This window comes from Delphinus delphis, chromosome 8, assembly GCF_949987515.2.
Source record: "Delphinus delphis chromosome 8, mDelDel1.2, whole genome shotgun sequence".
NCBI classification, from domain to species: Eukaryota; Metazoa; Chordata; class Mammalia; order Artiodactyla; family Delphinidae; genus Delphinus; species Delphinus delphis.
The window spans coordinates 41,050,152-41,336,805 of record NC_082690.1 but is presented as its reverse complement, the minus strand read 5'-3'; the positions used below and the strand labels follow the sequence as shown (position 1 = coordinate 41,336,805).

Genomic DNA, 286,654 nt, shown 5'->3' with positions numbered 1-286,654 from the left:
CCAGCCCAGCCCCAGAAGGGGGGCCGCACACTCCCTGCTGCACCCGCACTGAAGAGCCTCACTGGAGAGCGACTCTTGTGTGTTGGCACTGGAAAAGCCACCCTTGGCAAGGACACATATGGGCTGGCCCTGCAAAGATTTTTTTACCTGTGGTGAAGTTCACATAACATAAATTAACCGTGGTGAAGGGTTCAATTCAGTGGCATTTAGGACATTCACAATGCCATGCAACTACCGCCTCTATCTAGTTCCAAAGCATTCTCATCACCTCAAAAGAAAACTTGTACCATTAAATGGTCAATCCCCATGCTCCCCTCGCCCCAGCCCCTAGCAACCACCTGCTTCCTCTTTGTCTATAGATTTACCTACTCTGGATATTTCACATAAATGGGATCATATAACATGTGGCCTTTTGTGGCTTCTTTCACCTACAGCATAACGTCTTCCAGGTTTATCCATGTTGCAGTATCTTCCTGTACTCCATTCCCTTGCATGGCTGAGTAACAGTCCATTGTATGGATATACCATAGTTGGTTTCCCCATCTATCCACTGATGGGCATCGGGGTTGTATCCGTTTGGGTATTGTCAACAGTGCTGCTATGGACATGTGTATAAAGATTTGAATCTCTGTTTTCAGTTCTTTCACACATATACCGAGGGTGGAACTATTGTATCCTCCGGTAATTCTACATTTAACTTTTGGAGGAACCCTTTAAAATATTTTGAAAATATGAAATACTACAAAAAGCCAAAAGGACACTGAAAGCAAAATGCAAAACCTCAGTGAGATCAAAGAAGTTTTTTAAAAAAATGTTTTTCTAGTCTCACCTCCTTCTTTCCATAAGTTCAAATCTGGGCAGAAGGAACCCAAACGGTACACTTCTTTTTAAAAGGCCAAAAACACTAAGAAGAGAAAGTTAAGAAATGCAATTCTAGCAAATAATTAACAAGGGTTGCAGTGTCTCCACAATATTTTTAACAACAAAATCACACGTAAGCCAAGGGTCCACTCAAAACCACGAGGTGGGCTCTGAGACTTCCGAACCAAAGAAAACAGCTGAGAGGACCCAGCACAGGCCCTAAACTGGGAAGGCAAGGCTTCCTGTCATCAGGGAAGACTGGATTCTCTGCTCTGGCTCTCATTTTTAGTAAAACCGTTTTTCTTTTGGGAAAGACAAACCCTTGGTGCCAAAAAGACCCCCCCAAAAAAACCCCAGCGCCCTTTAAAAAACCATCTTGCCACATCATTTGTCATCAGAAAAATGCAAACTAAAACAATAAGATTCTACTACACACCTATTAAAATGGCCAAAACCCAGCACACTGATAATAACACCAAATGCTAGCGAGGATGTGGGACCATAGGAACCCTCATTCACTGCCGGTGGAAATATAAAGCAGTTGGGATTGGAAGACAGCTTGGCAGTTTCTCACAAAACTACACACATTCTACCAGCAATCCAGCAATCACACTGCTTGGCATTCACCCAAAAGATGTGAAAACTTATGTCCATACAAAACCTGCACTTGGATGATTATAACAGCTCTATTCACGACTGCCAAAAATTGGGAGCCACCAAGACGTCCTTCAGTAGGTGAATGGATAAACTGTGATACATCCAGACGATGGAGTATTATTCAGCTCTAAAAAGATATCAGCTATCAAGCCATGGACAGACATGAAGGAACTTTAAGTTCATATTACTAAGTGAAAGAAGCCAATCTGAGATGGCTACATACTGTATATTCCAACCATACGACATTGTGGGAAAGGCAAAACTATGGAGATGGTAAAAAGATCAGTGGTTGGGCTTCCCTGGTGGCGCAGTGGTTGGGAGTCCGCCTGCTGATGCAGGGGACGCGGGTTCGCGCCCCAGTCCGGGAAGATCCCACATACAGCGAAGCAGCTGGGCCCGTGAGCCATGGCCGCTGAGCCTGCGCGTCTGGAGCCTGTGCTCCGCAACGGGAGAGGCCACAACAGTGAGAGGCCCGCGTACCGCAAAAAAAAAAAAAAAAGATCAGTGGTTGCCAGGGGTTAGTGGGGAAGGAAGGACGAACAGGCAGAGCACAGAGGATTTTCAGGGCAATGAAAACATTCTGTATGATACCGTAATGATGGATACATGTCATTACTCATTTGTCCAAACCCAGTGAATGTACAGCACCAAGAGTGGATCCTAAGGGAAACTATGAACTCTGGGCAACTACGATGTGTCAACATAGGGTCGTCAATTGTAACCACCGTGCCACTCTGGTGGGGGAGGCTGATAATGGGGGGATCACGTATGTGGTGGGGACAGGCAGGTAGAACGTGGGAAATCACTGTGCCTCCTGCTCAAGGTTGCTGTGAACCAGAAACTGCGCTAAAAAGGTAAAGTCTTAATAAAAAAAATTGTACATCCTGTCCCTTAAAGTAATATTTCGAATCAGCTCTAAACCACGAGCACCACTTTAAGAATGACTCGCTTGAAACTTAGTCTGGGACCAAGGGAGAGTGAAGCGAGCCTGAGAAGCAGCCCAGGGTGCACATATACCCTCTCTCTACATCTGCTTCCAGAAGCTTTTATGAGGCTGATAATCACCAATGATTTTAGCTGGGAGGACAGTAGCAAGATGGGAACGCAGAGGGACTGTACCAAAAGAGGACACGTCGACACCTTTAAATTAAGTGAAGAAGAAAATAGCTCTCTGAAGGCACAGTCAGCTAACCACAAATGACAAAACCGACTCTTCTGATACAAGCAAGACACCGACATGACTGGGACGGCTGGCAAGTCAGGAAACAGGCAGGCATGCTGGTGGCATTCGCTGGGCAGGTGTTCGATTAGGAAGCGGGCTGACAACAACTCAATTAATTCACTGTGCACGCCTGTCCCAGAGAACACAAAGATACACCTGAAATACCAGCGGCAGGCCAGAGATTAACTCCACAGCTCCACTTTTGGCAAAAGCAGAGTCTAGCAAAGATGCAGTTGCAAAAGATAAAATCACACCCAGATTAGTTCTAGTAAGCCCTTTGAAGTTCGAACTAAACCCAGGAAGGAAACAAAGCGAGAAGGTAGCTTATTATGAATCAAACAAGTCATGCTTTTCTAGTGAGTGGCTTTCCCTGGTTGCTTCAGATACAGGCAGCCCTGGTGCTTGGACAGGGGAATGTGATAAAGACAAACACAGACGTGATTTAAAAACCAACAGCAAAGTGATGGGATCGCCCTTATCTGTAACAACCCTTACATGCAAGGCTCTGTCAAACGGAGACTTGAGAACTCCAGCCCACCAGGCATACGTATGGTCTGAATACACTGGAAGGAATATAGAAAAGCACAAGGAGTCATTTGACAGAAGCTAGGGGAAGAGATATTCGCTGAGAATATAAAACCTAGGAAAGAAAAACAAAGGTTATCAGGACCAACAGCTGGCAGAGAGCTACAGTTCCTTCACAGAAAATGGGATCCTCCTGGCAACCAGCATCACATCACTCGGGCCCAAGAAAAAACAGAATGCTTGGCATGCAAAGCCAAGTATTAGAGCCAGAAGGAGTGTGAGGCATCCGTGCCACTCCTTTGTTTTAGAGAAAACAACAGCGAGGTACAGAGAGGTTCAGCAACATATCCAGGACCAACCGTTAACAATGGCAAAGCCAGGTCTATAATCCTGGTCTCCTGGAAGGCCTTCCTCTAAACAATATTCATGACGATGATGATGATGATGATGATGACGACGACGACGACAATAGCACCCATGTGCTGAAGAGTTTACGAGCAGATATTACAATGAGGGCTTTACATATATTATCCCATTCAGTCCTCAACAAACTATAAGGCAGTAGTACTATCATTAGCCCATTTCACAGATGAGGTACAGAGAGGTTAAGCTATTTGCCCAAAGTCACACAGCTTGTTAGAAGCACAGGCAGATTTGCAACAGCATAGATGAACCTGGATAGCATTATGCTAAGTGAAATAATCCTGACACAGAGAAACAAATACAGTATGATCTCACTTATATGTGGAATCTAAAAAAGTCAAAACTCATAGAGAAGCAGAGAACAGAATGGTGCTTGCTGGGGGAGCGGGGAGACAAGGAGATGATGGTCAAAGAGTACAAACTTTCAGTTATAAGATGAATAAATTCTAGGGGTGTAATGTACAACATGGAGACTAATTAATAATACTGTGTTGTATGTTTAAAATTTGCTACGTAGATCTTAAACGTTCTCGCCACACACACAGAAAAGTGGTAACTATGTGAGGAGATGGATGTGTCAATGTACTTAATTGTGACGATCATTTCACAATGTATATGTATATCAAATCATCTCACTGTATTCTTTAAAAATATACACTTTTTATTTGTTAATTATGCCTTAATGAAGCAGGAAAAAAATAAGAGGGAAAAAAGGCTACACAGGCAGGATGGAAATCTAGGTCTAGCTGAAATCCGTGCTCTTAACATTTATACTTGACTGCTTCCAAGCAAGGGAGGAAATCACATTTTCAACTAAAGTATACACCAGAAACTTTCTTTCACCAGATAATTTTTAGTGTCTATCACCTTTCCCTCCAAGACATAAAAAAAAACCAATTAGCACTAAGGGATATAAAGAACAAAAATATTTTTAACTATGGGGAGAAAGAAGGCTCAAGACTCTCCAGCCTAGACAACAGAACTGATCAGACTCAGACCTGAAAACTTAGAAGCTGAAGCCAAAATCGCGTCCCTTTGGGATTTTGCCCAGTGTCTTACACCTTCAACAAGTCACATATTTATTTTCACATAGTTAAATTCTGACTGGACGGTGGTGCTGCCAGGCCCAGGTGGCGATTTCAGAAAACAGTATGTACCAGATCTTGGAGCTTCGAATATGACAAAGTGAGAGAGTGGCATGGACATATATACGCTACGAAACGTAAAACAGATAGCTAGTGGGAAGCAGCCGCATAGCACAGGGAGATCAGCTCGGTGCTTTGTGACCACCTAGAGCGGTGGGATAGGGAGGGTGGGAGGGAGGGAGACGCAAGAGAGAAGAGATATGGGAACATATGTATATGTATAACTGATTCACTCTGTTATAAAGCAGAAACTAACACACCATTGTAAAGCAATTATACTCCAATAAAGATAAAAAAAAATTACAAAATCACCAGTTTAATCATATACATGGCTATGTTCAGTTTCAGAAAACAGTTACTTTTTGAAAATTGTGGTTTAAAAAAAATAACATTAAGTTGAAACTGATGCCTTTTGATTAAATAAAAAGCACCTGACTTTTCTAAGAAATGCCATCATATTCTCAGATTTTACAACAATAGTGCCATCCCATTGTATGCGGAAGATGCTTTGTTCTCTCGAAACTATGAAACCAGAACATCTCCCTGCACAGACACCTGCTCCACTGCAACAACCACGTCCTTTTACTACACAACCAAACCACAGGGTTGGGCTGCTAGTTCCGTTCAAGATCCACAACCCTCACAGAACTGGAGCCCTAAAAAGGGGCCACCTGCAGTAGGTCCAGCATGAGTCACTTAATCTCTCTTAATATGAATCATAGAAACAAGAGCAGCAGATAAGGCTTCCTGCCACTCAACGGATGCCAAGCACTGTACTAAAGGCCCTCAGCTCAAGTTCCCTCTTCTCATCCTCACCATACTCTGCGGTAGGTGCCCTCGTTACTACGCCCAGCTTAAAGACAGAGGAAGTGAAGCTTAGTAAGAGAAGCTAAGAGAGTGACCCAGGGCCACACACCTGGACGCTGCACACACGATACAAACCCAGGTTGCTCGGACTTCAGAGCCGAGCTCTAAACGATCACACACCGGGTGGCTCTCTGCTCTCCTCACACACAAAGCCCAGGAAGAACCGCCACTGTCATCTCTTCCTGAGGAGAGTGCAGGGCGGGTTCTGACTTCTTCCAGTCTGAAGGGAAAATTCTAACGAGTTCTCCCAGACAGACCAACTGACCAACTAGGTACCCAGCACTGGGTCAAGGATGGTGGGAGCATAAAAAGGAAGAGGAAGCAGATCCCTACCCCCAAGGACTTTACCATCTAACCTATACTGATCTAAACGAATCCCTATCTCTCTAGGGCATTTTTGGCCATGAAATGTATTTCCAGTCAGAAATGTATTTCCATCACAATCTGGGACACATTCACATATACTAAGCCTTACCATGTGTGAGGCACTGATATTTTTAATTCTTTCCTTTTCTTTTTTTAATTGAAGTACAGTTGATTTACAATATTACAGTTTCAGGTGTACAACATAATGATTCAATATTTTTATAGATTCTACTCCACTGAAAATTATTATAAAATATTGGCTATATTCCCTGTGTTGTACAGAATATCCTTGTTGCTTATTAATTTTATACATAGCAGCTTGTATCTCTTAATCTCCTACCCCTAGGTCCCTTTCCTTTTTTTTTTTAATGTGTCAACCCACTAAACTCATTCTGTGACTGTGGATTCTGGATGACAGCTTGAAAAGTCCTGCTCTAGAATGCCCCATTAACTCTAAGGTTTTTTTTAAAAAAGGCAAAAAATATCAGAAAGTTCTCCCTTACGTCTAATTTAAGTTTCTTGGGCTGTCAGGTTAATTAAATATGTATGGTTGGATATGCCTCCAGGGCAGAGGCAGCAGTGTGTCATGTTAGTTAAGGGCCTGGGATCTGGAATCTGTAGACCTGCATTCAAATGGTGACTGACCTGCCTGCGTATTAGCTGGGTGAGTCCTCCAGATCTTGGCCTATAAAATAGGAGATAATACTACTCACCCCTTGGGCTTCTTATAAGACACCTGCCTGGTACCTGGTTCCACGTTCCTCAACAGAGGTGCTATGGGCATGGGGTGGGGAAGGGAGACAAGTCTCTTCTGTAGGACTGGCCTGAACATCAGAGGACTGTCAGCCTCTCTGGGCCCACACAGCTCCCAACGCCCCCTGGTGGTTGACAGCCAATTCTGCAAAATAAACGGCTGCGGTTGACGACTCCCCCGACAGCCTCTCCACCATGTCAAGTGATCCCAACGCCTTCAAATCTTTTCTGTAGGTGACTGTTGTATCCCACGTGAAAGCATGACATGTAAGCTGTAACAGGGCCGAGGCCAAGTGCCTGCCCCTGCAGAGCTTGCCGTCAAGCTGGGCAGACGGAAAGGTAAACAGGTGACTGTAACCCACTGAGCCAGACGGTGTAACTGAAGCCCAGGAGCCCAAGGAGAGAGCAGCTCATGCTGAAAAGTCCACTCCACAATCCTATTTATAATTCTTTTAGTAGAAAAAAACAAAGCTAACAAATTGCTTATGTATTAAGAATTAGAAACCACCACCACCAAGCCAAGACTCAAGCCTGGAAGAAAAGCATCCTTGTCTGCACCCACAGCAATATCAGGACCGTCACAACTCCAGGGCTGCCCCCCTGATGAGACGATAAGTTCCTTAGGCTGGACGCAAGGTGAACTGCTCAAGATCACATGACAAGTAGTCACAAAACTGGAATCACCAATGATCGAAAATTGCTGACCACTCTTCCAGTTCCTCTGGAACTTGCTCTATACTTGTCTAGAATCAAACTTACAAGAGGCAGGGAGGGTAAGTAGGATGAAAGGCCTCCCATTAGATGGTCAAAAATGTGAGACTGGGGCTTCCCTGGTGGCGCAGTGGTTGAGAGTCCGCCTGCCAATGCAGGGGACACGGGTTGGTGCCCCGGTCCGGGAGGATCCCACATGCCACGGAGCGGCTGGGCCCGTTAGCCATGGCCGTTGAGCCTGCGCGTCCAGAGCCTGTGCTCCGCAATGGGAGAGGCCACAACAGTGAGAGGCCCACATATCGCAAAAAAAAAAAAAAAAAATGTGAGACTGAATCTGCTAGATGCTTAAGTAGGCCTTCTGAGAGGCAAGTCCAGAGGCCGCAAATTTAGACTTTAAAAATCATCTCTAGGGGGCTTCCCTGGTGGCGCAGTGGATGAGAGTCCGCCTGCCGATGCAGAGGACACGGGTTCGTGCCCCGATCCGGGAGGATCCCACGTGCCGTGGAGCAGCTGGGCCCGTGAGCCATGGCTGCAGAGCCTGCGCGTCCGGAACCTGTGCTCTGCAACGGGAGAGGCCGCCAACAGTGAGGGGCCTGCGTATCGAAAAAAAAAAAAAAAAAAATCATCTCTAGGAACTTCAAGATGGCGGAAGAGTAAGACGCGGAGATCACCTTCCTCCACACAAATACATCAGAAATACACCTACACGTGGAACAACTCCTACAGACACCTACTGAACGCTGGCAGAAGATCTCAGACCTCCCAAGAGGCAAGAAACTCCCCATGTACCCGGGTAGGGCAAAAGAAAAAAGAAAAAACAGAGACAAAAGAATAGGGACGGGACCTGCACCAGTGGGAGGGAGCTGTGAAGGAGGAAAGGTTTCCACACACTAGGAAGCCCCTTCGTGGGCGGAGACTGCGGGTGGCGGAGGGGGGAAGCTTCGGAGCCACGGAGGAGAGCACAGCAACAGGGGTGCAGAGGGCAAAGCAGAGAGATTCCCGCACAGAGGATCAGGGCCGACCAGCACTCACCAGCCAGAGAGGCTTGTCTGCTCACCCGCCGGGGCGGGCGGGGGCTGGGAGCTGAGGCTCGGGCTTCGGAGGTCATATCCCAGGGAGAGGACTGGGGTTGGCGGCGTGAACACAGCCTGAAGGGGTTAGTGCGCCGCGGCTGGCCAGGAGGGAGTCCGGGAAAAAGTCAGGAGCTGCCAAAGAGGCAAGAGACTTTTTCTTCTCTCTTTGTTTCCTGGTGCGCGAGGAGAGGGGATTAAGAGCGCCGCTTAAAGGAGCTCCAGAGACGGGCGCGAGCCGCAGCTATCAGCGCAGACCCCAGAGACGGGCATGAGACGCTAAGGCTGCTGCTGCTGCCACCAAGAAGCCTGTGTGCGAGCACAGGTTACCATCCACACCCCCCTTCCGGGGAGCCTGTGCAGCCCACCACTGCCAGGGTCCCGGGATCCAGGGACAACTTCCCCGGGAGAACGCACGGCGCGCCTCAGGCTGGTGCAACGTCACGCCGGCCTCTTCCTCCGCAGGCTCGCCACGCACCCCGTGTCCCTCCCTCCGCCCGGCCTGAGTGCGCCAGAGCCCCCAAATCAGTGGCTCCTTTAACCCCGTCCTGTCTGAGTGAAGGACAGACGCCCTCCGGCGACCTACACGCAGAGGCGAGTCCAGTTCCAAAGCTGAGGCCCTGGGAGCTGTGCGAACAAAGAAGAGAAAGGGAAATCTCTGCTAACAAACTCAGGAGCGGCGGATTAAATCTCCACAATCAACATGATGTACCTGCCTCTGTGGAATACATGAATAGACAACGAATCATCCCAAATTGAGGAGGTGGACTTTGGGAGCAACGATATATATATATATTCTTCCCTTTTTGTGAGTGTGTATGTGTACGTTTCTGTATGTGATTTTGTCTGTATAGCTTTGCTTTCACCATTTGTCCTAGGGTTGTCTCGGTCTGTTAATTTTTACTTAAAAATTTTTTTTTCTTAATAATTATTTTTTTATTTTAATAACTTTATTTTATTTTATCTTCTTCTTTCTTTCTTTTTTTCTCTCCCTTTTATTCTGAGCCATGTGGAGGACAGGCTCTTGGTGCTCCAGCCAGGCATCAGGGCTGTGCCACTGATGTGGGAGAGCCAAGTTCAGGACACTGGTCCACAAGAGACCTCCCAGCTCCACGTAATATCAAATGGCGAAAATCTCCCAGAGATCTCCATCTCAATGCCAAGACCCAGCTCCACTCAACAACCAGCAAGCTACAGGGCAGGACACCCTATGCCAAACAACTAACAAGACAGGAACACAACCCTACCCATTAGCAGAGAGGCTGCCTAAAATCATAATAAGCCCACAGACACCCCAAAACACACCACCAGACGTGGACCTGCCCACCAGAAAGACAAGATCCAGTCTCATTTACCAGAACACAGGCACTAGCCCCCTCCATCAGGAAGCCTACACAACACAGTGAACCAACTTTAGCCATTGGGGGCAGATACCAAAAATAACGGGAACTACGAACCTGCAGCCTGTGAAAAGGAGACCCCAAACATAGTAAGTTAAGCAAAATGAGAAGAAAGAGAAACTCAGAGCAGATGAAGGAGCAAGGTAAAAACCCACCAGACCTAACAAATGAAGAGGAAATAGGCAGTCTACCTGAAAAAAATTCAGGATAATGATAGTAAAGATGATCCAAAATCTTGGAAATAGAATGGAGACAATACAAGAAACGTTTAACAAGGAACTAGAAGAACTAAAGAGCAAACAAACAGTGATGAACAGCACAATAAATGTAATTAAAAATTCTCTAGAAGGGATCAAGAGCAGAATAACTGAGACAGAAGAATGAATAAGTGACCTGGAAGATAAAATAGTGGAAATAACTACTGCAGAGCAGAATAAAAAAAAAAGAATGAAAAGAATTGACGACAGTCTCAGAGACCTCTGGGACAACATTTGAATTATAGGGGTCCCAGAAGAAGAAGAGAAAAAGAAAGGGACTGAGAAAATATTTGAAGAGATTATAGTTGAAAACTTCCCTAATATGGGAAAGGAAGTAGTTAAGTCCAGGAAGCACAGAGAGTCACATGCAGGTTAAATCCAAGGAGAAACAGACCAAGACACATATTAATCACTATCAAAAATTAAATACAAAGAACAAATATTAAAAGCAGCAAGGGAAAAACAAAAAATAACACATAAGGGAATCCCCGTAAGGTTAACAGCTGATCTTTCTGCAGAAACTCTGCAAGCCAGAAGGGAGGTCAGGACATATTTAAAGTGATGAAGGAGAAAAAACTACAACCAAGATTACTCTACCCAGCAAGGATCTCATTCAGATTTGATGGAGAAATTAAAAGCTGTACAGACAAGCAAAAGCCAAGAGAATTCAGCACCACCAAACCAGCTTTACAACAAATGCTAAAGGAACTTCTCTAGGCAGGAAACACAAGAGAAGGAAAAGACCTACAAAAACAAACCCCAAACAATTCAGGAAATGATAATAGGAACATACATATCGATAATTACCTTAACTGTAAATTGATTAAATGCTCCAACCAAAAGACATAGACTGGCTGAATGGATACAAAAAAAAGACCCATATATATGCTGTCTACAAGAGACCCACTTCAGACCTAGGGACACATACAGACAGACTGCAAGTGAGGGGACAGAAAAAGATACTCCATGCAAATGGAAATCAAAAGAAAGCTGGAGTAGCAATTCTCATATCAGACAAAATAGACTTTAAAATAAAGACTATTAGAAGAGACAAAGAAGGACACTACATAATGATCAAGGGATCGATCAAAGAAGAAGATATAACAATTGTAAATATGTATGCACCCATCATAGGAGCACCTCAATACTTAAGGCAAATACTAACAGCCATGAAAGGGGAAATCGACAGTAACACATTCATAGTAGGGGACTCTAACACCCCACTTTCACCAATGGACAGATCATCCAAAATGAAAATAAATAAGGAAACACAAGCTTTAAATGATACATTAAACAAGATGGACTTAATTGATATTTATAGGATATTCCATGCAAAAACAACAGAATACACATTTTTCTCAAGTGCTCATGGAACATTCTCCAGGATACATCATATCTTGGGTCACAATCAAGCCTTGGTAAATTTAAGAAAATTGAAATCATATCAAGTATCTTTTCCGACCACAACGCTATGAGACTAGATATCAATTACAGGACAAAATCTGTGAGAAATACAAACACACGGAGGCTAAACAACACACTACTTAATAACCAAGAGATCACTGAAGAAATCAAAGAGGAAATCAAAAAAATACCTAGAAACAAATGACAATGAAAACACAACGACCCAAAACCTATGGGATACAGCAAAAGCAGTTCTAAGAGGGAAGTTTACAGCTATACAAGCCTACCTTAAGAAACAAGAAACACCTCAAATAAACAACCTAACCTTACACCTAAAGTAATTAGAGAAAGAAGAACAAAAAAAACCCAGAGTTAGCAGAAGGAAAGAAATCATAAAGATCAGATCAGAAGTAAATGAAAAAGAAATGAAGGAAACGAGAGCAAAGATCAATAAAACTAAAAGCTGGTTCTTTGAGAAGATAAACGAAATTGATAAACCAATAGCCAGACTCATCAAGAAAAAAAGGGAGAAGACTCAAATCAATAGAATTAGAAATGAAAAAGCAGAAGTAACAACTGACACTGCAGAAATACAAAGGATCATGAGAGATTACTACAAGCAACTATATGCCAATAAAATGGAGAACTTGGAAGAAATGGACAAATTCTTAGAAATGCATGACCTTCCGAGACTGAAACAGGAAGAAATAGAAAATATGAACAGACCAGTCACAAGCACTGAAATTAAAACTGTGATTAAAAATCTTCCAACAAACAAAAGCCCAGGACCAGATGGCTTCACAGGCAAATTCTAGCAAACATTTAGAGAACAGCTAACATCTACCCTTCTCAAACTCTTCCAAAATATAGCAGAGGGACGAACACTCCCAAACTCATTCTACGAGGCCACCATCACTCTGATACCAAAACTAGACAAAGATGTCACAAAGAAAGAAAACTACAGGCCAATATCACTGTGAACATAGATGCAAAAATCCTCAACACAATACTAGCAAACAGAATCCAACAGCACATTAAAAGGTTCATACACTATGATCAAGGAGGGTTTATTCCAGGAATGCAAGGATTCTTCAATACACGCAAATCAATCAACGTGTTACACCACATTAACGAATTGAAGGAGAAAAGCCATATGATCATCTCAATAGATGCAGAGAAAGCTTTCGACAAAATTCAACACCCATTTATGATAAAACCCCCCAGAAAGTAGGCATAGAGGGAACTTTTCTCAACATAATAAAGGCCATATATGACAAACCCACAGCCAACATCGTCCTCAATGGTGAAAAACTGAAACCATTTCCACTAAGATCAGGAATAAGACAAGGTTGCCCACTCTCACCACTATTATTCAACATAGTTTTGGAACTTTTAGCCACAGCAATCAGAGAAGAAAAATAAATAAAAGGAATCCAAATTTGGAAAAGAAGAAGTAAAGCTGTAACTGTTTGCAGATGACATGATACTATACATAGAGAATCCTAAAGATGCTACCAGAAAACTACTAGAGCTAATCAATGAATTTGGTAAAGTAGCAGCCTACAAAATTAATGCACAGAAATCTCTTGCATTCCTATACACTAATGATGAAAACTCTGAAAGAGAAATTAAGAAAACACTCCCATTTACCACTGCAATAAAAAGAATAAAATATCTAGGAATAAACCTACCTAAGGAGACAAAAGACCTGTATGCAGAAAATTATAAGACACTGATGAAAGAAATTAAAGATGATACAAATAGATGGAGAGATATACCATGTTCTTGGATTGGAAGAATCAACATTGTTGAAAATGACTCTACTACCCAAAGCAATCTACAGATTCAATGCAATCCCTATCAAACGACCACTGGCATTTTTCACAGAACTAGAACAAAAAATTTCACAATTTGTATGGAGACACAAAAGACCCCGAATAGCCAAAAAAATCTTGAGAAAGAAAAACGGAGCTGGAGGAATCAGGCTTCCTGACTTCAGACTATACTACAAAGCTACAGTAATCGAGACAGTATGGTACTGGCACCAAAACAGAAATATAGATCAATGGAAAAGGATAGAAAGCCCAGAGATAAACCCACGTACATATGGTCACCTTATCTTTGATAAAGAAGGCAAGAATATACAGTGGAGAAAAGACAGCCTCTTCAATAAGTGGTGCTGGGAAAACTGGACAGCTATATGTAAAAGAATGAAATCAGAACACTCCCTAACACCATACACAAAAATAAACTCAAGATGGATTAGAGACCTAAATGTAAGGCCAGACACCATCAAACTCTTAGAGGAAAACATAGGCAGGACACTCTATGACACACAGCAAGATCCTTTTTGACCCACCTCCTAGAGAAATGGAAATAAAAACAAAAATAAACAAATGGGACCTAATGAAACTTCAAAGCTTTTGCACAGCAAAGGGAAGAAACCATAAACAAGACGAAAGACAACCCTCAGAATGGGAGAAAATATTTTCAAATGAAGCAAATGACAAAGGATTAATCTCCAAAATTTACAAGTAGCTCATGCAGCTCAACATTAAAAACACAAACAACCCAATCCAAAAATGGGCAGAAGACCTACACAGACATTTCTCCAAAGAAGATATACAGATTGCCAACAAACACATGAAAGAATGTTCAACATCCTTAATCATTAGAGAAATGCAAATCAAAACTACAATAAGAAATCATCTTACACCCGTCAGAATGGCCATCATTAAAAATCTACAAACAATAAATGCTGGAGAGGGTATGGAGAAAAGGGAACCCTCTTGTACTGTTGGTGGGAATGTAAATTAATACAGCCACTATGGAGAACAGTATGAAGGTTCCTTAGAAAACTAAAAATAGAACTACCATACGACCCAGCAATCCCACTATTGGGCGTATACCCTGAGAATACCATAATTCAAAAAGATTCATGTACCAAAATGTTCACTGCAGCTCTATTTACAATAGCCAGGACATGGAAGCAACCTAAGTGTCCATCGACAGATGAATGGATAAAGAAGATGTGGCCCATATATACAATGGAATATTACTCAGCCATATAAAGGAACGAAACTGAGTTATTTGTAGTGAGGTGGATGGACTTAGAGGCTGTCATACAGAGTGACATAAGTCAGAAAGAGAAAAACAAATACCGTATGCTAACACATATATATGGAATGTAAAAAAAGAAAAAAAAAATGGTCAGAAGAACCTAGGGGCAAGATGGGAAGAAAGATGCAGACCTACTAGAGAATGGACTTGAGGATACGGGGAGGCAGAAGGGTAAGATGGGCCAAAGTGAGAGAGTGACATGGACATATATACACTACCAAACATAAAATATAGCTAGTAGGAAGCAGCTTCATAGCACAGGGAGATCAGCTCAGCGCTTTGTGACCACCTAGAGGGGCGGGATAGGGAGGCTGGGAGGGAGGGAGATGCAAGAGGGAAGAGATATGGGGACATATGTATAACTGATTTACTCTGTTATAAAGCAGAAACTAACACACCATTATAAAGCAATTATACTCTAATAAAGATGTTAAAAAAATCATCTCAAGATAATTATACAGTCATTGCATGTGTGTAGGCTAAAAGTATTAATGTGTCCAGTGTGTGAATTTAAAATACCTGTTTCTAAAATCCTGTTTCAGCATCTCTTCATTTTTTTAAATACTGGGCCTGGGCACTTGAGAGTGGCCATGTGGTTATTAATAAGGACTCCTCAGAGCTCTGGTCCCAGCAAATGAAGCATACATCAGCTACTCCACTGCAAAACCAAAAAGAATAGGAAAATCTTGGAAAAATTCTAGTTAAAATTAGGGTCCTTATAGTTCATCCTCTCCCTCTTGCTTTGGAGGAGGGAGTTTACAGGAGAGGTCAGTTACTAAGGCTCTTAGGGAGGGGACAGTTTCCCAGGTCGCTGCTCCTATAGCTGAGGACTGATTTCTCCAAGTCATGCTGGTTTAAAACAAAGATGGAACATGTGTAGAACATGTGTTTAATATTATAATAGATTGCTTATGGTGTCACATAGTTTATATATCTGCTCAGAATTCTGTAAGAATGAGATCCAATAATTGTCTTACTGGTTGCTTCTGAATTGAATTTCAGGTCTAGAATGCCATTTTCTTTTCTCTCTCTTTTTTTAAGAGTGTCATTTTCTACCTAATGAAGGTAAATTAAAACCCAAATTAACTATAAAATAAAATAAAGACAGAAAATAATAACCTGTTCATTGAGTTCTGGGTGATTTCATGTATACTGTGTCATTTACATCTCACCCAGCTCTTTTAGATATTATTATTATGCCCAATTTATAGGATACAGACTCAGAGGTTAAGTAAAAAGCTAGGAAATGACTGGGAGGGAAACTAGGTTGGGTCCAGCAGCCAACTAGGATGCTGCCCCCAAGCCCCACTGCATACCTGCCAGCGGGGACAGCACTTGAAGGGGGTATGCTTTCACTTTCAGAAGACAACTGATTTTATTTTTATTTATTTATTTAAATTTAGTTATCTATTTATTTTGGCTATGTTGGGTCTTCGTTGCTGCCCTAGTTGCTGCGAGCAGGGGGCTACTCTTTGTGGCGGTGCTCGGGCTTCTCATTGCGGTGGTTTCTCTTTGTTGCGGAGCATGGGCTCTAGTTGCGCAGGCTTCAGCAGCTGTGGCGCGTGGGCTCAGTAGTTGTGGCTCACGGGCTCTAGAGCGCAGGCTCAGTAGTTGTGGCACACGGGCTTAGTTGCTCTGCGGCATGTGGGATCTTCCCGGACCAGGGCTCGAACCCGTGTTCCCTGCCTTGGCAGGCGGATTCTTAAGCACTGCGCCACCGGGGAAGTCCCCAGACAACTGATTTTAAATAAACTCCTCCTCTGATGTGTCCGAAACTTTCAGAGGAGGCTATGGCGTATGCTACCTCAAAGTCTCAGGTCTGTGATGCCCCTTAAGAATCCCTGTCTGTGAACTGGGGGTGATGAAGGCTCGCTGGGAACATCAGGTGAGGCCGTGTCTGTGCAAAGCACCCAAAACTCCAACACATCTACAAATATAAACAACCTCGAGCAGCGGCATTACTGCTGGGACTCTGTAAGCAGCTTGGGGGAAGAAACTGCAGAGCAAGACAAAGCAAACGCATACCCAAAAGCTTGTGTTTCCTTCTCAAAAATGTAGGGAAGATAGAGGGATATTCAGGTGGACAGCCCGTGCACGCAGGGGAGGAGGTTTAAATGACTCCATCACCACCTACATTTTCTCATGGACCTCACCCCCTCACTGCACTCACCCTAGGTCTTAGGCAAGAACACCTAGAGCAAAAGAGTGAAACGCGAGACAAATCCAACAGAGAGTAAAAATTCTGAGGATTCTGTGGTCCAGTTATATCAGAGCAATAGCTTAAAACGTAATTCCATTTGCACACAGAAGCCCCCTTGAGTTGGGGGGTCTGCAACCTCAACATCCACGGCTGGCCCCTCCTGGGAGGAAGGTCACACCTTGCCTCACAACAGGCCCAGGAGCTGCTACCACACTCCCCACTCCCAACTGGGCACGTCTTCCATTCCCAGGGCTCCCAAGACCAGTGTGGCGTGGTACAAAAGGCCAGACTCTGGTCAGAAGGACCTGGGTTCAAATCTCTGGCCCTGTTACTTACACACCGGGTCTGTTGGCAAATTACTGCATCACTCTGGTTCTGTTTCTTGGCCTACAAAATGGGGACAGTAATCCCCATTTTCCAAAGTTGTTGTGAGGATTAAAAAAAAATAATGTACATAAAAGGTCCAATCAGCAACTAGCAGCTCTTACTAATATAAACAGAAGCCAACCGGCTCTGGGTACTAACTAAATTTCATTCTTTAAAAGAATAAGGTTTCATGAAGTTAGTGAGGACCGACCATTTTCAGAAAATTCAAGGAAGCAGCATGGGAAAACTACACTCCCCTGGCTTCTGGAAGGTTTCTGAAACCTCTCCACCACCGGCGCACCTACAGGAACGGAGAAGTGGCTGGCATGTCTCCCTACCTCCAGACTCTTCACACTTTATAAATATACAACACGACTGACCAGAGAATGCCTGTTGCCAACCTCCTGGGCAAACAAGTCCAACAGGATTTGATCCGGAAATTAAATGTCCAGGCAGCCCAGCCACGCTCAGTTCAAAATAGATCTCCGTGACCTACTTAGTCTTCTAGTACCATTCCCAAAGCCAAAAGCAAGCAGGCGGTGAGATGGGACCACTGACTTCCGCAGGGCCCTACACAGAATCCTTGGCTTTCCTGTCATTTGAAATGTGCACTGAAACAGTGATGGCTCAGAAAATTATCTTGGGGGTAGCCAGACAGAAGCCCTAGCTTTAAAACAGCTGATTCAAGTGGTTGTTAAAAAGCAAAGAGCCCCAAAGTCATGCTGACGATTCACCCCCCTGACCAGCCCCTATAATGCATTTTCATTCATTTAGACAAAGGGCTACCACCTCTCTTGACAGTTGCTTTGCAAGCTACCTAGCCCTCACCCTCCTAGATGTTTCTGGAGTAGCTGCGTCTTCTCCAGGACACGGTGGGCTCTTTGAGAGCTGAGACCCTGTCTTCTTTATTGTGATATTCCACAGTGTCTTGCATAGCACAGTGTCTTGGTGCAGAAAGACTCAAGCGCTGCATCCACCGTAAGATGGGGAGAGCCTTCCCTCACCAGCAACAATCCTCCAGGCCCCACCCACTCCTGTGTGTGTCTCCTCAAGGTTAGGGAATAGAAACAGACAGACTGGTACTTGCTGTAAAGACGAGGAAGACAGACAAAACTAGGGAAAGTTGCTGCACAGTTTCAACCACCACGTGGCTACAAAATGACCTCCTCCGTTACAATGCATTTCACTAGGCGGATGTGAGTCTTGGGGAGGTTGGGGGTGGGGGGCGTGGACCAAGGACCTTGGCAGAGTCACATGCCAGTAAAATCCCAGAGCATCCCAACATACAGGCAGGCAATGGGACCCTATATATCACCAACTAAGCAATGGTGGAGGAAGCACGCTGATGGCCCCAACCAAAGAAAACAAGCCAAAGCAAACCTGCCACTCTTCACATCCAAATCCTCCCTTCTCAAGTCTCCGGGGTCAGCCACAGACACTCCTCCCCCCACCACTGAGCACTCAAAATTCCCATCTTAGACATTTCCTTGGTAGGCCTTTAGTTTACTTAGCGCTTTTCCCCCATCATGACATTTAATCCTCTGCAATCACGGGAGGCAAGCAGAACAAGCATTTTTATCACCCACTTAGAAATATGGAAATTGAGGCCAAAGCATGGCAACCACGTGGTAAAATCAGGACTGCAGCACAGAACTTGTAACTCCAAGTGCAATGCCCTTTCTCTAAAATCACCCCGCGCCGTGCGCCCAGACCTGAGGAAGCCAGGTATCTAAGCTCTAGGCCACTGCTCCTTCCACTGTCCCCTACGGCTGAGCACCTGCTGGAGACAGAACTCTTAACACACAGGCCTCGCCACCCTGCCACCCCATGTACACACACGCTTCCACGGGTCGAACAAAGGCAAACAGGATTACGGAAATCATCAACCCTGGTGTCACTTATGTCAGCCACTCGTGCCCGAGCCAGGCTCACCACGCTCCTCCCTGTAAAAACGCAAAGCCCAACCCTAGAGCTGTCAAAGGAGACACACACACGAGACACACACAGGCTTTCTGCGATCAAGCGGCGATCGTGGGGCAGGGTAAGTAATCACAGACTCCAACAGCCACAAACCAGAGATCCCAGACCTCCGAGTATCATCGCCCTGCATCCACATCCCGCCTCTGGAACGCCTTACTCTCTGTGACCTTAAGCAGCTGTGTTTCTCCAAATCTCAGCTTCCTCATTTATAAAATAAGGAGTTTAAAGAAAGGATCTCACGGTGAATGTACTTCATGCCACAGAGCTTAAAAATGGTTAAAAAGGTAAGTTTTGTAGAGTTCGCCACAATAAAATAAAATATGTCAGCATTTGTATTTTTTTTAAAAAGAGAACCTTACAGGTTCATAGTAAGGATCAAATAAGAGTGTAATGGCAAGTTCTCACAGTGTACAGCACATACTGGATCCTAATACACAGCTATTTATTATTTGTAGTAATTTTTATAGCTTTTATTATCTAGACAATACATGCTCAACATGGAAAATGCCGAAAAACAGAAAGATAAAAAACCTCCTGTAATACCAAAATCCAGACACAACCACTGAAATTAAATTCTTTGTAGTATTTTTCTAATGCAGAGACATTTCTTAACTTTGGAATATATAGACAACTCTGTCGTCATGATCCGTTCTTTTCTGCCTCACCAATAATTGCAAAAACAACTCTCATGACAACATCCAGAAATAAAGGCACTTTGTTTAGCACAAGGATCAAAAGTTGCATGAAACTTGAGACGGGAACAAGGAGCTCATGCTGAACAGCTGGGGACGCCTGCCCCCAGAGCCAGGAGGGGGGTTCACATCAAATCCCCCCACCTGTTCCTCCTTCCGCCTCAACGCTCACCCAGAAAGCAAGACACTGGGGATCTGGCCAAGCAGGACAAGGGCCGCAGGGAAGCTCCTGGAAGCTCCGCATGTGCCAGGCTCCCACTGCCCTCAGGGAGCTCCCACCGTAGGTGCAGGCAAATCACCCCAGGACCTGTGCAAAGGGCTGCGAGGAGCACAAGGAAGGAGACACGCGTGACAACCATGTCATCCAACCCCCAGGTTAAAGATGCCCCAAGGCTGCAGGGATGAGACCAGTCTCGCTGCGGGGCCAGGAGACTGAGCTCTCAGGGTCCTGAGCTAACTCACAGATGCCCAGTTTAAAAAACCAAAACCAAAACCAAACAAACAAAAATCAGGGCCCATATCCCGTACTTATGTACAAGCACTTCTTTACCAAGTGCTTGAGATCCATCAGCACAGAGACAAAGGCCACCTGGACACAGGACAAGTAGCCTGTTCTGCGAGAACCCTTGGGGCCCTGCCTGGCTCCCACTCTTGGGCATGGCCTCCCTGCCTCTAATGCGGAATCGAGGCCAGACTCCACAGACTCCTGGGGACGCTACCTGATTCAAAGCTTCCTGTAGCGTCTGGCAAACAAGGAAGCTCTTCTGCTGTGCTGGGGAAGCACCCTCAGAAAAGACTCTGGAGAGGAACTACAGTCCCACAAAACACACTCTAACGCTCCATCTCTAGCCAGGCACAGTCTGCCTCACTTTCATTTTGTGTGGGTGTGTGTTTTGCTGGGAGGCAGGGGTTAGTGAGTGACTGGTGCCCAAAGGCAGCTCCTGAAATCCTACAGAGGAGCAGCTGCTCCTAGCGCCGGGGAATTCTATTTCCATCTCCGCTTACACGGAACTATCTTCTAAAGCGGTGCTCCCTGGAGGGGCGGCGGCGCCAGGGGCCTCCCGGATCACCTCCCTGGACGGGCTGCTCCTGGCACCGCCCTCGCAGGCGGAGGCCGGGAAGAGCGCCTGAAATCAAGGCCACCCGTGGCCCGCTCCTCCGGAGCCCCAGTCACAGACATGCCAGGCCCTTTCCTTTGGAGGCCTAGGGAGGAAATTAAATGTGAGCCAGATAAGGAGATTCCCTTCAGCTCTGACGCCAGGGAATCCAAAGTTATGATTCCCCCCAGGACCACGCAAACCAAACTGGCACGGGCCCCGGACCATGGGGCCAGCCACACGTGGGGTGCCTTCTTCTCTGTAATGACGGCACTCGCATCGCAGGCCTGACTGTTTTTATAGCAAATGTGAATGAGAATGTAAAGCTCTGCAGGCCAGTGACGAAGTGGGTGGCAGCGAGGGCCCCGGGCCGAGTGAGTGCAGTGACTGCCCGACAGGCTCCTGGGCTCTGCACAGGTGCTTCTGCAAGTGCCTCCCTGCCCTGTATTTTCCAGGCCAAGGGAGGCCGCTGCCCGAGGCGGCTGACTCACCTCTTTTCACGGCATAGTGACTTGATCCACAGAAGGATGCGGGGAGCTGAGCGCCCTGAGCTCGCACTGACCTCGCGCTGACCTCAGCAGTTTCTAAATCTGCCAGGGCGAGGAACACCTTCACCACGGGCACAGCGTTCACCAGATGGCCCGGGGCTGGCGGGCAGGCGCAGCTCCCACCAGGGCTGTCACGCGTGCCGGGCTTCCCAGCAGCCCTGGCCACCCCCAGCCTTGTCTACTTTCTCTTCTTCATGCTTGTGGTTTCAGTGTGGGGAAGCGGGTGGGTGGAAAGGCATCCAGAAGGAACAGAGAACCGACTGGAAAGGGCGGTGGATCAAGGGTCAACAGCACTGACGTTTCAAAAAGAAACTGCCGAGTAACCATCACTGCAAAACATCACGGCGCACGGACGAGGCGCTGCGATGGCCGTCTGAGCTTGGAAAAACCCTTGACGAGCTGGTCCACACGCCAACGCTGCTGTCGGCATGCTCGCAGACTCAACAGTGGCTCCCATCTCGCGGGGGCAAAAGGCCAAAGCCTCACGAACACACACGCGCGCGTACGTGCATGCACACACACACACGACTTCCACGTCACTGTCCCCGTACCAGTCTGGCAGGCGCACATGCCCACCTCAAGGCCTCCGTGTTTGCTGTTCCCTCGGCCTGGACCACATCCCCTCCATACCTCAGCTCCTCCACCCCTCACCCCTCCTCCACGTGGAAGCTCAAACACTACCTGCTCAGCAAGGCCTGCCTGCACCACCTTTCAGCACCTCACCGACCCCCTGCCCCAGGCACTGCCCGGACTTTTCAGCAGCCATTACTACCTCGCATACCGTTCTGGGTCGGACAGCGTCCCCTCAAATCCACGTCCACCTGGAACCTCAGAATGTGACCTCATTTGCAGAGAGGGTCTTCCCAGAAGTACGTAGTTAGGATGAGGACACACTGGAGGGGGGTGGGCCCTCATAAGAAAAGAGGGGCCACAGACCCGGGAAAGAGGCCGTGTGGTAAGGGAGGCAAGAGAGCAGAGCTGTGCAGCCACAAGATCCAGGCACCAGGCATGCCGGCACCACCAGACGCTGGGGCAGAAGCAGGGAACAGGTCCTCCCTCAGAGCCCCAGGGCACAAGGGGGTAAGGTCCTGAGGTTTACGCCATCCGGCTTGTGGTCCTTTGTCACAGCACCCTAAGAAACTAGGACACGTACCATCAACTATAACCAGCTACTGTCTGCTGCCCCTCAGGAGAAAATAAGCTCCAGGAGAACAAGATTTTGACATCCTTTGCTTGGTGCAAAACGCCCGACACACAGAATAGCATCCAGCTGAATAAAAGAATGTATTTGCCGAACAGCTCTTGAGTGAACAAAGACAAGCCTAGAAGGGAGACAGGGGTGCTATACCCACCCTACAAGAGGGCAAAACTGAGGGGCTAACGTCCCAGCTCTGCTCAGAGACAGCAGAGCCAGGACCAGAACTGCACTGGGACCCAGCCTGCTCCTTTGAGAAGTAACCCTGAGCAACTCCAGGTGCCGAGCAAACAGCTGCTATATGCGGCACTCCGTGAGCACACGTGTGGAGCGGAGGGCAGGCAGGGCAGGCTCCAGGCTCGCCTGTCCTCGTTAGGGCTGTGACCCCGAACCAGGGAGCTCACCGGGTCTCAGGGTCTGCATCTGCAAATTGAGGGTGGATCACAAGCCAGGTCGACTTGCTCTCCAAGGAGCAAGCAAGGCTTGTTTTAATCTGTGCCGCTTCTGAGAGGCCCTCTCAGACCCCGGGAGCCGAGGTGACATCTCCGTGCCACTGATGCCCACTTAGGGCAGCACCTCCGGCACGCACCACGCGCTACTCTGAAACCTCTCTCACACCGCAGGCCACTTGATCTTGCTTTCGTAGTTCCCTTCCACACACACTACTGGACTCACGTCTCGGGCCTCTGCACCTGGCATTCTGTAAGCCCTGCAGTCTGCCCAGGCCCTGCCTGTGTCCTCGCCAGCCAGCTCTGGTCCTCCCAGGCCCGCAGACACCAGGCTCCTCCACCGAGCTCCACTCCCAGGAGTAAGGTTTCCTTTTGCCCACCTGCGCCTGGGCGGCCTGGGCGGCTCTGCAGCCTTGAGTACAGTCCTCCCCACACTCAACCGCAGGTCTCTCCAGTTTGGGTGAACCATCAGCAAACAAATCAGGGACTTCAGACGAACCTGCCATCATACACGCACAGGCACACGTGCGTGGTCTGGGGTATGAAGCAAGCACAGACAGCATCCCAGGGCCAGCACTGTTAGGGCTGTGACGAGGCAGAAGGTAAAGCGTGAGCCAGGCAGACCCAGGCGTGAGCCCCAGCCCCGCCCCACTGTGGGTTACACTCCCGTTACCTTCCCTGCACTTGAGCGACCTCAGCTCACAGCAAACTCAGTAGCAGCAGACAGCAGGCTCTGCAAAGCGCCCAACGCCGTGTGCTTCTCTTTTCCTGCATCTTGAAATGGGCAGCACGTGGCCCATTTACCCTGCGTGGAGAGCAGGGTAAGGAGCCTCAACCTCCCAGGGCTTGGAGACCTGGTCCCACCTCTGCTCTGAACGACCAGGCCCGTAGCCGCACCTCACCTCTCAGGGCCTGGCTCGGCCTCCTCCAAAACAAAAGGGAGAGGCAGCACGAAGGATCGCCAGCACCCAATCTACCTAAGGAAAGGGAAGGCCTCTGCTCTGGGGCCTCGGCGTCTCACAGCAGGACTGGTGTCGGAAAAGGACATCAAATGTGCGCTCCTGCCCAACCTGCTACCTTCGCCAGCTACCCTCCCACAACCCCAGCTGATCCAGGCCTGCCTCTGCCCTCCCTGACATTCGTTACTAGAGGATGTGCATTTTTACATCTAGCAAATGTAACGCTCGTTCATGCATTTAAAAAACACTTATTAAGGACAGGAGGACACAAACAAGTGTAGTAGTTGCTTACAACTGCTGAGTACTCACTGGGTAATACGCTCAGAGCTTTACAAACATTACGCTCTGAATCCCCGGAACAACCCTGTGAGGTGGGTACTGATACTATTCCTGGTTTACAGGTGAGGAAACCGAGGCCCCGGGAGAAAGGATAACCGTGCTTAAGTCACACAGCCATAAATGACGGAGTGGGAGCTGGAAATGATCCTAGAGTCTCTTCACCACCCCGGGCTGCCCCTCCATCACTCCTTCTCCCTGGCCCTCTTTGAACCACAGGTAAAGGACGCTGTCATTCAGTAAGTCAGAGCCTCCCAAAACCCACTGGGCTGCTCAGCCTGCAGGGACGGCCCAGGTGACGGCCTCCAGATGTGTCCTCTACCAGATCAGGCCCCTGGAACACCTTCTAAGGAACCCTGCTCAGAGACAAACCATCACAATATTCCCATAACAAACCAGGGAAGTGGGGCACGGATCACCACACTGCTGGAAGGAAAGCCCCACCACACGCAGAACCGCGCTTCACTACATGCATTGAGGCTATTTCAGAAGCAAGAGAGTCTGATTTTCCACCATGTGATCCTTATACATTCCCCCAGTTCAGCTCACCAGCCTGGAATCCCTGCCTTGGCTGTGCAGAACACAACTGGTATCAATGTGCTGCTTATAAGCACTTGCTTCCTCGGGGAGAGGCTCGCAGAAAGACTCTGGCAGGTGACACCAAAATTATAGTGCTCTATTACAGTGCCCGGCCTCTGGGAAAAGCGGAGAGAACGTGAAACCAGGAGTGCTGGCTTCCAGGGCCACGTTGCCACCCCTGGCGGCAGGACACCCTGAGCAGAGCCTTGGTCCTCGGGGGCTCAGCTCCCTCATCCTCCATGGTTATGATAGACACCTCCCCCCGCCCAATTAAGATCCAGAAGCCAAACGAGTCTCATAGCCATACCAGTGATGGGTGAAATGCCTACTAAACACTGTCCATTTCTATCACCTAGCAGAATGGCAGCCTGTGGGAAAATGGGCAGCCTCATACACTATTGGTAGTTTAAACCAGTACAGCCCTGGCGAGCACAGTGTCGGGATTTGCTGTAACAGTTTAAATGAGTAGAACCTGTGGCATACTGATTCCACTCTTAGAGAAACACACGCATGTGTGCATAACAGCATGTATGTATGAAGATATAATAGCAAAACTAATGAGTCCCTTTATATGCCTATCAATGGGGGACTGACTCATAAATTATGATATATCTATACTATAAAATGTTTTGTAGACAAATTAAAAGAGAGAAGAACTACATGCAAGAAAAGATCTACAAGATCCATTGTGAAAAGATAAAATAATGAAACGATATATATCATGCAATCAGATTTATGCTTACAAAAGAAACAAAACTGTATGTGTTTGCGTCTGTATAGGCTGATGGAAATTACAATTAGTTAGTGCTGAGGACCCAGCAGGGAGGCGACACGGGGGGAAGGGTGCCAGAGGAAGGAGGACTCTACATCTGCTGTTCACTTCTCCACTATTTGGACGGGAGGGTGAGGTGCACGAGCATAATATATTCATGTATCCCCTATATCATTTAGAAAAAAGCCATCGAACTGATTTAAAAATAGCACCACAGCCACCGAAACAGGGTTTCGTGTTCTGGTGTGAAACTGACAGAGCAATCTGGACAAGTTTTAGTGCCACACTCCAAGGTCTTCCCAAGAGTGACTGATAAAGTTCAAGTGCAGTCTCTAAGCCACAGATGACAAGACTGGATCGGGATCAACAGGGAAGAAGGGAAATGCCGGGTGCAAGGAAAACGTTGGGGTAAGCTCTGTGGAAGCTGCAAACCTGTCCTGCCCTGAACCCGCTTGGCTCCAGGACGCACTTTTCTGAGACTCTCTTCCCTCTCACCTCCATAGGATGAGAAGAAAGTAAAAACCAGATGAAGAGAGAATTCCCTTTCCCGCAGCAGAGAGGAGGCCACCTGCTGTCGCCAGCAGAGCTACTCCCAGGCGAAGCCAAAGAAAAAGCCTGGCCAAACTCCACCTTCCCGACAAAGGCACAGCATGTCAGGCTCCTGGGGCTGCAGGGACAGCCAAGGCTGGCAGCCTGAAGCCCACCCATTCGAGTCCCTCCACTTCAGCAAACAACCAGGCCAGCCTCTATTCACATTCAACAGTAAAATCCAAACTGAACCAGGATACAAATCAGAGGGTTCTTCAAAACAGCAACAAGGTGGAATAAGGAGAGATAAATCAGTGGTATCCTGGACAAACATATAGCTACTATTTCTGCTTGTCCATAGTAACACTTCTGTAAATTCAAACATTTGATAAATACCTTTTTTGGCTTCCTAGTAATAATTAAAACAAACACGCAGCCCAAACACACACACGCAGCTAAACATGGAGCAAAAAGGAAAACAGAGGGGCTTTGCTTAGGACATGCTGCTCAGGAGGCAGCCTGACAGTTGACATCCCCACACAAAACGCTTTCCTCCCATTAAATAGGTACCCTGTTAGTGCGCCACACTCACTGGGCACTTCAACAGTCCACGGCTGGGGGCTACCCACAGGACAAGGAAAAGAAGTCCCATCTCGGAGGGAAAGGGGTGACCATCGAACAGTAGGGGAGCGGAGTCCGCAGAGATGGCCGTGACTGCGGACACCAGGAAGCAGGCAGACCAATAAAGTAACTCTCAGCCTCCTCTCCATGAGGACGCAGCCCAAGCAAAGCCAGAACCCGACCAACTGGCCAGAGCCCAGCAAGAACAAACTATCTGAAGGGCACGGCTATTATGCACTCTGGAAAACGGACGCCTGGGCAAGTTTCTTACAGACTCTGGCACTGACTAGGGGAGAGGGCACGGCACCAGCATATTTCTGATGCGGCAGTGGTGCGTCCTATGGTGGGGACATGCGGACGCTAGCAACCAGGACCAACCGTGTCCCCTCGCTCTGACTCCGGTTCTCCTGAGTATGGCTCAGCTCCTCACCGAGGCTGCACCCTTCGGGGGAGGGTGTTCTCCCCTCCTTGCAGGGCTGGCCACCACTGAGAACTCGCCCACCTCCACTCCCCGTTCCCGACCAGCCCCTGCATGTTTGGTGACCACAAGTCACCCCCGCCTAGAGGCAGATCAGCCCTTGGGGAACAGCCCAAACTGAGGACCACAGCCACTGTGGTCCACTGGGTCCACCAGGGAACTGTGGGGTGCCGACTGCACCCCAGGGAGACTTCCTCCTTTGGGGGCTTTTCCCCTTCAACAGTTTCACTATACATTTGAATGTTCAAACCAGCACTTCTCTGAATGGGGTCTGAGAACCTGACTTCCATCCCGAGATGCTCCAGAAAAGGCAGAAACTAAGGCCAGGGTGGGTGGGCAAAGACAGGGGAAGGCGCTTTGGGGTTTTCCTCAGGCACCTTTCTCTGGCTGTCATGAGAGACCAAAGGAGGCAAATTTGAGTTTCTACAGAGATGCTTGCAGTCTACAGACAGTGTCTCCACTACCCAGCTTGTGAGGATGAGAGGGGCAACAGGGAAGGGGTGAGGAGAGAAAAGAGGGCTTGACTGCTCGTTCTCTCAACCCCAGTCCAGAGCACTGAGCACCAACCATGCTGGCCCGTTCCCTCTGCTGCATCACCCCTGCCACCATCTTAACGTCTTGAGTTCAAGCCCTCATCCTCTCTCATGCCCATTACCCTGATGGCCTTGTCTCTCTTCAGGGCATTTCATAGTCCACACAGCCTACGGAGCCACCCTTCTAAACCACAGCCTCCGGACGGAGTCCAACCTTGGCAGGGTGGGCGCGACTTCTGCCTGCCCAGGCTGTGCCGTCACAGAGATCACAGCTGCCACTCGGACTGTGACACATGCCACCCCGCCCCCAACAATGAGGATGTGCAGGCTTCTGTTTCCTCATCTGTGCAACGGGAATAACAGGATCGCCCTCCAGAGCTTCTACGGGGGTTAATCCAAGCTGAGGAGAGCCCGGCTCTCCAAGAATGACCACGACTCTCCCTGTCCCCAAGCTGGCTCCAGCCTCTCTGCTCTTCACCACCTTGCGGTGCTACCTCCTCGTAACGAATGAATACGAGTAAACGCAGAAGAAGGCATATCCGAGATCTAAAAATGAAGGGGCGTACACATTAGGCTCCCAAGATGTAGAGGACCCCAAAATTAACTCATTATCAAAATAATGTGAGAGGAATGAAGGGATGGGAAGAGAAGGAAACAGTACTCTGGAGGGACTGCTTTTAAAATAGACAGCTCTGTGATTTTTTTTTTAAAGACTTCATTTTTTCCAAAGATTTAGGAAGATTACATTTCAAAAGCTCACAAAGGAGACCCTTCTGGTTTTTTTTAAAAAACTATTTCTTAATTAATACCTTCAGAGGACTAAGAAGTACTTTTATAGACTGACTGAATCTTAATAAAATTCTCAGAGAAATTCTGGCATCAGTCACAACAAACACCCTCCTGGAATTTAATTTCCTTTTCCGCATACAACTTACTATGGCAACTCATTTATGATGCCACCGCAACCAGTCAAACTCTGCTTGGAGCATAAGAACCTCCAAGCCCCACAAGACAGCCTATAGCACTCGATACAAATTGGCCCCATATTTAGCCAAATCCTACATCTAAAAGAGACTTCCCCCACACCAAACTGTCCAGGTTTTACTGGCAAAGTCAACTCTTCCATCTCCTTCCCAGCCCACATCTGCACTGCCCTCCCACCTTATACTATAGCTCTAACAATGCCTCCTACCAGCTCGAAGTCCCAAAACTCAGTATCTTTTCCCTGTCCCACAAAATGAATAAAAGAGGAGAGAAGGGCACACAATGGGCAAAGGGGAAACTAGCTACATCCATCTTCAGCCTCCTACCAAAGACGTGTCCCTTCTGGCTTCTGGCTTGGTTCAAGTCCCTCCTTTTCTTTTTTTTTTTCTTTTTTTTAAAATTTTTATTGAAGTATACAGTTGATTCACAATGCTGTGCCAGTCCCAGCAATTCCCTCCTTTTAGATGACGGTAGGTCCTAGAATATCCACTGCATGTGCTGAGGATGGAGTGGGCAGCTAAAAGCTAAAAGAATTATTTATAAGTACAAAAATGTACTTTAAAAGCCTTTCTCCCTCGAGGACAATTCCTACTGGAAGACTTAATCCCATTATCCCAAGTGCCCATGGGCGAGGGGAGAGAAAGGGCTGGATGCCAACCGTCACTGAGCACCCACTGCAACTCACAAGTGCATCTCATTTAATGCAAGGCAGATACTATCATCCTGATGTTACACATGGGGAAATCGGGCTCAGAGGGATCAGGCGATGGGCTCAGCATGTACACCAGGCCCATCAGACATCAAGACTCATGGACTCATAAGCTTTACCCTAAGCACCTGGGTATCCCCAGGTGCTTAGGGTAAAACACTGTCCTAGGTTGGAGGGCGCTTTACAAGTTTCCACATTGCTTTTCATATACGAGATCTCATTCAATATCACAGCCCTATAGGATAGTTAAGAATTACTTTTCCACTATTGTAAAACACTGTTTGGTTTCAAAGATCACCAGTAACTTGTGAAAGCCAGTGGTAGCACTTAGAGTTGTACCCTGTCGAAGCTTTGTTTCCTCACCTCACAGCGCAAGATCAATGGTAGGGGCTCAAATGACAACTATTATTAGCAACATGATTTTTATTCATTTAATAGCCCTCAGCTAAAGTAAAATTTATACACACACACACACATATATAAACTACAGATATTTTAAAGATTCAACTTAATTACCTGCTAGAGAGGATATAATTTTACCACTACCTCAAACTTAGAGATAACCACTAACTGCTGCTGCCAAGACACTGACAGAAAAGGATTACTGAACGTGATGTGGTCAAACCCAATACGGACTTTGACAGCTACGAATGGAAGAGAACACGGCAGGAGCATTCAGTTATGATAAAATACACAAAAAATCCTCCTCTCCCTCCAGCATCACGGCTTGATCATGAATGTGCTGTTTGACCCAACCATGTCATTTCAGCTCTGTGATGACCCTGAGCGTCCAAAACGAGATGGCCGGCAAGTGACACGGATGTCCTAGTGAGAGGTCGCCCAGGAGGTCTAGGGAACAGGGCTGGGGCAGATACATTATTACCTTGAGCTATTTTTAATGTGCTGCATCTAACGCATTGTTTGCCTCACTTAATTTTACTCACTTGGAAAGAAACCTGGGAAGTTCAGAAATGCCAGATGCAACAGGGATCAGCTCCCCACTTCTCAAGCTAGAACGGAAAAGATGACAGAAGTGTGTTGGTACAAGGAAGGCAGCATCAGTCAGACAGGAGGAAATCTAGGCTACTATGGCAATGAGAGATCCTGGGGAGGTCCTTCGAGGAAGGCTGAGCCAAGACCCATCCAACTGAGCATCTACTCCAGGCTTGAAGGTTCAAACAAAAGAATAAAATTCAGGTCCACAGATGAAACATACGTAATTTTTTTAAGCACAGTTAACAGCTTTATGGTAATGACAGCTGGGCAGCCATGTACACTAATTGCCTACATGAGAGCAATATCCATACTGTAAATCTAATACCAATTATTATTAGTTTTGGGGTTTGTTTTACTTTATGCAGCCTTTCTTGCTTCTTAGCTGTGTTCAGTCCACCCTAGTTTCTTCGTAATAGGCTGAGTTTGATTTTGTGTGGCCGATCTCGACTTACAAGGAAAAAGATGTCAGTCTCCCTCAGACACCTTCTCCTGCGCCATCAGACTGTCTAGCTCTTTATTTATACACTATTTTGCAGATAAGGAAACTGAGTTCCAGAGAGGGGAAGTGATGCATCCAAGGCCATAATCCTTGCTAATATATCTAGGACTAGCACAAGGGCTCAAGGCCTACAATGTAGATCTCCAGCTCTATCACTGTTGCAAATGATCTGGCATACTTGTGTCGTGAATACGAAGTTTATTTGGAAGGGGAAGAAAAAAAAAGCTAACATGAGTCATCTCCTTTGTCAAGGGGCACCACACAGATTGTTCTAATAAAGCATCCAGCATCTCCAGAACCACTTGTTTCTGAAACAGCCAACCTCAGTCCCAGAGAATAAAAGGCCATGTCTTATGCCCCTTTAGGATACCCACGACCTGTGAGCAGATGCGCTGCAGGGCTTTGGGGATCTGCTAGCCCAGCCCAGGGAATCCAGACGTTGCCGGTACTGGAGAGGGAATGGGGGGGGGGGTGGCTAGGGGAGGGTCAGAGTTGCGTTTTCTCCCGGCAACAGTTATGATTTCACGCAGCCCAATCTTACTCCCCTGGGAACATCTAAATATCCCATCCACTCAGGGGTCCCTCCTCAACTTCCCCAGGACAAAAGCACTGCAGTCTGGGAGGTGAATCTGGCAGACCGGGAGGGACGGTATTTGACCCAAGCCTTAGAGGAAGCACCGCTCCGCTCCCTCCTCCACCAGTTACTGGAACTCCCCACCGGATCTTCAGACGCCAAGAGGCGTCCCCCACTCTGAGCCCGACCCCTCTTTCAGCGTCTGCCCCAACAGAGGCGCGAGGAGGCAAAGCCCACTGCCCATCGCTCTACCCCGCCACCCACTCGCCTCCGGTCCCCCCAGTGGCCGTCCCCCGTGGGCCTCCCTCCCTCCTCACTCGCGGGGTCCCCGCCGGACACTTGCCTGCTCCAGCCCGAGAATCTGAGCGCACCCCTTTCTCTCCGCCCGCAGAGGACCCGCGTCTCCCGCCTCCGGCCCAGACCCCCTTCTCCCCACGTCCCTCCGCGCCCCGGGTGTCAGCCGTGCACCCGCACTTCCCGCCCGGCCCGTTCGGGCTCTGTCCGCCCCAACTTTTCCCGGCCCCGGCGCCGGCCCCGCAGCGGCGGGGATCCCGCGTCCCGCGCCGCGAATGGCGCGCGGGCTCGTGTCCCCTCGGCCCCGGCCCGCCCCGCCGGCACGAGTTGCGCTCGGGACTCGCTCGGCGCCCGGGCCTCGGCTGTCCGCCCGGCGCAGAGGAGGAGCCGGCGTGGCGGGAACCGCGCTATCCCGGCGCCGGCACCCCCGCCCGGTGCCCGGTGCCCGGTGCCCGCCCGCCCCGCTCCCTGCCCACCTGCCCGCCCGCGCCGCCGCCGCTCACCTCCTCCCGCGCCGCCGCCGCCACTGCCGGGAAGACGTGGCAGTGGCCGCCGCTCGAGCTCCCCGCCTCGCCTCTTCTCTCGGCGTCCGCGCGGGCGGCTCCGGCGCGCCGGACCGCAGCGCCAGGCGCCCTCTGCCGCCGGGAAGGCGAATCCTCTCGCCCTAACCCTAACTCGCCGGCCGCCCCCGCCCCAAGGCTCGCTCCCAGCCCGGTTCCGCTCTGCCGGAGACCCTCCCTTGTGGCGGCCCCGGCCCCGCCGCTGCCTCCGGGGAGCCTGCCCTGACCAGCCAGCCTCTCGGCGCCCTTCCTCCGTGCCCCACCTGGGTCGATACATTTCCTGCTTCTCTAAATCTGAATGCCTCGCCTACGAAAAAGTAAAATAGGGTTGGGGTACAAACACCACGTCTCTCGTGTTCGTCATTCTCTCTCCTAGGGCTAGGTTAGCGCCCTGCCTGGAGTACCCAAGGGCGCAACAAATACTTCCTGAAGCAGTGAAAGGGTGAATGAATGAGTAGAGATTTGGGCCGCTCTCCACCCACGTAGGCTTCTAAACCTGCAGAGGACAGATATCCCCATCTGGATTTTTTGTTGTTGTTGTAAATTACACACATACACACACACACACACACACACACACACACACACACACACTTGCGCAGCGTTGCATGAACAAATAGGATTCACAATTCCCCACCTCAGACTAGCACCAAAGTTGCACAAGGCCCGCAGCTCAAAGTTACTCAGGGCCTTTAGTCAAACAGACTTAGGTTTTACATAGATCTACCACTTAAAAGCTGGGAACTCTCGGGAAAGCTAATCTCCCTGGGCAGTTACCTCACCTATAAATTAAGAGTAATAAAATCTACTTCATGGAGTTGTTGTGAGGATTAATTGAGATCCTGCACTCTGTGTAAAGCACTTTGCTCAACCCCTCCACCCCACCTATACTGTACCTAAGTGGTAGCTGCTGTTACTATTATTACTAATCTAGTAGGTAATAAAAACTACAGGCAAAAATTAAAATTATGGCTACCTTTTCATCTGGGGACACCTTAATACCCTTGTATGTGGGGTATTGTCACCTACCCAGGAGAGCCAGCCCCGGGAGCAAGGCCTTTCCAGTCACTCTTCTTCCCCACCCCGAAGAATTAACGGGTCTTGGGTTTTAAGACCAGTTATGAGCTGGTCTTAAGAGCTGTAGAACTGGCTCTCCTGTAGGTTTTCCCCCGGGGTTTCGGTGGCCAATCTCTTAATGAACAAGTGTTTATTTTATTGCAAAGGCAGTCAATGTTTAAGGGCCCCTGTGGTCTACAGATTCTTCCTGTTTTCTCCTTGCCCTCTCTCAACACCTTGAGGCCGTCTTTTCATTTTTAACAGTCTCCTTCCTGCTCTGCACATAAAACAGCAGTGAGTGCAATGAAGTGGCATCAGACAGGACTGGGCTGGAATCCCAGCCCATCCGCCTTGGGCTTTCTGCACCTCAGTCCCCTCAATTGTAAATTGTGGAGAATGATGCTTATCTGTGACATTGAGAGAATTGGTGATCCAGTCTGTGAGTGAAGTCCCTGGAACATATAGGTGTTTAATAAAAGGCAACTATCGATTCATTTATTTAACAAGCATTTAGGGAGCATCCACTGAGTGTTGTAGGTGCTGGAAGAGTGAGGGAAACAAACATTGGTGAGGTACGATTCTTGCCCTCAAAGGAGTCTGAGGTCTAGTGGATGAGACAGGCACCCACACGCTAGGGCAGAGGGGTTGGGAGGATATACATGCTGCTAATATGAAATTAGCAAGCCTCAGTTCCAAATTGGGGCAGTGTTTCTGCAATATAGGTTGCTTTAATTCATTATAATTGTAAATGCCATTTTCCTCTAAATATGTACATAACTTTCCAAGACCACTGCAAAAAATTAATGAATAATTTTGTGAGGCAAACAGAACCATTTGATGTAGGGTTCAGTCCCTTAATAAGGTGACTCCCAATGCTTCCTTATACTAGAAATAACATGTACATTGTGTTTTTGTGAGAGTACCAGAATTTATAAGTTAAAGTTGCATATCTTGCAATGCATATCTAAGAGGGAAAGTCCACATACTGTGGACCTCTAATGTAACACATCACCTACCCATGCCCATGATGTAGCCCCCTCCCGTATTAACCCTGGGCTTGGCCACACGACGTGTTTTGGCCACTGGGACATCAACAAACATGGCAAACGCAGGGATGTTTGATGAGCACGTGTGCCTCGCTCCTTGCCTTCTTGAAACACTGTGAAGAAAGTGAAGAAATCTGGTCCAACCTCCTTAAAAATGAAAGACTCAGGCAGAGAGAGGCTCACCATCCCAGCTGTAGCAAACCCCAGCCAACCCACCAGCTGAAGGTAGCCACATGAGTGAGCCTAGGCGCTACTAGCCAAAATGACCCAGGCAACCCAACAGTTGTGAGAAATAAAATGGTGGTTGCTTTAATCCACTAAGTGCTGGCAGCAATAGATAACTGATAGACACATCACACACAGGCGTTTCGACAGGTGCAAGGTCTCGGTGAAATTCGGCCAAGAGTCAATACTCTCACTAGTGTTTTCTGTCATGAAGCATTCAATTGAAGTTAATGTGTCTCCGCTTAGCAGAGTATCACACTTTAAGTCATTCCTTCTTTCAAAATTCTTCACTGAATGGCTACTGAGCCTAGTACTGGTTAAAATCCTTTTGCAGCCAACAGGACAATAAGCTGGCAAAATCAGCTTAAAAACAACGTTAAACATTATAACTCCTTGGAGCACAGCAGGTGTTACAGAGGTTGGGTATTTATCTCTCTCTCTCTTTTTTTTTTTTTTTTTTTTGGCTGCATCGGGTCTTAGTTGCGGCATGTGGGATCTTTTGTTGCGGGGCGCAGGCTCTTCGTTGCGGGCGCGGGCTTCTCTCTAGTTGTGGTGCGCGGACTCCAGAGCGCGTGGGCTCTGTAGTTTGCGGCACGTGGGCTCTCTCGTTGAGGCATGTGAGCTCAGTAGTTGTGGCGTGCAGGCTCAGTTTCCCTGTGGCATGTGGGATCTCAGCTCCCCTACCAGGGATGGAACCCACATCCCCTGCATTGGAAGGTGGATTCTTTACCACTGGACCGCCAGGGAAGTCCTTATCTCTCTATTTTATTATAAACTTCTTGATGACGGACACCCTGTCCAATTTGACGAGGTTTGACTATAGATCATGAACATCAGAGAAGGAAGGGAAGTTAGATCCGCTAATCTACCACCTCATTTTATAGATAAAGACACTGGGGCTAAGTGAGATTAGAAGAGCCTTACAAATTCCTAGGGTCCTGGAGCTGGCTCAGAGCAAAACTGAGATGACCAACTCAAAGATCTTTACGCTGTTCCTTGGATTGGATTGTTTGGTGGGTTGTGTTTTCTTTGTGACATTGGTTGCTACTAAAAATATCCTCCCCGTGCTGAAAAGAGCTTTACAACTTTCCTTTGCATTTAGGATAAAATCCAAAGTCTTCATCTTGCCCCACAGGGTCTGGTGCAGCTAGCCCTCCAGAGGCATTCGTTTGGCAAACCCATCCCTCAGAACACTCTGCCCACTCCAATTTTTTTCTGTCCTCGCATCACTCCACACAAGATTCCAAGCCCTGAATGAAAGCCAGCTTGACCTGGCTTGGTCACATGACCTAGCTTGATCACAACCCCAACCCAAGAAGAATGGGGCTCCCCGAATAAAATCCCCCAAAATTAATCATCAGGTGTTGTTACCAAAAGAAGAGAAAGTGGATGGAAGGTGACCAAAGCCAATGAATGTCCACTATGTTATCTCTCAGGCCTCAGCTTAAATGTCATTTTCTCGGGGAAGCTTTTCTCAACTACTCCATCTGTGATACTCTTTCATGACACTCCTGATTTTTCACTGTTCTCATCACATTTTATAAATATACATTTATTTGTTTGTTTGTTTCTGTCATGGTCTCCCTCCACGAGAGAAGGGACTGTGCTTGTTTACCCACTACTATATCCCCAACACCTGGTGTGGAGCCTAGGGCATAATCGGCTCTCAATATTTCTTAAATGAATGAATGAATGAATAATATGGGCCTTATGATTCTTCTGACTCAGTCCGCATGACATTAGCTTTGCAAGAATGGTGAAAAAAACAAAGAGAACATGAGGGTATAGGTCTGTGGAAGACACACCTTGTTGTGACACTGTGGAGAGGACAGGAACTCACACTCAGGATGAAGGAGGAAACACTACCTTGTGCATTAGATGTGCCATGTTGCGCTGGGCTGTGCCAGTCTTGAGAGATAAATTATAGAAGCAGTGAAGTAAGAAAGGGGAGGTCTAGAATGGTGAAGGCAGCGTGCCTCAGAGTGTGTTTGCAGAAGTAGGAAGCCTCAAAGCTAAAACTGGGTTCGTGGCCTGGCTGCAGCTGCCAGGAGCACAGGTTAGCCGCGTATGTTCATAAACTTGCTCCCTCGGCCCCTTCCGTACCCGGCTGTGCAGCCTCTACAGCAGGGTTCCAGGCTCATCTGCTGACGGCCGCAGGTCCTTGGAGATGTTTTTACTACTCAGGGGCAAAGCAAGATCTTATCAGAGCAATGTAAAGCTAAATGCATTCCATTTTTGTATCAATGACTATGAGACTTGTGAGGGCTTGGGGTTTTGTTTTCAGCCATTTTTCAGCAAAATAAAAAGTTGGCAATCTCAGTACCCCCCCTAAACGTCTTTGTAATGTTACAGGGCCATGCAATCTGAAAGCCTTGGACGTTACTACCTTACAATCTCAGAGACCTGGGTGACCCCTGCAAAGGCTCAGCAGACTCAATAGACCATCACTCATTCAGCTGTTGTTGTTTGAATCGTGCCTCTGTTTCCTTTCCTGCCTGTCGCCTACGTGGCAAACACATTAGCTGGTTAGAATGTACAGCCTAAAGAGGCTTCACTCCCAGGACCACGTCTGTGGCCGTGGGTCAGGAGGAGGTTGGTGGTGGCTCCGGAGATGTCCGGTCAGGAATGAGGCTCTGGGCTTGGGGTCTGGTCAATGACAGAGTATGTGTGTATGTGCGTGTGCACATGTGTATGCATGCAGGCATGTAGGTGTGTGCTTGTGACAAAGGGAGTCCTTCTTAGGTCACCAACACTGTTCCAACAGAGGGGGGCTACTTACTCCTAAGAGGAGATATTGTTTTTAATCCGTGTTACAAAGGGGAAAACTGAGACCTAGCACACTTAAGTAATTCACCTAAAGCCCAACTGAATACAGACGTCAAACAGTTAACACCTTTGGCAATGTTTCCCTCCACAGGTACACAACTGGTGTTAAAGTTAAATCCAATAAGAATTCCCAGAAGCTGACATTCTGGAAAGACTCTTCTAGAACTAGAAAAGGGGTGAAATTTATCTTCCCTAAACTGAGGAAAATACCCAATTTCTTGTATTTGACAAGCGGTGTAGCATTAAGTCCCATACATTTACATTTCCACCAGAAGCTAGCCTACCCATTTCATACTCCTAGCTGGAATTTGAATTCCTCAGAGAAGACTACTGCATAAGTATCAATATTATAATAAAAATGTCTTGGGGGCTTCCCTGGTGGCACAGTGGTTGAGAGTCTGCCTGCCGATGCAGGGGACACGGGTTCCTGCCCCGGTCTGGGAGGATCCCACATGCGACGGAGCGGCTAGGCCCGTGAGCCATGGCCGCTGAGCCTGCGTGTCCGGAGCCTGTGCTCCGCAACGGGAGAGGCCACAACAGTGAGAGGCCCGCGTACCGCAAAAAAAAAAAAAAAAAAGTCTTTTTCTCATTGGTAGTAATATCATACATATATACTTTTTTAAAAAAATAAAGACTTGAAACCAAATTTTATACCTATTCAATTCTGCAGTAAAGGGAGACTTGCCCATTTTTATAAAGCTGTAAAATCCCATATAAGGAAAGTTTTAGGATCTCTGCTTTCATTTGTACAAAGACATTGGAGCAGTAATGAAAAGTTCAACCAAGATCTTCATGTTCACTGCTTCTGGGTTTCTGAAATTTAAGTCTTCAGCTAAAGAATGGAAAGGAATCCCTACTCCACCCCACCGCTAGCAACCAAAGCAAACTCTCAAGCCAGCAACACCAGTGGATTCCTTCAACTTAATTTCTTCACAACTTTCTCCCTGCTGACAAGTGTTAAGTTTCTATTTCAACAGAAATAAGAGCTTCATTAACTTGCCTGTCTTCATGGTCATCTAATTCCTTTCAGGGTTTCATGGCATTTTGTGGGGGGCGGGCTCGGGAAGGTAAGACCACAGTAACACACAGCTCCCCAGAGCCCCGTTAAAGGCAGAACAGTTGGAATGGTTGGCGTGGGTGGAACAGAGCAGGAGACCCCACCTTTATTGCATAGGTTGTAAGTATTTCACCACAGGTTTTCAATTCCAAACCAAAAAGCAATGTTTCTTAACTACCTTAACTCTCAGACTCATAACCCTTAAGATGTTCATCAATGACTCATATACCAGCTGCCCCTGTGGTCTGGCACATTTTTTAATATCAAACGGCATTTCCTATCAACTGTGCGCTTGTCCTCAAAGGAGCTTCATCATCATCAGAAAGCACTGATGCGGTTTCTAGCCTATACTTAACTCTCCCATCACTCCACGCGTATTTCCTGAGCACTTCGTATGTGCAGGCACTGCTGTTGAGTTTCGTGAATGCAGAGGCAAGCAAAAAAGACACAGTCCTTTCCCTCCCTAGAAAAGCTCACAGACCAGTGGAGAGAAAAATAAACATGTAATTACAAATGATTTTAAGTGTTTTGAAGAAAAAGAACAAGGCACCTTGAGAAAGTTTAATAACAGGACCTAATTCTAAATTGAGAGGTGTGGGAGGACCTTTCTGGAAGTGACCTTAAAGCAGAGACCTGCGAAATGAATGGGGGGTGGCTCCATGGGGAGCCCATGCTGGGGTACGTGGTCCTCCTCACCCAGGGAGTCTGTATTTCTTGGATGATGGCCAGGACAAGGAGTGCAACTCCACGGTACCTCATTGCTTTCAGAGAGGGGTCCTGGGAGACCTGTGGCCTCACAGGTACAGACACAGGACAGGGATGGTCTTCCTTCACTACTCAACCCACACTCCGCTCTCTCAACTCCTGATTCCCGGCGGCGGCACTTGGGTGAGCACATCAAGTGAGGATCACTTAGGTTACCAGTCCAGGTGAGTGTTTTTCCTGGTTCCTGTGTGTGAGCAGCCTCTACACCTAAGCTGTAAGCTCTTGGAGAGCAGGTGACTCTGTTTTATTCTCCTTGCGCGATGCTCACAGTGCCTAGAAAAGAGCTTGCCTCGTAGCTGCTGTTCAGTGAACACCTGCTTAATTGAATTGGATTTCATCTCAGCGTTTACTTGTGTGGTAAACATCTGATATGAAAGAAGAGCCACACTAGACAAAGTAAGTATGCTTTAGAAGAGCAGAGATTAAAAGAAAACGGCGGGCTTCCCTGGTGGCACAGTGGTTGGGAGTCTGCCCGCCGATGCTGGGGACACGGGTTCGTGCCCCGGTCCGGGAGGATCCCATGTGCAGCGGAGCGGCTGGGACGGTGAGCCATGGCTGCTGAGCCTGCGCGTCACGGACCCTGTGCTCCGCAACGGGAGAGGCCACAGCGGCGAGATGCCCACGTACGGAAAAAAAAAAAAAAAAAAAGAAAATGGCATGATGAGTATAGGAATAGAAGCACTTTCTGAAGCTTCAGGAAATCTGGCCTGTATGGCTTTGATTGACTCTGAGAGACCACAGTTCCCTGGTTCTAAGACTCAGCTGTAAGATGCAACGCTGATTTGATTGAACAACAGTTTACTTCTCTGGGCATTGGGAGGAGAGAGCTGCTTTCAGTGTATACACATATTGAGAGCAATATCCTGATTTCAGAAACATCAACATGTTCCCAAAAAGTATGTCTTATAATAATAATTTTAAAAATCAGTACTCATCATTAGTTTTCATGGGACTTAAAATTTATCTTCTCTTTTGCCTGCCTTATAGCCACAGTAATTTTTTTTCTTTTCTGTTTTCTTCCTTTCTTTTTTGATAATAGTGCCTCAAATTCCTCTGAGAAATTATTCTTCCTCACTAGATACAGTCTGCTGAGGTATTTGATCAAGGTGCCCAGCTCTCCTAGTGCAGAGATGGGCACCTGACCTGAGCTAGGCCCACTCAGACATTGGAACAATGATCAAGGGTTGAAAACCTGGCCCCAGATGGAACTTACTTATTCTAGATATGGGATACAGATAAGACTGTCCAGAAGCTTCTGCTACAGAGGTCCTCTAAACATGCCTGGCTCCAGAGTTAGTTTCTGTTATTTACAGCTAAGAAATGCTAAATCATACACTGCCCTTGACTGCTGGTACACGTAGAATTGGAGTTCTTAACCGGGGGTCCATGGTTGGAAATGGTCCATGGATGTCCATTAGGAGTTCCACAAATATGATATAATTTTTATACCTGTAGATAATGCATTTTGGGGGTGAGATGGCCTACAGATAGCTTTCATTAGATTCTCAAAGAATCCGTGGCTGAAAATAGGTTAGAAACCGCTGATTCCAGAACAAGGATTCTTAAGCAAAGTCTGTGGATAAATCTGGTTGGGGGAAAATGGTATCTTTGCTTTCACTAGCTTCCATGCTTGTTCCTTTCCATTATGAATATAAGCAACAAACCACAGTATTATTAGCAATACCTGTGACTTTGGCATCAATAGAACTCAGATATTTTCATATCACATTATAGTGTTGCAGATATCTCAAAATATAATTTACACCTCTCACTACTTTAAAATTACAGTGTTATTAGATCCACAGCTAGGTTTCATTAGTCAATGTATTAACGAGGTATACATAACACTTGATCACCAAATACTTTAATATTTTATAACTGCATCTCAGTATAATTGGCTTCCTTTGTAATCCTGTATGCTTTATTTCATCTAAATTATTATCTTAAGAAAAGGTCCAAGAGCTTCATCGGACTGCCAAGGGGTTGATAATACAAAAAGGTTACTAGCCCCCTTGGGAAAAATTTGGTAGGACTGTCTCCTAGCCTTACGGGTATTGGTTCTACAGCCTTACCTGTATACCTTCTATCCTGTAGTTCCTCTCCTTTCAACAACCTGACATATTGGCTCCCAGCATTGCTACCTCTGAATTTCTCCAAAGCAGCAGGCATTATTGCCTGTGATCCAGAGAGACACACACACACTTCTATGAATCATAAGACAGAAAAAAGCAAAAAATTAATAATAAATTTTAAAATTAAAGAGAGAGAGATCTGGAATAGTTAAATCCATGGAGACAGAAAATAGATGAGTGGTTGCCATGCGCCAGAGGGAGGAGGAAAGGAGAGGTAACTGCTTAATGGATGCAGGGTTTCCTTTTGGGGTGATGGAAATGTTATGGAACTAGAAAGAGATGATGGATGCAGAGCATAGCCCTGAGAATGTACTAAATGCCATTGAATTATCCACTGTAAAAGGGCTAATTTTATATTATGTGAATTCTATCTCAGTAAAACATACGGTAAAATAATCAATCAGGGTTTCCCTGGCAGCACAGTGGTTAAGAATCTGCCTGCCAATTCAGGGAACATGGGTTTGAGCGCTGGTCCGGGAAGAGCCCACATGCCGCACAGCAACTAAGCCCATGTGCCACAACTACTGAGCCTGCGCTCGAGAGCGCGAAGCCACTACTACTGAGCCCACGTGCCACAACTACTGAAACCCAAGTGCCTAGAGCCCATGCTCCACAGCAAGAGAAGACACTGCAATGAGAAGCCCACGCATCGCAACAAAGAGTAGCCCCCACTCGTTGCAACTAGAGAAAGCCTGCGCGCAGCAACGAAGACCCAATGCAGCCAAAAATAAATAAATTAAATAAATAAATCTTTTAAAAAGTCAATAAGTCAGAGGAAACTCCATTATAAAGTCACCTGGGAATTCAAGGGCCTACTTAGAGGAATGAAGAAAAAATATCCCTATCACTTCACACCAGTTAGAATGGGCATCATCAGAAAATTTACAAACAACAAATGCTAGAGAGGGTGTGGAGAAAAGGGAACCCTCTTGCCCTCTTGGTGGGAATGTGCATTGATACAGCACTATGGAGAACAGTATGGAGCTTCCTTAAAAAACTAAAAATAGAATTACCATATGACCCAGCAATCCCACTACTAGGCATACACCCTGAGAAAACCATAATTCAAAAAGAGTCATGTACCCCAATGTTCATTGCAGCACTATTTACCATAGCCAGGAAATGGAAGCAACCTAAATGCCCATCGACAGACGAATGGATAAAGAAGATGTGCTACATATATACAACGGAATATTACTCAGTCATAAAAAGGAATGAAATTGGGTCCTTTGTAGAGATGTGGATGGACCTAGAGACTGTCATACAGAGTGAAGTAAGAAAGAGAAAAACAAATATCGTATATTAATGCATATATGTGGAACCTAGAAAAATGGTACAGATGAACCAATTTGCAAGGCAGAAATTGAGACACAGATGTAGAGAACAAACGTATGGACACCAAGGGGGAAAGCGGGGGTTGGTGGTGGTGGGATGAATTGGGAGATTGGGATTAACATGTATACACTAATATGTATAAAATAGATAACTAATAAGAACCTGCTGTATAATAAATAAATAAATTTAATTTAATTTAAAAAATAAAATAAATAATAAATTGGGATTGATATATATACACTAATGTGTATAAAATAGATAACTAATAAGAACCTGCTGTATAAAAAATAAATAAATAAAATTAAATTTAAAAAATAAAATAAAATAAATAATAAAGAGAAAAAAAGATCCCAAAGTTTTACGCTATTTTGTTTCCTCTCTCCCCTTCCCCCCACAGGCCCCCCGAGTTGCTCATGTACACTACAATTTTAGCTCACTTACGAAATTGCTAATGTGTACTTTAGCCTACACATTAAATTCCGGTTTGCACTTACGCATATTAAAACACACCACTAAATACTCATCTGACAAGCTGTATTTTAAACCTCAAACAAGGTTTTATTGTGCCTGGATGCATTTTAATATACCTGCTAAATTTCTGCTGGAGTGAAAAACGGCTGGCAGTGATGACTGATAAGGGAGGAGGGTCTCTCCTGTCCTATCCCTCACATGCTGCTTCTGCTTGGGGGAACTGGGGGTTGGCAGCCCCTACCGCCTGAGAGCTCTAGAGAGCTTTCGGGAAAAGATTTCCGACATGATCTGATGGCCTCAAGCAGGGTCTGAGAGATCACTGAAAGGCTTCCCATTCCGGTAACTCCAGGACCTCAGTGTCTCCCATCAGAGTTCTCGGTCTCTGCCAGCCTCCGTCAGAGCAGACGGGGATTAACCCTTCACAAGCCCCTCTCACATCCTTCATAATTCCCTCTCTGCCTGGGTTTTGAAATCCTTCTCCTGCTCAGCAACCCTTGTGTCTCCACACAGCCTGCGGGATGACGCCCAAGCATCTCAGCCCGGCACTGCCGTTTTTTGAGGCCCCGGACAGTGGTGAGTGCTTGGCTAGGGTTTCCCATCAAGTGCTTAAATGATGCTTATGAGCATCATGGTGTTTTCACGGCCATTTGGAGATGGGGAAATCAGGCTCGAGGTCATTCAAAGTCGCACCCTGGTCAAGCCCTCCCCACATTTCCCTGCCACCTTCCTTTCTAGCCTTCCTCGGCCATTTCTGTACTCAGCTTCAGCCAGGCTTCTCCTCACCGTCCCCTGACTGTGTCACAAGGGACCTCCACCCAGAATGGCTCTCCCTTCTCGGTCCCAAATCCCCCCATTCCCCAGGGTATGGCTCCCCCTTCTCCAAGAAGCTTTCTCAGCCCCCAGTGCTCCGGCCTCCTCTGAATCCCCATTTATTACACCACCCACTGCTCACTGACCATGTGCAGGGATCGCCTGGCAGAGAGGCTGTATCTTGCCTCCCTGCCGCCCCCAACCCCCATCCCCTTCAGCAAAAATCCTCTCTGAGGGCAGGGACTGTGTCCTTTTCCTCTTTGTATTTACTGCAGTACCTGATAGGATTGAGAGATGGAAAGTGCTTGATTCTCTCAATCAGCAGGAGATTGATTTTTTTCAGGCCAAAGCACTGAGCCTATTGCCCAGCTTCTGTACCTCTCCTTCCTCCCGGGGAAGCCTGACAAGGTTCCAAGTCATTCTGCGCAGCCTGCCCCGCACAGGTGAGCCCGGCCTCGCTTAGGGCTTTTTTCCTGCTCTACCACCTCTTCCAGAGGCAGCCTGTTTCCTTTGTAGCTGGAAGATGAAAAGCGTTCTTTCTTCCCTTTACATGTCTAATGACATCATCCTTCTCAGGCGGGGACATTGGGAAATTCATGGCAATGAAGTATGGCTGCTTATTCAGAGAATCAGCAGGCTGTGCCCTGTCTCCCGGTGACCGAAGGCTGCTGAGGAGGTGGTGTGTGGATCGTGTTGGCAGGAGGAAAGGGTTCAGTAGCATTAGGCACCCACAGGAGAGGACAGGGGCCTTGGGATGGGGGAAATGGATGAAAGCCATAGCTGCCTGTATCATGTGATTTCAGTAAGACCCCAAGGGTCCCCTACCATGTTCCTTTGAGCTTGTGATGTTTTCTTCATTCCTTCTGTGTTCAAAATTCCTATCATTTCACTTCTTCTCTGTTTTAGATCATGTGGCTTCTTCCCTTCTACACTTTCTTGCCTTAGATGCACATGTTAGGAAGATTAATTAGGGGTGGTGTGGGTATGGGTGACACTGGTTTTCTGGGAAGATGGGCCCAGCTGGTGAAGGGTAAGAAATGCCAGAATGAGTAGGCTTCACCCAATTTCTGCAGAGGACTAGTTGTCACTTTGGGGACACTTTGACAGGTACAGGCAGTCAGAAAAGCAGAACAGGTAAGTCAGGAGTAGGGTAGGAGAGTGAGGAAGTGTCTACGAGGGAAAGGGCATAAGGTGAGTGAGAGGAGGACACGTAAAGCATTTGACTCAGGTCAGCCTGACCAGCTCCCTGAGATGGGGCCAGGCCAAGCTGGCCCAGCAACAGACTATGGAAATCCAGCCCGCAAAATGACAGGCCGAAGCTGAGCGTTTAGACGGGCAGCAGGTATCAGGTGGAACCAGAGAGATGTAGGAGCACCCAGCCAAAAGCTACAAGCAGGCAGGAAGTCAGAATGAGTGATGTCATAGGTCCCCCGCCCCCCAGGTCAAAGCTCCAACCCGGCTGTTGCAGGAAGAGGAGAGACGTGGAGGGGTGGCCTTAAAGACAAGCAGCCCCTGCAGTAGGGGGACTGGAAGACTAAGCAGCTTCTCCAGAGAGAAATCACTGAATCAGGGACGCAGCCGAAGCACATCCTGCTGTATGAGAATAACAAGGTCTTCAAAGATAGATGTGCTGGTTTTTTAATTGTGGCAGGATACACAGAACATCAAATTTATCCTTTTAACTGATTTAAAGTGTACAATTCAGTAGCATTAATTACATTAACAGTGCTGTGCCACCAGCACTACTGTCGAGTTCCAGAACATTTTCATCACCCTCAACAGAAACCCGATACCCATTAGGCAGTCACTCACATTCCACCTGCCCACCAGTTCCTGGCTGCCGCTCATCTGCTTTCTGTTTCTCTGCATTTGTCTATTCTGGACATTTTACATAACTGGAATCATACAACAGGTAACCTTTTGTGTCTGGCTTCTTTCACTTGGCATAATGGTTTCAAGTTTCATCCATGGAGTAACCTGTGATGGTTAATTTCATGTGTCAACTTGACTGGGCCATGGGGTGCCCAGATATTTGGTTAAACATTAATTCTGGGTGTGTCTGTGAAGGTGTTTCTGGATGAGATGAACATCTGAATTGGTAGACTGAGTAAAGCTGACTGCCCTCCCCAGTGAGGGTGGGCCTCATCCAATCCATTGAGGGGCTGAGGAGAACAAAAATGTTGAGCAAGGGAAATTTGTTCTCTGTCTCTCTCTGCCTGTTTTCAAGCATGAACTTGGACTTAGACTGGAGCTTACACCGTTGGCTCTCCTAGCTCTCAGGCCTTTGGACTTGGACTGGAACTATACCATTGGCTCTCCTGAGTATTGGCTTGCAGGCTGAAGATCTTGGGACTTATTAGCCTCCATAACCATGTGAGGTAATTCCTTATTATGTGTATAATATATTAATATATTTTATATGTCTCCTATTGGTAGGAGATATATAGGTATACCAATATTAATATATTTAATATACATTATAATATAGGTGTTATATATTATATATATATATATATACACACACATACATACATATATACATATCTCCTATTGGTTCTCTTTCTTTGGAGAATCCTAATACATAACATGTATCAGTACTTCACTTTTTAATGACTGCATACTATTCCATTGTACGGATATACCATATTTTGTTAATCCATTCACCAGTTGATGGGCATTTGGGTTGTTTCCACCATGCACCAGATTTTGAATCCTGGTTAAGTCAAGTCACTTAACCTCTCTAGGCACCTGTTTCATCACATGTGGCTTTCTTATGAAGAGTAAGTGAGATAAAGCATGTAGGAGCCTGACATAGATAAGGCAATCCATAACTTGTTTTCCTTACCTGGCATCAGGACCCAGATCAGTAGGCCCAACAGCAGAGCTAACCTGCAATGGATCTGGGTTCCGTAAATTCCCACTCAAACCAGAACTGGACCCAGAGTCGGGGCAGAGGGGACACCCGCAGGTAGAGGACAAGAGGTCTTCGTTGTGAGGGAAGGAAATTGGACCCTCTCTTGCCCTCCTGCCTCTCCCTAGCGCACACACTTAGGGAATGGAGGTTCTGAATCAGGGCCCCAAAACATGCGTATGCCTCTGTTTCACAGCGTCTTAGGCCAATAAATATCGTGAGGAAATATCTCACACTTAAACTGTCAGAAATGCCACACATTTTGCAAATGTTTGAAAGATAAGGCACACACTGCCATCATATCCTATCGTAGAAATAAGTACTCTTCAGGCTTATTTGCAACTGTTGTTCAGATTATTCTATAGCATGCACTCACAGTACATAAAGCTTGTGAAAAAATAACACCTATCATTCCCTAAATCACAGTAATTTCAGAAGGTTACATTTACATTCACTTTTTTTTATGTTCTGTAACTGTAAATGTCGCTCTCCTAGATGTCATAAAAGGCAACTTGAAAAGTGAGTTTAAATGCACTGAGTCTTCTGTGCTAAAGGCACACAGACAGAATAGCTTACTCCACATTCATACATGACCAATTCAACGGCCAACCTAAGAGCACTGACCTGAGTCTCAGGAGGCCCTGCGTGCATGCTCCCGTGGGGCTGTGGACATGCCCCTTAACTGCTCAGAGCCCCAGTTTCCTCACCTGTGCCGTCCATTCACTCAGCAGCACTCTCTGAGGACCACAGTGAGCCACCCAATGGCCAGGCTCTGGGGTCACAGAAAAGAGTAAGACCTACACCACTTACTCTCAGAAACCCACAGTCAAGCAGGGAAGTAGCTAACACACTCAATGCCTTACTATGTGCCAGGGGTTGTTCTTGCATTTCATACATATTAGCTCATAAGATCCTTCCAACAACCCTACAAGTGGATAGTATTATTCATACTATTATTACCTTCATTTCACAAATGAGGAAACTAAAGCACAGGTTCAGTCACTTACCTGGCTAGTCAAGAGCAAACATAGGTAGTCTGGTTTAAGAGACCACCCTGCAGCCACTATAGAAAACAGTATGGAGGTTCCTTAAAAAATGAAAAATGGAACTACCATATGATCCAGCAATTCTACTCTTGGGTATAGATCCAGAAAAAATAAAGACACTAATTTGAAAAGATTGATGCAGCGCTATTTACAATAGCCAAGACATGGAAGCAACACAAGTGCCCATCAACACACAACTGGATTAAGAAGATGTGGTACATATACACAATGGAATATTACTCAGCCATGAAAAAGAATGATATACTGTCATTTGCAGCAAATTGGATGGACCTAGAGAATATTATCCTTGGTGAAATAAGTCTGACAAAGAAAGACAAATATCAATACTATATGATATCACTTATATGTGGAATCTAAAAAATGATGCAAATAAATGTATATGCAAAACAGAAAGAGATTCACAGATATAGAAAACAAACTCCTGGTGACCAAAGGGGAAAGGGAAGGGGGGAGGGGCAAATTAGGGCCATGAGAGCAACAGATATTATTATATATAGAAAATAGGTAAGCAACAAGGATTTACTGTACAGTACAGGGAATTATACCCATTATCTTATAATAACCTATAATGAAATATAAGCTGCAAAAATATTGAATCACTATGCTGCACATCTGAAAGTCACACAATATTGTAAATCAACTAAACTTCAATTTAAAAAAGAGTCTACCCTGTTACTCACCACAGATTGTGCCCAGTGCATATTCACATAATAGACCTCAAAGCAAATGACACAGGAGCATAGAGCAGAGCAACGGATTTCATCTGAATGAAAGTAAGGAAGGCATCAGACATGACTATGTATCTTGGCCAAGAAAAATGAGTAGGATCTCAGCCAGCAGGGATAGGGGAAAGAAACCATCAGGGGCAAAAATCTGGAGGTGGCAAGCATGTGACATAGTCAGGGAATGTGAAAAAAGCCCTGGTGAAAAGAGCAAGGCTAGGGCTTCCCTGGTGGCACAGTGGTTGAGAGTCTGCCTGACGATGCAGGGGACACGTGTTCGTGCCCCGGTCCGGGAAGATCCCACATGCCGCGGAGCGGCTGGGCCCGTGAGCCATGGCCGCTGAGCCTGCGCGTCCGGAGCCTGTGCTCCGCAACGGGAGAGGCCACAACAGTGAGAGGCCCGCATACCACAAAAAAAAAAAAAAAGAGCAAGGCTACACAGGTGAGAATGAGAATAGGGCACAGGTCCACTCTGAGGCCCTTCTAGTTCTTAATGCTGTGCCTTACCTACAAATTGTATCTACAGTCCTTCATTCAAGGACACACAATGTTTGTCTATACATTAACAGTCACACTGGGGTTAAAGAAGCATATGCCTCTCTATCGCACCACCCAGATTTCCTTTAACCAGTTCATATGATGTGTTGTCTATTTCATCTTGCATATTTTGAACATCTGCCATTTACTGAGCAAACACTTTGAACATTAACTCAGTGCCCAGCATCCTCTTCATTCTTACTGCACCACAGGCCTCATGTCTTGCCCACAGGCTCTGCTTTCTCTAATCCATGTTCCCTCACCTGTGTGGCATTAATCTAATCACTCTGATTTCCTAAGCTCTCTCCCACTTCCACGGCCAACCATGCTTCCAGCGCAATGTTCGTCCTCTTTAGCATGGCATTCAGCACCCTTCTCCATGGTTTGTGGTCTAACCTTCAACCTAATGTCCTGCCACTCCTCACCCCTCCATCGTTAACCCTCTATCCCAAGGCCCAGCCCACACCAAACCACTCCCCAACAAAACAGCACGTACCAGCTGACTTTCTGACAGCCCCAGACAGCTCTCACTCCTTCCTCTCACAGGTCTCTGCTCTTAACTGCGTGGCAGTCCTCACCTGATCATCCAGTTACATCTGAAACCCTTAGGTATGTTTCCCCAAGGTTCACCTGACCTGCTTTTTGTATGGCTACTCAGGCAACAAATGCATGCCTATCTAGTGACCGTACTAAAACCAGGCATGTTAAGTTACAAATATTGACATGGTTAGGTGGTCACTACTCACAAAGAAATGTATAGGATTTTTTTTAGAATTTATTACTTAATATTCTTAAGATATCATTCACCAAATACATATTGAGCTTACCAGGGGGGAATGTGGGGAGGGATAAATGGGGGATTGGGATTGACATATACAGACTACTATATATAAAATAGATGACTAATAAGGACCTGCTGTACAGCAAAGGCAACTCTACTCAATAGTCTGTAATGACCTATATGAGAAAAGAATCTAAAAAAGAGTGGATATATGTATATGTATAACTGATTCACTGCGCTGTACAGCAGAAAGTAACACAACATTGTAAGTCAACTATACTCCAATAAAAATTTTTTAAAATACATATTGAGCACTTCCTCTGTTCCTTGCACACACTAGGTATTGGTGATAGAGTAGCAGGCAAGACTGATGAGGAAACTGCCATAAAGAGCTTACAAAATATTCTAGGTGGAGAGACCAATCACAAAGTAATGAAATTGAAACTGTGATTAAAAATCTCCCAACAAACAGAAGTCCAGGACCAGATGGCTTTACAGGTGAATTCTATCAAACATTTAGAGAAGAGCTAACACCTACCCTTCTCAAACTCTTCCAAAAAATTGCAGAGGAAGGAATACTCCCAAACTCAATCTACAAGTCCACCACCCTGATACCAAAACCAGACAAAGATACAACAAAAAAAGAAAATTATAGAACAATATCACTAATGACTATAGATGGAAAAATCCTCAACAAAATACCAGCAAACAGAATCCAACAACACATTAAAAGGATCATACACCATGATTAAGTGGGATTTATCCCAGTGATGCAAGTATTCTTCAATATACACAAATCAATCAATGTGATTCTCCATATTAACAAAATGAAGAAGAAAAACTATATGATCATCTCAATAGATGCAGAAAAAGCTTTTGACAAAATTCAACACCCATTTATGATAAAAACTCTCTAGAAAGTGGGCATAGAGGAAACCTGCCTCAACATAATAAAGGCCATATACGACAAACCCAACGCAAACATCATTCTCAATGGTGAAACACTGAAAGCATTTCCTCTAAGATCAGGAACAAGACAAGGATGTCCACTCTCACCACTATTATTCAGCATAGTTTTGGAAGTCCTAGCCATGGCAAACAGAGAAAAGAAATAAAAGGAATACAAATTGGAAAAGAAGAAGTAAAACTGTCACGGTTTGCAGATGACATGACACTATACATAGAGAATCCTAAAGATGCCACCAGAAAACTACTAGAGCTAATCGATGAATTTGGTAAAGTTGTAGGATACAAAATTAATGCACAGAAATCTCTTGCATACCTATATGCTAAAAATGAAAGATCAGAAAGAGAAATTAAGGAAACAATCCCATTCAGCACTGCAGCAAAAAGAATAAAATACCTGGGAATAAAACTACCTAAGGAGGTAAAAGACCTGTACTCAGAAAACTATAAGACACTGATGAAAGAAATCAAAGACAACACAAACAGATGGAGAGATATACCATGTTCTTGGATTGGAAGAATCAATATTGTGAAATGACTCTACTGCCCAAAGCAATCTACAGATTTGATGCAATCCCTATCAAATTACCAATGGCATTTTTTACAGAACTAGAACAAAAATATTAAAATTTGTATGGAGACACAAAAGACCCCAAATAGCCAAAGCAATCTTGGGGAAAAAAAAACAGAGCTGGAGGAATTACACTCCCTGACTTCAGACTATACTACAAAGCTACAGTAACCAAGAGAGTATGGTACTGGCACAAAAACAGAAATATAGATAAATGGAACAGGATAGAAAGCCCAGAGATAAACCCATGCACCTATGGTCACCTAATCTATGACAAAGGAGACAAGGATATACAATGGAGAGAAGACAGTCTGTTCAATAAGTGGTGCTGGGAAAACTGGACAGCTACATATAAAAGAATGAAATTGGAACACTCCCTAACACCATACACAAAAATAAACTCAAAATGGATGAGAGTCCTAAATGTAATACTGGACACTATAAATCTCTTATAGGAAAACATAGGAAGAACTCTCTTTGACATAAATCACAGCAAGATCTTTTTTGACCCACCTCCTAGAGTAATGGAAATAAAAAAAAATTAAACAAATGGGACCTAATGAAACTTAAAAGCTTTTGCACAGCAAAGGAAACTATAAACAAGATAAAAAGACAACCCTCAGAATGAGAGAAAATATTTGCAAACAAAGCAACGGACAAAGGATTAATCTCCAAAATATATAAACAGCTCATGCAGCTCAGTATCAAAAAAACAAACAACCCGATCAAACAGTGGGCAGAAGACCTAAATAGACATTTTTCCAAAGAAGACATACAGATGGCCAAGAGGCAAATGAAAAGCTGCTCAACATCACTAATTATTAGAGAAATGCAAATAAAAACTACAATGAGTTAGTTATGACCTCACACCAGTCAGAATGGCCATCATCAGAAAATCTGCAAACAACAAACGCTGGAGAGGGTGTGGAGAAAAGAGAACCCTCTTGCACTATTGGTGGGATGTAAATTGATACAGCCACTATGGAGAACAGTATGGAGGTTCCTTAAAAAACTAAAAATAGAATTACCATATGACCCAGTAATCCCACTCCTGGGTATATACCCTGAGAAAACCATAATTCAAAGACACACGCACCCCAGTGTTCATTGCAGCACTGTTAACAATAGCCAGGTCATGGAAGCAACCTAAATGCCCATCAACAGACAAATGGATAAAGAAGTTGTGGTACATACATACAATGGAATATTACTCAGCCATAAAAAGGAATGAAATTGGGTCATTTGTAGAGACGTGGATGGACCTAGAGACTGTCATACAGAGTGAAGTAAGTCAGAAAGAAAAACAAATATCGTATATTAATGCATACATGTGGAATCTAGAAAAATGGTACAAATGAACCAGTTTGCAGGGCAGAAATAGAGATACAGATGTAGAGAACAAACATAGGGGCACCAAGGGAGCAAAACATTGGGGGGGGGTGGGATGAATTGGGAGATAGGGTTGACATATATATACACTAATATGTATAAAATAGATAACTAATAAGGACCTGCTAGTATTAGTATTAAAAAAAACTAAAATTCAAAAAAAAATGTTCACCTGCGGTCCGGGCGCGCGGCGCAGGCAGACGCGGGGAGCAGGGCGGAGGATGGAGGCAGCAGCGCCCTCTGCAACGGTCCGGGCTGCACATGAGAAGGTGGCGGTGTAGGCACGCGGGCTACGTGGAGGCCGGCGGTGGCGGCCGGGCCATGGCGGGAAACCACCTTCGTCGGGCTCACTGAGGTGCGCTCTCTGAAGTCCCTGCGAGCCGTGACCCATGCGCTCGCTGAGCAGCCGAGTGCTGCGCCACCAGGGGCGAGCCCGAGCCCAGCAGGAGCTGGGTTCTGGGGCTGGGGACTCGGCCCGGAGGCCGGATACTGGTGGCGACACGGCCACGCACGGCTTCTACTACTGTCCGGGCAGCCGCAAGCGCAAGCGGAGCAGCGGGGCTTTCTGCTACTGTCACCCCAGTTCCGAGACACACGAGGATGAGCAGGAAGGGGACGGGCAGCAGCGACTCCTCAACACCCCTCGGAGGAAAACACTGAAGAGTACATCCAAATATATTTATCAAACATTATTTTTAAATGGTGAAAACAGTGACATTAAGATTTGTGCTCTAGAAGAGTGGAGCTTACACAAAATGTATTTATGTCAATCTGGCTACTTTCCCAGTATGTTCAGTTGTTCATGGAAGGAGTCCAGCACGAATATTATTGAACTGGAGACTCCAGACCAGAATATTGATACAGAAGCGCTGCAGGTGACATTTGGGTCATTGTATCGAGATGATGTCTTAATAAAGCCCAGTCGAGTTATTGCCATTTTGGCAGCAGCTCGTATGCTACAGTTGGATGGTTTAATACAGCAGTGTGGTGAGACAATGAAGGAAACAATTAATGTGAAAACCCGTATGTGGCTATTACACATCGGCAGGGACCTATGGACTGGATTCTGTAAAGAAAAAGTGCCTTGAATGGCTTCTAAACAATTTGATGACTCACCAGAATGTTGAACTTTTTAAAGAACTCAGTATAAATGTCATGAAACAACGCATTGGTTCATCTAACTTATTTATGATGCAAGTGGAGATGGATGTATACACAGCCCTTAAAAAGTGGATGTTCCTGGGCTTCCCTGGTGGTGCAGGGGTTGAGAGTCTGCCTGCCGATGCAGGGGACACGGGTTCGTGCCCCGGTCCGGGAAGATCCCACATGCCGCGGAGCGGCTGTGCCCGTGAGCCATGGCCGCTGAGGCTGCGCGTCCGGAGCCTGTGCTCGGCAACAGGAGAGGCCACAGCAGTGAGAGGCCCGCGTACCGCAAAAAAAAAAAAAAAAAAGTGGATGTTCCTTCAACTTGTGCTTTCTTGGAATGGATCTTTAAAACAGCTTTTGACTGAAACAGATGTCTGGTTTTCTAAGAGGAGAAAAGATTTTGAAGGTATGACCTTCCTTGAAACTGAGCAAGGAAAACCATTTGTGTCAGTATTCAGACACTCAAGGTTACAGTATATTATCAGTGATTTGGCCTCCGCGAGAATTATCAAACAAGATTCTCTAGTACCTTCAGAATGGCTATCTTCTGTGTATAAACAGCAGTGGCTTGCTATGCTCTGAGAAGAACAAGACAGTGAGGTGGGGTAAGTATGGTGCGTCATAGCATTGTTCATTAAATATATATATATATTTTTTTTTTTTTACTGAAATATAGTTGATTTACAATATTGTGTTAGTTTCAGGTGTACAGCAAAGAGATTCAGTTATATATATTTTTTCAGATTATTTTCCATTATAGGTTATTATAAGATACTGAATATAGTTCCCTGTACTATATAGTAAATCCTCGTTGCTTATCTGTTTTATGTATAGTAGTTTGTGTCTGTTAATCTCATACTCCTGATTTATCCCACCACCCCTCCCTTTCCCCTTTGGTAACCGTAAGTTTGTTTTCTTTGTCTGTGAGTTCTTCTGTTTTTTGTGTAGATTCATTTGTATTATTTTTTTGGATTCCACATATAAGTGAAATCTTTGTCTTTTTCTGTTTGACTTATTTCACTTAGTGTGATATTCTCTGGGTCCATCCATGTTGCTGCAAATGGCAATATTTAGTTCTTTTTTGTGACTGAGTAGTACATATTCCATTGCATATAAATATGCCACATCTTCCTAAGCCAGTCATCTGTTGATGGGCCCTTGGGCTGCTTCAGTGTCTTGGTTCTTGTGGATGGTGCTGCTATGAACATTGGGGTGCATGTATCTTTTTGAATTAGAGTTTTCATCTTTTGGGGATGTATGCCAAGGGGTGGAATTGCTGGGTGTGGTGGCTCTAATTTTGTTTTTTGGGGGGATCTCCATGCAGTTTTCCATGAGGGCTGCACCAGTTTACATCCCCACCAGCAGTGTGGGAGGGTTCCCTTTTCCCCACACCCTGTCCAGATTTATTGTTTGTGGACTTTTTGATGGTGGCCATTTTGACTGGTGTGGGGTGATATCTCGTGATGGTTTTGATTTGCATTTCTCTAATGGTTATTGATGTTGAGGATCTTTCCAGGTGCCTGTTGGCCATCTGTGTGTCATCTTTGGAGGGGTGTCTGTTTGGGTCTTCTGCCCATTTTTTGATTGGGTTGTTTGTTTTATTGAGTTGTATGAGCTGTTTGTATATTTTGGTTATTAGCCCCTTGTGGGTCACATCATTTGCGGATATTTTCTCCCATTCTTTAGGTTGCCTTTTCGTTTTGTTTGTGGTTTCCTTTGCAGTGCAAAAGCTTTTAAGTTTTTTTAGGTCAGGTCCCATTTGTTCATTTTTGCTTATATATCTCTTTTGCCTTGGGACACTAATATAAGAAAACATTTTGCTACAGTTTATGTCTGAGAGTGTTTTGCCTATGTTATTTTCTGGGAGTTTTGTGGTGTCATGTCTTATACTTGGGTATTTAAGCTATTTTGAAGTTTTTTTGTGTATGGTGTGACGGAGTGTTCATATTGATTTTCATATGGCTGTCCAGTTTTCCCACCACCACTTGTTGAGGAGACTGTCTTTTCTCCATTGTATTAATATATTATTGCCTCCATTGTCGTCATTAATTGACCACAGGTGTATGGATTTTGCTATGAATTTTTAAATGTATTCATTATGTTGAAAAACCAGTAACAGTATTAAAATCAAGAGCTGTTAGAGGGCCTCCCTGGTGGCTCAGTGGTTGAGAGTCTGCCTGCCAATGCAGGGGACACAGGTTCGAGCCCTGGTCTGGGAGGATCCCACATGCCGCGGAGCGACTAGGCCCGTGAGCCACAACTACTGAGCCTGCGCGTCTGGAGCTTGTGCTCCGCAACGAGAGAGGCCACGATAGTGAGAGGCCCGCGCACCGCGATGAAGAGTAGGCCCCACTCGCCACAACTGGAGAAAGCCCTCGCACAGAAACGAAGACCCAACACAGCCAAAAATAAATAAATAAGTTAATTAATTTAAAAAAAAAAAAAAGAGCTGTTAGAGAAAAAACAAATGTTCTAGGTGGAAAAACAAATGAACACAAGAAAAGAAATAAACGTAGCCATGGCAGGCTCCAATAAGTCCTCATCAGCAAGAAGTCATCACAGGAAAGGATTTCACAATGGGAGGGAGCTGCTTAGATTAAGTCAAGGACGGTCTCTCTGAAGAGGTGACGTTTGCACAGACTCCTGATTGGATGCACATGAGCCAGCCATGAGAACTGGAACAAGAGCCTCTGGGACCAAGAGAAAATGCTGAGGTCCAGAGGTGGGACAGGGCTCTGTGGGTATTTGGAATAGAAAGGAGCAGAGTGTGGCTGCTTTGTAAATTTCAGAGCAGGAGAGCTAGGGCTGTCGAAATGATTCAGTGAGACAAAGGGTGTAGAGTACATAGTAGATGCTCAATAAGTGCTATCTGTCTATCAATCATCATCATCATATGAGTTTGTAGAGTTAGGAGGTAGATCATGCAGGTCACTGCAGCCCGTGGTAGGAAATCTGTGTTTTAATCTAAAAAGAACTGCAAGTCATTGATGAGGAGTTTGCACATCAAGTGACATGGTCTGATTTATTGTTTTAAAAATATCCCCGGGGGCTTCCCTGGTGGCACAGTGGTTGAGAGTCCACCTGCCGATGCAGGGGACACGGGTTCGTGCCCCGGTCCGGGAAGATCCCACATGCCGCGGAGCGGCTGGGCCCGTGAGCCATGGCCGCTGAGCCTGTGCGTCTGGAGTCTGTGCTCTGCAACGGGAGAGGCCACAACAGTGAGAGGCCTGCATACCGCAAAAAAAAAAACAAAAAAACAAAACAAAAATATCCCTGGGCTGCTCAGTGAAGAAAGATTAGAGCAGGACAAGAGTGGAAGCAGGGAGATGAGTTAGGAAGGCATTTTAAGAATCTGGACACGAGGTTACACAAGGTAAAATGTCGGAACACCCATCTCTTATTTTGATCTTAATACAATTCATAAAAAATGAAATTGTGGGACTTCCCTGTGTGGCTCAGTGGTTGAGAATCCGCCTGCCAATGCAGGCGACATGGGTTTGATCCCTGGTCCAGGAAGATCCCACATGCCACAGAGCAACTAAGCCCGTGCACCACAACTACTGAGCCTGAGCTCTAGAGCCGGAAAGCCACAACTATTGAACCCGTGTGCCACAACTACTGAAGCCTGCACGCCTAGAGCCCATGCTCCGTAACAAAGAGAAGCCACTGCAGTGAGAAGCCCGCACACCGCAACGAAGAGTAGCCCCTGCTCGCCACAACTAGAGAAAGCCCACGCACAGCAACGAAGACCCAACACAGCCAAAAATAAATAAATAATTTTTTTTTTTAAATAAAATTGTATGTGCTTTCGAGTTGGCTACCCACTTTTGACAGAAAAGTTTGTGTCTTCTGATGTTCATCGCGTTTAACGATGAACAAATTTATGTTGGTGTTGGAAAGCCACTGAGGTGCTTTCCAACACCAACGACCAATTCTGACTCTCCAGACACCACCTGGGTGTCCTACCAGTAAATTAAATTCTGACACTACCAACCTGGAGTTAGCATCAGATCCCACAAGTTAAAGGGTTCAGTTGCACAAGGCTGCCCTCACTTCAGACGCCTGAGGCATCTGTACTTCTGACAGACCAGCTAGAAGTTGGGAGTTCCCACCACCAGCCCCTTTGCTAAAACGGCTCACAGAACTCAGGAAGACAGTTCATTTGCTATATTATCAACTTATTATAAAGGCTAGAACTCAGGAACAGCCAAAGGGACGAGATGAAGAGGGCCTGAAAGTGAAGGGCAGTGCACGTAGCTTTCCTGTCCTCTCTGGGGATGCCATCCTCCCAGTACCTCGATCTGTTCCCTGAACCAGAAGCTCTCCAAACCCTGTTATTTAGGGTTTTTTTTTTTTTTCCTGGATGATTCATCATGTAGGCATGATGGGTTATTGACTCAATCTCTAGCCCCTCTCCCCTCCCCGGAGGCTGGGGAATGAGGCTGAAATTTACAGGCTTCTAATCAAGATTTGGTCTTTCTGGCAACATGCCCCCATCCTGAAGCTATCTGGGGGCCCCACCAAGAGTACCTCATTAGAACAAAAAATATCCTAACATCCTTATCACTCAGGAAATTCCAAAAGGATTTAGGAGCTCTGTGTCAGGAACTGGAAACAAAGACCAAATATATATTTCTGATTATGCTACACCCACCACTGGACTAATTTAAGGATTTTATCTGATAATAACACTCTGGTTTATTGCATCTAAGGTAAAATATGTTAATAGTCTATAAAAAACTGTGCAGATCTGCTAGCATGGCATATGTCATGCCAGGTAGACTTGGTTATTTTGTAATAACTCATCGACTTCCCTGGGTATTACCCTCATAGGACTGTTAGCTTCCGAAGAACAGACCTGATGATTTTTTATCTTTGCTTTGGCGAATGCTTAGCACAGTCCCTAGTACATAATAGGTCCTTGATAAATGTTTCCCAAATGCACCAATGAATACTATGTATTATGGACTGAATGTCTGCGTCCCCTTCCCAATTTGTATGTAGAAATCCTAACCCCCAACATGATGGTATTAGGAGGCAGGGCCCTTGGGAGATGATTATGTCATGATTAGGTCTCATCCCTTATGGATGGGATCTGTGCCCTTATAAGAGGGGGAAACGGTCTCTCTCTGCATGCACTCCCCAAGGAAAGCCATGTGAGGACATGACCAGGAAGAGGGCCCTCAACAAGGACCTGACCAGGCTGGCACCCTGATCTCCAACCTCCAGCCTGAGAAATAAATGCCCGTTATTTAAACCACCCAGCCTGTCGCATTTTTTACAGCAATACAAGATGACGGAGACATTATGGAAGCACCTTGGTAAGAAATGGTCCCTTCCCTCAAGGAGCTTGTAATTCATTCAGGAAGAAAATAGAGACTTGAACACTTAAATAATCATTCTTTTTGCAACCCTCACGGGAGAGAGATGCTGATGTGTGGTTAAAGCTCTTAGATTTTGGAGTTAATCTGGTCTCTAAGCACACTCGCTGTGTGCCCCTTGGTGAGTTACTACACCTCTCTGTGCTTTCCCATCACTTTCTGTGAAGGGTGGCTGGGAGAAGTAGATAATCCACATAAAGTGCTTGGTTCAGTGCCTGGAACACAGAAAATGCTATCAATTTAAACCTCAAAGAGGGGATAATTTTTTGTGCTGACTAACACAGATGTCAAGGCTAAAGCGTTTGTTTGGGTTAATAAGAAACAAGATTGAGAATGAGACGGCAGAAAGCATGTGTGATTTGGCATCCCGTGAACCCCAGAGCCTTGATCTCAACCCACACAGAGGTATCCAGTCTTCAAAAGAGCAACTGGCGCTGGCAGCCCCCTCCAAGACACTGGGACCTTGGCTGGGTCCTCCACGGGTCCCTGTGGAGCATCAGCTTGGGAACGATCCAGGGCATGGCTGTGACTGAACCATCTCCAAGAAGCCAGTCTCTCTGCTTTGGGCTGGAGGGAGGTTTGGGTGGCCACGGCTGCCAATTTTAGCTAGGCGCTGGCCACGTGTTGACAGTGAGGCTCTGGGAAAATGTGACCTCTTGTTTCATTCTATTCTGCACGGGCCTGTCTCCCGAGCGGGCTTTTGGCCCCCGTCATGGAGCTGGTGGAGAGCAATGAAGCAGTGGCTACTTCTCAGGCAGTTTGATTCACCAGCCTGGGTTCTACGCAGGTGACCAGTGCCAAGGAGGCTACCCCTGCCCACCTGGCCTCTCACCCCTACCCCAGCTGGAACATGGTGCCCTCCCAGCACTTCCCCCTAGTGGTCTTGGCAATACCGAGGATTGAAAACACTTCAACAAGACTCAGAGCCAAAGGGGCATGCTTCCCCCTCACTCTCACCCCTAACCCCTTCCAAGCATCGCTATCAAAGGTATGACACACTTCAGAAAACCCAGAGGGAGAAGCACAGCAGAAAATAAAGATGATGTGTCAAGCCCTTGACACATGAAATTCTTCAGAACTGCACTGAAAATGGTATCTGACACGTTTCCAGAGCATGACATTTTTACATAAAACTAGGTATGATTATGGGGCAACGTGCCCATCTTCTAATGCTTTTCTTTGCTGCCCAGCATCTAGTTCAATGACACAGTCTGCTGCTCTCCCTCTCAATCGTGTTTTACTTCTTTCCTCTATTTTTTTCAACGTATCATTTACATTGGAATTTATCCTATATCTTATGTTTATTAGAGGGAGGCAGAAGATTATGGTGATGGAGTCTGTCTGGGTTGGAATCTCAGCCTCACCACTTCCTAACGGGTAACCTGGACCAAGTTCTGTAACCTCTCTGTTGCCTTATCTGTAAAAGTGGGGCTTTTATGAAGCACAGATGAGATCATACGTGTAAATTACTTAAGAGGAGTACCTGAAACGTAGGAAGTCCTCAGTGAATGTTTACCGATAATATTCTTCTTCCCAAAGCCTCTGACCAGTCATTCGTATCATTACCTCTTTTCCTTCTTTAGCTCCACTGATTACAAACATAACAGGCATTTGTTCATTCAGTTATCAGTCTTTTTAATGAAAGAGTTATGTATTTTAATTTATGATGATGATAAAATAATATTAAATAGGAGAAGTTAAACTTATTTAGTGTTTCCTGTGTGCTGGGCTCTATGCTCAGCTATTTAACACACATCATCTCATTTAATCCTCATAGTGAATGGTTTCCAAAGGCTGGATGTGGACTAGTGCTGGCACAAGACTAAAGTTGTCATCAGTCTAAAATAAAGCCATTGGAAAACATTTTTCTTTAAAGATATCTTCATTTAAAGAAATTAATTCTTCCTATTCTTTTGGTGTTAAAATACTCTTTATTTTATGGTGAGGGTAGATGATCGTTTATTTTTTGGAACATTCCTACATGAAAAAATAAATGATTGACAACCGTGTATTAGTCACTAGACTGTTTTTGGTCCTTTGACTCCAATAGTCTAAAATCTGTTCCTCACTGCAATTCTGATGGGTAGATATTATTATTCCCATTTTGCAATGGAGAAGCCAAGGCTCAGAGTGGTTATGGGACTGCCCAAGGTCACAGAGCTAGCAAAAGGCAGAGCCCAGAATCCTAGTTCTTAAGTCCTTAATAATAACATTTATTGAGTACCTCCTGCATGCAGGACACACATGCAGGACACACACATTTCATTCTCATAGCTGCTCTGTGAGGAAATGTGATTCCCCATTTTACAGAATGATGGAACTTGAGGAGTTTAGGAATTTGCCAAGGTCATAGAGTCTGAAAATATGAGAGCAGGATTGGAGCACAGAATTCTCTGAATCTGATTCCTGTTCTCTTTGCACCTACCATGTGCCAGACACCCTGAAGCTAGGCCTATCACAAATAGCTAAAAAATGTGCTCCAGCCTCAGGGGGTTCCCAGTCTCAACAAGGAGACTCAAACAACTTATCACAGTGCCGTGAGAGGCACTATATGAAGGTGCGTCCAAGACACTTTGAGAGCACTAATGAAGGAGAATTTTATTTTGAGGCCTTTGCAAACATTTCTGACAATATTGTAGTATCTTGCTATATTGTATTTTAAAGAAGCCCGTATGAAATGTAAGGTTTCATGTGACTACTTTTTATGAACAGTTGACAGGATATCTGTTTCATTACAAGCATATTTCTTTTTTTTTTTTTTAAAGAAGATGTTGGGGGTAGGAGTTTATTAATTTATTTACTTATTTTTGCTGTGTTGGGTCTTCGTTTCTGTGCGAGGGCTTTCTCTAGTTGTGGCAAGCGGGGGCCACTCTTCATCGCGGTGCGCGGTCCTCTCACTATCGCGGCCTCTCTTGTTGCGGAGCACAGGCTCCAGATGCACAGGCTCAGTAGTTGTGGCTCACGGGCCTAGTTGCTCCGCGGCATGTGGGATCCTCCCAGACCAGGGCTCAAACCCGTGTCCCCTGCATTGGCAGGCAGATTCTCAACCACTGCGCCACCAGGGAAACCCTACATGCATATTTCTTGTATTATAATATGTTGCCCTGATTAGTCCTTTGGCGAGGGTTTTCTGGGATCCCATTTTATTTTGAAGGTTGAAGGTGATTTTGTTTTGATTTTTTTTTAATAATAAAAAAGGCATGGAACACTTAAAATCCTGCAGCCTCTATCGTGCCCTAAAGTGTCAAAACATTTCTCCTTGTACCTTTAACTGTGCCAGTTTGGAACTTTGGCAAAAGACCAAAAAGAATTTGATTCTGCTCCCCTCCCCCAGCCCCAGCTCCCCATTTAGATTTTTATTTAATAGTCTGTAAATAATGAAATAGGAAATACAAAGAGCAACTGAAGATTAAATTATACCACGGCAAAAAAAAAACATATAAAAGCTAAATTTCACTTTAAGCCCCAAAGAGGTAGCAGGTGAAATGTCTTCAGGACAAATCCTTCTCTCCAAATTGCACTGCAGAGGCTGAGTCAGGTGCTCTGAGCCCAAGGAACTCCCGCTGACGTCAATGCATACTTGGAAAACAGTCTATTAAAGCTACAGGCATGCAGACAGATGGCCCTGACAGCAAAGCCGTGTCCTTGGACTTTGGGAATTGCCAAATCCTAACCTTTGGAGAGGAATATATTTTCTGGCGTAGCAGGGCACATGCCTCCACAACTTATAGTGTCCTTGAATCTTGTTTGTTCAAAGTTAAAGATTCTCTGGCCCAAGACCTAGAAGCTAGGCTTGCATCATCCTATTTTATTTTGTTTTATCCACTTCCCAGGGGTCTATTCACTCTTTAACAATTATGTATCGAAGGACTTGCTATGAGCAAGGTCTAGACACATGGAAAAGCAAACAGAGACATGCATGGTCTAAGCCTGCATGGAGCCGAGTCTCGTTGAAAGCCAGACATTAAATCAATCAAATCAATCACACTAGTGAATGTGTAATACTGAGTCCATAGACTCGGGAGTGAAATGATGCTCTTTAAGAGAGAGTAACCAGGGAACCTGACCTAGATTGAGGAGTCAGGAGTGGGAGGCTGAGGAAGAGATTTCCAGGCAAAGGCTAGGATGCCGGAGGGCCTGAGAGACGGAAGAGCAGAGGCAGGTTGGTGGGAGGGGAGCTGAGAGCTGGGCAGGACTAGACCAGGCAGGGCCTTTAGGGCCTAGTTAAGGATTTGATCTTTATCCTAAATGTAATAGATGCGTTCAAAACATTCTAAGATCAGGTTCATATCTGATCAGAAAGGCCTTTTGGAAAGATACCGCAGCAGCTGTGTAGAGGAGAGAAGGGGTGGGGGACGATGTCAGATAGTAATGTAGGAAGATGAGTCAGGAGACCATTGTGGTGGTCCAGCCAAGACCTGATGGTGTCTTGGCTGGGAAGGTGGTAATGTAGATAGAGAGAGAAAAGAGATAAAGTTAACTGTGACTGTATATAAGTTGAGGGAGAAGGAGGTGTTCAGGATGGTGCCTGGGCATCTAGCTTTCAGAGCTGGGTAGATGCTGGTGCCATTTGATGAGATGGGGACCCTATAAAAGGACCAGGTGGTGAGGGAGAAGGCCACCTTTCAGTTTCAGCCACAGGAAATGTGCAGTGTCTGTGAGATAGCTTAGTCAGGATGACTAAGTCTGAGCATGGGACTGGAGACAGAAAGGCCAGAGCTGGAGACATAATCTTGGGAGTCACCAGGTAGTCATGGACATTTAAGATACGAATTCCTCCAAACCAGGAAAGTGTACAGCATTAGAAGAGAAAAGGGTTTGGGTGTGTCTTCAGGAATTTTACCATGTGGCTTGAAAGAAGATTAGTGTAAAAAGGCCTGAGATGGATTTGCTGAAAAATAATTCTCTCTCTTGTATGGGCCCCATTCAAGGCCTTTTACTAATAATTTGGTATTCTTTTAAAGAAAGACCCCCAAATTGAAACTCCTTCCGGCTCCACAAAATCCAGTTGCACCTCTGGCGTTCTTAGAGGTAGGAGGAAATTTAGGAATACAGGCGACCCACAAAACCAACAGAAGATAGTGTTTCATGCAGGAAGACTGGTCCCAATATCCAAAGCTGCTGAATGATTAGGTAAAATGATGGTCAGGTAGGTAGGAAGGCAGGATGTGAGGGAGAGCTGAGGACGCTTCCCAGGTTTCCAGCTTCTGTGATAGGGCAGGTGGTGGTGCCGAGGTAGCGATTCAGAAAGAGGAACAGGACTGGCCCAGACCTCTCTCAGGGCCACACAGAACTCCCTTTCCATCATGGAAATCATACATCAAGATCCCCATGGGGCTCAACCTCTTTTCTTGAAAACATTACCTTTTCCTTCAACCATTCTCGTTAGTTTCTTCTGCACAAGCTCCACATTCAGAAACTGAAGCCTGCCTTCCGGTAAGGTCCAAGCAGCCCTCCATTGCCCAACTTCCTCATTCCAGACTCCAGCTCAGCGGTTCCCCACTGGAGCTGCCTTTCACAGCCTTTCTTATTTGTCAATTAAAAAAAAAAAAACCATTTTCTGCTCATGTTCTGCTTCTAAGCCACATCTTCCCCTCTTATATTTGTGCCATTGGATTTTTTTTTACCCCAAAGCAGCACCTTACACTTGTCCTTGATAAATTTCAAACCTGTAGATTTAGTCCATCTCTATAGTTTATGAAAGATGCTGTCCAGTCCTGAGTCTTAATGTAATGTGTCTTCAGAGATATCTGTACTATACTGTGACATGGTCTCCAGTACGGCAGTCAGCAGAAGGCAGGCTAATGATTGGTAAGTCACATATTGTAGCTGGCAAATTATGAGAATCATGACTGCACAATATAACACGTTCTCTGCTTACACAAAGTTAGATTACACCTCGTTGAACATTTATGCTAGCATATATATATTTTTTAATGTGTAAGTTTATTTATTTATTTATTTATTGTCCGCGCCATGCAGCACGTGGGATCTTAGTTCGCCGACCAGGGATGGAACCCGGACCCCCTGCAGTGGAAGTGCAGAGTCTTAACCACTGGACCGCCAGGGAATTCCCTGCCATATATTTTTTATCTCACTCATTTAAATTAGAGTTACAGGTATCAACATGGACAAATCATCATATAATGTTAAGACAAAACAACTTGCAGAATAATATGTGCAGTATTATATTTATTTATATAAATTTTTTAAATATGTAAAAACACCATGCATTGTTTGTGAATTTGTACGTACATGGTATAAAAATATGCAAAGAAATGATAAACATCAAATTTAAGAGAATGATTGCCTTTTTGTTTTGTTTTTTTGCGGTATGCGGGCCTCTCACTGTTGTGGCCTCTCCCGTCGCGGAGCACAGGCTCCGGACGCGCAGGCTCAGCGGCCATGGCTCACAGGCCCAGCTGCTCCGTGGCATATGGGATCTTCCCGGACCGGGGCACGAACCCGTGTCCCCTGCATCAGCCGGCGGACTCTCAACCACTGTGCCACCAGGGAAGCCCAGCGATTGCCTTTGAGGGGAAGGAAAGGGAAAGACATTGGGAAAGGGTCCTAGGAACCTTCAACTGTATCTATAAAAGTTATTTTTAACTTTTCAACACATCTGAAGCAAATAGAGCAAAAGTGCTAAGATTTGACAAGAATGGGTACCTGGGAGTTTATTTTATTATTCACTCTACACTTTCTGAGGTGCTTAAAATATTTCTAAACTTTTTTAAAGTTCACAATCAAGTGAGGAAATAATAAGTGATACAGGAGAGACATTGACAAAAGATTATGGGAGGACAGGAGAAGGAAAGATTAATTTTAACAGGAGAATTTATGTTGCTAACTAACTTCATCATCAACAGAAATATAGCCAATGTATGTGCCTGGTTCTTCTAATTCAATAAACATTTATTAAGCACCATCATGTTAGTTGTTAGAGGCACAGGTATGAATACAGCAGTCTGTACCAACAAATCATACCGTCTGAAAAGGGAACAATGGACCTAGAGGCTGTCACACAGAGTGAAGTCAGAAAGAGAAAAATGAATATCACATATTAACGCATATATGTGGAATCTAGAAAAATGGTATAGATGATCTTATTTGCAAAGCAGAAATAGAGACACAGACGTATGGACGCCAAGGGAGAAAGAGGGAATAGGATGAATTGGGAGATTGGGATTGACATATATATGCTCTTGATACTATGTATAAAATAGGTAACTAATGAGAACCTACTGTATAGCTCAGGGAACTCTACTCAATGCTCTGTGGTGAACTAAATGGGAAGAAAATCCAAAAAAAGGGGATATATATATATATATATATACATATAGCTGATTCACTTTGCTGTACAGTAGAAACTAACACAATATTGTAAAGCAACTATACTCCAATAAAAATTAATTTTAAAAGAAAATAAAAAGGGAACAGACTTCATAGACCGTGAAATGATAACAAGGCAATGTTATGTTAGGGTTAAGTAAAAGGTTTCGAGACACCTATATCTGCCTGGGTAGGTGGGGGAAAGCTTCACAGAAGGGGAATCTCTAAGACATAGAAAAAGATAAGAAGAGCGAGAGGGAAGAGCAAAAAACAGGTGACAGGTACAGAATGTATTAAGATATGGAGTTGTGAAAGTTCCAGGTGACTAAAGGTGAGCCTGGAGAGAGTCTAGTTTGTGAATGCTTCTGCATGGTGCGCTGAATGCCTCTTGCCAATAATTATTTGTGGGACGAAGAGAGGGAGAGAGGAAAGTATGAAAGTGTATCTCAACCTGTAGACAAAGTGTAGCCAATGGAAGCTTTTCATAAAGGGAGTGACAGGATATGATTAGATGGATGAGAAGGAAAGCATTGGCTGGAGTTGAGGGGAGAGGGAGTGGGGGAAAATGGAATGCTTTCACCTCGGTGCAGGAGAGAGATATTGAGGACCCGAACTAAGACCAGGCAATAGAGACTGAGAGGAGAGACTCATTTGAGAGAAATGTTTGAAGTTGAGGCAGGACAATTGAATAACTGATTAGTTGTAGGAGGTGACAAAAAGGAAGAGAAGGAAGAGGTTGAACACTTTTTAAAAAATTCCAGTTGACTGCTTAAATTAACTTTATAAAGGTATGCTTTACATAAAATTAAAATGTGCCAATTTTAAGTATATAGTTTTGATGTTTTGACAAATATATATACCCATATACACATATATAATATATATATAATATATACATAATATATAATATAATACATATATAATATATACACAACCAAGACATGAAGTATTTTCATTATCTCAAAAGTTCTCTTATGCCCTCGACAGTCAGTAAACAAGTCCCCTACGCCACCCAACCCAGATAAACGCTGATATGTTTTCTGTCCCTAGAACTTAGTTTTTTCTTTTCTAAAATTCCATATAGGTAGAATCTTACAGTATGCACTCTTTTTTGTGTGTGGTTTCTTTCACTCAGCATAATATTTTTGAAATTCATATAGAATACTGTCTGTGTCAGTAGTTTGTGCCTTTGTTTTGCTGAATAGTATTCTGTTGAGTGGATGTACCAAATTCTATTTGTTTATATGTACCGATGATCACCTGTTGATGGATGTTTCTGTTGGTTTCCATTTGGGGCTACTACAAATGAAGCTGTTATGTACATTTCTGTACAAGTCTCTGTGTGGAATATGTTTTTATTTCTCATCAGGGAAATAACTAGGAGTGAATTGCTAGAGCACATGGTAAATGTAAACTTAACTTTACAAGAAACTGCCAAACAATTCTCCAAAGTGTTTGCACCATTTTGTATTCCCACCAGCAATATACATTGCTCCATGTCCTTGCCAACACTTGCATTGTTGGTCTTTTCAATTTTAGACATTCTTGTGGATATATAGTGGTATTTTATGGTGGTTTTAATTTTCATTTATTTGACGGCTAATGACGTTGAGCATTTTTTTCATGTGCTTGTTCATTTGTATATATGCTTTTTTGAAGCGTCTGTTCTATCTTTTGGTTGTAAGAGCTCTTTATATACAACCAAAATATATATTTTGGTTGTATATATACCTTGAGAGATTGGAAAGGTAGAGAAGGCATTAACTGAGATTAGGAGCTGTGGGGAAAGAGCTGGAAACAGTGTTCTCAAGCTCAGGAGGGAGTGATCCAAAAACAGGTTGAATTTCAAGAAGTAGAGGTCCATCTAACAGTGTCAAATGTCACAAGTTCAAGTGAAAAAAGACTGAAAAAATGGATGGTTGAGTTTTCAGCCATGGTTTTTAAAGTGTGGGTGACTGTCTGTTAGAAGTCAATTTAGTGGAGCTTCACCAGTATTTTTTTTAATGGAATAGAATGGAAAAGTGCATTGCAGTTACTAAGGTTAATTGTAGTTTCATGAAATTTATTTTGTTATATATGTGCATTAGGTACTGGGTCACAGTGTAAAATACGTATTTTACTTTGGATTATGGTAGAAGAAAATCTTGGAAGAAGAAGAGAGACCACAGAAGTCCTTTCCAACGTTATCCTGGTACAGGATGGTAGCAGAGGATATGGACTCAGTTGCCTCTGGGTTTAAGCCCTGGTGTCTTCCTCTTTGTTAGATCTTTGTATAATCTTGAATATTATGGAAACTCTCTAATTCTCACTTTCCTTAAGTATAGGTTGGGAATAATGATAATATTTACCCAAAGTACTGTTGACACAGTTGCTTTTGTGCACACTGGGGAGCCCAGTGCCTCTCCCACAGGATGGACACAGCCAGTGGAGTCTCGGCTGGATTTCAGTCCCCAGCCCCTCTGCTAGGCTGCCTGGTATAAGACTAACCTGCACAAGCTTTTGCCCTATGAGGATTAAGTGGGGTTATACTCGTAAACCACTGTGCACAATGCTTGGAACAGAGCAAGTTCTCCATAACCATCGGCTGTTGTCGATACTGGCTGTTATTCTTGTTAGGGCAGAAGCCAGACCCCACTAGATTAAGGAGGTGGAGATAATGCATAGTGGCTTTCCTTAAAAAGTCTGGTTGATGAACAGGGAATAGAGCCAATATTCTGTAATACCTATAAATGGAAAGTAATCTTTAAAAATTGTATAAAAAATTTTTAAAAAGAAAAAAAAGTTTGGTTGATGGAAACAACCCAATGTTCATCAACTAAAGAACAAAATGTGACACAATGGAATACTATTCAGTCATTAAAAAAATGAAGTACTAATACATGCCACAAAGTGGATGAACCTAGCTAAGTGAAGGCAGCTAGTCACAAAAGGCCACAGACTGAATATGAAATATTCAGAGTAGGCAAACCCATAGAGAGAACAAGCAGACTAGTGGTTGCCACGTGTGGGGGAAGAGGGAATGGGGAGTGACTACTTAATGGTGACGGAGTTTCCTTTTGGGCTGATGAAAATCTTCAGGACTTGGGTAGTGGTGATGCTTGCCCAGCATCGTGAATGAACTGAATGCTATTAAACTGTACACTTTGAAATGGTTAAAATGATACATTTTATATGTATTTTACCATAATTTTTTTTAAAAGTCTTGTTCAGGGCTTCCCTGGTGGCGCAGTGGTTGAGAGTCTGCCTGCTGATGCAGGGGACACGTGTTCGTGCCCCAGTCCGGGAAGATCCCACGTGCCACGGAGCGGCTGGGCCCGTGAGCCATGGCCGCTGAGCCTGCGCGTCCGGAGCCTGTGCTCCGCAACGGGAGAGGCCACAACAGTGAGAAGCCCGCGTACCGCAAAATAAATAAATAAATAAATAAATAAATAAATAAAAGACAGTTGTAAAAGCCTTGTTCAACTTAAGGATGATTCATGGCTCTTTTATAATCTCCCCACCAAGAAAAAAACAGTTTGGTTGGGAGCACAGTGAGAAAGATTAGCTCAAGAAGGGAATTTCTTGAACATAGAATGGAACACGAAGGTTGCAGCAGCCATTCAGAATGCAATACAGGGCTACCGTGTCATCTATGACGAGAAAAAAAGAGCTATTACCCAGACATTACTGGATCTTTTTTTTTTTTTTTTTCAAGAGGGTAGACAGAATCGAATCCAGCAAGGAACCAGAACCTGTACCATCAACGTCAGGCGTAAGTGAAATTACAGTCTGGCCTCCATCTCCTGTTGCTGACGATCCTTCAGCTCTACCATCTCCCACCTCCTCTCCCTCCTCCAGTTAGTAACTCTTCTTGCCTGTTCACTCGATGCCAGCCCCTGTATGCCAGCTGTTGTACCGTACTACTGTACTTTTCAAGGTACTGTACTGTAAGATTAAAGATGTTTTCTTAAAAAAAATAAAAGGGAATTTCTGTGCAGCTCTAAAGGCTTCTTAAGGAGCTGTGTTACCTGCTGAGTGGTCCTAGGTGCCAATGCAGGACAATCTCCCTGATAGAAGGACCTGAAATAGCGAGGTGGGCATGGATGGATCCTTCGTGCCCTCGTTAGATGTGGAGCGTATATTGTTGCTCTTTCTTAGGGAAAGAGGAATAATAAGACAGATAATTAATAGTGATCCCCCATGACTGCCTCTCTGGCAGGTAGGTGCTTGGCTATGGCCCCGGGAGCTTGGAAACTAAATAACTCTTTATTATAAACTGATTTCTCAGTGAATGGGACTATTGGTATTAATAATTAGAGTTAATTCACTATTATGTACATTATTGAGCGGCATGACACTGTGTAGAATTTGGAGCACAAGATGGTTTTTTAAATGCTTTGCATTGTGCTACAGATATTTGACTCCGCTCCAATACATTTACTTTTTTGATTACGTCTGACTTGGGATAATTTGAAAATCATTTTGCAGTCCCAGAGGTGGGCCATGCAGGCATCCTTCTTCTGGCTTCTTTCTTCCCCCAAACATGCATGGCATTCTCCATTCTAAGGAATTTTAGCCTTAGACTAAAACCAGGTTTTTTTTTTAATTCTGTAAATAGAATTATTGGGAGTGGGCTGTTAGAATGATCATGGCAATAATTAATGTGTCTCAGTCTAATCTGCCATAAAACATTTTGGCAATATCTACTAGTCAATAATATTTAAATCTCCTTGTCATTCATTCAATTTTTGAGGCCATGTAGCAGGTGTAGGAGATGCAGAAATAAATAAGATGTGATTATTTCTCTCTAGGAACCACTGGTATAGTAGAGGAAATAGGCATGGAAACAAATATTTGCTCTCAAATTTAATAAATATAAGGAAGAAACAATCAACTCAATGTGGGGTTGAGGCCTTCAGTGAAGATACATATGAGCGCTATCTAAAAATATTGCCTCCTTGTAGCCCGAAGATATGATCCCACTTTCATTTATGTAGATCCAACCCAATGTGAGATTAAAATTCACCTCTCTTCAGTGTGCCGCAGACTGTCTCTGTTTTAAACTATTGTTGATATCTTTGTTTTTTAATTTATTTTTAGTTTTATTGCATTAATAGTGTTGCTTTCATTGATAGAATCCAGCATCTACTCCATCAAGCTAAAAGAATGACAGGCAATAAAAAGCTTAATTGTTTTCCTAGCAAATGTCTCAGGCCCAAAGTTTATAAAAAAGAGCTTTTGGCCATCTGCAAGAAGATGGATGATCACATCTAGATTCCAGTTGGGGACCCATGTGTTACCACCCCAGGCTCTTGAACTCTCTAATCAGTAGAAATTAATAAGGCCAGATGAGAATTTCAGACAAGGCTTTATAGGGGCTATGCTACAGCACAAGGGAGCAAAAACAAGAAGCAGGTGTTCTTGCTTGCTCCCCAACCAGGGGCAGGGGGGAGCTGGTCCCTTAAATGGGGAGAGGGTGGGGGATGGGTGGGTTGGGCAGGAGGTGTGGCTTAGGTGGTCTGCCCACCCCCATGGTGGTGCTGTGTTCAGGGATCACGCGTAATACCCTGCTTTTGCTCCCAGCACCTCAGAAATGGCAGTTGGTTTGTGGCCTTTTGGTATCCTATTGTTCATCATTGCCCCAGCCATGCCTGCGTGCAGTTACCTTTAGGCCTTTATGGTTTCTTTGTATTCTGTTGCTTGAGGAGACTTTGTCCAGGTGCGAGCACTCTGGTAGAGTGTCCCAGGTCCCAGCCTGTCTCACATGCAGACTCATCCGTGCAGGACTTTAGACATCGCGGGTGGTGTGTGACGTTTGTTCGTGGCTGATGAGCTGCCTCCCTCTGTCCCCGACCTGTCTCAGGGTAGTACAGTCCGGGTACATTAGATCCAGGACACTATGAGGACTTTGGTGACTAAGACATTAGTAAGATGATAAGTGAGCATAATTTTCACCTCTCCCAGGCGTCTACATAGATATGGTGGATAGTATTCCAAAGATTTTATTCCCTCTGGCTGGGGAGAAGTCTCTTAAACGTTGTCCCTGTGAAAGAATAAAGAGGAAAAGGTAAATCTGTGGTTGACTGGACCTTAAGGTCATCGCAACTCAGATCAGTTTTTCAGCCATTGATTCATGCATCAATATTTAGTGACTGCCTACAGTATGCTAGGCACTGTGTGTGGTACTAGGGACAAAACACACTATACAGATAGGCTGATCTGTGGAATTTACAGTCTAGCAGGGGAGAAAGATAGGAAATAAGGAAACAAATTAATAAAGCAATAATAGACCTCAGATCAGTGCAGGAGTTGGGGGGGCGGGGTGGCAGGCACCTTAGATTGGGTGGTAATAGCAATTAGGGCCAGGAGATTAAGGCCAGATGTCACCAAAGTAATGCTGGGAACTCTGGCTGGAGAAGTGGAGAGACTATAAAAATAGGCGTCTCGCTATTCCATGATAGTTCTATAAGAAGACTTGTAAGGAAGCTGAGCGTGGAAAGAGGTATGAACTAGCTGTCATCAGTCATAGAATTTTAGAGATTATCTAGCTGGTAGGGGCTGAATTGTGTCCCCCTCCCAAATTCATTTGTTGAACCCCGAACCCTCAACACCTCAGAATGTGACTATATTTGCAGATAGGGCCCTTAAAGAGGTGATTAAGTTAAAATGAGGTCACAAGAGCGGGCCCTCATCCCATCTGACTGTCCCTCTAAGAGGAGTCTAGGACACACACAGAGACACCAGGGAAAAGGACCATGGAACACACAGCAAGAAGGTGCCATTTGCAAGCCAAGGGCAGAGGTCTCGGGAGAAACCACAGCTGCCAACAGCTCCATCTTGGACTTCTACCCTGCAGAGCTGTGAGAAGATATATTTCTGTTGTTTAAGTCACCCAGTCTGTGGTACTTCGTTATGGCAACCCAAGCAAACCAATACCCTAGCCCAGGATCCCTCATATCAGATGCTTATTAATACACAGGATCTTGGGTCCTGTGCCTCACTCCAGACTAACTAAATAAAAATTTATGTGGAGAAACAGGTAGAATTCTAAATTTTAAACAAGCACTGTCTCAAAAAAAAAAAAAATCCAATAATTGTAAAGATTTCACTACACCGAAGTTGGAGAACTACTAGCATTAAGACCAACTTGCTTATTTTATAGATGAGAAAACGGAGGTCCAAAGAAGGAAAGCAACCTGGGGAGCAGGACCTGTCAGCCAGGTCCCCTAATGCTGGGCTTGCTGCCCTGTCCCCTGCCCCAGCTGGAGCCTGGGAGGTGTGATGTTGGGAGTCAAATCAGACACAGCAGAGGCCGCCCAGCAATGCCGATTAGGCAGGTGGCAGGAGCAGCTCCAACAATCTGTCCCACTGGAACTGAGATTGAGGGTGTGTGGGTGTAGTGAGTAATGAGACCAACAGAAAGTAGAGTGAGAAGGTCCTTATCTCACAGCCATGCGCTGTGCTAACACAGCCCAGTCACACGGGCTCTTAATAATTCTATAATGAGATTCCATTATAGCCTCTCAACTCTCCTTGCTGTAGCTGAGACCTATTTCTTCTTATTTTTTCCACCTGGCAAAGAAAAATTATTGACCATTATTGTTTATTATAACCTCTCCTATAATTAAAGGCACTGACTGGTAAATTTCCATATTTTTTCTTGAATGGATAACCATTGTTCACCTTTTAGCAAAGCCCATTTTTTTACCCTTTTATCAATTTATTTGCTTTTATAGTTTTCCAAATACTTCCCATACTAGGGGACCCCAAACTAGCCAAAATAAAAACTTCATCTATGACTATTGAATAATTATATCACTAATGAAGGAATGATTCTCCTTTTATTCCTCCCTCCTTCTAGGCTATGTTTCTGGTTTAAAAAAAATCTATAAGAGCAACAACAACAAAAAAAAACGACCCATGCATTTACTCACAGAAAATCCATCATGCAAAATGTTAGCTTGTGAGTAATGCTTCAGTCTCAACACATAATTACCAGCTTGTACTGGCCTGGTCTCTCACGGCCTTATGCAGTTCTTCAGATGCCATGTTCATTTTCTACCTTCTGATTGCCTTGTCTTTTACCTCAATCTTGTTTTGATCACCTTTCATTATAAAGCACTTTTCCTTTCTTCTAAATAATGAGAAAGTTGTTGTCAGGGGAAACCTGAGTTTTGCTATTTGCTTAGCTGGAGCAGGGGCTCCCAGACAGGGAGGAAGGGATCTTCGGGGACAGGAATAGATCCCAGGCACATAAAGCAGCTATGTAAATAAGCGAAGGACCTGAATGAAATCAGACTGGACCATATTTAAGAATTTACCAAAACACAACTGTTTCACATCACTCAAAAATGTGTGTATGTACGTATATAGGTATGTGGATAGATATGCACATACATGTGTATACTTTAACATGGATCTTGGCACACATAAGTATTAAGTACATGGTAGCAATTAATTATAAGAAGCAAAAGAAGGCAGAGAAGGGAGAGAAGGGGGAAAAGGAGAACATTTTTCCAGGCAGGCAGAGTATGCTTTCAAAGACACTGGAAAATTTTGTTAATGGACTTGACTGTAAGGGAGAAAATGCTTGATTGGGAGGTATTTTCATGGGCCCTGAGCTGTATGAGAGTTGAGGAGTGCATCCATCTAAATGCCTGACCCTTAGGATCAGGAAAGCTAGTAGCTAATATAATCAAACAGTCCTTCGAGAAGCAGTTCTGTTCACCAAGAGCTGCCCGGCTGGATGTGTTATTAGCATCACCATGACAGGATCCTGGTCATAGACTCTCAGAGTTGCAAAGGACTTTAGAAATCACTGCATCCAATATTCCACCCAGATATAATAAAGAGTACTACCTCATAAGATTATCATGAGAATCAATAAGTTAATATTTGCAAGGCAATTGGAATAATGTCTGACACATAATAAGGCCTCTACGAGTGTCAGTTAAATAAATAAACACCATCTGTTGAGTGCCCTCTAAGGGTGGCACCAGTCAAGGTGTCTTATCATTCAACCCTCTCACCAGCCCTTACTCCGTTTCATACACAAGGAAACTCAGCAAGATTAAGTGACTCATTCAATGCACGAGAAAGTTGTGTTGCTGGGATCCCAGCTCAGCTTGATTTCAAAGTCCACGTTGCTTTTACTGGGAACCATGACATTCCAGTGCCTTGGACTAGGAGTCCTCCTTGGGCCTGAACACTTCCACAGGCAGAGAGTCCATCCTTCTGAGAGCCCTTTCTATAGATGGAAACAAGCTCAATTGTTGAAGAAAAAAAAAAAATGTCTCCTCTGCGTGGAGCTGAAATTGACCTCTGGTAGTTTCTTCTCATTGGGCTCCGCAAAGAGAGTTTCTTATTCTTCCAGTCCACGGGCCTTCAGCTACATGAGAACAGCTATCAGGAGAGAGAACAAACCGAAGTCTGGAAATCACTCATCAAACCAGTTTCGCTGCACTATGTCTAAGTGACTGTTCTGGGGAGTTGGGTCAAAACTGGAAGAGAAGGATCTGAACGCCAGACCCTGTGAGCTTTCGTGTTTGCCTTCCAGAGATTCAGGGTTTCTGCAGCTGGTTAGACCTGTGGGCAGAGACTGGCTATTGCTGGTGTGATGCAATAGGGCAGGGAGAGGGGGATCCCTGAGGAGAAGGTTCCTGCCAGGTTTCATCTGCCACAAGCTTTAATGAAAGGGAGCCCTCGGTGGCCCAAGGGACTACTGGTGCTGTTGTGTTGGTGTCCAGTACGGGTCCGCAGTGAGGACCAGGAGGCTGGTAGGCAAGCATTGGAAACACTCAAAGAAATGAGAGAAAATTAGCCTGTGCTGGCTGCCAATAAGATAGGGGTTACAAACAGAGCTCTGGAGACCGACAGATTGGATCGCAAACCCAGCTCTAGCAACTAAATAACCATATGACCTCAGGTGTCTCTGCTTCCCCTCTGCCCCCAATTTCCTCCTCTAAAAAAGGAGATTGAAAAGAATGATTTCTACTTATACAATTTTTGTTAATGATTTACTGAGATAAATACACTTCACGTATTTAGAAAAATCCCTGGCATTCCATAGTATGCAATAAACACTAGCTATTATTAGTTGAGAGTTTCTCATACATATAATTCTCACAGAGACATTGGGGCAGAAGTTATTAACACCGCTTTTTGCAGCTGAAGCAACTAGGTTTAGAAAATTAGGTAAGTTGCCCAAGGTCACTGAGTTATAGACTAAGGAGTGTTGATTTTCTGTCTCCAAGGCCCTCTTTTCACCTACATTCATAACCAATAGGAAAGCTCACAGCCCAAGGAAATTAGCTCCACCAGGTCAGGGGGGTGGAGTGTGGGGAAGACAGGGGAAATGGAAGAGTGTAACACTGGGGTGGAACCAGGGAGTTCAGTGAATAGAAGCCCAAATTAAAGCCTGATTAAGAGAAGAAGGCAAGTTCAACAGCTTAGAAGAAATCGCAGAAGGTTTACTGGAGAGTATGCTGTGCAGATAACCAGTAACTTGTTCCAGAAAGAAAGCCTCCACCTTCCTAATGCCTTCATCCAGATGGGGATGTGGTCCCCATCCATTCAGTCTCCAGGCCCCAATACCCCACCCCTTGACTATAACGAGTCCTTTAATAAGGTACTGAAAGGGGTCAGAATATGCCACTCCAAAATATGCCATTTTGGCATAAGGATTACTTTTGAGCTGAAGAAATTAAGAAGCAGCAAACACAGAAGGAGCTCTTTGCCCTCCCCCTATCTGCCTAAAAGCAGATTAAAAAGTTTCCTTTGGGAACATTTTCTCCTTCCTCTCTCTCGTACAAGGTGGAGAACAACCCTTACCACTGGAGATAGAAAGTCAGCCCCGAGATGGGTCTGCACAAACAAGTCTTAATAAAATAACACTTATCCTCCATTAGTTTTCCCCATATATTTACCTTCCCACAATTTACTGCTCCCAGAAGCCCAAACCCCTTTTCCTTTGTCTTGTCTTCTACAAATATATCGCCCTTTGTTAAAATGGTATATAAGCCCCCAGGTCTAACCACCTCTTTGGGTCTTCATTTCTTTTCTGCGAAGGTCTCTATGCGCTAAAAATTAAAATATTAACATCAAATAAAATGTGCATGACTTTTCTTCTCTTAGTCTGTCTTTTGTCAGGTTAATTCTCAGACCTCAGACACATGATAAGAGGGTAGGGAAATAGTTTTTTACTCCGATTTTTTACAGCTTGAAGCCTTTTATTCTGCAATCTGAGAGCGTTTAAAAGCAGATACCCTGGGGAAGACAGCACATTGATTTACAGACCATACTCTTGGACTGTAAATATATTTATCTTGTTTATTGGTGAAACACCAGTACCTAGCCTGGCACTTAAAAGAAGAGATAGATAGATAGATAGATAGATAGATAGATAGATAATGTTCTTGATGTCTTATCACAGAAAGAATTCAGTGAGAGACAAAGTTATAGGTAAGAAGTGGATTTATTTAGAGAGAAACACACTCCACAGAGTGTAGGTCATCTCAGAAGGTGAGAGAGAGCTTGAAATACAGCATGGCTAGTTTTTATGGGCTCGGTAATTTCATAGGCTAATGAGTGGGAGGATTATTGCAATTATTTGGGGAGGGGTGGAGATTTCCAGGAACTGGGCCACCGCCCACTTTTTGGCCTTTTATGGTTGTCCTCAGAACTGTCATGGTGCTGGTGGGTGTGTCATGTAGATGTTAATGTATTACAATGAGTGTATAATGAGGTTCAAGGTCTACTGGAAGTCAGTCTTCTACCATCTTGGACCTAGTTGGTTCTAACCAGTTTTTGTCATGTCCTATGGCTATGTCATTCTTTTAAAGGTTGTGCCCTGTCCCCTTCCCTCCTGTTTCAGATGGATAGATATTCATTTGTAAGTAAATAAACAAATAAATAAGTAAATAAATAACTGATATCAAAATATTTTCTGAGAAAAGGTTTATTAATGCCTGACAGTAAGTGCTCAATAATGAGGAAATTAAATGATGTTACAGGAAAGGCAAGTCATAAAAGCAAAGAAAATCAAGTTAGCCAATTTCACAGATTTATTGAATCAGTTTTATTATAGTTACTTTTAGCTGTTTGTGTAAGACTTGACATCTCTGGTTTCCAATCGTTTAGGAAAAGAAAAGACAGTAATCACAAGGAAGTGGCATGCTTGATTAGGGTTATTTAAAAGTAATAAAAATGTAGGCGTGTGTGTGTGTTTGTGTGTGTGTGTGTCTCCAAATATTTTTGGAACTAATTGGTAAGAGACAGTTTTAACAGCGTGCATAGATTGAATAGGCCTACCCTATTTTAAGACTCAATAAATGTCTGAGAAATTAGCTAAACAGAACTGAATATATAAATGGAACCGAATTCTGAAAGAGAGTTTTCAAGCAAAGGTAAACTTTGCCTTAGGACATAGTTCAGGCTGGTTCTCTGTACCTATTGGGTCGGTACATTATTTTGGTGCAGTTGAAGAGTTTATTTTATCCTGAGCTGAGAAGTAGCTTAATGCGTATTCGCATTGCTCAGAGTGGGACCTCCTCTTGTTTTATTTAATGTTTTCTTCCTTTTCTTTCTTCTTTGTTTCTCTTCTGTTCCTTTTCCCTTTTATCCTTTTAAATCTATAACATTGCCTTAGTGGGTTTTCTCTGTTTATATGGACAAGATCTATATTAATGACAAAGAGCATTCATTCACTCACAATTAAAATTTTCTCAAAAGAACTGCCTTGGATTGTGGTTTCGTTCTCATGGCTACTCCAGAGTTCTTCATTTCCCTTTCATCAGGGAAACATTTCCCCAGATTGCATTTGGATCCTAAAAGCTGCTAGATCTATGTAAGTGATTTAAGATCAATCGGAAGTCAGACCACCTGAAAATACAGTATTTCCTTAACATCTTAATATAGAAACACCTCAGCCACATCAGATTTTGTTGAGTGGATGAAAATAATGAGCAAGTAAATGATTGAGGAAAAGAATGAATGAAAGTAAAAGAAAAAATAATGTTTTTCCATCTCCGTCACAAATGAAATATTCTTCATCAATAAAATTTAAGGGGAGAAGGGATAAATTGGGAATTTGGGATTAACATATACACACTACTATATATAAAATAGATAAGCAACAAGGACCTACTATATAGCACAGGGAACTATACTCAATATCTTGTAATAATCTATAATGGAAGAGAATGTAAAACAGAACACACACACACACACACACACACACACACATATATATATATATATATATATATATATAACTGAATCACTTTGCTGTACACCTGAAACTAACACAACATTGTAAATCAACTGTATTTCAATAAAAATTTTAAAACTAAAATAAAATTTAAATGTGGGTCATAGTTCTCTGTGTTATAATATAGAAATACATGTGGGGATTATTGAAGCACTTCATCCTCTACATCAGAGATCCTAGATTGGCAGGTGTTGAGTTTGGACATCTGCTAGACATAGAGGACGATAGCTCTTCCTTCAGTTAGAATTAGAGCTGCCACCAACAGCACCTTAATGGAACAGGTTGCTTCTAATCTCCAGCTGACTAAGACAGCACTCATTCAAGCAACTTAAAATTGGGTCCAGTATAAGAATATATTGATTCTCAGTGAAGTCGTGAAGCTCTACTATAAGAAAAGTGCATGAGTTCAAGTTTGCTGATTTGAGTCCGTTTGTTTTACTTGCTCTGTATTTGATTTGCATCAGAGTTTTTTGTTGTCTTGTTTTGAGGGACACACGTTTTCTGGTTGTTTTTTCTTCTTTGTCTTTATTCTAGGTCATCTACTTTTTTCAGCGAGTTGAGGCTGCTACCTAAGTGACTCCTGATTACTCTGCTATCTCCTGAGCTTCTTTACGTCTTTTCAAGGGAGCGTATTTTGATATTACAAGAATTAGATGACTAGAATATTATATTACAAGAATCCCTGGGCTGAGATTTATAAATCCTAGATTCTAATATAAAATCACCTAATTCAGGGTCTGGAACTTGGCATACATTCAAAAAATATCAATTCACCTCCCTTGAGGACCATGCCCTTATCACCATGTACAGAACATATATGGCATTGTGGCCTATAACTTGGTGATGTCTTGGTGTTTTCTTTTTCTCCTTCCTGGGTTAAAAATAAAATGGCTAAAAACATGCATACAGATGTGCACGTGCACACACACACACACACACAAACACACACAAATAAATCCTCCTTAATTGAGGTCCCACTAAATTTGAGTTCATGGAACAGGGACATGACTAAAGTTTATTTCCAAAAGTTTACTAGGGTAAACAAAGTTGCAGGGAGAATACTGAAGATTAAGAAATGGGCTTAAAGACAGCCCTTTAGGAGCATCGATGTACTGCACACACAGTCGCTATGCTAATTACAAAGCATTGTCGGCTCCAGTCTGGGAACTGGTGCTTCCAGGACACCCGCCTGGCAAAATTTGTACCCGGTTTGAGTTACCATTTGCATTTAGGTTTGAGTTACTAAGTGCATTTCTTATAAAACATTCTATAAATCAGACACTTCTCTCCAGTTAGTCTCAATAAGCCAGGTTTGGAAGGTCAGCCCACAGGAGGGAATTTAACCAGAGCGATGCTGAGCATGCGCTTTCTTCATTGTTCCCTTTCATTTACAAAAGGAGAGGAACGCTGATCTTGATTTGCTTGATGTATTCGGTGGGCCAAAAAGTTCGTTCAGGTTTTTTCCGTATAAGATGTTATAGAAAAACCCGAACGAGGTTTTTGGCCAAACCAATATTTTTGAATGGTCTCCTAGCTGCTCTTCCAAAGATGCTGAGTCCCAGGATGGTCCTCCAATACAGCGATTAGTTCTTCCCCCTACTCCTTCTAAGCATGGCATCCTCCAAAAATAATTATCCTTATATAAATAAAGCAGGCTAGGTTTCCTGGTTCGTGAGGAGAGGGGATTAAGAGCGCCCCTTAAAGGAGCTCCAGAGACGGGCACAAGCCGCGGCTATAAGCGCGGACCACAGAGACGGGCATGAGACGCTAAGGCTGCTGCTGCCGCCACCAAGAAGCCTGTGTGTGAGCACAGGTCACTCTCCACACCTCCCCTCCCGGGAGCCTGTGCAGCCCGCCACTGCCAGAGTCCTGTGATCCAGGGACAACTTCCCCGGGAGAACGAACGGCGCGCCTCAGGCTGGTGCAACGTCACGCCGGCCTCTGCCACCGCAGGCCCGCCCCGCATCGTGCCCCTCCCTTCCCGCGGCCTGCGTGAGCCAGAGTCCCCGAAGCACCTGCTCCTTTAACCCCGTTCTGTCTGAGCGAACAGCAGAAGCCCTCAGGCGACATACACGCAGAGGCGGGGCCAAATCCAAAGCTGAACCCCGGGAGCTGTGAGAACAAAGAAGAGAAAGGGAAATTTCTCTTGGCAGCCTCAGAAGCAGCGGATTAAAGCTCCACAATCAACTTGATGTACCCTGCATCTGTGGAATACATTAATAGACAACCAATCATCCCGAATTAAGGAGGTGGACTTTGAGAGCAAGATTTATGATTTTTTCCCCTTTTCCTCTTTTTGTGAGTGTGTATGTGTATGCTTCTGTGTGAGAGTTTGTCTGTATAGCTTTGCTTTCGCCATTTGTCCTAGGGTTCTGTCTGTCCGGTTTTTTTTCACTTTAAAAAAATTTTTTTTCTTAATAATTATTTTTTATTTTAATAACTTTATTTTATCTTTATTTTATTTTATCCTTTTTCTTTCTTTCTTTCTACTTTTTCTCCCTTTTATTCTGAGCCGTGTGGATGAAAGGCTCTTGGTGCTGCAGCCAGGAGTCAGTGCTGTCCCTCTGAGGTGGGAGAGCCAACTTCAGGACACTGGTCCGCAAGAGACCTCACAGCACCATGTAATATCAAACGGCGAAAATCTCCCAGAGATCTCCATCTTAACACCAACACCCAGCTTCACTCAATGACCAGCAAGCTACAGTGCTAGACACCCTATGCCAAACAACTAGCAAGACAGGAACACACCCCCACCCATTAGCAGAGAGGCTGCCTAAAATCATAATAAGTCCACAGACACCCCAAAACACACCACCAGATGTGGACCTGCCCACCAGAAAGACAAGATCCAACCTCATCCACCAGAACACAGGCACTAGTCCCCTCCACCAGGAAGCCTACACAACCCACTGAAACAACCTTAGCCACTGGGGGCAGACACCAAAAACAACGGGAACTAAAAACCTGCAGCCTGCAAAAAGGAGACGCCAAACACAGTAAGATAAGCAAACTGAGAAGACAGAAAAACACACAGCAGATGAAGGAGCAAGATAAAAACCCACCAGACTTAACAAATGAAGAGGAAATAGGCAGTCTACCTGATAAAGAATTCAGAATAATGATAGTAAAGATGATTCAAGGTCTTGGAAATAGAATAGAGAAAATGCAAGAAACATTTAACAAGGACCTAGAAGAACTAAAGAGGAAACAAGCAACAATGAACAACACAATAAATGAAATTAAAAATACTCTAGAAGCGATCAATAACAGAATAACTGAGGCAGAAGAATGGATAAGTGACCTGGAAGATAAAATAGTAGAAATAGCTACTGCAGAGCAGAATAAAGAAAAAAGAATGATAAGAACTGAGGACAGTCTCAGAGACCTCTGGGACAACATTAAATGCACCAACATTCGAATTATAGGGGTCCCAGAAGAAGAAGAGAAAAAGAAAGGGATTGAGAAAATATTTGAAGAGATTATAGTTGAAAACTTCCCTAATATGGGAAAGGAAATAGTTAATCAAGTCCAGGAAGCACAGAGAGTCCCATACAGGATAAATCCAAGGATAAACACACCAAGACACATATTAATCAAACTGTCAAAAATTAAATACAAAGAAAACATATTAAAAGCAGCAAGGGAAAAACAACAAATATCACATAAGGGAATCCCCATCAGGTTAACAGCTGATCTTTCAGCAGAAACTCTGCAAGCCAGAAGGGAGTGGCAGGACATATTTAAAGTGATGAAAGAGAAAAACCTACAACCAAGATTACTTTACCCAGCAAGGATCTCATTCAGATTTGATGGAGAAATTAAAACCTTTACAGACAAGGAAAAGCTGAGAAAGTTCAGCACCACCGAAACAGCTTTACAACACATGCTTAAGGAACTTCTCTAGGCATGAAACACAAGAGAAGGAAAAGACCTACAATAACAAACCCAAAACAATTAAGAAAATGGTAATAAGAACATACATATCGATAATTACCTAAAATGTAAATGGATTAAATGCTCCCACCAAAAGATACAGACTGGCTGAATGATACAGAAACAAGACCCTTATATATGCTGTCTACAAGAGACCCACTTCAGACCTAGGGACACATACAGACTGAAACTGAGGGGATGGAAACAGATACTCCATGCAAATGGAAATCGAAAGGAAGCTGGAGTAGCAATTCTCATATCAGACAAAATAGACTTTAAAATAAAGACTATTACAAGAGACAAAGAAGGACACTACATAATGATCAAGGGATCCATCCAAGAAGAAGATATAACAATTGTAAATATTTATGCACCCAACATAGGAGCACCTCAATACATAAGGCAAATACTAACAGCCATAAAAGGGGAAATCGACAGTAACACAATCATAGTAGGGGACTTTAACACCCCACTTTCACCAATGGACAGATCATCCAAAATGAAAATAAATAAGGAAACACAAGCTTTAAATGGTACATTAAACAAGATGGACTTAATTGATATTTATAGGACATTCCATCCAAAAACAACAGAATACACATTTTTCTCAAGTGCTCATGGAACATTCTCCAGGATAGATCATATCTTGGGTCACAAATCAAGCTTTGGTAAATTTAAGAAAATTGAAATTGTATCAAGTATCTTTTCCGACCACAATGCTATGAGATTAGATATCAATTACAGGAAAAGATCTGTAAAAAATACAAACACATGGAGGCTAAACAATACACTACTTCATAACGAAGTGATCACTGAAGAAATCAAAGAGGAAATCAAAAACTACCTAGAGGGCTTCCCTGGTGGCGCAGTGGTTGAGAGTCCGCCTGCCGATTCAGGGGACACGGGTTTATGCCCCGGTCCAGGAAGATCTCACATGCTGCGGAGCGGCTGGGCCCGTGAGCCATGGCCACTGGGCCGGCGCGTCCGGAGCCTACGCTCCGCAACGGGAGAGACCGCAACAGTGAGAGGCCCGCGTACCGCAAAAAAAAAACCAAAAAACAAACCTAGAAACAAATGACAATGGAGACACGACGACCTAAATCCTTTGGGATGCAGCAAAAGCATTTCTAAGAGGGAAGTTTATAGCAATACAATCCTACCTTAAGACACACGAAACATCTTGAATAAACAACCTAATCTTGCACCTAAAGCAATTAGAGAAAGAAGAGCAAAAAAACCCCAAAATTAGCAGAAGGAAAGAAATCATAAAGATCAGATCAGAAGTAAATGAAAAAGAAATGAAGGAAATGATAGCAAAGATCAATAAAACTAAAAGCTGGTTCTTTGAGAAGATAAACGAAATTGATAAACCAATAGCCAGACTCATCAAGAAAAAAAGGGAGAAGACTCAAATCAATAGAATTAGAAATGAAAAAGCAGAAGTAACAGCTGACACTGCAGAAATACAAAGGATCATGAGAGATTACTACAAGCAACTCTATGCCAATAAAATGGACAACCTTGAAGAAATGGACAAATTCTTAGAAATGCACAATGTGCCAAGGCTGAATCAGGAAGAAATAGAAAATATGAACAGACCAATCACAAGCACTGAAATTGAAACTGTGATTAAAAATCTTCCAACAACAGGATAGAAAGCCCAGAGATAAACCCATGCACATATGGTCACCTTATCTTCGATAAAGGAGGCAGAAATGTACAGTGGAGAAAGGACAGCCTCTTCAATAAGTGGTGGTGGGAAAACTGGACAGGTACATGTAAAAGTATGAGATTAGATCACTCCCTAACACCATACACAAAAATAAGCTCAAAATGGATTAAAGACGTAAATGTAAGGCCAGAAACTATCAAACTCTTAGAGGAAAACATAGGCAGAACACTCTATGACATAAATCACAGCAAGATCCTTTTTGACCCACTTCATAGAGAAATGGAAATAAAAAAAAATAAACGAATGGGACCTAATGAAACTTCAAAGCTTTTGCACAGCAAAGGAAACCGTAAACAAGACCAAAAGACAACCCTCAGAATGGGAGAAAATATTTGCAAATGAAGCAACTGACAAAGGATTAATCTCCAAAATTTGCAAGCTGCTCATGCAGCTCAATGAGAAAAAGACAAACAACCCAATCCAAAAATGGGCAGAAGACCTAAATAGACATTTATCCAAAGAAATTATTCAGACTGCCAACAAACACATGAAAGAATGCTCAACATCATTAATCATTAGAGAAATGCAAATCAAAACTACAATGGGGCTTCCCTGGTGGCGCAGTGGTTGGGAGTCCGCCTGCTGATGTGGGGGACACGGGTTCGTGCCCCGGTCCGGGACGATCCCACATGCCGCGGAGTGGCTGGGCCCATGAGCCATGGCCACTGAGCCTGTGCGTCCGGAGCCTGTGCTCCGCAACGCGAGAGGCCGCGGCCGTGAGAGGCCCGCGTACCGCAAAAAAAAAAAAAAAAAAAAACTACACCGAGATATCATCTCACACCAGTCAGAATGGCCATCCTCCAAAAATCTAGAAACAATAAATGCTGGAGAGGATGTGGAGAAAAGGGAACACTCTTGCACTGCTGGTGGGAATGTGAATTGATACAGCCACTGTGGAGAACAGTATGGAGGTTCCTTAAAAAACTACAAATAGAACTACCATATGACCCAGCAATTCCACTACTGGGTATATACCCTGAGAAAACCACAATTCAAAAAGAGTCATGTACTCAAATGTTCATTGCAGCTCTATTTACAATAGCCAGGACATGGAAGCCACCTAACTGTCCATCATCGGATGAATGGGTAAAGAAGACATGGCACATATATACAATGGAATATTACTCAGCCATAAAAAGAAATGAAATTGAGCTATTTGTGATGAGGTGGTTAGACCTAGAGTCTGTCATACAGAGTGAAGTAAGTCAGAAAGAGAAAGACAAATACTGTATGCTAACACATATATATGGAATTTAAGAAAGAAAATTGTCATGAAGAACCTAGGGGTAAGACAGGAATAAAGACACAGACCTACTAGAGAATGGACTTGAGGATATGGGGAGGGGGAAGGGTAAGCTGTGACAAAGCGAGAGTGAGGCATGGACATATATACACTACCAAACATAAGGTAGATAGCTAGTGGGAAGCAGCTGCATAGCACAGGGAGATCAGCTCGGTGCTTTGTGACCGCCTGGAGGGGTGGGATAGGGAGGGTGGGAGGGAGGGAGACGCAAGAGGGAAGAGATATGGGAACATATGTATATGTATAACTGATTCACTTTGTTATAAAGCAGAAACTAACACACCATTGTAAAGCAATTATACTCCAATAAAGTTTTTAAAAAATAAATAAATAAGGCAGGCTATATTTTAAGAATTTCTTATGTAGTTCAATTGACATAATGGATATACAGCAGGGGAGATGCATTTTAAAGTATTTTACCAGGAGAGTATTTCCCAAATCCCTAAGTCGTAAGAATAGAGACAGCAGTTTAGAAAGAGTCGAGCAGAAAGTCTCTATATGTGCATTTCTTAAAATGGATTGGACTTCATGAATGTCAGTGTGGCAGGATAGCCACTCTGCTGTCCTGCCATTACCAAACAAGATGCTTGTTACAAAAAAGAAATATGCATGACTGGTGAGGATGTTGCGTTATTAATGACTGTGTTCTGCTCTCTGTAAAATACGTTATTGGAATGTTGTCACCTGCACTAAAAGATATGCACAAACTTTCTTACCTAAATTATCTTGCCAAAGACATTCGGAATACGCTAACTCCACAAATCTCCAAATAGAAAGCCAGTTTAACAAGCCCCCACATCCTTAAATTTAATGTAAGGAATAAAATACCAGAACCCTGACGTCTATGGAGGATTCTTCTCTAGTGAGTTGCAAGATATTTCTCTTTATTAATTGTTCCATGCAGTTAGTTTTCATAAGCAAAAGCCAAGCGACTTACATTTTTACTTTGTGAATGTACGATCGGCTTATGAGCTATTGTTAGTAGTAAAAATGCATGATGCTAATTAGTCTGAGGATGATGGGCATGACCTCTAGAGAAGGAGCCAGGATTTCCTCTGCTGGGAGCAGGGGAGGGGATATGTATGTGTGAAAAGAATACACGTGTCTTCTTTCTGACATTAACCTCTCCTTCCCCTGAGCTCTTGATTCCACCTTTCCAGGCTCTTTCAGGATTTTGTCCTTTTTAATATTGTCAGTCTCTCTTTTTTCCACTGGCTCCTCCTTCTCTGTGTACAACTCTGGTCAAATCTGCCTTGGCTGGAGAAACTTTCATTGGTTCTCCATGCGGGTCAGACGGCTCCACTAACCTACATTCACATCCCTCATTTCTGTAACCCGCTGCTCATTTCTTCATGTCCAGAGATCTGCGTTTGCCTCTACCTCTCCTTGGAAATTACACTATGCAAAACCACAAATGAGCTTCTAATCCCAAATCTCATGGCAGCTGTGGTGTGTCCTCCATCTCCTGGCCTCTTTGGAGCATTGACGTTGCTGGTGTTTCCTCCCTGAGACTCTACTTTCTCTGGCCCTGGTGGCAGCCTGTGATCTTGGTTCTCAATTCCTTTCTATCTTGGAATGATCCTTCTGTCCCTTTACTCTCTGAGTCCCCCTAGTTGTGGGCACAAGCCTGGATTAAGTCCTCTCTCCTTTCTCCACTCTCTCAGAACCCACGTATTCTCATGCCTTCCACAAATTCTTCTACATGCAGGGCCATCCAATCTTTCTCCCTGCACTTTTGCCCAAGAGCCAGTCTAGTGTTTTCAGATGCTTGTTAGATAGTTCTACTTGCATCTCCTTCTGGGACCTCCGGTTCATCTAGAATTGGATTTGTCAGCTGTCCTCCAGACCAGCTCTTGCTTCTAATTTCCTTCTCTCTTTCTCTTAAGGATCCCCCGCAGCCTAGACAAGACACATTTTGACCTTAGTCTTCTATTGGGCCCCTTCATCCATCCAGTCACCATCCTGTCATTTTCTGCCTTAATGAGGCATTTCCCAAGTCCTCTGCTTATCCCTACTATTACCAACGGTGGCCAGTTTGGTTAAGCTGGAACTTAATCCATTCCCTATAGGGTTCCAGGTGAGACTTGATCAAGAGAAGAATGTGGTGGCCATGAGAATAAGATTCTTGGATTTCTAGCTAGAGGGAGGGCAACTGACTGGCCCCAGATGCTGGGCTCTCAAATCCGTCACCATGAAGCACCCAAGTCACACTTCCCATGGGCCACTCTCAGACAATGACTGAGCATGGCAGGGATACTAAAGCAGGCTTGTACTGTGAGATGGAACATTCCTCTGATGGACTTTCCTCTGATTTTGTTTAAGGACTCCCCAGTGGCTTTGCCAAACTCTCTTAGAACTATACTGATCCACCCAACCTTCCTTTCTTCCCTCTCTCCTTCACCCAGGGCCAGACCTGCTTCATGGTCTGATGGTTCTTTCAGCCTCCCTCCTACCCTGGCTCTCTCTCCATTTTCCTTCACAGATGGTTCCCTTAAAAAGTCTCTTGCAGGGACTTCTCTGGTGGCACAGTGGTTAAGAATCTGTCAGCCAATACAAGGGGCACGGGTTCGATCCCTAGTCCAGGAAGATCCCACATGCCGCAGAGCAGCTAAGCCCATGTACCACAACTACTGAGCCTGCACTCTGGGGCCCGCGTACCACAACTGCTGAGCCCGCGTGCCACAACTACTGAAGCCTGCGCACCTAGAGCCTGTGCTCCGCAACAGGAGAAACCACTGCAATGAGAAGCCCGCACACCGCAAGGAAGAGTAGCCCCCACTCGACGCAGCTAGAGAAAGCCCACGTGCAACAACGAAGACCCAACACAGCCAGGAAAAAAAAAAAAAAAGTCTCTTGCATTGTTAACCCCACTTTGGCTTCTACTTCCCAGAGGACCTAGAGTAATTCAAAGAATCTGAGCAAGTTTTAAAAGGTGAGGTGAATTAGCAGCCACTGCTCTCTGAAGGTCATAATGATGAGAAGTGAAGACAGACAGATGCAGAGGTGGTCTTTTGGAGGGGGGTTCTTTCTCATCTGGCTGTCTTGCTCTCATCTACTTCATGATTGGCTCTCTCTCCCAGCTGTTGGCCCTTATGACTAACAGTAGCCTGGGCTCACTACCAGACACATGGCTGGAAACCTACAGAAACAGTAGCTACACAGAGATGCAACTTCCCATAGAGATTTCTACCACCTCTCCTTTGTGGTCCCACCCTGGAGGCTACACATACCTATCCTCCAAACTGAAGCTCCAACTTTTCCACCTGTGCCAGTGCTTCAGGGAGACTAGTAAGTGGACTTTTCTCAAATGTTCCAACTCCCCCTTTCAGACGCTTACTTCCATGGCTTCTCTCATGATACTTAAGGTCTGTATCTATAACAAATCCTTATTCCATATACTCAGAGTGCATCTGCTTTCCTGATTGAACCCTGACTGATCCAGCAACCCACCGGTGCCTTTATCATCAAAACTCAAACCACAGCAATAATGGCCTAACTGCTTTCTCTCCCACCAATGCATCTTGACCATTGCTGCTATACATCTTTATCTTTACACTCCAAGGATGAAAGGTAGCTCTCCATTGCCTATAAAATAAAATCTGCGGCTTTCCTGGTGGCACAGTGGTTGAGAGTCCGCCTGCCGATGCAGGGGACGCGGGTTCGTGCCCCGGTCTGGGAAGATCCCACATGCCGCGGAGCAGCTGGGCCCGTGAGCCATGGCCGCTGAGCCTGCGCGTCCGGAGCCTGTGCTCCGGAACGGGAGAGGCCACAGCAGCGAGAGGCCCGCGTACCACAAAAAATAAATAAATAAAATCTGAAGCATCATCAGGATCCTCTCCACAAGCTAACTTTCCAAGTTTATGTTCCTCATTCCCCCTGCATGAATTTTTCTCTTTTGCCAAATTGATCTACTCACTTCCCCCCAGTACTCCTTGTTTTTACTCATTCTACCTATTCTTGGCACCACGTCCCATCTTTCTGTTTTCCTGATCCATTTCTGATGCATTTATTCAAATCCAATACATCCTAGAGAAGCCAGTTCAAAGCCCCACTGCCTCTGTGAAGACTTAGCTGGTAAAGATTGCTATTTCTACTGAGCAACTTCCTAAAGTAATTAGGGCTGTCTCTTGACACTTCTCTTCTATCATATGTGCCAGAATGTTAATTTTGATAACCCTTTCTCCATTTGACACAAGATGAAATTCTAAGAAAGAATTTTTTTTTTTTTTTTTTTGCTGTACGCGGGCCTCTCACTGTTGTGGCCTCTCCCGTTGCAGAGCACAGGTTCTGGACGCGCAGGCCCAGCGGCCATGGCTCACGGGCCCAGCCGCTCCGCGGCATGATGGATCCTGCCGGACCGGGACACGAACCCGCGTCCCCTGCCTCGGCAGGCAGACTCTCAACCACCGCGCCACCAGGGAAGCCCAAGAATTTCATTTTTAATAGACCTCAGTCACCAGTAAAACAGAAGTAAGTATCATATACTGTTGAAACGTACACTCAAATCAAATCAAATGTATTTCTTCAACGTCTTTATTACAATATAATTGCTTTACAATGGTGTGTTAGTTTCTGCTTCATAACAAAGTGAATCAGCTCTACGTATACATATATCCCCATATCCCCTCCCTCTTGCATCTCCCTCCCTCCCACCCTCCCTATCCCACCCCCCCATCCCACCCCTCTAGGTGGACACAAAGCACCGAGCTGATCTCCCTGTGCGATGTGGCTGCTTCTAGTTATATATTTTTATTTATTTTTTATTTATTTATTTTTTTTTTGCGGTACGCGGGCCTCCCACTGCTGTGGCCTCTCCCGCTGCGGAGCACAGGCTCCGGACGCGCAGGCTCAGAGGCCATGGCTCACGGGCCCAGCCGCTCCACGGCATGTGGGATTTTCCCAGACCGGGGCACGAACCCGTGTCCCCTGCATCGGCAGGCAGACTCTCAACCACTGCGCCACCAGGGAAGCCCTAGTTATATATTTTATGTTTGGTAGTGTATATATGTCCATGCCACTCTCTCACTTTTGTCAGCTTACCCTCCCCCACCCCACCCCCACAGTGTCCTGGTTCTGATGAACCTAGGGGCAGGACAGGAATAAAGATGCAAATGTAGAGAATGGACTACAGTGTATTTCCATATGGAGTTTTTTAAACCCCTATCTTATAAAGTGAATTGGATTCCCCTTCCCCTTGTTCAGTGATGAGGATGCAGCTAACACAGTCAGGGGCGTCCGCAGGGCCAGCGTGGTCCTGGTGTTGGGGCTATGGATGAAGAGGCATCCTGCCTGGTTAGGAGACTGCTTACAGAGGGAGGGATGGAGAAATAAGTGAATATATTGGTGATGGTGGGGGAGGGGAAGACTGGAATAAACCCATGGTGTTCGGTTAGAATTGGAAATATTGGTCTGAACTTATATATTTACAAATGTAGAAATAGGGGTGTGTGTGTGTGTGTGTGTGTGTGTGTGTATGTGTTGCAGATTGGGTTCTCTGGAAGCAAACACTAAGATGAAGATTGGAGTATAGGATATTTACTAGGGATCAAAACATGTGGAAGGAAACAGCTTGGGCAGAAGAAGACGTTGAACTGTGATGCCGGCCCAGGGCAGTCTTGGTCACCTCCACTCTGGAGCACACATGGCCTGTCAGATTTTTTCTCACTGCACCAAAATGACCAATCTGTATCCCTTTCTTCAATCAGTCATTAGATGCGGGCTGGCTGCCCAGGAGAGGGGTGATACTGGGCAAGACATTTCTCCGCAACAAGTCCTTCCTTGTAGGCGGATCTGAGTGGTACATTTTCATGTCTACCACAATGCATATGTGTGTGTGTGTGCATGCATGTGGGTGTGTACATAGATTTCCTGGCTCTCTGAGAAGGCCTAGGAGCAATGAAATCCATTCTCTCAAAGGAACCAAGACTACTCAGAACATGGCTAATTCCACGGCTGATGCAGGGAAAGTATAAGATATACCTGGAACATTTTGTGCCATAAAGTAAGAAATTGATCCAAGAATGATGACAGTCTGTCAGAAGAACATAGGCACCGTCTTAAAAGGGCTCATCCTGGCCAAATCTGCAATATTTCAGTATCAAAATAAATAATGATAGTAACAAATTATAACTCATGGAATAAAATAGAGATCCATGAATCCACAAAATAAAAATAAAGAAATTGAGGGAAAGGGAAGGATCGACCTATTGTAGAATGACAACTGATAATTGTAAAGGGTTCATGGAACTGAACAATTTGGTGATTATAATAGGAACAATTGATCCAGCAAGATTCATCAATGGATGCTAAAACTAGTAGGTAAAATTTTCAGGAGGACATTTAAGTCTAGAAGTATCTCCCTATAAAATGCTTATTGATGACTTATTGTATAAGGTGTAAAATGCTTACAGTTTACCTTTACAGGAGAAATCTGGTTAGATACTGTTTTACCACATAATAACAGAATGGAACATCTCTTTTATCATCTCTAGTGATGGGACAAATCACCATCATGTGCCTCCTGGTATAATGCACTGAGAAGAATACAGCATCACTTCTGTGAGATTCCTGCCACAATGTGGATAAACTGAATCTAAACGTGAACAAGTATCAGACGAACTTCAAATGAAGGACATCCTAAAAAGTAACTGGCCTGTACTCTTTTAAAAAAATCATACCGTAGTCATGAAAATACAAAAAGACAGAGGAAGTCAGCAGTGTATGGGAGCCAGCTGGTATTGGCTCAGACCCACTTTAGAAAATCAATTGCGTGCATCTCTTCCTAACACTGCTGCTCAATGACAGTGATATCAAGTCGGTAACTTGAAATTGGCTAGAATGGGAATATGTACCCCATAAAAATTGGCAACCACTACAAATTAGGGCTTCTTTTTTCTCCCAGTGAGCCAGTTTAGCAGCACAGCCTGGAACTGTTCCCGATTGAAGGGGACAAAGGAGTCATGACAAATAATGCAACATGTGATCCTGGGACAGAAAAGGACATGACGGGGATGACCACAGAAATCGACGTGGGCTCTGAGGACTAGATGGGAGTAGTGTATGAGTGTTCATTTCCTGATTTTGATGACTGTACTGTGGTCATGTAGGAGAATGTCCTTGTTTTTAGGACATGTACAGTGAACTATTAGAGAGTAATGAGGCATCATATCTGCAATTGATTCTCAAAGGTTCAAAAAAAACCCTGTATGTAAAAAAAAAAACGGAAAGAGAGCAAAGGACAAGGCAAATGTGGTAAACTGTTAATACCACATTAGGGAATTTGGGATTAGGGAACAGGGTGGAGGCTATATAGTCGTTCTTTTACTATCTGGGCCACTTTTCTGTAAATTTGTAATTATTTCCCCCCAAAATATTAAAGAATTGTATTTTAATCAAATGCTTTTTTTTTTTTTTTTTTTTTCCGGTACGCGGGCCTCTCACTGCTGTGGCCTCTCCCGCTGCGGAGCACAGGCTCCGGACGCGCAGGCTCAGCGGCCATGGCTCACGGGCCCAGCCGCCCCGCGGCATGTGGGATCTCCCCGGACCGGGGCACGAACCCGTGTCCCCTGCATCGGCAGGCAGACTCTCAACCACTGCGCCACCAGGGAAGCCCCTCAAATGCTTTTAAGTCAGGCTGTGGCTCCCCTCTTTTGCTGCTGGGTCTGATGGGAGTTCAGCCCCTTTCACATCCCACAGAGTTGGAGAAATACTAAAGGAAAGATAGGAATGCATAAATCGCCGTTTGTGATCCCGTGTAACTAAACGCAATCTCTCCTGGGCTCTTACCCCCTTCTCCTGGGTCTGTGGAGAAGTGGAGAAGTTTCTTTTTCACTTCTCGGAAACTCAAGGATTCCTGGATACTGCAAGAATGTTACTTCACTGCTATTACAAACAATAAGGATGAGAACACAGTGAAAAGCAGAGCTTTTCCAGGGAAGTACTTTTCTGTTTGTTTTGTTGTGAGCAAAATAGGTAGCAAGACATAGGTAGTGTAATGTCTGAACCCACATTACTAGGAATTAAATGCTGGGGTTTTTTTTTAATGCTAAGAAGTCAATTAGTCTTTAAAAAAATTAAGCATTGAACCTCTAATAAATTAATCTTAAATAATTCAGTTTAAAAATAATGAGCAGGGATCACTTGGAAAGCAATGGGGTTTGTTTTAAAATTACCTCTTTTTTGATACAGATGAGCTCATTTACAAAACAGAAACAGATTCACAGACTTAGAGAACAAATTTATGGTTACGGAGGGGAGGGTGGGGAGGGATAGTTAGGGAGTGTGGGATTGACATGTACACACTGCTGTATTTAAAACGGCTAACCAACAAGGACCTACTGTAGACCACAGGGAACTCTGCTCAATATTCTGTAACAACCTAAATGGGAAAAGAATTTGAAAAAGAATAGATACATGTATATGTATAACGGAATCACTTTGCCGTACACCTGAAACCAAAACAACATTGTTAATCAGCTATACTCTAATATAAAATAAAATGTTAAAAATAAAATAAAATTACCTCCTTTTTCCCCTCCTTCCTTCCTTCCTTCCTTCTGTCCTTCCTTCCTTCCCTCCTTCCACCCTTCCTTCCGTCCTTCCATCCCTCCACCCTTCCTTCCTTCCTTCCTTCCGTCCTTCCGTCCTTCCATCCATCCTTCTTCCCTTCCTTCTTTTGGTGGCAAATAAGCACTGTGTGTGTGTGTGTGTGTGTGTGTGTGTGTGTGTGTGTGTGTGTGTGTGTGTGACTTTCCCACGCAGACTCAGTGCTCCCCGATGGATTTCACCTTACACCTTTGTTACCCCCACAACACCTACCAGCAGTTCTAGACTTTCCCATGTGTGATTGGGCCACTTAATGAGACAATAGCGGTTACTGCCAATGCTGAAAAAGACAGCAGGTCCCTTGCGGATAGTTATCTGAATTGTCATCATACTTGATCTGAGAGTCAGGATGGAACCGAGTCCTGACAAAGAGCCCACGCTGCTCCAACGGAGGTAAAGGTCCTCTCCACCTCTCCTGCTGTCACAAAGCAATTTACAGCGGAAGGTAGGGAGGGAAGGGGCTGGCTCTGAACCCATTTAGCAGCATTTTTCTCTTGGGCTGTTCAGATTTGTCAAAAGCTCTCAACTTGCCATTTTCAAGGGCCCTGCTGTGCTTCTCTTTAGGGAAGGTTAATAATGCTAATCAGGACTTCCTGCGCCTGTTTACTTGTGGTCAGCTGAGTTCCATCTCTTCCTTAAACTCTAAAAGAAGAAAGTTCAGGGCTGGTTACATGAGTAAGTAACAGGGTCTGCTGCACTGTAAGTGCAGTGGTGAGAAAACCACCAGTCATCTAAGGGGACCGTGGAAGGCCTGTCGGACCTGGATGCATGCTCTCTGATTCTGTCAGTGCCTCTTCCCAGCTGTGGGCCTGGATATGAATAACCAGGTAGCCTCAGGCTTGAGCGTCAGGGGTAGTGTTCTCAGCAAAAGCAAATAAAACTCACACTAACAAAATGTATGTGAACCATTTTAAACGCATAAATATGTATATTAAATCAAGTTAATTTTTTTTCTATCTTTAAAACAAGCTTTTCTCTGCATTTTGGTAACTCCCTAGTGACATTGCAACTCCAATGGTTCTGCAAATAAATGGGCCTTCATGTAAGTATTGCTTAGGGAGCAGGAAGAAGCATTTCCTGCTTCCTCCTTTTCTTTCTCTTAAATGTTTCCTCCTCCCCCACCAAGATATTGTACTCAAATTGACCAACAATTAATATTTATACTTGAGGTATAATTTATATACAGTAAAGCCAAAAATTGAAATTTTACAAGTATTAAATTCTATTTGAATGATATTAAATTGTATCAATGAAAAGGGATAAATTCAGGCATATTGAAATTTATCTTCTAAAATTCCATCATTTTGTTGTTTCAAACTTCTCCTTTTCTCTAAAATTTATACACATTAACTGGCAATTTTTGCAAATACAGTGTGCACTAAATTATCACTTCATGTAAATAAGAAAGCAAAAACTGTGGAATATAACCCTTTCAGTGCACCCTAGGGATTTCCTTTTAAGTGTTTAATCAGGTGTTTTACACACATTCTAAATGTGTCTAACTTTTTTAAAAACTTCTATATTAAAATTGTTCCCCTCTGTCACCTTTTTGAAGCTGGTTATGTTTAGTATAACCATTTAAAGCAGCTTTTAATTACATACTGCCAATCAAACTCTTGGCATTACGGGCTGTGTTTTAGTGCCAGGGAAGACACCAGTCTTTAATTACCGTTGCATTGTTTCTAATTCCATTTCCAAAGTATATCTGCATCTGGAGTGACAAGACGTTAAAAAAAAAAAAATTCCTACATTTCACATTTTGCCCTTGCAATCGAAACTGCACAGGACAATGGTAATCAGACTATATTGTTTCAGTCTTAAACATAACAGTAGCAGGAAATGGGGCTCCTAATGGAAAGAATTAATCATGGGCTTTTTTGATATTCATGGGAGGAGACGGTAATCTTGCTGCAGAGTGACATCCTTTTGAGGGAGCCTGGCTTCTCGCTGTGAAAACCATTCCCATGTGATTTCCTTCCAACACGCCAGAAAGCTGCTTTAATCTTTAAACATGAAGCATTGTGCTTATAGTATCAAAGGTAGGCAAGTTCTCCTACTGAGGTTGAAAAGCAGATAATAATAAGAACCTGGTTGTTAACGTCAGGCTGATGTCAGCTCTGAAATCACTTTTCACTTGATTGAGCCATTTTGTCCTCAGAATCACTTTGTTCTATTCAGCCAAATTTCTTCCAGCCCCTAAGAGTGAGCAGCACACCCAGTGTGTGCTTTCCCCCAGGGGCTTCTGGTCAGAAGTGAGAGCCCTACTGCAACAGACATGTTATTTCTCAGCCAAACTCGGATAGCCCGGGATAGCGCAGCAGTTCCCCTCCACCCAGCTCCAGGCTCACTTTTCCAGTGCCCCACAAGCTCTGACACTTCCCAGCCTGATGGGGGCAGTATGTCCACTCCCAGCAGGCAGAGCCCCCAAGATGCCAGACTTTCCTTTTTGCCTGAAAGAACCACCAAGATACTGGGTTTCAAAAAGATTTGCATAGTGCAGTTGTACCATGCGAGGAGCCATCCTGTAAAAAGTCTCCTGCCACAAACAGAGGTAAGTGAACCAGAGAAAATAACTCTCAGAATGAAGTTCCATTAGATCAAGACAAAGCTGAGAAAAAGGAAAACTTCCACAGACTATTAGCATCTAACATTTTTACACACACACAACACAGATTTGAGACACTGTACAGTCTGCGGTGCAGGGTGTAATCCAAGTTTGGGGAAGTCCCCAGATTTCTACCACCAGTCTCAAACTCGCCTTAAATTCTTTAGCAATTAACATTATTGGACACAAACAATTAGTCTCGGTTTGTCTTTTGGAACCCTTAGACTTCCTAATTTGAGGCAGATCCTGGGACAGCTGTGAATCCTCCTTTCTGTGCCCTTATATCACTTCACTTCACTGTTTGTATTAGTTTCCTAGGGCTGCTATACCAAATTACCACAAATTGATGTCTAAAAACAGTAGAACTTTGTTCTCTCGTAGTTCTGGAGGCTAGAAGTCCAAAATCAAGGTGTTGACAGGGCTATGCTCCCTCCAGAGGCTCTCAGGGAGGATTCATTCCTTGCTTGTCCAGCTTCTGGTGACTGCTGGCATTCCTTGGCTTGTGGCCACATCACTGTAATCTCTGGCCCTGTGGCCACCTTGCCTTCTCCTCTTATCTGTGTCAAATCTTCCTCTGCCTCCCTCATATAAGGATATAAATGATTACATTTAGTGCTCACCCAGATAATCCTGGATAATCTCCCCATTTCAAGATCCTTAATTTTATCCTATCCTATCTTCATTTTATCCTATCCAAAGTTCTTTCTTTCTTTTTTTCCTTTGTGCCATATAAGGTAATATTCATAGGCTCCACAGATTAAAACAAGGAATATCTTTTGGGGGGCCATTACTCAGCCTACCACACTGTTACTGATTGCTAAAACATGACTTGTCTCTCACTTGAAGGCAGGGGTTAGCTAAGAAAAAAGAGCTGAGTAGTCCATTCCAGCTTGGGACATCTTACAGGTCATCCCAGGCTCCTAGGGCCCTCTCTGATTTAAACTAGCAAATAAGACAGAATACTCAGATTTCAGTTACGTTGAGAACCTCCAGAGAGTGGAAGTAAATTGTAGGAGGTTTTTCAAACTACCTTAAATTCCCTTTAGGAGGATCCATAAAGAGCTATTTAAATGTGGCCTATGTTTGATTCAAACAAACTTACCATGTAAACTAAAAATGTCATGGGCAGTGTTTATATCTAACACTGTATGTAACTGTACCGTATTATTTTACCGTCTTTCAGGTCACCCATTGTTATGAGCAAATAGTTCGTTGGACAGGGCTTCAACAGCCTTTCAAGGGCTGGATCAGAGGTTGGTGGCATTTGAATTTTAGATTTGAGTCTTGAATAGTTTCTAGCATGACCTTAACCTAAAATCCACTCTGACCTAAATCACCCAGCTTGCTGACCTGCGCCAACCAAATACACTGGATAATTATGCAGTACTGGACATTGTCTCAGTTGGGTACACACATTTAACTTATCTAAGCAAGAGCAGCAGTGCAGCAATGCAGCTTGGAAAAGCAGAAGCACCAGACCTTGGCTCCAGTGCTGAATTTAATGGACGATGCATAAATAATGAGAAAAGCAATAAGAGAAAAATAAAAGCGAGGGACCAAGAAGCTTTGCCAGTAAGCTGGTGAGACATTGAAAACTTTCCTCGAGACTTCCCTGGTGGCGCAGTGGTTAAGAATCTGCCTGCCAATGCAGGGGACACGGGTTTGAACCCTGTCCGGGAAGATCCCACATGCCCCGGAGCAACTAAGCCCGTGTGCCACAACTACTGAGCCTGCGCTCTAGAGCCCGAGAGCCACAACTACTGAGCCCGCGGCAATGAGAAGCCCACGCACTGCAATGAAGAGTAGCCCCCGGCTTGCCGCAACTGGAGAAAGACCATACGCAGCAACGAAGACCTAATGCAACCAAAAATTAATTAATTAATTAATTTTTAAAAAAAAGAAAAAGAAAGCTTTCCTCAGAAACTTCAAAGCCTGCTGGTTTGGCTTACTACCTCACCCCACTTCTACTGGTTACCAAGTCAAGTTTACTCTGTACTAACTCTGAATACAATCGTATTGCAAAATGTCTGATAATAATGATGTCCCTGAGCTGCTAATTGATTGTGAAGTGCTTTAAGAGCTTTATGACAGAAGGAAGGTATACTTAGTTATTATTAGATTATGCAATTCATTAAAGGGCAAACAAAACCTCAATGGCAAGTGTTTCTATGTATCTCCAGTGAAAAAATAGACTTGTCAGGCCACTATTCTCTGCTATTAGCAATGTCACCTCACCAGAATGGAATGTATATATTTTGTCACAATATGAAGTTTTCTTATAAATATTGTTGGGAGCAGAGATATAAGCGTTCATTTAGATGGGATGCTTCATTGAAAATATAATCTGGCCATCATATCTATATACTAACCAGCACTCAAATGTAAATGCCTTGTAAGTGTTTTACATATCATATAGTTGAAAGCAAGAAGGGAATTTATTTATTTGTTTGTTTTTTTAACATCTTTATTGGGGTATAATTGCTTTACAATGGTGTGTTAGTTTCTGCTTTATAACAAAGTGAATCAGTTATACATATACATATGTTCCCATATCTCTTCCCTCTTGCGTCTCCCTCCCTCCCACCCTCCCTATCCCACCCCTCCAGGCCGTCACAAAGCACCCAGCCGATATCCCTGTGCCATGCAGCTGCTTCCCACTAGCTATCTACCTTACGTTTGTTAGTGTATATATGTCCATGACTCTCTCTCGCCCTGTCACAGCTCACGCTTCCCCCTCCCCATATCCTCAAGTCCGTTCTCCAGTAGGTCTGTGTCTTTATTCCTGTCTTACCCCTAGGTTCTTCATGACATTTTTTTTTCTTAAATTCCATATATATGTGTTAGCATATGGTTTTTGTCTTTTCAAGAAGGGAATTTATGAGTTAGACACTGTTAGAAGTGTTAGAAGCCCATCAGAGGAGCTCCACATCTGTATATAGAAAAAAGGTTCAATATAAAAGTTACTTTAAAGAGAAATATGTAAATGGTGCTTACATAATCATAGTTCCTGTATGAATTAATATTAATATTATCCCCTTTTCTGTATCCTGAAACATCTTCTCAGTGAAAGGTATGATATTTTCCTCCGGGAACCACCAGCCCATAGCTATAGGCTAGCTAGTGCTCTAAATAGCCTTGCTAAAAATTGGGGACCCATAAATTGAAAAGCGCCCCCAAGAAACAAACCTAGAAATGAAAGTTTTGGGCCTGTGATTAGTGATCCTATGGATTAGATAGAAAGTTTGCTGAATGTGTTTATGTTCCATCTACCGGGGAATTATCTGGATTCTTTGCCAATGACAGATGCCCGATTCTACCACCCCAAACTGGGAGATGTATCGGAATCCACAGTCATGGATGCAGCTGGTCTTAGGGAGCCCCAGAAGCAGGGACTCAAATGCTATGGAGAACTCTGTCTCTCTAATCTGCTCTGCTCCTTTTTGTACTTTGGCTTCATTTATTTTATTGCAAGTGGATTTTCTCCACATGGCAAGGGACATGGCACAGGCTGGTCTGGGCTTACAGCCTTCAGGTTTAATGATCTAAGGGAAGGAGGACTCTCTCTCAGATGTGTTTGAAAAATTCCAGGGAAGAGCTCTGGTTGGCTTAGTTTGAGCTACATGACTCTACATGGACCAGTCTCTGAGGACAGGGGAATGGCATAGGGAGTATTATAAATGACCCCACCTAATAGTCCCCATGATTGGTAGGGCCATGTCTGTTTATTTTTAAATAAATAAATTAACAGGGCTTCCCTGGTGGCACAGTGGTTGAGAGTCCGCCTGCCGATGCAGGGGACGTGGGTTTGTGTCCTGGTCCAGGAAGATCCCACATGCGGTGGAGCGGCTGGGCCCATGAGCCATGGCCGCTGAGCCTGCGCGTCCGGCGCCTGTGCTCCGCAACGGGAGAGGCCACAACAGTGAGAGGCCCACGTACCGCAAAAAAAAAAAAAAAGATCTATTTTTTAGAAAAGGGCAGGAGTCAGCACGTGAACTAAAGCAAACGGTCCCTACGTGATGGGCTGGGTGAGGGAGGGGCTGGACAGGCGACTGCCATCCTCCAGCATAAGCTCTTCAGGACAATTGGATTTTTTCTTAAAGCACACGCATGTATTACTTTGATTTAAACTGAAGTATAATGGATTGGTAATTGGATGTCAATGTTATTAAATCCCTGGGCTGCTTGGCAGGTTGACACAGTCAGGGGGGAAAAGAACGTCTTCTGTCATGGGCTGTAACGGGACAAACCCTACCCCCGACCCCTCGCCAGAATTCATATGCTGAAGTCCTAACACCCAGTACCTCAGGATGTGCCTGTACTTGGAGATAGAGCCTTTAAATAAGTAATTAACTTAAAATGAGGTCCCTAGGATGGGCCTGATCCAATACGACTAGTGTCCTTATAAGAAGAGGAAGATATGGGCCCTGGCACAGAGGGATGGCCATGTGAAGACACAGAGAGAAGATGGCCATCTACAAGTCAAGGAGAGAGGCGTGAAACAGATCCTTCCCTCACAGCTTTTGGTAGGAATCAACCCTGCGGACACCCTGATCTCAGACTCCTAGCCTCCAGAACCATGAGAAAATGAATTGCTTCTATTAAGCCATCCAGTCTGCGGTACTTTGTTATGGCAGCCCCAGCAAACTAATACATCTTCCCACAGTCACCCTTGTCACCAGCAGATGAGCTTCTCCCACCCTTTCCAAGGGAAGAGGAATCCATTCAACAACCAGTTGTTGTGCAGGGGCCGGTAAGGCATCAGGCGTTGTGCCAGCACAGGAGCTACCCAGGGAAGGGAAGGGAAGGATATAAGGCGGATTGTTTTTTTCCTTAAACCCCAGTGTTCACTGGCTAGCATATCCAGGAATAGCAAATTCAAGACACATATATACAGATCATTACCCCGCACTCTCACGACCATGATCAAGATCCATAATCAGCCATTGCACTCTACACGCTGAGCCCAGATCCTTGCCTCAGAATCTTTTTTAACACAGTGCTCTGGGAAATCACTACAAATAAGTTAAAATCGCCACTTGAGTTGAAACTAACTATGAAGCAGAAGCTGCTTATTGCATACCCAAATACATACCTTCTTCTTCCTTACTGAGACAGCCCTGTTTTTATTCAATAAAAGCAATTTCTTTCACCCTCTCTTCTCTCTTATACTGATCAGTGAGGTAGAATGGGAGATATTGGTTGGAAGACTCTCCCAAAGAAGGACAAGTGTCTAGAGTATGTTATTTTGCCATGCCCCTTCATCCTTCCTGCTTTCTGGAATGAAACTGTGAGGACTGGAACTTCAGCAGCCATTTGGTCTATGAGTCCACAATGAAGATGGCAGCTAACACTAAGGATAAAGGAAAAGAAAGATAGAAGAAATCTTTCCTCTCGATGTTTGTGGAGCCTCCGTACCAGCCCTTGATTGCCTACATCCAGACTCTTATGTGTTTAAACTACTATTATTTTGATTTTCTCAATGCATGCTGCCAGTCCTAAAATTTGATCTAAAACAATGGTATTTTAGAGGTATTGTAGAATTGCTTACTCAACACCAATTATCAACTTCTTCTCACATGTGCCCTTCTATTACATTCTATTTTAGAGGCTGGAAAGCTAAAAATACAAAGATCTATGTCCCTTCCTTGCAGCTGGGATGGTCATATGAAATGTAAGCCAGTTCTGGCCATAGAAATCTAAGTAGAATTCTGCTGGTGATTTTTGAAAAAGGCTCTTCCTTTTTCCTCCATCCTCTTTCTGCCTAGAACGCAGATGTGTGGCCGAGTGGCTCAGGGGCCAGCTTCAACCATGAAGCAACAAGCATGAGGACAAAAGATGCCAACAAGTTAGAGATGGTAGAGTAAAAATATGGAAGGGCCCGGGTCCCCTATGGCATGGGCAATTACAGAAACCCTGACTGCTTATCTCTGAACCTCTTGTTATGTGAAAACAAAGGAACCTTATTTGTTTCAGCCACCTTGGATGGGATTTTTGTTATTTGTGGCTGAACGCCTTCCCAGCACCATCCTTATTCTAGCCCTTCAGTTCTCAGCTGAGACGTCACCTTCGCTGGAATCACCCCAAGCCTGTAGGTTGTATTTGTTTCCTAGGGCAGCCATAGCAAATTATCACAAACTGAGTGGCTTAAACCAACATAAATTTATTTTCTCACACTTCAAGAGGCCAGAAGTCCAAAATCAGGATGTCCGTGGGGGCAGTGGATTCTCCACTGGTTCTTCTAGAAGGTTCTGAAGAGGCCCTCTCCCGTCCCCCAGGCCTCTCCCCTAGCTTTCGGCTGCTCCTGGCAATCCTTGGTGTTCCCTGGCTATAGCTGTATCACTCCAGTCTCTGCTTCTGTCTTTACATGCCCTTCTTTCCCGTGTATGTGGCTGTGTCTCTTCTCCCCTTCTTGTATGGACACCAGCCATTGGATTTAGGGCCCACCCTAATCTAGTATGACCTCATCTTAACTTGATTCCATACGCAGAGACCCTATTTCCAAATAAGGTCACAGGCACAAGTACTGGGGGTAAGGACCTGGACATATCTTTCAGGGGGACACAATTCAACCCACTACAGTGATGAACCCCTCCGATTGCTCCCTTGGGGACCCATGATATTACAATACCACATACCACACTCAGCTCATTATATTGGAAAGAGCCTTAAGCTGGGCCTTCAGAACACTTTCTAGTGCCAGCCATCTCACCAATCATTTTGATGGCCTAGCCACGTTTTTAAGCTCTTCAATGACTCAGTTTCTTTAACAGTAATATGGGAATAAAAACACCTGCTCTGTCTATAGGCTTGATGTGAAAAGCCACTGAAATAGTAGAGATGACACAGCCTTGAAAAACAAAGATTTTTCAAGAAGTAAGGCCTTCTGGACTTCCTCTCCTTCTTCAACAGCATCATCATTATTTATCTCTGGTATTCAAATGCCTAACGATGAAACGGAGAATAGGAATGAACTTGGGTAACTGGAATCGGTGAGTAGAGACAAGCAAAGACTTAACTTGTTTTCCACTTGCATTGGGGGCGGGTATCCCCAAAGGCAGCTTGGAGGCTGGGTCAGAAGAAAGCAGCAGTGGAAGGAGCCTGGAGCTTTGGCTGGACCAGGGCTGAGTCTGAAGGATATGGTCCTGGGATGGAAAGCGGACCAGCCAATAGGTACTTCACACGCCTCCCAGGCAATCTAATCCTCCCAATTGTCTCTCTCATGCCGACCTGGACCTCACAACTTTGCTATTATTCTTTAAGGGCTCTAAAAACATTAACTTTTTAAAACATAAGAAAAAATATAGTAATTGAATAAAAGCTCACGTTACCCCTACCTAGATTTAACCCATATTAATATTTCACCATATTTAGTCCAGATTATTTTTAAGAAACCAACCATAAAGGTACATATGAAGCCCCCTATGTACCATCTTAGTTTCCTTCCTCCTTCCCATTGTTTTCAACTTGGTGTGTATCTTCCTGTGTGTGTTTTATGTTTTTCTACATATGCAAGTAGCTATATTTTAAAATGTTCAATATCATCTCCTACATTTAAGATTTTTCATAAAAGGCATCATTCCATACAAATTTTTCACACTTGTTTTTTTCACTCACCATGATTTTGAGATGTATGCATGTTGCTACATATAAATCTAGTTTATTCATTTTAACTGCTAATATTATTAAATTATATGAATAAACCACAATTTATTTTTCTACTCCCCTGCTGAGGAGCAATTAGGTTCTTTCTAATTTTTTACATCGTGGTGCTTCAATAAACAACCTTGTATTCCTCCTCACACCTACATAGGAGAGTTTCTCTAGATCTACCTGTAACCCAAATAGTTGGGTTATGGGGTATAGGCATCTTCAATTTCACAGACATTCTACATTTTAATGTCATTTGAGTTAACCATTTTCCTCAATATGGTTTGAACTTTAGTGTCTCATTTAAGAAATCCTTTTCTACACTTAAGTTTCTAGAAATAGTCGCATATTTTCTTCACCTGTTTACAGGTAGGCCTTTAATCCACCTGAAATTTATTTTTGTGTGTGTTGTGAAGTAGGGATCTAATTTTGTACTTTTCCGTATGAATGGCTGGTTACCCAGAACCCTTCTTTGAAAGGTCCACTTCTTCTCCATTGACTCATACTCCACCCTAGTTGGTGGAACCGTTCTTCTCCTTGGGATTCTCTATGTGGGTTGGGGTGGAGCTTCAGCTCTTTATTCTGTCCCAGCTGTGTACTTTGGCACTAATACCACATTGTTAAGTGAATATAGCTTCATAATAAGTCTTAATAGCTGTAGAGCAAGTCCCTTTCTAAATTCTTCAAAATTCTCTTGACTTTTCTGGGCTAAGTACCTTTTTAAGAAAAAAGAAAAAAAAAAGAAAAACTGGGTGAGTCAAGGCTGACAACTTAAAAGAATAACATATTTAATGGAATACGTTTAACTAAAAACCCTTTAGCACTTTTTGTCACTGAGCAGAAAGCAAGTTTGGATAGAGTCTATTCATAACAGACCTTCAGACAGGGGAAGGAGGCAGGGTGTCTCACTGGTATGGCCCAGGCTGGTGAAGAGCCAAGGTGGGGCATTCTGGAGAGACAGGGGGAGGGAGGATGGCAAAGAGGCAGCAGGCCCCATGCAGCATCTTTCACAGCTTGCTACAGGGGACCCCTGTGTCATAGAATCTCTAGCCCCAGTTTCCTAATATGTAACATGGATATAATAATACCACCCTTTCAGAGTTGTTTTCTAGAAGACAGAGATAATGCACCTAAGACCCTGCCTAGCATACATTAAGGAGGTGCTTAATGAATAGCAGCTATAAGTTTTATCATTATTAATTACCATCAGTCTATCCAGCACCCCCTCAGCAATACTGACAATCCCCAATTTCCCAGAATATGGGGTTTTTTGGGGTTTCTTTTGCGGTACGCAGGCCTCTCACCGTTGTGGCCTCTCCCGTTGCGGAGCACAGGCTCCGGACGTGCAGGCTCAGAGGCCATAGCTCACGGGCCTAGCGGCTCCGCGGCACGTGGGATCTTCCCGGACCGGGGCACGAACCTGTGTCCCTTGCATCGGCAGGCGGACTCTCAACCACTGCGCCACCAGGGAAGCCCCAGAATATGTTTTTAAGCATCAGTTTAGGACACATTTTACCATTGCGGTAGATGTCTCCAAAGACGGCTACAAATAACTCTTCCCCTAATTGTCCTTGCTGCTTCTCCCACCAATAGGTAGAATCAGTTTCCCTTTCCCTTGAATCGGAGCTGGCTTTGTCACTTGCTTTGACCAACAGAATATGGTGGAAATGACACTGTACCCAGTTCTGGGCCTTTCTCTTAAGCGCTCAAGGGGTCTGGCACTCTGATTTCATGCTCTTGGAAGCCAGCAGCATGTTGTAAGGAAGTCCAAGCTATCCTGCTGGAGGATGAGACCGTGTGCAGAGACAGACCACGTGGAGGAAAGCAGAGCTATCTCAGCTGACTGTCAGCGCCCAGACCCCAGACATGAGAGAGAGGCCTTCATGGACCTTCCAGCCCAGCCCATCCGCCAGCTGAACGCAGTCGTCTGCGTGACCCATGTGGGACTGAAGAACTGCCCAGTCAGCCCACAGAATTGAGGAAAACAATAAATCTTGGTTGTGTTAAGATGTTAAGCTTTAGGGTGCTTTGTTACCCAGCAATAGATAACAAATCATTTAGACACAACAGCTTAAATATGATGGTCGTATTCCCCCAAGACTAGTAGGAAAGCCTGCTTAATCCATAAACATGATACACGTGCAATGAGAAATAATAGAAAATTTGACAGACTGATCCAGTATACCTAGAAAATCTAAGAGGGCCCTGAGTATTGACATGCAAATGAAGATAAGAACTCCCCATCAGAATCAGACACACTAGAAAAGGACTCACTGTCTACCTGAATTCCTATTCTTTCCCCTGGGGCAATCTGTTTTTTAAAAAAGAAAGGAGAGAGAAAGAATCATTAAAAAAAAAAAAAAAAACCCTTCAGTTCCAATCACTCTTCAAACTTAGAACGACTTTCACAGCCTCAGTCAAGTTTGTCAAAAAGTAATTTTCTGCCTAATTTATTTTCGCAAGATGTAGACCTTCTCAGAGGCTGGAGGAAAACATCCCTTTCCTACAAGGGTGAGAATGGAACTAGATTTCTTCCAAGGTTCCCTTCCTTCTGGCCACTTTGCAAGGGTACCAAGGACAGGCTCTGCTTAACCCAGCAGGTGCCCTGCTCTCAGGAAGCCTGGAGAATCCCTCCCCTCCGTGGCAGCACCAGGAACCTACTTTTGATTCCCTGCCATCGCTGATCTGTTAGCCCCATGGTCACGGTCAATTGGAAACAGAAATCCTGGTTTCTTGGGGGCTGTTACACAGCTAACAATATGAAGAAACCCATGTGGTTTCTTGTTTACACAGGGGTCAAACAGAGGTGGAAGAAACTGAAAACCAATTTTGACTTCAGCTTTACTAAGTAATTTACAACAATGCAGGCAGAGAGAAAAATCTTCCCAGAAAAGGAAAGCAGGCAGGTAAGTTACTGTGGCTTTCTAAATGATCCCTCGTTTTTTTGCTTATCTTCTCTGTCTTTTTTATTTTTTAAAAGTTGCTCCTTTGCCTCATTATTTCTGTATATAAATGAGAAGAATTTTTGTTAGTGAATGGCCCTGTAGTGAATGACACCATTTCCCAGCACAGTATCTGTGTGTTTGGTGTCCCCATCCCATATCAGCGCACCCCCAACCTTTGCCTTTGTACCCCAAATCCAGTTGCAGGCTGTCATGAAACATTAGTGATTTTTAATTACAGAGTCTATTTACCGTGATAGAAATGATCGCGCAGAGGAGAATTCGGGGCGTGCATCGGCACTCTCAAACCATTCCACTGTGCTTCTTTTTGTGCATTCCTGGACTCCCTTATTTTCCATCGAGAAGGTGGCTGAATCCCCTTGCAACTTCTGGAATTAAGATGCATAAACTATGGGTGGTTTTGACATAGCAGAGAAAGGATGATTTTCGCCAGACCCTAAATTCACACGGATCTTGGGGAGATCTTGCTAAGTCCCAGATCAGCCTTGCCACAAAGAAGAAACGAGGGGAGAGAATACAAGAGTTCAAAGGGCAGAATGGGCCCCTGAACTACCTTTGGTCAGCACCTATCACGGACTGGGCTGGACACCTTATACATACGACTTTTCACCGTCCATTCTGACAAGAGCTCTCTGAGTTAGGTGGTCCTGTCCCCATGTTATGGATGGTTACCACACCTCCACCTGGAACGCTCCCCTCCCTCACCATCTGGTTACCTTCTCTTGCTCCTTTGGGATCACTCAGTCATTGCCTCTGAGAACCTTTCCCTGGCCTCCCCTCCTGACCCCCCTCCCCAGGGCTCTGAACTCCCACTGCAGCCTGCTCTTATGACCCTTATTATATGCTGTGTGCTAATCATTTGTTTACTTTCCCTCAGCCTCTACTAGACCCCTGGAGGGAGGAATTTGATCTTATTTATCTCTGTGGCTCTCAGACTTAGCACCATGCCTGGCGAATGGTCTGTGCTTAGTAATTGGTTGTGGAATGAGCTGAGTGAATTGCCCCTGAGAACACAGCAAGGGGTGGAGCTTATGCATGGGGCAGGTCCTTTTGATTCCCAACCCTTATCACAATAGCTTCTATTCAAGACTTTTTATTAAGGAGTCATAGTATGCAGAGCATTGTTTCAGAAAAAAAAAAAGGAGAGAGAGGAAAACTCATTATCCGAGTTTAAATTGATGTTAGAGGTCATGGTGAATCTTCCGGCATTCTCTGAGAATAGGCATGCAGTGGTATGCTGCTGTAACAACAAGGGGTAGACCTGCAGCGCTGTGTAGAATGAATTCGCTGTTTGTGTAGACACCGGAGAAATCCCACCTCCTTTCCAACCCACCTGTGCCCCTGGGGGTCTCTAGGACTGGGGGATGACAGCACCTCCTGCTGCCTTCCTTCAGAATACAAAGATTTCAGAACATGCTGAAAAATACCCAGCCGGAGAATTGAATCTCGTCCCCTGTTATGAGCAGGATTGTGTCTCTACCTCTACCACCCACTCCCTGCCCAGAATTCATATGTTGAAAATCTAACCCCCAGTAACCTCAGAATGCAACGGTATTTGGAGATGGGGGTCTTTAAAGAGCAAATTCAGTAACAACGTGGTCATTTGAGTGGGCCACGATCCAATAGGGCTGGCTGGTGTCCTTGTAAGAAGAGATTAGGATATGGGTATGTTATCGAATCAGGCCGCGATGCTCACCGCTTACAGAATCAATACTCACAAATGGTAGAAAGGGAAGGTGCCTTTAATCAGAATGCCAGCTATCTGGGGAGACGGTGGACTCAGCATCCCCCAAAAACCACCTCCGAAGATTCTACTTGGTCATGAAAGCTTTTGAAGGGAAACAGCGAAGTGATCTCAGTTAATCGTTGAGATAGGGAGTCAGAGTCGGTGACATCCCCCACGGTGTGCAGGCTGGTCGATTCCTCGTGATCTTCCTCTAGATGTTATCTTGTTCACAGTTTGGTCATACAGTTTGTTCACCAGATTACTGAAGGGGAAGCTAGGGAAGAGATCTGGTTATCTGTTGATTACTTATTCTTCATTTCTACTTCTTTGATCTACAGAAAGAACCGACAAGTTAGGCAAAGTATTGTGTGATTAAAAGATTTGAAAGGTGTGCTAGGGCTGGAGATGAGTAGAGCATGGGGTTGCAAAGAGCTGCTTACATGTACACAGAGAGGGAAGACAATGTGAATACCCAGAAGAAGACAGCAATCTACAAGCCAAGGAAACATACCTCAGAGGAAACCAATCCTGCTCACACCTTGATTTCAGACTTCCGGAGTCCAGATTGTGAGAAAATAAATTTCCGTTGTTTAAGTCACCCTGCCTGTGGTACTTTGTTATAGCCACCCTAGCCAACTAACACATCCCCAAATGGGACAGTTTTCCCTACACCAAGAAGGCATGGCAAAAGGAACGTACAGAGATGGACAAAACTCTGCATAATAATGTAATGTTCTACTTCTATTACGGTGCCAACGAAAAATCAATTAACAGTCAATCTAAGAAAGAAACAGAGAACTTAATTGAGCCAACCTGAGGATTATAACCTGGGAGACAGTCTTTCAGAAAGTTCTGAGGACCGTTTCACCCATTAGCGGTCAAAACAGTCATATACATTTTCGAGACAAAGGATTATACATCAAAGTAACATACTGACAGTTTATATAGTCCAGATCTGCATGTACAAGGTGGGTAGTGGGCCATCGTGACCCCTTACAGGTTTGAGAAAGGAGTGTTATCTCCTAAGGAGTTACCTTTCTTGCACCAGGAGAAAATTGCTCTTTTCAGTCAAGCAGGCATTCCTGTGTTTTCTAAGGAGGTCTGGTTAGGTATAAATCAGACGCACAGTGCACACCAAAGAGGAGGAGTACCCCAAACGAGCAGAGAGAGAATTTTATGTTTAAAAATTTTCTAGTCCTGCCTTCAAAATAATTTTATTTCACCGATGGGCCAGAGTACTTTAGTGGATCCTGTTGCGGATTAGAAATACGTTTCGTTTCCTCAATATGGATTTAGATTGTATTGTGCGTGTGTGTGTGTGTGTGTGTGTGTGTTGTTAGTGTGCCAGTGTGTCCAAGTGCCCTAACAGTTATATCTAGGATCACCCAGAAAGCTGAAGAGGCCCATGTGCACCTCTCCTCAACTAAGAGACTTTGAAGAGGACAAGTTAAGCCGATCCTAAACTATTCTGTTACATTTGAGACTTGTTGGTACAACTCAGAGACTTTGTGAAATGTACTGATGCGATTTCTGTGTTCCCAGCGCTTAGGGCCAGAAAAACTCCTGTTAAAAAGAAACAACAGGGGCTTCCCTGGTGGCGCAGTGTTTGAGAGTCCGCCTGCCGATGCAGGGGACACGGGTTCGTGCCCCGGTCCGGGAAGATCCCACGTGCCGCGGAGCGGCTGGGCCTGTGAGCCATGGCCGCTGAGCCTGCACGTCCGGAGCCTGTGCTCCGCAACGGGAGAGGCCACAACAGTGAGAGGCCTGCATACCGCAAAAAAAAAAAAAGAAAGAAAGAAAGAAACAACAGGCCCAAAATGAAGTCACTTGTGTTAAGGTCCCAAGTCAGCAAACCAAAACATAATACCCAACCTAACTACAGCTACAACCTCCCCCCAGATTGTAACCTTTAACCATTCCACCTGGAATTACCTGGTTAGCACCCAATAGGTCCCTTCCGTTCCCCTTAGGAGGTCGAGCCTGCCTAAAACAATGCATTTTTGGCTAACAGTTTCCCTTTTCTGCCCCTCTCCACCTTCCTTTTCTACAACTCATTGGAGCTTCTTTTTTATTGCTAGATAGAATGTTGCCTGACTCATCAATCGTTGAATAAAACCAATTCAATCTTCAAATTTACTCAGTTGAATTTTTGTTATTTAATACTCCTAAGGGTGGGCAGCAGGATTTCCATTAAAGGGTGATGGTTCTGTACGCTCTGAGCTTTGAAGAAGAATGCTCTACCTGAGGATGGAGATCCTGGCTGGGAATTGGGGTGTGTCCCCCCAGCCCAGGGTTCCCCTCTGAAGGGTGAATTCTGCACATGCTTTACCATTGACTTTGAGGACAGCCATTTGGTTTTTCTTTAAGACCCTTTCCCCTCACCCCCATTTATTATCATTCCCTCTAGTTAAGCTAGCTGTTTGGTAAAGTCTGACACACCTATTCATTGACTCTTGGGTGATGATGTTGTGGGAAGCAAAGGGTTTGGACAGTAAAGGGGGTGTGTGCACTACCCACTTGTACCCCTCCACTGATGCCCCACAAAGGGGCAACTTCCTACTGGGAGCCCTGTGCCCTGGCGGGCAGGCAGAGAACCAAGTGAGAGCTGGGAAGTGGTGATGAAGCATGGGCAGCATGGAAATGATGATCTCGGTGACTCAGGGACCTTCAGGGAGGATCTTGACTTTGGGATTATAAGTATGGGTGGCAGATATGGGAGAAAAAGGAATTGCCCTAACAAGCCTTTTCAAACGGGGGCTAAAACTTCCTCGGAACCCTCAGTCCCTGAATGGAAAGATGGAAAGAGCTGGATTTAAGGTAGATTGTTTCTCCTGCATGTCTGGCAGTCTGCCACCTGGACATTCTCAGGACGCAGCTCTGTTTGGGAGAGGACAGAGGCCCCGGAGGCACGTTGCTCCCCAGGACTTGTGCATGAACGCTTGGGCAGTCACAGGTGGTCAATAGGGTCCACTTGGAGCCCTTGTCTGAGGCTTACCTGGACTCACTAATGCAAGACACAGGAGAGCATCTGCTCCACAGACATGTGGGCAATGCCTGCAACCCTGACCATCAGGGAATTAGTGAAGATTTATGCTGACTCATGCTGTTGCCCTATTCTTTCTTTCTTCTTTCTACTGCAGTGAAGCCTGAGTAGTCTCATGTAATTCTGGCCCTCAATAAACCATATCTTTTCTGTCCTCCATTTTCAGGAAAAAGAGGCAAAGCACAGGTAAACAAGCTGTGATTAGGAATTTATTATTTTAATCATTTTTTTCAGGGCACAAAGGAGGGCAAAAATAATACCTTACTTTACAAAGTCTTTACTTACCAGAGTGTTTTCATATCTGATAGCTCATGGTCTTCACAGTCTCCAAGGTCAGATATTATCTCCATGTTAAAATTAAGGAAATTAGGGTTCAGAGAAACTGATTGATTTGTACAGGCCACACGGTTGGAAAGTGATCAACTGGGCCTCAAATCCAGTATTGTGACTCCACATTCCACACTCTTTAATATCATATTAGTGCCTACTATGTTCCAGGCTTCACATTGAAGGGTATGATTTATTATCTCATTAAATTCTGCACACTTCCCATTACAAACAGAACCTCTGATCCACCTCCAAATCAAGGTCATGTCCAGGACAGCAACATTGGAAAAGTGTGCCAGGGTAAGTCCCTATTCAGAAGCTTCTCTACTGATGGCTCAGGGAAAAGAAGCAATGCTGATTGTAGTGACTCCTGGGGTTTGGAAATCTGTTCTGGGCATAGGATCTTGAAGTTGAGCTTGCATCTAGACTTTTAAGAGTCTAGACCAGTGCTGTCCAAGGGAACTTTCTGTGAGTTCTAGTGGAGATGTCCTATATCTGCACCGTCCCATACAGTGGCCACTAACCACATGTGGTTATTGAGCACTTGAGATGTGGCCAGTGTGACTGAGGAACTGTTTAAATTTCATCTAATATATATTGCTTTAAATTTAAATACCCACACATGACTGACTAGTGGCTGCCATGTTGGATAGCATAAGATTCTAGACTATCAAATCATGCAAACTTGAATTCAAATCCCAAATCTGAATGTCCCAAATTCCCTAAGCAGCAGTACCCTAAACTGGGCATAACAAGATCTACTTAATAGAGATAATGGATGCAAAGTGTCCAGGAGAAGGCCTGGCACCTAAGAGGTGCGTTTTATTTGTCACAGTTGCAATCAGTCTCTAATCGCTGCCAGATGGTAAACTCCATGCGGGCAGTGACTCTACCTCATTAACATACGCATCCCTAGCAATTAGCACAGCCTGAGATAATAAAAATATATATTGGTGTCTCTTCCCTGGCTCCTGACCCAGGACTCCTGAAACCTTGTAATTTCCTAAGTGATAAGAACCCTAGGAGCATCTTTTGTTCTAACATTTGGTGTTTGACCCTGTCCTGACATAGGGCTCCTAAATCCCATGTAAATTCCTAAGTGATAAGAGCAGAGCACTTGGACTATGTTTTGTTCTAATGAGGTGACTCCTGGCTGGGCACTGGGCACTAGAAAGGTCAAGTCATAATTAGAAGCTTGGAAGTTTTAGCCCCTTCCTCTTTCTCCAAGGAGGGCAGAGGGGCTGGAAATGGAGTCAATAATAGGTCGTATCTACGTGGGGAAGTTTCATTGAAATCCCAATTGCATAGGATGCAGAGAGCTTCCAGGCTGGTGAACACATCCATACCAGGAGGCTGACACACCCCAGCTTCATGGGGACAGAAACTCCTGTGCTCAGGACCCTCCCAGACCTTACCCTTTGTACCTCTTCATCTAGCTGTTCAACTGTATCCTTTATCATATCCTTTAATAAACTGGTAAATGTGTTTCCCTTAGTTCTGAGATGCTCTAGCAAAGTAATTGAACCTGAGGAGGGGGGCGTGGGAACCTCCAATTAGTAGCCAAGACAGAAGTTGTGGATAACGTGGGGACCTGCTATTTGTGTTCGGCATCTGAAGGAGGATGGGAACATTCTTGTGGGACTGAGCCCTCAGCCTGTGGGATCTGACACCATCTCCAGAGGGATAGGGTTAAATATTGAGTTAAATTGTATAGAACACCCTGCTGGTGTCCTACAGAGAATTACTTGTTGAGGTGGAAACCCCATACATTTGGTGACCAGAAGTGTCAGCTGTGTGAAAGTAACGAAGACTCACAGGAGAAGGGAAAATTGTAGGTTTTTCCAATTTACACAGTATACATAATAGGTATTCAATACATATGTCTTGAAACGAATTGAACAAAAGATGGCAAGCTGGGCTGAAGCAAGGCCAAAAAGGGTGATTGGTGCCCACTGTCTCCTCTGCCCTCAAAGTGCGTTTTTCCTGAATTGCACTTGGAGGTAACACCATCTGCCAGTATTGGAAGATATTACAAGAAACGATACCATAAAATTTGCGTTCCGCTGTTGTAAAGATGCAGCTGAGGGTGTTGTTCACTCTGTTAAACGGTGAGATTTTTATGAGGATATTTAGGATAAATCCAGATTTTATATTTAGGATAAAATCTAGGATAAATCTGCCTTAGAGTAGATTATCACTACTTGCGCGGTTACATTCTGTTTTATATCGTGACACTCTCAACTATATAGTGGTGAAGTTTTTGTGTTCGCATTGGGTACCACAGGATGTCTGAAAAGTCTGGGAATGTAGGATAAACTTATTTTTAAACAGCGTGTGAGTTACTTTTAACTAACTGACTAATATGCTGACTAATATGGATGTGTCCAAAATAAATGCACCACGGAATTTCAGATTGTTAATCCGAAAAAAGAACAAATACATTATCTTCCCTGTGTTTTGAAACTTTTATTTTTGCCACTCTGTTTTATATTTATTGTACGTTTTTCAGATTAACCATTAGACCCACTGCTTAAAATTTAGAGATACTTTACTTGCAAAGATGTCCGGAGGGGAAGCATATGATTTGAAAAAGTAACTGATCTATTGTCTAAAAATAAGCTTGCTCTACGTTTCCTGACTTTGAACATCCTGTAGAAAGCTTGCAGCCAAGCTGTGGGTCAGCTTTAGTCAGGGATTTGTTGTTGTTGTTAAGAACAGAAACCACTAAAAAATTTGTTTTATATACAAATAAATGCATTCATTCATTCATTAAATAGATGAAACAGAATCTACTCAAACTAACTAAACCAAGAAGGGAGGGTGTCTGGAAGAAAATACCATCACACTGACACTGAGAATAGTCTCTCTCCCAGGAGAGAGTCTGATTAGCTCTGTCCAGGCAATACTTTGCCCACCCCACTCCCCAATTCCTGGTCCAGTCGGCAGTGGCAGCAGAACCGGGTCCACCCCAGCACAAACTAGGCCGCAGCAAGAGGAAAGGGAAGAAGTGGCTGAGACTGATTTATCCTTAAGTGATGTCTCCTCCATTCTTTATGTTTTAGGAGTCCTCATGAGCTACCTTAAATATTTTGTGGAAAGATGGAAAAGAGAGGTGGCGGGAGGGACTGAGGATTTGAGGGAACAAAGATGCAATTATCATTTATTTAACAAACATTTATCGAGTGTCTACAATATAAAACCGTATAAGACACAGTTCCCGTAAACCCAGTGAAAAGTTACTCTTGGTACCAACTTTGGCACAGGGCAAAGGTGACCAGCACTTGCTTTTCAGCTTCTACCTTTTCAGGCCTGCATGATAAAAGCCAGCATTCAGAGTGACAACCCAGGCACCCCAAGAGTTCCTATCATCACAGAAAGATGAACTTTGTATGTTCATGGAACTGAGGGCAGAAAAAGGAATTTGTTCATTTGGAAATATTTTCAACAAGATCTGGACAAAAGAGGCTTCAGAGTTAATTTTAAGTTAATCTTCTAGTAAACAGAACATTCCATTCCCCATCTAAGCCCTTTCTGTAAAAGATTCATGTCAATGAGTATTGATAAGTAAAGAAGAACTGAAAAAAAAAGGAACTTCCACAAAGGAACTCCATGGGGAACATCATTTAATGGTAGACGCAATCTGAGTAAATGCTGCCTGCATGATCTGCAGGTTCCTGTAAAGTGTGCAAAAGATACGTCAAAATAGGGAAGCACCAAACCGAGCCTACTGTTTTTACACATCAGACTGAGGAACTTCGGGAAAATCTTAGAGGGGACTGCTGTTTGGCAATTATAATAATAGCTCACACATCAGACACCACTATGCTAGGCACTTAGTATACAAGATCTTCTTTAAATAAGGTACATATACATACGCACAAACATATACACATGCCTTGTATATAACTCTGAGAAATAAGTTATTATCACCCCCATCTTACAGATGAAGAAACTGAGTCTTGAAGAGTGAATAAAGCCTTTTGATTACCTAACACAACCCGTTTTTAAGAACTTTTTGTGGCTTAATAAGTTAATGTCTAAAGAGCAGAATATAAAGTTGAAAGTATACTGAGTAATTACTCAGTAGTTGTCCAGTTGTCCAGTTGTCCAGAATCTAGGTAATTCTGGCCTGGAAATAGATTTTGGAGGACCTAAATTGGTCATTTACTTAAGTGGGTTTTAATTCTACAATTTAAATCACCCACAACTTCCATCCCAACTCATGCAGAGAAGTGACCACCACTTATAAAAATCCATAAGGAGTCTGATTTTTTTTTTAATTAATTTATTTATTTAATTTATTTTTTTGGCTGTGTTGGGTCTTCATTGCTGCGCGCAGCCTTTCTCTAGTTGCAGCGAGTGGGGGCTACTCTTCGTTGTGGTGCATGGGCTTCTCAGCATGGGCTTCTCATTGCGGTGGCTTCTCTTGTTGTGGAGCATGGCCTCTAGGCGCGTGGGCTTCAGTAGTTGTGGCTCGCGGGCTCAAGAGTGCAGGCTCAGTAGTTGTGGCACACAGGCTCAGTTGCTTCGCGGCATGTGGGATCTTCCTGGGCCAGGGCTCGAACTCGTGTCCCCTGCATTGGCAGGTGGATTCGTAACCACTGCACCACCAAGGAAGTCCCAGGAGTCTGATTCTTGAGTTCAGTTGTGGAACTCGGCCAAGAGGCTTTTTAACTCCAGCACACATGTGATGGGGGAGCATAATCACATTGAGTCAAGATCAAATCTGACAACAGGGAGGTCATCTATTAAAGAAAATCATTTGAAGATCACCGCAGAATTGCTTATTAAAAGCGATCATAAACCATGGTGCAAATATTGATATTTTATTAAAATTTTTATTACTGTCATTTTAAGTGAATGGCTTAGCAGACTACTTGTCTGTTCTGGGGCACCCCAACTTGCCTGTAATGAGTTGACCTTATAAAATCAGTGAAATCAGACCACACCATAAAAACTGGGGCTGGGCAGCCCTGTGAGGGCTTCTCTGCAAAATCAACAATCGACAACAAAGGCTGTACTATCGGACCAGGACAACGTCACGTGGAACGCAGAAGGAATGAAGTTGCTTTTGGCAAGAATATAAGATCAGTAGATAGTTTGGGAGCAACAGAAGAGGAAAAAGCACTTACTTTTTCAGTTTTGTGGTCACCAATGTGGGTGACCCACTGTCCCCTGGTACTCTTTTACTTTCTAGTTGAGCGTTTCCTCCTGGCCTTACAGGCCTTTTCTCCAGGCTCTTAAACAGAAGGAAACATTCCGTCCGTTTCTCTGTCATTAACTCCTGAGCGTGTATGCTCTTCTCTCTCTTCTGGTAATCACACTGTATTAGTGTAATTCAGCATTATCTTGTTTCACTGTGGTCTGCGCTACAGGGAGGGCGGGGATCTGATGTGGAAAGCAAATGTCCCCTAAGGGAGAGCAAGTAAGCAAGGCCATTCTAGCGCATGGTGGGGGGCGGAGCGGGGTGGGGGGTGGGGAGCGGGGTGGGGGGGGAGGGGAGGGGGAGGGGAGGGGAGGGGGAAGGGAGGGGGAGGGGAGGGAGAGGGGATGAGGGGGAGGGGAGGGAGAGGGGATGAGGGGGAGGGGAGGGAGAGGGGATGAGGGGGAGGGGAGGGAGAGGGGATGAGGGGGAGGGGAGGGGGACGCTCTGCTGCTTCACCCCACCCCCCCACCCCTGGCTTGCAGCTCCAGGTTTTCACATTGGATATGACAGCCCTGGAAGTTCTCCCCCCAAAAGTATAAAAGAGGGCTTCCCTGGTGGCGCAGTTGTTGAGAGTCCGCCTACCGATGCAGGGGACACGGGTTCGTGCCCCGGTCCGGGAAGATCCCCCATGCCGTGGAGCAGATGGGCCCATGAGCCATGGCCACTGAGCCTGCGCGTCCGGAGCCTGTGCTCCGCAACGGGAGAGGCCACAACAGTGAGAGGCCCGCGTACCGCAAAAAAAAAAAAAAAAAAGTATAAAAGAGCATATGTAAAGTTAGTTTTTAATGCAGTCTTAAAGGACAAGGGGATATTCTGAAATGGGGTTTTGGAGGCTAAAACATTTAGAATACATGTGAATATATAAGAAAATGGTTGTGGTGGTGGTCTCTGGGGAGAGGAACTGAGAGACTGGGATGGGGATGTATAAATCCTCTTACACATTTTGGATTTTGTATCACATTTTTTAAACAGGCTTTTTTAAAATTGAAGTACGGTTGATTTACAATGTTGTGTTAGTTTCAGATGTACAGCAAAGTGATTCAGTTATACATATTATTTTCAGATTCTTTTCCATTATAGGTTATTACAAGATATTGAATATAGTTCCCTGTGCCATACCAACCTTGTTGTTCATCTATTTTATAGGTAGTAGTGTGTACCTGTTATTCCCAAACTCCTAATTTATCCCTCCCCCACCCTTCCCCTCTGGTAACCATAAGCTTGCTTTCTATGTCTGTGAGGCTGTTTCTGTATTGCAAATAAGTTCATTTGTATCATTTTTTTAGATTCCACATATAAGTGATGTCATATGATATTTGTCTTTGTCTGACTTACTTCACTTAATGTGATACTCTCTAAGTCCATCCATGTTGCTGCAAATGGCGCTTTTTCATTATTTTTTTACGGCTGAGTAATATTCCATTGTATTGTACCACATCTTTTTTATCCATTCATCTGTCGATGGACATTTAGGTTGCTTCCATGTCTTGGCTAGTGTAAATAGGGCTCTTTGAACATTAGTCACCTACCATCTCTTCATCCGAATATCCAATCGGTCGGAGAAGAAGTCTGTGAAACTGAGTTTGGGGGAGGGAGTAGCATTTCCTAAACCAGTTGCAGCTCTGGTGTCAGCTTTGGAAGGTCCAGTGCTAGGTTTATAAAAGCAGGAGGCAAGACAGCTGTTGACTATGATCACAGCTGCTGCAGCTCTTGCTGGATCGACTTAGTTCCTTTTTCTCTGGAGGTAGGGACTTGCAGGGGGCAGGGGACAAACTGCAAATTACACAGTGTCAGGGTTTCTTGTAAAAGAAGTGGGCCGGGGCTGGGGAGTGCGGTGGGGTGGAGGGATGGGAGGGACGGGGAATGCCCAACATGTTCTGGGGAGTCTTGCACAGGAGAAAGGATGAATGGGCCAGGACTGCTGAGAAGTACCAGCTATGGCCCTGGGATTGTGACTCTTGCCAGGGCGTGAGACTGGCAAGTATTTTACTTTTCAGTTGACGCTACCGTGTCCCAGGCTCCGGGCTAGGCTGTGAAGTGGGGAGGGGGGTGCTGGGCAGGAGCAGAGTGGAGGGGAGGGGAGGAGAGAGGCAGGCCTGGAACGCTGTGGCCTCACCTGCCCCGTGTTCCCCTCTAGCAGTGACTGAAGGAAGGAACCCACCGCCATGGGCAAAGATAAGACCCGTATCAATATCGTTGTCATTGGCCACGTGGACTCTGGCAAGTCCACTACCACCGGGCATCTCATCTACGAGTGTGGGGGGATCCACAAGAGGACCATCAAGAAGTCTGAGAAGGAGGCAGCCCAGGTAAGGCACCCACGTGCGATGTTGGCCTCTAGGTGCTGGGGTGGGGGGGATGGATGTCCTGCTTCTCGGTGGGTCCAGCGCAGACAGCAGGGTGCGCTGTGAGGTCTAAGGCAACACAGAATTCCCTGGGATAGGTCAGTCTGCTGGCCATTGATGTGCTCTACTCACTCCCCACCCCTCCCCAGATGGGTAAGGGCTCCTTCAAGTACGCCCGGGTGTTGGACAAACTGAAGGCAGAGAGAGAGCGTGGCATTACCATGCACATCTCCCTGCGGAAGTTTGAAACCAGCAAGTACTACATCACCATCATCGATGCCCCATGAACATGATCATGGGCACCTCCCAGGTAAAGCAGCCCTTGTTCCCAGGGCCCTCCCTTTCGGATGGGGGCGGGGCAGGCGCAGAGGAAGGGAGGAAACTCAGGCTTTACTTCTGGGACTCTGGGAAGGAGGGTATCATAAGCCTCAGAAGGTTTTCCTCATCCATGCCAATCATCAATTCTGAAAGAACCAGAGGAGGACAGACTCTGTGAGGCTCAGATACGGGCCCCCTTTCAGGCTGGGGCAGGGACCAGGTTTTCTGACACCTAGACGAGTAGATCACTTGGGGTCCGTCTGGGAGGAAGGAACTACAAGCTCATTTATGGGACTAGGTGAGAGTTTGACTGGGAGGCGGGACCTCTGTGCACAATAGTAACCAAGGGACCCACGAACTTATCAACTTCTGGGGAGCATCCCGTCCCCGAGCTTTCCCAAGGGACCCGGGACTGCCCGAAACTCTAGCAGGCTTCCCAGCCCGGCCGGCGCCCGCTCCCCTAACTAAGCCCTTGACCCCGTGGTGTCTGTGTCCTGCAGGCCGACTATGCAGTGCTTATCGTGGCCGGCGGCGTGGGCGAGTTCGAGGCGGGCATCTCCAAGAACGGGCAGACCCGCGAGCGCACGCTTCTGGCCTTCACCTTGGGCATGAAGCAGCTGATCGTGGCCATCAACAAGATGGACTCGACCGAGCCCGCCTTCCCGGAGATCACGGAGGAAGTGAGTGCCTACATCAGAAGATTGGCTACAACCCTGCATCCCTGGCCTTCGTGCCCATCTCGGGCTGGCACAGCGACAACATGCTAGAGCCCAGCAGCAACGTGAGTGCAGACCAGGTCTGCAGGTGCGTGTCGCGGGTCTTGGTCCCGGTCCCGGTCCTGTTACTGGGGTGGGCGCACCGGGAGTCATGCCCCAGGCTCACCTCCACTACGTTCTGCATCCTCCCGCAGATGCCCTGGTTCAAGGGCTGGAAGGTTGAGCGAAAGGAGGGAAACGCCACCCAGGTGACACTGCTGGAAGCTCTGGACTCCATCCTCCTGCCCACTAGCCCTGTCAACAAGCCCCTGAGGCTGCCTCTGCAAGACGTGTACAAGATTGGAGGCGAGGTGACAGGGCTTCTTGAGGAATGAAGGAGCTGAGAATGAGGTCTGGTGTCTGACTTGCCAGGGTTCAGATCCTGACTTCTGAGCTGTGATAAAGTGTAAAGCCCCCAGCGTTTCCAAATTATCTGACACAGAAGAAACAGCCAGTCCTGTAGGTGGCCTTGGTCCTTGAGCCCCAGGACCAAGGGACTCCCCCAGAAGCCAGTTCTCACTGGGTGGATCTAGAATCTTTCTGACTGCCCTTCTTCCCATTGGACAGGCATTGACACTGTGCCCTTGGGCCATGTGGAGACCGGCTTCCTGAAACCTGGCATGGTGGTCACCGTTGCCCCCAGCAACGTCACCACTGAGGTCAAGTCTATGGAGATGCACCACGAGGCCCTGCCCGAGGCCCTGCCCAGTGACAAAGTGGGCTTCAACGTGAAGAATGTGTCCGTGAAGGACATCTGACATGGCAACGTGGTCAGAGACAGCAAGAACGAACCCCCCATAGAGGCCAGCAGCTTTGTGGTGCAGGTAGGTGCCCAGGAAGCCAAGGGCCTTGGTGCTTGGTGGTGATGGAAATGCTTCTTAGAAATTAGTCCCAGTTCAGTGGAAGCCCCAGGTTGGTTGAGGGTTGGCCCCAGATCACAGGTGCCATCCGATCTCTTCTAATTCCATCCTCCTTCCCCGCCAGGGTATAGTCTTGAATCACCCGGGACAGATCCATGCCGGTGCTGGACTGCCACATGGCCCACGTCTCCTGCAAGCTTGCTGAACTGAGGGAAAAGATTGACCGGCACTCAGGCAAGAAGCTGGAGGACAACCCCAAGGCCCTGACGCAGCCATAGTGCAGATGGTCCCCAGCGAGGCCATGTGTGTGGAGACCTTCTCTGAGTACCCACCTCTGGGTGAGCCAGGGACTGGTGGCTGCTGAGTCCTGGGAAGGAAAGCACCTCTGACTGAGGCCAAGGAGGCTTTCTCCTTCAGTGTCACTTTACAGAAACCCCATTCTTCCTTCCTCCTCCAGGCTGTTTTGCTCTGCAGGACATGAGGCAAACAGTGGCCACTGGAGTCATCAAGGCGGTGGAGGAGAAGACAGCCTCTGCGGCCAAGTTCAGCAGTGAAGGCCAGGAGGAAATGAAGCGTGTCCTCGGCAACCTCCACTATATGAGATACTGCTATTGACAGAATAAAATTAATCATAAAACTTAAACTAGCTGTCTTGGTTTCTTCCAAGGAGGAAAGCATCAGGTTAATGAGGAAACTCTGGGTAGAAGAACAACTGATTTAAGGCCCATAGGCTTCAAAGTTTTATGCTGTGGGTGGTGAACACAATTCAGGGTCTCACCTCCTTCTCCCACCCATCCTCTTCCCATTTCCCTCGATCCTAATCACCTCTGGCTGGTCCTCTCTGTGAGGAAGAGGAATTGTTTGGGGATGTGATAAAGTGTATTCACAATGGCGTAGGGTAGGATCCCAGTGCCAATAGGCTAGTTCAGTGCTAACATCCCCTCACCCACCCTCACTTTCATATAGATATATTTTTCTTTTTTTATTAAAGTATAGTTGATTTACAACGCTGTGTTAGTTTCAGGTGTACAGCAAAGTGATTCAGTTACACACACACACACACACACACACACACACACACACACTTCTTTTTCAGATTCTTTTCCATTGTAGCTTGTTACAAGATACTGGAGTTCCCTGTGCTATACAGTAGGCCCTTGTTGTTTATCTATTTTATAGATAGTAGTGTGTATCTGTTAATCCCAAACTCCTAATTTATCCCTCCCCCACCCCCTTTCCCCTTTGGTAACCATAAATTTGTTTTCTATGTCTGTGAGTCTGTTTCTGTATTTTAAATAAGTTCATTTGTATCATTTTTGAGATTCCACATATAAGTGATATCATATGATATTTGTCTTTCTCTGTCTGACTTACTTCACTTAGTGTGATAACCTTCAGTCCATCCATGTTGCTGCCAATGGCATGATATTCTATTTATGGCTGAGTAATATTCCATGGTATAAATATACCACATCTTCTTTATCCATTCATCTGTTGATAGACACTAGGTTACTTCCATGTCTTGGCTATTGTAAATAGTGCTGCTATGAACATAGGGGTGCATATATTTTCAAATTAGAGTTTTCTCCAGCTTATATGCCCAGGAGTGGGATTGCTGGATCATATGGTAGTTCTATTTTTAGTTTTTTTTTTTTTGAAGATGTTGGGGGTAGGAGTTTATTAATTAATTTTTGCTGTGTTGGGTCTTCGTTTCTGGGAGAGGGCTTTCTCTAGTTGTGGCAAGCGGGGGCCACTCTTCATCACGGTGTGCACGTCTCTCACTATCACAGCCTCTCTTGTTGCGGAGCACAGGCTCCAGACGCGCAGGCTCAGTAGTTGTGGCTCACGGGCCTAGTTGCCCTGCGGTATGTGGGATCCTCCCAGACCAGGGCTTGAACCCGTGTCCCCTGCATTAGCAGGCAGATTCTCAACCACTGCGCCACCAGGGAAGCCCTATTTTTAGTTTTTTAAGGAACCTCCATACTCTTCTCCATAGTGTCTGTACCAATTAACATTCCCACCCACAGTGTAGGAGGGTTCCCTTTTCTCTGCACCCTTCCCAGCATTTATTTGTAGATTAACTAGGTTTTAGAGGACCTAGAGGGTCATCTAGTTGAAGGTGAGATAAAGGCATGATTTTTTTTAAAGGAATCCTTGACGACTGTTTATCTGCCTCTCCCCTAGACCTCCCTGAAGTCCTCTCACAGGGAAGCGACCCATCCGCCTATTCCTTCGTTTGCGCACAGAAGTGGTAGAAGAGTGAAGGGCACATGTGGCTAGTGTACGTCATACTCCTTTGAAACATTGCTCATGGGTCTTCAAATAAAAACCACTCCTTCAAAGCTTTTGCCCTCCAGGCAGTAAATGCTAATAATATCTATATTTATTGAGCTTTTATTAAATATACAGCGTTCTAACTGCTCTGGATACGTAATCTATTATATTCCCATTTACAGACGTCAATGCTGCAACAAGAGAAGCTAAGTGACTACATGGCTATTGTGTGCTAACCTTGGCATTCAGATCTAGGCTTGGGTCTGAAACCTATGCTCGTAATCCCATCCCAACCCTCCCTTCTCCCTCTGCTTTCTCCCTGTGTCACCTCCTGTCACCTCAACATCCACTGAAGAGTTTTCCATGTGACATGGTATTTGTAGCCTCCCCTTACCTCACCTTCATCGTGGAGCGAGGGAAGGAAGCTAGGAAGGGCAGGTAGGGAAGGTTAGACGGCCACTCCAGGTGGGGGCAGGGAGGCAGAATTTAAACCACCGGGGAAAATAATAAGCCTCAGGAAAATCCAAGCTCGGCCTCCTTCTCATTCTCTGTCACCACATCCTCCCCCAACACACACACACACACACACACACACACACACACACACACACACACACAGTCATAAACACAGACACTAATGCTCTGACAGCTATAGATCCCACTGTTGAGAAGTTTGCTTCTTTTCTTCCTAGGCCCTGAGGTTTCAGCTTTTTATTTCATCTTTTGTCAGAAGCATCACTAAAAGACTCACTGAAAAGGATGCTAGAAAGACCTGCCTGGTGGTGCCTGTTGAGTCAACAGAAAAGAAGGCTTCGTCCTGTGGGGAGGCACAATTCCTAGTGGAACAGGGCATGGAATTGGGACACAAAGGCCAGCCACTCATAGGCAGAAAGCAGAAAAAGGAGAAGACGGGATCCCGGGAGTTCAGGAGGATAGAGAGGAAAAAGGACAATGTTTTTTCTTTCTTCAAAATTCCAAAGCAATCAGAGAAATAAGAAAGTTAAACATCTCCCTTCCCTCGCCCCCTGGCTGATCAATGGCCTGAAAATAAATAGCTGAAGTACTGTCCTCTGTACCATCCACTAAGCCATCACAGTGAAAAAACAAACTACAGGCAGAGCCTGTGTTTCGGGAAGAGAAGAGAGAATTCATCTTTGGTTTCCAAACTCAGAAGTGGTTGCCATAGCCCTACTAAGGGACAGAGAGACAGACAGACAGACACACACACACACACATACACCCTAAGTAGGAAAAGAATCTAGGTAGGTGTCTTTGTGTCTTTTCAGTTTCCTACAGCTTGTATCCCAGGCAGAAAAGATGTTGTTTCAAGTTCTGACAGGGGACTAGCTTGAAAGAGAAACTGAAGGATTAAACTGCTTTCTGAATAAGGCAAAACTCAAACTGTCAACAAATTTATATTATTTTTTTTCTTATTTTCCCTCACCCTTCTATTTTTTTCTTTTGCTTTTCTCCCTTGATGTGCCCCTGATCGTTTCCTTTTTTCTACCCTCCCACTCTTTTTTCCCTTCTTCACAAAAATTATAAAGACAGAACAGCCAATAAGAGTGCTTTCACTGTATCACAGTGTTTGGGGAATTAGGAAGAATAAATGTCATGTCTCTTTAGAAGATTGACAGCCCAGAAAAAAAACTCAAATAAGAGAACTGGAGCAGAATGCCGGGAGCTACCAGAGAACAGCTCATAACCAGTGGGATGAGAAGAGATGCATCTTTGGGGCTGGTTTTACAAAATCAGCTGCACTGATGGTAACTTTGACTAAGGTTAGCACCATAAGCACAAAGCCAAGGCTGCCGCAGTTCTCGATAAATATTACTTCATTAGGATATTTTGATGGAACATTATGCCACTGTTTTGCAAGCCAGTATGACCCTTGTGTCAGAGACACGGTGGCAAAAAGGACCTGGGTAATTGTAGAGATGTCATTTCTATATGTTTGAGCATCCACGTGGAAACCTCAGAGGGTCAGTAAAGAAACTTGCATTAGGAATCACGTAAAGCCAATAACACCTACTGTGTGCCAAACCTATGTAAGCAAGTTTGCAGCGCCTGCCCTGGAAGCCTCAAAGTCTGCTGGGAAAGCAACATTTATATATATAAATATATATATATATATACACACACACATAAATCCAACAATAAGGCTAAGAATATGTACGGAAGGATTAATTCTGCTTTAATGAATAGAAACAGCTTCCTAAGTACCTATAGCCTCTACTTTCCTCTGCCCTAACCAGCTACCTTCCTTTCTCACCTCTTGGCTCCCATCTGTGCACATATACCCACCCAAACGTTGACCTTACTCCTGCCAAGATTCCTCACCTCTCAGAACTCCTAGTCTGACCCTGACCTTGACAGCTAGGAGTGCCTTGGCGCTTAGTGATTCCCCAGCCCTCTCGCTTTTAGTCTATTTCTGACCAGAAAATTCACCCATTCACTCCTTGGTTCTTGCCTAGACTTTTGAGTCACCTGACTTCTGTCTGTTCCTGTCCACTGATATCCCACTGTCATGGGTCTTTGGCTCACCCCCAACTAGTGATCTGGTTAATGCCCAGGCCCCAAATATTTCCTACTTTACCCTCCCTTTGGCCTGATGGAGTCCTACTCTGTGTCTTGTTGAGTGGAAGGTCAAGACCCAGCATTCTTGCCCCAGTTAAGTGAGTTATGTTATAATGATGGAAAAAAGGGAAAGTGGTAGATTTCCTCTTGCTATAATGTATTATCCTCATCTAGGTGAAACGACCCAACCAGTGCCTGTAAGGCTTAGGATCCGTAAAAAGGTCTCTGTGGTTTTAAGAGACCAAATAAGGGGTCCTTATATCAGAGTGAGCCTCTTCCCCTTCCTCCTTAAGAAGCGAAGTAAGTCAGAAAGAGAAAAACAAATATCATATATTAACACATATCTGTGGAATCTGAAAAAATTTACAAAGCAGAAAGAGAGACACAGACATAGAGAAAAAACGTATGGATACCATGGGGGAAAGTTGGGGGGGTGTAAATTGGGAGATTGGAATTGACATATAAACACTATTGATACTATGTATAAAAGAGATAACTAAGAGATAACTACTGATAGCACAGGGAACTCTACTCAATGCTCTGTGGTGACCTAAATGGGAAGAAAATCCAAAAAAGAGGGGATATATGTATACATATAGTTGATTCACTTTGCTGTACAGCAGAAACTAACACAATATTGTAAAGCAACTCTACTCCCATAAAAATTTTTTAAAAAAAAGTGAACTGCAGAACTGCACAGAAGAAGTCGGCAAGTACTATCACTACCTTCAAGAGCTCCAAACAGTGCTGTGGCTAAACCCTCTCGTTGTCAGGAGGTACCCATAGGCGGGGTTTGTTACAATCTGCTTCCTTGTGTGTCTTGTGTCTGCAGGAAGAGGGAGCAGTGGAGAGCTAACACAGTGGACAGCCCACGCCAGTTGCCTCTCTTCTCTTTCTCTTGATCTGTACGCCGGATGTGGAAATACTGCTCCTACTGTTCTGGCGAGGCTGAGGAAATATCGTGGGCCTGTTGGATGGAGGCAGCAGCTTACTTATCTTCATACCCCCATGTTTAGGCCAGAACCGGGCACATAGTAACAGGTTGATTAATGTTTGATGAACACATGGTGAGGACTCTGCTTTACTACACTTGGAATCTTCTAGTTCAATATTCCTTCAATTAACACTTCTTGGATTCCATTCAAACATCATTAACAGAGGTTAGAGGACCTTCCTGAAATGTTGGCTTAGGAGACTCACAATGTTTAACTGAAGCAATGATTCATGTTCTGCTTAAGCAGCATATAATCTTTGGCCCAAAACAAATTCATTTGGACCCAGTCTAATCTAGATCTTAAGGTTTCCTTTCTCCAGGTTGGTGTCACTCAGCTGTGACCCTCAGTCTGTTATTGAAAGGCTGGAGTCTCAGGTTCAATGAAGGTTGAGAGCAACCAGTTGAAGGCAATTGACTAAGAATTTTGCCTTTGGGGACTTCCCTGGTGGCGCAGTGGTTAAGAATCCGCCTGCCAATGCAGGAGACACAGTTTCGATCCCTGGTCTGGGAAGATCCCACATGCCGTGTAGCAACTAAGCCCATGTGCCACAGCTGCTAGGCCTGCGCTCTAGAGCCCGCGAGCCACAACTACTGAGCCCGCGAGCCACAACTACTGAGCCCGTGTGCCACAACTACTGAAGCCCGTGCGCCTAGAGCCTGTGCTCCTCAGCAAGAGAAGCCACCGCAATGAGAAGCCCGCTCGCTGCAACTAGAAAAAGCCTGCGTCCGGCAACGAAGACCCAATGCAACCAAAAATAAAATAACTAAAAAGAATTTTGCCTTTGGACAAATTTCAAACATTGACGTAGAAATTTATACTGTGTTTTCTTCTAACATGGTCGGAATACTAGCGGAGAGATGCAAGTCTCTCCCACCCCACCCCTCACAGGGGTAATTCTGAAGCACTTAATTGTAATCTTAAATAACAATGATGACTTGGCTATGGCTTTTGGAAGCAGTGGCAGTGCCTGAGAATCACTTTCCCTGAGACTGAAACCCATGCAGTGTTGCTTGTGCACGTGGGGCTCACTGAAGGTTAGTGGAGCCAGAACCCAATCCAAGGGGAAAATCTGCTGTATTTCCCTCAATATCCAAACCCATTCTCCCAGAGATCATGCCAGGATTCAGGGAGTTAATAAGGTGTTTCCTAAACCCCTTAATGATCTCCCAGTCACAGGGCTATTCCCTATACAGTTTGGTCTAAATCATCACATCTGCTTAGCAAGACTTGGCTGCTTCCTAGAGTAGACTGACTCCAGGTAAAACTGTAAAAATGTCCAAGTTTGTCTTTGTGACCCCCAGCTCAATCTTCTGCACTTTCCCCTACCCCCTCTGTGCCACCTCCCTCTGCCCAGCCACCCTTGAGGTACCCAGGCCCTTGGGCACAAATTCTCAAGAAAGTCTTGACAATTAATGTGACTAGATTTCCTATTCTATTTCTTATTCTAAAAAGTGTTCTCTGGGCTTCCCTGGTGGCGCAGTGGCTGGGAGTCCACCTGCCGATGCAGGGGGCGCCGGTTCATGCCCCGGTCCTGGAGGATCCCACATGCCGCGGAGCGGCTGGGCCCGTGAGCCATGGCCGCTGAGCCTGCGCGTCCGGAGCCTGTGCTCCACAATGGGAGAGAGGCCACAACAGTGAGAGGCCAGCGTACCGCAAAAAAAAAAAAGTGTTCTCAGTGGAATGAAAGTCTTTATCCCTCCTAACTTGGGGTGGAGGGATGGGGATTGACGTAGCCCTTCCCCAATATCTTTCAAGTTCAACAAATGTACTCTAAGCACTTTGCAAAGGCGGAATAGTGCGGGGCAGTGATTCTCAGCCTTGACTACCAATTAGGGTCACCTGGGAGGCTTTTGAAATATACTAATGTCTTGCCCTTACTCCAGTCCAGGTAATCAGACTCTCAGCAGGGGTTTTTTGTTTGTTTGTTTGTTTCATATTCTTTTCCCTTATGGTTTATTACAGGATATTGAATATAGTTCCCTATGCCATACAGTAGGACCTTGTTGCTTATCTACTTTGTACACAGTAGTTTGTTTTATCTAATCCCAAACTCCTAATTTATTCCTCCCTCCCCCTTTCCCATTTGGAAACCATAAGTCTGTTTTCTATGTCCATAAGTCTGTTTCTGTTTCATAAATAAGTTCATTTGTGTCGTATTTTAGATTCCACGTATAAATGATATCATGTGATATTTGTCTTTCTTTGTCTGACTTGGTTCACGTAGTATGATAATCGCTGGGTCCATCCATGTTGCTGCAAATGTCAGCCAGGGTTTAGAACCAGCGGCATGGTGGGACACACTTAGGCTTTGGCATTGACAGATGTAGGTTAAATCCCAACCCTGATACTTACAAGTGGCATGATTTTGAAAGAATTACTTAACTTTGGTATGTCTCAGTGCCCTCCTCTGTCAAATGAGGTAGTAATACCAATCTCACTGAGGTGTAGGGCAGTTAAATGACCAACACAGCACCTGACCCATAATAGGGATGCTGGAACTTTCGTTTCTTCCCCACACTCTGCCAGACCTTGAGAGAGGTGCCAGAAATCACACATACAAAGAACCAAGTACATGTTTCCCTGGTGGCGCAGTGGTTGAGAGTCCGCCTGCTGATGCAGGGGACACGGGTTCGTGCCCCGGTCCGGGAGGATCCCACGTGCCGCGGGGCGGCTGGGCCCGTGAGCCATGGCCGCTGAGCCTGCGCGCCTGGAGCCTGTGCTCCGTAACGGGAGAGGCCACAGGGGTGAGAGGTCCACATACCGCAAAAAAAAAAAAAAAAAAAAAAAAGACCCAAGTACTACGACAATATCTAGCCCTACATAAACAGATACCTTCCTTTTGGAAAAAAAAAAAAAAAAAAATTTCCTCTAGCAGTTCCCACAACGTCTTCCCGAGAAGTGATTTCTCACTTTTGGAGGCATGTTAGAATCACTCTCAGAATTTTTTTTTAATGCAGATGAATTTTGTCTCCATCCCAAAGATTCTGATTTAATTGATCTGGGATAGGACCTGGGCATCAGTATTTTTTTAAAAGCTTCTAATGTGAGTCCAGGATTGAAAAGATACCTTTCTAGGATAAGGTCAGATATATTTTTGTGGAAAGAGCAATAAATAACTGGTCAAAAGATGGTTTTGCCTTCGAGCTCTGCCACTTTCAGTATGACCCTGGACACATCATATAAATTCTCCAAAACTGATAATGGAGATAATATTATCTGGCTTAAAGGAGAGTCATAAGGATCAAATAAGATAATATAAGTGAAATTGCTTTCTAAACCATAAAGCACTGTGCAATCTTAGCTTATCATTCTGAAGATGACAAAGTCTGGGGTTGGCAGCATTGTTGGTCCACAACCCTTCCCAAGATTGTCCAGTGCCTGGGGGTGGGATGGAGAATTTGGACATGGGAATACAAAGGAATATGGTGTTGACTATAACAAGATTTTGCCCAGTTTCTCCAAATGAGAAAAGAGAAAGTTTTCCTCTAGGGCAAAAATCCATCAAACTTTAAGGCAAATTGAAACAGCAAATTTCTCACCATCCCAAACAACAATTTATCTGATATGTAAACAGTTGGTAGGACTTATTTTTGAAATAGTTTCTGCTTCCCAAATTTGTTTTCTTCCTGCTCCTACAATACTCCCCCCCACTGACAGGTCTTCGAGGTAGATTGAAATAGTTCATTATTCTAATCACACAGGTCTTGGGTATTGAGTTTAATTTAGCTGTTTGTGCAGCAGGATGCTGGGATATTATCAAACCTTTAGCCCCTGGCACTGTAAATCAGTGTGAATGTCAGCCAAAGTGTTAGGATGTGAGTTAGCCTTGTGTCCACAAATACCACTCATCATTTCTGTAATAAGAAAATATAAAAAATAAATGTTGCATTTAAACACTACTTTGTAGCAGGTCTTAAATATGAATTGGGGAAGCTTTACAAATGCTGCTCTGATTCCCTCTCCCTTCAGCGTTCAGACACTCGTGGGTGGCTGTGGCCACGTGCTGTTGCAACATTTCTTTAGATGGTGGTTCTCAACCTTGGTCCCATCATTGGAGAGTTTGGTAGAAATCAGATTCTCAGGCCCCACTTCAGACTTAATGATTTAGAATCTGCACTTTAATCTGCATTTCCCACAGGTGATTCCTATGCACATTAAAGTCTGAGAAGCCCCATCTGACAAATCATCTCATCGAATCCTCCCAAATCAAAGCAGCCCTTATTATGTCCCCGTCTCAGGGAGGAAGCAGCCGAGACTCAGATGGGAGCAATTACATGACTAGATCAGGACCACACAGCTAGTTATCGTCAGAGACCCATCCAGGCTCTGCTGATTCCAAGAGAATAGCGCTACCCGCACCCCCCAAGACATTGACCTTGCTGTAGAGGTTCTTGGGTTTATTTTAACTGTCACTGAGGACACAGGGTCTGTAATTTATTCTACAGCCTCTTCTGCACCAAGCAGCTTCTCAAGGATTATTCTTTTTTCTTTTCTTTTATTCAAACAGAAAGTCACAAAAATTATAATCATCCTCATCAGTTCTCAAGGATTATTCTTAACAAATTAACTGCAAGAAGAAATAAAACAGGAAAGTTGTGAGAGACACACCATCCAGAAAACAAAGGTGGAGGAAAGTAAGATTTCCACTGATAAGGACTTTAACAAGAAAGCCAGAGAAAGGCTTCAATCTATGGATTTCTGGTAACCCTGGAAACCTGCACCTCTACGGAACAGGGATAAAAATCCTCAAAGGGCTGGGATGAAGATTAGTGACATAATTAGATAAAAGGCAGATGGAACCCTTTGAGAAGGAAATCAATACCCATACAGATGCAGAATACCAATATAGAAAACAAGGCCCTGGCCCTGTTCCCCCACCCCACCCCCATTGCTGAGGTGATGCCCAGCTGCAAAACACTGGCCTGGCGGGGGTGGGGCTGAATATCCGGGGCTTTGACTGATGACATTGCCCTCTACCAACTTCTACTTTTGCCCTGCCTGGTCCAAACCCCAAGTGCCCACAGTCCAGGCAGTTCCAGAGGATGAAGCAGCAGCACTACATGAAGGAAATGCACTGGAATATGTATGCGGAGACTAACTAGCTGTGTGACTTAGATAAGTCACTTAACGTCTCTGAATCTCAGTTCCCACATCCGTAAAATGGGGGTAACAAGCCTGGCCTGCCCCCATCATGGACATTTTAAGGATTAACTCTGTTAATCCATATGAAAGTGCTTAGGAGCTCATGATTTTCTCGTCGTGAAGCCTGATGATATGTATGGTGTTATAATTACTAGCTTCTTCCTGGCCATGCCAGCATAGGCACTTGAAATTCACACTATCTGGCTGAAAGTAGCCCAGTACTCTGCAGAAGCCATCAGCTTCCCAGCTGCTTGAATGGTGTGTCAAGCTGGGTACCAGCAAATACTGGAGGGTATGATAAATACAGGTTGTTTAGAAGGGACTGGGAATAATCCAGAAAAGTCCCCCTAACAAAAGAGCTCCCCCACTGGCAAGCCACACTGCTTCATATTCCACTATTATGGCAGTATGTGCTTAGTCGAAGCGTTGTCCTGGGAAAGCTTTGAAATGCAAATATTCCTAGGAAAGGTTAACATATTGACTGGTTACCAGTCTCTCACACTTTTGTCTGAATTAGCCTATCTACAGATTCATCGGGTATTGCTGTTAAGCAAAGTCCCCAACCAAGGGAATTGAATGGAAATTTTGATAGTGGAGAAAAGAGAATTTTGGAGACTGAGACTCTACCTTGAGTGGCAGAGCTGGGTAGGGTGCTGCAGGAAGATGCAAGAGGGCACTGCTGGGGGTGGGGTGGGGGCAGGACGGCGTGTTGGGGGAGAGGTAAACGCCCCAGGCTAGTGAGATGAACACTAAATAAAGGAATGGTAGAAAGTGCTGACTGTAGAGCACAGGGAACTCTGCTCAATATTATGTAGCAACCTAAATGGGAAAAGAATTTGAAAAAGAATAAATACATGTATAACAGAAATAATGAATGAATGAATGAATTTTTAAAAAAGAAAGAAAGTGCTGAACCAAATTCACTTTCTACTTTTTCTCAAGGTCTAAAAGGACAAGAATTGGATTCCTTTGCCTGATCTGACTATCCCTTTGCCTTTTCTTCTTTGTAGCAGAATGTACCTTTCTATTGCTCCAGGTAATGGGAAAACAAACCAAGCTAACTTAACAATATTGACTATTGCTCATTGTAAATCATTATTTATCCCAGACAAGTTGCTATCTGCAAGGCTCTCCTAACTTCACCAACTTGTTATCAAAAGTCCTTTAAAGTGAGTTGGAAGAGTTTTGTACAAGTTACTTCGTTTAAGAGAAAAGCATTCAAGGGTCCTAAAAAGGATCTTCTAAGGCTGTAAACATGGGAAGTGTTCTAGAACCCATCACTGGTGTAGCAGCCTGCTGCCTCAGTTTCTCCAGGGTGATCAGGCTCTACTGAGCTGAAGACAAGATAATGTGAAGGCAACTCTGATCCAGTCTAACAAAATGGATAACTCACACCACTCTGATGGACCCTAATGAGTTCTGTTCCCCAAGCCTGAACATTCATGAACCTTTAAACCATCCAGTTCATCTGTGTCCCAGCCTGTCACAGGTCAGTGGATGAAAACCACTCAGGGTGTCCACCCTTGAGCCCACCCTTGCTCTGAATCCCTGCATTCCTTCAGTTCTGGTAGATTCTAGCCTCACTGATCTTCCTTTCCAATTCAGCCTCCGCTTTCATCCATTGTACTTGACTTCTGAGTTTAGGTCCCAAATTCATTCCTCAGAACCCTTGACTCATCGTAGTAGATTGATTTACTCATCACCAAATGTTCTGATCCTCCTCCCTGTGAGAGGATTATAAAAGCCTGCACTGCTGAACTCCAGAGTAGCTATGCGCTCACTTGGCCAATGAAAAGTGGGCAGAAGTGACACTAAGAACATGGTTTCCCATCTTTCTTTCCCTCTGTCTCAATGACAGGAAATGTTCCCAGAAGAGGCTACTCCATCAGCTTGGTTTCAGTATGGAGATACGGAACAGAGTAGCAGCTGAGCCTTTGTGGGACAAAAGAGTGAGAAATATACCCTTATTATCATAAACATTGAGATTTGGGAGTCTTATTTGTTACTGCAGCATAACTGATTCACACATCCTTGGATTCCTACCACTTCTGGCAACTTCAGACAGACAGACAGACAGACTGTTAAACTTAACTCCAGCCCCAACTTACCATGATGTTCAGAGTGGGAGAATAGACACACCAGCCAGGGAGAAGCCACATACTCAGGTATTCTATGACAACTCAACACCTGGATAGAAGTGTGTAATCTGAGTCCCTGGATTTCATCTGTGTTTCTGGGTTTAAGGCTCTTAACAAAATCTCATACCAAAATCTAGCATCCTGTATGATACCAGGGTCCCCTTTGGGTAAACTAAGCATTAGCATTTGAGAAGGCTGGGGTGGAATCTCATTACAGGGTCTCTTTCAGGCCTTGTAAGAGGAAATCACCCATCTGGCCTTGACCAGGCCATCTACTCATCCTGAAAATCATTAACCTCTATCCGATACCACAGAATTGAATTTCTAAAACCTCAGCAGTCATCATTAGAGGTGTTACTTTCTAAGTTAAATTTTCTTCACATGTGGATTTTCCTTTCTTCTCTTTATCACATTCTCAACTATGGAAATAAGGTGGTAAGTTCAAAAAAGCTCTGCTCTGGGGTCTGACAAACGCAGGTCCTGATTATGCCATATTCCCCCAGTGTAACCTGGGGAATATTCTTACCATCCCGGAGCTTCCCCTCCTTGTCTATACATCGGAGATAACTATGCAGAGATGGCACTGCTGAGAGGAGTGTCTGACATGAGTAAGTAGCCCTTCCCCAAATCACGGCTTACTCTCTGTTATCACATTTCCCAAGGCCTGGATTTCTTCCTTATTGATAACAGATATATTCCAGGCAGATATATTTGGGAGGAGGCATTTCCTTCATTAAGTTAATGTGATAAAATTGTGTATTTCTGTTTTCCCTCCTATTCTCCCCCCACTCCTCCAGGAGACTGTGGTAACTTGAGGGTAGAAGCCATGATAGAATCAAGTATCTACCAAATGGCCCGGTGTGTGATAAATGTTCAGTACAGGCTATTAAATAAAATAATGAATGAACGGATTCAAAATGGGGAGTCAGACAAAGACAAATATCATATGACATCACTTATATGTGGAATCTAAAAAAATGATACAAATGAACTTATTTACAAAACAGACACAGACTTCGAAAACAAACTTATGGTTACCAAAGGGGAATGGTGCAGGGGAGGGATAAATTAGGAGTTTGGGATTAATATATACACACTATTATATATAAAAAAGATAACCAACAAGGACCTACTGTAAAGCACAGGGAACTCTACCCGATATCCTGTAATAACCTATATGGGAAAAGAATCTGAAAAAGCATGGATATATGAACATGTATAACTGAATCACTTTGCTATACACCTGAAACTAACACAACATTTTAAATCAACTACACTCCAATATAAAATAAAAATTAAATTAAAAAAATTTTTTAAATGAGGAGTGTTACAAATAATTCACTACTATTTATTCTTTCCAGTTCTTTCCCCTTAGTTCCCCTTCTGTTCATACATCAATCCTAGGTTCACTTGTAGCAATCATCAAATAAAGGGAATGTGAGTATGCTTGTGTGTATGTGTTACACCCTGAGCTCTTTGGAAGGAGAGTGTATGTCAAAAACATACATATATTCAAAAATGAACTCTGTTGAAATAAACAGGAGAGGAGAGCTCCGGCCCCTTTGTGGCTAGCTATTGCTCATCGTTCTTTAACTCTGCCATGCCCCAAGGGGTTCAACAATGAATAGACCGATTCTGCTGTGCTGGTTGATTTTTATTGTGTTCAGGGTGTACACAATTTATTAGCAGGAGTTACAGCCATCCAGTGATCTAAATTATACATGAAATCATAATAAAAATTTTAAAAGGTAACCAACATCCCTGCCTGCGTTCAATTTTGTAGACTGTGAAAAATAACAAGCTTTTGGTTTTGTTCTTAAATGGATCCTGGATCTTTCCTTTACCTGGCCGTAGTGTCTGTCTGGTACTCAATCAACCCTTATTCAGCTGTGGTGGATCTCCTCCATGCTCTCTCCCAAAGCTTGGAATGGTTTCCAGAGGCTGCCAGGGGATCTGGGTCCATCAAGGTGGGGAAAGTCTTTATTACTATCAACCAAGCCCTCATTTGGAAGTGGTTTGGAAATGTAGGGTAGTTTTCTCCCCCAACAGTACATTCAGAAAGTATAGTAAAGTGCTAGTACTTTGCAAATTGTAACCACTTGCCTCAAAATCCCCAGGATGGGTGGGTTAAAATGCTGATTTCTGGGGCTTCCCTGGTGGCGCAGTGGTTGAGAGTCCGCTGCCGATGCAGGGGACGCGGGTTCGTGCCCCGGGCCGGGAAGATCCCACATGCCGCGGAGCGGCTGGGCCCGTGAGCCATGGCCGCTGGGCCTGCGCGTCCGGAGCCTGTGCTCCGCAATGGGAGAGGCCACAACGGTGAGAGGCCCGCCTACCGCAAAAAAAAAAAAAAAAAGCTGATTTCTAGGCCTTGCCCTAGATGGGTTGGATCCGAATTTCAGGAAGGAAGCACAAGAAACAGTATTTTTAATAAGCTCCTCAGGAAAAATCTTCCACATATGAAACTGTGAGAATCACTAGTATACCCATTAAGAGCATGGGTTCTAGTCAGATGGGATCTAGTCTGAATTCTTACTAGCTGTGTGACCTTAGGCAAGTTACTTCCCTAGACCTCAATACCCACACATGTGAAAAACTAACCCACAGTGTGTTGGACAGATAACAGGAAACGAGATTATGCATGTAAAGACTGTTTCTCAAGCTCCATGTGCATAGAAATCACCTGGAGATCCTGGTAAAATGGAAATTCTGATTCAGTGGATGTGGGTTGGAGCCTGAGATTCTTTTTCTAGCAAGATCCCTGGCAAAGTCAATGCTGTTGTTCCCCTGTCCACACTTAGCAAATTCTGAATAAATGTTATCTAGTCAATTAAAAACATCGGCTGGACCATACAACTCAACATTAAAAAAAAACACCCAAGTAAAAATATGGGCAGAGGATCTGAATAGGCATTTTTCCAAAGAAGACATACAGATGGCCAAGAGACACATGAAAAGATGCTCAACACTGCTAATCATTAGGGAAATGCAAATCAAAATCCCAAAGAGATATCACTTCACACCTGTCAGAATGGCTATTATCAAAGACAACAAATAACGAGTGTTGAGGAGGGGGAGGAGAAAAGGGAGCCCTGGTGCACTCTTGGCAAGAATAGAAATTGGTGCAGGTACTATGGAAAACAGTATGGAAGTTCCTCAAAAAATTAAAAATAGAACTACCATACGATCCAACAATTCAGCTCCTGGGTATTTACCCAAAGAGAACGAAAATACTAATTCAGAAAGATATATGTACCCCTATGGTCATTGCAGAATTATTTACAATAGCCAAGATATGGAAGCAACCTAAGTGCCCATCAATAGTTGAGTGGATAAAGAAGATGTGGTATATATATATATATATATATATATATATATATATATATATATACAAAATGGAATAATAACCATAAAAGGAATGAAATCTTGCCATTTGCAACAACATGGATGAGCCTAGAGAGTATTATGCTAAGTAAAATAAGTCAGAGAAAGACAAATACTGTATGATTTCATTTATATATGGATTCTAATAAACAAGACAAATGAACAAACATAACAAAACAGAAACAGAGTCATAAATACAGAGAACAAACAGGTGGTTGCCGGAGGGGAGGGGTGAAGGGGAAGGAAAGAAATAGGTGAGGGAGATTAAGAGGTACAAATTTCCAGTTGCAAAATAAATGAGCCACAGGTATTAAGTGTACAGTATGGGAAATATAGTCAATAACTGTATAATATCTTTGAATAGTGACAGATTGTAACTAGACTTACCATGGCGATCATTTTGAAATGCATAGAAATACTGAATCACTATGCTGTGTAACACGAGCTAACATATCACTGTAAGTCAATCATACTTCAAAAACAAACAGAAGACGGCAGAGTAGGAGGGTGTGGGGTTCATGTCTCCTCGCAGCTGAGGCACCTACTGGGAGCTGGAAGGGGTCCTCGGGTGCCTAGGGAGATGGGAGGAACCCCCACTCAACCAGTTAGGATGTGGGAGGGAAGGAGGGAGGGAAGAAGAGTGGAGGCAGGATGGGACCAGCGCCCCTTAGGGGAGGCTGGGGGAGGGGAGAGGTTCCCAGGCTTGGAGTGGCCCACTGGCGGTGGGTGGCAGGGGATCAGCGGGGACAGAGAGAGACCTTCAAGGGCTGGGGATCAGAGGGAAACGTAGCCAGAGCCTCCCCCAACTGTTCAGGTCCCAGCAAGCCTGCTGGGGTCCTGGGCCTGAACCCTCTCACCCGCGTCGGGCTTCTTCTGGCCTCGTGGGTCCCCGGGCCTGAGCCGACCCCCCAACCAGGCCCTCTTCCCGCCAAATGGGTCACTGGGCCCAAGCCCTGAACCCGCCAAAGCCTCCCCACGAGTCCTGGCAGCATGAGTGCCACCCCTGACAGGGCCTCCTCTGGCCAAGTGGATCCGTGCAGCCAAGCACTGGCCCACTCCAAGGCCTCCTCCTGCTGCGCTGGCCCCTGCAGGCACTGGCCTGGGCCCCAGCTGGCCTGCATGGACACGTGTGCTCCGGACCAGCTCCAGGAACAGACGCTGGTGAGAGAACACACACAAGGGTGGAGCTGGCACAGGAGGTCTAGAGAACTACCTAGAGGCCTCGGAGACCTACTGGGGAGGCAGGTGTCTGCTGTAGCTCACTGTGAGGGCAAGAACACTGATAGAGGAGCACCAGAGAACTTCTTTTAATTTTAATTTTTTTTATTGTTTTTATTTTACTTTATACTTCTGTTTTTTGCTGTTGTGGTTCTGTTTTTGTTGCTGATTCATTTTTATTGTTATTTTTTCTAGGATATTTTTTATTTTTTTAAATTAATTTTATTTATTTATTTGGATTTTACTTTCCTGTTTCATTTTCATTTTTTTTAACATCTTTATTGGCGTACAATTGCTTTACAATGGTGTGTTAGTTTCTGCTTTATAACAAAGTGAATCAGCTATACATATACATATATCCCCATATCTCCTCCCTCTTGCGTGTCTCCCTCTCACGCTCCCTATCCCACCCCTCTAGGTGGTCACAAAGCACTGACCTGATCTCCCTGTGCTATGTAGCTGCTTCTCACTAGCTATCTATTTTACATTTGGTAGTGTATATATGTCCATGGCACTCTCTCACTTCGCCCCAGCTTACCCTTCCCCCTCCCCCTGTCCTCAAGTCCATTCTCTACATCTGTATCGTTATTCCTGTCCTGCCCCTAAGTTCATCAGAACCATTTTTTATTTTTAGATTCCATATATATGTGTTAGCATACATTATTTGTTTTTCTCTTTCTGACTTACTTCACTCTGTATGACAGTCTCTAGGTCCATCCACTTCACTACAAATGACTCAATTTCATTTCTTTTTATGGCTGGATGATATTCCATTGTATATATGTGCCACATCTTCTTTATCCATTCATCTGGATATCCACTCTTGCACTATTATTCAACATAGTTTTGGAAGTCCTAGCCATGGCAATCAGTGAAGAAAAGGAAATAAAAGGAATCTAACTCGGAAGAGAAGAAGTAAAACTGTCACTGTTTGCAGATGACATGATACCATACATAGAAAATTCAAAAGATGTCACCAGAAAACTACTAGAGCTAATCAATGAATGTGGTAAAGTTGCAGGATACAAAATTAATGCACAGAAATCTCTTGCATTCCTATACATTAACAATGAAAGATCAAAAAGAGAAATTAAGGAAACAATCCCATTTACCATTGCAATGAAAAGAATAAAATACCTAGGAATAAACCTACCTAAGGAGGTAAAAGACATGTACTCAGAAAACTATAAGGCACTGATGAAAGAAGTCAAAGACAACACAAACAGTTGGAGAGATATACCATGTTCTTGGATTTTCACAATATTGTGAAAATGACTATACTGCCCAAAGCAATCTACAGATTCAATGCAATCCCTATCAAATTACCAGTGGCATTTTCCACAGAATTAGAACAAAATTTTTACAATTTGTATGGAAACACAAAAGACCCGAATAGCCAAAGCAATCTTGAGAAAGGAAAATGGAGCTGGAGGAATCAGGCCCCCTGACTTCAAACTATACTACAAAGCTACAGAAATCAAGACAGTATGGTACTCACACAAAATCAGAAATATAGATCAGTGGAACAGGATAGAAAGCCCAGAGATAAACCCACGCACCTATGGTCACCTAATCTATGACAAAGGAGGTGAGAATATACAATGGAGAAAAGACAGCCTCTTCAGTAAGTGGTGCTGAGAAAACTGGACAGCTACATGTAAAAGAATTAAATTAGAGCACTCCCTAACACCATACACAAAAATAAACTCAAAATGGATTAAAGACCTAAATGTAAGACCGGACACTGTAAAACTCTTAGAGGAAAACATAGGAGGAACACACTTTGACATAAATAACAGCAAGGTTTTTTTTTTTCTTTTGCGGTACGCGGGGCCTCTCACTGTTGTGGCCTCTCCCGTTGCGGAGCACAGGCTCTGGACACGCAGGCTCAGCGGCCATGGCTCACGGGCCCAGCCGCTCCACAGTATGTGGCATCTTCCCGGACCGGGGCACAAACCTGTGTCCCCTGCATTGGCAGGTGGACTCTCAACCACTGCGCCACCAGGGAAGCCCAGCAAGATCATTTTTAATCCACCTCCTAGAGTAATGAAACTTAAAATAAACATATGGGACCTAATGAAACTTAAAAGCTTTTGCACAGCAAAGAAAACCATAAATAAGACAAAAAGATAACCCTCAGAATGGGAGAAAATATTTGCAAATGAAGCAACTGACAAGGGATTAATTTCCAAAATATACAAACAGCTCATGAATCTCAATATCAAAAGAACAAACAACCCAGTCAAAAAATGGGCAGAAGACCTAAATAGACATTTCTCCGAAGAAGACATACAGATGGCCAACAATCACATGAAAAGATGCTCAACATCACTAATTAGAGAAATGCAGATCAAAACTACAATGAGGTATCACCTCACACTGGTCAGAATGGCCATCATCAAAAAATCTACGAATAATAAATGCTGGAGAGCATGTGGAGAAAAGGGGACCCTCTTGTACTGTTGGTGGAAATGTAAAATTGATACAGCTACTATGGAGAACAATAAGGAGTTTCCTTAAAAAACTAAAAGTACCCCATTCTGGGAGGATCCCACATGCCACGGAGTGGCTAGGCCCGTGAGCCATGGTCGCTGAGCCTGTGCGTCCAGAGCCTGTGCTCCACAACGGGAGAGGCCACAACAGTGAGAGGCCAGTGTACCGCAAAAAAAAAAACAACAAAAAACTAAAAGTAGAACTACCATATGACCCAGCAATCCCACTAGTGGGCATATACCCTGAGAAAACCATAATTCAAAAAGAGACATGTACCACAATGTTCATTGCAGCACTATTTACAATAGCCAGGACTTGGAAGCAACCTAAGTGTCCATCGACAGATGAATGGATAAAGAAGATGTGATACATATATACAATGGAATATTACTCAGCCATAAAAAAAGAACGAAATTGTGTCATTTGTTAAGACGTGGACGGACTTAGAGTCTGTCATACAGAGTGAAGTAAGTCAGAAAGAGAAAAACAAATATCGTATATTAACACATGTATGTGAAATCTAGAAAAATGGTACAAATGAACCTATTTGCAGGGCAGAAATAGAGACACAGATGTAGGGAATGGATGTGTGGGCACAGGGATGGGGGTGAATTGGGAGTTTGGGATGGACTTGTGTGCACTGCCATGTTTAAAACAGATAACTAGTGGGAACCTGCTGTATAGTGCAGGGAGCTCAGTTCAGTGCTCTGTGGTGACCTTGATGGATGGGGGTGGGTGGGAGGGAGGTCCAAGAGGGAGGAGATATATGTATACGTATGGCTGATTCACTTCATTTTACAGCAGAAACTAAGATAACATTGTAAAGCAACTATACCCCAATAAAAAAACAAACAAACTCATAGAAAAATAGATCAGATTTGTGGTTACCAGAGATGGGGTGCAGGGGGAGGGGAAATTGGATGGAGGCAGTCAAAAGGTACAAATTTCCAGTAATAATATAAATAAGTACTAGGGATATAATGTACAACGTGATAAATATAATTAACACTGCTGTATGTTATATATGAAAGTTGTCAAGAGAGCAAATCCTAAGAGTTCTCCTTACAAGGGAGAATATATATTTTCTTCTATTTCTTTAATTTTGTTTCTATATGAGGTGATGAATATTCACTAAATTTACTGTGATAATTATTTCGTGATGTATGTAAGTCAAATCATTATGCTGTACACTTTATACAGTGCTTTAACTCACACAGTGCTGTATGTCAATTACAACTCAATTTAAAAAAAAAACTGACTTGAGGGCTTCCCTCGTGGCACAGTGGTTGAGAGTCCGCCTGACGATGCAGGGGACACGGGTTCATGCCCCGGTCCAGGAAGATCCCACGTGCCGCGGAGCAGCTGGGCCCGTGAGCCACGGCCACTGAGCCTGCGTGTCCGGAGCCTGTGCTCCGCAACGGGAGAGGCCACAGCAGTGAGAGGCCCGTGTACCGCAAAAAAAAAAAAAAAAAAAAACTGACTTGACAAGGATGGAAAGATAGAGAGAGTAATCGTTTTTTAAAATCCCAATCATTCATTATAATCACCTATGGTGCTTCAAAAATGTAGATGGACTGAGCTCCCATGTCCGAAGATTCTGACTTTAGTGTCTTTATAGTGAAGCTCAGGAATTTATGTTTTTAAAGTTCCACAAGTGAGGTAGGATTGAGAGCCATTGGATATAAAGTAATTAGTATCTTGGATGAAATTTATTTTGTAGCCACTAAGAAATGTCAAAATGGCCCCCTAGTACGAAACTCTTACTTACCATTGCTAGTGAATAAATGTTTGTATCTCCCCAAAATTCATATGTTGAAATCCTAATCCCCAAGTTATTTGGAAGTGGAACCTTTGGGAGGTAATTGAGTCATGAGGGTGGAGCCCTCATGAATGGGATTAGTGCCCTTATAAGAAGAGGCCCCAAAGAGCTCCTTTGCCCTTTTCACAATGTGAGGACACAGCAGAAAGACAGCCATTTGTGAAGCAGAAGAGGGGCCTCACTGGATACCAAGTCTGCTGGCACCTTGATCTTGGACTTCTCAGCCTCCAGAACTGTGAGAAGTAAATGTCTATTGTTTATAAGCCTCCTAGTCTATGGTATTTTGTTACAGCATCCTGAATGGACTAAAGTGTACTGCCTAAGTCATGGTCATCCAAAAAGGAAAAGAGAGAGTGAGAGAATACTCTGGTCTTAGCCCCTAGACTGCTCTAACCATTCATTGTGGGGCCAGTCTCAACTGCTGTTCTGTATCTTATTGCACAAAGGAAGAAGGGTTTCAAGAGGCAAACACTGCAGGGGACCCAACTCCATCACTTACTAGCTGTGGGATCACAGGCATGGTACTGTAACTCCCTGCTTCTCAAAAGTCTCATCTATAAAATGGGGATAACATCTAGCCCACTTACCTTATAAGCTTGTTATGAGAGTCAGATGAACACTCTAAAACCTTGATACTCAAAGTGTGGTCCATGGACCAGCAGTATCAGCACCACCTGAGAGCTTGTTTGAAATGTAGAATCTCAGAGCCACTGAATAAGAATCTGCCTTTTAACGACACCCCCACTCCCGCCACCATCCACTCAGTGATTCCTATGCAAAGTTTGCAAAACACTGCTTTATGGCACTAAAAAAAAATTGTAGGGAAGTGTTATAAGGGTGAAATAACCCTTGTCATTTAGGATCCTACAGTCTCACTGGAAAGGAGCAAGACTTGTATTGTACATGAACAATTAGATGTGGGGACAAAGCCAACAAAATCAGGTGCTAAGTAGTGTCCACACTTTTCCATTAAAAAACACAACAGCAGCAGCAGCAACATTATTTGACATTCTTTCTAGCTCTGTTTATAATAATCAGTGCTCTCCAAAGGTTTTCACAATCAAAAAACAAATAACAATGTTTACAACAGGATGGGCTTGTTCAAGACCAGAGTCCAATGTTATGGGCACTGCTTATGAAACTTAAATGAGCAGACAATCACCTGGGCATCTTGTGAAAATGCAGATTCTGAGATGAGGACTAAAATCCTGCATTTCTAACAAGCTCCCAAAAGATGCTGTTCGTCTATGGACACTAATTTGAGGCATAAGAGTTGGGGATTCAGGACACCCAGGTCCTCTACCAGCAGCCCAGAGTGCCAGGGAGGAATAAATATCTTAGGACACCTCCACACATCCGTGGCACAATGGATGGGAAGTGCTATCCTCACGCATATTAATTTGAGTGAACTCATCATATATATTGAGACCAGACGGTGTTGTTTCTAGACCTGGGGACATCTTCAGTGCCTGATGCACATGGTGTCGGGGTGGATGGGAAGACATCTGCCTCTGTGCATAAATATACCACTTTGTGGTGAGGTATATGTCAGCCAATACTGCTGACAAGGGAAGGGAAATAGCTGGTGATTATATAGTTCTGAAAGCAGGGAAACCTGTCATGGTAAACCTTTCTGATTCTCTGGAACTCTGTAGCTCTGTTCCTTTGTGTGTCTCTCCCTGGAGCAGAACAATGTGAGCACACAGTTTCCAGGAGCTACACAATGTTCCCTCTCTTGCACCTGCTCTATGGTTAGGTGTTTAGCAGCTGTAGTCAGCTCGCCCTTCCGTGAACTTCCCAGAGAATTGGGTTCATGGCATTTTGCCTTGGTATATAACATTCCTACACCACCACCCCCAGATTCCTGGGACTATACATTTGATGGGTTAGGTAGTACTATACCACTTCCTTCTACCTGGACCCATAATATAATGCTTTAGCAGGAAATTTATCCACAAGAAAAGAATATACTTAGTAAACATTTCTAAGAAAGCCTGAGCAAGCTCAATATTCTAGTATTCATTCATATAACTATATTCTTATTGGAGAAATAAACAATCACCAGGGGAAAATGAATAAATTTGACTGCATAATATATTGTTAACTTCTTTTTGGCAAAAACACCAAAAACAAGGTTGAAAGACAGATGAAAAACTGGAAAAAAGATATTGGCAATTTAAACAAAGATTTAATACACAAAGAACAAATCAATAAGGGAAATAACCATAATAGAGAAGTAGACAAGGAACACAATCTAGGAATTTGCACAAATAATGCATGTACAAACGGTCAATAAATCTATACATAAAAACATGCAAATAATCCCAAAATGCAAATGAAAAGAAAATTTTTTGCCTGTAAGATTACTAAAGATGAAAAGTATTGACAAAACGCTTTTTGGTGAGCATTGAGTCAATGGCACTGTCATGTACTCTGCTGACAGGAATATAAATTGGTCAAGTATGTCTTTAAAATTCATAACCTGGGAGTCAGTAATCCCGCTCCTAGAAATCTACCCGAAGGAAATCATTGCACTAGAAGATGCATGTTCATTCGTTCAACAGATATGTATTGAGCCCTTATAGGTGTCAGGCATTAGATTAGGAGTTACAGGTACTGCCAAGAACAAAACAAGTAAAATGCCTGCCTTCACAAGAGCATACATTATAGTCATGGGAGACAAAAGACAAATATAGAGTGTGTGTGTGTGTGTCTGTGTCTGTGTGTGTGTCTGTGTCTGTGTGTCTGTGTGGTGATAATGGTAAGAAAAATAAAGCAGGGGGGTAAGGGCAATAGAAAATGGAATGTGCTGTTCTTAGCAAGGTGATTAGGAAAGGCTCTCTGATAAAGACACTGAGCAGGGACTTGAAGGAAGTAGGGAAGCAGGGCCTAGGGATACCTGCGGAAAGATGATTCCAGGCAAAGGGATGAGCAGGTGAAAAGTGGGGTCAGGGAGGAGAGCAGTGAGACTGAGCAGAATGAGGGGTGGGGTTAAGTGGTAAAAGCCCAGGGCGTGGTGCTCTGAGACCACACAGGGCCTTGTCAATCTATGATAAAGCCACTGGGTTTGACCATCAGTGAAACAGGCAGAATTGGAGGGCTTTGAGCAGAGCAGTGATGATCGATGACTTGAGTTGGTAAAGACTCTCTGACTGCTGGGTGGAGAGTAGGCTGGAAGTGGGCAACAGCGTGAGCAGGAAGACCACTTAGGGTGAGATTACAATCATCTACATGAGATCTGATGGGGAAGGGGGACAGTGATGTGGTTGAAAGTGGCTGAGTTCTAGACATGTTTTGAAGGTAGAGCCAACAGGATTTCCTGACAGAGCAGATGTGAGTTGTAAGAGAAATAAAGAAGCCAAGGATGACTGAGACTTGGGGCTAAGAAGTATGATATTTATTGAAGTGAGGAAGTCTGTAGGAAGAGGGTGAGGTGAGGTCAGACAGATCGCGGCTTTCAACTTGCCACGTTTGAGATGTCTGTTAGACATCAAAGTAGAGCTGTCAGGAAGGCGCTTGGATATGAATCTGGAGTTCAGGGAGAAGTCTGGCATATAGATAGTTCTTAGTTCTGAGACCAGATGAGTGTAGATAGAAAAGAGAAGAGGTTTGAGATCTGAATCCTGGGATGCTCCAAAATTTGGAGGTCAGGAAGACAAGGAGAAACAGGCAAAGCGGACTGTGGCCAATGAAACAGGAGAAAACCCAAGAAAGTGGTTTCCTGGAAGGCAAGTGAAGAATCCCAAAAAAAGAAAGGAATGGCCAATACGTCAAAGGCTGCAAGAAAGATGAAGATGGAGGATGACCATTGAGTTTGACATCGTGACAGTCACAGTGACCTTGACAAGAACTGTCTGTGGAGGACCATGGGTGAAAATCTGATTGGAGAGAAAGCAGAAGTGGAGAAAGTGAGACTGGCAAGTCTAAGCAACTTTTCAAGAATTTTAGGTGTCTGGAGAAACAAAGAAAATGGGCTACAGCTGGAGGTAGAGTGACATCAGGGAAGATTTTTTTTTTTAAGATGGGAGCTATTATCTGATACCTGTTTGCTAAAGAAATGGTATAGCAGAAAGGAAAAAATAGCAAAGGAATTTAGGGAGATGAGATGGGATCTAGTTAACAAAAGAGGAGGATGATTTGGATAGAAGCAGATACAAAGAATTTGTTACACAATTGTTTTAATGGCAAAAAAAGAAACCAGAAATTGATGAAAAGTTTATCAACAGAAACTGGATAAGGGATTTTAGGGATCTAAGTGCAATAGATTAAAACACAATCATTAAAATTGATAGTGAAGATTCTGTATTTACCTACATGGTAATGTATTCATGTAGTGACATGGATCCACAAAAAACAAACCATTCATAAAAAAACAAAGCAAAATAAAAACAGTATCGTAGGAGCCTGACTAAAAATGGCTAAACACGCTTTACCTAGATGATAAGATTTGAAGATAGTTTTTACTTTCCTCTTTAGATATTCTGTGTTGATTTTGGGGTTTTTTTACAGTGAATATACAAAATTTGCTTAAAGGTATTTTCTCCACTTAGAGCAGCTACCATAAGACAGTGTCCAGCCCAGAAGCCCTCTTGGAGGCTTTGAATTGTAATTTACCACTTAATTTCAGGCCCTTTCAAGACTCCCCCTTTCCTATCAACCCCCTCCTTCATAAACATCAACTCAAACCCCACATCCGCCACTTAGTCACTTGCTTTTGAGCAATATATTTAACTTTAACAAGCGTGTCTCTTCACCTGTAAAGTAATGATTTTAAAAATTTGCCTCAGAAGGCTGTTGTGAGGATCAGAGAAGATATTGTAGGTAAAATGCCTAGTAAGGTGCCTCGCATATAACAGGCCCTAAATACTAAGCTGTTATTACCCGGATGTACTCCCTGTTTGCTTCCCTAGGGCAGGTCTAGCATGTTGTACACACGTAGAGAAGATGAGGAGGACCCGCTCTTATCAACAGCAGTGGCACTGCCTTTGCTTTTTCCTATTTCTGGTGAACTTTGTCTCTCTTCTCTTGTCTAATGGTGGGGCGGGGCAGAGGGTGGAGGGGACGTGAAACAAAACACATTCCCACGACTTCTCAATGGCCAGCAGACATTCTAAAATTTGACTAATCTGCCCTCTAGCGGTAAACATAATAATTTCTACCACTTTTCCCCCAACTGGAGTTGAAATAGAAAATGCCCATAAAGGCATAAAGGACAGCATCTGAGGTGCTCGCCTCACCTCCCACTACTGGTTCTGCCACCACCATGTAAAGAGAGGACAGTGCCTAAAACTAGCCCATTGCTCACTTCCTTGTATTAAGGTTTTGACGGTCCTTCTGAAAACACACACCTGTGCCTATGCCTATGCCTAGGAGGAGTGGTCTGCCTGAGAATCCTTTAGCTTGAATGTAGCCAGCCTGAGGAATGAGACTCAGTGGGATGAGTCAGGAAATTCCATGGGAAGTCAGCCAAAAAGTGAGCCATAAAGGGGTCCCCTGGCTATTCCAGATGTAAAGAGCAGAAGACAAGATGTGTAATACCAGGCACACTATTTAGTCTCTCTGAGCATGAGCTTTCCCATCTGTAGCACAGGCATGATGGTGATAATTCTGCTCTCAGTGAAATGCTTGCTAAGCCATAGATCATGTAACAGTTTTGTTATTTTAAGTCTCTCTGAACACGGTATATTGGGACTGGTGTTGAAGGTGAAAGAGGGGCACGTACTTAAAACAAGACACCCCTCATCTGAGCTGGGCTTTAGGACATCAGGGAATGGATTATAAAGTCATTAGGCTCTGTAGTAAAAGCTGTGGAGAGAGAGCACAGGATGAGTAGATCCCTACTGGAAGGTTTGAGGGAAATTTCAGTTGTGGAGTTCTAACAGTGAAGTCTTAGGAGCAAAGATGGAAGGGGAGGGAAAGAAAAGGGGGAAAAAAGAGCACAGAAACTTGAAACCTGAGAAGGGCTATTGAAGATAAGAGATTTAACTCACAGAAATAAGACGGGATTTTTCTAAAGGAGAAGAGTCAACAGGAGCCCAAATGTGGAACCCACCCTCATGACCTAATCACCTCCCAAAGGCTCCACCTCCAAACACCACCACAGTAGACGTTAGGACTTAATATATGAATTTGGGGGGGAGACAAACATTCAGTCTATACCTGAATTGTCTGCTTGGTCATCTGACCACAGATGGGGAAGTGATCATCATCCCTACAAAGAGGGCTCCGCGTCTTGTATCTCTTTATTCTCATGGTCTAATAAGGAACCTGGTCATTACAGGTGTTCATTAAATGTTGAATTAATGCATCTAACGAGGTACGACAATCATCTCATGAAATAATAAACAAATAGTTAACCCATGTGACATAGCTCTACGTATAACATTTTATAGGCAGGAGAAAACCAAGGGATAAGACTTCATGGATGAGGCAGGACATGAACTAGAACTGGAAGACATGGTATGGTATGAAAAGCACTTGCTACAACAGTGCCAGGAGTGATGTGACATGCCAAGCACGTTCTAGGGGCTTTACCCCCAGGAACCCATTTAATCCTCACTACAGCCTTGAGGGCAAGTACTGTTATCATCCAGATGCAGCCAGTCTGGCCTCAGGGTGGGCTCTCTTCCCCACTGTGCTGGGGACTGGTATGAGCCCCAAATCAGAGACGGGAGTGGTCACAGCACATCGTTGTCCAGCTGAAGAGCAGTGTGAAGGGTGTCATGAAATAAGTTTGGATGGATAAGAGCACCATCATAATAATAATCACATTTGCTTACTAACATTGTGTTGGTGTTTTGCAAAGTGCTGTCAGACGCATCAGTTTGGTCGACTCTAACACATTCCTGTGAGTTTGGCATGGTGGATATTATTATTCCTTTTTTACAAATAAAGGAACTAAGGCTCAAAGCTATTAGTGACAAACTCAAACCCTGAGCTCTGCTCTTTTTAGTGCCATATTTTGGAGGTTCTGGAAAGCTATTAAGAGACACTAGGGGGAGATTGGCTCAAGATGGTGGAGTAGAAGGACGTGCTATCCCTCTCTCGTGAGAGCACCGGAATAACAACTAACTGCTGAACAATCACCTACAGGAAGACATTGGAACTCAGCAAAAAAGATACTCCACATCCAAAGATAAAGGAGAAGCCACAATGAGATGGTAGGAGGGGCACAATCACAATAAAATCAAATCCCATAACTGCTGGGTGGGTGACTCACAAACTGGAAAACACTTATACCACAGAAGTCCACCCACTGGAGTGAAGGTTCTGAGCCCCACGTCAGTCTTCCCAACCAGGGGGTCCAGCAATGGGAGGAGGAATGCCTAGAGAATCAGACTTTGAAGGCTAGGGGGATTTGATCACAGGACTTCAACAGGACAGGGGAAAACAGAGACTCCACTCTTGGAGGGCACACACAAAGTAGTGTGCACATCAGGACCCAGAGGAAGGAGCAGTGACCCCATAGGAGACTGAACCAGACTTACCTGCTAGTGTTGGAGGGTCTCCTACAGAGGCAGAGGGTGGCTGTGTCTCACCGTGAGGTCAAGGACACTCGTAGCAGAAGTTCTGAGAAGTGCTCCTTGACATGAGCCCTCCCAGAGTCCGCCATTAGCCCTACCAAAGAGCCCAGGTGGCTCCAGTGTTGGGTTGCCTCAGGCCAAACAATGAACAGGGAGGGAACCCAGACCCACCCATCAGCAACCAAGCTGATTAAAGCTTTACTGAGCTCTGCCCACCAGAGCAACACTCAGCTCTACCCACCACCAGTCCCTCCCATCAGGAAGCTTGTACAAGCCTCTTAGATAGCCTCATCCACCAGAGGGCAGACAGCAGAAGCAAGAAGAACTACAATCCTGCAGCCTGCGGAACAAAAACCACATTCACTGAAAGATAAACAAGATGAAAAGGCAGGGCTATGTACCAGATGAAGGAACAAGATAAAACCCCAGAAAAACAACTAAATGAACTGGAGATAGGCAACCTTCCAGAAAAAGAATTCAGAATAAAGATAGTGAAGATGATCCAGGACCTCGGAAAAAGAATGGAGGCGAAGATAGAGAAGATGCAAGAAATTTTAAACAAAGACCTAGCAGAATTAAAGGACAAACAAATAGAGATGAACAATACAATAACTGAAATGAAAAATACACTAGAAGGAATCAATAGCAGAATAATTGAAGTTGAAGAACGGATAAGTGACCTGGAAGACAGAATGGTGCAATTCACTGCTGTGGCACAGAATAAAGATAAAAGAATGAAAGGAAATGAAGACCGCCTAAGAGACCTCTGGGACAACATTAAATGCAACAACATTCGCATGATAGGGGTCCCAGAGCGGAAGGAGAGAGAGAAAGGACCAGAGAAAATATTTGAAGAGATTATAGTTAAAAACTTCCCTAACATGGGACAGGAAATAGCCACCCAAGTCCAGGAAGCACAGAGAGTCCCAGGCAGGATAAACACAAGGAAAAACATGCCGAGACACATAGTAATCAAACTGACAAAAATTAAAGACAAATAAAAATTATTGAAAGCAACAAGTGAAAAATGACAAATAATATACAAGGGAACTCCCGTAAGGTTAACAGCTGATTTCTCAGAAGACACTCTGCAAGCCAGAAGGCAGTGGCATGATATATTTAAAGTGATGAAAGGGAAGGACCTACAACCAAGATTACTCTACCCGGCAAGGATCTTAATCAGATTTGATGGAGAAATCAAAAGCTTTACAGACAAGCAAAAGCTAAGAGAATTCAGCACCATCAAACCAGCTCTACAATAAATGCTAAAGAAACTTCTCTAAGTGGGAAACACAAGAGAAGAAAAGGACCTACAAAAACAAACACAAAATAATTAAGAAAATGGTAATAGGAATATACATATCGATAATTACCTTAAACATGAATGGATCAAATGCTACAACCAAAAGATACAGGCTCACTGAATGGATACAAAAACAAGACCATATATATGCTGTATGAATGGATACAAATGCTACAACCAAAAGATACAGGCTCGCTGAATGGATACAAAAACAAGACCATATATATGCTGTCTATAAGAGACCCACTTCAGAGTTAGGTACACGTGCAGACTGAAAGTGAGGGGATGGAAAAAGATATTCCATGCAAATGGAAATCAAAAGAAAGCTGGAGTAGCAATACTCATATCACATAAAATAGACTTTAAAATAAAGAATGTTACAAGAGACAAGGAAGGACACTACATAATGATCAAGGGATCAATCCAAGAAGAAGATATAGCAATTATAAATATATAAGCATCCAACATAGGAGCACCTCAATACATAAGGCAACTGCTAACAGCTATAAAAGAGGAAATAGACAGTAACACAATAATAGTGGGGGACTTTAACATCTCACTTACACCAATGGACAAATCATCCAACAGAAAATTAATAAGGAAACACAAGCTTTAAATGACACAATAGACCAGACAGATTTAATTGATATTTATAGGACATTCCATCCAAAAACAGCAGATTACACTTACTTCTCAAGTGCACATGGAACATTCTCCAGGATAGATGATACCTTGGGTCACAAATCAAGCCTCAGTAACTTAAGAAAATTGAAATCATATCAAGCATCTTTTCTGACCACAATGCTATGAGATTAGAAATCAATTACAGGGGAAAAAAAACATAAAAAACACAAACACATGGAGCTAAACACTGTGTTACTAAATAAGCAAGAGATCACTGAAGAAATCAAAGAGAAAATCAAAAAATACCTAGAAACAGACAACAATGAAAACATGATGATCCAAAATGTGGGGATGCAGCAAAAGCAGTTCTAAGAGGGAAGTTTATAGCAATACAAGCCTACCTCAAGAAACAAGAAAAATCTCAAATAAACAATCTAACCTCACACCTAAAGGAACTAGAGAATGAAGAACAAACAAAACCCAAAGTTAGTAGAAAGAAAGAAATCATAAAGATCAGAGCAGAAATAAATGAAATAGAAGCAAAGAAAACAATAGCAAAGATCAATAAAACTAAAACCTGGTTCTTGGAGAGGATAAACAAAATTGATAAACTATTAGCCAGACTCATCAAGAAAAAGAGGGAGAGGACTCAAATCAATAAAATTAGAAATGAAAAAGGACAAGTTAAAAAAGACACCACAGAAATACAAAGCATACTAAGAGACGACTACAAGCAACTCTATGCCAATAAAATGGACAACAAGGAAGAAATGGACAAATTCTTAGAAAAATATAACCTTCCAAGACTGAACCAGGAAGAAACAGAAAATATGAACAGACCAATCACAAGTAATGAAATTGAAACTGTGATTAAAAATCTTCCAATAAACAAAAGTCCAGGACCAGATGGCTTCACAGGTGAATTCTATCAAACATTTAGAGAAGAGCTAACACCCATCTTTCTCAAACTCTTCCAAAAACTTTCAGAGGAAGGGATACTCCCAAACTCATTCTATGAGGCCACCATCACCCTGATACCAAAACCAGATAAAGATACTACAAGAAAAGAAAATTACAGACCAATATCACTCATGAATATAGATGCAAAAACCCTGAACAAAATACTAGCAAACAAAATCCAACAACACATTAAAGGGATCATACACCATGATCAAGAGGGATTTATCCCTGGGATGCAAGGATTCTTCAATATACATCAATCAATGTGATACACCATATTAACAAATTGAAGAATGAAAACCATATGATCATCTCAATAGATGCAGAAAAAGCTTTTGACAAAATTCAACACCCATCTATGATAAAGACTCTCCAGAAAGTGGGCATAGAGGGAACCTACCTAAACATAACAAAGGCCATATATGACAAACGCACGGCAAACATCACTCTCAATGGTGAAAAACTGAAAGCATTTCCTCTAAGATTAGGAACAAGACACGGATGTCCACTCTCGCCACTGTTACTCAACATAGCTTTGGAAGTCCTATCCATGGCAATCAGAGAAGAAAAAGAAATAAAGGGAATACAGATGGGAAAAGAAGAAGTAAAACTGTCACTGTTTGCAGATGACATGATACTATACATAGAAAATCCTAAAGATGCTACCAGAAAACTACTAGAGTTAATCAATGGATTTGGTAAAGTTGCAGGATACAAAATAATGCACAGAGATCTCTGCATTCATATACACTAATGATGAAAAATCTGAAAGAGAAATTAAGGAAACACTCCCATTTACCATTGCAACAAAAGAATAAAATACCTAGGAATAAACCTACCTAAGGAGACAAAAGACCTGTATGCAGAAAACTATAAGACACTGATGAAATAAATTACAGATGATATAAACAGATGGAGAGACATACCATGTTCTTGGATTGGAAGAATCAGTATTGTGAAAATGACGGTACTAACCAAAGCAATCTACAGATTCAATGCAATCCCTATCATATTACCAATGACATTTTTTACAGAACTAGAACAAAAAATCTTAAAATTTGTATGGAGACACAAAAGACCCCGAATAGCCAAAGCAGTCTTGAGGGAAAAAAACAGAGCTGGAGGAATCAGGCTCCCTGACTTCAGACTATACTATAAAGCTACCGTAATCAAGACAATATGGTACTGGCACAAAAACAGAGATATAGATCAGTGGAACAGGATACAAAGCCCAGAGATAAACTCATGCCAACTATGGTCAACTAATCTATGACAAAGGAGGCAAGGATATACAATGGAGAAAAGACAGTCTCTTCAGTAAGTTTTGCTGGGAAAACTGGACAACTACATGTAAAAGAATGAAATTAGAACACTCCCTAACACCATATACAAAAATAAGCTCAAAATGGATGAGAGACCTAAATGTAAGACTGGACACTATAAAACTCTTAGAGGAAAAGATAGGAAGAGCACTCTTTGACATAAATCACAGCAAGATCTTTTCTGATACACCTCCTAGAATAATGGAAAGAAAAATAAAGAAATAGGCCCTAATGAAACTTAAAAGCTTTTGCACAGCAAAGGAAACTACAAACAAGACGAAAAAATAACCCTCAGAATGGGAGATAATATTTGCAAGTGAATCAACGGACAAAGGATTAATCTCCAAAACATATAAACAGCACATGCAGCTCAATTTAAAAAAAACAAACAACCCAATCCAAAAATGGGCATAAGGCCTAAATAGACATTTCTCCAAAGAAGACATTCAGATGACCAAGAAGCTCATGAAAAGCTGCTCAACATCACTAATTATTAGAGAAATGAAAATCAAAACTACAATAAGGTATCACCTCACACCAGTTAGAATGGCCATCATCAGAAAATCTACAAACAACAAATGCTGGAGAGGGTGTGGAGAAAGGGGAACCCTGTTGCACTGTTGGTGGGAATGTAAATTGATACAGTCACTATGGAGAACAGTATGGAGGTTCCTTAAAAAACTAAAAATAGAATTACCATATGACCCAGCAATCCCACTACTGCATATATACCCTGAGAAAACCATAATTCAAAAAGATACATGCACCCCACTGTTCATTACAGCACTATTTACAAGAGCCAGGTCATGGAAGCAAACTAAATGCCCATTGACAGACGAATGGATAAAGAAGATGTGGTACATATATACAATGGAATATTACTCAGCCACAAAGAGGAACGAAACTGGGTCATTTGTAGAGACGTGGATGGACGTAGAGACTGTCATACAGAGTGAAGTAAGTCAGAAAGAGAAAAACAAATATCGTATATTAAAGCATATATGTGGAACCTAGAAAAATGGTACAGATGAACCGGTTTGCAGGTCAGAAATTGAGACACAGATGTAGAGAACAAACGTATGGACACCAAGGGGTGAAAGCAGCGGGGGAGCCAGGGTGGTGGTGGGATAAATTGGGAGATTGGGATTCACATATATACACTAATATATATAAAATGGATAACAAATAAGAACCTGCTGTATAAAAAAATAAATAAAATTAAATTAAAAAAAGAGAGAGACATTAGGGTTGATGTATTATGTAAAGAGAACCACTGTAAGTTTTAGGCAGGGCAGGAATGCTTATAAAGGTCTGTCTGGCTGAAAGATTGTCCCATGTCATCACTTTCTGGAATGCTGAGGAAAAATACAAGTCTAACCATACAGAGATTGCAATAAGCATAAATTAATTCTCTCAGCTGTGCTTGGCTGTATTATAGAAGTGCAGAATTCTCCTCAATATGCCTGTTTCAACACATTACAAGCATTTAAATAAATATTTTACTCCATCTACACACAGTGACACCATATGCATTATATTATCAATACTCTGTTCCCTTTAAAATTGCTAGAATATCTTAGATCCCCACCTGTCTTCTTCCTGGTGCCAAAGATTTATAGCTGGGGTTCCTCCTTTCTGGAAAGTGTAACGGGTTTACCATATGTGTTGGATCTCTGGGGTAGCAGACACATCAATCGTCTCCTCAATAGTCATTTCTTCCTTCTTTCTGCTAATTTAAGCCCTCAGGAAGCCCACAGACTTCTGATGGCCACCTCACTAGCTCACCACTTATGTGGCAACCACACTTTAGACTCAAACAGGGCACTAGCTGGGAATAAAAGCCAGCAAGGAACGTGCAGGCTGTTGCACCTAATATGAGGTATTGTGAGAGGCTGTTCACATGTCTGCACTGCCTTTTCAAGGGTAGGATCATATCTGTCCTGTGCATTTGTTATATCCTCAATATCTGGTTCATCACTGTATCCTCAGTCAAAGTACTTGGTTGGCACTTAGTAGTTGCTCAATGAATAGTCAATGAATGAATGAATACAACATAGCCAAAATGCTTATAAGTGGATAATTACCGTCTTTGGGGGGAAGCACGCCATGCAACTTGCGGGATCTTAGTTCCCTGACCAGTGATTGAACTCAGGCCACAGCAGTGAAAGCGCCAAGTCCTAACCATTGGACTACCAGGGAATTCCCAATTACCATCTTATTAAGATGCCCACTATGTAGATACATTCCCAAGTTTCTGGGTGAGAGCTAATCCATCATAAAGATAACACCAACCCATCCTATTATTACCCTCCTGGACATGCTCCATCAAGGGAGATGAAAGGAACAATGGTTTCTCAGTTCTGTGCTCAATGCTTCATGTAAATTATAGATATTATAATCCCCATTTTATAGGTAAGGCAATTGAGTCTCAGAGTGACTGATATTCTAAATTCGTAAGTGGCAGAGCTGGAATAAGAACTCCAAATCCAGTATACTCTTTCAACCACACCATAAACCTATACAACAAAGTGGCCATGGTCTGTATTAGTAAAATGTAGGGCAGTTGTCCCCAACCTTTTTGGCACCAGGGACCAGTTTCGTGGAAGACAATATTTCCACGGACGGGGTGGGGTCTGGTTTAGGTGGTAATGTGAGCAATGGGGAGCGGCAGATGTAACTTCCCTCACTCGCCCACCACTCACCTCCTGCTGTGCAGCCCAGTTCCTAACAGGCCATGGACCAGTACCAGTCCATGGCCCAGGGGTTGGGAACCCCTGATCTAGGGGGTAGTATATTTTTCCCATTCCCTCACTTTTAGCCTGTGTGTGTCTTTAGATCTGAAGTGAGTCTCTTGTAGGCAGCATATATTTGGGTCTGGTTTTGTATCCATTCAGCCAGTCTACATCTTTTGATTGTAGCATTTGGTCCACTTATATTTAAAGTAATTATTGATAGATATCTATGTATTGCCATATTCTTAATTGCTTTTGGGTTGTTTTTGTAATCATTTTTGTTCCTTTTTTCTTCTTTGGCTCTCTTCCCCCATTTTAGATAGTGTCCTGGTCTGCCTCTGTTACTTATTCATATTATGATTCATTTATTTCCCCTTTTCTATTCCTATTTGGCAATAAATTACTCTGTCCTAAATTTGCCCCACATGGGGCTTTGTGTCAAGCAGTGTTTCTCAAACTTTAATGTGTGTATAAACTGCCTGCAAATCTAGTAAAAATGCAGATTCTGCCTCAGCATACCTGGGATGGAGCCTGAGAGGCTGCATTTCTGACAAGCTCCCAGGTGATGCCAATGCTTCTGGTCCTTGGATCACACTTTGTGTGGCAAGGGTGTAGATTATTGTTATATTCATAGGGAAATGGAAATCATTTTGGATGAAGAGCACTATGGCCAAATAATGCTGATTCTTGTTGTATAAAGGCTGGATCAGTTAAAGCAGGTCAAATGGCAGTAACAAACAAACTGCAAAGTGGACATTGCCTGCCCGGAGTCTGCACAGGTGGTCAAATTGTAGTATGATCTTTTATAGTTATGTATATGTTTTTATGTAGGATATTTACAACCTTTCCTAGTTGGTTTTTATAACTTAACTTTTTAAAATGTAGTCTTTACAACTGTTCTATAAGATAGGAAAGGTATTAGCGTCCCTGGCACATGGAGTGCCCAATAAATGTTGGGTATTTTCATCCCCATTTTATAGATAAAGATGGAGCCTCAGAGAGGTTAACTGTTGGTCAAGCAGATGTCCAAACCTACATCTTCTGACTCCAGCTGCAAAGCTCTTCCCCAGCCCACCTAATCCTCCTCAACTGCTGTGTACATGTCTGGGTTGTAAACAATTTCCTTTTTTCCCACTTTTCATTCAGACTTCCCCGTCTTTTTTTTAAGTATGTAACTCATGGTTTACACCCTCATGGCTTAATAAATATTAGTAATATTAATAAAAATCATATTAGCTGAAAAAGATTTAAAAGATGAAACAAAATTAATTTCCCTATTCTTTCCTCTCAATTCTCACTCTCCTTAAATAAATGGCCCAATTCCTCCCACCTCCGGATCTACCCACACACATTTTTTAAAAAATATTTATAGATTTTAAAAGCCTTTCCCAGCCCATCTTTCATCTCCTGCTGAGCACTCTTAATCTCACTTCTGTTACTGGCTGTAAATTATTCTGAGATATTATCACTTGTTAAGCTCTTGTGGTGTTTATGCCAGAGAGAGAGAAAGGCTAGTTGGCAGATGGTCAGATGGAAGTTTGATTACTTCTCTCCTTGCAGTGATTCCCTTTCTTCTGGACTTTATACATGAGAATTATTGAGGGCCCCCCCACCCCAACTTTAATGCCAATCTCCCATATTGAATGTGGATAAAGATGAAAGGAACTCAGAAAACAGTGGAACTGGCCGGTGGGCGCCAGGCCTGGGCTCGGGCGCCAGGACGCCGAGGCAGGGAGGCGCGCTCCGGCGAGCCGGGCGGCCGGCGCCATGACGCTGTTCCACTTCGGTAACTGCTTTGCCGTGGCCTACCTCCCCTACTTCATCACCTACAAGTGCAGCGGCCTGTCCGAGTACAACGCCTTCTGGAAGTGCGTCCAGGCCGGGGTCACCTACCTCTTCGTGCAGCTGTGCAAGATGCTGTTCCTGGCCACTTTCTTTCCCACCTGGGAAGGCGGCATCTATGACTTCATTGGGGAGTTCATGAAGGCCAGCGTGGATGTGGCAGACCTGATGGGCCTAAACCTTGTCATGTCCCGGAATGCCGGCAAGGGGGAATACAAGATCATGGTTGCTGCCCTGGGTTGGGCCACCGTCGAGCTCATTATGTCCCGCTGCATCCCTCTCTGGGTTGGAGCTCGGGGCATTGAGTTTGACTGGAAATACATCCAGATGAGCATTGACTCCAACATCAGTCTGGTCCATTACATCATCGCATCTGCCCAGGTGTGGATGATAACACGCTACGACCTGTACCACACTTTCCGGCCAGCAGTCCTCCTACTGATGTTCCTTCCTTAGCGTCTACAAGGCCTTCGTCATGGAGACCTTCATCCATCTGTGTTCCCTGGACAGCTGGATGGCACTTCTGGACCGAGCGGTGGTGACGGAGCTGCTGGCCCTCAGCACCCTGGCCCTGTATGTCGCTGTTGTCAACGTGCAATCCTAGGCTTGGTGGCCCAGACTTTCACGTACCTTTTCCCTGTCTCCAGGTTTCAGTGAAGTAAACAGTATTTGGAAAAAAAAGAAAACAGTGAAACTGTTACCATCAGAGAAACATCTTAAACTGCTCCAATCCTGAACGGCTTCCATTGCTTTTTAAGGGGCAGCACTGCATAGCGACCAGTCACACTAATGTTGTTACTGCCTAGGGGAAACTCTTCCTCTTGATCATTGCTTATTAATGTTCATTCCTAGTGGGGTAACAACACTAGAAGCTAAACCTATATACCTATCCCTAAGCCAACAAAATACAAAAGGACCTAATTAAAAATTAAACCCTGACTATATTCAATATCTTGTAATAACCTAGGAAACAAAAACAGGAATGTGAAAAGATATCTGCACCCATGTTCATTCCAACATTACTTACAACAGCAAAGATTGGAAACAACCTAAGTTGGATAATGCGACTGTAATAAATATATATATGTATATATATAGGAAAAAAATTAAACCCCAAACACTAATAAACACATTTCAAAGGTTTTTTTGTTTGGTTTGGTTTGGTTTTGGTTTTGCCTCCTGCAGTCTGAGATGAATGTATTAAAATAAAAGCCACAAAAGAACATTTATGGCATGCTTTGTGCTAAGCATTGTCTTAGGAGTTTTAAACCTCACAACCTTTTGAGTACTTTTACTACATCCCTTTTAAAGATGAGAAAACTGACTTCTCAGGAGGTTGAGGAACTAACTCAAGGTCACAGAGTTGCTAAGCCAGAAATTTAAGCCCAGGCAGTTGGACTGTAGGTCCAATATCTTAACTTTGATTCTATGCTATTTCCCAAGATGCCCAGATGTCGTTTGCCTGTGAGAATTTAAATGTAAACCTACAGCCTCTTTCAATTTTCAAAAATAAGAGAAACTCCTATTCAAAGCAGCTTAAGTAAAAGGTCAGGGAGAACTTAATGGCTCCTACCAGTAAGCTTTAGAAAGAGCTCACATCAGGGATGGCTGGATCCAGGCACTTGACAACTGTCAGGATTCTCTCTCTGTGTTCCTGGCTGACTGTCAAACTTATTCTTTCAGACCAGCTTGTGGGTGACCACATGGTGGGAAATCTTGCTGGGGAATCTCCAGCTTCATATCATAACATGAGCTCAGAGAGTTAAATATTCATCCTGCTGACTCCAGTAAGAAAATTCCTGTGAAAGACTCTGATTGACCCAATTTAGATTATGTTCCTATCCTTGGGTCAATCTCAATGGCAAGGGAGATAGAGAACTGTGATTTGCCCAGTCTGGGTCACATGCCTACCCCTGTGGCCTGGAGGGCTGGGTCTGTATGAGAACAGGAGAGGAAGTTTCCTATATATAAAATAGCTGCTAATGTATCTAACATGGTTTTGGAGTTTGTAAGTGCTCTTTTTTTTTTTTTCTTTTTTGCTGTACGCGGGCCTCTCACTGTTGTGGCTTCTCCTGTTGCGGAGCACAGGCTCCAGACGCGCAGGCTCTGCCGCCGTGGCTCACAGGCCCAGCCGCTCCGCGGCGTGTAGGGATCTTCCCGGACCAGGGCACGAACCCGTGTCCCCTTCATCGGCAGGGGGACTCTCAACCACTGCGCCACCAGGGAAACCCTATAAGTGCTCTCTTTGATTCATGCCTTTGAGTCTCACAACCAGCCTGTGAAGAGGGCTGGTCAAGTATTACTAAGGAAACGGTGGTGAATTAAAGATGGCCGCAGATTTTTTTGTCACTTCATTGAGAGATGGCTTTCGTTTCCCCTTCACTTGAATTTGGGCTGGCCCTATGAAATTTAATCAGTACACTGTGGCAAAACTTACTATAACTATTTCTCAGCCTTGCCTTTAAAAGGACTCGCAGTTTTCACTTTCTTGCCCTGGAAATAACTTATTCTTTGGACACCCTCTTGAAACTCAGCTAGTAAGAAGTCCAATCCACATGGAAGGGGCTCATGAAGGCACTTCAGTCAACAGTTGCAGCTAAGCTTTCAAATGACAATCAGGATCAACTGCTAGTCATAATGAGTGAGCCATTCTGGACATTCTGGGTTGGCTTGGTTGGCAACAGTAGAGAATCAAACTAGAAACTAAGGCTCATTGGCTTAGTGTCCTACAGCTGGAAAGTCTCAGAGTTATGATGCTAAACCAAACACTCTGACTCTAGGCCCACTGGGCTTTCTTTGATTCCTCAGTGCCTCCTATTAAAATCATAACAAGTCGTAATTCAAAACCTTCAATTGTAAGATTTCTGCCCAGGATGGAGGTAGAGGAAGTGATGCATATAATTCATTCATTTATTCATTCATTCAACCAACATTTGAGAAGCTCTATGTGGCAGGCAACTGAACAAAATGCACTCCTGGTTCTTGAAGAATTCAGAGTCTAATCAACAGAGTGCCTAATAAACAGGTCATTTCAATAAGAATTGATAAGTGCCATGATGGGGAATGTGCAGGGTGCTCCTGGAAAACATGGTGGGCACTAAAACTAGCCCAAGGCATGAAATAATGGGCACACCTTTTGTTGGGTGTGGGAGAGTATCTATGAATCTGTGTTGAGGATGTTGAAGAGGTATGTTTAGAATAAATACAGCTATTCATTAAGATAAATGTGACAGGAAACGGATAGGGAAGCAGGGAGGAAGAACCCCAGTATTTGGGATAAATACATGAACTCTAGTCTTGGTTGTACCCTTCCCTTACATGTGCTCTTGGCCAGGTCACTGAATTTCTCTGTAACTCAGCTTCCTTGTCTGTAAAACCAAGTTGGATCACACTATTTCTTCTTCATCTGCTTCCTCTTTTTTTTAACATAATGGTTTCTCTTCTTTCTTGATATTTTAAAAATTTTATTTATTTGGTTGCACTGGGTCTTAGTTGTGGCAGGGAGGCGCCTTAGTTGCAGCACATGGAGTCCTTAGTTGTGGCATACAAACTCTTAGTTGCAAGATGCTTGTGGGATCTAGTTCCCTGACCAGGGATCGAACCTGGGCCCCCTACATTGGGAGAGCAGAATCTTATCCACTGTGCCACAACGGAAGTCCCCACACTATTTCTTCTTTGTGTACTTGACAGTTCCTTTCTCCAATTCCTTTAAGTCTTGGTGTTCCTCAGAGTTTGGTCCTTAGTTCATTGCTCTTCTAATTCTGCAAATTCTCCCTAAATGATCTCATCCACTTTTATAGCTTTGGTTATAACTCATATGGAAATGAAACCTGAGTCTATACGCTAACCCAGTTCTGTGGGCTGTCTACCATTGTATTCCTCTTCTTGCTGCACGTCATTCCACAAGCACATGAAGCCCAACATGTCCAGAGCTGAGCTCATCACCTTGGCCACTAAACTGACTCCCACTTCTGACTCCTCCCTTGGTTACTGGCAGCACCATAATAGTGCTCCTCAAGCCAATGACCGTGAAGTTAATTTCACTCTCCCTTTTCCTTTAAACTCACAAGCAATTGTTTGTCAAGTACTGCTTATTTTGCCACCTAAATATTTCTGGAATTCATTCTTTTTTCAAGATATCCCAGAAACGGCTCAAATTTAAAATGTTCAAAACTTAACTCATTTTCCCTTCCCAAACCTGATCCTCTTCCTGTGTGTTCTAGGAGAATGTTATCCCCATCCACTCAGTTGCTAAATATGGAACTTGGGCATCACCATTGATTTCTCCCTCTTTTTTGCCTTCCATAACCAGATAACCATCAACTCCCGATGTCTGACCTCCTATTTGTCTCTTAAATCTATCCACTTATCCATTCTTATTGTGATCATCTTTCACTTCCTGCAGCAGAATCCTAACTGGCTTCCCTGCCTTGGCTTCAGTCTTAACTTCCTCTGACTTCTCCACAATGAAGCCAGATCTGATCATATCAGCAACTTCCCTCTCCCCCACTCCCCATTTTCCAATTCTTTGATTCCTGGCATGTTTCACCCTCTAGACTACAAAATCTAGGATGGGGTCATAATCCATTCACCCTTGTCTCCCCTGCACATAGCACACTGTACTTGGCACAGAATAGGTGCTCAATAAATATGAACCCGTGCTCATCCCCCTTTCTGACTCTCCGTTATTTACAGCAGATAAATCCTTGACATGTTCTAGGTATGGCAGACCTCTGGAGGCACAGAGTATCATGATACGGTTCACTGTTGCACGAGTTGAAAGCTATCAGAAAATAACTGCAAAATCAATGTATCTACTAAACAAAAACAGACCCACAGACATAGAGAACAGACTAGTGGTTGGGGGGGGCAGGGTAGGGGAGGGAATGAATGGAAATCTGGGATTAGCAGAGACAAACTATTATATATAGGATGGATAAACAACAGGTCCTACTGTATAGCACAGGGAACTATATTCAATATCCTGTGACAAAGCATAACGGAAAAGAATACGACAAAGAATATATGTGAATAACTGAGTCACTTTGCTGTACAGAAGAAATTAACACATTGTAAATCAACCATAGTTCAATAAAATTTAAAAAAATAAATAACTGCACCGTAATAGTACCACATGAATTGCACAGCCAGTACACAAAAGGATGCGTATCCCAAGGAATCTTCATGATGGCACTAAAGACTAACGTCACCCTCATGGCTCTGGGTAAACGTGTTCCCCTTTCCGGACCTCTGTTCGCGATCTGCAAAATGAGCACGTGTGAGAGGTGAGGTAAAACCCGTGAGCCGCCCCCGGTGTGAGAAATTACCGGGCCGATGGAGGGCCTGCGCGTGCGCGTGCGCAGGGAGCGGGCTTTCCGGCGCGGCAGTCCCGGCGGCCCCCGGAGGAGGCGGGACGAGGCGGGTTCCCGCGGTTCCGCCGCGCCATTGGCGGGCGGTTTGAATGACGGAAGTGACGGGAGCTCGGCGATGGCCGCCACGCAGGCGCACAAACGGCTGTTGGGAGGCTGGTGTGTGGCAGCCGCCGAGACCTTCTCTGTCTGAGCCGCGGTTCCTGAGTCCGGGGTCCCGTTTCCCGGGTGAGTGACGGCCGCGCCGGCTCTTTCGCGGCCGTGGGCGTGCACGACTCCCCGAGGCCGGGAACCGGGAGTGTGCTTTGGATGAAGGGGGTGCCGCGCACGCAGCACGGCCCGCGGTTCTCCGGCCTCGGCGGGCCGCGGGCCCCGGCTGGGGTCGGGCTGGGGTCGGGCAGGCGGCCGGGAGGGGCGCCGGCGCAGCGGGCACGCGCGTCCCGACCCAGACCCGCCTGCTTCGTGCGAGAGGTCACTCCGGGGCCTTTGGCGCGGGTGGCTTTGCGCCTCCTCCCGGGATCGGGTCTCGCGGGGTCCCTGAGCTTCCAAGTCAAGGCGGCCGGGAGGGCCTTCGCGGTCGCTACTGCGAATGCTTCTGGCTGCGTCCTGCCCACCCTGCCCCCTGGTCACCTGCGGAGTGGCCTCAATCCTGGTAGCCGTTTAAGAGCACTGCCTGGAATTGTTTCATGCGGAGAGCGTACTCTTTCTCGGTGTTTCTCACCTTTAATTTCTTAGATATTAAGTCCTGCCACAAACCCGAGCTTTTACAACAGTGGGGAATTTTGAATCTTTAATATTTAGAAAATATTTGGCAGTTTATATTCGTTAAGTCACATAATCATCAGAACAACCTGTTGGACACGATATTGTGATTCCCCTTATATAGTTTAAGGAAACGAGATCAAAGTGACTTAAGGGTCTTTCTTCTTTAAAGTGGTAGTGTTGGGCCTTGAACCCAGATCTTCTAAGTCTGGTATATGTGATTACGATGTGCCAGCTGCCATTTAATCCTCAGGACAAAGTCTTGCAAGATAAGTAGCATCACCTTTATTATTTGTCAGTTAGAATACATACAATTTGAAAATCCATATTGATATGAATAAATACTAAAGTGAGGGATGGGGGAAACTCTTTCTTACAGTAGGATTCCAGTTGGTAAGTGTAGAAGGAATAATGGAAATAGAGAATACCTTTTGACAAATGCCTTAGTAATTGTTTCAGGCAGTCATCAATGGATACTAAACTCAGTTGGTAGAAGTATGGTGAGGAACATGATATTTATATAGCCTCAACTATCTCCACCAAATACTTAAAAAGGAAAAGTAGTATCTACAGTGGATAAACCTGTTAGACACCTCCTTCATCAAGTGATCAAAATTTGCATCATGTTAACATCACTTACCTCCTGGTGTGATGCACTGAGAAGGGTGCCTAGTGACTTCTGCAGTGGTCTTGGCAAAAATGCATAACCTTAGTCCAAACACAAGAAGGGATTAAACACATCCACATTGAGGGACAGTCTGCAAAATAACTGGCATCTTTTAAAAATGTCAAGATCTTGAGGGGAAAAAAAAAAACAGACTGAGGAAGGTCTCAGATTAGAGGAGTTGAAGGAGGCAAAACAACCTTGGCAGCCATTAGAACGTAATTCATAGACCCTCAGCCCCTGTGTTCTGAAGTCTGTTTGCATGGATGCTTTCTATGGACTGCTCCTAGTTAATGACTGAGCCTGGTGTGGATGTGAAGGCAGGCCCGTTCCTAAGACAAAAGGGATTCTGGCTTAAGGACTCCCCAGAAGTCTTGCGGAACCTTCCTTAGACTGCATGGCAGTCTAAGAGGCATCTATCCAACTTTCCCTTCCTCTATGGACTGCTCCTAGTTAATGACTGAGCCTGGTGTGGATGTGAAGGCAGGCCCGTTCCTAAGACAAAAGGGATTCTGGCTTAAGGACTCCCCAGAAGTCTTGCTGAACCTTCCTTAGACTGCATGGCAGTCTAAGAGGCATCTATCCAACTTTCCCTTCCTCCTTCACTCAGTGTCTGACTTTCATGGAAGTCTGAAATGCTCCCATCTTTTACCAGCTCCCTCCCCATTTTCCCTCACACAGAATTTCCCCTAATAAAATCTTTGTGGGTTTCCTCCTATCTTGGCATCTTGCAGGACCCAGAGTAACACAACAGTCAAAGGATATGTTTCCCTTGGCTTGGGTCCTGGTCCAGAAAATGGACCTTAGTGGGATAATTGACGAAATTTGAATACTGTCTGTAGATTAGTTAAAAGTATTGTGGTAGTGTTAATTTCCTGGTTTTGGTCATTGTACTACGATTGACATTTAGAGAAGCTGGGAATTCTAAGTCAAATTATTTCCAAATAAGTTCAAAAATTAAGAAAATGATATACAAAAGAAAACAGTTATTCTATCACATGTTAGGAGGTAAAAATAACAAGTGTATTATGTTTTCCTGTAATCCTCTAGGAAATGAAATGGATGGATACTCAAAACACTGAAAAGTTAAGTTTTTTTCTTTTTCGTTGAGGTTTAACTTAGAATTAAATACACAAACCTAAGTGTACTGTTTGAGGAATCCTTACATATGTATACACCTGTTACACTTGTGTAAAATCATCATATGGATTAAAATATGGAATATTTCTAGTACTCCAGCAGGCTCCTTTGTGCCCCCTCCTTCTCAGTAGTCTCAGAAAGATGACTGACCCCTATTTTAACCTATTTCATCATGGATTGGTCTTCCTTGTATTTGAATTTCATGTAAATGGAATTTTATAATATGTCTCTTTTTTGCTTTTTTCTCCTTTGGTACTATGTCTGTGGGACTTATCAGAAATTAGTTTTAATAGTTTGAATATGAGTGATTTTTCAGAGACCTTCAGACAAATGAATAAAGATGCATTGTGAAGACAATTTAATCTTGCTCAATTTTTTTCTTCTTTGTTTAGTTCTTACCTGTTTTTCAGTCCCCACTCGCAAAATATACTGGCTTAAACAGAATTTTCCTCACTCTATATTTTAGCATTTCAGAAAGTTAGGAGCCATGTGGAGTAAGAAAACGGGATTCTTCCCTTGGTTCTGCCAGTAGATATTGTCACTTGGGTCAAGTCGTTTAACTTAAGAGGCCTTTGTTTCTTCTTGTCTAAAATAAAGAGAACAATTGGCACTTTTCCAAAGTTTTGTGCGTACATTACCGAAGCCTTGTGAGTATCAGCTGAGTGGGATGCACTGGAAAAGATTACTCCTTTTTTGGCATCAGATTGTAACAGTGACCACATATATGTATGTAGCACTTTACATGAATTAACTCATTGAATGAGTCATTCATTCATTCAGTCAACACACTGAAGGACCTGCTTACATGCAAGGCACTGTTTTTAGGCTATGCACATAAAACCATGAATAAGATCATTCCTGCCCTCATTGAGCTTACATTTTGGTGGAGAATTCATTGAGAAAGTATTAGTTGCTATTAGATAACCGCAGCTTCTTCTGGCTGCTGTTTTTACACCTGAGTGAAAGCAGTATCTATCCACAGCGTGTGAAATAATGCCTGGTAGTTGTTATTCATTGTTATTATTTTAATTTGAATACTAAAACTAAAAAAAAACTAGAGCCTCGGTCCTTTAATTGTTAGGAATCTAACTAGAAAGGGCAAGCTGTAATTGATGAAAAACGAGAGGAAGGTGATACCAAGACAGCATAAGGTTAGTCCCCATATGAATGTGAAGGTAATATTCATTACAGGTGGGCAAGTCAGGAATGAGTGGTAGGTGGGTGGAACAAGAATCACTGGAGGGCAGCTTCAAGGAGAAGTGGTGCTTAAGCTTCGGAAAGGGAATTCCCTGGTGGTCCAGTGGTTAGGACTCTGCACTTCCATTGCAGGGGGGCCCAGGTTCGATCCCTGGTCGGGGAACTAAGATCCCACATGCTGCGGTGCAACAAGCCCACGTGCTGCAATTACTGAGCCTGCGTGCCACAACTACAGAGCCCTTGCACGACACCTGCTGAACCCTCACTCTCTGGAGCCTGTGCACTACAACTAGAGATAAGCCCGCACGGCACAACAAAGAGCCCTCACACTGCAACGAAATATCCCATGTGCTGCAACTAAGACCTGATGCAGCCAACAAACAAATTGCTATTTGTAAATAAGTTGGACTTAGTTTACCCAAACTATTTTATTTGCAAGTACACAGCCCTTTAAATGGTAAAAAATATTAATATGAATTTTAAAAATTATTCTAATCTTTGCTGCCCTACTTTAATAGATATATATTTTTTAAAAATCAGAACCTTCGTATTTAAAGTACTACATGAAAATGAAGAGAAAGGTGGTGAATGCCACCGGCAAGCTGAGATTGAGTCCTAATGAGGAAGCCTTCATTTTAAAGGAAGATTATGAAAGAAGACGAAAACTAAGATTGCTACAGGTAAGATTTATTTGGAACATAGTGTCAAATTCTTTGTCTTCCCCAAATTATCAGTATTTTTTACATTAGAGTGTTTTAAATAAAATGTAGCATTTAACAGTCTTTTCTGGCTGTACAAGAGCCCTGGTTCTTGCGTACTAACTAATTTTGGAACATTTGAAAAGTATGATGAAACAGTAAATATACTGAAGAAGAGTTTGAGGATAAGGACTGACTCAGTAATTATTAGGAAATAGTTCATTTTTTGAGATTATTAAATATTTAGCAATAATTTTCTTTTCTTTTTTCTTTATATATATGTATATGTGTGTGTGTGTGTGTATATATATATATAAAATGTATATATGCAATACTTATTTCCCAAGATCTTCCCCCAATAAATTTGCAGAATACATCATCTGACATAAAGGCAAAAAAAAAAAACCCAAAAAACAAAAAAAACCCAAACAAAAAAACCTATGAATCAATACAAAAACATAGGCCAACATCCCAACCGCATTGCTGAAAATAGTCATTTTAAAAATCATATGTAACTGATGAAGATTCGAGCAAGAATATTTGAATGACTTTGAAGAAGATTTACTTCTTCAAAGATAATTAGCTACTGAAATAAATTTATTCAGAAGTTGTCTATTCTTCGTCTCTAGGAGTCTTTTTAGAGTTACGTAGTTAAGTCTTTGTGAAACATTTTAGGTGCCGTTCTGTCTAGAATTGGGGATGATGTATTACAGATACGGAATTCTCATCTAGATCTTTCTGTACTTGTCTGGGCTATAAATTTTATTGAATCATGCTTACCAATTTAGCCTCTTGTATGGTATTAGAATGATAATGGCAGTCCGATTAGATCTCTGGGGAGGGAACATAATTGCTAATCATGGAACTTTAGAAGTAGTCTTGAGATTTTAATTTTTCCTCCATCACTTGGATTTTCTGCTTTAAATAGGCCTTATCTAATATAATATGAATATTCAGGAGAATTGATGTAGCTAATACGTAAAGAGAATTCATTTAAGTTCCTGTTTCCAAATAGCTTTTCAAAAAAGTTGCAGGAAGCCTCTTTTCATAAAATGTGTTAAATACTCATCCTTCAGGTTCGAGAACAAGAAAGAGATATTGCTTTACAAATAAGAGAAGATATAAAACAGAGGAGAAATCAGCAACTCACTCGTTTGGCAGAAGAACTAAGGACGGAATGGGAGGAATCACAAACTCAGAAAATAAAGAACTTGGAAAAACTGTATTTGGCAAGTTTAAGAAATATGGGAGAGGGGCATCAACAAGCCAAAGAAAATGTAAGTGAGCACTTATTTGACTATCTTCCTGTGGTAGTGATACTTGTTAAAAGCAGATTACAGTTGTTAGACACTTACAAAAATGTTTTCATGTATAGAATTTGCTGTGGGCAGCCTGAACTTTTTTGTAAATTTAATATAATTTAAGAATTCTGCTAGGTTCATTTCCTAGTAAGAGTCATGTCAAGAATAATCTGTTTCCAGTGATGTTTAAGTTAACATTATTCTCTAACAAATTTATGGTTACCAAAGAGGGAAGGTGGGGGGGATAAATTAGGAAGTTGGGATTAATATATACATAGTACTATATATAAAATAGATAACCAACAATGACCTAGTGGATGGCACAGGAAACTATACTCAGTATTTTGTAATAACCTATAAAGGAAAAGAATCTGAACAAGAATATATATATGTATATAACTGAATCACTGTACTGTATACCTGAAACTAACACAACATTGTAAATCAACTATACTTCAATTAAAAAAAAAAAATTATTCTCTTCCAGTCCTTAACTGTCTGTGTAAATAAAATAATAACCTTCAGAATTAGAAGTTGTTATTCATTTCAAGGATTTTGGACAGATTCAGTGGAGTGAATTCAGATTTCTGGTTTCATTTTCATTATCATTCATTATTCCTCGTACCTCCAAAACGGGTAGTGGAGTGTGTATACACTTGAGTTCATTCACAGACAGTAAAAATTCTTTGATGACTTTCACAAAGGCAAAGTAGAACTTAACTCAGTATTTAAGACTGCTCTCTGACCTTATTTTGTTGCTTATTGTGCTTTATGGTTGGAAAATGCTAGATTGTGGTCCCAGAGGTAGTCACACAAAATAAACAAGCTGGGTTCCAAAGAAGGCATGTCTTTGTTACCAAACTTTTAAGGAATAAGAGAACTCTTTAAAGAATGTGGCAATCGAAATATTCTTGGTCCTTGGTTTTAGTTTGTGTTTTTTAGTAATAGCCATAAGTTCTGACATCAGATTTTTGTAGCTTTATTTATGCCATCATTAATTTTGTGCTTTAGTGCAGTGTTTCATTTGAATACACCGTCATGATTTTTGCCCTTGCTGGGTACCACCCATATTATCATATATTTGACATTTTAATCCTGTTTAACATGACATTTTAAGTAATATTTGTTTTTAGGAGCCTGATTTAAATGCTCTGGCACACCGGGCAGCAGAAAGAAAAAAAAAAGCAGAAATGAGGCATAAAGAGGCCCTGAAAGTACAGAAAAATCAAAAAGAAATGTTAATGAAACAAAAAACCTGGTAAAGTAATAGCGATTTTTACCATATTCTCCACTGAAACTGATGTGGCTGAAAGTAAAGGGTACATTGGATACTTTTTAAAAGTCAGTATATCCATTGTGTTTGTTAAACTTGGTTTAAAATAATGCAGTGGGGGAGTGGTTGCTTAGATGAACATACTAACAAATGAGCTTTCTCTTCTAGTCTGACTGTAGTGGCAATTACTAAGTTTCTGGAGAAATGTATTACTAGTTTAGAATGCAAGTCAACCAAAATCTGTCTGCCTCCGATATAAAAAGAAAAAAATCAGTGCAATTATGAACATTAAAAGAGATTGTAGACTCTGCAAGTCATTGATGAGATTTTTGCATGTTGTAAAAATGAAAGAGCATGTTACTAGTCAGCAGTAGTCATTTTATACAGTGGCCCATCTTTATCGATAATATCTAGTTTTTTTACTCTAAATTATTCTCAACTAAAGAACATTAGGTGTTTGTTGGGTCACTCCCCATTGTGGAGCTTTATATCTTTAGATATACCTCTTTCACTTGGTAAACATCTTTTTACCTGTTCATTGTGTATAGACTCTTTATTAAACAGCATATTGAGCCTGTGGGATCAGACTGGAGGATTTCTTGAGATTGTAATGGCTTTTATATTCTTAACCCTAAGAGTTGTACTGTAATATTATCTGAAAGATTAATTTATGATATCTTGTGTTTTTTAAGGCATATAAAAGCTCGAAAAGAAGCACTGCTTGCGGAAAAAGAGAGATCTGCCAAAATTACAAGTCTGCCACCTCCTCCTCCAACTCTTTTTGAGGTGAATTACTTTGAGTATTCGAGCTAGGTTATAATAATTCTTCTTTACTATTAGAATTCAGTGTAGGTCAAAATACCATTTGTATTAATTTTTAACTGTACAGGTAACACATATCTGGAATATTTAAAAATAATCCTAGATATCATTTTACCTATGAATACTTTAGTATGTATCTCTGATGTTTAAGGACTTTTTAAAAAGCACAATACTAATATAATATTTTTCTCAATATAATCCAATACCCAGTCTGTGTTCAGTTTTCCCCAGTTGTCTCAAAAATTTCTTTTGTTGTTTGAAAAACTGTAATGTTTTTTATTTTATTGGGAAAGAAAAGGATTATTTGCCCTGAAGACTTTCCTACATTCAAGATTTGACTATTGTAAATAGTTACCATTTTATAGATAAAGAAATTAGGTTCAGATAAATTAATAAATTTACACAAGATTATGTAAAGTGATGAGAGAGGCCTGTTTCTTTATGGGAGTAAAATGTTTGATTTTGTGATTTGGAGCTTATTTTTTTTTAAAAACATTTAACTTATTAAGCAGAAATTAATTTTGAAAGGTCTTGCCTCTCGTTCAGATTATCTTGTTATGGTTATTAAAATGGCTAGTTTGGATGATTATCAAAATTACATAGTTATTTTTATCAAAAAAGTTAAATAGAAGTAAAAAAAAAATACACATACAGGAATATCTAATTTAGTTGTATAGACAAGTGTATTTTATATATGTATGATCAGCCTAAGTACCAGATGTTCTTGTCTTAAGCCTCTGGTTTTGTCAGCCTTCCTGCTTTTATGTTGAGCCATCTGCCATGTGACATTTGATCCAACAAGATCCAAATGGAAAAGGCAAATTTTAGCCACTCCCTCAGTACCTTGTTAAAAGGCAGGCAGTATTTTATCCATGTTTTTTTGATTACTTTTGTCATAATTCCTAATGTTCCTAACAAGCCAAGGTCAGAATTTTAAAGCAAGCAAAACATTGTCTGTGTGAATGATTTGGCAAATGTGCATTATATGTAAAAGTGTGGTTGTGCTTTTTTCCCCCCAACTTTTTATTATGAAAATTTTCAAAATACAGAGAAGTTAAAAGGAGAGTACAAAGGAACAGCTCTTTGCATTGTGTGTAGATTTCAAATGGTTGTGTATACATTTGAAGGCATAAATATATACATTTGAATATAGATTGTAGAGATTGCATTTCACCCTGTATACTTCAGCATGCCTCTGCTAGAATAAGGACATTCTCTTATGCAACCACAACATCACACTAAGAAAATGTACCAGGATCCAGTCAAGGTTTACCTGTTGCTTCTGCTTGCTTTGTCTCTTGGTCTCTCTCAATGTGAAACATTATCTCCCCCAACCCTAGCCAACATTTTATTTCAGAATTTTTGAATAGACTAGACTAGTTTCTTATATTCTGTATTTGTCTGATGTGGTTATGTGACTACAAGAGATCTCCATTATAAAGGTATATTTTTCTCTTTTCAATTGCCAAGTAATCTGGGAAATGATACTTTGGCACCAAATAGGTATCTATCACCCTTGTACATTTATTCATTGGCCTACTTCTGTTAGACAAAAGAAGAGAGAACTTTCTCTTATCAGTGATTATGAACCACCATAACCAAATGATCAAACTTAGAATCAATAATAGCAGAGCACCTTGACATTATGTGCCTCCTAATATCATGTAGTAAACTGTACAGCATCACCTATTCAGTATTCTTGTTGAAATATAATCTGGGGCTTCCCTGGTGGTACAGTGGTTAAGCATCCACCTGCCAATGCAGGAGACACAGGTTCAAGCCCTGATCCGGGAAGATCCCACATGCCACGGAGCAACGAAGCCCGTGCACCACAAATACTGAGCTTGCGCTCTAGAGCCCGCGAGCCACAGCTACTGAGCCCATGTGCCACAACTACTGAAGCCCACGTGCCTAGAGCCCATGCTCCCAAAAAGAGAAGCCACCACAATCAGAAACCTGCGCACTGCAATGAAGACTAGGCCCTGCTTGCTGCAATCAGAGAAAGCCCGCACGCAGCAGCAAAGACCCAGTGCAGCCAAAAATAAAAATAAATAAAATAATTTTATTTTAAAAAACAAAAGAAATATAATCTGGCTTTTAAACCTAAATTCCAGCTTAATGGAAATACAGTGCATGATCTCATGAAAAAAATGAATAACTAAAATACAAAATTAATTTTTCATTGGATCCTTCTTTAAATGAAAATTAATACTTTTACCCTAACAGTCTATTTTCTGTTTCATTTTTCAGAACATTGAAGTAAAGAAAATTTCTAATGTGAAAACCAATAGTTCTACCTACCATCATCTTTATACTTTTGTTAATAGAGAGGTGGACACAAAACAGGTGATTGACTGTTTTTTCATGACCCTCACTTTATTATTTCTCTGTTCATTGAATTGAGTTACACCTTTGTTCTACGTTTATTGTTCTCAGATGTCAAAATTTGAAAAGCTCTACCAACCATATTAGGGTAATAGTGATAAAAAAAAACTTTTAAATATGCTTTGACTTATGATGTCATGTTTATTATGAATGCTGATTTAACATGAAAGAAGAAAGTTGGCTACTTAAACAGTTATATTTTAAAATATATTTTTTTTACCATAAAACTTTTTTTGACATAAAAATAATACATACTCTGTGAAAATTTGAAACTATACACATAGGCGCAAACTAGGAAAAACACCCATGATTCCATCACCAAAAAGTAATGCAGTTAATACATTAATGGATTTGTTATAGTGTTTATGTATAAACATATATACATACTTTTCAAAACATGATTTTTAATAGCTACTTAATATTTCATTATAGAATTTATTTAACCATTCTATTCTGGGTTTTTTTTGCTTCATAAATGCAAACATAATCATCTTGCACATTTTGTCTACAGCTCTGACTGTATGTTTAGAATAGATTCCTAGAGAGAAATTATAGGTTCCAAACTATATAACATTTGATAACAGATATTTAATACAGATCATTAAATTGCCTTTTAAATAGCATCAACAACATATGAAAATGGCCATTTTATCATACCCTTGTCTGTATGAAATGTTGTGGTTTAAAAATTATTGTTAGTCTTAAGAGTGACAAATGATTATCACTCCTTATTATAATTGCTATTTCTTTGTAACAGTGGGTTTTCACTTTTTTTGTATTAGATATATCTGTCTACTAGAAAAGTAAACTTTCATAGTATAGCACTCATGTGGAGGTTAGAATTCAACAAATTCCATAATAGCAGGCCAGTATTCGGTCAAGACATGAGATGAGTATTATCATAGAATTAACTTCTTTTTTTTTTTAATTCTTGAATTTTATTTATGTTTTTATATAGCAGGTTCTTATTAGTTATCCATTTTATACGTATTAGCGTATGTATGTCAATCTCCCAGTTCATCCCACCACCCCCACCCGCCCGCCACTTTACCCCTGTGGTGTCCATATGTTTGTTCTCTACATCTGTGTCTCAATTTCTGCCCTGCAAACCAGTTCATGTGTACCATTTTTCTAGGTTCCACATATATGCGTTAATATACGATATTTGTTTTTCTCTTTCTGACTTACTTCACTCTGTATGACAGTCTCTAGATCCATCTACATCTCTACAGATGACCCAGTTTCGTTCCTTTTTATGGCTGAGTAATATTCCATTGTATATATGTACCACATCTTCTTTATCCATTCGTCTGTTGATGGGCATTTAGGTTGCTTCCATGATCTGGCTATTGTAAATAGTGCTGCAATGAACATTGAGGTGCATGTGTCTTTTTGAATTATGGTTTTCTCAGGGTATATGCCCAGTAGTGGGATTGCTGGGTCATATGGTAATTCTATTTTTAGTTTTTTAAGGAACCTCCATACTGTTCTACATAGTGGCTGTATCAATTTACATTCCCACCAACAGTGCAAGAGGGTTCCCTTTTCTCCACACCCTCTCCAACATTTGTTGTTTGTAGATTTTCTGATGATGGCCATTCTGACTGGTGTGAGGTAATACCTAATTGTAGTTTTGATTTGTATTTCTCTAATAATTAGTGATGTTGAGCAGCTTTTCATCTGCTTCTTGTCCATCTGTATGTCTTTGGAAAAATGTCTATTTAGGTCTTCTGCACATTTTTGGATTGGGTTTGTTTTTTTAATATTGAGCTGTTTATATATTTTGGAGATTAATCCTTTGTCCATTGATTCATTTGCAAATATTATCTCCCATTCTGAGGGTTATTTTTTCGTCTTGTTTGTAGTTTCCTTTGCTGTGCAAAAGCTTTTAAGTTTCATTAGGGCCTATTTCTTTATTTTTCTTTCCATTATTCTAGGAGGTGTATCAGAAAAGATCTTGCTGTGATTTATGTCAAAGAGTGCTCTTCCTATCTTTTCCTCTAAGAGTTTTATAGTGTCCAGTCTTACATTTAGGTCTCTCATCCATTTTGAGCTTATTTTTGTATATGGTGTTAGGGAGTGTTCTAATTTCATTCTTTTACATGTAGTTGTCCAGTTTTCCCAGCAAAACTTACTGAAGAGACTGTCTTTTCTCCATTGTATATCCTTGCCTCCTTTGTCATAGATTAGTTGACCATAGTTGGCATGAGTTTATCTCTGGGCTTTGTATCCTGTTCCACTGATCTATATCTCTGTTTTTGTGCCAGTACCATATTGTCTTGATTATGGTAGCTTTATAGTATAGTCTGAAGTCAGGGAACCTGATTCCTCCAGCTCTGTTTTTTTTCCTCAAGACCACTTTGGCTATTTGGGATCTTTTGTGTCTCCATACAAATTTTAAGATTTTTTGTTCTAGTTCTGTAAAAAATGCCATTGGTAATTTGATAGGGATTGCATTGAATCTGTAGATTGCTTTGGGTAGTATACTCATTTTCACAATATTGATTCTTCCAATCCAGGAACATGGTATGTCTCTCCATCTGTTTGTATCATCTTTAATTTAGTGTCTTACAGTTTTCTGCATGCAGGTCTTTTGTCTCCCTAGGTAGATTTATTCCTAGGTATTTTATTCTTTTTGTTGCAATGGTAAATGGAAGTGTTTCCTTAATTTCTCTTTCAGATTTTTCATCATTAGTATATAGGAATGCAAGAAATTTTTGTGCATTAATTTTGTATCCTGCAGCTTTACCAAATTCATTGATTAGCTCTAGTAGTTTTCTGGTGGCATCTTTAGGATTCTCTATGTATAGTGTCATGTCATCTGCAAACAGTGACAATTTTACTTCTTTTCCAATTTGTATTCCTTTTCTTTCTTTTTCTTCTCTGATTGCCATGGCTAGGACTTCCAAAACTATGTTGAATAATAGTGTCAGAGTGGACATCCTTGTCTTGTTCCTAATCTTAGAGGAAATGCTTTCAGTTTTTCACCATTGAGAATGATGTTTGCTGTGGGTTTGTTGTATATGGCCTTTATTATGTTGAGGTAGGTTCCCTCTATGCCCACTTTCTGGAGAGTTTTTATCATAAATGGGTGTTGAATTTTGTCAAATGCTTTTTCTGCATCTGTTAAGATGATCATATGGTTTTCATCCTTCAGTTTGTTAATATGGTGTATCACATTGATTAATTTGCATATAATGAAGAATCCTTGCATCCCTGGGATAAATCCCACTTAATCATGGTGTATGATCCTTTTAATGTGTTGTTGGATTCTGTTTGCTAGTATTTTGTTGAGGGTTTTTGCATCTATATCCATGAGTGATATTGGTCTGTAATTTGCTTTTCTTGTAGTATCTTTGTCTGGTTTTGGTCTCAGGGTGATGGTGGCCTCATAGAATGAGTTTGGGAGTGTCCCTTCCTCTGAAAGTTTTTGGAAGAGTTTGAGAAAGATGGGTGTTAGCTGTTCTCTGTTCTCTAAATGTTTGATAGAATTCACCTGTGAAGCCATCTGGTCCTGGACTTTTGTTTGTTGGAAGATTTTTAATCACAGTTTCAGTTTCATTACTTGTGATCGGTCTGTTCATATTTCTGATTTCTTCATGATTCAGTGTTGGAAGGTTATACCTTTCTAAGAATTTGTCCATTTCTTCCTGGTTGTCCATTATATTGGCATAGAGTTGCTTGTAGTAGTCTCTTAGGATGCTTTGTATTTCTGCGGTGTCTGTTGTAACTTCTCTTTTTTCATTTCTCATTTTATTGATTTGAGTCCTGTCCCTCTTTTTCTTAATGAGTCTGGCTAATGGTTTATCAAATTTGTTTATCCTCTCAAAGAACCAGATTTTAGTTTTATTGATCTCTGCTATTGTTTTCTTTGTTTCTTTTTCATTTATTTCTGCTCTGATCTTTATGATTTCATTCCTTCTACCAACTTTGGGTTTTGTTTGTTCTTCATTCTCTAGTTACTTTAGGTGTAAGGTTAGATTGTTTATTTGAGATGTTTGTTGTTTCTTGAGGTAGGATTGTATTGCTATAAACTTCCCTCTTAGAACTGCTTTTGCTGCATCCCATAGGTTTTGGATTGTCGTGTTTTCATTGTCATTTGTCTCTAGGTATTTTTTGATTTCCTCTTTGATTTCTTCAGTGATCTCTTGCTTATTTAGTAACGTATTGTTTAGCCTCCATGTGTTTGTGTTTTTTAAGTTTTTTTCCCTGTAATTGATTTCTAATCTCATAGCGTTGTAGTCAGAAAAGATGCTTGATAAGATTTTAATTTTCTTAAATATACTGAGGCTTGATTTGTGACCCAAGATGTGATCTATCCTGGAGAATGTTCCATGCGCACTTGAGAAGAAAGTGTAATCTTTTGGTTTTGGATGGAATGTCCTATAAATATCAATTAAATCTATCTGGTCTACTGTGTCATTTAATGCTTGTGTTTTCCTTAATTACCTGTTTGGATTATCTGTCCATTGGTGTAAGTGTGGTGTTAAAGTCCCCCACTCTTATAGTGTTACTGTCGATTTCCTCTTTTATAGTTGTTAGCATTTGCCTTATGTATTGAGATGCTCCTATGTTGGGTGCATATATATTTATAGTTGTTATATCTTCTTCTTAGATTGATCTCTTTATCATTGTGTAGTGTCCTTCCTTTTCTCTTATAACATTCTCTATTTTAAAGTCTATTTTATCTGATATGAGTGTTGCTACTCCAGCTTTCTTTTGATTTCCATTTGCATGGAATATCTTTTTCCATCCCCTCACTTTCAGTCTGTATGTGTCCCTAGGTCTGAAGTGGGTCTCTTGTAGACAGCATATATATGGGTCTGGTTTTTGTATCTATTCAGCGAGCCTGTGTCTTTTGGTTGGAGCATTTAATCCATTCACATTTAAGGTAATTATCGATATGTATGTTCCTCTTACCATTTTTTTAAATTCTTTTGGGTTTTTTTTATAGGTCCTTTTCTTCTCTTGTGTTTCCCACTTAGAGAAGTTTCTTTAGCATTTGTTGTAGAGCTAGTTTGGTGGTGCTGAATTCTCTTACCTTTTGCTTGTCTGTAATGCTTTTGATTTCTTCATCAAATCTGAATGAGATCCTTGCTGGGTAGAGTAATCTTGGTTGTAGATTCTTCCCTTTCATCACTTTAAATATGTCATGCCACTCCCTTCTGGTTTGTAGAGTTTCTGCTGAGAAATCAGCTGTTAACCTTATGGGAGTTCCCTTGTATGTTATTTGTTATTTTTCACATGTTGCTTTCAATAATTTTTCTTTGTCTTTAATTTTTGCCAATTTGATTACTATGTGTCTTGGTGTGTTTCTCCTTGGGTTTATCCTGTATGGGACTCTCTGCACTTCCTGGACTTGGGTGGCTATTTCCTTTCCCATGTTATGGACGTTTTGAAAAATATCTCTTCAAATATTTTCTTGGGTCCTGTCTCTCTCTCTCTTCTCCTTCTGGGACCCCTGTAATGCGAATGTTGTTGCGTTTAATGTTGTCCCAGAGGTCTCTTAGGCTGTCTCCATTTCTTTTCATTCTTTTTTCTTTTTTCTGTTCCACAGCAGTGAATTCCACCATTCTGTCTTCTAGGTCACTTATCTGTTCTTCTGCCTCAGTTATTCTGCTATTTTTTCCTTCTAGTGTATTTTTCTTTTCATTATTGCATTGTTCATCTCTGTTTGTTTCTTCTTTATTTCTTCTAGGTCTTTGTTAAATGTTTCTTGCATCTTCTCGATCTTTGCCTCCATTCTTTTTCCAAGGTCCTGGATCATCTTCACTATCATTATACTGAGTTGTTTTTCTGGAAGGTTGCGTATCTCCACTTCATTTAGTTGTTTTTCTGGGGTTTTATCTTGTTCCTTCATGTGGTACATAGCCCTCTGCCTTTTCATCTTGTCTGTCTTTCTGTGCATGTCATCATAGAATTAATTTCTAGGAAATAAGAGAAAATCTTGAAACTTGTTTAAAATATTATTACAAGGTCAGTATTTTATAATACAGAAATAATAACTTCCATCTATTGCTAACTTGTTTTTGTCCTATATGTTTGTCCACTTCACTAAAACATTGTTTTTACATATGTTTTTACAGTATTAAATAGATGTTTAATACTAAGATTGATGAAGAAAGACATTTTTCTTCTAGCTCTAATATAGGGTGCCGCTGATGGTATCACAGTAGGTTATTAAACTTTCCTGTTTAACAGTAGCTAAAAGATGTACCTTCTCTTCAATTTCTGGACTTGAAGATTATATCAGTAGTTATAATGCAGTTTTATAAAAACAGTCACACAAGCTAAAGTATTCTGGTATTTTCTTTTATTTACTTCCTCACACCATCACTTAGGAAAAATCTGTCCTTAAACCTTGGGTTTAAAATGGGACAGTGGAGCAGTGTACTTGGTTTCCCATATAACAAATCTCTGCATTTTCATCTGCATCTAAGCTTATTTCACATGCACAATAATTTAGAATCTTTCTTGGAGTAGAATAATAGGATTTTTACAGCAGGTATTATATAAAAAATACTTGCACTCTTGGCATACATTTTAGTTATTCCTTCAGCTGCTTTCTCTAAATAAGCTAGTTCCTTTTTCTTCAGTCAGCCTTTTAGCATGTAAGAGTTGCTATCATTTTTTGTTTGAATATCTTGATAAAGTGGTTCTAAAATTTCTTGTATGTTATAAAATTTGAAGAAGAGTGATGAATTTGACCTGCTCTATTCCTACATAGAGCCAGTTATTCTCTAAATTTTGTTTTATGCTACATTTACATTCTATGCACACAGTTAAACAAAACTTCGTATGCTTGAAATTTCTGAATTACTCGTGCCCCTCATCCTGTTTGTTCCTTTGTCAGCAACAGTTAACACAGCACTTGTTAAAATGGATTTTTCATCCTAGAAATATTTTTCCAATCAGATCCATTGTATTATTTGTTGTGAGGCCCAGAAATGTCAGCAGACAAGCAGAAACACTTAAATTCAATTTACCATCATACTTAAGATAAGTCTGATGTAGAAGATGCAGAAGTAGCATATTTAGTAATCACGTGTTGTTTTGTGCACTGCAGATTACAGTTCACAGAAAAGATTTTCAGAAACATGTTTTCTAGAAAGAATTTTTTGCTTGGGATTCACAGTTTTTGCAAATTTCACATATCTTTTGAGTTCAACTGCTAAAAATGGAATCTATTATTTCAACCAGATTTTTGTTTAAAGTTTTAATTGTATTGACACAAATTTTTAAGGGATTGTCTTTCTAAGACATTCTTGTAAAATCTTGTTTTGACATTGGGCAGTCAGATTAAAACTTGTTTGGGGTACCTAATTTTTCTCTAACCCTTTATTTACTTGATATTCTTTATGTACCTCATTATATCTGGACTGAACATGTTTATTATACACATTGTATGTTTTGAAGTTTTTCCTTCCCTTTAAATTTTGGTTTACCAAAATTGACATTCTGCTTTTAATTCACCCCCACATGATGTGAAGAATTCCCAAATAACTTTTTTTTGAAAACCTCATGGCCTAAATGAAATGTTGCTCCTAAAGATTGTTTTATTTAATGTTATGCATTAATGCAATCTGACCTGTGTTTATTTAGATTTGCGTAAATATTTATTAACTCCAAAGGTATTTAATATTTTTCATACACTTGTTTGGCCAGTGCACTCTTTTTTTTTTGGCCGCACCAAGCGGCATGTGGGGATCTTAGTTCTCCACTCACACCCCCTGCAGTGGAAATGTGGAGTCTTAACCACTGGACCACCAGGGAAGTTCCTACTCTTTCTGAATACGTTAACTGTCTCTTTACCTATTTATCTCACAGTTTGAGAGTTATAAATAATTTTAGATATATAGTTAACAGCTGTCATGGTCATTATTGTTTCACTTGACTAATTGTCAACATATAAAATATATAAGATTTTTTACAAAGTGAATGTTTATGTGTAATACATGTTGTATCTCCTCCCACATCTGATATTATTGTTACATCAATGAGATGATGGCTCACTGTGCAACCACATAATCATTGATTATGCACAAGTTCTAGGAAGCCAGAAATTATATTAAAGTAGGTGTTTTGGTGATTTGGCTTTCCTGAGGCTGAAGCCAAGCTGTACATTTTGGCTAAAAACCAAAGACAAATCTTAGTGCTTCCCCAAATGGCTTACATGACCTTCAGCGTTTGTGGTTTCTTAACTACTAGCTTTGCAGGTGTTTACCTTTCAACACTGTTGTTTTAATAGAATTTCTTAAAAAAATGGTGGAAGAATGTATTTGGATGAGTATAGTTTACTCTGCTTTAAAATGAACAACTTGTAAAACTTTACACTAACAATTTGACTTTTTTCATAGGTACATGCTGTTGATAATTGTAGGCATTTAAAACTATAACTTGTTATCATTTAATTTGATATAAGTAGAAAAACATGATTTTAAGGTTGTTTTGTTTTTTAGTTATCACTTTGTTTCACACTTTATTGAATTATCTAAAATGTTACTGATTGACTGCTAGCCAGATCCTCATTTGGCTGCTAAAGAAGAGGCTAAAAGATTGGAAGAACTACAGAAACAAGCGGCAGAAGAGAGAATGGAGCAGTGTGAGAAGGCACATGCACGGGGTTTCCAAGCAATGAAAAAGATCCATTTGGCCCAAGTAAGAATTAAATTCTGGCTGTGACCACTACTGATGGCCTTAGAGATGGCACTGTAAAACTTAACTGATAGTGAACAGGCTCAGAGGACAGAGTTGTGAAGAATGGGAAAATATTCTCTCTGATTCGTGTCATTTCAAGCTGCCCAACTTGCTTTTACCTCCTGTTTCAAATTCACGTTGGGTGAAGCTGTTCTCATTTCTCTTCTAAAATTTTTACTGATGAATGTATTAAAAGTTTAATATTTTAATCAGTCTAAAAATAGCCCAAGAAGAAATTAATCACTTTTCTAATTTAATTATTTGAATTGCATTTGTGCTCTGCAAATTTTAAGACTCGATTCATTAAATATTTATTGAGCAAAGCACTTGTTGGCTTTGCAGAATATTGATTCAAAGGTAGAATCATGATCCTTGCTGTCAAGGAGCTTTGACTTTGTTGCAGAGCTGTAAAATATGTATCGTGCAAACTGGCTTTGTAGTCACAGCTTTACATCTGTCTTGCTTATTGTTCAGTGTTTATTCTTGAAACAGCATAAAATGATTCATCTTTTTAGAAGTCTGAATTTGACTAATGCATTTAGATGTTTTAAACATTCATCTGAAGAATGAGTTTTTAAGTACTTCTATGGAAATTAAATGCCTTAAAATTCTTTTGTATGGTTTGAACTGAATTATGACCTTCTCCCTTAAATTTTTAGTTCTTATAAACTAGGGGTAAATTATGATTATCATAACTTACCCCTAGTTTATAAAAACTAAAAGATGAAAATTATGGGTAGTAATTCAGACATTCAGTTACTTACTGAATGTAAAATAACTGAATGTCTGAATTATTACCCATAATTTTCATCTAAGATTTAAACCTATAGGAAAAAAGAAAACATGAATAAAGCAGTTGGTAAGCAGAGCACATTCTTCCATAAATCAGAAGTATTTAGTGGTTAAGAAAGTGGACTCCGTGGTCAGTCTTCCTGGATTTTCCTCCCTTCTTCACTGCTTAGCTGTTTGATCACAGGCAGGTTACCTAACCTCTCCGAGTTCTGTTTCATCATGTGTTTTATGAGGGTTAAACGAGTTTAGCAAAGCCCTTAGAATTGTGCCTAGAATTTCATAAGCTCACAGTGTCAGTGGTCATAGTAGTTGTTATAAATAATTCAAGTAGAGTACTATGCCACACTTTCAGTGAGCCAGAAATAGTATGTTTATTCAAATAACTTTGAAGTTAATTTAATGATATGGTTTGAATCTTAATATAAAAAATGAATTTGGTCATAATTTGATTCTTTTCAAGGTCGGGCAAAAAAAACTCATCTCCAAATGACAAAATATTTACAAATAAGTAGTGTGTAATCACTTAACAAAAACGTTGTTATACAGGCTCTCTACCTTTTTCTAGACTGTATCTCTTACACAAGAATGGTCTGCAATACATACAGAGAATTTCCTTTCCCCTGTTTGAACCTTTTTGCTGCAGACCCTGCTGTGCCCTGGGATCTTCCTGCTATAGTGTGTTTGGCCTCTACGTGCCTCTCCAACTTCATCTTTCGTCCTTAACCATCCCTGCCCTCCATACCCTATCTATAATGAACATTGTACTCTCCCTGACTGCCCATGCCTTCATCTGCATAATTCCATGCTGGAGTTGTTCTTTCTTACTTGTACTCCTCCTCCTTCACCCACTTATATCTGGCTAAATCCTCATCCTGGGGGTGAGAGGTTTTCCCTTATCCCCCCCTCCTTATCCTCCACCACCAAAATTAAGTTAGATGGCTTCACTAAAACATTGTGCTTAAACTTTCATATTTGCCAGACTCTTTAGACTTAAAAGAGGTATGTACAAGTCCCCTTTAATCTTGAGGACTCATAGAGTGTGGAGTAACAAGAAATATCTGTTAAGCCACAGTTACCCTGGCTGGGTCTTGGTGCTCACCTGAGACTGGCCGCTGCTGCTGGCTGTGTGGAGAGCTGAAACAAAGTACACTGCAGGAGCGGTGGCAGCTTAGTTAGAATGTAGCTTCATAACTGTCCTGAGGAAGAAGACCTGTGCCTGGCAGCCACTTTGAAGCCCTGTGGCCTAACCAGAGCCATCTTCTCATAGTACTTACTAACATCATACGGTTGACCCTGGCCCTGTATGGATCCACTTATACCCACATATTTTTCCATAGTAAATACTGTGGTATTGCATGGTCCATGGTTGGTTGAATCTGTGGATGTGGAGGAACCGCGGGTATGGAGGACCGACTCTTAATTAGTGTCTTTGTGTTTGAATAAATGGTAGAGGAGGGGAGGGTACTAAAGTCCCTGTCTTCATGATTTCTCCACTTTTCCCTCACTATTCACGTTACTATCCACTGTCCAAAGTGTGTTACTCAGTTGTTAATTAATTCTCTTTATTCTTGAAGAATCAGGAGAAACTAATGAAAGAACTCAAACAGCTACAACAAGAGGACCTGGCACGCAGGAGACAGATGGTAGCACGGATGCCACCACAACTAGTTGAACTTCCATACAAACGCAGTGAAATGAAAGATGATTGGCAGAGAGAGCTAGAATTTGCCTTTGAAGACATGTACAATGCAGACAGGAGTAAGATATTTTCAGTAAACTTTCAACAATGCTTTGAAACGTTTTGGTGGGAAAATACATTTGTCTTGAAGCAGTTTTTATTTTGAAATAAGTTCTCAGTTTGAAAGAGGCTCTCATATTTTAGACTTTAAACTATGATGGTCTTTAAAATTTTATGCTCAAGTTCTTAGTCATTTTGGAATGGAAACATGTCTCTGTATTTCTTTATTGAGAGGTGAAAGGAAACCTGATTTTGCACCTTGAACCAGAGCCTCTGCCCACTGTGACTGATCAGATCCAAGATGAAGAACTGGACCTTTCAATGGAACAAGAAATTTCAGGGGAGAATGAAAACATTCCAGTGACAGAAGCTGAAACAATACATTCTAGTGAAGCAGACGGTAAAAACTTCTGAGCTGAATATTGCAGTATTTCGTAGGAAAAAAATGCTAATCATTTGCCAACAGTTAGGAAAGTCTGGTCTGTTTTAAGTGCAAACAGTAACTAATACTTATGGGAGTGATGGAAGGAGGAAACTTCAGATTTCCATCACTAAAGATCCTTTTCATATACATAGGAGGAATGTTATTTTATTTATATGTACATATAGTCTAAAGATTTCTAGGTTATTTAAGTTAGATGATCAATTTTGAATTCATTTGAAAGGTTAGCATTTTTTTTTTAAGACTTTGATCAAATCACCAGAAATCCTACCATATTAATTAGTGCTAGGCACTTCATGCATAATGATGATCAGCACAAACTTTGGCCTCTCTTCTAAACTTCATCTCTATCTCCACCATTCTGAACTTTTTCACGTGGCTGTTGCACAGGTACTTAGAACTTGGTGTCTGACAATAAATTTATCATCTTCTCTTGCCTACTGAAACCTTGTCTTCCTGCCTTCCTCACGTTAGTGATGATATCACAGTCTGCAGTAATCCAAGCCAGAGACATGAGAGGTACCTCTAAAAAGATAAAGGTGTCTCTTACTCCACATCTTCTTAGAGACCAAATCCTCTTCCTTTTGACTTCTTTTCTCCCCATACCTATGAGTATCGCCTTTGTTCAAAACCACTCTGGCTTTCTTTTCATCTTCACCCTGTACTGTGGATAGGTAGTCCTTGGGGTTCCAGTTTTATGTGGGTCTCCTCTTAGACTCCTTGGGTGAGGGCTCTAAGCTTTTTCCCTGTATCCTGTGCCCACACTGCTGTCCAAACAAAGTGTAAGCTTCCTGTGGTTTGGCATAAACTTCAGAAGATGAGTTTAGGGCTCAATTGCCATGAATTCCCCTTGAAACTTCATTTCTGGCCTCTGCAGAATCTTTTATTTTCTTGGGAACCTTACAGCACATATTTTGAATGCTAGTCTTACAGATTAAGAGATATGCATTCTGTCCTCATTTAGCAAGCAGAATAAACATCTTCCTGATACATTTTTATGCTTGAAATTTATGTTGCTGCCTACTGTTGAAAAATAGTTGACCTATGAACAGCAAAGGGTTAGGGGCGCCGACCCTCCATGCAGTCGAAAACTTTACATATAACTTAGAGTCGGCCCTCTGTATCCAATGTTCCACATCTGCAGATTCAACCAACCCTGGATCATGCAGTCCTGTAGTATGTATTTATTGGAAAAAATCCTCAAATAAGTGGACCTGTGCAGTTCAAGTGCATGTTGTTCAAGGGTGAACTATAGTTGAATTTTGGTGTCCTTATTTAAATTTAAGTTGAAAAAATTATTCCTGGTTATAAAATTGTGTTAAATTATAAATATTGAGGAAAATAAAGTTGTGCTTTTGTTTTAACCGGTGGTTGTTATAGTAACTAAGTATAAAGATAGAATAATTTACCTGGTTTGTAACAGATGCTGAATAAATTTTTTTTCTTTTCTTTTCTTTTAGTTCCCTTGGCAATGAAGACCCACCAGATTCCTTCAAAAATTCTTTTTAAAAAATTATTAAATAAGATCCGAAACCAAAAGTCTCTCTGGACAATTAAATCCATGTCTGAGGATGAAAGCGAAATGATTACAACTGTTAGTGAAACTGAAAGTAAAGCCCTGACAGTTGAATCAGGAGCAGCTGTGAGTGAAGACAGACCATTATCCTCTGGGCAGAAACAAGGTAGTTCTCTCCAGTCATCTCATTTTACCTTTCTAAGTTGTTCAAAAATATGCTCATTTCTGAAAAACCGAAGAATAGAGGTCAAAAGGAAGAAAATATTTTAAAGCCCATAGTGCTGCCACTTAAAGGCAATAAATGTTAGAAACCTTAGTGAATCTCCTTCCAGAGCACTTTAAGTGTAGTAGAATTATATATGTATATATATCTCATCTTACATATTTCAGTAAGTGGCAAAAAATTCTCTTGCTTAAGCCAAAAAGCTTGCCATTCTGGTTCTGCTCTTCTATATCCTACATCCAAACCATCATCAAATCCTGTCGGTCCTACCCTCAAAATATATCCAGAGTCCAACTGTTTCTCACCACCTACTATCCTAGTTTAAGTGATGTTCATTCTCTAGTGTAGATTCTTGCCTGTATTAACTGGTGGCCTCCTAACTGGTCTTCTATCCACAGCTTTTGCACCTTCCTGCAATAATCTGTTTCCAGAGACATCCTGTTAAAACACATCAGCTTATCATTCCTCTGGGAGAAGCCCTCCAACAACTACCCATTTCCCTCAGGAAAACCATTTTGCTTACAGTGGCATCAAAGCTTTACATGATCTGTGCACACACCCCTCCCCACTACTTCTCTCTCTGACTTCATTTTCTCCCCAATCACTGCACCGTAGACACCGACTTCCTGGCTATTTGTCCAACACAGCAGATACGAATCATATGGTCTTTGCAAGTGCTGGTCTTCGTTGGGGAGGGAGGAATGCTCTTGGATATTTTTATGGTTCACTGTCTCACTGCCTTCAGATATTTGCTCAGATACTGCTTTCTCAATAACGCCTTCTCAAACCACTCTATGTAAAACAACAAACTTCTATGCCTTCCCCCACCCCCATAACCTTCACTCCCTATCACCTCTACTCCATAGCTCTTAACATCTGTTGGACCATAAATTTACTTTCTTGCTTATTTGCTTCTTGTCTTGACGCCTACCCCTCTCCACCTTCCTCACCCTCCAGTCCTGGAATATAGGGCTTGATTTTGTTCATTGCTGTATCCCCAGAGCCTAGACTAGTCTAGTGCCTTATACATAAAAGGTGCTCAGTTAATATTTGTTGAATTAATTGACTAGCCTAAAGCAAAGAGAGGTAAGTTTGGAAGTCAGATATACATATGATATTCAAGCACATGGGCATGGAAGAATTCTTTAGGGGAAGGAATTCAGTGAGAAAAGGTCTTATAAGACCATCTGAAGGGACTGCATCATTTAGAAGATGGCTAGAGAAGGGGCAAGCAGCAAAGGCAGTAAAAGGGAGTGAGAAGAAGGAGAGAGAGTATGGTTTTGGCATTTAATACAAAGGGACACTTTCATCTTTAATCCATAACCAAGTTATTTTGGAAAAGGCCCTGTGTGAGTAGGCTTTCTCTAGCCTCATCTGGCTTCATTCTTCCCCTTGTCTGAGCCAAGTTTTTCACTCCTCACAGGATCTTAATACCTGCTGATCTATCTGGAAAGGTCTCCTGTACCTCCCCACAATCTTTACCTGCTTGATTCCTCCTTACCTTTCAACTGTCCACTTAAATGCCATTTCCTAAGAGAAATCTCATCTGAGTTCCTAGTCTAATTCAGATTCCTGTGAAATACTCTATTGTGTAACCCCCCTTTTTTCTTATATAGTACTGGCACCGTTTCTAATTTTATAATTTTTTCTAGGATAATTATATAATGTTCTGTCCCCCATGTACCTCCTTTGAGGCCTTTTCTGGTTGACCATGGTAAATTTGCATACAGCACATAAGTAGGTGCTGAACGAATGAGGTGACTGAATGCTCCGTTCAGTTTCTGGCTACCCTGATGTGATCAAAATATACTGCTTTAACTTCCTTCTCTGCTCTGGATTCATAAATAATAAAAATCCTAATACCTAAGTATGTCAAAGATACACTTAAATTTCTTCTCTTTTTACACGTTGGTGCCTTGCTTACTCTGCTCTTTCTATGCTTTCCCATTGTGTTTGAAACTCTGTCAGCCTACCTTTTAAGTCAGTTCTTCGTTTTTTCTTTTTTGTTTATAATTTTAGTCTTAGGTCTTTTTGTATTAGGCTAGAATTTATTGGATAAAATATGTGGTCTCTGGAAGGTGGCTGGATCTTAACTAAATAAGACACTCAGGTGGACCAATGTTAATCTGAATGTAGATTTTTGTTACATTTGTCAGATTCAAGTTTTGACAGTGAAAATACGTTCATAATGGTGTATCTATTCCAGATGTTGAAAGTGACACGCTAACAGTTGACTCTGGACCACTTACTAGTGAAGATAAACCACTTTCATTCAATACAGACTCTGAAAAGGAACAAGGTATTTCTTTTATCATATTCTCAAATTAAACTTGCTTGATTCTTCACATCTTTTTCCTAATAAAATTACATGTAATGAACAAAAGATATTACAGTGGTATCAAATTCTAAAGTACTGAAACTAATTATTGCTTTGGGGATTCTCTTAGAAATGAAAGAGACTCAGCCTATCACAGCAGTAGCTCAGAGTTCAGTTCTACTTCATCCTCAGGAAGAAGCAGCCAGAATTAGAATGGCAGCAAGGCAGAAACAGGTAATTTGAAATTTTTATTTTATTTTTATATTCATTTTGGCTGCACTGGGTCTTCGTTGCGGCGCATGGGCTTCTCTAGTTGTGGTGAGCAGGTCCTAGAGTGCGCAGGCTCAGTAGTTGCAGTGTTCAGGCTTTGTTGAGGTAAGTGGGATCTTAGTTCCCTAACCAGGGATCGAACTCAGGCCCCCTGCATTGGGAGTGCGGAGTCTTAACCACTGGACCACCAGGGAAGTCCCTGAAATTTTATTTTTAAAGGTTTCTTTCTTCCCCTATGTACTGTAGTTTTATTTGACCGGTGAAATTTGTCTTAACATCTGGCTACTTTTGATACCATTTCTTCTGCCTTGTCTTACACATACATTTGATAGAAGGTACTTACTTCATCTTTACTTGTACTACTCATTTGACCCTTATTGCATTCTGCTTTGTATTTTATACTCTGGTATGTATCTTATCTTCCCTATAAAATTTATCAGTTTTTTAAAGGCAGAGACTATCTTTTTTTTTTTTTTTTTTTGCCTCACTATGGGCATGTGGAACTTCCCCGACCAGGGATCGACCCATGCCCCCTGTAGTGGAAGCATGGAGTCTTAGCCACTGGACCACCAGGGAAGTCCGATACTGTCTTTTTTAAAAAGTCAATTTATCCTACATAGTTTCTTCTACAATGCTTTACACATAGTTAGTACTCAATAAATATTTGTTGTATAAATGAGTCCCTGTCATAATATTAAACATTGATCTGGGCTTTGTAATCCCAAAAGTTTTTTTGAAAAACTGTGTTTCAAAGAAAAATTTTAAATTCAACTTCCGTAACTGTAATATTTGTCCCTTCTACTTTAATGAAAGATTTTCTTAACACAGATTACCTCGAAAGAGGCTAATTGTTACTAAGCCAGTCAGTTTATAGTCATAGTTTTTATAAAAATGCAGCTGAGGGATGACAATTCTATGAGCCAATATTTTAAGTCTCAGATAAATGCTTTCTAATCAATATTCTAAAGCAGTATTGTCCAGTAGATTTTCTACAGTAATGGAAACATTCCATATCTATGTTCAGTATGGTAGCTGCTACCTACATGGGCTGTTGAATACTTGAAGTATGAGTAGTGCAACTGAGAAACTGAATTTTAAATTTTATTTGTTTTGGGTTGATGTAAATTTTAATAGTCACATGTAGCTAGTGACTACTATATTGATAGTGCAGTTCTAGAGTTACTACAAAACTGTAAATGGTTTAAATTCCGTGGCTCCTATGAGTGAAGGAAAGGAAGGTGAAGATAGGAACTAAGCTATAGCCACTATTGCCTGATTAAGAATAGGTAATATCATATTGAGACATTTTTAATTTTGAAAACAAGATCATTTTTCATTATCTCTAGTAGACGTATTTCTCTTAATAAAACTTCACATACATTCCCTTTTCTATTTATTCAGTATATGTGTCTTATATATGTTTCAAGGACTACTAGGTGTTGGATTTAACAGGCAACCAGACAGACTAGTCCCTGTCCTCAGGAATCTTACAGTTACTTTAACACATGTTTTTAGTTCTTGGATTTATGTGTGTATGTGTTGGTATAATTTTGAGTTTATTTGTCGTCACTCTGCCATTATTTTCCATCTGTTTAATGCCTGACAGTAAGAACTGAATGTTGCTCACTGTACTTTTATTTAGCTTGTAGATAACGGCACCCTTTTATGAGTATGCCTAAGAAATCAAAGTGTTGTGAGCCTTCTCGATATTTAATTTCTTAGGCATTATTCTTACTGAGAACAAGGTAAAATTAAAGATGTGAACACAGAATTTGCTACTTCTCTGGAGGTGATGCTTCAGTGGTGATCAAGGTTTCCCTGTGCTCCCAGGAAATAGAAATAGTTAATATGTTTATTTTTACTTCTCTCCCTTTTCCTCCTTTCCCCTTTTCCTGTCTCTTGCTTCCGTCCTCCCTCTGGTAGTGGCAATAACAGATAAAACGTCACCACTTTCTTCTTGGATAATTGGTACTCTTGGTGATGAGACCTGTTTCTTTTCATTGTAATGCATATAAACTTTTCTTTGGCATGAGTTTGTTGTTAATAAATCAATAGTATTTTTGTTATTTAGATAATGGAAATAGAAGAACAAAAGCAAAAACAGTTGGAATTACTTGAACAAATTGAACAACAGAAATTAACATTAGAAACTGATTGCTTCAGAGCTCAGCTGGAAGAAGAAAAAAGAAAAAAAACTCAACAGACTGGGGTACGATGCAGGAAATCTAATCCCTACATAGATTGTTGGGGGATAAAGAAGTGTGGGCAATCTTAGCATTCAGAAAAGTAAAGTGCAATTCTAATTTGTATTTGATAATTTTTTAAAAAAATAATGTATATGTAAAAATAACTTTATACAAACCTAATGACTTTCATCTTTCAGTTTCTAGAGGGCTAATATATGTGACCATGACTTGTATGTAATGTGTATGTTGAGCTCTTGGGCTTGACACTAAAGGAGAGTGGTAGATTACTTCATTTCTTAACAATGGAAATGCCAGTCTTTTTTATGAAAAATAAAGCTATATGGAAGTTTACAATTATAGAACATCAGTTTATGTAAAGTACTTTAGTACTTATTTCTGGATTTGCCTTTTAGTTAGTATCTTTGTCTTTTATTAGGTTGGCACTGCGCCAGCATCATGCACCATAAGTTCTGATGAAGATAATCACAGGCAGATGATTTATAACTATCAACAACAGCTATTACAGCAAAACAGGTATTAGCTAGGGTACAATTTATATGTGATAGTGTGTGGCTACATTTTCAGGATTTCTTATTTGGTTTATATGAAGGTCTTATCAGGATTCCCTTTAGAACTATGGCATGTAGATTTCTCAAAGAGCAATGTTAATAACGTTGTTCCATTTCTGCCTTGATTATGGCCACCCCTAGATTGAATTTAATGTATAAACACTTAAGAATGTGGGGCATTTTTTTAATCAAAAAGAATAATGCTTGTTTGTTTTGGGTAGGCTTCACAAACAGTCTGTTGAAACAGCCAGGAAACGATTACTCGACTATCAGACTATGTTAAAAGGAAAGTACCTATCCATGTCAGCTGCACCATTGATACCTGGTTCTGTTACATCAGTACCACCACAGAAATCTGAAAGACCCGCTGTTACATCAGAACATGAGGATCAAGGTCAGAGACCCAAGTTGAGTCCTAACAAACAACCTATGCAACCCGTACAGATCTCCAAATTAGAGCAAGATTTTCAGGTTCCAAGACAACATCGCTTTCCACAAAGACAGGTAGAAACAACCAAAACATTAGTTACTTCAGATGTTTTAGCCGAGCAAGCTTTGGAATCACAGGAACAGCCAAAGCAACTCTCACAGACTGAAACACAACAGAGAGACTATAAATTGGTCCCTAAAGACTCTCATACACTTTCAAGGGCTTTGTCACATGATAAGCCACTGATAGTACAGGATGCCGGAGAAAGAGCTGAAACATCTGGGGCAACAACTTTTCAAACTTTAGACTCCCAGCAAATGTTCTCAGAGAACAATGAAAGTATATCGTCTAAGTTAATTGAACCTTCTTCATTCCTACCATTGGTAGCTGAGCATTCTTTTAGTTCTCTGCCTACTGAAGTTGAGTCTGGAAAAATCCAGGAATGCTTTTCAACTGGGAGCAAAAGTGTAGTTTCTTTAAGCCATTCTGTAGTTGGCCAAATGCAGGATAAGTCTTTGCCATTCTCAGAGAATATCATAGCCCAACAAAGTAATTTGAAGGCTCTCCAAAAACAGTTAGACCTACAGAAAGAAGTTCTTCGGTTAAGACAGGAAGCTCAGGAACAATTGCTTTTGTGCAAACAGAAAGAATTGGAAGGGCAAACTGGCCTTTCTGTATTCCTTCCATTGGTACCTCTGGATTCGTTTGCTTCACTGCCTTCTGCCAAAGCTGAGTCAGGGAGAATCCAGGAATCTTCTCCAACCAAGAAAGAGACTACAGTTTCCTCAGGCCATCCTGGGGTCCCACAACTTCAGGATAGGCTTAATTTTAAATTTCTCCAAGAACAGTTAAATATTCAGAGGGACAGCTTTCAGGCTAGACGGGAAGCCCAGGAAGTATTATGTGTACATAAACAGAGTGAATTGGATGGAAGAGTATGGGCTGAACAGACTGAGCCCCCTTCTGTCCCATCTCAAGGAGCTCAGCATACATTTACTTCACTACCTTCTGCTGGTACTCAATCTGGAAAAATCCAGGACCAGTATTCATCTAAGAGTGAGAAGGAACTTCTCTCAATCCAATCTGAAATCCCCAAATTTCAGGATGGGTCTTCAAGTTTCCTACAGCAGTTCCACCCTTTGCATGATAGTTTGAAGTTGCTCCAAGAACAGCTGACTGCACAGAGGGATGCTCTTCAGGCCAGGCATGAAGCCCAGGCAGAATTACTTTTACATAGACAAAGGGATTTGGAAGACTCTAAGCCTGTGCAGATGAGTTCTTCATTCCTGCCAGTGGTCACTCAACGTTCAGTTGCTTCACAAGCTTCTTCTAAAACTGAGCCTAGAAGAATTCAGAACTTTTATTTCTCTGAGAAGGGGAGTGTTACTCCCTCAAGTCATTTGGTAATGCCAGCATTTCAGGATGAGCCTCTTAGTTTTCCACAGCATAGCCTGCCACAGCAGGAAAATCTAACAACACTCGAAGGTCAGTCGCACATTCAGAGGGTAATACTTGGTGCTAAACAAGAAACTCAGGAATTTGTACACAAACAAAGTGAATTAGAAACAAAAATTCCTTCTGAACAGACTGGCACCTCTTTATCTCTGTCTCAGGGAGCTGAATCTGAAAAATTCCAGGACTATATGTCATTCAGGAGTGACAGTACAGTTCCCTTAAGCCATTGGAAGATCCCAAGATTTCAAGAAAGACTTCTGGGGTTTTCTCGACATATACAACCTCTACAAGATAATTTGGAAGGACACCAAGAATGGTTAGACACAGAAGAGGAGGCCCTTCAGTTTAGCCAGAAGACCCAAGGGAATGTATCTTCTGAACAAACTGGCCCCTCCTTCACACCCCAGTTAGAACAGCTTCCTTTTCCTTCATTGCCTTCTGCTGAATCTCTTACAACCCGGGAACCTCTTTCAGCAGAGAGTGAGAGTAGAATTCCTTCAAGCCATTTTCAGATCCCAGAATTGCAGGATAGACTTTTGAAGATTTCACAGCTTATCCAGCCTCAACAAGATAATTTGAAGGCACTTCAAGAACAGTTAGCTACACAGAGGGAAGCCATCATTCAGTCTAGACAGGAAGCTCAGCAAGAATTACTTCTGCATAAACAGAGTGAGTGGAAGGGAAGAATATCTCCCGAGCAGGTTGGCACCTCTTCCTTCCTGCCCCTAGTTGTACAGCGTCCTTTTGCTCCATTACCTCTTAGTGAAGCTGGTAGAATCCAAGAACCTTGTTCAACTAAGGGTGATAATATAGTCTCCCCACGTCATTCTGAGATACCAAGGTTGCCTGATAGGCTTTTGGGTTTACCACAGCCTGTTTTACCTCAACAAGATTATCCGATTACATTTCAACAGGAACACGTGTATACACAGACAGGTCCCCTTCCATGTAGCGAGAAAACCCAGAAAGAGTTGATTTTGCCCAGACAATATAAATTTGAGGAAAAGTCATCTGAGCATTTTATCCAACCTCTCCATGGTGATTTGAAGGTACTTCAAGAGCAGTTAGACATACAGAGGAAAGCCACTCATTCTAGACAGGAAGTCCGAGAAGAATTGCTTTTGCAAAGACTAAGTAAATTGGAGAAAAGGGTCTCACCTGAGCAGACCAGCACCTCTTCATCCTTATCCCACATAGCACTGCCTGTTGCTGACTCTGAAAGAATCCAAAAATCTCTTCCAACCAGAAGTGACAATACTGTTTCCTCAAGTCATCCTGAGATTCCAGGGTCTCAGGATAGGCTTTTGAGTTTATCCCAGGCTTTTCTGCCTCAGCAAGATCATGTGTCAGCACAGTTGGGCTTACAGAGAGAAGTGCTGCGTTTTAATGAAAAAGCTCAGGAAGAACTGCTTTTAAACAAGCAAGCAGAGCTGATTGCAGGTGACTCTTCTGAGCAGCCTGTTCCCTCTATGTTTCTACCCAAGGAAAGAGAGCATTCATTTATTCCACTACCTTTTGCTGAAGTAAAATCTAAAAACGTTTGTGAATTGTATTCAGCCAAGAATGAACATGCAGCTCCTTCAAGTGCTTCTATGAGCCCAAGACTTCAAGATAGATATTTGAGTTTTTCACAACCTCTCTTAGCTCAGCAAGATAATTTGGGACTTCAGAAGCAGATGGAGCTACAAAAAGAAATTCTGCATTATGGCCAAAAAGCCCAAGAAGAATTGCTTGTACAGAGACAAACAGCATTGCAGCAGCACATTCAGAAACATCAGGAGACCTTGAAGGATTTCTTTAAAGACAGTCAGGTATGTATTAATCTTGAATATCTAAGAATTAAACATCGACAATAACCCAACTCGGCCAAGCTAAATATTTGTTTCAATCCTAGGTCAAAATAAGTTCTTAGTTACTGAGAATAAGTGGTTTGACCTTAACTGTGCTTTAATTTTCTACCTTAAAGAACGTGGAAATTAAAAGGTAAAAATTGATCCACCTTGCATGGCGTTTATGAAGTTGATAGTTATTTGAAGCCCAACTAATTTCAGCCACTGGTTTGATACAACCAAACTCAAACATCATGGAAAATGTAGGTTGCCTTTTGAAGTTTTGTTATGAAGGATTTTGAGCTTACCACAAGATGATTAAATTGTAAAATAACTAGTTAGCAGAATTTGTCTTAGGCAAATGGCAGACTTTGTGCTTTCTGTATAGCACTTCGTTGACATTTGTGTAGAATCAAAATCAGTACCATCTTTTTCCATAAGTGACAATATTAACATCTGTTATAAAAGTGGTGTGATTTTAGGCTGATGGACCGCCGGACCGGCTGCTTGTGACTGAATTGTTGAGAGGACTCTGATGTGGTCACTCAGATTACTATTCATAGCTTCTCTATATGGGAGACAGTATATTCTCCTATATATGAATGTGTCCATTTTATTTTAAAAGGCCACTTCCTAAATTTATGAGTTAGCCTAAACAGAATTCTACAGTCCGTTGATGCTCAGGAGAAGCTTGAGTTGCGTTCATGAGAACTTGAGTTCTGGGGATTTACTGGTCATTTTAAGGAAAAGGAATGGGAAAAGAAAAGCAGAGAGGGATACTCAAGTATAATCTCTTATTGAAAGGTGCAGTGGAGGCTGTAAGGTCCGAGGCTGTGACTGGTTGTACTTTTCAATGGAATTATTACCCTTTCAATATTAGAAGTACTTCTCATTTTTTATCTATAGATAAAATTGTAATAATGTGGTTGATGGAGCTGTTCATGTGGTTGATGTTCTAACTGAAGAACAGAGATATAAATCTAATGACTTCTTCACATGATCTTCATTTTATGTCATCCCCACCCTCGTCTGTCTACTTTTTCAGACAAGTAAGCCCACAGTTGAAAATGATTTTGAAACTAAGAAGCTCAGAGAATGCCTTGTTCATCTCCAAGATCTAGCCAAAGACAATCAGGAAAACATTGGTACTGCAGGCAGGAGAAACTGTGATGATAATCAGCTCCTTTCAGAAGATAGTAATGCCCAGCAAAGTGGTAAGATAATTGCATTTTATTGTACTGATTATCCTGATGATGATTCTTTATTTTAACCTCCTGCAACTTGCCGGTTGAAGAAGTTTGTTTCGTTAACAGATTTGTATTGTGCCTAACTTTGTCTTTGACTTGATAGGGGAGCATCAGGACAAAGAACTGGGTGGGAAATCCTCAAAACCACCTGTAGCAAAAGTTAAAGGTGGATTGGACTTGAACCAACATGAACTTAGTGCCATACAAGAGGTAGAATCACCAGCAAGTGGCAGAACTTCTATACTAGGTAAACAGATGGTTTGATAAAATATGATTTTTTAATATTTGCCAGTTTTCTACAGTTTTTTCAGGATGCTAAATATTTTGTTGTTGAGGAAACTTAGACTATGAGTACTCATGAAGGGGAAAAAATGGTTTCTACAAACAGTATTTAAAATGTGGACTTAAAGAAATGTGTCATTAGGTAACTAGTTTCTTTATATATGAGGAAAAGCAATTGATAGTAGACAAAAATTCTTTGCTATCCATTATTCTGACACTTTTGCTTCCCTCTGCTTCCTTTCTAAACCAGTTTCTCTAGGATATAACCCAGTTTTTTCTCTTCTGCCTTGCTGCTCTTTCACTTCAGTACCTTCACTGCTCTTTCCTGTATCTTTCACAGGATAATCATGGTGCTTAAGACCCTGGCTTTAAGAGCAGTTGTAACATGTATGTTTCTTCACTGTACTTCTTCCTAGATTCAATTATCTAGAAAAATTCCTCCCTGCGATCCTTACTAAATAGCCCTATTTTCATTTTATAATTATTTCTAGATTTCAGCCTCAACCAGATAATTCTCTTGATCAAATCTATCAAAGCAAATTCTTTTTTTTTTTTTTGCGGTACACGGGCCTCTCACTGCCGTGGCCTCTTCCATTGCGGAGCACAGGCTCCGGATGCGCAGGCCCAGCGGTCATGGCCCACAGGCCCAGCCGCTCCACGGCATGCGGGATCCTCCCGGACCGGGGCACGAACCTGCATCCCCCGCATTGGCAGGTGGACTCCCAACCACTGTGCCACCAGGGAAGCCCAAAGCAAATTCTTTTTTAAGGGGGAAAATAACTTTGTCAGTAGAAAGGTACTTAGAAATGTAATGTTAATATTAGCTATTTTGGTCTTAAAGCCATAAAATATTGTACCTTTGTTTCGGGCTAAAAGAGTTTAAGAAAGTAGAGATTCAGAATAACTCTTAAGAATCATTCCCCTTTTTACTTTCTCCTTATGTCTTATGGAAATTATAACAAAGTAATGATTCTATTTATTACTAGGCTTTGGAAGCTTTTCTTCATTTTGCACTATTTGGTAAACACAACTGTTCAGGAATTGATTGGTGCTTTCCCTAACTCAGAATGAGCATTGGGAAATTCCGACCATTGATTCCTATAATTTAATGAGTTGTGTATGAGACTGCAAAAATAGCCTATCTAAAAGGGAAAGCTATATATTCCCTCACCTCCACCTCCTTATCCTTCAGGCTTTTTTCAATGAAAAGAACCCAGATGTAAGTCTTGACAAGGAACCCAGATGTAAGTCTTGACAAGGAATTTCCTTGTCTATACCTCTGCGACACCTACAGAGTACCAGTTCTTCTCAGTTCTAGTTGATCAACTCTGGAATCTCTCCATTTGTTTCTATTCCCACTACCACTCTTTTAATTCAGGCTGTCATTTCTTTCTTGAAGGGCTGCTACAACTCCCCATGTCTCCCTGTTTCCAGTCTAGCATTACTCTCATTCATTTTCCCATGGTGTACTCAGAGTAATCTGCCTCTATTGCTCCATGTTTAAATTCTTCATTCGTTTCCCTTTGACTGGAGGAATAAGTCTAAATGAAGTCTTAAGTCCCTAGCTTCACCCACAAGGCCCTTCATGGTCTCACTCCCTCCCTTCAGGGGTGAGGTAAGTGCCACTTGTGTGGCATAAACTTTCCATGAGCTGTCAGGCATCCCTCTCATGTGCTCTTTGGGAGCTTTCATCATAGCCTTCATCACACTTCTTTGGGTAATACTTTTAGTCAAAATATTATAGGCAAATAGTGCTAAAAGGTTACAACATGAAACAGCATTTCTTTCTGCCCCTACACCCCCCCCACCCCTTGATGCTACTCACCAGACACAGTCACTTTTCAAGTCTCCTAGGTGTTTCTTCTTGTATTTACTTCTGTAGTTGGCAATGGATTTTAGCAAAAATTAAGCCAAATATTAAACACTGCTAAAATAATTTGAGATCACATCATTTTCTCTGTTTGTGAGAACATCTTTTAGTGCGATATTGGATGATACATTCTTAACAAGGTTATTGTTGTCCCCAAAGGGGATGAAAATTGCTTCGCAGGGAGATGAAAAAGTCTTACTCTTTATGTACCAAAGCACAAATGTACATAAAAAGATATACAGTATTAAAAAAAAAAGATATACAGTATATATAGTTATTAAGTTTCATGGAGTTAGGAGGCAATTAGGAAAAAAGTCTTGAAAGGGTTCCTTAGGTGGGTGATGATAAAGTTAATATTGAGAAACACTGAGCTATAATATTCCAATTTTCTTCTCTGTATTCTACTTATTTTTTTTTGGCTTCGCTGGGTCTTAATCTTTTTTTTTTTAGTTGTGGCCTGTGGACTCCTTAGTTGCAGCATGCGAACTCTTAGTTGTGGCATGCATGCAGGATCTAGTTCCCTGATCAGAGATCTAACCCAGACCCCCTGCATTGGGAGCATGGAGTCCTACCCACTGGACCACTAGGGAAGTCCCTGTAGTCTTATTTCTTCCCTATAGTCTTATTTCTTTAGGCTTTACTTTCTGGGAGAATTTTCTCAGCTTTTTCTTGTAACATTTCTTAGGAATTTTTATTTGGCTCTCAAAGTATAGTTTCTAAAAGCTTGCCCTCCTTTCTGGTATTTTCTTTTTGTAGCATCCTGCTCTTGTTTCATGGATGCAAAATACTGCCTACTTTGAATATTTATAGGTTTTTGCTTGTTTGGGGTCCTGTATTTTCTCTGTTTGTCTGGGTTCTTCCTTTTTTTTTTCTGTCTGAAATTTTAGAGGCTTTTCTCTAATATCTTGCATATTTGAGCGGAACACTGAATGGCTAATTGGAAATTCTATAGGTGGGGACCTTATTTACTTCTGGATTTCACTGGAAAATGTGGCTTTTCCTTGAGGACCCTCAGCTTAGTATCTGTGGTTCTTTCCCCTGAGCAATTTACAGTTTAGTTTCTCCAAAGAAAGATCCTCCAAGTTTGATACAAGCCTGGCTGTTGCTCTTATGGAGCCAGACCTGGGGGGATCTGAGTCGAGGGTGCAAACTTTCTTTTAGTACCTCTGATTTCCTTATGGCATTCTTTTTCTTCCCTCCACACTTGCCCCTTTCAGTGCCTGATCCCCCTAAATTCAGAGTGTATTGGATTCATGTAGTTGTGGCCAAGTGGTTAAGACGATAGACTAGAAATCCATTGGGGTTTCCCCACACAGGTCCAAATCCTGTCAACTACTGCACCTTTCCCCTTAGAAAGGTAATCCTTTGACACTTTACCAGTTTGAGAGTCTGCTATAAATTTGATTGCAGAGTGTATAGGATTCAGTTTCTCTAGAGGATAAACCTTTAGTCTTCTCTGGGGATGATGTTGAGAGATAGGAATCTCAGGTGATGGGAGGGATCTTTTCCATGTACATGTTTTTAAACATTCTCCTGTTTTCAGTTCCCTGATTCACACCTTCCTTTTGTAATACCTCTTGCCTTTAATTCCCAAGTTTTTCTGGGGTTCTGCACAGTAAATTAGCTTCTACTTCTGAGTGTCTCCCACTCCTTTCTTTGTTTCATGAGTGTTTATTTCAGTCATAAGTGTTTATTTCAGTGATTATTACTTTGATAATCACCCTCAGGTAAACACCATCCAGGTCAGGAACTGGAATGTTAGAGAACTCCATAAACTCTTCCCTCGTACTCTCGCAATTACTCTTCCTCCTCTTCTCCCCAGGGTAAACCCCTATCTTGATCTCTAATACCACAGATTAGCTGTAGCTGTTTTTGAACTTTATGTTATGAATGCATATTATTCCTTATAAAACTTAATGGTTAATAATTTTTCCAGGCATTTTTCCTGTGATTAGTCAGTACTGAAGCATTTTCTATCATTAGGAAGTAGGAGTTTCGTTAAAAACTTAGTAAAATTGAATTGAAATAATTAAAGGCTGTGTGAAAGTCAAGCAGTTACTATTTTCTTGCTACACTGATTAAGTCTTTAAGAGTTTAGGTTTTTACCCCTAATCTAAATTGCCATTTTAGTTTTAACTAGAAACGTAAGTGGAAATCCAGTGAGTCAATTTTTTTTTCCCTCCCAGGTAAACCAGACTTTTACCAAGACAGAGACCCACTTAGGGTCTCAGTAAGCCGAGAACAGAGTTTTCTTGGGAGCCCCCTGGACTGTGATCCATTTGGTCATCTTCACCCAGTTGCCCAGGAGAGCATCTGTGGTGATGACTCTGATAAAGCAGGTAAGAGAGAAAGAAGTTGAAACTGGAATTGCTGTGCATAAGAATATGTGGACAAAAGATAGTTATTGTAGTGTTATTTGTAATGAAAAATGGTAAATAACTTCAGTGAAACTGCAGTTTTGTGAAGGTGTTAAAAGTGAGGGGAGAAAAGTCTGTGTTCATGCATTTGAAAACTGTCTGGAATAAGAATCACCAAAGTTTAGGTATGGGTTAATCTTTGTTGGAGGTTGGGTTTCACACTTCTATTTCATATGTTTACATAATGTGAAATTATTTTTCCATAAGAAGCCTATATTATTTCTGTACACAAAAAGTTGAATGAGGGAAGTGAAGTTTATTTAGAGAATAATTAATGACACTTTTAAATTGTTTCACTAAATAAGTAAATGTTAGTAGGAGGTATGTAAGGGTATGAGGTTTTTACAGTTGGCAAACTACACATTTTGTGTTTAAGCCTATTTGTAACAATCCACATTTAATTAAATACTACTGAGTATTATCTTTTAAAAATTCTATCTGTGGCATTCTAAACGAGCTGTTTTATGTTTAGTTTTAAATATTTGGAAAGTATTAAGGAACAAGTTACAAGGAAAAAACTTTAAATCACTTAATTCTGCCACCCAGACAACTGATGTTAATTTTCTCGCTTTTGAATTTGTGCATATTTATAACAAGCTATTTTATATGTATAATATTGACCCTGCAAAGCATAGTTCCAGTACTGCTTCATTAGTTCTAAAGCACCTTTTAAGTAGTTGCCTTTTCTAACCAGATTTCTTTTTATTTTAGCTGTCACATATACTTGGATAATTGTTATCTTAGTTGTATCTAGAGTTTAATACAATGAGAGATGAGCAAGACCTATTTTCTTTTTGAGAGTTTGTAGAAAAATTGACTTTAGCTTCTCCTTTTTTGATTGGAGATTGAAATAACTACAAAATATAATTTCCAATGAATTGTAGTTTTTGACATTTTAAAATAAAAACCATTACCATTTTTTTAGATTTAGCCAGTGAATACTTGCATTCCTTTTTATTCTACCTGTCAATGTCCTCTAGCCAAAGACTACCAAGAACACACATGTAATTGAAGAAAGCTGGGTGCTTTGACTTGTAGTGAGGGAGAATGCACACCGTGGGGAACCATGAGGCCAATGAATTAGTGAGAGGGTATTAGAAGGGACTTACTATAAGATTTGGGCTTTATTAGGTGATTTTGAGGAGGGTTTAAGTATTTTGAAATAGGGCTTTGTTTGTTAGTATTGGATATTATCAGGAAGCCAGGGTGATTCTGTTACTGGATACCTACAAAATTCTTCCCTAGGAGGTAGGAATAATGGAGTTAGGCTAAGTAAAGCTGTACTTGATTAAGCAGCAGTCACTCATGTTAGCCAGGATAAGGAGATGATAGGTCATTTTTTTTTTTTTTTTTCCGGTACGCGGGCTTCTCACTGTTGTGGCCTCTCCAGTTGCGGAGCACAGGCTCCGGACGCGCAGGCTCAGTGGCCATGGCTCACGGGCCCAGCTGCTCCGCAGCATGTGGGATCCTCCCGGACCGGGGCACGAACCCGTGTCCCCTGCATCAGCAGGTGGACTCTCAACCACTGCGCCACCAGGGAAGCCCTTCGATAGGTCATTTTAGTGGTTTGGACGGTATTCATGGTTTTGTCTATGTTCAGACATGTTCAGACTTTTCTCCCCTCATTTAACACCTTCACAAAACTGCAGTTTCACTGAAGTTTATTTAACTCTGACCTTGCTTCTTTCCCTTATTTTTATTTTTCAATTCTTATCACTACCCAAGTGCTACTGGTCACCTCCTGGTCACCCTCCTCTGGGGGAATCTTCTTTGGTTTGTTACAGATAATAACAGTTATAGGACTGTGATTACGAAATGGTAAACCCGTAATTTCTCATCTCACAACTAGCTTTTGAAATGAGCTGCTTAAGAAAAAATAAAAACTCACTATAAAGTTTCACCATCTCTTACTTTCTTCACTTAAAATTTTAGTGTGTAAAGAAGCAACCAAATAACAGTTTAGGGCTTCCCTGGTGGCGCAGTGGTTGAGAGTCCACCTGCCGATGGAGGGGACACGGGTTCGTGCCCCGGTCTGGGAAGATCCCACATGCCGCGGAGCGGCTAGGCCCGTGAGCCACGGCCGCTGAGCCTGCACATCCGGAGCCTGTGCTCTGCAACGAGAGAGGCCACGACAGTGAGAGGCCCATGTACCGCAAAAAAAAACCAAACAAAAAAACAGTTTAATGGTTAAATCAGTTGTATCACAGTAATATATTTTTAATTGAACTAGGAGAGGGTAAAAAATTGTATTTAAAAACAAATTATATTTAAATATAATATTTGATATTTGCTGTTTTTACTTTATTATCCATAATATAGGTATCATTTTATGAATAAATATATGTATCTACACACATATACAGATACATATGTGTGCATGTGTATGTGTCCTGGGTTACCTCTTAGAAAATATTTCTTACACAAACATCTAAGAAACATACTTTTAACGTTCATGATCTCTTTTAATAATATCATGGGGATAATGAGACAAATTTTAGTTTATATTTGGCAGAGCAGTTTTAATTTTATTCTATTTCAGAGCCACAGACGACCATATGCCTTGGCCGGCTTTCTCACAAATGTTGACTATTGGGAGTAAGAGAAAAACTAACTCAGAATACCCAGATTACTAATAGTGAGACAGAAAATATAATTTTTATGTATTTTTAATATGTCAAGTGTAATTAGGAATGATAATTCATAATAAAAGCAGTGTATGCTCATTGTGATTTTAGACAGCACTGCAAGTTATAAAGAAGCAGAATTCCTCCTTGTCCTACCATTCTCAAGCAACCACTGGTTGCACTTGGTGTTTTTGTCTTTTTTATGTGCATTTGTCTCACCTTTGAGATCACACTGTACTTATAATTGAATATTCTTCCTTCTTCAGTTAAAATTAAATGACAAAAGCGTTTCCCATTATACTGGCTCTTTTCTAAAGGGTTTTATTCATAGAATAATAATGACAACTACAGTTTTCCATGAAAAATTATATTGTGCTAACTATAAATTTTTTTTAATTAGTTAATTTATTTTGTTTATTTTTGGCTGCATTGGGTCTTCGTTGCTGCGCGCGGGCTTTCTCTAGTTGCGACGAGTGGGGGCTACTCTTCGTTGCAGTGTGCGGGCTTCTCATCACGGTGGTTTCTCTTGTTGCAGAGCACGGGCTCTAGGCGCACGGGCTTCAGTAGTTGTGGCTCATGGGCTCTAGAGCGCAGGCTCAGTAGTTGTGGCACACGGGCTTAGTTGCTCCGAGGCATGTGGGATCTTCCCAGACCAGGGCTCGAACCCGTGTCCCCTGCATTGGCAGGTGGATTCTTAACCACTGTGCCACCAGGGAAGTCCTAAATGCTTTTAATGAATAATAATATGAGTTTTTTTTTTTTCTTTTTGGTCTAAGATAAGGCAGCTCTACAAAGCAAAATATGAAAGAAAATTGTAGGAAAGCAGGAAATTATGCCCTCTGGTGCTAAAAATTTGATTTGTCATAATCCAGACCTTCCCCCTCCTTCCTCATTTTAGTCAAGGTCAGTGAGGCTGTGGTTGAGAGTCATGCAGTATTAAGTTACGCTGCGGAGGAAGAAGACCATACGTACCTGGGTCCAAATGTGAAGCCAGATGATAAGGTTAGTCATGTCTTGATGTGTACTGCATTGTTAGAGTTGCTTGGCTTCCTGTTGTCTTTTTAGTTTACAGAAGTTGTGGAATATTAAAGTCCATGTTCTCTGAGATCTGCTCTTACTGGAGTGGATCAGTGATGAAAACAGCCAAATCTGAGCATCAGAAGACCTCTTAGTCTACCTGATGCATGATCTCTATAGTTCTGAGAAGCAAAAGAATAATTTAAAACAATAAGGGGTGTGTGTGTGTGTGTGTGTGTGTGTGTGTGTGTGTAAAGGTGACAGTGGATAACTGAGGACTTATTGATGGGGGAGTGAGAGTGGGCTGGGGGGGTGTGTATGAAAGGCTGATCAGTTCTGAGCAATGATGAAAAGGTTTTACTACGGACCTTTATAACTATGAAGGTTTCTACACTTGATCTGAGCTCAGAATAAATAACTGCTAATGTTGGTGATTTGGGTTTTTTCTAGATATTACTTCCTACATTGTGGCCTAATGTTCTCCTTAATTTTTAGGCTGAAACACAAGAAATTTATCATGAGCCATTATCTTCAATAACTGTTTCTACTGGGAGCTTTTTAAGTTATGAAAACACAGATTTGAGCCTTACAGGTAAGAATATCAGAATGTTTATAAATAAATTGAAAGAGAAGCACCAGTTGCACTGCAGTACAGCGGTGAGAGCCAACATTGCTTTTCACAAGGTGCTGAGAGGGATTGTTCTTTAAATCTCAAAAGTAATCATGCCTTTAGAATATTGGACAGTATGACATTCTAATCGTGATTGAAGTCACGGGGCTGCAGACGCAGAGACACTCTGCCGATCTCCAGTAGCACGTTGACGGTCTGCTAATGTTGGTGGGAATCTACGGAGCACATTTCTTGGCTGCACTGATTCCTTGTGGATGTGTATTGCTATGCCTCTCTGCTAAAATCTGTCTCAAAGGAAGTACCCAGACACTAAATATTTTCATTAAACCCAATTTTCAGAGTCGTTTTCAGAGCTTGTGGACCAGAGGGAACAAGAATCTCCCACCAGTAAAGAAGAGGAAACAAATGTTTTAAGTTCTGTAGTTCCTTCAACACAAGTTATTTATCAAAGACAGGACCCTCAGGACTCCCTTAAACCTCTTTTACCTGCATTGGAAACATTTACATCTGGTCAGACACACATTCAGCAGATGATAGACAAGTACATAAATGAAGCAATTTTGATGACTGAAAAAACAGACTTGCGGGGTAAAATTATTTGTGAACAAATACTTTCACGTAAACTAAGTGTTTTTAACTTTTAACCTTTCATCCTTTTTAGTTGAAAGTAGTGATTGTTTGAGCTTTGTGTTTTGATGGCTTGCTGTAGCAGTTATAACATGGAAAACGCTGAGGAGAGCACTTAGTGAGAGAGGGGCTTTGGAAACTGACTGAGACAGTGTAGAAGAGATGAGCAGATCTTCCTTCACCTTTGCAAAGTTAACTACAGTAGCTCAGTATTGCCAATACTGAGCACAAGAACTCAGAAATCAGACCTCTTGACCGTTTCCTAACTGTGAAACCACAGGCAGCTTACTCTTTTGTCTCTAGTGGAAGGAGGGGTGTTTGGGATAATGCAGATAAAGTGCAGTGTCTGGCCTGTGGCAACACTCGGTACAGTGAGCTTTTCTTCTTTTTTTCAAATCATTGATCCTGAAATGAGCTAATTGAGAATAACAAAGCTTACTGTAACAAAGCAGTGACCATGATGGCATCTTACTCCTAACTAACCCCATAAAGACCTTGAGGCTAGTAGAAATGGAAACTTGCATTTGTCAAAGGTTCTGGTCAAACCACTGCCACCACCTGCCCCTTTTGTACATGAGAGATAACGGCAGGACTTAATTTGAAAGCACCTGCAGGTAATGAAAAAAATGCAAGTAATTTTGTTGAATTGGAGTTATCTTAAAATAACCTTTATGAGTATGTTCTTAGTACTACTTTTCTAGGCTTCATTTTTAAAATAAGTGTCCTTTTTCCTTAAAATTCCAACAGTTGACTTTGACTTTCCAGAACTGGAGCAGAGTTTTCCAAATTTGCATCGTCAGCTGTTTAAACCCTTAGAACCACATCCAGATTTTGATTCATCATCTTTCTCTGGGATTTCTCAAGACAGCAAAGACTTTTACCAGGTATAATAAAGTAGATGCTTCTTTGCAGTGAATTTCCAAAAACTGTCTTTTCTTCTGTTAGAACAGAACAATGCTTCTTAGCCTTGGCTGCCAATTAAAATCATCTGGTAAGCTTTTAGATACCAGTGCCCAGACTGTACCTCAGACCAATTAAATCAGAATCCCTAGGAATGGTCAGATACAGTGATTATAATGCAGAACCAAGATTGAAAACAGGTGCATTAGAATTTTGTCCCAATAGTTTTATCTCCAGCTATGATGACCCATAAAAACTTGTCGGGCTTCCCTGGTGGCGCAGTAATTGAGAGTCCGCCTGCCGATGCAGGGGACACGGGTTTGCGCCCCGGTCCGGGAGGATCCCACGTGCCGCAGAGCGGCTGGGCCCGTGAGCCATGGCCGCTGAGCCTGCACATCCGGAGCCTGTGCTCCGCCACGGGAGAGGCCACAACAGTGAGAGGCCCGCAAAAAAAACACAAAAAGACAAAAAAAAACTTGTCTTCAGGGTTTCGGGGGGTGGGGTTACCTTAATGGAATTCAGTCTTAAACAGTCAGGTAAACAGAATTTTGCAAAATTTAAAGTCTCTTCCTATACAATAAAGGAGCTAAGATTCAAACCTGGGTCTTTCTATTTCCAGGCAGCTCTGCATAGTTCCTGCTTATCAGAAAATGATATATTCTGAACATATTCTGAACTCTGTCTTGTTAATTCACAATTTGTTTTCTAAACAAAAAGTCTGTTTCATATTTACTAAAGTGAAAGAATTGGGTTTGAATAAGCAAGTGGTTTATGTGGTAGTAAAGTGGTAATTAAGGAAGAATAATATCAAAGAAACATAAAAGATTGATTCAACATAGTAAATACTAATATTTCAGCCTTTCCCGGTTGTCTTCCATCAGAGGTCACATTCCTCCTGTGAAAGCCTCCGTTCTAGTCTGTCACCCAAAAGTACAGCTTCTTTTACAGCACTGAGGACCAGCCTGCATTCTTCTCTTAACACCAGCGTGAACCAGCAGCCTGACCCTAACTGGGCTCATGAGGAAGCTCAGAGTTTTGCTACAGAAAATGTTATTGAAGGTATGTAGAAGTTCAAAAAAGTTAAATAAAGCTCAGTAGTTTTTCATGGTTGTTTATTTTTATCAATTTTCCTTGGAAATTGTACCTAGTAGCTCTTGGTTTGTCTCCACTCCTCACCAGTTTCTCTGTATATTTATTTAAATAACAGGAGTAATATATAGTTTGCATTTTATTTTGATAAAATAAAAAGTGCTGCCTCTTGCTCAACTTCCCTACCTCAACCCTTACAGTTATCAGTTTAAGTATCCTTCTAAAACTTTTTATACAAATTTTATATATATGCACACATCACAACATATATGAGATGCACATGCATGTTTAAGTCTTTCTGTTATAAAGTCAGTATTCTGTTATGGGGGGGAAAGCCCTTGTGTTTAACAGTCATAGTTCCTTTGTTAACTATTATAGGAGAAAATACATGGTGTGAGCAGTAGTTATTCGAATATCTCTGTGACATCCTTTAACTTTCTATTCACGTCTATGTATATCAGTTTTCATTCCTAAAATTTTAAGTAACCTGACTTTATTATTTGCAATGTTCTCAGCAACTATTAAGAGACTGTATCTCTATCGAAGTTTTTACAACATATAATTATGATCAACTGATTTCTTATAGGGTCTGAACAATCTTTTCAACAACTTCTGCCAGAATTTTCTTCACAAGAAGGAAGCCAGCATGCTGACTTACCAAGTATTTTTAGCAGCATTGAAGCAAGAGATTCTTCCCAAGGGGCGGAAAATCAATACTCTTCCTCTGAACAGAATGAAATATTACAAAACAAGCAAAAAAGTGTTCATTTCCAGCTGTCTGTAGGAAATTTGCAAAGTTCAGTCTTCAGTTCATCTGGTGAGGCTAATGTATTTCATCAGTTAAATCTACAGCATAGCACTCCATGTGGTTCTGCCTCTAGTGAGTGCTCAGTAAAAGAAAGACTGGGCTTTGAAGAACTATCAGAAAGAGGAGTTGGTACAGTGTTACAAGGTCAAGGGCTCACTGATGATAAAGAAACCTGTGGCGTTTTAAATATAAATCCACAATTATGCGTAAGAACTTCAATTCAGACACCACATTCAGTCACTGTTCAGAATGAAAAATGTCTTGAGGATTCAACTACTGCAGAAACTCCAACAATCATAGGAAACCAAACTCAACAAGCACAGTCAGCGCTCTTTGTAAGCTCTGGATCCTTTTCACTACAGAACTCTATTCCAATCTGGGTAAGTGAAATCTGTGTTGTATGTAATTTTTGGTTTCATTTTCAGACTTTTTAAACAAAATTGCAAGAGATGCAACAGAGCTACTATATGAGATATAGTCAACCTCATAATCATTAGAAATCTCCAATGAAATGAGAAAGCAAATTTTTAAAATTTGATCTTCCTCTGAATTTTACAGATCTTCCCAGTTCGCATTTCTTTTCTCCAGCTTTCCTGAAAAATGGCGGCTCAGCCTATGCTTCAGCACATAGTGTTGAACTTCACTGTGCTGCACTGGATTAATCTACTTGGTTTCAGCTTACCTTCTAGTACTGTTTGTCCCTCCACAGATAAGCAAAAAATAAGCTGACTGACTTGGCAGCTTTTGGATTTTTTTTTTTTGTAAATTCTTGTTCAGTATTGAAAGGGTTTTTCCTTAATAAAGTGTGGTCTAGGGACTTCCCTGGTGGTCCATTCAGATAGGTAGGGGATACACACACTGTTCTGCACAGCCCCCAGTCAGCAGGCACTTGGCTCTGTAACCCACGGAGTAGTTTGTCTTCTCCATTATCCTTAGTTGAAGAACCTGTTCTTCTTCTTCCATAATGTACATATTTTTCACATTCTGAGTGTTCTTGAGGCTATGATTTTTGAATACTGTTTCCCTTTTAATTTTACTGTACAGGAGACAGAATGTGGCCATGGTATAATGGAAGAACCAGAACTTACATTGATAAGCAACAGTGATATCAGTATTGCTGAAATGGATTTTGCAAACTTAACTCTAGAAGAAAAGAGAGAAAATGAGGCAAAGAGCTGTTTTCAGGTAAATTTCATAGCTCTCATTTTATACAGCAACCCATAGTTGAGGATTAGGGAATAGAAAAGGATAGTTTTACTTAGCTTTCTACATGGCATTTCTTACATTAGAATCGTGTATGAATGTGCTCACAGTGGACAAGCTGACAATTGAACTTTCTAGAAAGGCAGTTCCAAAAGACCTAGGGTTTAGAATGGGTAAAGTTTAGAACCTTTGCTGTGAATCTGTACAGTGAGGTAAAGTGGTAAAGTCTGTGACTTTCTCACAATTAGGTGAGTGAATTTCTGCCTCTTCTGTCAGAAACGCAAAACTCAGATTGTCCAGCTGCATCAGAACATCCTGTGGAGAAACCAGCTGTGTGTGCAGGTATGTATGCCCCGAGCATCAGATTAGTGAGCCCAGGGGCCAGTGGGGTTCCCCCTACTTGAGCAGAAACCCCACATATCTGCATATTGCTGACATATAGCCTCGATTTTTTTTTTTAAACAGAAACCCTTTCAAAGTTTACAGCTACTCCAGGGAGCTTACAAGAAGCATTTATGAAAAGAAAAAAAGCATTTATGGAGAGATCCTCACAGAGACAGAAAGAAATAAGGAATAAAATTCGTGTCTCTGGAAGTTCTCAAACCAAAATAGTAAAGGAGAAACCCACAGGTATACTCTCCACATCAGTTTTCAAAGAGAATCTGGCATTACATATATATTAAATGACTTGTTCTCCGCTCAGGTTCATTGGTCAGTCACCTAAAGGGTGTGAACAAGGTTAGAGTGTCTCTTCCTGAAGACAGAAAGACTGCACAAGCCCATATGCACCAAAGGGCTCTAAGGTATGTATGTGGATATATGAAGATCTATGAATTCACATAGCTTAAGTGTCTGTCTTTAATTCCATATAAATTTCTTGCAGATTATACCATCAGTTACCTGAAGTGAAAAAGCAAAAGGAAGAGAAAGCAAAGCAAGACGCATATGCCCAAAACAGAGCAAGGGCAAAAGAATTTCATAAGGTGAGCAGCCACTCCCCCCCCTGCCAATTTTTCATGTCTAAGGCACATCAGAACTACAACTGATAAACGTTATTATTCCCTCCACAGAAAACATTAGAGAAACTTCGAGCCAAAAATATATGCTGACTTTCCACACAAAGTGTAAAGGGTTTTTTTTTTATTATGTGTAACACAGACAAAGTTATTTAAGTCAATAAATTTTTAAGGAATTCCACACGTTCTGATTCTTTCCACTGCCAATCACCTTAGTTCCTCCAAACTCATAAATCTTCAACATAAAATAGCCCTAAAGAAGAGAGTAGACACTGGTTAAAGTTGGAAGATATTTAAATTACTTTCCCACATCACTAATCATGGGTATGAGTGGCTTGTATCTCCATCTGGAAAACATAGCACTATCAAGTTACTATTATATCCAGTGGAGAACTCAGTCTTTGGTCACAGCGTAAAGAGCTCCTGGATGTGGTCCCATCAGCCCTCTTTGAAATGACCTATAAAATTATTTTCTTTAATGTGTACATACCTTTCAAAAAGAAGTTATCATATGAGTCAGCCCTGTATAACAAATATAAAGATAAGGGTCCATTTTCAGAGGTGCTCATGTAAGCCAGCCTCCCCTCCTTTAGTAACCAGGCAACCTGTAATGTAATAAACTAAAAGCCCAGGATTAAACAAAGAACTCCAGCAATCTAGGCACAACTTGTTCAATATAATAGTCACTACCCATGTATCAGTATTGTAAAATCCAATTAGAAAAAAATGGCTTGTGTTCTATTTATACCGGAACAGTGCTGACCTAGGCAATGGAAATACAAGTAAATAATAATAAAATGTTCCCAACAGGCTGAATGCTACAAAGTAGCAGAAATAAAACCTAGTGGGAAACTTTTTTTATGGTCATGTCCACAGCAAATGAGAAACTGCATTCTAAAAGCCTTGGTAATGACCATTAAAGCCTGACAAATAATTTGGTGTGGTAAAATAAAAATAATTACTTACCACAATTCTTTTAGTTAGGCTTCTTTGATCTCCAATGAAATATGGACACACTTCAAAATTCCCCACCTACAGAAAAAGATTGTAATGGCAACTGGGACTGATTAGGTTCCAAACATGCATGTTTCAGGCAACTTTTATCTTAGAGCTTTCATTTTAAAACACAGCTTTATTTAAGATGGATGTTCAGAAAGGCTATTTTCATTCAGCCCATTCAGAGCAGTTGAACATTTTGCCATCATCATGACATCATACATTACTGGTAAATAGTAAAACAACTAATGGCCTTTTTAACGTCATAGTCTTTTTCATTAAATACAAGGGGAAAAAATGAAATTAAAATCATACCTGTAATCTTTGGGATCCAATTTCCTCAAGTGATTTACTTTAGGACCCTAGAAATTAAGTATAGCAAGTATGTTGCTATTTATCCCTTCATCTTTTCTAATACTGAAAAGACATGTTATATCCAATTTTTACTCATGAGCCTAGCAAAAAAAAAAAAAAATGTTGCAGGTCTCATTGTCACCACCGCAATGAAATTACAGTGATGGAAGCAAAACCTGTGTTCTCAATGTAGCCACATTAACAATTTACGGGCACCATGAACAACAGTGCCCATTTTCAACTGTATGAGGCTTTATAAACATTTCTCTCAAGCTTATATATACACTGTGCAAAAGGCTTCTGCACTTGTGTAGAAGTTCTGCTGTTTTGCTAACAATGCTATCAATGAAGGAAAGCTACTAGAAGCAACAGAAATAGAAATCCTTACATGTTTAGGGTCAGGAGATGGAGCTGCCTGGTTCTGAATTTGACATCCTAGAAAAATAGTATTAGTTACTACTGAAGACTGTCAAACTGAACAGTATGAGAAACTATAGGAATACTGTATCAGTAGAAATACCAGGTCTAACATGCACAAAGCCAAGAAAACCAACGATGCCAAATACTGAATTTATATTGCACTGTCCTTTGAACACTCAGCAGGAACAAACTGCTGAATGCAGATACCATGCAGTGCAATTATGACTGAACCAGAAAAAACCCTCAACCTCAAGTTTGTAATGTTACTATCTGAGAAATATCTTCACACATCTCTAAAAATTTAAGTTCTTGTAACGTGTTTGTCATTCCAATGAGACAACTCCATTAACTCCATTTTAAACTATAAACCTAGCCATTGCTACCTTTACCCTCTCTATATCTATAGAACTTACATAGGAAACTATCCTATTATACATATTTACGTGTCAGTGCTGTCTCTTCATTTTTTCCAATTCTGTAAACACAAATATTACAGCAGTATTTTTGGCCGAAATCCTGATAATTGTTTTATACCTAATTAACTAGCAGTCACAACAGTAATGGAATGCTATACTCAAAATTTACATTCTTTTCAGAACTTCTGAATCCTTAATTTGAATAGAAATTAAATATTCCACTTACCTCTAAAAATGTATTAGGTTCAAATCATATTCACTCCTGCAAATAAAATATCAAATAAAGATGGATACCATACTCATGTGATTAAAAATTAAAACCTCAATATATCTTAAAATATTTAGATATTAAGCATACTCAGCTCTATCAGAATTAAGTTTTAGTTCATGTCTGTATCATTCAGCAGTTGAACGGTTAAATTCATCATCTGAACTGGAATGGTCCCCCCACTACCCCCGCACAAATTACACTGTCACTGATTAAAACTTACCTAAGCCATCACACCCTAGAACAGTACAGATCATTGGGATATGCCAATACCTAAGATAAAAAGTTCGTTAGGTTTTTCATAGTTTACTTGGCAGCTCTGTCTTGTAGTTCTTTCCCACAGATCTAACAGGTAGTTCTATGAGTAAAGGAAACCACACAGTTAATCTATGAGGCGTTTCCAACGATGTAGGTTTACAGAAAAAGCCCCATCGGGATAGACCTCAACCACTGCTTGCGTTTTAAAAAATATAAACAAGTCCACAAGAGAACAATTATTTGAAAGAGCTCCAGTCTCTTAGATATGTTCAAAACTGTGCAGTAACAGACATCACAAAGGATGTTTTAAGAAATTTAAGGAAATCATCCCATGAATTAGTCACATGGTAGGTATTTTTACAATGCTTAGAAAAGATAGCATTATATTAACAGGTAAAAATATGCAAAGTACTTATTAGCTATTATACATGAACCAAACGAAGAGTTCCACATATAAATTTAAGCTTGATTTTAAGAACTTCATTACTGCAATGTATTTTGCCTATGCAATTCCCAGATTACTGCAAAATTTTTACTTTGAATTTTTGCCTTAATTTAAGAACTATATAAAGCATTTTCTCATTAGTTGATATCAATTATAAAAATACAGAAAAATGTTAATGTGGCTGATGTTCTGACGATTGGGGAATCGTTGAAGACAAATTGGGTGTATTTAATTAAACTTTATATCATTCAGATTCATGAAATTTTGTGTCCTGTGTAGTCATTTCTAGCATTATACTTTTAAATCTTCTACCTCATTTTAGATTATGCATTCATTAAAAACACTGTAGGGACTTCCCTGGCGTACAGTGGTTAGGACTCCAATGCTTCCACTGCAGGTGGCATGGGTTCGATCCCTGGTCTGGGAACTAAGATCTGCAATCCACTCGGTGCAGCCAAAAATAAAAGAATGCACTGGCCAAACAAGTGTATGAAAAATATATCCCTTTTGCAAATCTAAATAACAAAGGTCAGATTAAATCAAAATTATAATTATTAAATCATTCAGCATATTAACATGCATAACATTAAATAAAATAATCTTTAGGAGCAACATTTCATCTCATTTAGGCCATGAGGTTTTTAAGAAAAAAGTTATTTGGGGATTCTTCACATCACGTGAGGGTGAATTAATAGCAGAACATAAATTTTGGTAAACCAAAATTTGAAGGGAAGAAGAACTTGAAAACATACGACGTGTTTAGTAAACATGTTCAGTCCATATGTAATTAAGTATATAAAGAGTAGCACCATGGCCAGAAAATTTAAAAAATAAAAATAAAACTATTGGATAGTACAATTCCATAACAAAAAAACCACCCAATCAAAAAATTGGCAGAAGACCTAAATAGACATTTCTCCAAAGAAAGCATACACATAGGCACATAAAAAGATGCTCATCATTACCAATTATTAGAAATGTAAATATAATGAAGTACTACCTCACACCAGTAAGAATGGCCATCATCAAAAAGTCTACAAATAATACATGCTGGAGAGGGTGTTGGAGAAAAAGGAACACCCCCCTACACTGTTGGTGGGAATGTAAACTGGTACAGCCAGTATGGAAAACAGTACGGCAGTTCCTCAAACTGAAAATAGAGCTACCATATGATCTAGCAATCCCACTCCTGGGCATATATCCAGAGAAAAACATGGTTTGAGAGGATACATGCATTGCAACGCCGTTTACAGTAGCCAGGACGTGGAAGCAACCTAAATGTCCATCAAGAGATGGATAAAGATGTGGTACGTACGTATGTACATACACACACACACACACACAGTGGATTATTACTCGGCAAGATGTGGTACACGTACGTACACACACACACACACACACAAATGGATTAGTACTCAGCCATGAAAAAGCATGAAATAATGCCATCTGCAGCAACATGGATGGACCTAGAGATTATCATACTAAGCAAAGTAAATCAAAAATAGAAATACAAATACCATAGGATATCACTTCTTTGTGGAATCTAAAACCACACAAATGAACACATCTATGAAACAGCCTCATAGAGAACAGACTTGTGTTTGCCAAGGAGGGGGATGTGGGGGAAGGATGAACTGGGAGTCTGGGATTAGCAGATGCAAACTACTTATATATATAAGTACAGATAAACAAGGTCTTACTACATAACACAGGGAACTATATTCAATATCCTGTGATAAATCGTAATAGAAATATATGTATAACTGAGTCTCTGTTGCACAGCGGAAACTAATATTGTAGATCAACTATACTTCAATAAACTTTTAAAAAATATTGTATAGGGGTGCGGGGAGATTAAAAATATGTTGTGTATGCTTGAAGCAGGAATATCCAAGATTCTGACTACAACTGCCTAATTTATAGTTCTGGGACCCTTTCATTCAAGCGAAGTGAAACTGGCACAATGTCACTATAAAGCATGTCAATCCTGAGATTCATTTTCTGAAATTACATTATGAACAGAAATTTAAAATTGGCAAAAATGCCTTTCAATAATGAAACCTATGGAGGTTTTAAATTCTGACAATTTATCACATTTACACAAATTGGACCCAAACTCACCTAAAGCATAAGACATACCTTTTTAGATTATCCAGACACTCTGATCAAGATAAAAAAGCCTAAAAAAAGAAGCCATCTTTGTTTCATGTCAACGTTAAAATTAGAGTACTAAATCAATACAGCTGATAATTTAAAAGCTTAAGATATGAGGGAAATTATCAGCTCTATAGTCCTGGAAGCAATCTTTATGTTTATCAATACACCCCCATCACTTGACTCTCTTAGGTATCATGTTCCTTCTTATCTGTATCAAAACTCATACTGAACAATGAGCTCTGGGTTGCAAAAGAGGATTTATTTGTGCACCTGTCTAGAAGTCTTTGTCCACAAATTAAACAAAAACAAACACAAGTGCTATGGTAAAATGAAGTATATATATAGAGTGGCATAATCTGCAACATACAGTGGTGATGAAAATGATAGTTGAAATATTATAGGTAGTTTTTAGGAAAAGAAAATATTAAGTTCTTATTACATTAATAGGCATTTCACACTAAATTTCTCTGAAAAAAATAAAAATGGAGTTGCAGGTACTCTAAGGAGAATTATCATTAGTGGTTATTGCTGTCAATCATTAGTGGTTATTGCAACTAAGATTTTCTTTTCAGGATTACAATCTTATTTCTTTGATTCAAAGCTCAAATGGCACCTTTAAGTTCTCTTACCCAGAAATACACCACCATATGCAAAAACAGTAGGACGTTGTTTATTTTTGGGGGAAGTGATTATATCTGCTGTAACAGCCTCAATGTTTTTTCTACATAATCTCACTGTTTTAATTATTTTTCTTATAATTACTACTTCAGGAGTTTTATAAATTTGTTTATTCTTTTTATTTTCTTACAAGGTTCTTTTTTATCATAAGGCTGGCATATGTATTCACATTTATCATCTTTTCTTTCTATAAAGTTCCTTTTTCTCTGTTCTGTTTACCTTGTCTGGTAGTCATAATCCTATCTATTTTCAGGCCATTCTGTCCTCTGTCCAGTGTTTTTTGGATTTTGATGCTCTCTTTTTAGGCAATGCAGCTTCTTCAGTATATTCCTCTTGTTCCAAATATACATTCTTCTTCTTTGGTATTTCAGAACTTATTATGAAATAATTATCCTCCTGCATAAGAAATAACAATACTAAGCAGTAACTGAAACTTTACCGCGTTAGTAATTACATATAACTAAACTCTAGGTTACTTAAAATAACCTGGATACTACATCTGGATGTTAAAAACCCAAATTAACTTCTGCTGCTTTTCTCATCTGATATCCTAGTAGCAACACCACACATGAAAACTTACAATAGTATTGTTTTTACTGATATAGTATTGATAATTCATGTTCTCACCAATTATCCATAAAATTCTTATTTTTATTCTTGCATTTCCTGTACCAAGGGCACTGAACCTTTCAAAACTTAAATACAGATAGTAACACAACAGGATAAAATTCTCCCTTTGTCAACAGCTGTCCTCCCAAAATGAAGTGGGATAAAATTGTCACTTACCACCAATTTAATATCACATTCATCATGTTCAAGATTTGTTGCAATCTCCTCCTCTGCTCTGCAATATTAAAAGCATATCACTCAATGTATATATATAACTGATTCAATTTTGTTATAAAGCAGAAACTAACATACCATGTAAAGCAATTATATTCCAATAGTTTAAAAAAAAGTGTATCACTCAGATGACAAATCTTTTATAACCCAATGAGTAGTATACTGTCATGACACACAACTGAAACAGCAATACCAGTTTAGTCTATTAATATTTTATCTGTGTTCACATCACTATTAAATCAAAGTATAAACGAACTGATAGCATATGGACCAACATTAAAATTTAAAAGCACTTAATCTTATAAAACCTATGTCCAAAATTATTCCAATCCATGATAGAACTTACGCTGACTCTTCAATAGGAGAGATAGATCCATCATCATCCAAGTATCTGTATCTACGACTATCAAAGTCTTCTTTTTCTAAATCTTCACCAACGTTCATTTGTTTCAAGGATTCCTTGAGATGGTATTCATACTTCAGTTTTTCAAGGTAGTTAAAAAATCCTCTTGCCACTGCTTGCTATGTACCAAAAACACCATATTTTAAGTCAAGGACTTAAAAAAAATTTCTTCCACTCAGCAAATGCCTATGTTCCTAAATGACAAGGATCCCCGTAACAAGGTCCTTAGTGATCTTGATTTAACTACTCTGCCATATGGAGATCACGTGTATCAATTCACTGTTCTACCTAACAAGCTATCAAAGTTAGTACCAAGAAAAACAAGCATAAATCTTGTATCGTTTGGGCATTACTTAAGATATTTTTTAATGCAGAGAACTGTCTAATCACCTTAAAACATAAAGAGGTTAATGAGTATTAATCCTTTCCAATAAATCAGATTCTACAACAAGTGACTACAAATTATGCAATCACTTATCTCAAATATTTCAGAGTCTACTGCTAAGTACTGGCGTTATTTGTCTGGTAATTCTGTCAGAAATTGAAATATCTGAACAAAATGAAATCCTAAAGCCACTGAACATGAAAGGCAGGTGTGGGTTTCACTTCGGTTACTATAAAACAACTGGGCATTTGAGTTTTAGGAATGGTGTTTACAGCCCTGACATGATAAGATCAAGGTATAAAATCAGCCTTAGAGCACTTCATATACAGGTACACTCACCCTGTGTTACCAGTGCAAGATTCCACCCAGAAGTCCAAGTGAACTTTGAGCTGAAGGAGGGGGATGGCATTTAAGCAGCAGTATAGTCAGTATAGAGAAGTATTATAAAAGTTGAAGACTGTATGTTCCAAGTACATCTGAATCCTAAAAGCGACCAACAACTCATTTCAGACATTTTAAGCTATGTGCATCAGCATATATAAAGACTCACCTCAAAGGTTAAAATTTTTCTCCAAGGTAATGGTTTTCTTCCATTTTCTGATTCTAAAAATGGGAAGCCAGATCCTTTGTCTTTAAATTGTTTCTTATTTATTTGTGAGCTTCTAGTGTTTCTCCTTCCTTTTGGTCTTCCCCTTGATCTTCCCGTTGGCTTGTATTTCCTCTTTTTACGTTTCTTTTTTTTGAATCTTTCAAAAATAGCTTTTAAAGTCAATGGTCTTGGCTCTATAGATGAGTCACTAGATGAATCTCTTGCTTGAGTACTTTCAGGTGTGTGAACAAATTTTCTAATAGGGTTTCTTTGCCTCCTTTTAGGTGGGATAGGAACACACTGAGTTTTAAATAAGCTGCTACCAGAGGAAGAGTTATCACTAGAAAACAGGGAAAGAGTAATTGTAGCCTCTTATATTACTGTTTATTACCAGTAATATACTTTTCTTTTACAAATCAAAGCAGAAAAACATGTTCAAAGTAATTTTTTAAAAGATGGGCTCAGTACTAGCCAATCACTTAGCTCTGACCACTCTACCACAAGTGGCCCATAATGCCATGTGCCATAGCACTTAGCCAAAAAATCATCTTCCTTTATGTAAGTTCCACAAAGGCAGCCTTGTTCACTGCTAGAGGCTAAACTAAGACAAAGCCTCCTCTAAATAAAACAAGAGTATCCTAGCGGAGAGATGTAGTGAGTATACTAGAAATGCTCATTTGTTTTCCCAGTGAGATCAACAACAATTAGGACTACATACCTCTCATCATATACATAAGCCAGCATCCCTGATAACGTGGAATATAGGAACAAGTTGATTTTAAAACAAGATTCCCTACTGATATCCATTTTCTTCTTATAAAATGAGGATGATTTAATGAGGAAGATAGCAGTTTGGCCCGGAGAATATACTCCTGTTTCCCTGAGTTAACCATGTGTCCCACGATTATAAGTAGTTAAAACTTCAAAGGCCTGTGCAAACCAGGTTTTCCTTTTCTGTTCTAATGCATGAAAATTACCATTACCACCACTCATTATCTACAATGATTTATGCTTTCCCAGTAATTCAAATACAGTAAAATTACCATCTAGTCTCTTTTCCAGAAAAATCTGGTGATTGTTATTTAAAAAAAAGAAAGCACTTACCTTTGATTCTCAATTTCCACAGCTGAGTCAGATGCCGTTGCATAGTTGATAGAATCCATTCCTGGTATGTGTTTTCCAAGCCCCTCTCAAATTTGTTGTCAATTGTCCTTTGATTTCAACAGATTTCTGACCATACAAAATTCAGTAAATGGGATGTTGTTTCCCTGAATAAATGCAAACAGCTAGTATCAGAGTAATGAAAATGTTGATGTCATTGTGACAATTATGTAAATTAATTACACATAAATTAAGGCAAAAATCACATACAAGGCTTTTAATATTTTCATGTAGGAACTGTCATTTCAGGTCTATCCTAAAATCTAGAGATTTTATTCACAAGTTCTCTTTCAGTTTTGCCTCCTTACTCTATCCAATGTTAGATTCCAGAAGAGTATTGTAATTTCCAACGAAAGTATCATACAGCTTTCCGCAACAGTAAAAAATGTAATTTTACCCTTAGCCATACAACGGCCAAAAAGCCATTTTTCAACATCAGTTGGGAACTAGTATGAAAATCTTTTGCATACAAAGCCAGAAGGTGGAGTATGGCCTCAGTATACCCGGGAAAATAATCAGCAGGACCTAACTACCTCTATCCAAACTCCTGGTCTGGAATTTGCTGTTAATGGGTACTAATACAAAAGTTCTGAATTCTCAAACTTTTCGATGAAAGGCTTACAAATAATAATAAAAAAAAAGACAAAGGGTACTGTTGTAATCTCCTTAGATACAACAGTTTGGACAAAATTTAAAAAAAAAGATAATGTCTAATTTTACTTTTCCATCTCCCTTATCGGGGATGCCATCATTCTTCCTATTTGTATATTGTTCTTAGTCTTTAGCATTCTTGGCAATGACAAATGAGCAACGATGAAAGAAATCCTACAAGAACAATATACTTCGAACATAGGAAGCCAATAAGGTCACAGAGCTCTCAGATTCGCAGAATATCCAACGGACTCCTGGTAATTTCACGATGTTTTATCGTAGTTTTCTAAAATGCAAAATCTAAGAAATAAGTCACGAAATAACTGCCCAAAAAGAAATTCAACAAGTGGATCCAATGGCACTGATAGTATACTTGAGATTAAAAAAAAAAAATCAGAGCGTATTATCAAAATTAAAGTTGACTCAAAACCTCTTTTTCGGAAACTAGAAAGCATTCCTACGAAGTGTGGCTTCCTATTCCGAGATTCTGCGAGGAGCACATGGCAATAGTGCCCTTCACTGGCTCTAACAATTCCCCTTCAGCACTTTGTGCGATTTTGGGGCGAGCGTCTCCAGGAAGCGCCTAACCTCGTACAAGAAGAACGGCGTCAGCAATGGTTACCTCGCACTTAACCCCTATTAATTCAGAAAATGTGTATTGTATGTACCACATCTTAACATCTACATGCCAGACAACGGACCACGCCCATGCTATAATCGTGTACTGTGGGCCGCAGTAAAGCCACTAGGCCCGAAGTCCACAAAAACCACGAGCCCTCCGCCTTCGGGGACTGACTTCCGCGGCTGGACCCCGATATGCCACGCAGGGGCCTGGGAAAAGCTACAAGAGGAAACCCTCCCCCGCCCACAAGGCCCGGAAACCCCCGTCCTCTTTCCTACCTGTCGAGAGGGCAGACAGCTTGCACCAACCAGCGCCGGCTCGGCATGGGCCTCAGCTGCGTACCAGATACCCGCCACCCCTCCCTAGGAAGTCCGCATTCAGCAACCTCCGGAATCCCCCCTCACTCCAACAACTTAAGAACCACCTACCTCCATTACCGCGCTGGAGAAAAGGATGGGCGGGCTGCGTGCCCCAGCTAATAGGGAGACCGAAGTCTCGCGATAACAATTTGACTCCAGGAAGAGAGTGAGAGGTGGGAAGTGGTGACCCGCGGGGCGCCATTTTGATCTCCGTGAGAGGAGGAGCGATTTCGAGTGGGCAGGGTCTGATCTCCCGGATCCAGAGGAGGCGGAGTTGACTGAGGCAAGATCGGGTTTTAGGTGTAGGCTTCCCTCACGGATTAGGTAAGTGGAGTAAACAAGAATGTTTCGGTAAACTACAAGAAATAAATTGTGGGGTCAGGTGAACGGAATGACTGTGAGCTGCAAGGAAACAGGCACTCCACCTGCTTTGCTTCCAGTGGTCTCGCCTTGGCTGAGCTGTCCTCTGACTTCCCAAAATTTGATCTCGAGTGTGTGTGGGGGTGTGCGTGTGTGTACGGTGCCAGGTGTGTTTCGTCATATTATGTCTACTTTTGCCTTCAGAAATCTCCTCTGCGTTAAATTGTAAGACGATCATGCTTTGACCGAGACTCAAAATGTGTAACCTTTGTACTTGAAGCCAGTGTTACCCGTAGTACATCCAGGTCCCCTCTCCCCTTCGGACTTTTGTTAACTACTCTTTCACTCAGAGCTAAGTGTCAGCCTCCCAGGGGTTGGTTAACATATCACAAGGGATACCAGCGGCGAATTTTTTTGTTTGTTTTCTCCCTTAGTTCCCTGAATGATTAATGAATGTTAAGATAAAAGTTTAAACTAGTTTAGTTTTGGTATTTTGGGGGGGTTTTTCCCCACAGTAGTTACAAAAAGGAATGAGCTGGCTTGATTTGTCCACTTTCAGACCTCTTGTATCATATGAAAAAACCAGGAAAGCCGTCTAGTCTTAATCTATGGTTAGTGTCATCTTCGGATTGGACAGACCTGGAGGGTAATCTAGCCTCTTTAACTCAATTTTGCTCTAAATGTTGGACAATTCCAGGCACAGACAGTCTAGTCTTCTAGGCATTATGAAGTACCGTTAGCTGCAGAACAGGGATTGCATGTCTTATTCACTGCCATGTTCCATAACATGCCTGCCTATGTAATTTGTGAGTCTCAGTACGAAATGAAAATGCAGGGCCCCTTGTTCAAAACGCAGGGGGAAAGTGCCATTAAAGGTACTAAAATATAAGCGGTCTCCTTTCTTCTGTAGTATCTCTTTCCACTTGTCATGATGTTTTAATTAATAGCATTAATTTGCTATTATTAATTATTAATGACATTAATTCTGTTTTATTGATTTATTATTAATTAATCACTAACTATACTATTATTAATTAATAGCATTAATTTGCAATTTATTGTCACTCTAAGTAAAGAAAAATTGAGTTTAACTCATTAGCATGAGATTTACCACTCTATATTCTGCAATACCAGTTTTAAATACAAACAAAAGAACATTTAGCTTGTACGCAGAATTACTGAAATTTCACAATTCATACTATGTAGGCATATGTATTTTGTTCTTACTAGAACACTGGATACTGCACAAAACTAGCACCCCTGTATTTATTTTACTTCTCCATGCGTGCACATTCTACCGACACGGAATCCAGGGAATTTGAGTCTCAATGAACTCCCTTGGACTGTGCATCCACCAGCATTCTACGCTCACAGGACTTAAACGCTTTTTGTGAATGGGAAGCAAGGAGTGGTGGTGGACATGCACATAGACCCTCTCTCCTCTGATCCCAAGCATGTTCCATTGTCCTATCCATCTTAAAAGTTAAAATATAAAGTTAAGAATTTTTTTAAATATTTATTTTATTTATTTATTTGTCTGCACCAGGTCTTAGTTGCGGCATACGGGGTCTTCATTGTGGCATGCAGGCTCTTAGTTATGGCATGCGGGATCTAGTTCCCTGACCAGGGATTGAACCTGGGCCCCCTGCATTGGGAGCCTGCAGTCTTAACCACTGGATCACCAGGGAAGTCCCTAAAGTTAAGAATTTAAAGATGGTGGCAATGGAGCATAAACCACGTGCTATTCTGAACACATGGTCCTGTGTAACTTCACTAGTTGCACATCCATGGAGCCAGCCGTGTCCCAGAGCCTTATGAGTCTGGAATATCATAAATGTTCAATAAAAAAAACTAAGGCTGAACTGGTATCCATTGTATGCTAGGTACTTGGAAGGCAAATATGAGAAATACAGTCCTATCTTCAAAGAGATCACAGTCTAAGGGACAGAAACAAAGCAAACAGATGACCAGAGGTATACTGAGTGCTATAAGGTTGCTCTATACAAACTTTCCCTTATTGTGAGCTGAATTGTATCATTCCCTCACCAGTTAATGGCAAGGTATAATGTGATGAGTTCTGGGTTTACAGTGGGCTAGATTTGGTTTTGAATTCTGTTTCTGCCACTTAATAGCTGAGTGATCTGGAGTAAATAATATATTCTCTCTGGCCTATTTCCTCTTGTAAAATGAGAAGGATAATATGTCGTTGTGTGAGGTTTTGAAGGAATGTCTGTAAAGTGTCTAACATACTGTCTGGTTTACAGAATGCAGTTTGTCAATAGTTATCGGCCATAGTTGGTCTACCCCTTTAGGCATTGCCTCTGCAGCTCCATTTATCCTTCTGCCTCCTATCTTCCATTCTTCCCTTCTCTAGACCCTACTTCTGGGCCACTGACTCCCAGCAGTGGAATCTGGAGAGTAAATGTTGTTTGCCTCCATGTGGCCCAAAGCTGTCCTCCTAGAGCCACTCTGGATTTGTATTAGAACTTTTCTAACCCTTTTCTCTCATCACTCCAACTCCAACCTCCTCTTCCCTATCTCTCACTCACACAGAAACACACTTATACACACTACCATGCTGCCTTCTGGGCTTTTGGCTTGCATTTCTAAACCAGTTATTCAGACTGTAGCCTCCTAGGGTTGGAATTTGTTTCTGTTTTGGTGGGGAAAGAAAACAAAAACCTGACCTTTGAAAGATAGTAAAGGGTGTAAAATTAGTGATGAGGAGATGTAGATGGGCTGCAGGCTGAGCAGCTGAAATCTGTCCTGTGTGGGCAGCTACTCCAAGATAATATAATGCCAGGAGCTGGGAGGAGCTCAGTCCCACCCAGAAAAAAGATAAAGAGACCACAGATTTCTCATTCTCAAGGTCAAGGAGTTCTTCCCAACTATACAGGTACAGAAAGGCTGGGGGTGTAAGGAAGGGAGGGGGCACCACCCCATAGTAGGTGATGTCAACCTTCCCATAGGTCTCTGCATTAAGAGATGTGCGCACATACAGGGGAGAACCCTGAGTTATACCAAATACGGCCTCAGAGCCAGGCAAAGCAAGACATTTGCCAGAGGAAACCCCCAAGAAATGCCCTATGTAAGTGATTTAAACTACCACGAAGACGCAACTCTCTTAGTCCACCCATGTGTGTCTATTCACATGTACTTTTTTCCCTCCTAATAAACACTTTGCTTGTTTCACTACTTTCAGTCTCTTTGTTGAAATTAACTTTTACAAATAAGACAAGCCAGGGGCCTTGTCACTAGCCACTGGCCCTCGTGGTGTAGGGGCTAAGATTCAGTGCTCTCACTGCCATGGCCTGACTTCGCTGGGGAACGAGATCTTGCTTCAAGCCCCTGCAGGCCGAGGCCACCTGAGATCATTAGGATTGTATTTAATTTAAACTTGAGTCTTTATTATTCCTACTGTAAGTAGAAATATCTAGAGTGCTTTTATTATCTTCATTTTAAGTAAACATGTATTCACTGAGCAGATTTTCACAAGTTCTTAATTAGTACTTGCTGGTTTCTAATAAAGAAAATATAAGATGATGGGCCTTCCCTTGTGGTCCAGTGGTTAACACTCCATGCTTCCACTGCTGGGGGCACGGGTTCCACTCCTGGTCTGGGAACTAGGATTCTGCATGCCTCGCAGAGCAGACAAAAAAAAAAAAAGAAGAAAAAGAAAGAAAGAAAATATAAGATGTCAACCTTTAGAAAATCTAGGTGAAGCATATATGAGATTATTTGTACGTATTTTCTGTCCATCTGAAATTATTTCAATAAAGTTAAAATGGCTCATTCCTAAACAATTATAGCTTATTCAATTCGAAAATATATTTTCGGGAATTCCCTGGCCGTCCAATGGTTAGGAGTCTGTGCTTCGCTTTCACTGCCGAGGGCCAGGGTTTGATCCCTGGTCAGGGAACTAATATCCTGCAAGCCGCAATGCACGGCCAAAAAAAAATAAAATATATTTGAGATCATCTAACTATGATTATATAGGGTTTGGGGCCCATTATCAACACTTCACATTTTCTTTGGCAGACCAAATTATGCATATTAAGTAAATAAAGGGTAATAAAGTATTATCTGATAAAGTACTAAAGAAATGTCAGGTCTTAAATGTATGTTTGTGGAGGATGTGTTATTTGTTATCATCAAAATTAGAAATCCAGTTTCTAAGAAAACTGAATCTTTGGAAAATTAAAAAAAAATTTTTTTTGGAAGAGTATTTCAAGTGATGTTGAAGGACCATCTTTTGCTTACTAAGTAATGGTATATCAGAGATTATTCACATTAACGAGGTATTTCATTAACAATTTTAATGAGAACTCCAACAGTGTTCTTAGAAACAGCCTTAAGAGTTTTGTCTTTATTCCTTGTTGTGACTGGCCTCCAGTGGGATTCCCCGCCCAACTCATATTACTTTCGTTTGTTTGGGTTTTTTTGCCTGCATTTTATTTAACTCTCTCTGCTTGCACACCTCATCACCTGTACACTTGAGGTAAGATACTAATCTCTGCATATATGTCTACTTATTGTAAAATATATTTAGCATATATTTTTTAAAAATCAAATGATAATTGGTTAGGTTATCAGAATAATTGGACATTGAAGCTGTTTACCAAGAAAATGTTTATTTGTAAATGAAATAATTTGAATTTCAAAAGCTAATAATTTGTAGGAGTTTCCATTTCTCTTAGTAATTTAAATTTTCTCTTGTAAAAGTGATAGTCTAAGAAACTTAACTTTTAGCCTAAATGTCAAATATAGAATAGAAAACACAAATAAATGATCTATTATAGAAGTACCTGAGCATCCTGTACTGTTATCTACAACCATTTAAACAGTTATTCTTAAACCTTAATAACTACCTTTGCTTCAGGATCTATATTCCTTAAATCAACCATTAGAAAGCTGCATGTTCAATCCAGATACATGACTGAAGAAAATGAATCATGTGCCCTCTTGGTTTGGTATTCCTCTTGTCTATTTTAAATGTCAGCTATTTAAGGTACTAGTATTAAAATAGGTTACTTGGACATTTCTCACTTGGAATATGAAATACAAGAAGTTATGGTTGCCTTTCTGTGAGGACACCTAAATGCCCTTTTGCCCTCTTTATATAACTGAACTCTTTCATTTCCAGAGCAGCAGCTGTTCATGCTTGGTGCACTGCAATAATTAGCCTACAATTGCTTTATTTTGTACATCCTCGTGAAACCTCAAAACTCAGATTGGGACTTGAGCCCATGGGCTGAGACTTGACCCCAGCCAAAACTCAGATTGGGACTTGAACACACTGTACTTTGAGATCACACACTCAGGACTTAACGAAGCTCAGGTTCTTTATGTCTCATCACAGAAAGAATTCATTGAGAGACAAAGTGATAGGTAAGAAGTGGATTTTTTTAGAGAGACACACTCCATAGACAGAATGCGGTCCATCTCAAAAGGTGAGATGACCTTGGGAGAAACACACTCCACAGAGTGTGGAACATCTCAGAAGGTGAGAGGCCCCGAAATATGGGGTAGTTTTTATGGACTGGGTAATTTCATAGGCTAACAAGTGGGAGGATTATTCCAGCTATTTGGGGGAAGGGGCAGAGAATTCCAGGAATTGGGCCACTGCCCACTTTTGGCCATTTATGGTCATGGCACCTGTGGGTGTGTCATTTAGATGCTAATGCATTACAATGAGCATATAATGAGGCTCAAGTTCTACTGGAAGTCTGCCATCTTGGACCTAGCTGGTTCTAATTTTTGTGTCCCCCAACAGCTCTGTCATTCTTTTAAAGGTTGTGTCCTGCCCCCTTCCTGTTTCAGAAAGAAGATGTCTTGTGCTGAGTATTCTTTTCATGTGCCAAGTCTAGAGGAGCTTGTTGGAGGTAAATGCAATACTGAGTTTTTTAATTATCCTAAGGAAAAAAATTTTTTTTTTTTTTTTTTTGTGGTACGCGGGCCTCTCACTGTTGTGGCCTCTTCCGCTGCGGAGCGCAGGCTCCGGACGCACAGGCCCAGTGGCCATGGCTCACGGGCCCAGCCGCTCCGCAGCATGTGGGATCCTCCCAGACCGGGGCACGAACCCGTGTCCCCCGCACCGGCAGGCGGACTCTCAACCACTGCGCCACCAGGGAAGCCCGGAAAAAAATTTTTAAATAAAAACATTCTAAGATAAGCTTTATGCAACAGTACTTTCAATACAGAACTAATTTTCCTTTTCTGTATTTGTTCTGTACTGTTTTTATTGACAGAGTCCAAAACTCTGCCCCTCAAAAAAAATCTAAATTCACGATTCAGATTCTTGATGAGATACGAACTTTACAGAATGAAAATGAATATGGTAATCCATGATTTAAATATGTGTGGTGCCCAAAAGTTGTACAATATTGCTTTATTAACTTTTTTTTTAACATCTTTATTGGAGTATAATTGCTTTACAGTGTTGTGTTAGTTTCTGCTGTATACCAACTGAATCAGCTATATGCAAACATATATCCCCATATCCCTTCCCTTTTGCGTCTCCCTCCCACCCACCTTATCCCACCCCTCTAGGTGCTCGCAAAACACCAAGCTAATCTCCCTGTGCCATGCAGCTGCTTCCCATTAGCTATCTATTTAACATCTGGTCCTGTATATATGTCAATGCTGCTGTTTTACTTCGTCCCAGCTTACCCTTCCCCCTCCCCGTATCCTCAAGTCCATTCTCTACATCTGCGTCTTTATTCCTGTCCTGCCCCTAGGTTCTTTAGAACCTTTTTTTTTTTTTTTTTTTAGATTCCATATATATGTGTTAGCATATGGTATTTGTTTTTCTCTTTCTGACTTACTTCACTCTGTATGACAGTCTCTAGGTCCATCCACCTCACTACAAATACTCAATTTCATTTCTTTTTATGACTGAGTAATATTCCATTGTATATATGTGCCACATCTTCTTTATCCATTCATCTGTCGATGGACACTTAGGTTGCCTCCATGTCCTGGCTATTGTAAATAGTGCTGCAGTGAACATTGTGGTACATGACTCTTTCTGAATTATAGTTTTGTCATGGTATGCCCAGTAGTGGGATTGCTGAGTCATATGGTAGTTCTATTTTTAGTTTTTTAAGGAACCTCCATAATGTTCTCCATAGTGACTGTACCAATTTACATTCCCACCAATAGTGCAAGAGGGTTTCCTTTTCTCCACATCCTCTCCAGCATTTATTGTTTGTAGATTTTTTGATGATGGCCATTCTGACTGGTGTGAGGTGATACCTCATTGTAGTTTTGATATACATTTCTCTAATGATTAGTGATGTTGAGCATCCTTTCATGTATTTGTTGGCAATCTGTACATCTTCTTTGGAGAAATGTCTGTTTAGGTCTTTTGCCCATTTTTGGATTGGGTTGTTTGTTTTTTTGATATTAAGCTGCATGAGCTGCTTGTATATTTTGGAGATTAATCTTTGGTCAGTTGCTTTGTTTGCAAGTACTTTCTCTGATTCTGAGTGTTCTTTTCATCTTTTTTTATTGTTTCCTTTGCTGTGCAAAAGCTTATAACTTTCATTAGATCCCATTTGTTTATATTTGTTTTTATTTCCATTTCTTTAGGAGGTGGGTCAAAAGGGATCTTGCTGTAATTTATGTCATAGAGTGTTCTGCCTATGTTTTCCTCTAAGAGTTTTATGCTGTCTGGCCTTACATTTAGGTCTCTAATCCATTTTGAATTTATTTTTGTGTATGGTGTTAGGGAGTGTTCTAATTTCATTTTTTACATGTAGCTGTCCAGTTTTCCCAGCACCACTTATTGAAGAGACTGTCTTTTCTCCATTGTATACTCTTGGCTCCTTTATCAAAGATAAGGTGACCATATATGCATGGGTTTGTCGCTGGGCTTTCTATCTGGTTCCATTGATGTATATTTCTGTTTTTGTGCCACTACCATATTATCTTGATTACTGTAGCTTTGTAGTATAGTCTGAAGTCAGGGAGCATGATTCCTCCAGCTCCGTTTTTCTTTCTCAATCTTGCTTTGGCTATTCGGGGTCTTTTATTTTATTTTATTTTATTTTTTTCGGGGTCCATTATATTTCCATACAAATTGTGAATTTTTTTGTTCTACTTCTGTGAAAAATGCCATTGGTTGTTTGATAGGGATTGCATTGAATCTGTAGATTGCTTTGGGTAGTAGAGACATTTTCACAATGTTATTCTTCCAATCCAAGAACATAGTATATCTCTTCATCTGTTTGTATCATCTTTAATTTCTTTCATCAGTGTCTTATAGTTTTCTGTATACAGGTCTTTTGTTTCCTTAGGTAGGTTTATTCCTAGGTATTTTATTCTTTTTGTTGCAGTGGTAAATGGGAGTGTTTCTTTAATTTCTATTTCAGAGTTTTCATCATTAGTGTATAGGAATGAAAGAGATTTCTGTGCATTAATTTTGTACCCTGCTACTTAACCAAATTCATTGATTAGCTCTAGTAGTTTTCTGGTAGCATCTTTAGGATTCTCTATGTATAGTATCATGTCATCTGCAAACAGTGACAGTTTTACTTCTTCTTTTTTTTTTTTTTTATTTCTTCTTCTCTGATTTGGATTCCTTTTATTTCTTTTCTTCTCTGATTGCTGTAGCTAAAACTTCCAAAACTATGTTGAATAATACTGGTGAGAGTGGGCAAACTTGTCTTGTTCCTGATCTTAGAGGAAATGGTTTCAGTTTCCAGAAACCATGGTTTCACCATTGAGAACGATGTTGGCTGTGGCTTTGTCATATACGGCCTTTATTATGTTGAGGTAGGTTCCTTCTATGCCTACTTTCTGGAGAGTTTTTATCATAAATGGGTGTTGAATTTTGTCAAAAGCTTTTTCTGCATATATTGAGATGATCATATGGTTTTTATCCTTCAATTTGTTAATATGGTGTATCACATTGATTGATTTGTGTATATTGAAGAATCCTTGCATTCCTGGGACAAACCCCACGTGATCATGGTGTATAATCCTTTTAATGTGCTGTTGGATTCTGTTTGCTAGTATTTTGTTGAGGATTCTTGCATCTATGTTCATCAGAGATATTTGGCCTGTAATTTCTTTTGTTGTGACATCTTTATCTGGTTTTGTTATCAGGGTGATGGTGGCCTTGTAGAATGAGTTTGGGAGTGTTCCTCCCTCTGCTATATTTTGGAAGAGTTTGAGAAGGATAGGTGTTAGCTCTTCTCTAAATGTTTGATAGAATTCGCCTGTGAAGCCATCTGGTCCTGGGCTCTTGTTTGTTGGAAGATTTTTAATCACAGTTTCAATTTCAATGCTTGTGATTGGTCTGTTTATATTTTCTATTTCTTCCTGGTTCATATTCAGAAGGTTGTGCTTTTCTAAGAATTTGTCCATTTCTTCCAGGTTGTCCATTTTATTGGCATATAGTTGCTTGTAGTAATCTCTTATGATCCTTTGTATTTCTGAAGTGTCAGTTGTTACTTCTTCTTTTTCATTTCTAATTCTGTTGATTTGAGTCTTCTCTCTCTTTTTTCTTGATGAGTCAATTTTATTTATCTTGTCAAAGAACCAGCTTTTAGTTTTATTGATCTTTGCTATCATTTCCTTCATTTCTTTTTCATTTATTTCTGATCTGATCTTTATAATTTCTTTCCTTCTGGTAACTTTGGGTGTTTTTTGTTCTGTCTCTATTGCTTTAGGTGTAAGGTTAGGTTGTTTATTTGAGATTTTTCTTGTTTCCTGAGGTAGGATTGTCTTCCTATAAACTTCCCTCTTAGAACTGTTTTTGCTGCATCGCATAGGTTTTGGATCATTGTGTTTTGTCATTTGTTTCTAGGTATTTTTTGATTTCCTCTTTGATTTCTTCAGTGATCTCTTGGTTATTTGGTAGTATATTGTTTAGCCTCCACGTGTTTGTATTTTTTACAGTTTTTTTCCTGTAATTGATATCTAGTCTCATAGCATTGTGGTCGGAAAAGATACTTGATATGATTTCAATTTTCTTAAATTTACCAAGGCTTGATTTGTGACCCAAGATATGGTGTATCCTAGAGAATGTTTCATGGGCGCTTGAGAAGAAAGTGTATTCTGTTGTTTTTGGATGGAATGTCCTATAAATATCAATTAAGTCCATCTTGTTTAATGTATCATTTAAAGCTTGTGTTTCCCTATTTATATTCATTTTGGATGATCTGTCCATTGGTGAAAGTAGGGTGTTAAATTTCCCTATTATGATTGTGTTACTGGCGATTTCCCCTTTTATGGCTGTTAGTATTTGCCTTATGTATTGAGGTGCTCCTATGTTGGGTGCATAAATATTTACAATTGTTATATCTTCTTGTTGGATTGATCCCTTGATCATTATGTAAGTGTCCTTCTTTGTCTCTTGTAATAGTCATTATTTTAAAGTCTATTTTGTCAGATATGAGAATTGCTACTCCAGCTTTCTTTTGATTTCCATTTGCATGGAATATCTTTTTCCATCCCCTCACTTTCAGTCTGTATGTGTCGCTAGGTCTGAAGTGGGTCTCTTGTAGGCAGCATATGTACAGGTCTTGCATTTGTATCCATTTAGCCAGTCTATGTCTTTTGGTTGGAGCATTTAATCCATTTACATTTAAGGTAATTATCAATATGTATGTTCCTATTACCATTTTCTGAATTGTTTTGGGTTTGTTTTTGTAGGTCTTCTCCTTCTCTTGTGTTTCCTGCCTAGAGAAGTTCCTTTAGCATTTGTTGTAAAGCTGGTTTGGTGGTGCTGAATTCTCTTAACTTTTGCTCATCTGTAAAGATTTTAATTTCTCTGTCAAATCTGAATGAGATCCTTGCTGGGCAGAGTAATCTTGGTTATAGTTTTTTCTTCTCATCACTTTAAATATGTCCTGCCACTCCCTGCTGGCTTGCAGTTTCTGCTGAAAAATCAGCTGTTAACCTTATGGGGATTCCCGTGTATGTTATCTGTTGCTTTTCCCTTGCTGATTTCAATATTTTTTCTTTGTATTTAATTTTTGATAGTTTGATTAATATGTGTCTCGGCATGCTTCTCTTTGGGTTTACCCTGTATGGTACCCTCTGTTCTTCCTGGACTTGATTCACTATTTCCTTCCCCATGTTAGGGAAGTTTTTGATGATAATCTCTTCAAATATTTTCTCAGACCCTTTCTTTTTCTCTTCTTCTTCTGGAACCCCTATAATTAGAATGTTGGTGCATTTAATGTTGTCCCAGAGGTCTCTGAGACTGTTCTCAATTCTTTTCTTTCTTTTTTCTTTATTCTGCTCCCTGGTAATTATTTCCACCATTTTATCTTCCAGCTCACTTATTCGTTCTTCTGCCTCAGTTATTCTGCTGTTGATTCCTTCTAGAGTATTTTAAATTTCAGTTATTATGTGGTTCATCACTGTTTGTTTGCTCTTTAGTTCTTCTAGATCCTTGTGAAATGTTTCTTGTATTTTCTCCATCCTGTTTCTGAGATTTTGAATCATCTTTACTATCATTACTCTGAATTCTTTTTCAGGTAGCTTGCCTATTTCATCTTCATTTATTTGGTCTTGTAGGTTTTTACCTTGCTCCTTCATCTGTAACAAATTTTTTTGTCGTTTCATTTTTTTTTTTTTTTTTTTTTTGATGGGTGGTGCTGTATTCCTGTCTTACTGGTTGTTTGGCCTGAGATGTCCAGCACTGGAGTTTGCATGCAGTTGGATAGAGCTGGGTCTTGATGCTGATATGAAGATTTCCTGGAGGTGTCACTCCAATTGATATTCCATGGGGTCTGAGGTTCTGTGTTAGTCCAGCGGTTTGGACTCAGAGCTCCCACCAAAGGAGTTCGGGCCCGACCTCCAGCCTGGGAACCAAGATCCTGCAAGCTTCATGGCACAGTGAAAAAAAAAGGGGGGGGGGGGGAAGAAAGAAAGAAAAAATGGAGCAGTACAATATGAAAGAATATAAAATAAAATTAGAAAGATAAAAAATATGTTAGAAAAATAAAATTATAATTGAAACAACTGCAACAAGGTAAAATAACAGAAAAAAGAAAAATAAATAAAGGTGTGGGGGAACAAGCCAAAAGGAGAGATCACTAACAAAGTATAAAATAAAATTAGAAAAATAAAAGATTAGGAAAAAATAAAAATATAAAAGAATCGACAACAATGAATCTACAAAGTAAAACAGAGCCCCAATCTAAAAGAAGAAAAAAGAAAAAAAAAAAGTCTTGGCTATAGGGATAGAGTTTAGGCAGGGGGTGGAACTTAGGCAGAGGTGGGGTTTTGGGTGGGGTCGGACCTAGGCGGGTGGGGGTGTGACATTTGAGCATGGGGCAGGGCCTAGGCAGGGCGATGTTGGAGCATGGGGCGGGGCCTCTGCTTAGGACCTGCGCAGAAGGAGAGAGGTAGCATGTTGAAAGGAGGGCCCCTGGAGTGTGGAGTTCTGGAGTTTGGAGGCAGGGCCCTGAGTGAGGGTGTGTGGGTGGGGTTTATGCCCAGCACATTGGAGGGGGTCTCAGAGGGGGTCTTCGAGTGTAGAGGTGGGGCCATGGGTGGGGGTGTAGGGGTGAGGCTTAGGCTCTGCATGGCAGGAGAGAGGCTCCAAGGGCAGAGGATTAGGCCCTGGAGCCCAACAGGCTCCCTGGTGCCTAAGAGGACAGGGAAAGCAGTGGCCCCGTCCCCTTCCGTTCGTTTGTGCCCCTCCCCCACTGTCTCCCCCAGGGTCTCCCCCATCACTGCTGGAACCCTAACCATGACTGGGTCCCACTGGGCGTAGTAACTCCTTCCCTCCCCTGGCCACCCCTCAGGGGTGCCGGTGCCATAGATACAGCCTTTACTTTTGCTCCCCCTTCCCTCCCTCTCGCTCCCTCAGGACCCACACAGCTGGAGGGGGCCTAGGTGGGCAGAGGATCAGGCCCGGGATCTCAACAGGTTCCTGGGGGTCCAAGTGGGCAGGGGAAACCTGGCCATGCTCCCTTTTGATCCTCTGCCCTCCCAGTGGTTCCCCAATTTCCCCCTTCGCGTGTGGGATCCCTTCCCCTCCCCCAGCCGCCCAAGAGGTGACCACTGTTCTGAACTGTTCTGACCTGTTAGAACCTTAGATTAGCTGCCTGTCTTTGAAATACATATGAGTCATATAACACATACTTTCATGTCTTACTTTTTTTTTTTTGCGGTACACGGGCCTCTCACTGTTGTGGCCTCTCCCGTTGCGGAGCACAGGCTCCGGACGCGCAGGCTCAGCGGCCATGGCTCATGGGCCCAGCCGCTCCACGGCATGTGGGATCTTCCCGGACCGGGGTACGAACCCGTGTCCCTGCATCGGCAGGCGGACTCTCAACCACTGCGCCACCAGGGAAGCCCCATGTCTTACTTCTTTTGCTCAACATTTTTTCTATAAGCATTAATGAAGGTGTTGCATGTAATTGCTTACTTTCTTGCAGTTTAAATACTTACATTTCAATACTTGGAATCCTCTCCCTAAAAGAAACGTAGTCCTCACCTGAGTGCAGTGTTTATCTTCAGTGGTTTCTAATCACTACAGTTTACAGTGTTATTTATGGAAGTATTTATGTACCTTAATATATGTATCTTGTGATTAATTATGTGTCCAGTTTCTGATTGTATTCATTAATAAGACCATTTCCCCCTCCTTTTGTTTGTTTGTTTGGCTGCGCTGCACAGCATGTGGGGAGCACCCCCTGCAGTGGAAGTGCTGAGTCTTAACTGCTGGACCGCCAAGGAAGTCCCTTATCCCCCTCCTTTTAAGTTACACAAGTTTAGGGACTTCCCTGGCGGTCCAGCAGTTAAGACTCCATGCTTCCACTGCAGGGTGCGCAGGTTCTGTCCCTAGTCAGGGAACTAAGATTCCACATGCCATGTGGCGTATCCAAAAAATAAAAAAAAAAAGTAGTAAATTACACAAGTTTAGTTTGGAAGTATGACACACAAAACAGTTGAGGGAAGACTTGATATGTGATGACAAATTTCTACCTAATGTTTAACCCTTTTCCTTGTCTTTATTAGTTCTGCAGAAGGGGCTAACGGATAACTTTGCTGATGTCCAGGTCTCTGTAGTTGATTGCCCTAATTTGACCAAGGAGCCATTTACCTTTCCTGTAAAAGGTAAGCAATATCTGCAAAGGATATTGACCCAGCTTTTAGATTAAATTGTGCTTAATTTCTGTGTTTTCTAATATTGGTCAAATTTCATTTTATACCCTTGTAGAAAAATATGTTTTTTATGTACTTTTGTAACTTTCACAGGTTATATAATAGATATTCAATAGGCTAGAATCCTGAATATCACATGAGAGTTTTGTTTTTAATCATTCAAGTGACTGTTATGGAAACTTACTGTAATTTTTATTTATTTATTTATGTATTTATTTATTATTCATTCATTCATTCAAGACCAGAAGTGATCTTAAAAGCCTTGTATTTATTTGAATCATCCATTAAATACTAATATCCCTTCAACAAATTTGTCAAGTGATTATCCAGCCAGTGTTTAAAGTGAGAAGGGAAATTAATATTGATGCTGAAACTCAGCCTCTGTGCAGCACTGCCAAATTGAATCTCAGAGACGAGAGTTTTGGGTGAAGTAGAAAAGAATACTTTTATTGCTTTGCCAGGCAAAGGGGGCCACAGAGGCCTAATGCCCTCAAAACTGTCCCAAACTCAGTGGGGGGGCAGGTGTGGGGAGTCTTACAGTCAAGGGGAGGGGCTTCTCATAAGGATCAGAGTGCTTGCAAGGCCTGCATTCCTTCAGTCTAAGGATCATCTCAGGTGGTCCCGTCATCTATGGTTCTCTATGTTATTGAACTGTAACCTTCTCTCTGGAATGAAGAATGTTTCATCAAGTAGTTAACATCTTCCATGTGGTAGGGGTTTTAGTTCTGCACAAGAGCTCAAAGATACAGTTATGTATATCCAGTGAGGAGGAACCAGGACCCTGCCCCAAGGCTACACTATTGTTTCTTGACTGCTCCTCCCTTGTCTCTTCATCCCCTCCCTTCCCTGATTAGCAACTGTTTGAACCTGCCCTGTGGAACTCAGGGAAGGTCACCGAAGCCGAATGAAGCCTATTTCTTACCAACAAAAAAACAGGGGACACGAAAAGACTTTTGTGCCCAGGAGCCCCACAGGGTCCTGCTCGGTTTCTTTTTTTTTTTTAATTTTATTTATTTTTTTTATACAGCAGGTTCTTATTAGTTATTCATTTTATACATATTAGTGTATATATGTCAGTCCCAATCTCCCAATTCATCCCACCACCACCACCACCACTGCCCCCCACCCGCCCCCCCTGCCACACACACCCCTGCCACTTTCCCCTCCTTGGTGTCCATACGTTTGTGCTCTACATCTGTGTCTCTATTTCTGCCCTGCAAACCGGTTCATCCGTACCATTCAGTTTCAATATTAAGTAAATATAATTTGTCAGACAGTATGATGGATATCTATATTTGATGTCTTAATTTTTATACTAACACTGCAAGGTGAGTACTAGCCCCAGTTTATAGATGAGAAAACTGAAGCTGAAGAGAGGCTAAGTAATCTCAGTGGGAATCATAATCAGGATTCAAATCCAGATCTGTCTGCTTCCAAAGTCCAACATTCTCTCATTATACCCTACTGTAATGAGGAATTTGGAACAGTCACACTTACTCACTCTTTTATTATGTAATTGACATCTTTGTTAAAAAGCAGTTTTACGTAGAAATCCTGGACTCTAGTTCTTTCTCTGCCACTTAAGGTTTCATTACCCTGGGTAAGCCAATTAATGTATCTGGGCTTCAGATACATTAAAATGGGGGTGGGGGGGAGTGAGATTTGGGTTAAATGTTCTTTTTGGGTCTTTCTAGTTCAAACAGTCTTTGATTTTAAGTAGACCTGTAAATTCTAGAAGTTTTATGTACCAGATGGCAATATCTCTTCACACCTTAAAAGCATTTATCATAATACTTTTTTTGTTGTTTTATGTTTTGGTTTTTTGGCCCTGAGGCATGTGGGCTCTTAGCTCCCCCACCAGGGATTGAACCCGCACCCTCTGCATTGGAAGGCGAAGTCTTAACCACCAGACTGCCAGGGAAGTCCCTATCATAATACTTTTTTATAGCTCTGTTTCTTCCGATTATAAGGGTAATATATTTTACCCCAAAATAAATAATTGATTAAATAATTCAAATAAAAACCAGAAAACACAGAAGAGTACAGGAAAAATAGTTAATCTTAATTTTGTCACCCAAAGGGTTGGTTTGAAAAAGTTTTCTAGGTTCTTGTCAATAATTTGTGAGTCTTTAAATTACATACTAAGGAAGCCAGATATGTATGCATGTTACATATATGATCTTTCATAAACATATTTAGGTACTTTCTACATGAACTGGTCTTGTCACTAGTGATCTTGGCGTGTTTACTAGTATTATTTCGTCGTTTTACCCGAAAACCAGGTTCACCTCTTGGTGGGTGTTGAGCCAATAGACACAACCAAAGCACTAGAGAAGGAAGGACTTATTGTCACTTGCAGCAAGTAAGGAGAACACTGGGGAATCTTTTCCCAAACAGTGTCTAGCTGTACCTGTGACGTTTAATTAAAAATGTAAGTAGAAAGTTCCTAGCATCTGAAGTTACCTAAAATTACTTGTCATTTTTATAAACAACCTTGGAACAAACAACTCTAACAAGAGGACTTCTCAATATGGATTTTTAAAAGAAGTAATATTTTACCAAAATATTTTAAATTAAAATATAATTTTAGCTAAAACCCTCCCTCCCCCAAAAGAAAGATTTTTAAAGGAATAAGTCATTATAGACTAATTCTAGAAACCTCATCCAAACATTGGCTCCAGTTCTAGCCCTTGCCCTATCATCAACTTTCTTTTTTTATATTATTAATTTTTACTGGAGTATAGTTGCTTAACAGTGTTATGTATCATCAACTTTCGATTGCCTTTATGCTACTAACTATATCAAGTCATGCTTGGTTATGACACTATTAGAAACACAGGAAGTTAGCATAGGACAGGGATCCTAGCTACTTACATTTTCCAACCCCTGCTATTTGTAAAACTATGAACTGAAAAGTTATATACTCTTAATAAATTAGTGTCTTCTGGCATTTTATACTTAAATTTAGATGTTTGCCTATTTTTAAGATGGCTTGTTTTATTTGTTTTTTTTAGGTATCTGTGGGAAAACTAGAATTGCAGAAGTAGGAGGTGTACCTTACTTATTGCCTCTTACAAATAAAAAAAAAGTAAGTTTCTTTTACTTTTCACATTCACATGGAGATTATGAAAATCGGGTTGATTCCTATTTTTATTATTAGAAGGTCCACTGACCAATGTGACAAGGAAGTGTTAATGGATGTAGTAATAAAAAGTAAATCTGGGAATTTATATAAGTAAGATTTAAATAATATGCGTTTCCTCTTGTATAGGTTTATGATCTAAATAAAATCGCAAAAGAAATCCAGCTTCCTGGAGCTTTTGTTCTTGGAGCAGGAGCAGGCCCATTTCAGACTCTTGGATTCAATTCTGAGGTCAGCATATATATAATTACTTTACTTTATTGATTTGACACTTAGTTTGCCTTTTTCCTTTTACTGCCCTATCAGAAATCTTGTCTTCTGAATGAATTGTAAGTGGTTGATGTCATACCTCTCTACAGATTTGTTACTGTTGATACAGATTTGGAGTATAGCACATGCTCCAATTAGTCCAACTGAAATGGAGCACTCATCTCTAATTTAGATTTTCTTATGGCACATGCTCAGTATTCGAGGAGTCCATCGAAGGTCCTACTGTGATTTGCTGAGGACTCTGGACTGTGAAAGATTTCAGTCCTTACACATCAGAGGATTCCTAACTTCTCTATGATCTTTGCTGGTATAAGGGCAGCTTGCAATCAGAAGATGAATGAAATATTTAATTATCTAATCAAATCCCTCTTTCAGACCAAATTGCAGGGACCTACCCCAGTAGTATGATTATTGTTTACAAAAGGTAGTATCTATCACTATGTATGTTAACACATTTCCAACATAAAAACATCACTGTTTCTTCACATCTCACGAACAGGAGAATAACCTGCTCAGTCTGCCCATTCTCTCACAGCCTCTTACATCTATGACTGTTAGTCAATAATCATACAAGTCCTTTTATAGAAACATTAATATAATTTGCCTAGTGTTCAAGACAGAAAAAGTTTAAAATTTAAGTGAGAAATTTTAAGGACGTCTCTGGCGGTCCAGTGGTTAGGACGCGGCGCGGCACTTTCACTGCCAAGGGCCCGGGTTCGATCCCTGGTCAGGGAACTAAGTAAGTAAGTAGGTAAGTAGGTAGGTAAGTAAGTAAATAAGTAAGTAATAAAATGAGAAATTTTGATGCAAATGTCACAATCTTATAGAAACACTATAATACTGTAAACATTTTCTAAAATTTTTTTTCAGTTTTTTTGATATTTGTAAATCTTTAACATTTTGAATCTGACATTAAATATTTTATTTTTCATGTTTTATTATTAGATCTTGAAATAAAATGTCTTAAAGTCTAGGACAAAATATTTTGTTACATTATTCAAGATCTTCTCTTTGCATAGAGATACTAGGCTTGACTAATTACCTTATTTACTTTTCTTTTCAGTTTATGCCAGTTGTTCAAACAGAAAGTGAACACAAACCTCCTGTGAATGGAAGTTACTTTGCTCATGTTAACTCTGCAGATGGAGGGTGCCTACTTGAGAAATACAGTGAGAAATATCATGATTTTGGGTTTGCATTACTGGCTAATCTTTTTGCCAGTGAAGGCCAGCCTGGAAAGGTGATTTTGTTCTAAAAATGCAGTATTCTCCAAGAGTTCTCAGATAGCTAAAAATTTGCATGCTTATTGCTACTACTGTAGTTTTCTTAAGGAAATCCAAAGCTACCTAAGTCCCAAACCTCTTTAAATAACACAGTTATGAAAGATTCAGAAAGTACTACAGGCATAGTGAAAATACTTTGGGCTTCCCTGGTGGCACAGTGGTTAAGAACCCACCTGCCAATGCAGAGGACACGGGTTCGAGCCCTGGTCTGGGAAGATCCCACATGCCACGGAACAACTAAGCCCATGCGGCACAACTACTGAAGCCAGCACGCCTACAGCCCACGCTCTGCAACAAGGAAGCGATCGCAATGAGAAGGCCTAGCACCGCAATGAAGAGCAGCCTCCGCTCTCCTCAACTAGAGGAAGCCTGCACGCAGCAACAAAGACACACGCAAACAAAAATTTTAAAAAGAAAAAAAAATAATACTTAGTAAGCAATAGCTTTTTTTCCAAGGAACTAAAATAGGATGTTCCTGTGGGGAGTGAGTTAGTCAAATAGATGAACCATGCAGCTGAAGTAGATAATGTCTACCTATATAGTTGGTATATATGTAACTTACTCATTTCAGACTGATCAGACATTGATTGAGATAGAAATGATGGGAGCAAAAAATTATAGAAGACGTGAGAAGAATTAATGCCTCACTTCATATTTACTTCCTGTTAGTACAAAAAAAAAGGATGATTTCATGTTCCAAAATTGTAATGATGGTCGCACAACTCTATACGTATACTGAAACCCATTGAATTGTATACTTGAAATAGGTGGATTGTATGGTATGTGAATTATATCCCCCATAAAGCTGTTATTTTTTTTTTAAAAGATTATTTCAGTTTTAGCTGTTGTGAGAACTCCCAGATCTTGTAGAGATAACTACTTCAGCCACTTTGGGAAATGAGATAGTGAAGCAAAAATACCTAATAAAGTGGAGGTAACAGAAGTCCAGATTTTTAAAGGAAATGAGAAAACATAATCATTTCTCCTCCCTCCAGTTATCAGAAGTTAATCCCTTTAAACCAAAGAATTCTCAGTCTTTCACCACCTTGACATATAAGAATCTCTAGAGTTCAGTGTAGAATTTGGCTATAAATTTATAAAATTTAGCTATAACTCTCTCAGTCCAAGAAAGCACAAATACGACATTATTAGAGTAAATGATATATAATTTATATATATATATATATAATACTATATATATTATTAAGACTTAGAGGATTGAGACACTTCTGCTCATATCTGGGTGCTCGAAGCAAACAAGTGAATATTTGCTTGATGGCACTGAATTATATAATGTTTCACTTGGGTAGTTATTTACATAATATTTTGCAGCTTAGAACAATGGTATGTGTATTTATGTCCTCTCTAGGTCATTGAGGTGAAAGCCAAAAGAAGAACTGGAAAACTTAACTTTGTGACTTGTATGAGACAGACTCTTGAAAAACATTATGGAGATAAGCCTGTAGGAATGGGAGGTACTTTCGTGATTCAGAAGGGAAAAGTGAAGACTCATATTATGGTAAAGGCCTGTGTGTGTGTGTGTGTGCGCGCGCGCACACGTGCTTAAGATCGTAGGATTTTTTTAATATACATTGAGAATTTAACCTTTTTTAAAAATATTTATTTATTTATTTTTGGTTGCATTGGGTCTTAGTTGTGGCACGTGGGATCTTCGTTGCATCATGTAGGGTCTTTAGTTGCGGTATGCCAGCTTCTTAGTGGACTTCTTAGTTGCAGCATGCGAACTCTTAGTTGCAACATGCATACAGGATCTAGTTCCCTGACCAGGGATTGAACTTGGGCCTCCTGCATTGGGAGCACGGAGTCTTACCCACTGGACCACTAGGGAAGACCTGAGAATTTAACTTTTAAAGACACCCTAAACAAACCCTTTTACTGTGATCAAATTTAAATGACAGACAATACTGTAAAGCAACTTGTATGATAATGTCCAGCTGGAGTCCTTTTTTCATATTAATATAATAGAACTTTCTTCTCAATTTGTTTGTATTAAAGATTGAGATAGATGTGAGTATAAGCCTTAGAAACTGATTATTTTCATTGCTAGAATCCCTATATAGACTTTGCTATTACGATGGTTGTGGTTTTAGGGAAAGAACTCATGAAAATGATAATCTTATGGGCTGACTATAATAAGTTTATAAGGCATTAATGACGGAATACTATATGAAGACAGACCAGGTCATCTAGGATTTTTAAAATAATTTTTGGTAGGTGAGTGAACGAATAAATGAATGAAGTGTAAAAGTGTTATAACTTAATGTCCTTTTTGTTTTAACAATGAAGCCATTAGAAAACGTATTGTTTTGATGTTTTTTATCCTGATAATTTTAAATGGCAAACCAGCTGATTCTGCATAGAAAGACACATTTGTGAAACTACTTACTTTTCCAATTTACGACAAAATTATAGAGAAATCTATTTGTAAATACCAAAGGATTATAGGATTTCTTAAAATTCAAGTAAACAATACTTTATTATTAACTATAGTTACCATGATGTGCATTAGCTCTCTAGAACTCACTCACCTTATAACTGGAAGTTTGTACCCTTTGATCAACATTTCCCCATTTTCCCCCACCCCCTCATCCTCTGGCAACCACCATTATACTGTTTCTCTAAGTTGGACTTCTTTAGATTCCACATATAAGTGATATCATGCAGTATTTGACTGTGACTGGCTTATTTCACTTAGTGTTGTATAATGTCCTCCAAGTTCAACTATATTGTTACAAATGGCAGGATTTCCTCCTTCTTTTAAGCCTGCATAATATTTCATATACATATCACAACTAAAAAGATACAGATAACAATTTCTTTATCCATTCATCTGTTGATGGACACTTAGGTTGTTTCCCAATCTTGACTAACGTGAATAATGCCACAGTGAACATAGGAGTGCGGATATCTCTTCAAGGTAGTGATTTCATTTCCTTTGGATATATACCCAGCAGAATTGCTGGATCATATGGTGGTTTTATTTTTAATTTTTTGAGGAAGCTCCGTAATGGTCGTGCCGGTTTACATTCCCACTAGCAGTGTACAAGTGTTCTATTTTCTCCACATCCTCACCAACACTTTTCATCTCTTGCCTTTTTGAGAACAGCCATCTGCACTAGAGTGAGTGATATCTCATGGCTTTGATTTGCATTTACCTGATGAATAGTGATGTTGAGTGCTTTTTCATATACCTGTTGGCCGTTTGTATGTCTTCTTTGGAAAAATGTCTAATTCAGTCCTTTGATCATTTTTTAATTGGGCTTTTTTTTTCCTATTGAATTCCTTATATATTTTGGATATTAACCCCTTATCAGATATATGGTTTGCAAATATTTTCTCTCATTCCATAGGCTGCCTTTTTCATTTTGTTGACTGTTGCCTTTACTGTGCAGAAGCTTTTTAGTTTGATGTAGTCCACCTGTTTATTTTTCCTTTTACTACCTGTACTTTTGATGTCATATCCAAAAAGTCAAATTTAATGTCATGAAACTTCCCTCCTGTTTTCTTCTAAGAGTCTTTGCAGTTTTAGCTATTATATTTAGGTGTCGGATCCATTTTTAGTTAATTTTTGTATATGATATAAAGTAAGGGTCTAACTTTATTTTTTTACATGTGGATATCCAGTTTTCCCAGCACTATTTGTTAAAAAGACAGCCGTTTCTCCATTGAATGGTCATGGCATCCTTGTCAGAAACCATTTGACCATATATGCAAGGGTTTACTTCTGGGATCTCTATTCTATTCCATTGATCTGTATGCCTGTCGTTATGCTAGTATCACACTATTTCGATTACTATAGTTTTATAGCAAGCCTGATATCAATAAGTGTGAGACCTCCAACTTCCTTCTTCTTTTTCAAGATCGTTTTGGCTGTTTGGGGTCCCTTGAGATTCCATACGAATTTTAGGGTGGATTTTTCTATTTCTGCAAAAACGTCATTGGGATTTTGACAGGGAATGCAGTGAATCTTTAGATTGCTTTTGATAGTACTGACATGTTAACAATATTAAGTTGTCCAATCCATGAACACAAGATGTCTTTCCACTTACTGGAGTCTTTTAAAATTCGTTTCAGCAATGCTTTGTACTTTTCAGTGTACAAGTCTTTTGCCTCCTTAAGTTTATTTCTAAGTATTTTATTCTGTTTGATGCTTCTACCCCACTTTCAATGCCTTCCTTTTTTTTCATTTACCAGTATCAATAATGACATTTAAGACTGGGATGAGGATATTCTCATAGGAAAACTGAGAAACTCCTTTATTTATTCATTCATATCTTTTAGTGTGTACACATTGATTGGTGGTCCTTTTGAAAACTAGGGTATATAACTTCTCTTGGTGCCAAAAATAGCAATAGAATGTATAAGAAGGCTTAAAGGTTTTAACAATGAAATTATATATAAATTTTTAGCTCAATAATATTCGATGTTTACTTGTTTAATGTCCTTTTATTGTAGCCAGCAGAATTTTCTTCCTGCCCATTGAACTCTGATGAAGACGTGAATAAATGGTTACGTTTTTATGAGATGAAGGCTCCTTTGGTTTGTCTGCCAGTTTTTATCTCCAGAGACCCAGTAAGTCTATGTCTGTCTTTTACATTGCAATAATGCTTAATTTTTAGAATATTCTTTTAGAATTAGGCACTTTTTGTGTTCTTATTTAAGAACTAGTGTAGTCTGTAGAATTGTCTTAAAAGGTAAGGGAGCAAATATCTGACCACCTATGATTTGGCAGAGCAGATTTTACCTTTGGAGAATTGAAGGCACAGGCATTTTAAATAACACCCAAAGTCACATTATTAAATAGTAGAATCAGAACAGGATTCAGGTGTCCTATCATCTTATTTGCTGTTCTATATACTGTTCATTATATTCTAATATTGTACCCTAGAAAAATAATATAGACTAATTTAAAGCAAATATCTACGAAAATACTGACTATATCTTTTGATCCAGTGATTACATGTCTAGGAATTTATCGTTAAATATATGGCTATGTGCATAAAATGACTAGTTAAAAGGGTTATTCATGACAGCACTGCTGTAATAGCAGAAGAACTGGAAATAATCTAATGTCAGTTGGAAAGTGGTATGCGCATACAATAGAATACCATAGATATAAAAGAATTAGGAAGCTCTTTTATGTTCTGATATACAAAGATCTGAAAGCTATACTGTTAAATGAAGAAGAGCAACATACAGCACAGTAGGTGCAGAGTACTACCATACAAGTAATAAATTAAAAATAATCCTTTTGGAAGGATATAGAAGAAACTGCTTACTTTGGTTGCCTTCTAGGAAAGGAAGTGAGGGCAGGAAATGGAAAGATACATTTTACTGAATATATGCTTTTGCACCCTCTGAATTTTGAATCATGTGACTGTATTACCTACTAAAAAAAATAAAATAAAAATTATTGTAACATAAATTAAAAAGGTCTCCCATCCCCTTAAACAAGTTCTATGCAAAATAATTGGAATACTAACAGATAGCTTCTCTGTTGTCCTAGGGGTTTGATTTGCGGTTGGAGCACACTCATTGTTTTAGTCATCATGGAGAAGGTGGACACTACCATTATGACACCACCCCAGATATAGTGGAATATCTTGGATACTTCTTACCTGCAGAGTTTCTCTATCGCATTGATCAACCAACAGAGACCCATTCATTTGGGCGAGATTAAATCAACTGATACTCGTTTGACTGATTAACTCATTAATTGATACTAATATAAAGCCTAATAGAAATGATCTCACTACTTAATAAGCCCTATTTTTTTCGGCCTTTGAAATGAAAGGTATGTCGACACTGTGCTCTGTATTACTTCACAGATCTATCTGAAAGGGATTATTGGGAACAAAGACACATGATGGAGATGTTCTTCATTCTTTTTATTCTAAAAATCAGTCTTGGGCTTCCCTGGTGGCACAGTGGTTGGCAGTCCGCCTGCCGATGCAGGGGAGACAGGTTCGTGCCCTGGTCCGGGAAGATCCCACATGCCGTGGAGCGGCTGGGCCCGTAGGCCATGGCCGCTGAGCCTGCACGTCCGGAGCCTGTGCTCTGCAACGGGAGAGGCCACAACAGTGAGAGGCCCGCATACCACACACACACACAAAAATCAGTCTTATGTTTATAATTAAATATAAACAGGATTAAGAATCAAGTGATGATTCCTACTAGCTAATGGCAATAATTTACATTTGTATATTCAGTTTTTCAAGTTAGTCTTACAACTGCTAAGTGGATGTTTCTGGGTATTAGAAAAATCAGTGCTGGAAATGTTGATAGTTGTTAAATCTTTCTACTGAATTTTTAAAATCCATTTTAGAAGTCAAAGTACACTTTTTTCATGGAATAAGGTGGTCAGAGGGAGCAACTTTACTCCTTTTGGTGATGTTGAACCATACTCTGAAGTTTGTAATTTGCCTTTAACAAATATTAGCAACCAGATGGTTAGCCATGATTCCTCCTTTGTTTGGACTGTCAATTGGAAGCAGTTTGTGCCTTGTTGGTTATTTGCGAGAAGTGAAAAGAAACAGCATCAAAATACAACCTCGAAGTGAGTATACTTTAATTTATAAATGAGGCTATTACCAAATATGACTACTATCCTTCATGAAATGTAAAATTATACCTTTACCAATTGTAATGACTGAAGTTTTCCTCAGTGTTTTTCTATAATAATCATGAGCCAAAAACAACTCTCTAATCTTGTAATGCCAACACTGATTTAGGAGCTTTTTAGTACTAAGCATATAATAAATTGTCTTTGGATGTTAACTATAACAAATATTTTTTGTCTTTGGATGTTAACTATAACATGTCCAGTGAGTATAAATTCCTAAATATTATTTTTTAATAAACACTAGTTTGCACCAAAAGAAATGAATAAAAATTTTACATTCATAATATGATATTGTGTTTCTTTTTAATATCCTACCTCCAGACAAAAATAATATTAGTATTCATTCATTTAACAAATACATACTGAATGAACACCTACCCTGCCCTCTGGAATGTAAGCTCCATGGCAAGGGCTTTGATCACCACTATAGCCTTTAAGAGAACCTGGCCAAAGTGGGCACTCAAATATTTGTTGAATGAATGATTATGACATACTTCACTAGATGCTGGGATCTATCATTCAGTCATTTATATAGTAGGGGAAGGCAAATACATATTATGTCAGGTGGTACTAGTGCTATGAAGAAAAAATAAAGCAGAAGATGGACTGTGAAGGAGGATGTTATTTTGTTGTGGGCATCCACACTGAGAAAAGGTGGACTCCCACCCAAAATTCAGCTCAGATGTTGAGACTGATGAAGTCACACACATACCAAGGGTGTATGACAGACTTTATTATTCCCATAATAAGGCTTTCTGGGGAAAGCAGGGCAGCTCCCAAGCAAGTCCAAAAATGGCCTGAGAGAACAGAGAGAGGAGACTGGCTTGGGGGTTTTATGGTGGTTACGGGGTAGGGCCAGGGTGACGGTTCTGCATGCAGTTTGAATTTCCCACAGGTGGCAAAGCAAGAAGCAGCCAGGCTTTACTGCACAAACGTGGGGCAGAAGGGGAGGAAGGAGTGGGGTAAGGCTTAACAGCTGTCGGCAGTCAAACATCAAAGGTGGACTCAGACTCTATGACACATTTTATAGAGAGAGATCGGGGATAGCCTCTGATAAAGAGACATTTGAACAAAGGCCTGAAAAAACTGAGAGAGTGAGCCATTATTATGAAGTTATTTGGAGGAACATCTTTTCTACCAGATTTAAAGGCTCAGAGGCAGAAGAGGACTTGGTATTTTCAAAAAATGGCAGAGGCCATTGTAAACAAAATAGGATCACCTGAACTCCATGAAGCTAACATCTAGCGCATATTGCGAGAAGCAATTTTTAAAATGCTAGCTAGCTAGCTAGATATTTGCAAAATTATGTTAATACCATATTCACTTTAGGAATGTGACAAGGATGCCCAATATCATTAACTACTGGAGTTTCAACTAGGAAAAGAAGACAAAGACAGAATAGGTATAACAACTGAAAAGGAAGGAAAAAATAATTTTTTCAGCAGAAAACATGATTGACTTCTTGGAAAACCCAAGAGACTCTATAGTTAAATTATCAGACTGAGTTCAAAGAGGTTCCTAAATATAAATATTACTCAGCCATAGAAAAAGAATGAAATACTGCCATTTATAGCAACATGGATAGACCTATAGAATATCATACTAAGTAAGTCAGACAAAGACAAATGTATGATTTCACCTAAATGTGTAATCTAAAAAATACAAATGTGCTCGCTTCGGCAGCGCATATACTAAAAAATAATACAAATGAATCTATATACAAAACAGGAACAGACTCGACATAGAAAACAAACTTACTGTTACCAAAGGGGAAGCGGGTGGGGGAGGGATAAATTAGGAGTGTGGAATTAACAGATACACACTACTATACGTAAAATAGATAAGAAACAAGGATTTCCTGTATAACACAGGGAACTATATTCAATATCTTGTAATAATCTATAATGGAAAATAATCTGAGAAAAAAATATATATAACTGAACCACTTTGCTGTACACATGAAACACAATATTGTAACTATACTTCAACAAGGGAAAAAAAAAGTTGCTAAATGTAAAATCAATATACAATAATGAGTTGTATTTCTGCATACCAACAAAAAATAGGTTAAAAATGTAAATCTGGCAGGAATTCCCTGGCAGTCCAGTGGTTAGGACTCCGTGCTCTCGGGGCCAAGGACCGGGATTAGATCCCTAACTGGGGAACTACGATCCTGCAAGCCTCGGTGGCATGGTCAAAACCAAAAAAAAAGGAAATCTGAAAAGGATACCAATTACAATGTTACCAAAAGTACACAGCAGTATTTTTATTTAACAAAAATTATATATAATCTTTATGGAGAAAATTATAAAACTTGAAAACTCAAAGAAATCAAAATAAACATGTACATCCAGGAAGACACAATCTCACAGAAGTATCAATTCTCAAACCTATAAATTCAATTCAACATCAGTCTAATCCCAGTAGGGCTTTTATAGAGCCTCACCAGTTCATTTTAAAATATATGGCATAGGGGGACTTCCTTGGTGGTCCAGTGGTTAAGACTCTGCACTCCCAATGCAGGGGGCCCAGGTTCGATCTCTGGTCAGGGAACTAGATCCCGTGTGCTGCAACTAAGACCTGGCGTAGCCAAATAAATAAATAAATAAATATTTAAAAAAATAAAAGCAGACTCTCATTTGCTTTTGGTTTTAAAAGCCCAGCTTCCTTTTAGTTTCTCTGTGATGCCTCCGTGTGGCTTGTTCTACCATTCATTCCAGGACAATTTACTGAACACCATCAATGTGCCAAGCATTGTACCAGGCCTACCCCAGTCAGCGGGGACACTGACTGACATATGAACAAATAATTAAAATAAAAAAGGATAAGTCCTACCAGTATTACCCTGTAAGGTATTGTACATTAGAGGACACTTCATATCACAAACACAAAAATAAATTTACTAAAGAACACATGAATTTCTGGTACTGGCCAAGATGGAATAAGCCCACAACAGGCTATTTCTTCCACAATTCCAAAATACAAAATCTTGGATAAAATACAAAAAGCAACTCCCAGAACACTGTTGAAAATTAAACCATTTTGACTGAATGGTTGAGGAGGGAAGTCAAAACTTGAAGAATGAACAATACTGATGATGAGTTTCCTGATTTTTCTTTCCTCTTTTATCCGAGGCAGTCTGGGTCACAGAACTACGCAATGGGCATGGACAGCAAAAACTCCCAAGAGACAGTTCTTTTTGGCCAGAGAACCAGGAAAGGGAGCCTCAGCAGGCCACAGTGTGAAAGTCTCCATTTTTTTCTTGTTTCTTTTTTATGTCTTGGCTCTGCCCAGAGGCTAGTCCCAGTGCAGTCAGAGCTGCACTGCTGTACCAGTGGTATCAGGGTAGCTGTTACCTAAAGCACCAAGGAAAAATGATTCCAGAGGAATCAGGAAATGGGTTTCTTGTGGTCCCATTTTTCTCTCTCTTTTCTCTTGGTGCTTCCACTGGAGGGTGGCCCCAGCTGTGAAGAACTACATTACAGTCTGGGGTGTAGGGCACTAAAACTAAGAAAAACTGGTATTTGTGGCCAGAGGAAGCAGGAAAAGGGGTGATATTCACAGTATTCCCTTATTAGCTTATTAATATCTGTAAGAATTTTGAATGTGTATCCCAAATTATCTTACACTCCGTTCTGTGTTTTGGACTTTTCCATTGTCCAATCTTTGAGTTCACTAATACTTTTCTGTGCTGTGTCAAATCTCTTAGTAAACCTTGGGTTATTAATTGCATCTAGTTTTTAGTCTAGAATGTACATTTGATCTTTTTTTTTATAGACTGAAATTTTTCTGTTGAAACTGCCCATCTTTTCATCCATTTTGTCCATTTTCCTATATTTTTTGGCCGTGCAGCATGCAGAACTTCCCTGACCAGGGATTGAACCCATGCCCCCTGCATTGGAAGCACGGATTCTTAACCACTGGACTACCAGAAAAGTCCTCTATTTTTTTTTAACATACTAATCTGTTAAAGTCCTTGTCTTCCATCACCAATGTTTTGATCATTCATGAATTAGTTCCTATTATTTGTTTTTGCTTATGTTTTATCAGTCACTCTTTCCTACCCCTTACTACTGCTAAGATGGTATCTTTCACCAGTGAGGATTTCCACCTTTCTTTTGTTAGGCAGATGAAGTGTGAGACTGATTAGCTCATTGTAATCAGAGAAGGAGCTGGGTTGGGGATCGGTTGCATTTTAAATAAAACTCAGGCCACTTCTACCTAGAGTCTGTTACTCTGTTACTTCCGGGATTTTAATTCAGAGCCTGGCAGATCTCTGCCTCCTCAATCCTGAAAGATGATGTGGGGTTCAGTTCTTCCCTTTCGTAGATTTGAGCTCCATGAACCCTCAAAATCTGACAAAATTTTTTTTTTTTTTTGCGGTACGCGGGCCTATCACTGTTGTGGCCTCTCCCGTTGCGGAGCACAGGCTCCGGACGCGCAGGCTCAGCAGCCATGGCTCACGGACCCAGCCGCTGCGCGGCATGTGGGATCTTCCCGGAGCAGGGCACGAACCCGTGTCCCCTGCATCGGCAGACGGACTCTCAACCACTGCGCCACCTGGGAAGCCCCCTGACAAATATTTTTTATAGAACACTTCCCTCTAAGCAGGACTTAGGTATGTATATACCTTATGTGTATCTTAGTCCGCAGACGACTTCACTGTTTTTTACACTTAGATCTTTACTCCATTTGGAATTTATTTTTATTTAGGATGTGAGATAAGGGAATGCAACTGGATTATTTTCCATAAGTGACTGATGGTTGGCCCTGCTCCTCCCATCATCCACACCCCTTTCTATGTAACTCTGCAGTTTCTGCAACTGAAAAAGCTGAGTGTAACCCCTCTCCCACCCTTGACTTTTGGGTTTGGCCATGGGACTTGTGGATTTTAGACATGTAATGCAGGCAAGGCTTACATCTTGTACCTCTACCATCTCCATGAGAAGGACATACCCTGACCAGCCTGCTAGTACAAGAAGAATGAGACACACATGGCACAGTCTTCTAAATGGCCTGTAGACCTATAACTTGAAGTAGAAGCAACCAGCTGAGCCCAGCCTAGATCAGCTGACCCTCAGGTCAAGCCCAGCTGAGACAGCAGACGCCCCAGCCAAACTGCATAAGTATGAGCACCTTATAAAGATTAAAGGAGAAATATGTTTAAAACACTTAGCACAGTGACTGGCACAAATAGAGCCCAAGATAAATATTAATCAAATTTTGAAATAAGGTATTAAAATCTTTTACAAACTTATGCATAAAGTACAGTAGTTCTCAAACATGACTGTCCAGCAGAATCTGTTGAGCTTGCCAACGTTGAGCTTCCTCCCTCGAAAATTCACACACACCCCCAACAAACACCCCACATGTATTGTTTAGGTAGAGACTGACACCATGACAACTGTATTTTCCTAAATACCTTAGAAAAGAAGTTGAAAAACTTAAATATACCTTAGCACAAAACTTGGAGAGACTCATGATAAATGATATACATAATTCCTTAAATTAAGTAGAGTTTTGTAACATAAAAGAATTCATCTTCCCCTGTGGAATTACTACTGATGAAATACTTTCTCAGGGACTCAACAGTGCTTCTTTTTTTAAAAAATATTTTTTCTGAATTTTATTTTTTTTATACAGCAGGTTCTTATTAGTTATCTATCTTACACATATTAGTGTATATATATATGTCAATCCCAATCTCCCAATTCATCCCACCACCCCCACGCCCACATCAGTGCTTCTTAATCTTATAAATATTATTTTAACTCAGGCATGAAAGAAATATGCGCATATTACACGTCAGAGATAGTCTCCGTCATGGAGTTTACCACTAACGGGAGTTCAGATAACAAACTAATTATGCAGTATAATTTTAAGTAGTGATAAGCACAATTAATTGTTTTCCTCAAACTACGCCCTTATTTTCTAACTCTTCAGACATGTTGTTTCTACCCCAGGTGTAAGCCCTCAAATCTCAGCATTCTCAGAGGGCCTCTCGTAGCTAGGATCCAGGGGCCCATTCATCTCCTTTTCCCTGCCTCTTTTCGGTCGTCTTCATCCTTCTATCCAACATCACCTTCCAACAAGCAACACTTAAAACAGAGGTGGACACCAGGGACCCGCCTCCCCAAGCTCTCTGCACCCGAATCCCACCCTCCCACCGCCAGCCACGCCTCTTACAGACCAGGAAGCTTCTCCGGACGACGTAGTGGGATTCACCGGAAGCGCCCGTCCGGAAGTGCAGAGTTCCCGTGTCCGCCGGTTTCCTTCCGCGAGACTCCAACGAGGGGGGAAGGGGGGACCGCGAAGGGGCTTGCAGTGCATTCTGGGGAAGTCTCAGCGCTCTCGTCTTTGTTTCCGGCTCTAGAGCAGCGTTTGGTTTCCCAAAAGCTCTTCCAAGGTGCGGTTCCCGGGTTCCCGGCTCCCCACAGAGGCGCACATACTTCCTCGGTTTTCGGCTGGCGCTGGGGTCCTGCCAACGCCGCCAGCATGTCTGGGGTGCGCGCTGTGCGGATCAGCATTGAGTCTGCCTGCGAGAAGCAGGTCCAGGAGGTGGGCCTGGATGGCACTGAGACGTACCTGCAGCCGCTGTCCATGTCCCAGAATCTGGCGCGTCTGGCCCAGCGGATCGACTTCAGCCAGGGTTCGGGCTCCGAGGAGGAGGAGGCGACGGGGGCAGATGGCGACGCGCAGGACTGGGCGGGCGCCGGGTCCAGCGCGGATCAGGACGACGAGGAAGGTAAGGCCCGTGTCTTTTGCTCGAGTCTGCTGGGCGGGTCTGGGGGTCCCGGTACCCGCCCAGGTAATGTCACTCTGCCTCTCCTGCGCCAGGTGAGATGCTGTGCGTGGAAGTACTTCGAACGCAGGTACGCGAAACATTAATTGTGCTCTTCGTCACCTGGACAATTTAGGCCACTGCATGACTCTTAATACTCCTTATTTTTCTGCAGGTTTCCTTGAGTGGGAGCGCTTGAGGGACACTGTCACTGGTGAAGTGTTTACGTTTTTAATAGAGCGTCTGTAGTGTGGCACACCCTGGTTCAGAGCCCTGTAGTTCACATCTCGGCTGTGATACGTATTAGCTATGGGACCTTGGAGTAGTTACTTTGTTTCCCTGTGCAAGGTGGATGATTATAGTAACACCTACTGAAAGGAGATTTGTATTGACTGGAATATGTGATAAGATCTAAGAGGTAGTCAGAGGCCAAATCATATAGAGCCAGTAGGCCAGGATAAGCATTTGCTTTTTATTAGAACGACAGCTGAAAGTTTGAAGGATTTTAAGTAGACAGATGATTTTGTTTACAAAAGATCACTCTGGATGCTATATAGTAAATGGATTATAAGGAAAATAAAACTAGTTAGGAGAGAATTATAGAAGTATGTGTGGTTTTTGTATTCTTATTGTCAAGAATAAAAAAACATTAACAGTTCTTGAATTAGTTATGTGAAGAAACCCTGTGTAAATGGGCATTTAAAGATGGCATTTCAAGCCAGTCGTGTTAGGACAATTAGGGATCCGTTTGGGAATAAAAGGTAAATACTACCTCAGACCTCACACAGAAGTATTTCCGCAAGGATTGAAATGCAAGTGAAGAGAATAAAACAAAATATTGGAAAGAAGTTATAATCATATAACTTCGGGATTAGGAGAGATCTTCTTAAGCAAGATAGGAAACACAGACATTATAAAGGAAAAGATAGGTATAATAATAGGTATATTAATTACATAAAATTTTAAAATAATAATGGAAAAATATGCCATAAACAAAGTAAAAAGATAAATGACAGACTGGGAAAAGTATATGCAACACATATGACACACAAGTGGTTGACACCCCTTATGTTCAAAGAGTCCCTTGAAACTGAAAAGAAAAAGGCAATTCATTGGAAAAATAGGCCAAAGATATAAACAGTTTGCTCACAGAGGAAAGACTTCAGATCTCACACTAGTAGGGAGAAGCAAATGAAAATATCATTAAGATACTATTTTCATGCATAAGATTAGTAGCAATTTAAAAAGATTGTTAATATCTCGTATTGGGAATGTGAATTTTTAGAGCCTTTTTTTTTTTTTTTTTTTGTGGTACGCGGGCCTCTCACTGTTGTGGCCTCTCCCGTTGCGGAGCACAGGCTCCGGAAGCGCAGGCTCAGCGGCCATGGCTCACGGGCCCAGCCGCTCCGCGGCATGTGGGATCTTCCCGGACCGGGGCACGAACCCGTGTGCCCTGCATAAGCAGGCGGACTCTCAACCACTGCGCCACCAGGGAAGCCCTTTAGAGCCTTTTTGGGTGACAGTTTGGCAGTTCAGTATGTATCAGAATCTTTAAATGTGCATCTCTTTTGTTTGTTTGCTTGTTTTTGTTTGTTTTTGGCCACGCCTCACGGCTTGTGGGATATCAGTTCCCTCACCAGGGATTGAACCCGGGCCATGGTAGTGAAAGCTGGAATCCGAACCATTAGGCCACCAGGGAACTGCCAGTGTGTATCTCTTTTGAACCACTAATATCATGGCTAATGATTTAACCTACAGAAAAAGTTGACGTATACACAGATGTGTGTTCAAGATGTTTACCACTGTTAGCGTTGTTGCAACCAATCTCCATGACAATTAAACAGAAATGAGTAAACTTACTGTACACCGATGTTCCAGAATATCATACAGTGTTAAAAGGATGAAGTAGATCTGGAAGTGTCTCTAGGACATATTAACTTGGTGGGGTGGCGGGGAGAAGCAAGCAACAGAAAAATGGGAGTATATGTATGTAAATGCATAGGAGAACATTTGGACGGGTACGCCCCAACTGTTAATGGTGACTGCCTGTCAGGAGGGGAGAGAATTAGGGGTGGGGAATAAAGGGAAACTTTCACTTTTTACTCTATAACTCTATTGTTTTAACTCTGTACAATGAGCCTGTATTCATGAAATTTAATTTTTAAAAGTGATTAAGAGGTTGGAAGATGTGTTACTAGTGTTTACTATCTGAATGCTGCCATTATAGGTCATTTTTATTTTTGTACTTTTCTGTGTATTGGAAACTCAACAATTACTTTTTCAGGTTTTGAAAGCTGGAAGAAAAAAAAGTTATTAAGAAGGCTTGCATAAATTTTACAGGTTGAAAGCCTATCATGTTGTAATGTTAGAGTTAACTTAGGAAATTAGATATCATATTTGTTTTGACATTGTAGGAATACTAACTTAAATGTTAACCAAGATTAAAGAAAGGGTGGAGAGAATGAGATAAAATAGGGAACAATTTAAAATAGAATTCATTATTTCTTCTTTTAGTACTTTTAAACCTCTAAATGAGCCTTCTATAACTAATACCTGTGTATTTCTCTTTTTTTCTTTCTCTTTTTAGGGTTGGTGAAATTTCAACCTTCCCTTTGGCCTTGGGATTCAGTGAGGAACAATTTGAGAAGTGCCCTGACAGAGATGTGTGTTCTCTATGACGTTCTCAGTATTGTTAGGGATAAAAAATTTATGACTCTTGATCCTGTCTCTCAGGATGCACTTCCTCCAAAACAGGTATTTGTGGGATTTGATTGAATAATGGTGCAATTTTCGTAAGTCCCGGGACCATCTTTTAGACTGTGTGCCCATTGTTTCCTTTTCCTTAAATGCAAAATTAAGTCCAGATGAAGATTTAAAGATTAACTCTCGAGTTCTCCAAAAACTCAAAATCCGGTACTGTAATATTATCAAAAAATTGTGACATTTTTATGAAACTTTATTATTTTGACTCTTATACAGCAGCCAGAAAACTTTTATTAAACTTGGCTTTTTGGAAGTATGTCTCCATGAATTGGTAGTGATTGTGGATATATATAATACATAGATTTTGATTTCTCATCAGTTTTCCAGTTATGGACTTTGATCTGAAGTGTACTGAGTGCCTCGAAAGAGTGTACGTGTGGGTCGGGGGGAGAGTGGCATACATAGGAGAGGAATGGCAGTACAGAGAGTGGAACCTAACCTAGGCTGGGCCAGGTTGATGCAGTGTTAAGTTCTGATTTATAGTCCACTGTGGTGATTTGGTTTAACACAAATCTTTATTTGAGTTGACCAAAGAAATAGGTTGCGGTTATTTTTAAAAAAAAAAAAATTATTATATGTGCTTTTCGCCCTTCTCCGTGCTTTTCTTTAATTTTTAAATTTTCCCTTGAGTAGGTATTTTATTGTTGAGAAAAGTGTATCATTTTAAAATCATTTAAAAAATAATACAGAGCTACACTTTTGGATTGTTTTTGATAGAATCCTCAGACGTTGCAGTTGATATCTAAAAAGAAGTCACTTGCGGGAGCAGCACAAATCCTACTGAAGGGGGCAGAAAGACTGACTAAATCAGTCACTGAAAACCAAGAAAATAAGCTACAAAGAGACTTCAACTCTGAGCTTTTGAGACTGCGGCAACACTGGAAACTTAGAAAAGTTGGAGATAAAATTCTTGGAGATCTGAGCTACAGAAGTGCAGGTATAGATTGTTGTTTAAAATATAGTTTTTCAAAAACTATAAATGGTAGGTTGTAATGTTACCTTTTTGGATGGGAAGCGGGGCCGCACCGCATGGCTTGTGGGATCTTAGTTCCTGGATCAGGGACTGAACCTGGGCCCTTGGCAGTGAAAGTGCCGAGTCCTAACCACTGGACTGCCAGGGAACTCCCACATATTCTTCTGTAATAATATTATTTCTCAGTTACATGTTACGTTTTGAAGTTTTAATTTCTGTGCCCATAAGCCTGAAAAAGCTAAAATTACCCTTATCACAACCTATGTAAATATATGTATAAATAGTTTATATTCAATTTGGAAACACTTTAGATACATTTAATTGAAAGTTTAGAGATAGGGTTTATGTGCTCATATACCCTGAACCATAATTGACATTTAAGTCAGAAATAAGGAGGTAGGGTTAGAGTTCTCAATCACAGGCTTACCAGTAACCCTCAAAAACTGGGCATAAATGGAGAAAAGAAACTTCTCTATTCTTCCTTATTCTGTTTTTCTCCCTAAAGTCTGCTAAGCTGTTTTCATATCCTGGGTGAGGAGAAACAGTGGTGAAAACACTTCGCCTTCCTTTTTCTATTCAGCCAGGGTTGCAACACTAACTTAAGGAATATACTTTGTTGAAGTATATCAGAGTTTAATCTTGAATATCTTTTGGTATACATTCTTTGTTGTTGAGCTATGATATATAATAGCAGGTTTTTCGAGGTAATTATGGTACTGTCTTCAAGCTGCTGAAGTATATTCAGAGGATACAGGAAAAGTTTATGAGTCACAGTTCAATGGGGTAAAAACTTTGAATGTCAAGGGATAAAAAAGCAAGGAGCCCTGGCTGTGATCACTGGGGTAACAATAGTAGAGTGATATTTTAAAAGGATTCATTTGTCAGAGCAAGCCATCATTATCCCAAAATTAAAGGAAGGTAAATTGAGGTAGTTAAGTACTGGAGGACCTACATGCCTTAACGTTGATGTGAATTGGGAAATTTTGAATTCTGAAGGTAAAGTTCTATCACAAAGATGAATTCGAGATGACAAAGACATTTTTACATTAGGTAGTCTGTAGAAGCAGTGCTATCTGGCTTTGAACACTGTAAGCTCTTCCCAACAAATAATTATGTGCAAGAACTTTACCTAATTTCTCTCTATGGGATAGTCACCTGTGTTATAAAAGGATTTGATTACATTCTGGTTTTAACTGCAAGAAAATCTTGAACATCTTCCCCTGTTATAAAACAGCAGTTACATTTATCTACCCACTCCTCTGGTAATTCAGCAGCCCAAAACAACTATCCCAAACTTATGCCCTACATAAAAAGATATCACATGAAAGTCTAGGAATTGGTTGAAAAAACGGTGGTATACACACTTTCCTTTTGTCCTTCTCTTACTGAATTCAGAACCCTTTAATTGCAACCGTATTACAGAGACTGAGCTCCAGAAGTTTTTAATCTCCAAAGTTTAAATTTATGGAAGTATCTTCTAGAATTATATTCATTTTGTCAGAACTCCATTTGAATAAAACAGTTTGGATGGCCTGTAGAGTTCATATTATTATGATACCATTAGACTAAGGCATGTTATTTTTTTAAGGTAAATAACTCTTTTCTCCTGCTTCCTTACTTCCTTTTGTTTACCATGCCTCTCCCTTCCCCCAAAACACACGTTTTTCATAGGAACTTAATTTATGCTTCAGTGATGTGTATGTGAAATATTATTATACACTTAATAATTTGTGTTAAATTAACATGTTAACTGGTTTTCATTTTGCTATTTTTAATACGCCTTTAGGATCTCTGTTTCCCCATCATGGTACATTTGAAGTAATAAAGAATACAGATATTGATCTGGACAAGAAAATACCTGAAGATTACTGTCCCCTTGATGTCCAGATTCCTAGTGATTTAGAGGGGTCTGCATATATCAAGGTATTTGTCAAAGTATTTTTCAAGTAATTTCTTACTAATAGCCCAGAAGCTGATGTGCTAACATTTTTTCATGTTATTATCATCACATAGGTTTCAATTCAAAAACAGGCTCCGGACATAGGTGATCTTGGCACAGTTAACCTCTTCAAACGACCTTTGCCTAAATCCAAACCAGGTATAGTTATGTTCTATCCTCTGACTTCTGGTCTTATCTAAGCTTATATTTACAAATGAACTGAAGATAAACATAGATAGGAAAAATAGGTACTTAGGAATAAGAGCAATTGGAAATGTAAGTATTTATAATTTGTTAATTAACCATTAGTGAATAGCTGTGTGATCTTTTTTTAAAGATTGAACTTATTTACCAGTTTTCTCTGTGTAAAAGAAGTAAAATGTTTTATATGCCATAACGCACTGTTTTCTAAACTTTTGTCATATGTATCCAAATCATCATTTAAGCTAGTTAATACCTAATATAATTAGTTAATTAATATATACGTATGTCCCTGTCTTTCAGGTTCCCCACATTGGCAGACGAAATTAGAAGCAGCACAAAATGTTCTCTTATGTAAAGAAATTTTTGCACAGCTCTCTCGGGAAGCTGTTCAAATTAAATCACAGATCCCTCACATTGTGGTGAAAAACCAGATTATCTCTCAGCCCTTTCCAAGTAAGTGCAGCCTACCCTTTTGAGATTTATAATTAGGACTTTGTGGTTTGGGGAACAGGACAGAGTGGGTAGCTATTTGGGTGTGCTGAAGGAACAGTTAGAGCAAAGAGGTAGTGTGAGGTCCGTAATAACAGCCAATGAAGTATGCAACACAGTCTGCACTGCTGACTCTGTTCTGGGTCCTCAGTAGTGTCACTCCTGGGCTTTAAACAATATAAGTTAAAGTTTGTCCTAGCAAGGCTGTTATTGAGTAACAATTGCTTTGAGGTGTCTGTGCCAGCACCATTTGTGGAAGATTTCTCAGGGATCCTGTCTTATTGTCTAAATGAGCTGTCAATTAGAAAATGCTTAGTTTAAAAAAAATTTTTTTATTTTAATTATTTATTTTTTTAAATATTTTATTTATTTTTTTATTTGGTTATTTGCGCTGGGTCTTAGTTGCAGCAGGCGGGCTCCTCAGTTGTGGCTTATTTGTGGCATGCGAACTCTTAGTTGCGGAATGCATGTGGGATCTAGTTCCCTGACCAGGGATCGAACTCAGGCCCCTGGCATTGGGACCGTGGAGTCTTTGCCACCAGGGAAGTCCCTAGTTTTTATTTTTTTATTGAGGTATAGTTAATGTATAATATTATATAAGTTTCAGGTGTACAACGTAGTGAGTCACAATTTTTAAAGGTTATATTCCATTGATAGTTGTTATAAAATATTGGCTATATTCCCTGTGTTGTACAATATACCCTTGTAACTTATTTATTTTATACATAGTGGTTTGTACCTCTTAATCCCCTGTCCCTACATTGCCCCTCCTGCCTCCTTCTCCCCACTAGTAACCACTAGGTTCTCTCTATCTGTGTGTCTGTTTATTTTTTGTTATATTCACTAGTTTGTTTTATTTTTTAGATTCCATATATAAGTGATACACAGTGTTTGTCTTTCTGTGACTAATTTCACTTAACATAATACTCTCAAACTCCACCCATGTTGCAGAGGACAAAATTTCATTCTTTTTTTTATGGCTAAGTAGTATTCCATTGTATATACACCACATTTTCTTTATCCATTCATCTGTTGATGGACACTTACTTTGCTTCCATATCTTGGCAATGGTAAATAATGCTGCTATGAACATTGGGGTGCATGTATGTTTTCCAATTAGTGTTTCTGTTTAGAAAATGCATAATTAAATATCCATAATATTCCTAAATTTGTAGAGATTGAATTTAAAATATTATTCAAAAGCAGTTAGACTTACCTAGAGATCAATTTGTAATTAGCTGCACTTGTTTTTTACATGAATTCTGAGTATCTTCTTAGATCTTGTCAAGGGAATAGGTATTAGGAGTGAAAAATTTCATCCTGATTCTCATGGGAACAGGGAACGATATGTCTTCTAGTCAGTAAGACCAGATGTTAACTCTGTGTTTCATTTTGTTTTTAATTTAACATCTAGAAGAAATAAATTAACATATAGTTTCCGTTCACCTGTCTTTAGCCACAGCTCAAAGTCAGCAGCCACATTGTAGGTGAACAGAATTTGAATTGTTAAAATATATGGTAGTTTATTATATTCATGAGTAGTCATTTTGGTGTAAAAATGTTGATCACGAAAGCGTCCTTTTAAAGTTCAGAATGTATCTTTTGAGAATGGGCTGTGATTATACTTTATGAAAACAGTTTGTGCCTTTCCATATTATAGGTTATTTATATCTGTCCTTATTTTTATAAATAGGCTTGCAGTTATCTATTTCTCTGTGCCATTCTTCAAATGATAAGAAATCCCAAAAATCTGCTACTGAGAAGCAAAGTCCAGAGGACCATCTTTATGTCCTAGAGCATAATTTGCATCTACTGATTAGAGAGGTAATGAAGTAAATGTTTTTCCTTGCATTGTGGTAAGAGTATCCACAGCAGTGAATGTACACACACTCCCCTCTGCTGAGTCCTCATTATTCATATAGCGATGACATTCAGTAGCTGTGCTGTGAAAGATCCTTGCTATGGGCTCAGGGAATACAGAGATAATCAGAATACAGTCTGTGTCTCCAAGCATAGCTTCTAGTGGCAGAAGTACACCACAGGTTTTATAGAGAGGTGTAAGAAATGCATGCTAGAGGGTATTCTGATTGGGTAATCAGGGAAAATATCTTGCCAGAGCCCGTGAAAAGGATTACTTGAGTTATTTCAGGATGTATTCTACTTACACATCATCTAGAACTATGTTTCCAGAGTGCTGGTTCACAGTTTAGGATAATTTCAAAAGACTCCCCTGAAAATCTTTTAATAGAAGTACATATTCCAGCCTTCTCTGCCTCACCCCAAAATCTGGTTCAGTCGTTTGTGGTGGTGCAAGAATCAGTATTTTTTTATGTTCCTCAGATGGTTCTGTTGTAGCCAGGTTTGGGAACCTCTAATCTAGGGTATGGTGGAATAATTATCTATTGATTTCAGCTTGAGAGGGACCCTTCTCTTTACAAACTCACATTAAATGTGGCCTAGTAGATGTTAACATTTATCTGTGTGCCAAGACTGCCTTTATGTGTGGTTCAGATCCATTGCTTTCATGTTTCCAAAATGTGAGCCATGTTTTGATCGAACATTGTGTAGTTAATATGTGGGTATTGGCTGTTTAAAACGGCTGTTCTTGTTACAGTTTCATAAACAGACCTTGAGTTCCATCATGATGCCGCATCCAGCAAGTGCACCTTTCGGCCACAAGAGAATGAGACTTTCGGGTCCTCAAGCTTTTGATAAAAATGAAATTAATTCAATACAGTCAAGTGAAGGGCTCCTGGAAAAAATAATTAAACAAGCAAAGCATATATTTCTGAGGAGTAGGTAAGGACAGAGTTACTATTTTTCTTTGAAATTGCAGTCCTTTTTCCTTTGTTAGTTATCTTTATTAGTTACATTATTTTTGGCATGCTTTAATTTTTTTTCCGGGGAGATGGAAGTGGCTATGGTAGAAGAGTTTATGGTCGTAGATGGTCCTGTCAAGTTTGGGGAAGACTTAGTTAGCGCCATTGCCCATGTAACTTAATATATTGTTTCTAACACTGGCACTAATGTTTCCAAAGGTGACTGACTAGGGGACCTGCCGTGGGACACCAAACTTTCTTCAGTAACCCGTCCATGGGATGCTCTTCCTGAACTGATTTAAACCTTTTTTGAAGCTTTCCCTATTTTTTGGTTGTCACACATTTCAGGACTTTGGACGGCACTTTCCTATATGTTGACTTATTTAATCCTTAGCTCTGGGGCAGATCATGTTAACCCATTTCTACTGATGAGAAGATTGGGGTTCAGAGAAGTTGTGCAACATGCTGAAGGTTACACAGCTAAAAGGTTAGCAAAATCAGGATTTATGCCCACGTTTATGTAACCCCAAAGCTCATTTTCTTTCTTCCATACACATCATTTACAAAAAAAACTTGCATGATTGGACCTAAATGAATGTCTCACTTCCAAATGCTAAAGGGTGCTCTTCTATTTTATTATTGGGCGCTTAGTGAAGAGGTCTGTTTTTACTTCATTCACGATTGCGCCTTGGTGGTACTCAACAGGTGTGGGCACACTGTTTTTGTGAATGACATTTGATTTTTGATTTTTGTTTTTTTCCTGTTAATACAGTCATGGTTTTATTAGTATATTAGTCTTTGGTCTCAGAATGGAAACTTAGTAAAATGAATTAGGAAGACATGTTAGAGACAACAGCATGATACAGTGAAAGGAGTAAGGAGTTTAGGGTAAAAGATGCATTTAAGCCAGGGCTCAATGACTTGCTAAGTAACTTTGGGCAAGTTAGTTAATATCTGTGGCCCTCTATTTCTCTGGCAACTGGGGGTATACGAGTCTGGTCTTAGGATCAAATTGAACAGTATATACAGAAGTTCCTTATAAGCAGTAAGAATATTATATGTTAGATTATTGTTGTTACTTTCCATTATAAAAGCTATTATTTTGAGTATATTGTTAATCTTGCAAATTTCTGATTAACCATAAAGTTAAATATTCCCTGAAATAAATGAAGGGCATGGAAAAAGTTATCTTTAGAACACTTATAAATTTCTGAATAGTAGTTGTAATCTTGGAAGCAGCAAAGTTTTAAAAATATTACCTTTTCTCCCCTTATATATAGAAATAATGTTCCAAATGTATCAACCCATCTGTATAATTCCATACAATTAACATGTTCATATATTTTTACATACATTTGAGCCTTGAGCAACACAAGGGTTAGGGGTGCCACCCTCTCTATACAGTTGAACTTACAGTCGGCCACCAAATAGGCAGTTCCTCCTTCTCCCAGGTTTTGCATTCGTGGATTCAGCCAACCAAAGATTGTGCATATTGTAGTAATTATTTAGTGAAAAAAATTCTCTTATAAGTGGACAGGTGCATTTCAAACCCATTGTTCATGGGTCAACAGTATATGTGTCAGGGCATGTGTATCTTTTTTATTTTTTAATAAATCTGGTATCATAAAGTTTTATACCCTGCCTTCAGAGATATTGTAATAGCTGTGTAATAGCCCATTGTGTGACTAATCCATGATTTCGTTTAACAATTCTCAATTGCTAGATACTTTTTTATTCCCAGTTTGTTGATAGATATAATACTGAGATCAAAACTCTCACATACATATTTATCTGCTGTAAAAATTTTTGAAGCACTGCCAGGGAAACAAATCACAGAAAAAGAAGGTAAAGTTAAAAATGGATTGAAAGAAACCAGTACTAGAGCAGAAGCAGGATAAAAGAGCAAAGCCCAAGCCTGTTGGTGTAAAAACCCCTTGTCCTCAGGGGCTGTTCTCATTTCTTCCATTTCCTTCTGGCTTTTCCTTCTCTTTCCAGTGAAGTGCTAGAATCACATTTTAGAAACTGAGGATCTCAGTAATTTGGTTAACTTACATATTTGATGCTTTGGTTCTAGGCAGTGGCTTTTCATTAGTGTGTATAAAATATAAAGGAAAGATTATTGGCTCTGGAGTTAGACTTTCAGGTTTTGTGCCCCAAACAGTTACAAACTTTGGGCAAGTTACTAAACATTGCTAAACTGCTTTTGTTCCTTCTGAAAAATGGAGGTAATGATAGTAGTGTCTACTATTGTTAGTAAAGTTAAAATAATTCATGAAAGCACTTATTATAGCAGTTGGTACATAATTATCGCTGTATGGATCTTATTTTTCATTTATATTTACCATATTTATCTTTTATCACTTGAAGGGTCTTATTTTTCATTTATGCTTACCATATTTATCTTTCCTGGAGTATAGGTTTTAATTGTGCAATAAGTCTCTCTAGGTTCTCTTGAAAATGATTATAATTCCATGACAGTAATGGAATTATAATTCCAGGTGCGGGTATGTCCCAAGTCACTTGTTACCAGGAATCAAGTACTGATATTGATTGTGAGTAATTATGAGTAAATTATGAGTAATTTATATTCTTTACAGAGCTGAGGTTAGTACCCTGGAAGTATACTTCTCACTTGTGTTCTGGTAAGATTTTCTGAGTGGCAGAAAACAAATGGAGTTAAAAGGAAATCAACGTGGCGTGAGAATGTGCCGTGATGTGAAACTGAGAACCAGCACATCAGAGCTACATCTGACCTTTCTTTCAAATCTTTGCTTTTCAAATGATGGTATTTTCAAAAAGTAGTCATCTGTTTTTCAAATAATCGTAAAACTGATAAGTGATTTATCATCTTATTATTTTATATGGTAACTTTATAAAAATTTTAACTTATTTTCTTTAAAAGAACTGCTGCAACCATTGACAGCTTAGCAAGTCGCATTGAAGATCCTCAGATACAGGCTCACTGGTCAAATATTAATGATGTTTATGAATCTAGTGTGAAAGTCTTAATCACATCACAAGGCTATGAACAAATATGCAAGTAAGTATCAAAAAGAAGTTGTTTAATATGTTAAGTTGCTTTTTATGTATTGATGTTTGCTGAGTGATTATATCAAGATTTTGGTTTTTATTTGCCAGGGTGGCATAACATGCAAGTAAATTATGTCAGCTATAGAGTGTTTTTAAGAATGAAAGGTAAGGACTTCGCTAGCAGTCCAGTGGTTAAGAGTCCGCGCTTCCATTGCAGGGGGCGTTGATTCTATCCCTGGTTGGGGAACTAAGATCTCACATGCCGCATGGTGCGGCCAAAATACACAGGAAAAAAACAAATAAACCAAAAAAAAAAAGATGTAAGAATGTCTAAAATAGTCTCTGTTAGGTAAATGTCACATATTTGAGCTGTGGTAAGGAAGGAACCCCAGCTTTGAGCGGAAAGCTGCCACGCTTCCTCAGACTCCGATCCGCTTCAGTTCTTGCCTAGAGGCTGTGGCTAGTCTGGGGTATTTGAGGTGAGGAGGGCCGTTTATATTAGAGCCTATCCTTTCCATAGTGTGCCTAAAACAACCCCTGTGTCTTAATCCAGTTCATGATTATGCCCTTAATGACTTTTGTCCCCAGCATTCCTGGAGGAGCAGTCTACTTGATTTATATTCATAAATCACAAGTTAATATACAGATAGTAGATTGGTGGTTGCAGTGGTGGGGAGTTGGTGAAGGTGGTCAAAAGGTACAAAATTCCAGTTATAAGATAAATTAAGTTCTGGGGAAGTAATGTACAGCATGGAACCTATAGTTAATAATACTCTATTATATATTTGAAAGTTGATAAGAGAGTAATCTTAAAAGTTATAATCACAAGAAAAAGAAAATTAACAACTATGTGAGGTGATGGATGCTAAAAAAACTTACGGTGGTGATCATTTTGCCATATATACAAATATCAAACCAGTATGTTGTACACGTTAAACGAATACAATGACATTGTCAATTATATCAGTAAAACTGTGGGCAGTAAAACTGTTAATATAATTAGCTGGTGGCCATGAAAGACATTTTGGGCTTCCATTTCAGCCTCTTTGAAAATTAACAACTAGAAAGATGGAGCTGAGTCCCCTCCTCCAGGTCAGTCTGAGAGAGTGAGTATGTTTATCAGGGTCTGTATGTTTTATATTTCAAGCTTTAGTTGCTTTATTTCAGGCCGACGTAACTAGCCACAGTGGTCTCTCAGTGAGCAAAACACAACTGGAAACGAAATCACCACCCTCAGGAGTCGGGGAATATAATAATATATACTATAATAATGTATAGTATAATAACACTATATTTTAATAGGGATGTTTTAATTCTCATTTTTTATAAAAATGAAAGATAGTAGACGAACATGATTTAAAGATCAAATAGAGAAGGGAAAAGAGTATACAATGCAAAGGAAATCAGTCTTGAAACTTCTTGGAAAAGGTTGGTGGAGTGGATCATGGCTTTCTTCCCCCTCTACCTAAAGAAATAATGAAATAATTGGGGTGCCTTGGGGGTGTGGTGGGAGAGGAAGTGTTGAATATATGAAACAAAGTTAGTGTACGTTTTTAACTGTTAAGGCTAGGTGACGGGGTCATCGGCTTTCATTATACTATACTTTTGTGTGTGTTTAAAATTTTCCATAATAAAAACTTAGTGAGCACAAAGGAGAGGAAAAGAAAAAATTGATCAGCATTGAATTATTTACATCTAGAACTAAGACCAAACAACTATGGGATTATGGTTATAGAATCCAGTGTAAACGTTCTAAACTTCTGTGAAGAAAGGTCTGTGATAATGTAGCCTTGATAGAATCAGGACAGGAGAGGAAGTAGAAGGAAGTGTAGAATGCCCTTTTCCCCATCTTCTGTAGCTGGTGGGGTCATCTTATGCTATTTAAAATTGAAAGTAATTCTCTTTCTTAAAGCTCCCCAACTTTCTATTGTTGACCATTTTAGTTGGATGCCAGCAAAATAATTTGTACATATGTAAGCATATCTATAGGATAAACTCCTCCAAGTGTAACTGCTGTGTCAAAAGATAAGGACATTTAAAATTTTGATTAATGTTACCAATTTGCTTTTCAAAGTGGTTACAAATCCCTCTTCCTCTTTTTGTTTAAAAAAGGAGAATTTTAAAATTTCGTTAGATTTATAAGTCTTTTCCTTTAAGCCTTCTGAATTTTTGTGTTTTTTCTTGGAAAGAAATATGTAAACTTCATCAAGATTACAGTTTTATATAGGTAGTTGCCAAAATGCTTTATTCTTAAATATTTGCTGTAAAACAAAGTTAGAAAAAAAGAGGTACTGTCAAATGTGGAAAGAAATAATGCTATTTTTTTCCACATTTGTTCATCTAGGTTATTTGATTTGGAGAGTTTTGTGTTTCATGTACGTGTCATACGCTAAAAATTTATAAATTAGCTTGGAAGAGTTTTGTGATCTGCGTATATATTCATTGGCTATTTTACGGGTTTCTTTGTTTGACCTTAGCTTAGTTTATAGAGCGTACGTATTTTGACTTGTTTGCTGATTACTTCAGGAGAGAGTGACGTTAACAAACCCTATTTTCCTTTCTGTATGAGAATTCGACCTTTGGTTAACTCTCGCTCTAGTCTCCTAGTAACTTGATAGGGAAAGATGCCATGTGTGTTACTAGACAACACTGCTTATGGCAGAAATGATCCCAAATTGGTAAAATGGTTCTGGACTGGGAGAAATTATAAATCCCTGATGGGGACAGCTTTGGATTTCCCAGGATGGCGTGACTTCTAACAGTGGGCAGTGTCTCTGGTGGGCACCCTGGAAACCATGCCTGTGGAGCTGTTAAGGGTGCGTGGCTCCTGTGAGGAACCAGGTTGTTGCGTCAGGGCAGGTCCCACGTATTCTCAACGTGGATCTCATTTCATTGCAGCAATGGTGTATTGCTGCAGTGTTGACAGCTGGAAGGCCTGCCGTAGAAGAGGAGCAAGGGCTGTTGGCCTGCTGGCACGCTGTGCTTCCCCCACCGTATCCTTCTGAGTAGACTGCTGCTTCGTGGCCTACAGTAGTTTAGAGAGAGTCTGATGGTTTCCATTGAACCTAAGAAAACTCTCCCCCGTGGGTGTTGGTGTAGGTTATCAAAACTGTCTGTTATATTCTTTTTCTTTGACGTTAAGGTTTTTGGCATTGTGTAAGGTAATTTGCAACATTTCTGATGTTTAGTATATGTGTCTCTAAAGGTCCATTCAGCTGCAGTTGAATATTGGAGTTGAGCAGATCCGAGTCGTACACAGAGATGGAAGAGTCATCACTCTGTCTCATCAGGAGCAGGAGCTGCAGGACTTCCTTCTGTCTCAGGTAACAGTTACAGCTACAGGTCTTGAGCCCCTTCCACTCATAACTAGTGAACGAACAAAGTGGGGAAGAAGTACAGTTATTTTTAAAAAGCCATTTTTTCCTGCCACCTAATGTCTAGTGCACATTTTACAACCTACGGGCTAATTGAAAGTGTTGACAAACTATCCTAGATTTGTTTCTACTCTTAGTTTGTATTTAAGATGCAGGACCAGTTCTGAGACTATCAGACTTTTTTCATTTCTCATGTTAGCCAAGATATACCACCCCTCCAGGACCACGTGAAAGTTTAGAATTACTAACCCAAGAAAACCAGAGAAAGGGAGATCAGATACGAAGCTATAGTGTCCATTCTCCATAATGATAAGTGGAATGTTTTCCTCTTGAGCCCTAAGCAAGTGTTCCTCTTATTAAGGGACAGTATGGAGAGTGCCATCACAAACCTTCTTTGTGACACTGGACAATTTTCTGGACCTTTCTTTCTTCGTCTGTAAAGTAAGAACAGTATTTTTCCTACCTTCTTCATGGAGTTGTGATGACCCATTGAAATATGAGTTATGGGAGAAAGGGTAGGTTTTGAAATGCTAATGAATCTTTCACATAAAACACATATTTATGTTTCACATAAAATTTTTTGAAAATACTGACACTCTTCATCCTAGAAGCAATAATCTTTTATACTGATTGCTTACGTGGTACCAAGGGAAAAAAATGCATTCGTGAGGTATGGCAGCTCTCGGTTGATTGCACCTAAAATGGCTTTGGTCGGCTTACGCATACACGCAGAAACATATTGAAAGCCTACTGAATAGCTTCCAGAACTGATGAGAAGTCTAGAGAATAAGACTTGCAAATGGATCAGGATCAAAGGAAGCTAGATAGAACCACAGCCAGGGCAGTGCCACTACTGATGCCATCCCAGCACTACTGCCTTCATCGCTGGGACAGAATGCACTCTTGAATTGCCCCGTGTACCAGTCAGGGTCTTAACCGGAAATAAGTGGCACATTCAGGATAATTTCAAGAGTGTCTGTTTGCTAAGGACCTAGTTATAAAAGCTGGTAGTGTAGCCATATGGATCAGCCTCCCAGGACAGAGCAGGGTGGAGAGTGGACTCGAGGGGGTTAATGGAAGATACTCAGCTGCACACCCTGCTACTACTTAATTGTTGCTTCATAATCAGTGATCCAGGTGGGAGGTTCCAGTTGGCCAAGTTCAGGTTGTATGCCTGTCTTCCAGCTGCCAGTGGACAGGAAAGCGAGTATTAGGCTGTTTCAGCTTCTGCAGTAGAAGGTGGGGTGCTGTTCGCTTCCCTCAGGGGTCACACAGGAGGATTCCTCAAACATAAGACAGGGTTCCTGTGCTAGGCACTGAAAACCCCAACAGAAGGTTATTTTACAGTCACGATGTCAAGTCACTGCAAAGTAAATACCCACGCTGATTGTCAATGAAGTTTCCTTTTTCATTCACAGATGTCACAGCATCAGGTGCATGCAGTTCAGCAGCTAGCCAAGGTTATGGGCTGGCAGGTCCTGAGCTTCAGTAATCACGTGGGCCTTGGGCCCATAGAGAGCATTGGCAATGCCTCTGCCATCACAGTGGCCTCCCCGAATGGTGACTATGCTATTTCAGGTACTTTCTGCTTCTCTGAATGTGAAGAGACCTTTGGGAGTTTGGCCTTAACATTTAGCTTTAACAGTTACTCTACTTAATAGTAATTTATCTCTGCAGTAGGTGAGTTCATGCAGTAATTATACTGAGCATTTATCTCATCATAGCTGTTATTCAGAGCAACAGATTATTACTTCTCTTTTCTAGTAGTTATAAAAAATGTCTTGCTTGGTAACACATTTTCCTAAGAGATTACCTGAAAAATGCCAAAACTTTTAATGGATAAATGCTTTTTAAAAATACACTGCTGGGGGGCTTCCCTGGTGGCGCAGTGGTTGAGAGTCCGCCTGCCGATGCAGGGGACATGGGTTCGTGCCCCGGTCTGGGAAGATCCCACATGGCCGCTGAGCCTGCGTGTCCAGAGCCTGTGCTCCGAAACGGGAGAGGCCATAACAGTGAGAGGCCCACGTACCGCAAAAAAAAAAAAAAAAAAACACTGCTGGGGAGTTCCCTGGTGGTCCAGTGGTTAGGACTCGGTGCTTTCACTCCATGGTTTCACTGCCATGGACCCAGGTTCAATCCGTGGTCAAGGAACTAAGATCCCACAAGCCACATGGCCAAAAATAGATAGATAGATACATAGATAAAATATCTATACTGCTGCAAATATGCAAGAATAATATTTGATCCTAAAGATGGTCAAGGGATGGAACAGAGAGGTGTTTTATGAAACATCTTCTATGAGTGGGGCACTTTGATAGGCATGTATACATACTGTCTAGTTGAAAATTATATATGGTTTTAGTGTGATCTTTTCTAATACCTGCTCTAAATATTTGAAAGAATGGATAATCAGAAATTCTTCCCCACAGGATCAGAGCTTGTGAATCTGCAGGCTTGATCATTGCTAGGCCCTTACTGATAATTTCTTTTCTTCTTTCCTGGGTTATAAAGCCTCATTAAAACCTAAAGTTTATATTTGGAATAATCTTTCCTCCATCCTTTCCAGTTCTGATTTTGAACATTTGAGTTTATCACATAGTAGGTATATATTAACCAAGTCATTGAATGATTGGGTTGTCAAGTATTTTAGAAAAAAATAATGATGTTCTGAAAATGTATATAGGACATTTGACTTTCCTAAACCAACATTCATCTTGCCACATTTTTATAGTGCAAATGGTAATTCATGAGTATTTATACCAGCCTAGTATCTATAAATCAGTAAATTTTCTTTCAGCATATTGAACCTGAAAAGCACTTTTACATGAGCACTTTCAAGTTGATAGACAAACAAGGTTTTTATACTCATGGAAAATGAAGTTGTGTGATCTTTGTTGTCTCTAGCTTGGAAAATGAGTATATTGAATTTTTGGTTTTGTTCCACAGTTCGTAATGGCCCTGAAAGTGGCAGCAAGATTATGGTTCAGTTTCCCCGTAACCAGTGTAAAGACCTTCCAAAAAGTGATGTTTTACAAGATAGCAAATGGAATCATCTTCGTGGACCGTTCAAAGAAGTTCAGTGGAATAAAATGGAAGGCCGGAACTTTGTTTACAAAATGGAGCTGCTTATGTCTGCACTTAGCCCTTGTCTACTATGATTTTCTTCCAGACCAGTTTCCAGATATTTTTTTCCAGAGAAGTTTCCAGAAACTTTGAGAAATGTTTGCAGATCAACTATAAGCACAAGGAAAAAGAATCTTCCAAAGGAGTATTGTTTTTAAAAAGTCATAATTAGCAAAAGTTTACCTAGCATTTTGAAAACTTTCACTTTATAAGTGACAAGTGCTTTGAAATGCAAAAGTTTATTTACAGTTATAGGGTATACAAGTATGGATAGATGTAAATACTTTTTTTTTTTAATGCAGTTAACTTGAACTGTTACTAACTTATGGATTTGAATTTGCTTTTTAAAATATTCCTTTGGGGCTTCCCTGGTGGCGCAGTGGTTGAGAGTCCGCCTGCCAATGCAGGGGACGCGGGTTCGTGCCCCGGTCTGGGAAGATCCCACATGCCGTGGAGCAGCTGGGCCTGTGAGCCATGGCCACCGAGCCTGAGCGTCCGGAGCCTGTGCTCCATAATGGGAGAGGCCACAACAGTGAGAGGCCCGCGTACCGCAAAAAAAAAAAAAAAAAAAAAAAATATTCCTTTGATGTTGACATCAAATAAAGCATATGGTTAAATTCCAGACACTCTGAACTCAACCTCAGTGAATTGTGTCTTTAATTGACTTGTTTCATTCCACTATTTATTGCTTAAGAGTATTTAAACACTCTTAAGACCCAGCTTTCATACAGGAATTCCCTCCAGTTGAGAGAAGCAGATCCTTTCCCTGAAGTGCAACAGAGTACTCTCCAGCCAAAGGAGCCTGTTCTCCACTCCCTACCAGAGCTATTAAAGCGAGCTCTTGTATTAGTGGATAAAGTACCTCTTCCTCTGATTGTCTTTGTTATGCATGCCTGGCTCTACTACTTTGAGAAATTCCTTGGAGAGTTCCAGCTGAAGGCCTGGAAGGCAGACTGTATCTTTAGTGTTTCCTCAGGTCCCTCCTTGGTCTGTTTTCCCACTTGAAAGACCTCATTTGCCTTGCCCCACTAGGCACCTGCTCCTGCCTGGCCCTGCCCCTGGCAGCCCTCAGCTTCAGCCAGCAACCCTGGATTGCTTCTTCCGACTAAAGATTTGTCCTGTCTTACTCCATTAGCTCTCTGCATTTTCCCAGGGAAAATACAAATGGAGTAATGGAATACATTTTGCAAAGAATAAATAACATGAACTTCTTGGAAATAGTGCCCCAGTCCTAAAATATGTCTGAGGAACTTCACTTAATAATGTTCCCAGTGAATTTGAGGTTCTTACTTTGTCGAGAAAGAATTTGGAGACAAAGTGATAGGTAAGAAGTGGATTTATTTAGATAGAAATACACTCAAACATGTGGACCATCTCAGAAGGCGAGAGAGTGCTCTGAAATATGGCATGGTTAATTTTTTTTTTTTCCCTTTTGCGGTACGCGGGCCTGTCCTCTTGCGGAGCACAGGCTCCGGACGCGCAGGCCCAGCGGCCATGGCTCACGGGCCCAGCCGCTCCGCGGCATGTGGGATCCTCCCGGACCGGGGCACGAACCCGTGTCTGCTGCATCGGCAGGCGGACTCTCAACCACTGCACCACCAGGGAAGCCCGGCATGGTTCATTTTTATGGGCTGGGTAATTTCATAGGCTAATGAGTGGGAGGATTATTCCAGTTTTTTGGGGGGAGGGGTGGAGATTTCCAGGAAGTGGGCCATCACCCACTTTTTGACCTTTTATGCTTAGCCTCAGAACTGTCATGGTGCTGGTAGGTGTGTCATTTAGCATGCTAATATATTACAGTGAGTGTATAATGAGTCTCAAGGCCCACTGGAAGTCGAATCTTCTGCCATCTTGGATCTAGTGAGTTCTAACCAGTTTTTGTCATGTCCTATGGCCATGTCATTCTTTTAAAGGTTGTGCCATTTCTCCTTCCCTCCTGTTTCGTTCCCCCCTCAGAGATTTTACTCCCATATTCTTATGGGAAGCAGAGGGGTGATTGTCTGTCTTCTACAACTGCTTCAGGGCTGAGTAGGGGCGTCGACCCTGCCTGTCAGGGAGTAAATAATCTCTAGATGCCTGATCTAGGGGCCACAAGGGCAGGACAGCTTGTTTTAAGTCCGTATGGGCCGTCATCTTGATGTGGAACTGTTGTAACTGTTTCCTTAGCCTTCCTATGAATCTTCTTGATGATGAAGCACATTTTGTAACAGTGTCAGAGTACAAAAATATCTATAAATGACAAAAGACTTAAAAGGCTTGATTAAACCTCTGATTACATTTAATTTAACATACAAAATAATCCTAGTTAAATACTTCTCTTTGAGATACCTCAGGGGCCCTCTAAAATATCCCAAAGTTATCTGGAAATCAAAAGAACTTTAATTAAAATTTGGTATTTGGGAAGTTTGTCAAAAAGATTTAAAACACTTGGTCAAATAAGATCATAGTTGTGAGACAATAGTTACTTAGCCAAAGTGACAATAAAACATTTCAAGCACAAATACAGAACAGATCACTTAAAAGGTAAAGAACTTAAAACCTGTTACCAAAGACAGTCTTGTCCTTTTAAGAGAGAGAAAGGCCAAATTCAAGTGTTGCACCAGCTTACTTTTAAAATTCATTTACTCAATTAAATTTATTCTAAACTTAGTCAATCCTGACCATGCAGAAAACCCTTTTCTCAGGGTCCACTTTCCACAAACCTTTTATCACCTATATCCATCACTTAATTTTTTTCCATCCAGAAACAACCAGAAGACAGACTTTCTTTTCCCTTAATTAAATGCAATTCCATTCCTCACTCTTTACTGAAAACACGCAACAATCTACTTAAATGTTTTTTTCACATCGAGTTACTTTTCTTGTTGACAAATCCGTAACGGAATAAGGTCTTATTTGACCTCTAGTAAACCTGGGTACAACAGAAGTACTATACTTAACATTGATGACTCTAAAGACATGTCTATATTAATCAGACCAACCAGCTTAAGCCACCTTTAATACCAGATATCAGTCTAGTATTGAATATTTCCCAGAAGACGTGAGCCTGAAATTCATTCTGGCCAGTTTTATATTTCTGAGTATTTATATAAGCTATAAGGACTTAATTTCCTTTAAGCCAATGAAATAGAGCTCTTTTATGAATTAATTTTGGTAATAGCATACATCTACAACACACATAGATACATACGAACACACAAACACAGACACCTCATAGTTCCCATTTCAAAATTTCAGCCCCCGAGTCAGGTACAGTAATATAAAACCCATCATTTACAAGGAGTTGGATTCAAATTGGGCTTCTGGCAGATGGAACAAATCCAGGTCACCTGTCTAGATGGCTAAACCTTTTTTACTAATATTTACAGAAAAGACACTTAGGATTTCTATTGATCCTTGACAAGTCAAGTTCAAAATTACTTTACCTTCTTTCAAAATTTGCATTTTAAAAAGATGGCAGAGATAAGGGTTCCTGAGAAGACCTTTACCCTCTTTCAAAACTTGCATTTTAAAAAGGTGGCAGAGATAAGGATTTCTGAGAAGACCAGGTAGGATTGGAGTAGTACAGGGAGATTGGCGTGGCACCAAAAGCCCATAATTAATGAATTTTGAGATTAGGGGGGTTGGAGGCCTCTTTGAGCCTCTGGTTTTATGGGGTATTGGCGCCCGGAAGGGAAGTAATTAGTTTCCTGTAAGGTGATTTTTATAGGAGTGACAAATTTGTTTTCCCTGGGATTCCCTGATCCCAGACCTGTGGATCTGTAAGTTTTTCAATTTCTGGGGGGGGGATATTTTGGGTTGGACTGTTCATGTCTCGTATAATACATAGTCCAGCCGAAAACACTCCTTGGCTTTGGTCTTCAGGGAGAGTAAGAGTTGCCCCCAAGACTGAGAAAATCCCTTCCCAATAATGGGCTGGGGCATTCAGGCATGACAAGGAGCTTGTGAGTTTTAAGACTCTTTCCCCAGGTACAAGTTAGAGGGGTGGTGGAATGTTTTAATTTTGGCTTTCCTTCAACCCCAACAATAGAGCAGGGGCAAGGGGCAAGGGGCCCAGCACGAGAAGTCAGGACAGAATTAAGTGGCTCCTGTGTGCACTAGAAATTGGACAAGCTTACCTGCCACATCAGTGGTCACCCACAGTTCCTCCCGTGTATGATGACTGTCTCCTCAGGAGCCTTGGGAGGTCCCAGGTCCTGTCAATCAACCACTGCCATGACTGGCATGGGGGAATACCCTCACTCCCTTTGGAGCTGGGGGCAGTCCTTCTTCCAGTGGCCCATCTTCTTGCAGAGTGGGCATGGCGTTTTGGGTGTAGGCTGGGACCTGTTTCCTGAGCATTCCTTGCTCCAGTGTTCAGGACTCCCACAGCTGAAACTGTCTCCTTTCCCTGGTGGAGGTCTTCTAGGGGTACTTTTAGGGTGACCAGGAAGGAGGTGGCTTAGGTCTCGTCATGACAGCTGCCAAAAGCCTGGCTTGCTGTTGTTCCTTCCTTAAATCATGCTGTTCCTTCTTTTCCTCCTCAGCTTGATCTCTATTGTTAAAAACACTGAAGGCTGTGTCAATAAGAAGGTTGAGAGGGGTTTAGGGCCCCATGGCAAGCTTTTGAAGCTTCCGACAGGGTTGATTGGCTAATGAAGTGTGTTGCAAATACAATGTGTCCCTTGGAAATATTTGGGTCTATATTCATATATTTTCTGAGGGCATCTACCAATCGGGGCTGAAATAGGGCTGGATTTTCATCTTGGCCTTGGGTGATCTCTTTAACCTTAACATAGTTAACAGGTTTAATTACGCATCATTTCATCCCTTCAATGAGGTGAAGGATCATGTGATCCCTACTAGTGATACCAGGCTGGCCTGGTTGATAGTCCCAGCTGGGATCCGTTAGAGGCACTGCTGTCAGGCCCAAAGGATATCGATGTGGTTGGGCAACATGTAATTCATCAGCATATGTTTGAACCTGTGCCCAAATACGGGCCTTTTGTTCACTAGTGCAGCAGTGGGAAAGGACAATATTTTCATCCTTCCAGGTAAGGTCAAAGGAGAGAGTCAGTGCCTGGAATTCTTCGGTGAACTGGCCAGGGTCCTTCAAGAATCTGCCTAAGCAGGTGTGGCATTGGTTAAGGTCAGACAAGGAAAACGGGATGTGGATTCTGGTAATTCCCTGAGGCCCACCTACTACTTCCTGAAGGGGGCAAACAGGCTCTGGCTGCATTTCTGGTACGGAAGGGTGAAGAGGCTTATAGGGCGGGGGAGAGGCTGAAGATGGTGGAAGAGTGTTGGGGCTCGGGTCTTCTGCCTGGGGCTCCTGTTCGTCCAGGTGTGCCACTACAGAGGGCTTTTGTGTAGCCTAAATGGGTCCCAGCCGGCCAGGTTCCCTAACCCAGGACTTGCGAAGCTCTGGGTTTTCTCTCAGGGCCATAAGAGCTGTACGTAAGGAACTTCTGTCCCATTTCCCCTACCTTTTGCAGAAGATGTCTAACTGTAGGACTGGTACTATAGTTGAGGCTTTCATTTGCTGGCCAGGCCTCATCGGCCTCAGGTTTATACTGGGACCAGGCTTCATTACAAAAGAAAATGAGCTTTTTCGTTTCAAAGAATCTAGAGAAAACTTGTCCCAGTGACTCAGATTGCAACCAAGGGGTGAGTCCTTGGGGATGGAGGAGGTGTTTCCCATGGTTCCTTCATGGGGAGGATGCTCCTGTACCAGACAGGAGCACTAGAGTTGGGAGGTCCCATGGGGGCTCTCTAAGACAGGACCGGTTCCAGGCATTCCCATCCACCTAGTCCTGTTGACTTTATCCACAATGGGGGTTAGCTACGCCCCCATGTGGCGGTCCTGTTGGCCCCAAAGTCCTGGGGCCTGTATCCTATCCTGGCATCTGTGGTACCCAGGATGAGTGACCTTCCCGAAGGTTTCTCTATACAGTCTATAGATTAATTCCTGTGCTCTGGGATATGTTCCCCTGGAATGGACATCCTCATGGCTCTAAGACTTACTTAAGTCCCAACCTTTTTCCCTAAAAAGGTGGTAAGTTTCAGAAAACAGGCACTGGCCATTAAGGCAGATGGTTTGTGAGAAAGAAAAAACTTCTCTTTTCCCTTCCCTTTTGTGGGCAGCACCCCTGGGACCTTGGTGCCATCCTCCCCCTCACCCCCTCCCACACATGCTCTGGCCAGCGGGCAGTGGGGCTGGGTGCAGGGGCTGACATGGCAGCCGAGGCAGAGGCACCGTGACTGTCGTTAGGGGGATGGAGGGCCCCCGCAACCCTAGAAGAACACTCCCAATCACGTGACCTCAGGGAGGTAAGCCGCGGGTCATTGCTCAGGCATGTATCCCTGGGGCGTGGTCATGCAGTTTGAGTCGCCTGCCCAGCCCTAACAGGGCGTGGTGGCAGCGGGGTAAGGGTGGACTCTGGAGGGGGCCGGACAAACGCCAGGAGGCAGGTGGTGAACGATGGTCCCACCCCCAAGGTGGGGAGGAACCATCCCCCTCCTAATACCCAGGGGTATGCGCACAGACAGCCTACTGCTTCAGGGAGCTCCCGAAGGGATTGCAGCTGCTGTAACCATGGCACAAACTCTAAGTAAGGTTGTATTCCATATTTTTACACAATTGGACCTGTTAACAGTTAATTAAATGGTGGATGAGGCAAACCCAGAAGGCAAAGATCCTGTGGTTCAGGTCCCTAGATGCCTGTGAGGATGACTGGCAGTAAGGCTGTGCCTCTCAAGCCCAAGGGAGGTGAGAGGCTCGGTCCAAAAAGGCGACAGAGAGTAAGAAAGCAAAAGAGAGAGAGTAAGGGAGAGAGTAGGAGAGAATGGGAGAGTAATGGTGGGAAATAAAGTCGTCCCTCTCAAGCTCAAGGGAGGCGAGAGGCTGAGGCTTACCGAATTCTCCTGCCTAGCTCACCAATATGTTCCCAGTGAATCTGAGGTTCTTGCTTCGTTCTAAAAGAATTTGGAGATGAAGTGATAGGTAAGAAGTGTGGACCATCTCAGAAGATGAGAGGCCTTGGGAGAAACACACTCCACAGACAGAGCGAGGGCCATCTCAGGAGGCGAGAAAGGGTCCCCAAATATGGTGTGGTTAGTTTTTATGGGCTGGGTAATTTCATAGGCTAATGAGTGGGAGGATTATTCCAATTATTTGGGGAAAAGGGGCAGAGGTTTCCAGGAATTGGGCCACTGCCCACGTTTTGGTCTTTTATGGCCTTTTATGGTTAGCCTCAGAACTGTCATGGTGCTGGTGGGTGTGTCATTTAGTATGCTAATATATTACAATGAGCATATAATGAGGCTCAAGGTCCATTGGAAATCGAATCTCCCGCCATCTTGGATCTAGTGAGTTCTAACTAGTTTTTGTCATGCCTATGGCCATGTCATTCTTCTCATCGTTGTGCCTTGTCCCCTTCCCTCTTGTTTCAATAAGAGATTTAGCCTTATGGGCCTTTTGGTGCCACTATAAACGATCTATAAGTAATCTGTAGCTTTCAATTTTTAAAAGATACCTTTCTAATAATTTATGACTGAAGTAACTTTTAAAAAGCCCTTTGTATTTCTCTACATTTTTTTCTTTTAAAAGATAAATAGAGCTTGTAAGCCATAAAATACCTAACACCGTTCTGTCTCTGTTTGCTTTTTTCCCTCCTGATTAAGGTACTACATCTTTCTACCCATGGAAATTGAAAGATTGGTATGAATCTGCAGTCATTTTAAAAATTTCTGTGCTTCATAAGTTATGGTGGACCAAAAGTTGCCTTAGCTAATTTTATTAAGCTAATCTGTACATTTCTACTCACATAAGGAGTCTTTTAAGAAGGCTCACACTGCAGTACAGTGATTCTCAAGCTTTCACCAAAGGACTGTTTTTTGGTTTTGTTTTTGTTTTTAAATTTCCATCCATTGCAAATTGATACTTTGGTAAAACACAATAAAAATTAATTACTAGAAAAATTTTGAGATACAAAATAAAAGCCCCATTTATTATAATAGACATAAAATGGCTGTCAAATATAAAAACGTTTGAATGTTTTATTTTCTGTTTCTATGATTATCTTGTTATAAACCAGTAAAAGGACCACACTTTGAGTAGAGCTGATGAGAATACACGCATAGACATTACCACCTGCTCATTTACACTTCATCTGAGTGGACCGGGATAACTTAAGACCAAGAAGATCTCCAAGTGCCTTCCTGTCCCCATTATCTTAAGTCACTGTTTAGAGAATAGCAACTTCCCACTTGAAGAATAGTGAAAACTAAAGTAAATATTGGGGAAATGGCAGGCAGCTCAGTTGCTGTG

At 41.6% G+C, this 286,654-nt stretch overlaps 4 protein-coding genes, 2 long non-coding RNA genes, 12 other non-coding genes and 3 pseudogenes across 30 annotated transcripts in view; 10 read left to right on the top strand and 11 right to left on the bottom strand.

Moving 5' to 3' along the window:
• LOC132429027 (uncharacterized) overlaps positions 1 to 32,795 on the bottom strand; it is a 67,866-nt gene extending 35,071 nt beyond the window's left edge. The window contains exon 1 of the long non-coding RNA XR_009520269.2: positions 32,674 to 32,795. This is a non-coding gene — a long non-coding RNA (uncharacterized lncRNA). The remainder of the gene's footprint in view (positions 1 to 32,673) is intronic.
• A 20,991-nt stretch (positions 32,796 to 53,786) lies between these two features.
• LOC132429026 (germ cell-less protein-like 1) lies at positions 53,787 to 55,152 on the top strand (annotated as a pseudogene).
• A 66,604-nt stretch (positions 55,153 to 121,756) lies between these two features.
• Positions 121,757 to 124,484, top strand: LOC132430235 (elongation factor 1-alpha-like; annotated as a pseudogene).
• Positions 124,485 to 162,098: 37,614 nt separating this feature from the next.
• LOC132429025 (BOS complex subunit TMEM147 pseudogene) lies at positions 162,099 to 162,831 on the top strand (annotated as a pseudogene).
• Positions 162,832 to 167,691: 4,860 nt separating this feature from the next.
• On the top strand, positions 167,692 to 216,243 carry CEP295 (centrosomal protein 295). 12 transcript variants are annotated; one of them, XM_060018099.1, is made up of 30 exons: positions 167,692 to 167,809; positions 171,885 to 172,024; positions 173,119 to 173,319; positions 174,477 to 174,601; positions 175,309 to 175,402; positions 177,689 to 177,784; positions 186,341 to 186,481; positions 188,887 to 189,070; positions 189,283 to 189,450; positions 190,953 to 191,174; positions 193,438 to 193,530; positions 193,679 to 193,782; positions 195,890 to 196,027; positions 196,441 to 196,538; positions 196,795 to 200,269; positions 201,333 to 201,501; positions 201,638 to 201,781; positions 205,873 to 206,025; positions 209,626 to 209,729; positions 210,240 to 210,336; positions 210,715 to 210,963; positions 211,750 to 211,886; positions 212,760 to 212,961; positions 213,578 to 214,179; positions 214,844 to 214,984; positions 215,251 to 215,344; positions 215,468 to 215,632; positions 215,706 to 215,805; positions 215,886 to 215,985; positions 216,073 to 216,241. In XM_060018099.1, the coding sequence occupies exons 2-30, from the start codon at positions 171,908 to 171,910 to the stop codon at positions 216,109 to 216,111; spliced, it is 7,752 nt and encodes a 2,583-aa protein (XP_059874082.1). In that variant the 5' UTR covers positions 167,692 to 167,809; positions 171,885 to 171,907; the 3' UTR covers positions 216,112 to 216,241. The 12 variants fall into 12 exon arrangements, 11 of the variants coding, with proteins under 11 accessions (XP_059874082.1, XP_069397020.1, XP_069397018.1 ...); XM_069540919.1 differs by having other exon boundaries at positions 167,714 to 167,809; positions 211,768 to 211,886; positions 212,784 to 212,961; positions 216,073 to 216,242; XM_069540917.1 differs by having other exon boundaries at positions 167,714 to 167,809; positions 211,768 to 211,886.
• TRNAG-UCC (transfer RNA glycine (anticodon UCC)) lies at positions 171,434 to 171,507 on the top strand. Its single transcript has one exon. It is a non-coding gene; the product is annotated as a tRNA-Gly (tRNA).
• On the top strand, positions 204,942 to 205,023 carry TRNAS-AGA (transfer RNA serine (anticodon AGA)). The gene has a single exon. It is a non-coding gene; the product is annotated as a tRNA-Ser (tRNA).
• On the top strand, positions 209,853 to 209,932 carry LOC132430384 (small nucleolar RNA U2-19). The gene has a single exon (XR_009520478.1). It is a non-coding gene; the product is annotated as a small nucleolar RNA U2-19 (small nucleolar RNA).
• Positions 210,083 to 210,152, top strand: LOC132430382 (small nucleolar RNA U2-30). The gene has a single exon (XR_009520477.1). It is a non-coding gene; the product is annotated as a small nucleolar RNA U2-30 (small nucleolar RNA).
• Positions 216,244 to 216,264: 21 nt separating the features above from the next.
• On the bottom strand, positions 216,265 to 218,419 carry LOC132429602 (uncharacterized). The gene is made up of 3 exons (XR_009520365.1): positions 217,757 to 218,419; positions 217,330 to 217,376; positions 216,265 to 217,050 (listed from the first exon to the last, which is right to left on the bottom strand). It is a non-coding gene; the product is annotated as an uncharacterized lncRNA (long non-coding RNA).
• On the bottom strand, positions 216,352 to 216,478 carry LOC132430374 (small nucleolar RNA SNORA25). Its single transcript, XR_009520469.1, has one exon. It is a non-coding gene; the product is annotated as a small nucleolar RNA SNORA25 (small nucleolar RNA).
• LOC132430379 (small nucleolar RNA SNORA32) lies at positions 216,814 to 216,934 on the bottom strand. The gene has a single exon (XR_009520474.1). It is a non-coding gene; the product is annotated as a small nucleolar RNA SNORA32 (small nucleolar RNA).
• Positions 217,162 to 217,233, bottom strand: LOC132430369 (small nucleolar RNA Z40). The gene has a single exon (XR_009520464.1). It is a non-coding gene; the product is annotated as a small nucleolar RNA Z40 (small nucleolar RNA).
• On the bottom strand, positions 217,487 to 217,621 carry LOC132430375 (small nucleolar RNA SNORA1). Its single transcript, XR_009520470.1, has one exon. It is a non-coding gene; the product is annotated as a small nucleolar RNA SNORA1 (small nucleolar RNA).
• Positions 217,869 to 218,006, bottom strand: LOC132430370 (small nucleolar RNA SNORA8). The gene has a single exon (XR_009520465.1). It is a non-coding gene; the product is annotated as a small nucleolar RNA SNORA8 (small nucleolar RNA).
• A 53-nt stretch (positions 218,420 to 218,472) lies between the features above and the next one.
• TAF1D (TATA-box binding protein associated factor, RNA polymerase I subunit D) lies at positions 218,473 to 227,085 on the bottom strand. The gene is given in 9 exon segments (XM_060018110.1): positions 218,473 to 218,745; positions 221,315 to 221,355; positions 222,230 to 222,287; positions 222,290 to 222,406; positions 222,797 to 222,854; positions 223,200 to 223,375; positions 224,192 to 224,570; positions 225,335 to 225,498; positions 226,943 to 227,085. Coding segments are annotated over 7 exon segments (879 nt in total). The 5' UTR covers positions 225,394 to 225,498; positions 226,943 to 227,085; the 3' UTR covers positions 218,473 to 218,745; positions 221,315 to 221,323.
• LOC132430394 (small nucleolar RNA SNORD5) lies at positions 218,567 to 218,638 on the bottom strand. The gene has a single exon (XR_009520487.1). It is a non-coding gene; the product is annotated as a small nucleolar RNA SNORD5 (small nucleolar RNA).
• On the bottom strand, positions 218,790 to 218,920 carry LOC132430380 (small nucleolar RNA SNORA18). The gene has a single exon (XR_009520475.1). It is a non-coding gene; the product is annotated as a small nucleolar RNA SNORA18 (small nucleolar RNA).
• LOC132430386 (small nucleolar RNA SNORA40) lies at positions 221,526 to 221,652 on the bottom strand. The gene has a single exon (XR_009520480.1). It is a non-coding gene; the product is annotated as a small nucleolar RNA SNORA40 (small nucleolar RNA).
• A 162-nt stretch (positions 227,086 to 227,247) lies between the features above and the next one.
• C8H11orf54 (chromosome 8 C11orf54 homolog) lies at positions 227,248 to 253,128 on the top strand. Of its 2 annotated transcripts, none has more exons than XM_060018097.1 (9): positions 227,248 to 227,347; positions 233,204 to 233,265; positions 241,367 to 241,465; positions 244,528 to 244,601; positions 244,785 to 244,886; positions 245,989 to 246,165; positions 247,578 to 247,727; positions 250,685 to 250,801; positions 251,736 to 253,128. In XM_060018097.1, the coding sequence occupies exons 2-9, from the start codon at positions 233,211 to 233,213 to the stop codon at positions 251,907 to 251,909; spliced, it is 948 nt and encodes a 315-aa protein (XP_059874080.1). In that variant the 5' UTR covers positions 227,248 to 227,347; positions 233,204 to 233,210; the 3' UTR covers positions 251,910 to 253,128. The 2 variants fall into 2 exon arrangements, with proteins under 2 accessions (XP_059874080.1, XP_059874081.1); XM_060018098.1 differs by lacking the exon at positions 227,248 to 227,347 and adding an exon at positions 232,065 to 232,886.
• Positions 253,129 to 259,161: 6,033 nt separating this feature from the next.
• MED17 (mediator complex subunit 17) lies at positions 259,162 to 284,347 on the top strand. Its single transcript, XM_060018096.1, has 12 exons — positions 259,162 to 259,596; positions 262,220 to 262,386; positions 263,113 to 263,332; positions 265,155 to 265,291; positions 265,382 to 265,466; positions 265,812 to 265,964; positions 267,694 to 267,824; positions 268,615 to 268,799; positions 271,722 to 271,859; positions 275,055 to 275,172; positions 276,642 to 276,801; positions 278,170 to 284,347. Exons 1-12 carry the CDS (start codon positions 259,347 to 259,349, stop codon positions 278,379 to 278,381), a joined length of 1,956 nt encoding a protein of 651 aa, XP_059874079.1. The 5' UTR covers positions 259,162 to 259,346; the 3' UTR covers positions 278,382 to 284,347.
• The last annotated feature ends 2,307 nt before the right edge of the window (positions 284,348 to 286,654 follow it).

Bases quoted from the DNA above. Each gene is read 5' to 3' on its own strand.
- CEP295 (XM_060018099.1), top strand. From the start codon at position 171,908: ATGAAAATGAAGAGAAAGGTGGTGAATGCCACCGGCAAGCTGAGATTG. The intron at 212,962-213,577 runs GTATGTAGAAGT...GATTTCTTATAG, and splicing joins TACAGAAAATGTTATTGAAG to GGTCTGAACAATCTTTTCAA. The intron at 215,806-215,885 runs GTATGTATGTGG...AATTTCTTGCAG, and splicing joins ATGCACCAAAGGGCTCTAAG to ATTATACCATCAGTTACCTG.
- C8H11orf54 (XM_060018097.1), top strand. From the start codon at position 233,211: ATGTCTTGTGCTGAGTATTCTTTTCATGTGCCAAGTCTAGAGGAGCTT. The intron at 244,887-245,988 runs GTCAGCATATAT...TTTTCTTTTCAG, and splicing joins CTCTTGGATTCAATTCTGAG to TTTATGCCAGTTGTTCAAAC. The intron at 247,728-250,684 runs GTAAAGGCCTGT...CTTTTATTGTAG, and splicing joins AAGTGAAGACTCATATTATG to CCAGCAGAATTTTCTTCCTG.
- MED17 (XM_060018096.1), top strand. From the start codon at position 259,347: ATGTCTGGGGTGCGCGCTGTGCGGATCAGCATTGAGTCTGCCTGCGAG. The intron at 265,965-267,693 runs GTAAGTGCAGCC...TTTTATAAATAG, and splicing joins TATCTCTCAGCCCTTTCCAA to GCTTGCAGTTATCTATTTCT. The intron at 268,800-271,721 runs GTAAGGACAGAG...TTTCTTTAAAAG, and splicing joins CATATATTTCTGAGGAGTAG to AACTGCTGCAACCATTGACA.